The 288,358-nt window shown below is 46.9% G+C and overlaps 1 protein-coding gene and 4 long non-coding RNA genes across 17 annotated transcripts; 3 read left to right on the top strand and 2 right to left on the bottom strand.

Moving 5' to 3' along the window:
* Nucleotides 1-120,791: 120,791 nt before the first annotated feature.
* Nucleotides 120,792-268,312, bottom strand: LOC125110792 (uncharacterized). 9 transcript variants are annotated; one of them, XR_007130721.1, is made up of 7 exons: nucleotides 268,123-268,312; nucleotides 267,449-267,642; nucleotides 193,733-193,827; nucleotides 164,507-164,721; nucleotides 134,123-134,176; nucleotides 122,372-122,665; nucleotides 120,792-122,150 (listed from the first exon to the last, which is right to left on the bottom strand). It is a non-coding gene; the product is annotated as an uncharacterized LOC125110792 (long non-coding RNA). The 9 variants fall into 9 exon arrangements; XR_007130723.1 differs by lacking the exons at nucleotides 267,449-267,642; nucleotides 268,123-268,312 and adding exons at nucleotides 217,668-218,369; nucleotides 218,537-219,223; XR_007130720.1 differs by having other exon boundaries at nucleotides 267,449-268,312.
* LOC125110791 (uncharacterized) lies at nucleotides 171,349-175,764 on the top strand. 5 transcript variants are annotated; one of them, XR_007130715.1, is made up of 5 exons: nucleotides 171,349-171,568; nucleotides 171,884-171,941; nucleotides 172,301-172,392; nucleotides 173,819-173,935; nucleotides 175,427-175,764. XR_007130715.1 is itself a non-coding variant. In XM_047752384.1 (5 exons), exons 1-5 carry the CDS (start codon nucleotides 171,467-171,469, stop codon nucleotides 175,439-175,441), a joined length of 315 nt encoding a protein of 104 aa, XP_047608340.1. In that variant the 5' UTR covers nucleotides 171,349-171,466; the 3' UTR covers nucleotides 175,442-175,764. The 5 variants fall into 5 exon arrangements, 1 of the variants encoding a protein (XP_047608340.1); XM_047752384.1 differs by having other exon boundaries at nucleotides 173,819-173,866; XR_007130713.1 differs by lacking the exons at nucleotides 171,349-171,568; nucleotides 171,884-171,941; nucleotides 172,301-172,392 and adding an exon at nucleotides 172,550-173,049 and having other exon boundaries at nucleotides 173,819-174,088.
* On the top strand, nucleotides 216,643-222,529 carry LOC125110794 (uncharacterized). The gene is made up of 4 exons (XR_007130726.1): nucleotides 216,643-216,887; nucleotides 217,799-218,038; nucleotides 219,625-219,867; nucleotides 220,928-222,529. It is a non-coding gene; the product is annotated as an uncharacterized LOC125110794 (long non-coding RNA).
* LOC125110796 (uncharacterized) lies at nucleotides 244,610-260,321 on the bottom strand. Its single transcript, XR_007130728.1, has 2 exons — nucleotides 260,109-260,321; nucleotides 244,610-245,089 (listed from the first exon to the last, which is right to left on the bottom strand). It is a non-coding gene; the product is annotated as an uncharacterized LOC125110796 (long non-coding RNA).
* LOC125110795 (uncharacterized) lies at nucleotides 254,325-257,466 on the top strand. Its single transcript, XR_007130727.1, has 3 exons — nucleotides 254,325-254,681; nucleotides 256,950-257,060; nucleotides 257,436-257,466. It is a non-coding gene; the product is annotated as an uncharacterized LOC125110795 (long non-coding RNA).
* Nucleotides 268,313-288,358: the final 20,046 nt, after the last annotated feature.

Below are 288,358 nucleotides of genomic sequence, written 5' to 3'. Positions count from 1 at the left end.
CAGGCCTCTGGACAGGTCTTCTGGCTGCCAAAGAGAAGCCTGGCAGAAAGTGGGAAATTGAGCCCATCAGGTGCCTGCTTTGTCCACAACAGTACTCGAGCCAATGACGTTCTGTTGAATTGACAGGCTTTCTGGACGAATCGATTGGTTCTTTTGTCATCTGGTTGACTCAGACACAGTTCTCCCTTGAGCGCTTCAGTCTGCCAAAGATACATACACACTGACCCGAAAGAACAGTAGGGTAGAATAAACATGCAAGACCTCTAGGTGCATTTTGCAAGAAGAATCAGAGGGAAAACAAGAGTTAGAGAGAAAGATGAGGGTGGGAGAGGGAAGGGAGAGAGAGAGAAGGAAAGAGAGAGAGGGGGAGGCACCTGACACCACGGCTGTCTGGACCACCCAGCTGTGCTGTACTGGGAGCCTGGTCTGCCCTGCCCCCGGCATCTGTAGTTGGGGCCCAGGTGTTTCTGGAACATTGAAGTGATTCTGTGGTTGATATCAGAACTAACGCCAGGAGAAAAAAAAAACCTAAATTACATTTAAAAGGAATCTGCCTTTTTATCTTTTAACCTTAGGCCTTCCCCAGCCATGCAGAAAAATCAATCTTGGCTAATCCACTGACCAAGAAAAAGAGAAAAGAACAGACGAGAACCTTGCATTAAACAGCTGCTTGATGCTTAAAGAGGTATCAGAAGGAGGCGGATCCGAGGGGCTCACCAGCAGGAGTGCAGGCTCAAAGGGCTGAGTTTGGACCTTCTCATCCATATCCCATGGCTGGTCATTAGCCAGAGAGACAAAGGATACAGTTACATTACATTTCAGCTTATAGATTTTAAACCAGCTGCAAAGCCTGGCTTTGCTGAGACCATGCTTTCTTGATTATCTCTTTGCTGAGGGCTGGAGAAACTGACTTCTCTTCTGCAGAGAATATAGCCAACGGTATGACCATTATGTAAGCATTAGCCGAAGAGGTCAAGATAGAGTTATTGCTACCTGCGAGATAATATAGAATCTACCGGGTCTTTGTCCCCAGTTCCTGGCACAGAACTTCATATTTCCAGAGTGATGACTCATATCGCTAAATGATTCGTGCCATATCATCATAGGGCTGTACAGCCCTGTGACCTGTATTTATGCTAAGGAGGTGACTTCATGATGAGCCCTTGGATAGTTTCAAAATATCATCTGGCCACTCCAGAAGGACCAAGCACATGCTCAGAGAGTTGGGATTAGAGGGCCAACCCCAAACCCCAGGGAGAGAGGAGAGGCTGGAGATCAAGCTCAAGTGCGTGATTCATTATTCAATCAATTATGCCTACTGAATGACACCCAAATAAAAACTCTGGACACGGAAGCTCAGGGGAGCTTCCTGGTTAGTGAACAGGAGACAGTGCACCCTACCCCTTGGGGACAGGTGCTCCTGGGTCGTATTCGACGTATCTCTTCAAGTGGCTGTTCATCTGCATCCTTATAATAATAACATGGCAAGCGAAGGCGTGGGCGTGGTGCTTTTCTGAGTTCTGTGAGTCATCCTAGAGAAATACTCAGGGGTATGGGAAGCGCTAATGTTATAGTTTATCAGGGACAATTATGAATAGTCTGGGAATCCCACTGAAAATTGGCATCTGAAGTAGGGGCAGTCTTGTTGGGAGCCTTGCTCTTTAGCGCACGGGATGTGACACAAGCTCCATGCATTTTAGTGTCATAATTGACTTGTATTTCAGGGCACTCAGCATTAGAAAATTGGAGTCAAAAGGTACCATCAACCGAGTATTCCCAATTTTAAAAGCTCATAAAAGGGACCACGAAGGGTAGAGACACACGGTCTGTGAGCCCTAGAGAGACGGGAATAATCTCCTTACATTCCACAGCAACAGGAAAATCGGTGGCTTATTTCAGTCAACATAATGACTTCAAAGATTCATTCATAAGGTCACATGTGTCAGAGGTCCCTTTTCAAGACTGAATAGGATTCCACTGCATGTGATTCCCACATCTCCTTTCTCTCTTCATCCATCAACACAAGGGTTGCTTCCACTTTTCAGTTCTTGTGCATAACAGTTTTGTGAACATGAGTGTACAAATATTTGTTCAAGTCCCCGCTTTCAATTCTTCTGGAGTATAAACCGGAAGTGGAATCACTGCATCCTACGGTAAAATTCTGTTTAATTTTTTGAGGAGCCGCTATAGTGTTTTCCACTGTAGCCTCATCATTTTTCTTACCTTTATAAAAAAAAAAAGGATATATTTTTCATTTGTATTTAGAATTGGGAATACAGTCACATGCTACAAGACACAAAATTAATAGTGCACTATCTGCTTTTTGCTCCTGTCTCCAAGCCATTCAGGTGCCCTCCTGGAAGCAGTCTGCTGCCACTGACCACGTCCTGACTGTGGCACCCCCACCTCACCCCAGTCTCAAAGCAAGTTCCAGATCCAGGCTGAGGCTGGCTCTCCTAACAGGGCAGTTTTAAACCTCTCTGCAGTCTGCTCAGAGGAAGGGTTAATGGAGAGCAGAACTTTGAAATATGCACTAAACATAATGAATAACAAATACCCTGTTAAGATGAGTGTTATTAAAAGCCCCAACACAGTATTATCCAAAACACATGAAGTGTCTCTCTCTCTCTCTCTCTCTTTTTTTTTTTGGCTTTTAATACTACATTGAAAGAATCACCTAATGCCCACTCTAAAAGATTAGATCCTCAGAAAGAAAAGCGTCAACATATGCCTGACACATCCACAGCAAGAGCCGGCATCCTTTCCACTTGGGTTCGCTGTCAGACACTCCCTGCTTTAAGAGAAAGAGCATTTGCAAAATGGCTCTCGGGCTTAATTGGTCTTTCTTTCCTTTGCCTGCTGGCACAAGCCAGGAGAAAAGGCTGCAAAGCAATTTGAGCACATTAGCATCGCTCCTCAATACCCACGTCCAAGGTTAGGGAACACAACTGGAAAGGCCCAAAGAGTACCCGGGAGATGAAGGGAGGTTTTGAAGCAGAACGCATGATTCTAATGAACGTGGGCTCTGCCTCACAGAAGAAGAATCTATCTAAATACATTAGGGCCAGTGGTGCAGACAGGGGGCAGCTACCTAAAGACGAGAGATGCTATGAGTAAGTTGTGAAACGCTGCAAATAGATTTGGGTGGGTTTGAAGCCCTGAGTTGCGGCAGGGTGCTAATGATAATTGCCATATTGTTGGCAAGAGAGGTATTCCAGCAGGGTGTGGAAAGCCACTCCGGCTGTCCGGGCAGAGGTCCCTTCCGTGTCCCTCACGGTGGAGGCCTCTGCTTGGTTTCCTCCTCTCGCTGTGCAGATGAATTAATTTGTTTGGAGGTTGGAGAAGTGTTTTTGGAAAGAAAAGCGTGCATCATAGATATAAATAATTTTTCAGTTTTTTTTTATTTTTTGTAATGTCTATACAGTCGTTATCTAAATGCTCAACTGTACAGGGCCAACAGGATCACATGTCAATATACGCATTGAGGGAATTCCCGCTATGGTCCCGTAGGTTAATGGCCTGGCTTGTCTCCGTGGAGGCCCAGGTTCAAACCCTGGCTGGACCAGTGGGTTGAGCATCCAGCCTTGCTGTAGCTGTCGCATAGGTTGCAGCTCCAGCTCAAATCTGGTCCCTGGCCTGGGAACTTCCATATGCCCCAGGGGTGGTGGAAAAAGAGGAAAAAAAAAAATCATGCATTGAAAATAAACAAGAAATAAAAATTTAGATTTTAAACAGTTCTCAATTTTGCGTCTGAGATGGCAACGTGTGTACCTTATAAAACACTGAACCGTGTTGAGGTTCTGGGTGAAGGGACAGCAAAATTCCTGACACCAGCTACCCTGAGTGGAGCCAGGGCAAACTTCACAGGACAAAGACAAAGTCCTCCAACCCCGACGGCCCTCACTTTGGACAACGGCCACAAATTCCAAGATCCCCGGGCCTCCCTCACGTCTGACCAACTGGCTACAAATTCAGGGTTTCCCCTCAGGTTCAACAATAGGCTAGAATGATACACGGAACTCAAAAAGGACTATTCTAATGATGACCATTGTATCATAGCAAAAGGATAAAAATCAGAACCAGCCAGAGGGAGACCCAGACTGCAACGTCTGGGAGGGTCGCAGATGCAAAGCTACCTTTGTCCTCTCCCTGTGGGTTCAGGACATGCCCCTCCAGACACATTGGTATGTGAGTATTGCCCACCGAGGAAGACCACCTGAGCAGCCTGTCCATAGTCTGTATTTGGATTTCATTGCGTAGGCACGATTAAGTCACTGATCACGTGACTCAATCTCCACCCCCCCCCACCTCTCCCCACCCCCACCCCGCTCCCTTCCTGGGGTGAGTCTGACATCATGATGGCTCAAAGTCCCAATGCGCTAATCACATGGTTGGTCTTTCTGCCACTGTCAGCTCCCAGCCTAAATTTTTTTCCTTAGCATAATTCATAACCTATAACTTAGCATATACTATTAGCATATAACCCATTTCCCCAGCATAAACTACCTAGTAAACATAACCTATTAAGGTCCACCATGAATAACGAAGACACTCCCATTACTTGGGAAATGCCAAAGATATAGAAGCTACCTCCCAGGAATTGAGGACCAAAGCCAGCAAAACTCTATTACACAGGGTACGGTGGATGGAGCACCGTTAAGGGGCAGTGGGAGATGATAACGTAACCCAGGAAGCAAACGCTCAAGTTCTCATTACATGTCATTACACCATCTTGAGCAAGTCCCTGAATCATCTTGGGTCTTAGGTCTCCCTCATAACAATAATTACTGATAGTAGTGAATGAGTGCTTGCTATGCACGGATGCTGTGCCAAGAACTCTGCCCACTGAACTGCAGTTGTTCTTACAAGGAGCCTGCAAATGTTGTCATTTTATTATCTCTATTTTGTAAAGGGTAGAGAGGTGACCTGAGCTCTCAGGCGGCTAAATAACCTGTTCAAATAAGCGGAGAAGCTGGCCCTCAAACACAGATGGGAGTCCAAAGTTCCCATTCTTAATTTCCATTGTGAATACTGCACTGACAACCCTTTCCTTGGCTTACAGACGTGTTGGGAAAATAAGGGAGACTGGTAAGAATTATTATAATCTGAAAGGGAAGAACCTTATAATTCAAGGTTATAAGATTACCATTATTACGATGTCACTGATTATGACTATTAGCAGTGTTATTTTATTTCTACCCTTCACATGAATCTGTCTACTTATTAGAAAAGCGGTTTCCACTTCCCATAGGAAGTTTCTATTATAAAGAAAGAACCCTTTCAGAGAAAAGGCCGGTCTTGGGATTATACTAAGCAAGGCTCCATGCCGTTCCCCAAACATCCGTTAATCACAGCACCTACTATGTGCCAGTGTGCTTGCAACTTGGAAGATACAAGAAAGATAAGTGAGGGAGTTCTGTTGTGATGAAGCAGAAGCGAATCCAACTAGTATCCATGAGGACTTGGGTTCGATCCCTGGCCTTGCTCAGTAGGTTAAGGATCCTGCGTTGCAGTGAGCTGTGGTGTAGGTCGCAGACGCAGCTCAGATCCCATGTTGCTGTGGCTGTGGTGTAGGCCAGCAGCTGTAACTCTGATACAACCCTTAGTCCAGGAACTTTCATATGCCACAGGTGCAGCCTGAAAAAGCAAAAAAGAAAAAGAAAGATGAGTGAGACATAGGCTCTGCCAGTAAGATAAGCGTGCGTGGAATAACACAATACAAGGTAGAAAATGATGAGTGCCCTGCAAGGCACAGAACACCCTCTGCTGGTTCAGGAGCGAGAGAGAGACAAAGACAGAGAGAGCATATAAGCCTCAAAGGGATTAAGAAGAAATTTACATCCAAACCTTGAAAGATAGATGGAATTTTAAGAGATGGAAGGAGAGGGAAGAAGATGGGCCTTCCTGGAGAAGGGAGTCTGATATCAAAACCAAGAGGTTCAACTCAGACCGTCCCCAGGGATGAATGGGTACACAGCTTAGGGGTAACAGATTACTGTAAGGTGAGCACAAAATTCAATATCAAAATTCTGGCTTCCTCACATATTAGCTTTATGATGCTGAGCAAAGCTGCAGCTCCTCTAGCACCACTTTATGTATTAAAAAATAAATGAAGGCAAATACTGCCCAAAGCTTAAGGCTTTTGTTGTGGTTAAAGGAGACGTATATTGAAAAACTTACATTCTATGAGCTAAACAATATTAAACAAATATTGGGTTTTATACTGTTTCCTTTTTTATCTGAATTATGGGAAATCGGCGGGACTATAGCAGACCGTGTATCAATGAAAAAGATGTATTGGAGCCATACTCTGGAGGGAGGGGATGGTTGGGCCAGCGTGCCAGGGTGAGGAAGCTTTGTCCAATAGGCCCTCAAGTCTTGCTCTGTGTCACTCTGTTTGGTTTGTTTTGTTGAAAGTAATTATAATAGTATTAATGTCCATTATTTCAAGAATAGCAAATATTAACTCCAAGAAAAAGTAAAACCATTCATCTGGAATTTTCAGTGAGAATAAGTATGGAATGTGGTCAAGAATTTGTCACTGAAAAATATTTGAGGAGTTCCCATTGTGGCTCAGTGGGTGAAGAACCCAACTGGTATCCACAGGGATGGGAGTTCAATCCCTGGCCTTGTTCAGTGGCTTAAGGATTCGGTGTTGCCGCAAGCTCAGGTGTAAGTCGCAGATGCAGCTCAGATCTGGTGTTGCTGTGGCTGTGATGTAGGCTGGCAGCTGCAGCTCTCATTCAACCCGTGGCTTGGGAACTTCCATATATTGCAGGTGCAGCCCTGAAAAGACAAAAGAAGGGAAAAAAAGAAAAAAGAAAAAAAAAAAGGAAAGGTATTTAAGCAAGTTTACCTTCTCAACGAGAACACTTCGGAGGAGAACACGGCAGACCTAAGACACGCGGCTGCATTCTACGTGGCCCCACCTGGCAGTCCGATTAGGGATAAGATAGTCTGTGAAGGTCCCTTCCAGCCTGAGAACTTGAAGCTCTTCTATCCGTAACTCTGCCCGACTCTGGAATTCTCTTTCTGCCTCTCAGTTTATCTAATATTGTCCTCGGAAACAGAAGCACGGAGAAATGTGATTCCTCCTTAGGCCCGAACTGGAGAGAGTAGAAAGAAACAGCTATCACTTTAAAGTATCTAAAACATGCATGTGCAATTCATTTTCTATTAAGCAGCGATTCCAAAGAGATTTAGCTTAACTAAGTCTGACTGTAAAAATTTAATCAAATCATTTTAATTAATTCATATAATTATCTAGGTGTGCTTTGATAGCATGGAGCTGGAACCTAAATACCTTTAATACCCAGGATTAACTATTTTAAATTAGTTTATTACAAAATTTTCAAGCATACACAAAAGTGGAGGGATAGGGTAATGAATACTGATACACTCTGAATCCGTTATTTGGTAACTGTCAAGATTTTGACCATACTGGCTAGATCTCTCATTTTTTTTCTCATCCTTTCTCATGATATAGCTTTCCATTCATTTATATCTACTTTTGTATCTTTTAGACATCTGTAAAAGCTTTCTAAATATAATTTATGGACTTTTTTTAGGCTTATGCCTGTATATTTTTCTCTTTTGTTATTATAAATGGAGTTGTCACTTCCATTAAAATTTCTAATTAGTTTTATTGGCTGTATATGACATGATTGTTGATTTCTATCAGCCATTTTATAATCTTGCTATTTTTCTAAATCCTATTATTGTCTAAAATAATGTTTTTCATTGGCTCTCTTGAGTTTTCCAAATATGTGATATTTTCACTCTTATTACTTCTAGAAAGTCTACAATTCTGCTTTGTATTTTCCCTTTGACCCAACAATCTTTAAGAGATATTTTTGATAACTTGTTCATTATTTCTGGTTTAATTGCATTATTCGGTCAAAAAAAAGCCTAGCTTATTACTTCTATTTTCTAAAGTCGGCTGAAGTTTTCCTCTGTGTTTTAATATATGGTAAATGTTTGTTAACGATCCAAATGCAGTTAAAGAGACAGCATATCTTTTATTATTGGAATACAGAGTTAAATATACAGTCGTATGGAATACATTATTGAATTTGGGGGCATTATATATTAATAAACTTTAATCCCCTGTCTTGAAAGAGATGTAATAAAAACTCTCAAATTAGTAACTTGACTAAGAGGGCCTGTCCACTCCTTCTATATTCTATTTTTCTATTTATAAAAGTTGCAGTTTTACTTTCTGCGTCTCTGTTAGTCATTATTATATCTTTACTGTAAATTGTACTCTTTAAATTTATAAAGTGGGCTTTATCCCTTTCAGTGTTTGTTGGCCTAAAAGTTCTGTTTTCTGAAATACGGGTCATGCCTTTCGCTTTCTTTTTATTTCCAACTGACTGGTGTATCATCATTTACGGCTTCATTCTGAACTTTTCTGATTCACCTTTTTTTCTCAGCGTATCTCATATAACAGCATGAATTTTGATTTGCTAAGATCAGAAAGGTTTTTTTTCTTTTAACAGTTGAATAAATCCCATTTACATTTACTGATATAATCAATGTTTTTCCTTAGTTCAGTCACATGGTTTTAGAGGCTGGCTCTTTGTTGAATCATGTGAAATTGCTGATAATGTGTTGTTTATGACCCACAAAATGCCAGTTTTATGTTTCCATCAAATATGTTCCTATACTTGACTTTTTATGTCCATAAACATATACAATACACGTACAAAGTCCTTCGTGGTTTGCCTTTGTTTCGTTGTTTCAACATTTAGAAAGGTTCTTGTTATGTTTCAGAGGTTCCCATTATTTGCTATTCTTATTCCTTATTCCTCATACAACAGTCTCATTTCTTCTCCCCTCTCTCCCCCCATCATCCAGTTTAAGTCACTAGTATTAATTTAACCGTAATTTGTAAGCAGTAGGGAACGCATGTATCAGCTGCTTGAACTGTCAGCCTGAATCCAGAGCCTCTCATTCCTACCTGATAAGCACCAGGCAACGGGTAAAGCTATTGTTTTCAGTTTCCCTACTCTTCTCCTCCTATTTCAGTTTGATTATTTGACGTGGTCCAGGCATGCTAATAATATACTCATTCTTTTTTTTTTTTTTTTTGTCTTTTTAGGGCTACACCCACAGCATATGGAAATTCCCATACCAGAGGCCACAACGGAGCCACAGCTGCCGGCCTACACCACAGCTCAAGACAATGCCGGATCCTCGACCCACTGAGCGAGGCCAGGGATCGAACCCACATCCTCATGGATTCTAGTCGGACTCGTTTCCGCTGTGCCACTAAGGGAACTCCCAATAGTACTCTAATTCTTAAGCTTATCTCCAGCCTTTAGTTTTTACTTTCCACTTAAGTGTATTTCTCGCTTACCATTGAGAACTTACAGCAAATCTAGAACAATTTACTGATTGTCTGAAACTCATTCTATAGTAAATTTCTGAGGCAGAGCCCATGAGAGTAACTACCCCACAACACTTGCACGCTCATAACTCTGGACGTATCATCTTAGCGTGTACAATCTTTGGATCCCACTTTCTTTCCTTGTGTCTCTAAAATACTTCCACTCTTTTCTAACAGAAAAACATTGCTCGTGACAAGTCTGATTCCAATCTGATTTTCTTTCCCTTAAAATGACTTAAACTTTCTCTTTGTATCCCAAAGTGTTTTTCTCTTCTCTTTAAAGTCCAGTCTTTTTACTAGGGTGCCCTTGGTTTTGATGGTAGCGTTGGTATACTCTTGGTGGTACATGTTCATTTTTCCAGTATAAATAAATAAATAGGAGTTCTTTTGTGGCCCAGTGGGTTAAGGATCCGGTTGTGTTGCTGCAGCAGCTGGGGTCGCTGCTCTGGCCAGGGCTCAATCCCTGGCCAGGGAAGTTCCATATGCTGGGGACATGAGGGGGGAAAAAAAAAAGTAGAACTTATTTAGGCTTCTTTTACTTTAGGGAACTTTTCCTGATTTATAGTTTTACGTCTAGTTTTCCTTTATTGGGGACGTCTTTGTTAGGTCCTCTTTTGTTCATTTATCTGTTTCTTTCCTTTACTTCTCTCGTTATTATCTTTGCCTGTCTTTTATTTTCTCCCCAAACCCTTTTATTTCTTTTTAAAATTTCTGTTTGATTTTCCTTCATACTGTCTTTTCCATCTCTTAATTTTCTGCTTGTATATTCCAGTGTCTTTTCTCCCGTGCATTCCTTTTTATTAGTTTTTATTTCTGAATTTTTTTCCTTATAACTCCTGAGTCCTGTGAGTTCTTAGACTCGTTATTTGACTATTTCTTCTATTTTTTATTTATCCTGTTCTTTTCGTATCTATTGTTTCCTTAATTTATTCTCTCTCTCTCTTTTTTTTTTTTTTATTTAAGGCCACAGTGTGGCACATGGCTAGGGGTCAGATGGGACTGCAGCTGCCCATCTATGCCACAGCCACAGAAAACGCAGGATCTGAGCTACATCTGCAACCTATACTGCAGCACATGGCAACACTGAATTCTCTAACCCACTGAGCGAGGCCAGGTATCGAACCCACTCCTCATGGATACTAGTCAGGCTCTTAACCCCCTGAGTCACAGTGGAAACTCCCTATTTTCTCTCATTTTGATCCTACGTGTTACAGTCTTCATCTGCTTTGTGTCCATATGTCTCTGGTGTTATTTCTGGACTATCAGACAATTCTGTTCCATTACCTTCTTCTCTTATAATACTTTTGTGTTAGACTATACACCTTTCTGTGTGTCACATATGTATATGCAATAGCTTTTCCTAGACAACTGGGGAGACATTCCTAGGGCAGCTGGGGACCAAGAAATGAACTAGGGTAGCCTCTCAGCTTTGTCGCCAGGTCGCCTCATCCCTGTTATTGTCAGAACACAAAACCCCCTCTGGCTTTCGGATTAAACCTAAGCAAAAAGATTTTCTGCTTCTAGCCCTGTGTTTCCAAGAAGTCTCTCTTGCCAGGGCAGTGGTCTCCCTTTTAGATGAATGATTTTGTTATGTTACTTCCTGGGATCTAATTCCTTTGAACCACCATCCTGTGCCACCAACATGTTGCGTGTGTGTGTGTGTGTGTGTGTGTGTGTGTGTGTTATTTTATTTTTTTAATTTAACTTTTATTTTATGTTGGAATATAATTGATCTATAGTGTTGTGTTAGTTACAGCAAAGTGGTTCATTTATATATATACATAAATACACATACATACATATACCCACTTACTTTCATTTATTTTCCAGCATCTTTTCCTCGATAAGTTATTACAGAATACTGAGTTGAGCTCTCAGGGCTGTATAGTAAGTCCTTGTTGATTACCTGTTTTATATGCAGTAGTGTGTATATGTTAACCCTAAACTCCTAATTCATCCTCCTCCCATGTCCCGTTGACCCTTGTGCCTCAATTGTCCAATGTTACTGGCCTTCTCAATTCACCTGCTTCAGCAGTTTTCTCCTCAGAGGGAGGCCCTTTATGTCTGGAAAGGGGTATTGCCTGGATATTTTGGAGTTCCTCAAAGGTTTGCTTGACTAGAGCGGTATGGATCCCTTTGCTGTGCAATCTGCAGGGGCTTGCTATACCAGTAACTCCCAGCCATAAAAACTTCTAATTTCACAGCTATTCTTAGGCTTGTATACACAGATATTGCTCCAGGCAAGGCCTGCTCATTTCTGTTTTTTGTTTTGTTTGTTTGTTTGTTTGTTTGTCTTTTTGCCATTTCTTGAGCCGCTCCTGCGGCATATGGAGGTTCCCAGACTAGGGGTCCAATGGGAGTTGTAGCTGCCGGCCTACGCCAGAGCCACAGCAACACGGGATCCGAGCTGCATCTTCGACCTACGCCATAGCTCATGGCAATGCTGGATCCTTAACCCATGGAGCGAGGCCAGGGAATCAAACCTGCAACCTCATGGTTCCTAGTCGGATTCGCTAACCACTGAGCCACGACGGGAACTCCAAGGCCAGGTCATTTCAAGAGTGAGTATTCGTAGGTGATCTGGGCTTCCATAGTTTGGAAACGACTCTTGTTAAGGGTTTGCACTTGAGCCCCCCATTCCCTGTCCCTGACTCCTCCATCTCCTGTTCCAGTGTTCCTGCTCTGCTCAGCTACCACCACCACACCACAGGCATGGTTTGCACATCTACCAAAACTCTGGTTGCATTTAGGCATGGTTTGCACATCTACCAAAACTCTGTGGTGTAGCGGCATTGCTTATCCCTCGATAGTTTAAATGTACCATTCACACCTATTTCCTTATACTACCTGGATTTTCTATTTAGTTTTCAAGCGGAGTTTGGGAAGGATCAGAAATGGGACGGCCCTTGCAATCTCTCTAGGACCAGAACTCAGGATCAGTTATTCTTTGGTAGGATGTGGAAGAATGACCCTTCCAAATCCTCGGTAAAACTGCACCACTGCAGAAGGTGAGGGCCCTCCAAAGATCCCAGACTCCAACAGTCTCATCTAATAGAAAGGCCCATTGAGGCCCAGAGAGTGAAAACGACTCCCTCGAACAAGAAACAAGGGGAGAAGGTTACGAGTTGAGGGGGAAATGCAGCTTCGCAGACTCTTGATGTTATAGACAGGAGCTCGGGGTCATACCGTGCCTTGTCCTCCCGAGGCAGAAATCCCCAGAAGGGAGGCAGCCTGTATCCCCTTGAAGGCCCTAAAGAACCAAGGTCCTCTCTCACCTCATTTCCATATGGCGAACCCAGACTTTTCTCTTTTTTCTACTTTGAAAAGTATAAGCGGAGACAGACAAGGATGAATTGATGCAGGATGCTTTTCTCCCCTTATTTCCTCTCAGTTTAGAAACTGCCTGGGAAGCACCTCCGGGCAGATTCACCCTCTGCATTGGAAGCAGTCTTCTAGTTCGTCTAGTCTAATGTGATACCTTCGTCTCTGCTTCCACCTGCCTGGCAGCTCATTCGATCACCAGCGGTTCGGGAGTGCTGCCTAACGTGAAATGATGCACATGAGACTATGTGTGGATTATACATTATATACATTTAAGACATGGTTAGACTCTCTTCTATGGAAAGAAATTTCCTTCCCTGTAACTCCCAAACTTTGTTCTTGTCTGTCCTCTGAAGCTATGCACAATATGCTGCTTCATTCATACTTTATAATCCTTGAAATATTGGAAGACAGCTGTCGGAGTCCTTCCTCATGGCTAAGTCTTGTTCAGGATTTACAAACATAGCTAGCACATATTTCTCTCATGGCATTTTCTCCAGTCCTCCCAACTGCCAGAAATAAACAGAGGGAGGCTAAACTCTCCGTCTGGGTGTCAAGCTCTCAGCAGCACAGCCTAAGATTACGTACGTCATTTCGTGTCTCTTCTTATGCCTGATTCAGGTTCCGCTTGCCGTCGATTATTAGCACCTAATCTTTTCTCACAGACTTCTAGGAAAGCAGTGTAGGCAGGGGATACTTTTGGTTTTAGATGCAGGACAACAGCTTGGTAAACACGCACACAGTTCTTTCAGAATTCCAGGGGTTTATTAAACCTGGGGACCTTGACCCTTCTGTTTGTTTGTTTGTCTTTTTAGGGCCACACCCACGGCCTATGGAAGTTCCCAGGCCAGAGGTCAAATCAGAGCTGCAGCTGCCGGCCTACACCACAGCCACAGCCAACCAGGTCCAAGCTGCATCTGCGATCCACACTGCGGCTTGCAGCAACACCAGATTCTTAACCTACCTACTGAGGCCAGGGAGGGAACCCGCATCCTCACATAGACTATGTGAGGTCAGGTCATATAGTCAGGAGAGTTCAGGTCCTTCACCCGCTGAGCCAAAATGGGAACTCCCTTTGACTGTTTTAGAACCTCAGGGTTTCTGTCTAATATGGCCCATATTTTCCTTAGGATTTTATTCTTCCTGAGCTGTGTTTCTTCTTTTCAATTTTAAGGTCAAATTCCTAAATAAAGAAGTCAAAAGAAAAATAGAGGTTGAGGCGTTTCCATCATGGCTTAGCAGGTTAAGAACCCAACTGGTATCCCTGAGGATGTAGGTTTGATCCCTGACCTTGCTTAGTGGGTTAAGGATCCGGCCTTGCTGCAAAGCTGCAGGGTAGGTCACAGGTGTGGCCCGGATATGGTGTTGCTGTGACTGTGGCCTAGGCCCAGGCCTACAGCTCTGATTTGACCCTGAGCCAGGGAACTTCCATATGTTGCAGGTGTGGCCCTAAAAAAAAAGAGAGAGAGAGAAAGAAATAAGAAAGAAAGAAGAACGATAGAAAGAGAAAGAGCACGAAAGAAAGAACGAAAGAAGACTACGAATAAAGACAGAAATACCTAACTAAACCGCGCAAGAAACAATAAAGCACTAAGCCTAAACTCCCTCCATCACACTACCCTCACTCCATCCTCTCCCTACCGCACTCCCTCCCCACTCCCGACTACATCTACCCGCGTAACTGACCTCTCCTACTGTCATTCATTCACCATTGGCTGGAGTGCCTTCTGTGCTTTCTTCCGTACTTCTTCCCCCTATCTTTTCCCCGCCCCTCTTTCACTCTTTCTTGTAAATTACTTCTACTCTTAAAACCTTTCTCTCTACCCTCTTCTATTCTAATCTTCTAATTTCTACTATTTCTATCTCTACTTCTAAATTACTTTTCCTACTACTAATTCTCTTTTCCTCTACCGCCTCCCTGGACAACCCAGCTGACCCCTTTTTACCAACTTCTGTGGCTGTGTCCCATCTAAGCAGGGGTGCAGCCTGCCCTTGTTCTTCTTCTGCTTTGAGGGGAAGGACAGAGAGAAATCTATATCAACCTTATTCAAGGGGCCGACACCTGCCATCAGCAGAGCGGGAGCTGCATCCCGTCCCACTTATCATCCAGGAGAGCACCGTGACGGCCCCCTGGCCCCTGCACTGCCCTCCTATGAAATAGGGGTGTGCGGGGATGACCTTAAATCCCTTCAACCTTAGCACATTCATCATCATAGAGCTGACTTCTCTATCACTCCCCTCCTTACCACGTAGACCTCATCTGTTGAGCCTGTACAGTAAGGACAAGCCTTACCGTTGTGAAGTGTGTATGTCCTGGGGCCGAGAGGTCAAAAAGTTTCAACCTCAATGTGAGTTTTCAAACACTGACTCATCACTTATATCAAGAACTAACACAGAGGTCCTTCCATGGCTCAGCAGTTAATGAACCCGACTAGGATCCCTGAGGATTCAGGTTCAATCCCTGGCCTTGCCCAGTGTGTTAAGGATCTGGCGTTGCGGTGAGCTGTGGTGTAGGTTGCAGACGCGGCTCAGATCTGGCGTTGCTGTGGCTGGTGCAGCTTTCGATTGGACCCCTAGCCTGGGAACCTCCGTATGCTGCAGGTGCGGCCCTAAAAAGAAAAAAAACACAACCACGGGTGAGAGTCTTGAAAATAAACATGCCTCAAAACAAATATTTTTAGAGAGAAAGGTGCAGTTCATTTTGAAGTTCATTCCTATCATTCTTCCCGATGTGCCCAAGTACTTTGTCGGCGATTGTGTTTTTATTTGATGAGGGAGAGAGCGCGGAGGTTGTAAGGTGGAAAAGGCAATAGGGCTGAGAGATGGGAACAGGGAGATAACATACACACTTTCTGCCATGAAACTGCTCCGTAAGCTGAAATTCAGACATGGTACTTCCACTTTCAGAATTATGATGAGCATCACGCAGTCAATAAATGATACCAGGAGAGATGCGGGTGTCTTCATTTTTTATTCACTGCTGAATGACTGCTTCCATGCACCCACCTACCCTCATCCCGGTTTAAGAGAACAATCCCATCACTCACGAAGCTCTCTTTGTGCCATCGACAACCCCATCCGTTTCCCTCTTCTCTTACAGACCACGTCTCAGTATTTTCTGTTTATAAGTTGATGTATTTACTACTTTTTAGACATGTATCATTATGTCTAAACAGCCCATCATTTATTTTTGCATGTTTTAAATTTTTACACAGGTGGAATACCATTGGACATTTCTGGACTTGCTTTTTCATTGTTCAGTTTCGCTTCTCTGAGATTTGCCTTTGTGACTATCTGTTGCTATAGGTCACTTCTTTTCACTGTTGTATAGTGTTGTGTTTATTCAGCAATGTATGTATCTACCCAATTGATGGACGTTTGGCTTGTGTCTCATTCTTTGCTATTGCATAGAGTGCTGGTATGAACACTCTTTTGCATGTATTCTGGTGGTACATTTAAGAATTTCTCCAGGCATATATCAAGGAATAGCGTTGTTAGATTAAAAGGTATACGCCTTCTCAAGTTAATTCGATAATATCAAAATATTTCCAAAGCATTAGTGCCAATTTTCACTTTTGCATCCTCTGTATAAGAATTTTGGCTGGCGTTCCCCTCGTGGCTCAGTGGTTAGCGAATCCGACTAGGAACCATGAGGTTGTGAGTTCGATCCCTGGCCTTGCTCAGTGGGTTAAGGATCCGGCATTGCTGTGAGCTGTGGTGTAGGTTGCAGATGTGGCTCGGATCCCGAGTTGCTGTGGCTCTGGCTTAGGCTGGCAGCTATAGCTCTGATTCAACCCCTAGCCTGGGGACCTCCATATGCCGCAGGAGCAGCCCAAGAAATGGCAAAAAGCCAAAAAAAAAAAAATTTTTTTTTTGGCTGAACCCTAATTCCTGCCAAACTTGATGTGGTTGGACTTTTTAAATTTTTTTCTATCTATTGAATGTGAAAGATTTCATTGTGGTTTCAAGCAGTATTTTCCTACTAAGGAGTTAATTTTTTTTTTTTTAATTTCATGCTTCTGAGAAGTGATTGCCCATTTTTCTACTGGATTGTTGATATTTGTCTTCTTGTAATTTACTCACTTTATGGACATTTGTATTTTTCCTGGGATGATTTTTATAGTTTTTCTGAATATTAATCCTTTGATAATGATACAAGTTACAAGCATCTTCACCAAATGTATATCTTGTTTCTTTAACTTTCTTTATGGTTCCTTTCTAAAGATAAACCTTCTTAATTTTAATCTAGTTTCACTGGACCATCTGTCTATGTATGAGATAATATATTTCCCAAGTCTATGGCTTATGTATTCTTTTACATATAACAACTTATTTTGATGAGTAAATATTGTCTATTTTGATATCTAATTTATCAGTTACTTTATTTTATAATCGTTTCAATGTTCATCTAATAAAAAAATTTAACACCAGGTTACAAAGATATCTTCCCATATTCTTTCTAAAAGCTTTGTGGTTTTAGCTCTTAATTTTAGATCTATGAGTTAATTATTTCGAGTGGTGAGGTAAGGGTTTGAGGCTCTTTTTTTTTTTTTCCATATAGATATCCAGTTGTCCTAGAATAATTGTTAAAAAAAAAAAAAAAACTTTACTTTTCCCATTGACTTGCTTTGGTGTCTTTGTCAAAAATTAGTTGACTCTATAATTGTTGTTATATTTTTGAATTCTCTATTCTGCCTTGGTAGGTTTCACCCAATATATCTTCAATTTTTTTTCCTCATTCTTTACCTCTTCTTCTGGTTTCCCAACTGTACTTACATTAGGTTGCTTAATATTCCCATACAGGTCTTCGAAGTTTGTTTCTTTTTATTCAAGATTTTCTACTTCTCAGGCTGTGTAATTTCTATCGTTCTAGCTTTATGTTAATTGACTCTTCCGCCGTCTCGAACCTGCAGTTAAGCTGATTCAGTGAGTTTTTCATTTGTTATGGTACTTTTCAGCTCTAGAATTCCCATTTTGTTCTTTTTTTTTTTTTAATAGGATTTCGTTCTCCGATTATATTTCCCATCTGTTCATTATGAACTCATCTTCCTCTAAACCCTTGGATACATTCACAGCAACTTCTTCAAAGTCTCCAGCTCCTCATTGCAACATCTGTATCATCTTGAAGTTGGAGTCTAATGACTTATTCTATTCATGGGTCACACTTTTTTTCCTGTTCCTTCCACATGTCTATTGATAATTAATTAATTTAATACTGGACATTATAAAAAATTTATAGAGCCTAGATTCTGTTATTTTTCTCTGAAGAATGACTTATTTTAACTTAGTTGGACTCCAACTCCAAATTTCATCTTTGCTGCCGTGAACGGAAGTTTACATGTCTCCTCTATTCTTTCAGCTTCCGTCATTTGTGTTTGTTTATCTTTGTCACACCTCCTCTGGAGTCTCTCCTATGCAAAGAGCTAATGTTCGTCCAAGGATTTCAAGGAATTCTATGTGCAGATTTGGGGTTCACCTCTCTATGGATCATTACCATCTAGGATTTCCCACAATATCGTCCACTTTTTTTTTTTTTTATCAGTTTCAAATTCTGTTCTCTAACACAGTAGGGCTGTGGCTTTCTGCCAAACTAAATTGGGAAGTCCTATAAATTAAAATATCTAATCCGCAGTTTCTCTGCTAAGGACTGACTCCTCACTAGTTTCTTTCTGCTTTTAGTAACTCTGCTGTTTCTCCAAAAAGTTGGATAATTCTAATTTTTTTCCATATTTTCTAATTGTTGTCTGAAGAAAGGTTAGTTCAGTCAAGCTACTATACCCATTTCTAGGAGCCAGAACAAATGATGTCTTCTTAAAATTAAATTTTCTAAGTGTTTGTTGCTGGGTACAGAAATGAAATTAATTTTTGTATATTAATTATATCTAACATTCTTGCTTAACTCTTTTTTATCTTAAGAAATCAGGTCATTGTAGGTTTTCTACATATACAATCATGTAACTGTGAAAAAATACACTTTTTTATTACTTTCTAATTATTTTACTTTTTATTATGTTTCTTACCATTCTGTTCTGGCTAGGACATTTAGTGCAATGTTGAAAAAAATGGTGAGAATAAACACCCTTGCCTTATTTGTTTTATTAAGAACGATTTCAAGATTTTACAATTAAAATATTATAGTTGCTTTAGGAGTTCCTGTTGTAGAGCAGTAGGTAAAGGACCTAGTGTTGTCTCCGCAGTGGCTCAGATCACTGCTGAAGCGTGAGCTCAATCTTTGGCCTGGTGTAGTGGGTCAAGGATCTGGCAATGCTGCAGCTGTGGTGTGGGTTGCAGCTGTTGCTTAGATTCAATCCCTAGACTGGGAACTTCCATATGTTGTGGGTACAGCCAAATATATATATATATATATATATATTACAGGTGCTTTAACTTTTTTGTGGATAGGGAGTTCCCACTGTGGCTCAGTGGTTAATGAACCCAACTAACATCCATGAGGACTCGGGTTTGATCCCTGACCTCACTCAGTGGGTTAAGGATCCAGTGTTGCAGTGAGCTGTGGTGTAGGTCACAGATGCAGCTTGGATCCTGCATTGCTGTGGCTGTGGCGCAGGCCAGCAGCTACAGCTCTGATTCAACCCTTAGCCTGGGAGCTTCCATGTGCTGCAGGTGCAGCCCTAAAAAGACAAATGACGAAAAAACCAAAAAACAAAAAAAACCTTTTTTTTGGATAGCATTTAATTGTTAATAAAATTTCCTTCTTTTGCTTACTCCTAATTTTCTATAAAATACTTTCTGCATCTATTGAAATAACTACATGATTATTTTTCACATTTTCCTTTAATTTGTGAGTTCATTGAACTATAGTAATTTGATAGTCTAAGCTTAAAGTAATCTTAGTGCAGACTCTAACCCAAATTGGTCATCGCATTAATCTTTTGTAATGAATCACTAGATGCTACTAGCTATTATTTATTTACTTATTTATTTATTTATTTATTTGTCTTTTCTAGGGCCACACCCATGGCATATAGAGGTTCCCAGGCTGGGGGTCTAACCCACAACCTCGTGGTTCCTAGTTGGATTCATTAACCACTGAGCCACAACAGGAACTCCTAGCTATTATTTTGTTCAGGATTTTTGCATGTATGTTCCTAAGAGATACTAATCTTTTCTCCTACTGCTGTTCAGTTTTTGCTATCAACATTTTGCTAACTTCATAAACGAGTTGAGGAGTGTTTTGTTTTTACTATATTTTTCAATAGTTTAGGTACACATAGAAATATTTCTTCTTTGAATGGTATAAATTGGCATAAAGAAAAGGAGAACTTCCTGGGGTTTGGTGATATCTTTAGGAGAAGATTTTACTACAAATTCATATTTTTAATTGTTATAGTTCAAGTTTTTCATTCCTTCTAGGTTCAGAATTGATAACATATTTGGTGGTACTTTGTTCATTGCATCTTTTTCCATTTTGTTTTCATTGAATTGCTTATAGCATCCTTTTGTTATCCTTTTTATCTCTGTAGCACTTGTAGTTTTGACTTCTTTTTCATTTCTAATATTGCTTGTTTGGGTCCTCTCTCTATTGGATTGGTTACTCTCACCAGAGTTGTGTTAATTGCGTTAGTCTTTTCAAAGAACAAGCATTTCCTGCTGTTAGTCCTCATTATTGTATCTTTGGGAGTTTTTGTGGAATTGATGTCTGCTTTATCATCATCATTTTCCTCCTGCTCTTTCCTTTGGGTTTATTTTGTTGATCTTTTTCTAAAGTTGCATGTTCATCTTATGAATTTCCAGCCATTTTTTTCTTCCCCAACATAAGTATTTAAGGCTTAAACATTTCACCTAAGTACATTTGGAAAGGAATTCTATGAATATTTGCAGAGCCTATGCTCTCTTGATTCTCCCCTTCCCGCACTGATCTCTCTCTCCCTGTCACCTCTGCTGGTTCCTCTGCTCATCACTCTCCGAAAGCCAGAGCGCGCCAACGCTCAGCCGTCGGATCTTCTGTGCCTCATCTTCACACACTCCTTTGACAGTCCAGTGCTGGGTTACGGTTTTATGTATATATTTACATCTACTAACTCCAAATTTTTTCCTCTGGCTTGATTCCTGTCTTGAAACCCAAACATACATAGGCATCCAAGGACTCTACTTAGATGTCTAATAAAACCTTCTCAAGTTAGCGCACTCAATTCAGGTCAGATTATTGTTCAGAAAATATTCTCTTGGTTCCAACACGCTGTCCCAATTGACAATAGTCTCTGTATTCCTGAGTCTTTCGTATAGTGATGTCTGCAACTTACTCTGAGATCCGTAAAAAATAGGATGTGTTAATGGATCACTGGAAGAATGGCAGGATGGATAGATATTTGGGAAAATAAGTACCGTGTTGATGATAGAATCCAGTCGTAGGTCAATAGGTATTTAATGTGTAACTCTTCTGGAGTCCCCTTTGTGGCTTAGCGGGTTAAGAACCCGACATAGTGTCTGCGAAGATGCAGCTTCAATCCCTGGCCTAACTCTGTGGGTAAAGGATCTGGCATTACTACAAGCTGTGTCGTGCCTCCTGAGGTGGTGTGGCTTGTGGGTGGGTTGCAGATGCAGCTCAGATCCAGCCTTGCTGTGGTTGTGGCATAGGCTGGCAGCTGCAGCTCCAATTCGACCCCTAGCCCAGGAACTTCCGTTTCTGCAGGTGTGCCCTGCCCCCCCCCCCAAAAAAAGGAAAAAAATGTGTAAGCCTTTCAATTTTTCTAAATGTTTGGGTTTTTTTTTCATAATAAAATGATGGGAGAAAAACCAAATTCTCAAAAAGAACAATCTGATTGGCCCAGATTTTGCAAGTCCTTGGCTAGGGACTGAGTTGGCTGGTACCTTCTGGTCAAGGTTTTATCACTGGTTCAATCAGACCAGGTCATGAGGACGAGACGTCACCCAAGACCAAGGGCCTGTCCCGAAAGGGGCCGTGCACTGGGAATCAGGCTCTGTACCAGGGTTGATGGAAATAAGGGAACAACGAATGTGCGGGACTAGATTTTTATCAGCTTCAGGATGAAAACACTGTATCTTTGTAGGTAAGACTCTGGGAGCCAAGCGGAAAAGAAAAACCACAGAGCCGCTCCAAGAGCTACTCAGAACAGGAAGCACCTGCCCTCCTTTTGCTCCCTCCCCTGTCCTTCTCAGCCACCACACACCCCATCCCCCAGAGGGAAGGCATCCTCAGCCTCAGCCACAGGCAGACTGCTTTTACCTGACAGGCAGCAGTGAGCCTTGACTTGAGACCTCCTAGGTAAGGAAGAGAATGAGATACAAGCAAGGCCAGGGTGAGGAGACAGCAGGGCGGGAGGCAGGAGAAACATGTAAGAAAAAACAACGTCTATCCACTGACAAAATATAGATGGTGGACTCGGAAGTTTTCCACCATAATAAACAAGAAGAAGAAGTGCAAGAAGTGGACATAGAACTTTATGACCTGTGAAATTGAATTGCCTCTTGCGGATTTTTACCTTTGGGTGGACAATGAGGAACTCTGTCATCTCAGGCAAGGATGGGTTATAAAAGCCACTGGAAGGAGAGGAATCGGGCCTGTCTGATTAGGAGGCCTTGGTTTCCAGACCAGGCTTTATATATCTGAGCTTCAGCCAGGGGAAGCTGCTAGCTCTGTGAATTACAACATGCCTGAGCCTCTGGGGTGCGTGTGCCACCTGTCGTAAACACTAGGGAAAGGCAAGGCCACCCCCTTAAATCAGCAGCCCAGACCCCACAGCTGGGCAAGGACGACAGGTGGGGCGACCCCCAGCCAGGGCAGCGGAGCCAGGTCTGTGGCTGATTAGGATTCAGGGTCAAGCCGAGTAGAGTTTCCTTTGCAGCCTCTGACCTGCCCCAGGCTATGTTTAATAATACAACTTACCAAATGAACACAATGCATCTTATAAAAATATGAAATATGCCATCCCTCCTCCATCTTCTTTTTGTTCCAGCTAGAAAAAAGGATGAGGTAGAACTAGATGGAAAGATGTGGTCTTGCATAACCTCGCCAGCGACTGTGATTTAGAACTTCAAGCTCTGAATTGTTTAGAGCTTACTTTAATTCCTAAACATTGACTCCATCAGCTCTGATCTCCTTGCCTCTTCCCCCTCCTTGCCAACACGGTCTTGGTCAGACAGCTGGCTTGCAGGGGTTGAACACCTATCTTTTCAGCTCTAGCAAGATATTTCTGAAAAGAGCTGGTGAAGGTACCACCCTGGTCAGGGGATTCCACTTTCCTCAAGATCAAGTTCAAGCTGGTTGTCATTCATGTTCTTCTGTGATCTCTTCATGGACTCATCATGCATATTCTTCTGCGATCTCTTCATGGAAACTTCCAGAATCCTTAGGGTGGGGTCAGTTCCCTTCCCCTGTGATTCCAGAGTCCCCTGGGCATACAGATATGTCAAGATACAAAGGAGAGGCTTTGCCCTTGCATAATATAATTGTAACCTTCGTTAAGGAGGAAAAGATAATATTTTTCTCTATTATGATGTAAGGAGCTGATGTAAGACTGAAGAGATTGATGGAGTCCAGTTAAGGGCTTGACCTGGACTCATTATGGATGGAATTAAAGCTGTGCAACTATCTGAACGTTTTCCTCCATCCCTATCCAGACAACCAGAATTAATCTATCTAGCTACTACCGAATTTGGGTAGAATCTGCGTTCTTTGGGGCTGGAAATGCAACAAGGAATTTCCACCTGAGTTGGAAGGCCAACTTAATCCAGTCTTGAAAAAGGAAGTGATAACACTTCATGGATAAATAGAAGGGAAGGCTGAGACCTGAGGGAGACCTGCAGAAGCTGGAATCAAAATCATGAGTCAAGAACAAGCATGGCAGGATGGCAACCACATGCTGGACCCAACAGTGGGCTCAAAAGGCAAATGGCAAATCTCTTATCTTTATATGTATGTGTGCACATGGCAGGTGGATGATGGGGGCATCTTAAAGAACTATAGCAAAGCAAACAAGACTTTGGGAGGACCAAACTATTTCAGGACCGCACATTGAGGATCCCACTTTTTTTTGGCTTTTTAGGGTTGCACCTGCAGCATATGGAGGTTCCTAGGCTAGGGGTCTAATTGGAGCTACACTGCTGGCCTATGCCACAGCCACAGCAACACTAGATCCAAGCCGCATCTAAGAACTATACCACAGCTCACAGCAATGCCGGATCCTTAACCCACTGAGCGAGGCGAGGGATCGAACCCATAACCTCACGGTTCCTAGTTGGATTCAGTTCCGCTGTGCCACGACAGGAACTCCGAGGATCCCACTTTTCCAGAAATATATCTATCACGAAATTCGTGAAACTTAAACTTCTGGGCCCTTCCCTTGCGTGGGTCCCTTTGAAAGCTCAGCTTGTCATCTTTTAGTTGTAAAAATGTTAAATACATTTTCGTGTATTAGCTTTTAGGCCCCACAAAAGCTGGATCACTTCTACCTTTTAGCATTGCCAAGCTAACCCATTTACTAAGGAGAGCCAAAATTCTCTGTCTGGAGTAGTTCCTCTCCATTAGAATAAATCCCAGGGTGGGAGTCAATAACCCCTCAACGGAAACTGCCAAGCACAAAAGAAGGGAATCTGAAAGACCCTCAGGATCCAGAAACATCCTTTCTAGCCCTGAAAAGGAAGCGCTGCCCATGGGGTAATTGTCATCAAATAGCTCATCAAATGACTTCACTTGTGCCTCCGAGCTTATAGAACATGGCAGGAGCTATTATTTATATGAAAACTAAAGAGATCCAACCAAGAAAGTGTGTGTGTGTGTGTGTGTGTGTGTGTGTGTGTGTGTGTGTGTGTGTGTGTGTGTGTGAGCGCGCGCACATATATATGCGAGAGAAAGAGAAAAAGAGGAGAGGAGTAAGGAAGGAGAGAGCTTATGTAAAAGACAAGAAAGTAAAGTAAGAAATAGAAACATGGTAAAAACATATGGAAACAGGTTGTTCAGAGGGAAACAGACAAAAGGGTGACGTCTATTTCCTTTGAAAACTAGGGACTGGAGCTCCCATTGCGGCTCAGCAGTAACGAACCCAACTCGTATCCACGCTGGTGCAGGTTCCATCCCTGACCTTGATCAGCGGGTTAAGGACCCAGCCTGGCCATGACCTGTGGTAGGTCCCAGATGCAGCTCGGACCCTGCATGGCTGTGGCTGTGGGGTAGCCGGCAGCTACAGCTCTGATTAGACCCCTAGCCTGGGAACCTCCATATGCCACAGATGGGGCCCTAAAAACAAAACAAAAAGACTATACCTGCCTGCCAAGTAAATATGTCCTTTCCTTTAGTGACAAACCAGGTAAAATAAAACCAATTTCTAACAAGTTCACAGGGCAGGCAGAGCAAAGCTTCTAGCCGTTCAGTAGCTGAACAGCGAGCTCTTGCCAGTCTGGGCCACTATGGATCAGTCCAGGCACATGAGGTGGTGGCAGGCTGGCACGAGAACCCCACCCAAGGCAGGTGTGTGTGTTATGTGAATACGGTCAGGTTGAACTATAATGAGAGCCACTGGCTACCTTAGACGTGCGGTTTGTGTTTAGAGAAATACCAGGGAGGCGTTCCCGTCGTGACTCAGTGGATAACAAATCCGACTAGGAACCATGAGGTTGTGGGTTCGATCCCTGGCCTCGCTCAGTGGGTTAAGGATCTGGTTGCTGTGAGCTGTGGTATATGCCAGGGGCTACAGCTCTAATTAGACCCCTATCCTGGGAACCTCCATACGCTGTGGGAAGCGGCCCTAGAAAAGACAAAAAGACCAAGAAAAAAAAAGAGAGAGAGAGAGAGAAATACCAGGAAGACACTGCAGAGCAAAATACATTTTGCTCTGGCAGAAATTGCGTCATTAGAGAAGCATATTGGAGGTGAAATACACTTTTCGTGTGGTCCTCATTCAGATGGCAAATGCCCTTGATAAGGTCAGCACAATGAATGATGAGCACCTCTCTGTAAATTAGGACATGTGATTCTATTCTTGTGGTGACAGGAGGGTTAAATCACCCTGACATCACAGTGGAGCCGAGGAGGCGCTGGAAATTCAAACCGGCTTCCGAAGGCCTTACCTACCCCGTCTGTGCCCACACAAGCTATTTAGGAGAGGTTAGTTCCAGACGGCTTCACAGGCTTCACTGCTGTAAAAGCTATTTCGTCAAACCAGTCCTGGGGCCTTAGCAAAAGTGGCACTGGGAGAACACCCGGGCTGCCCGTCTGCCTGGTGACGGGGCTGCCACCCTCACGTTCTCACCCATGAGGATCTGCTGAAGCTTGTCCCCACCACTCTCGGGTTGGCAGCCACTGGCAAATTGACAAAGTAGTGCAAATCCAGAGGCGAAGTCTCGTTTTCATTTGAGCATTAGGAGCAAATTTTTCCGTTGAGAACCAAAAGGGCTTTTATTTGAGATGCTGGATTTTGAGGAAGAGGGAAATATGAGATATCTTAGTCCCCTTTCCAGCTCAGTGATGGTGAAAATAAAGCTCCAGGATGATCTATAATGTAAAAGTTTGGAGATGACTTTGTTTCGGGGGAAAAAAGCAGCTCTGGAGCTGGTGAACGTCAGGCCATCTCGCAGATGGCTCAGCGGAAAGGGAGGCTTGGCAACAGCATTGCTCAGCGCTGCACAAGATTCATGGCTGGGGTGGTGGCGGTGGCGGGGGGGTTGTACCCTTGGAGACCCAACAGCACCTTTCATCAAACACAGGACCACCCCCATGGAGCAGTAAGCTCAGGGAAGGAGGAAATTCTGCACAGCAGGCAACATAACGACTGGCCTTGGGGTTGAGGGAAACTCAGGGACCCCAAGAAGAAGGAGACAGGAGAAGGAAATGAAATAGATGCCACTTCAGAAAAAGGAATATTTGACTCACAGACTCTAAAGCTAAAAAAGACCTTCCCTGGGACTTCCTGTTGTGGCGCACACAGCAGAAACAAATCCGACTCGTATCCATGAGGATGCGGGTTCCATCCTCAGCCTTGCTCGGTGGGTCAGGGATCCAGTGTTGCCATGTGCTGTGGAACAGTTCAAAGACATGGCTTGGATCCCGAGTTGCTGTGGCTGTGGCGCTGCTGTGGCTGTGGCGTAGGCTGGCAGCTGCGGCTCCAGTCCAACCCCCTACCCCCCTAGCCTGGGAATTTCCACATGCCATGAGTGCAGCCCTAAAAAGCAAACAAACGAACAAACAAACAAAAACTTCCCTGTCCACCCAGTCTCCTCATTCTACAGATGAGGAAACTAAAGATGACATCTCACAGGCAATTGTTGAAGGAACAATAGCCAAGCAATCGACTGACTCTACACTCTTCATAAATTATCGTCTTTAATCCTCTCCATGCTTCCATAAATTAGGCTCTATTTTGGAGTTTCTGTTGTGGCTCAGTGGTAATGAAACTGACTAATATCCATGAGGATGCAGGTTCGATCCCTGACCTCGCTCAGTGGGTTAAGGACCCTATGTTGCCGTGAGCTATGGTGTGGGTCACAGATGTGGCTCAGATCCTGCGTTGCTGTGGCTGTGACATAGGCCGGCAGTCACAGCTCTGATTCGACCGCTAGCCTAGGAACTTCCATATGCCACACACTCAGACCTAAATATAAATAAATAAAGTAGGCACTGTTTTCAAACTTCTGTGGATGGCGAAACTGTTAACTGAGTTTCAAGGGTCTCAGTGGCTTGTGTAATGTCACCCCGTTAATACAGGGTGGACCTACTTGCACTGCAGCCTCTGCACTCTGAGCTCTATGTCATGAGGTCAAAGGAGGCACAGAATCTTGAGCCACAGTTCGTTAGTGGCTGAGCCGGGCCCTGACTCAAATCTCATAGCCCCTAATGCAGCTCCCCTATGCCACCAACACCCATGGCTTCTTCCTGAGCCCACATGGGCAGACTTATTATAGCACCAGCCAGGCAGATAATTAGTACTGAACCTCTTGATTTGCTCTCAGTTGTCTGGGCATCACTCAGATGTCTGAGGAACACGGATGCCTGCTGGTAGTAGTAACAGAAGAATCCAGCATCTTCGAGAAGTCACTGTGGTTCGTGATGAGCAGCTGATCTATCACTGAGACCTGGACACTTACCAACCAAGAGGCAATGTCTTCGTGTTCCTACTTGCCAAAGTGCAGATAGCTAGCTTTTACCCAAGGAGTACATTTTCTGGATGAGTGGCTCTGAAAGTCCTTGGGTTAAGAAAGACCTTGAGAAGTCTTTTAGCCCATTGCCCTTCCTCCAGGCAGGAGAGCGTTTAAACTATCTTTGGAAAGTGATTTGTTTTCCTCTCTTTAAAACACAAAAATATCAGCAAGGCCTGCCCCAATCCTCTTGTGTTATGACGTTTCATTCCTCCGCAGGGTCAAAAGTTCTCCTAAATATCTAATCCACGTCTGTCTGAGGAGATCCAAGCCTATTTTCTATGCTGCCTTTCACTGAGTTCTCCCTGGGATGAACACTAATTATGTATACAGCACAGTCCCGGGCTGGGACTCTGCCTGGCCCCGGCTCTCCTTGAGGCAGTAATTAATATCCCTTGAGCATGTATCACATACACGCAGCCGTTTCTGCGTATATGTGATGGATGTGGATAAACAGCCTGATGAGTGGACCACGGGCGTCTGAGGTACCATCTACCAAAGTGAAAACGGCCTCGATTAGAAGCTTCTCATTAACCGCAGACTAATACAGGACAAAGCTAGGTCTCCTACCAGAACAAGTTGGAGGGAGAATCCTCACGTTTCTGGAAATGGGATTGCGGTGGGGAAACAGTGCTGAGAAGGAAAGAGCCAGGTTGGGGGAAGAACTCAACAGGAAGAGCAGACAAGCAAGTGTCTGGCTAAACTATGGATACAGTAGGACCCAGAATCGGCTCTTTCTGCTTTGGGATTTTCCACATTTTGTTTTCCAGAAGAATTGAACTTCATGATAAATTTCAATCCCTTATAGTTAAATCAGGGCAAAGAGGAAGGCTTCCTTGGGTGAGGGAGAAGGATGCTGGGGAGAGGAATGGAGCATACAACAGACCCCCAGTGGGTCCGTGGATGGGTATAAGGTCGGAAAATCAGTATCAAGACCTAGGCACAGCTGGGGAGTACGGAGCACGAACACCTGAGAAGGCATCTTTCTCCCTTTCCTTGAGTGAGTGGAAGCAGAGCTCTGAGCTTTGAAGACAAATGTCTCTTAGACCAACAGAAAAACGCCAAGGGACAATACTGTGCCTATAGTAACATGACGAACAACTGACAGAGACAAGAAACCATACAAACATGTGGAGTCCACATGAGGGTGGAACGTCAGAGCCAGACCATGCCTGGGCTGGGATCACTGCTTTTGGTCTCACCTCTCCCCTCGCTACTGCCGTCCCATCTGTGTACGTAGTTCCGAGACCAGCCACATGTCAGTGACTCCTAAATCTCTATTTTTGTCCCAGATCGATCTGTTGAACTTGAGCCAGTTTCCTACTGGATATCTCACTGAGGTATTACACATACACACACACACACACACACACACACACACACACACACACACACACATCCAACTCAGAACTCAGGAAAGAGTAGGATCTTGGCAGCTGGAAAGAATCAGAGTTTGCATTATGACACTATATCATTCCCTGGCCATCATTTTCCTTAGACAAACCATCTAGTTTGCCCAAATATACAATCAGCGTTTCTTAGGACCAAATTAGATAATTTTGTACCTGCAATTCTGTCAGATGCCTGGAGTCTGTAAGGCATGTATGACCACAGAGCGGATGCTTGTGGATTAAGGAATGAGTGAATGGAAAAGGAGAGCCTGCGAGGTGTAATTTCTCTACTCAGGTCACATGTGATCCTTATGGACAGATACCATTTACACGATCAAAGATGCATGGAAAAACAACACTGCTCTTTACTTCTTGAAGGAAGAGCTGGGATGCTGAGTGGACTGAAGGAGACCCTATGAAAAACGGGAAAGAGCCCATCACGTTTTTGACAACATAGCTTCCAAAGCTATAAAGATAGGCGACACTTCCTGCAGGTCACTGGCCTGGGAAAGACAAGACATCAATGGATGAATTGTGAGGCTAATCAAGAATGCTAAAACAGCAGCTGGTGGGGATGAAGAGGCCATAAGGCCATCGGGTTAGTCTTTGCCCCAGACACCTGCCGTTTATGAAAATATTCGACACCAACAGCAGGCGTAGGTGACACAAGTGGCTGTTAGCTGAGAGAAAGCTCAGAGATGCAACTGGAACTGCAGATCCAGAAGTCTCCCAAAGGCAGAACTTAAAACGTTTCACCCCGATTAAAGCTTTTAAGTAACACCACCCCTATAATATTTCCCTGTTAAGAACCTTTGCGTTTAAGATAGTTGGCATTTCCAAGGACTTTTAACTGCCTTTCAAAGGCATTCCTGGAGTTCCCGTCATGGCACAGTGGAAAGGAATCTGACTAGGAACCATGAGGTTTCAGGATTGATCCCTGGCCTTGCTCAGTGGGTTAAGGATCCTATATTGCTGTGGCTGTGGTATAGGCCAGCAACCTGTAGCTCCAATTTGACCCCTAGGCTGGAAAACTCCATATGCCATGGAGGTGGCCCTAAAATTTTTTTTTGTAAAAAGGGCGTTCCCTCTGTAGTGCAGTGGGTTAGAGATCTGGCTTGTCTCTATGGAGGTACCAGTTTGGTCCCCTGCCTAGCACAGTGGGTTAAGCATCCAGTATTGTGGCCACTGTGGCATAGGTCACAGGTCCGGCTTGGACATGATCCCATATGGTATGGGTGCAGCTGGGGGAAAAAAGCGGGCAGAAGTGTTCTCTTATGGTGCCCTGGGTTAGGGATCTAGCACTGTCACCGCAGCAGCTCAGGTCACTGCTGTGGCTTGAGTTAGATCCCTGGCCTGGGAACTTCCACATGCCCTGGGCTAAGCCAAAAAAAAAAAAAAAAGGTAACAGAAAAAGCAACCTTTGTAGGGGTAAGAAATTGGTCTAGATTGTGCTGATGATTTGCACAGTTGTTTAATGATCAAAACGTTTGCCAGACTCTGCACCTAAAGGGCAAATTTTGTTGCCAGAAACTAATATTTAAAAGTCAGCAGAGAAGTCGGGGGCGGGGGGAGATAAAACATTGTACCTAGCTTAATGGCTTAGCCAGAAAATAATTCAATGAGAACAAACATTCGGGGTCCTAGGTAGTGGAAGGCTGGACACAGGTGGGGGGGGTTAATAACGGAAGAAGGTGACTTACTCTGAGAAAAAGATAGTAGAAAAATAAAATTCCAATACCTGTAACGAATTTCAGTAGAGCCTAAAAGAGCTAACTACCTGGTGACAGCGACAATGGCCAACGCCTCAGTGAGGCTGGGGGATTTCTTGCTTCCTGGACGGTTGACCTCGGACCCTCTCGCAGAATCCCCGTCATTCATATAGGAAAGTAAAGCGGAAACTTTGGAAAATTTTGCTAGCAGTAACAAACAGGCTCGGAGTCTCAGAGAGAGAACCCTCGGCGCGCCAGGGGCAGGAAAGTGTGTATTCTTCCCACTTCCCAGCGTAAAGAAAACAACCTCAGTTCCAGCAGAACGTAGCCCTCAAGGCAATGAGGAATGGAGGCATCAGCCACATGCATTTATAGTCTGGGAAGACCAGACAGCGGGCATATTTGAGTTCAGTGCATCTCTTTGCATTACTGATGCCCCCCCAACCCCGCTCCCCGCAGAGCCAAAGGAGCCCCGACACACCTGCTGCCCCTGTATGGACAGAGGATGTGGTACAGAGCAAGGGTTCAGACACCAGAGAGGGCCTGACTAGCCACAGAACGGGGCAGGGTAAGTGATGGGCAGATCTACAGAGAGAAATCGGTGTCATGTGGACACAGGAGATCACTTCCGGAAGGTGAAGGAGAAGGATGAAATGGAAACACTATGACTCCACACAGGAGGTCTCACTGGTGTTTTTGGTTTCAGTCTTGGGTTTTTTGGCTACACCCTCAGGATGTGGAAGTGTCCAGGGGTTGAACCCGAGCCATAGCAGTGACCTGAGCCACTGTAGTGACACCACCAGGTCCTTAACCCACTGTGCCACCAGGGAACTCCTCAGGAGGTCTCACTTGTTGAGTCCACCTCTAGACAGGATCCAGATTATAGGGCAACTCATGGGAACTAACCCCCCACAAGACTAATACATACATCAAAATTGCAGTTCGGGAGTTCCCATTGTGGCTCAGCAGGTTAAGGACATAGTGCCCATGAGGATGCAGGTTCAATCCCTGGCTTTGCTCAGTGGGTTAAGGATCCAGGTTTGCTACAAGCTGCAGTGTAGGTCTCAGATGCAGCTTGGATCCAGGGTTGCCCTGGCTGTGGTATAGGCTGGCAGCTACAGCTCTGATTCGACCTCTTGTTGGGGAACTTCCATATGCTGCAGGTGCAGCCCTAAAAAAGACCAAAAAAAAAAATTGCAATTCACACATTTAGAATGGGAATACTCTTTGTTAAATAACCAGAATACTGGAATCCGGTATTTGGAGCTCCCCCTCCCAGGCACCAGAAAATCTGAAAACTAAGCGTGCTGTTTTGATGCGTATAGAGTGGAAGTGGAGAGCCATGAAGGAGAGAGCTTCGAGAGGCCAGGGAACTCCCGAGGAGCTCTACCCGTCCCCGTGGGTTCGGGTCTCCAGGGACCTGAGCACTCATTTCCTTCCCCTCAGCGTCTGTGACCTCTGAATGTGCCAGAGGAACAATGACAGATGTTGTCCTTTGGTGTCCTCCTCTTTTCAGCTTCACGCAAGCCCACCTGTTAAATGTACCACAGCGCGGTGCTAAACACTTTACAGGTAACACCTCATTAATCAGAACACAACCCTGGAGACACATCAACTACCTTCTTTTAATGGATGTAAAAACTGATTCCCATAAAGATTAAGTGGTTACACAAAAGTCACCCAAGGCTGGCAGGGATTTGAATCCAGCTCTGATTCCTGGCATCCTGCTCTTTAGCACTCTGCTCTGGTAGCGTCTCTTGGGAATGGAATGGATCCTTTTCATCAGGCTTTCCTGTCCTGAGTCAATTACACTCCAGGCCGGCCCATCAATGCCCCCCTTCCGTTATTACCCCACATCATGCAGCTCCCCATTTACAGAAGAGCTTTCTCCTGTCTTCTATAAATAGATAATCGAATGCATTATATGGATTTTACTTTTTTTTTTTTTTGGCTGTGTCTGCAAGTCCTCACAGCAAGTATTGAACCTGTGCCTCAGCACCAACCTGAGCCACTGCCGTGACGTCGGATCCTTAACCCCCCGAGGAACATGGAAACTCTGGATTTTACTATGTTAACCTTCATAGGAGAATCATATTTTTAACATTTTGGAGGACAGTAATGAGGACTAAAGGGGAAATGGTGTCCTGAGTGACGCAGAAGCTGAAGCAGAGCGTGGCCCCCTGAAGCTGGTCAGCAGAGCCCACGGGGTAGACTCTGGGGCTCTGGGCAGTTTGAAATGCGGCGCTGTCTTTGTGGCCGAGAAGGAACGCGAAGCCTTTACCGGATCCAATGGATTCTTCTCGGGTGGCGGGACGACACCTAACCGGGCAGAGCAGAGGGACCCACAAGGCCTGAGCACGCCTGTTTCCGGATCTAAGAAGCATACGAAATTGGATAAGAGCGAACTGCAACCAGATTAACAACTCCAACAGGATTACAGACTCCAGCCCTAGAGCATAAAGAAAGAGCATGTATCACCGGTGTCACTATTTCCCCTCTGCAGGTTCAAAGCCTATAGCCAAGTCCTCGCTGTCTTGTCCAGTTATCAGCTCTTCATCTTGCAAAAGAGTTTAATTCTTTTTTTTTCACCTTTTCATGAATTCAAAATTTGTTTGCCTACTGTGTGCCAGATTCTAGGGAAATAAAAGTGAACAAAACTAGAACTTAAATTCTGTCTATTCCTGTCACTTTCCTCAATCACTTTGTTCTTTTGATTCTTTGTGATTATTTCAGGAAGTTTCCGTAAGGAGAAAAGATAAAATGTGTCATCAATCCACCATATTTACTCCAAAGTCCAATGGCCAGGCTAAGGGTTACTCTTCTGTCTTGGATATAGAAATATCTGTGAGAGGGCTTTGGGGTCACAGGACTAAACATAGCCTAACATCCCCAAATTAATGGACTAAAATTAAGACTTATTGGAACATTAAAAGTTATGATTATGATTTATAAAAACGCTGTTGGGGGAGTTCCTCTCATGGCTCAGTGGTAATAAACCCAACTAGCCTCCATGAGGACTTGGGTTTGACCCCTGGCCTCGCTCAGTGGGTTAAGGATCCAGTGTTGCCATGAGCTGTGTTGTAGGTTGCAGCCGTGGCTCGAATCCCATGTTGCTATGGCTATGGTGTAGGCCGGCAGCTGTAGCTTTGATTCGACCCCTAGCCTGGGAAGCTCCATATGCCAAGAGTAGGGCCCTAAAAAACAAACAAACAAACAAAAAAACAAAACAAATAAAAAAAAACTCCATTGTTGTTCTTTTTATGTATAAGAATTCTCCCCAACCTTACCCCAGATTTCCTGCTATTGCTTTGATATTTGAGGGTCTGTTGAAACGTTCTCGCTCCTGTGTGAATGAATATCCTTATTGTCTGCAGAGTAAAGTCAAAACTCCCTGGCATGGTAGGCACAGCATCCCAAACCCTCTATGACTTGACTGCAAACAACATTTGAGCCAGTCTCCCTCCAAACACCGACCACACCTCACAGTTCCTGCCACAGCAAACCCTGTGTTACCTTTATGCCTGCCCGAGCTAGTCCCTCAGCCTGAAATGCACTCCCCTCTCCTATCTTAGAAAACCCCAGTTACCAGCTCAGTGTCACTTTCTCTCTGCAGCCATCCTTCCTTCATCCCTGGTCAGAACCAATTCTTCATTCGTGTGCGTGACAGGGACACATCTTCTTTCTTCCGTTTGGAATGTTCTTGGCTTGGCTTATGGTTGATGGTTAATTTGATTTCTCATTCCATTGTGTGAAAGCTTCTTGAAGGCAAATGGGAATTTAGTGCCTCAGGAGGGCACTAAATAAATACTTGTTTAAGTGAGGTTTTCTTTTTTTTTTTTTTTTTGTCTTTTTGCTATTTCTTTGAGCCGCTCCCATGGCATATGGAGGTTCCCAGGCTAGGGGTCAAATCGGAGCTGCAGCCACCGGCCTACGCCAGAGCCACAGCAACGCGGGATCCGAGCCGCGTCTGCAACCTACACCACAGCTCACGGCAACGCTGGATCATTAGCCCACTGAGCAAGGGCAGGGACCGAACCCGCAACCTCATGGTTCCTAGTCGGATTCGTTAACCACTGCGCCATGACGGGAACTCCTAAGCGAGTTTTAAAGAGAGAAACATAACTAGAGCGGAAAAGGAGATGAGCCTGAGGTCAAATTCGGGAAATTTGGGAAGTTTGCCGTAGAGGATTTCATGCAACTCAGAAAGCAGTGACCCCAAATTGGACACCAAAATTGTTGGGCCATGATAATTTGGCAAATGCCCTTATCGGCCTTGTCTGCCCGGTGAGAATATGCGTCCATCCTTCTCTCCAGGGGACCATTGCCTCCTTTGGTGATAGGCCTGTTCAGAAGTAGCTGAGCCTCCCTCTTACGTTCCCAAAACATTTTGTACAAAATTCCCTTTGAGAAACAACCACGCTATGCTACAAAGGCTTCTTTACCTGTCTGCCTGTGCCGCTAGACTATGACCTTTATTTTTTTTCAAATAATATCTCGATATTATTTGAATAATATTCAAATAACAGAAATAGGTTAGGCAGTATTCTTGGTCCATCATTGAGCTCTGCAGGATTCCTCCATGCCTTTGTGGTTGCTGCTAAGTTAAATCCTATGTGGCTGGTACTGTATTGGGTGCTAGGAATAAAGCACCTTTCCTGTTCTCAAAGAACTCAGAGCTAATGTCTTTTCTTCTCTGTGTCTCCAGCACTTAGCTTAGTGCCTGGCACATGGCGAAGGCTGCTTCTGAGGCATCCGTGTCCTCTGCCTGACTCTCGAATGCTGGGGAGCCCCAGGATTTAGTTTTTTGGATGCTTATTGTCTTCACCCTCACACCTCTGAGAGCCTCCTCTAGTCCCAAGGGCTTAAGTTCCAGCCTAAATACGTATTCTCAGTCTCAATCCATACGCTAAACTCCAGGTGGATGCATCCAACCTCCTCCGTGAAATCTCTACCAGGATGTCTCGTAAGCATCTCCCACTTCATATGCTCCAAACGGAGTTCCTGATCCACTTGCCAGTCTGCCCCTGCCACACCGGCCTCTCCCTCGGTTGTTCTACTTTTCTGTAGATCTTCCTGGTCTCTTGAGCTAAACTTCCTACACTCACCTTTGACTTCTCTCTTTTTCTAGCATCCCCCACCCCGATTAACCAGTCAGAAATACTGCTGATTTTACCTGATTATGTATCTATGGGTTTGTTCATTGGGTTCCCCACCAGGAATCATCTCAAGGAGGGTAGAAATTTTGCTCATCTTTTTTTCATTCCAGTATCCCTGGCACTTGGCATATGACAGATGCTCAATAAATATCTGTTGAATCAAATTAATGCAAATATTTCTGGAAAGAAAGAAAAAAAATGAATGCATGATACCTCAAACCTGCCCTCTAGATAAATAAATGTAGAGAACGACAGCCACTAGGCTTTCATTCAGCATGAGCTAACAAAGTTGTTTTCTGCTAATATTTTAGGGACCCTGAAACCAAACATGTGATGCTTCTATAATAAGAAGAAAACGAGAAGAAAGCTGTTTTTAAATTCTTTCATCTTACAAAGAAGAAAACTGTCAGACGTATTCTGACCCCAAAGAATGGCAGAAGTCGTAAACGGATAAAACTTTTCTGATTGAATATTCTGTTCAAATATTGGCTTCTGCTGCAACATAAGATACTATCTATCCCAACAAAATCTGAATGTATTTTTTTCCAGAGATTGGAACCCACAGCTCTACCTGTGTGTCTCTTTTTTCATGCAAGCGCTAATCAATGGCAGAATATTTTTAAAAAGGTACAGAGGATGGAGTTCCCTTCGTGGCTCAGCGGTTAACAAAACCAACCAGGAACCGTGAGGTTTCGGTTTGATCCCTGGCCTTGCTCAGTGGGTTAAGGATCCGGCGTTGCCGTGAGCTGTGGTGTAGGTCACAGACATGGCTCGGATCCCACATTGCTGTGGCTGTGGTGTAGGCCGGTGGCTACAGCTCCAATTCGACCCTTAGCCTGGGAACCTCCATGTGCCGCAGGAGTGGCCCAAGAAATAGCAAAAAGACAAAAAAGAAGAGAAAAAAGTACAGAGGAGCTACCAGTGTAATACCAGAGTTTCTTCCATGGGATCTGAACCAAAACTGGGTTACATGTGATATGCGAAAGGCTAAATTCTAGCATTAAAACTTGTGCACACTCAAGTGTGCCAGATGGAAAGCCCGCTACAATTGCTGGAATCCAGCCAGGTTATTTTGACTCTTGATCTAGGGAAGTGTTTCTGACAAATAAAATGGGTCCCAGAAGCTGGACCATGACAATGTTCTCATGCCCTACAGTGTTTGTATGAATTTATTCTCTACCCAACCTCACCAAAGAGTGCAGAGCCTTTCCAGCACTGGCACGGTCGTATGTCAACAAGAGAAAGCGAATCATCGTGACACATACGGATAATATTGCCATCTTAAGCCTCTATATGGAATCATATCTGAGCCACGGATGGCCTCCCGCAGAGCGATTCAAGAGGAGGTTTAATGGTAAATGTCAACTCCTGTTACCTAGAGGGCTGTACACAGATTCCATGGTGAGGAGTTGAAAGGCAACACATTTCTGGAGTAAAGTGAATTCTGCACACAGTTAGAAGGCTCCAAAACCAAGGGGAAAAAAGCTGCACGTTCCGCAGGTTCTCTGGGCTGCATTTTATATTTCAGGTCTTACCTTTCAATGCAAAATGAGTAATCTCCTACCTGAGTTTGTGCAGGCCAAGAGAACTTTAACCAATTGCATTCTCACCTCCCAGAGAGATCGTTCCTGGTGCCTGTGACTATATGTTAGCGGCCGTCCTCTGAGAAGCAGGCACCAAGGTGAGATTACATAGGATGAAGGAATTTTGTTAGAGAGAAAATAGGAAGGGAGCCAGGGAGCCTGCCAGAGGCATCAGGCCACATAACAAGTCCGAGCCTCCCAAAGGAGCAGAGAGGAGGGAAGCATCCTAGACCAGCACGCAGTCTCAGGAAGATTCAGCAGGACCATCAGGGAGTCATCAAGTCAAAATTTCAAAGAGTGCAGTATCTTCCAGGGTTCAGTCTCCTTTACTCTCGCTGTCAAGCTCAGTGACTGGCTGGGAGCCACCGCAGGGACGTTGGTTGGATGCAGAGAAGGAGCTCAGAGTTTATGGAACCGATTGGAACCCTTGGTCAACTACCCTCCCTGGAGTTGGAGATTTACAAGGGACATTCTTGTGTTTGCTGCATGAGAATTCCATGGCATAAGGACCTTTCATCACAGGGCAGTAAAGAAAGTGCATCCTAAGTACATGGTAAGTGTTCATCCTCTCTTTCAGAGCAAGAAGCTGTCACTCCAAAGAACTATCTCCAGCTTCTGGCCCTAAAAGATACAGATAAACTTCTCTCAAGTGACGACGTATCCTAAAGCACTAGTTACTGCAGGGTTAAGCGCCACAAACCTGTGATTTCTAAGCACCATCATCGCCGTGGAGCTAGATCCCTGAGTCCACTATCTCCCAATCCATCCCCAGAGAGGTTTGGGATTAATCCATAAACTTTAACATGAAAAAGAATGAAATGTCACCCTATTTCTAAAGGCCGGAAGAATTTGTGAGGGTCTAGTTGTTTGAATCTCCCAGCCAATGAGAGATAATCTTAGCTCCTGAGGTACTTCTGCTTTTAAAATGGGAGCAGTAACTGGAATAGTGGAAAGAGAAAGGCCTGAGCATCTAGAAAGGCTTCCTCAGAGGGGGGTTCCCCAGATGGCGGTGGGGGGGCGGGCAAGGAAGTGGCTTGTCTCCTCTGCTTCCTGCAGGATGCCAGACTAGAGGTCACAACTCTGCAATTTAGCATCATACTCCTCGTGGGCATTTGTAATGGGGGCGGGGGGGGGGGGACGGGAGGGAGGGAGGCACAGGTGAAAGGCAATAGGAGTGCGTGGCAGGTGGCTGAGTACTTTTCCTTTTGACTCCCCAGGACACGTATTAAGAGGAAAGGGAATTGTCCAGCTCATCTCAGAAGGGCATTTGTACCTCTGGGGCCAGTTTCAAGCAGTAAAAACTGACCAGCTACAAAGTCAGGGGAGACCTATGAAGCTATGAAAATGAGAGACCTGGAGTTCCCATCGTGGCACAGTGGTTAACAAATCTAAGAACCATGAGGTTTCAGGTTCGATCCCTGGCCTTGCTCAGAGGGTTAACGATCCGGCGTTGCCGTGAGCTGTGGTGTAGGTTGCAGACGCAGCTCGGATCGCACATTGCTGTGGCTCTGGCGTAGACCGGGGGCTACAGCTCCGATTGGACCCCTAGTCTGGGAACCGCCATATGCCGCAGGAGCGGCCCACGGAATGGCAAAAAGACAAAAAAAAAAAAAGAAAAGAAAGAAAGAAAATGAGAGACCTGATGCCATTTGCCTGGACCTTCCTTCACCTGCAGGGAGGAAGGGCAGGAAGGATGAGCTAGAGGCAGGGAGATGATATCACAGCCTCTAGGCAACCAATCCCAGCTGGGGTCTCCCTGCTCTTCCTCAGGGGTCCTGGACTCCACACGCAGAGCCCACCTGTCTGACTGCAGGTTCTTGGATTGATTCCGCCCAGAGCACCAGAGGGTTCCAGGCAGTGGGGCCAGGGAAGAACCCAAAAATAGTGAAACAGGCAGAGACTCAACAGTCGACAGTCGTCTTGGATGACAGCAAAGGATAAAGGAAGGCACAGTGGCCCCGCTCACAGCTGAGAGGTCGGATGAGATGGTCAATGTATCACCTGCTACTGCTGAAAGGTTGACCCAAATCCGCTTACATTTTTTAATCATCTTGCATTTTAGATCTTTAAAGTACAAATATGGATTTCAAACATATCAAGGGAACAAATTAACTTAGAAAAATGGTAATGCTTTCCAAGGTTGCACCTGCCATGAAATTGCTCCAAGGTTGCATTTTCCCCAGGTCTCGGGTGTGTCATTAGGCCAGATTGATGACCCCCCTCCCCTGAACAGCTCCCCCAGTAGAGGGTTATTGTATGGAAATTAATGGAAGGTTGGGAACATTTTTTTTGCAGCTGCAGTGGTTGGAGTCAGTTTTGATTAAGCGATAGAAACCCAGCAGACAGGAGAGATCTCTTTGCTTTAGCTGCCTCCTTTATTAACTCTGGAGTCAAGCTTAGTCCTCGCAGCTTCTCCATGTGTGGGTGTCCTGCCGCCTTTTGGATGGCGGAGTTTGCACTGACTCGTCGCTGTGTCTTTACACCGTTTCCCCACTCGATGTCCCCCCTCAGGACTCCTCGTTCATGGGAAACTTAAAACCAGTCTATTCATTCCTATTTTCTGTCTCCCTGCCTATGACCGTGTCACCACCTCCCTCCCGCATCCCTGCTTGTGGAGGATGCAGAAAGTGGTACTATTCCCTACCCTCCACCCTTCCAGCCTACTTATCCCCTTAAGAGAACCTACTGAAGCAGCCTAAACCAGCCATCAGAGTCCCGTGGCCTCGGGGGATTTCAAGGTGCAAATTAAGCCTTGGACAGGCTGCTCTGAGAGCTGACAAGTGAGGGCTGACAGTTTGCCTCTCCTCCGGTCTGTCAAGAGCTTTCAAATGTCCCAGGAAAACTGGAGCTCTGGCAGATTAGGAGTTGATCTGCTTGTCATGCAGGGTCAATGTCAGACTAAGGCAATCGAGGGCACCAGGACATGATGGGACGGGGAAGTAAAGGATGGTTTAGCTGCAAATTGCCTGCGGAGGGTTGGAGGAGGGTTGGAGGAAGGTCGCGGGACCGGTGACCTTCTCTAGGTCTTTCTGTCTCTAAATTCTAAGCCTTTGTGTCTTGCCCTGCTTTCCACCTTCATTCAAGCTTTCATTCCTTTTCTCTTCCAATTCATATTTACCGAGTACCTCTCTCTCTGTGCTAGGGGCTGAAGCTGGGGGGAAAAGTGGCTGAGAATAATCTAAGTGGAGAAGACAGGCAGGCAAACAAACAAATACATCATAATTGGTACAGCACGGGTAAGCCTTCTAGCAGAAATCCACTGAAAAGCCATGGCTCAGCAGGTTCAGGATCCAGTGTTGTCATAGCTGTGGCTGTAGTGCAGGTTTGCTCCCTGGCCCGGGAACTTCCACATGCTTTTTTTTTTCTTTTTTTTTAATTAGAGACAGGCTTTTTATATTTGTTTATTTATCTGCATTTTAGGGCCATACCCAAGGCAAATGGAAATTCCCAGGCTAGGGGTCAAATCAGAGCTACAGCTGCCAGCCTACACCACAACCACAGCAACGCTGGATCTGAGCCTCATCTGTGACCTACACCACAGCTCAAGGTAACACGAGATCCTTAACCCACTGAGCGAGACCAGGGATCGAACCCCACGTCCTTTGGGTACTATTTGGGTTTGCTACTGCTGAGCCATTGTGGGAACTCTGCAACAGACTTTCAAAAAATGCTTTGGGAGAATAACAGAGGAAGCAATGAAAGCTGGCTGAATGGGAAAGGCAGGGGGCGGGTTCAAGAGGAGACCTCTTCAAGGGAGGAGACGTTGGAAGTGGGTCGTGGGAATCCACCTTCCAGAGAAGAGGTGGAGGAGATAGGGTTCTGGTTGGAGGGACCAGTAGGAGCACAGGTAAGAAAAGGAGGAGCACGAGCACAGGAAAACAGGTGGTTTCTTGTGGCCAAAAGAGAACCTGCAGGGACAAGTGACAGGTGGTGGGTCTGGACAGCGGAGTTGGAGCTGGACTGTCAATAGGGTAATAGACACGCCAGGGAACTAGGACGGCATCACTGCTGGAAAAAGAGACCTTCAGGAGGTTTTAAAGCAAACGCATTACATGATTATGCTGTTTTAGGAAGGACAGACCCACAGCTGCATGGAGGAGACGGTGACATGGGAAACCTCTGAGGATGCGGCCAGGCAGGGGGAGCAGGGGGGGCAGCGGAGGCGGGGGAGGGGCGGGGGTCCCACAGTTGTCCGGTGAAGCCCCAAACTCACGCACGCAGCAGCAGGCCTGTGCTAAGGCTTCTGTCTCTCTGAAAACCATCCCAAGGTCTTCTCCATGCTCATCAGCCAAGGACATGAGCTTTCTTTTTCTTTTCTTTTTTAAGTTAACTTTAAAAAATTGCTGTCTTGTCGTTTAGTAAGTTCTCTGACACATTGAATCACATCTCCTGCCTCCAGCAAGTGAGGATGGGGTCAACCTGAAATAGACATTTGCCAGTGGTCAAGACTGGCCTGCTGGCCCCCGGGCTTGATTGATGCTTCCAGGACAGCCTTGGAGTGGGCTGCACGGCCCACACCATTGACCTCATGAATCTTTGCCTTAATCCAGGGAGAAAATTAGCTCCCACCTTTGAAGAGCGGCGTCCGCCCCGGAGCTACAGTCCCTCTGCTGAACAAGGGCAGGCCTGATCTTTCTTCCCTTGATTTCATCGCACAGTGGCAGCTCCATTTGGGCCCTGGAATGATCCTGGCATTCCTCAAACCTGTCTCACCCCCTCCAGGCGCCCACCCACTCTACCTCTTTATCGTCTAGCCTGGATCTAAGGCTCCACCTCTCACATTCCCTCTACCTAGAATAATTATGTGTCTGCTGTTGAGAGCCCTGGCTGTTATCAGGAAGAAGCAATAGCCAATTGGCCATTACGATCTCAAATTCCTCCTGCTGAAATCAGTGTGGGGATTAACGCTGGACAGCTCCAAAATGATATACGAGGAGCCAATCTCTCTTCCCCGCCTGGGGCAGCCACCTTCCACCTGGCACGGTAATCCTCAAAGCTCATTTGGGAGTCCAGCTCATCTTGGTCCCTTTAATAGCCTTAAAGGGACAAGCTATTCCCCGGGGTTGGTAATTTATTATCCCGCTATCATCCTCTTGGAAGAAAAGGAGGGAGGTTCCATCTCAGGGTGCCTCCTGCAGAGGGCTTCGCCTACAATCCCTGCTTCTTTTTTCATTTTTTCTTCCCATCTCTCCCTCCCACAAACATTGGAATACAAAGATGACGAAACTTGTCTAGCCAGTGGTAGGTATTGTTATAAGAAGAAAGGTGTGATTATTTCAGCTCGTGAAGTGCGTGGGGTGCTTGTACTGTTTTAGTTGCTCTAAAAGTAAATTGTTCCTGCTGCTTGGAAAGGCTGGGGTCATGCCAGGTCACGAAACGTCGTGTGCTGGAGAAGCTAGTTCCCACGTAAAAAGCATGAAACGGTGTCACTTTGATGAAATGCTTTACAACTGAAGACTCCCAACCTCTATCCCACATTGAACACGTTATGTCTACACTATCCTAGCTTGACAAAACCATCATGGATTCGGGGTAGCCCGCTGTTAGGACTCCAAGACGGAGAAAGGATAATCTCAAGTATGTTCGCACCCAAGAGGTTGTTCACATGGCTCACCTTTTCTTTGTTCCATGCCCCCTCTGAACATAATTCTGAAGGGCTCAGGCATGTGTTTGGGGAGCCTTCCGCTGATTGCGAAAGTAGACGATCTAAACAGCAAGCACAGACAACCGATTTGCAAGAAGCACGGGGACACTGATCACAGGGACACAGATGAGCCAGGATATGAGCCTGCGATGGCAAACTGATAAAAGACAGCAGTCACAAAGAGGACTTCACATCACGAAAGCCAAGGCAGGACGGTACCGTACCTGACACGTAAGAAAGCAGAGCATATTCCATCCCTCCTAAGAAAGAGTGACACTGGAGAAATTCCTACCTCGGTAGCCGCTTCCACAGTCTCAGCCTCCATCAGACACTGAGATGCTAAATATCACGGAGACTTCTCTGAGCAAGACGACCCCTGCAAGAGCTGCAGGGTCAACTTTCAAGGACTCTTTAATGGGAGACGAGGATAGACTTGTTTGAAAATCTTGGGCGGGGGGGCGGGGGCAGAGCTGGAGCTATAAGCTTTTCTTTTCAAAAAATTCTCACATATACAGAATCATTTTCTATAATTTCAAGAGGCTCAAGAGATCCCTGAAGCCCCTACTGTAAGCTGCAGCCATGATGCCTGCCAGAGAAACGCACCCATTCATCATTCATCCAAGGACGTTACAGCAAGTGTCTACAAGGTGCCTGGTCCAGTGTTGGATGATAGTAGGGCATAGAAAGAGGACAGGGGGAAGCAGCCTCTATGCCCTCCATAAAGTTACAGTTAGGTTTGAAAGGACCATGAGGAGGTGCCAGCTGCATCTAAATGGAATGGCCTGTGGGAGGCTGGTGAATTCCACCCCCCTCCCCATGTTCATGTTCACAGACGAATGCACGCCGGAATGGGGACCTTCTCCACAGAAAAAGACCTCCACTCTCAGGGTTGGGGATTCGGGGAGAAGTAGACATCTGAAATATTAGGAGAAAGAGCCTGAGGGAGACCAAACATTGGAGGAGCATGGGACCCATCCCCAGAAAGAAATCTACTCCGAGGGAAGAAAAACCTCCATTTGGAAGATGAGGTGGATTTACCAGCATGGGGCTGCGTGAAGAATAGGACCAGTTCTGCTACGTCACGAGCCTATCGCTCTGTTCATTTCAGCCTCCTGGACACATGTATCTTCCCCCCAAGTTAGAGTTTGTATATGAATGTGAATCTCTCACACCTCAGAGGTCCAAGCAGCCCTGCTGCCGTTAACCTCTAGAAAAGGGGAAGGAGTCATTTCCCTTCCAGGGAGTGAGAGGCAAGAGCTGGAGACCTGGCACAGGATGGACAGTCAGCTAGCACCTGAGCAGGAGCAGCAGTAGGTAGGGTGGTAGCACAAGTGAACTCTGCAGCCAAGATAGGAGGACCACCTGTACCACGTGGAGAAAGTACCGTGGCTGAAGAAGGGATGCACGAGCCCAGTGGGCAGCATCCCAGGATGCACAAGATTGTGGCTGCCAATGCGACTGGCCTGTACCAGCTGGTGGAGGGAGGTGGGTGGAAACGGGCATGGACCACAATGGCAGCGATTGCAGGTTCGCAAAGCTGTGGCAAGAGCAAGGGCAGTGACATGAGCAGTGGTACCAGAAGCCTGGTTCACGTACTCACAGGGTACTACTGTGGGAAGAGAAATCTAAATGGATAGTGTTGAAATCCAGTCACTTTGTGTGTAGAGGCTTTTGAGCTGGGTATACATGTTGGTACCATTTTATTAGCCACACTGGCTGGTGAGCAGGTGTTTAGATGACCCACGGAGGTCATAACTGATGTTCAAAATATCTGCCAACCTGAGGGATACGGGCATCAACCAGGAAGAACAAACACCAGCCAGAGGACTAGAGTAGGGTTAGGGAGGCCCCTTAGTAATATTATTAATAACTTATTAATAAGTTAGAGCAGGGTTAGGGATGCCCTTTACTGACCTCATATGTGAGCCTTGTAAGTTAGAGCACGAGGAGTCTGAGGTAGCCCCAGAGTAGAGGCCAGTACAGCTGGGATGATGGTAGCGGCGGTTTACTTGGGGATTCAGAGCAACAGTCAGTTACGAACCATCATAGACGTCTTACCATATTTTAACAACCTGTATAACCACCCTGGAATATAACCAGCCAAAGATCAACGCTGGACAAAGTTAACCAAGAATATTGAGCATCATGTCATTAAATGTCAGTTGAGAATCTAAAAGAGCCGAACTTGTAGAAACAGAATAAAATGATGGGCACCAGGGGCTGGGGGTGGAGGAATTGGGGGGGAGGGGGCGGATGGTCGAAGGGAAGAAAGCTGGAATTAGAAGGTGAATATATGTTCTGGGATATGATGCATAGAATTGAGATTATAGGCAACCATATTACATTACATCCTTGAAAGTTGCTAAGAGACTAGATCTTAAATGCTCTTACCACAAAAAGGAAATAATTACACGACCTGATGGAGCTGTTAGCGAATGCCACGGCCCTCATCACGTTGCAATACGTGTGTGTAACAGATCAACGCATTGCACGCCTTAAACAATTTTATATGTCAATATCTCAATTTTAAAGGAGGATGGCATGAAGGATTTTTAGGGGGTTAACAGAACTCTTTTGTATCCTGTTTATGGTGATGGTTATATAAATCTAGTCGTATGTTAAAATTCATGAAATTGTATGCTAAAAAACTCAGCTTTAGTGTATGATCACTGAAAAAAAAAATAAAAGTAAATGATTCCCCCCTCAAAGGTCCTTGAGAGGCACAGTCAATACATGCTATAGGATCTCATCAGGAAGAGAGCTCCCATTGGCTGCAGGAGACTGGAACAGACTGATGGTGAAAGGAACTCATGTTGAGCTAGACATTCCAGACCTGGGTCCTGGTCCAACCCAGCCCCTCCTCTAGTCCTACCACCTCAGACATCCCTGTTCAAATGCAAAAAGATACATAGGGAAGTCTCTGGGCTAAGGAGACATGGATCCAACCATGAAGACAACCAATGCCGGCTAAGAAGCGTGAAACCTAAAGCCAGGCTGCAGAGGAAGATTAAGGCGCCCCGGGGGCATGGGGTAAGAATGACAGAGGGAAGGCAGTCTTCAAGCTCCTCCATAATGTATTTCCTAAGCAGGTGTTTGGCCAGAGCTCTGAACGTTGTTATTGTCATGTGGCCAACGAGATAATGTCAACAGCAACCTTTAATAGCTTTTGGTAGGAATCATATAAGTCTAGGCAGGAGGAGACATAGCAGTGGTTTGATTTCTATCCGAGTGACTGCCACCTGCCATTAGGCAAAAAAGGAAAACACAGAAGAAAAGATAACAAGGCATCCTAGGAATACAAATCAACGAGATGACGATCGAAGGGCTTGTACGCAGCCTGGGAGAGGAACAGAGAGCGGGACAAAAAGAAAAAAAGAGTGGCCACATTCCCACAAACAACTGCTGCCACAGGTCGGAAGACTGCTGGACAGATGATAACCATTCATTTTAGAACTGGAGTCAAGGAGGAAGTGGCAGAGCATATTTAATGCCCTGGAACGTGCCTTTCCCTCTCCAGAGGCTGGAAGGAAGACGTGTGATGCCCACAGCACTGCCTGAATGACAATGAGGGCGTGGCTTCAGGTCTGCACATTCTCCTGCCTGTGTGGCTTTACGGCTGGCAGCCGCCTGACGGAACAGCCTCTCCAAAGGTCGCTTCCTCCCTGAAGCCGCCCAGCACTCCCATACACAGCAAGATCTCCCCTCCCAGCCGCGACAGCACTTAGAGTCCAAGGTCCGCCTCCTGACACTTATCTGAACACTGACCTGTATTGTTCTTGTGTTTTGTTCCTTGCACTGGTTTCATTCCTCAGCTAAATTCTAAATGCCACCCTGGCCTTGAATGGGACTTTTTCCGTTAGAGCTGAGGGTGTACCTGTCCCTCTTTTTAACAACACACATAGCACTTTGTATTCTGCTGGGCTCATACTTAGGAGGCATTTAATAACCCATTAGTGAAATTCACTTAATGGGACTTACTCATTCAGCAAGCATTTATTGAAGGCACACCATGATCCAGGCACTGGATCAAAGCAAGGGAGAAAGCAGGGCCTCTAGCACCTAGTGGCTACTCCGCAAATCTGCATTCTGATGCTGGGAAGCACAGGATGCTGGGAAAGTACAGGGACTTCCTAACCCAGATCTCCTCCAAGTGTGAAGCGTGGAAAGCAGTAGATTTTCAAACGGTCATCACGTTATGCCCCAAGAAGAAGTAACACCAGAAACCATCACACCACCATGGAGACATTCAGAACCACAACTGTAAAACTAACTGTCCACCGTATCAGCACCAAACCCAGTTTGCTTCACGTCGCTGACCTGCTCCAGCCTGGCCAAAGTCTTCAGAGAGAGTCAAGAAACTATGACACCCTTAAAATAAGAATAATAACACTGTGAAGAAGAAATAGTAAGAAAATGTTTGGCAGTTGACCAATGGACAGTCTCAAAAAAAGTAAAAATTAAAAACTAAAAACAGGTGGAAAAGAACAAGAGACATAGGCGCTGGTATGGGTCATCTGGTATTGACTAAAAGGAGTTCCAAAGATTTAGAACTGAGAAACAGAGGGGAGGAGGTGTCAAAAAAATAACAGAAGGCGATTTCCCAGAAATGAACAGACACATCAATTTCAAAATTTAAGTGTCAACAAAATCCTAAGCAGTTTAAATAAAAATGAAGACCCCAACTAGACAGACTTTTTTGAAATTTCAGACTACTAAGGCTAAGGAGAAATTAAACATTCCAAAAGAATAGAAGAACAAATAAACTAGGGCATTGGTAAAACAAGAATCAGACTGACACCAAGCTTCTCATCAGTAACACTGCATATGCTAGAAGACAACCGAGCACTGTTTAAATTACCTACTTTATTTCACTTTCGCACCAAACCTGTGAGATAGCTACCAGAAGACTCGTCTTCCCACTTCTGGTATTTCCATCCCTGTGGAGACAACTCCACGTAGATAACACTTCTGGACCCTCTCCACCCCATCTCAGGGAGCAAGTGATGGCATCTGACTTGCGGCTTTGGAAGAGAAATTGGACTTGTGTAATCTGGGGTGTTCTTCCACTTCCCTTTTCTTGGGAACGAGCTTCCCCAAGGAAGCGTGATGCTGCTCTGCCTCGACAGACAGTAACGCAGCCAGTCGCGTCCTCCCGGTAAGTCAGCTTAGTTCCATAGTTCAGCATTGGGAAGCATTTGGGATGCTCTCTTGCTTGCAGACACACTGTATTTCATCTCTCGGGAGGCACCATCGGTGGGAAGGCCACACCAATACCTTGTGTACCGCAAAGAAGGAGAAACAGGCAGTTCAGCCATACAATCCTTCCTGTCGCTTTGACTTTTAATACTTACTGAATAAAATTGTTTCTTTCAGACATACATTTGTGAGCTATCACTCTTTTGTATACATAAGGAAGGAAAAGAAGTTGGCTATCGTATTTCTAAAAAACTTATATTCAGAGAGTAACTATTTTGACTTAGAGATTCTACATCCTTGATTTACAGTATAACGTCATCCTCTTTGCGGCTGAGATCCAGATCAGCCTCACTAATCCCACCTTTTCTTCCAAGCTATAGACTTCTATTCCACAGACTGTGATTTTTCCACATTTTCCCTTTTAGGAGGTGTCAGTGGGAGATTTTTAGATGACCCCCGGGACCTAGTCCTTCCTTAAAGGGTCCTTCATAGCTTATTGACAGAAACAGCAAGGGGTGCAGCAGCCTGGTCTTGCCATCAACCCAAGTTCACGTGTGCAGAGGCACTAACAGCTGTGTTGCGACTGCCTCCGCACCTGCAGCAGTGGTAAGACGTCTGGTGAGATGTTGAATGTGAAGTGCAGCCTCGGTTCAAAGATGTTAAAAGTAAACCAAAAGCACCTCTTAGAATCGATCGAATCTAGCAGCAGCCGTGTTCTTTCATATACCAGCTTGATCACTAATAAAAGGAATGTTTATCTTCTCCTTTGCTTTAACATCGCGTGGTATTTTCCAGTTTGGCCAACCCTCAGGTGGGAAGGTGGGCCACCATTTATTGGGTCTCCTGGAATCTTAGCAGTGCTATTATAATGATCCACCTTTTGCACATCCAAAAAAAAAAAATGAGGCTGAACAAAGTTAAATAACTCACCCAAGGGTTCACAACTTAAGGGTAGGATTGGCGGGAACCCTGGTCTCCTAGGCGACAGAACTAAGCGGCAAGCAAACTTCCCTGTGTAAGCTGCCCGATGAGGCGCGTTTTAGCAGATGGATAGGAACTGACGTGTGAGGAGGATACGCCAGAATGAAGAGGCTCAAAGATGGGAGAGCGTGGGGCCCTTTCAGGACCTCTAAGGATCCCTTGGGGCTGGCAGGCAGGAGGAGAGCGGATGGGGTGTGTGATGGGAATGGTTGCCCTTTGCGAGGATGATGGGCAGTTTTGTAAAATCGGTCCTTTTTAATTTATGTAAGCAATGCTGCCCTGGGAAGGCTTCGCTGCTCTGATAGTCTAGAGGAAGCTTCCCTGCTCTCTGCTCCCATGGTAACGTGCACTCCATCTTTAACTTACCCCATTTTACTAGACTCCTGATTGAATTATCTCCCCCACCTCCTGTAAATAAGCTGTGGGAGCAGAGATTGAGTCTGTCTGGGTCACTGTTTTATTCCCAGAACTCAGTGTGGGGCCTGGCACAAAGTAGGTGCCCCCACACCGGTTGGTATACGAATACACAACTCAGTTTGTGGTAGGCAGGGGTTAGCCAGCAGATATGGATGTCACCCAAACATGACAGGGAGCCACTGGAGAAGTGTAAGGTCTGGACCAACATACCCTGTGTTGCATTTTAGTAGAGAGTTATCTCTAGCTGTAGGGTCAAGAATGAAATGGACCTTCCTGTTGTGGCTTGGTGGTAACAAACCAGACTAGTCCCCTTGAGGATGAGGGTTCAATCCCTGGCCCCGCTCAGTGGATTAAGGATCCAACGTTGCCATGAGTTGTGGTGTAGGTCACAGATGTGGCTGTGGCTGCGGCTGTGGCGTAGGTTGGTATGTACAGCTCTGATTCAACCCCTAGCCTGGGAACTTCCATGTGCCATAGATGTGGCCCTAAAAAAATAAAAAAATGAAGAAAGAATGAATGAATTGGAAGGAACCGAGTAAAGGCAGGGAGGCAGTTAGGAGGCTGCCTCAGTGGTCCAGCCATGCAGTCCTACAGCAAGAAGATGGCAATGATGAGAAAGCATTGGCATTTAAGTAATGCACAGTTGAATTCATGAGAGACTTGCAGAAGAAGAAGACCAAGGCAAAAACCCAGCACACCAGCATTCAGGAGATGGTGGGGAAGAGGAATCAGAGAAGGAAGCCAAACAGAGAACTTTTTAGAGAAACAGGAAGAACAGGAGCGTATGGTGTCAGAGACACCAAAGGAGAAAAGAACTTGAAGGAGAAGGATGTGGTCAAAGGATGACACTCAGGCAAGAACTGAAGTAAGGTTTCCGTGGGAGTCGAAGTAAAGGACTCAGAGCGGTTTGCACGCACTGGAGGCAGAGGCCACGGCAGTGGGCAGAGCCAGAGCTGGGGACCAAGCCTGCGTGAGATAACATTTGAGGGAATTTTCTAGGGGCTTCAGGGCAAGGGAAGGAGGGGCTGGAAAGGGCAGGGAAGGAGGGGGTAGTCCGGGGAGGATGGCTGTTGCTCTGTTGTAACCAAACACGATTGCATGTGTAAGCAAAGTGGGGGTGAGAAGCCATCACATGGGGAGAGACTGAAGTTCTCGAGAAGGCGATGTCTTTGGTGAGGTCTTTGAGAAACTGGGAAGTCGAGGCAGGCCCGGTGGAGACTAAGTGTCAAGGACAAGGGACCGTCCGGGCTTTGGGTGCTGACCTCGTGGGAATGAAGGCAAAGGGACTGTCCCTTTGGGAAGGAAGTCTGGATGGACAGAAAGAGAGAAGGGGAGCGAGGGGAGCAGGGGAGAGGGAAGAGGAGTGAACCCCACTCTTGCCAATCACAGAAATCCCTCTTCCGCAAGGAGCTGCAGATGAAGGCGTGATGGAAGGGCTGGAAATAGCCCCCCAAAGGGCTTTCCCCTGGGGTATGCAGAAGAAATCCCCTCCCCTGCCCTGGAAATACGCTCTGGGCAGTTCCCCAAGTCCTCAGCCTCACTAAGGCCACGGGTGGAGTCTCATAGAGAAGCGTGATGCGGGTTATTTTTCAAGACCTGTCAGAGCTTGAAAGCAGAAGGTAGAGGCTTTGGAGGGGTCTGCAGCCCCATTCACTTGAACAGGTGTAGAGAGGGTATCTCCAATTTCGACAGATGGACCTGAGAGCAAACCCAGTGGGCTCTAACAAGATCCCACGATCAGGGCGTTTCTGTTGTAGTTCAGTGGGTTAAGAACCCCACGGAGGGTCCGTGGGGATGTGGGGTCGATCCCTGGCCTCCCTCAGTGGGTTAAGGATCCGGCATTGCTGCATGCTGTGGCATAAATCCTTGAGGCAGCTGCAATCATTTGCTGTGCCTGTGGCCTAGGCCGGCCGCTGCATCTCCCATTCAACCCCTGGCCTGGGAACGTCCCTATGCTGCAGGTGCAGCCTTAATGAGAGAAAAAAGATTCCAAGATCAATGCTCATAAGGCAGCCATCCACAGCCTATGCATAAGACCTGGTCGTTAAATTATTTCCCATCCTAATCACACCCAACAGTTGTGACTCCCAGCACATGTTTGCGAAGCATCTGATGCCACGTGGGACCGACTGCTGTCAGGAGGACCGCGTTCCCGGTGGGGGGCTCCCCTCTATTTCACCCGTGGCAGCCTTTCATGACATTCTCTAGCACGTAGCTGCATCCTTACGCTGGGGCCCTCTTCCCTCTAACCTCTGTCCTGGACTCATGGATCCCTTCTCAGCAGCAAATCATTCCTGCAGCCTGTATTCCTTCTCTTCTCAGGACTCGCTCTGTGGGTATAATTGGCTCTATTCAGCTCCCTCCTGTCCGTAACACCATAGATCATACAGGCAGCGATGGATCCCCAGTGAACCAGAACAGGCTTATGGCTTCAGGAAGGCATTAACATACGCATATTTTATTTCAACATCCTTGGGGTAGAGGGCAGCCAAGGCTTGTGTCTTCCCAAACAGTCCACCTGGCTAAATAGTCAATGGCTAAATAGCACAGTGTCTAGGTTACATCTGGAAAAAAAAAAAATCAAAGACCACTTATAGAAGCAAACAAGGCCCAAATCTTCCCTTTCCGTGACCCCTTTCTTCGAGGGGTGGATGGCATCTGTGCTTCTGTTGCAGAACGAGAACTCAATTAAAATAGTTGCTGCGCATTGCGGCTGGAATCACTTTTGAATGTTCCCATCCTATAAACATATCGTATGGTAATATTAATGTGGAACCTGCTCGCTTTATTGCCTCAGTCCCTTCACAGTTCATTTGTTAACCAGATGCCCGGCATCCACCCCCTTTACCACGCGTGCGTGTGTCTTATCACGCAGGATGCATCATCCATCCCGTCCAGAGCTCCTGGTGGAGGTTTTTCCCTATCAAGCGTTTCCTTACGGTTCACAGCGTATGGACGGCTTAGTCTGTCATCAATCCTCAGTGGACCATTTGTGTCCTCGGTAATAATAACAGCATTAATGGATGTGTTCCCATTTCAGGATATATCATTATCTCGAGCTCATTTAATTAAACGGAACCCCGGCATTGTCTCTCGGCTTCCTGTTGTCCATCACACTCTTCTCCCACACCCCCAAAGAATGTGTCCCTGAGCCGGTGAGGCTCATTTTTTTTTCTTTTTTTTCTTTTTTTTAACCTTTGAGAAGCATAGAGGGTCCTTGGGTGAGAGGTCAAAGAGAGCAGGATTGGTAATGAGAAGGGGTTGACAAGAGGGAAACAGGAAAAGACCACAAAAAAGGACCAAAGATGGCTCTTATCAAGAGTTTATAAAGAAGATAAAGTTATAACGAGGCATCTACTTTCTAGCATCCACTCTCAGTATTTTGCTATTCTGGTTTTATCTAATTCCCTCCCCCATCTTTTTCCTTGAGTAAAGAAAATCCTAAACACCCCATCAAGATATCTATATGAGCAACTAGAGTCAATATCCTGGGATAAACCTTCATGGAAAAGAATATGAGAAAGAAAATATACAATTCTGACTCACTTTGCTATATAGCAGGAATTAACACAACATTGTAAATCAAATTATACTTCAATAAAATTTTGAAAAATCTTTAAAAAAAAAAAGAGGCGTTCCCATTGTGGCACAGTGGAAACAAATGCAACTAGGAACCATGAGGTTACAAGTTCGATCCTTGGCCTTGCTCCATGGGTTAAGGATCCCGCATCACAGTGAGCTGTGGTGTAGGTCGCAGACGTGGCTCGGATCTGGCGTTACTGTGGCTCTGGCATAGGCCGGGCAGCAACAGCTCCAATTAGACCCCTAGCCCGGGAACCTCCATATGCCCTGGGTACAACCCAAAAAGACAAAAAAAAAAAAGTGTTCCATGATCTTATAAAATGAGCACAGAGAGTCAAGTCACAACACTGCCACCAGCCAGTTTTTTGACCTTGAAAAATGTTACTTCTTTTCATTTTAATGTCCTCATGTATAAAAGGGCTGCAAGAGTAGACTTCTTACACAGTGCTTTAGAAGTGATAAAATAACGTAAGTGTCCCCATCCCGTGGTTGGTATTCTATTCACACCCACTCTTTCTCTTTCTTCCTGCTTTTCAACCTGAATTTCCGCAGTGGCTGCTGTTAATATATACTGCAGGTGTGTCCTGCTCTAACAAAAGGTGTGTTTCTAAATAAAGGGTGTAAATGAGGTTGGAGAAATGAGTCATATTTTTAATGTGGTGCAGAGTTCACTTTTTCAAGTCCTGTGCTACATTCTTCTGTAGAGCGAAAATCACCCACCCATCCCTCTACCCAGAACACGCATGCCTAGAGCATAGATGGCTGGACAAGAGCTGTTCTGAACCAGAGCTATAGACATCCTCTCCTCCGTGGCCCCTGGAATAACCATAAGGTCACTGCTAGGAGTTCCTGAGAGTTTACTCTGCATGCTGCGCCAGGGATCCTCGCATCCTCTGGGAGACAGAGGCCATATTATCTCCTCTTACAGATGAGGAAACTGAGACACGAAAAGGTCATACAACACGTTCAAGGGCACACAGGGAGCAGCAAGCCCACGTTTAAATACAGACAGTCTGGCTCTCCGGAGTCACACCAGGAGAGGGGTTCACTCTAGTGGAAACCAAAATGACGTGCTTGAAAACTCTACGCTCCCTGACCAAGGCTTCCTAGATTATATCTCAACATTTCCTTTCATTGCAGTTGCAGTCAGAATGGGGCTATGGCTGAAATTTGCCTCCTGGCCCCTTATCCTGTCAGAGAAGTGAGATGGGTGGCGTTCTGGATTTCGTCATAAAAGTGTTTAATTCCTCGGCGTTCCCACTATGGCACCACGGGATTGGTGGGGCTTGGGGAGCAGTGGAATGCAGGTTTGATCCCCAGCCCCGCGCAGTGGGTTAAAGATCCAGCATTGCCACAGCTGCAGCTTAGATCACCACCTCGGCTTGGATCTGATCTCTGGCCAGAAATCCATATGCCTCAGGGCAGTCAAAAGAGGAGAAAAACAACAACAACAACAACAACAAACTGTTTAATTCCTGAAGGTCTTCCTACAGACGCACTGAGACGAGCTCCTGAGAGCAGCTGACATCTAAGGGAGCACAGAGTTTCACGAATCCCATTGATGGGGTCTTCAGGAACACAGGCCCTGAATCTTGTGGATAAAATAAAATGCACCAGATTTTTTGCAGGGAACAGAACCATTCTTTTTTTTTTTTTTTTTTTTTTAAGAATCATCAAAAAGAGGAGAGTAGGAAGTTCCCACCATGGCTCAGTGGTAATGAACCCAGCTAGCATCCGAGAGGACGCTGGTGCAATCCCTGGCCTCGCTCAGTGGGTTAAGGGTCCTGTGTCGCTGTGAGCTGCAGTATAGGTCATAGACGTGGCCTAGATCCTGCATTGCTGTGGCTGTGGGGTAGGCCGCCAGCTGCAGCTCCAATTCATTTGACCACTGGCCTGGGAACTTCCATATGCTGCAGGGGGAGTCCTAAAAAGCCCTCCCCCCCCACAAAAAAAAAAAAGAGAGAGAGAGGAGTAGAAGTGGTCGGAAGCATTTTCCAAGGTTTGGTGTATGGCTTATGTTTGAATCATGCTCTTCCAACCCTGTCTTTGCTGCTGCTTTTGCCCCAGGAGAAAAACAGATAAAGCTGGGACTGGGAGGCTGCTGGGGCTGAGAGGAAGTCTTCTTTCCAGGGGCTCAATTCGAGGGACAGTTTTAATGACATCCTCACCGTCTAGGCGTTTTGGGTTTCCCATACATTGGGAGTGTTTTAACTTCCTTGGAGACCAGGAAGCTGAAAGTTGATTGAGAACCAGCTAACTTTGCACCATTTCTTGGAGCCTCTTAATCACAAAGGCAGGTTCTCCAAGCATTTTTAATGCTGTGCAACCTGGTAAATCTTTGCAGCTCCCTGGGCCCCATAATGCCCTGGGGCCTGTTCTTATCTCACACTCTTCATGGAAAATGATGGCTTGTCCTTTGTAGTAGAAAGTTAGGACAAGTACTCAGGGTGACAGGAAAAAGAGAGAGACTTCTGCTGTTTGGATGGATGCTGGCATAAATAACTTCCTAAAGCTAAGGGTCATCTACTTTGGGGGAGGGATTAAATTTGTAGTAACATTGGGGTGTACCTGAAAAGACGAATTTCTAAGAGCAATGCTGATAAGATAGGTTAACCTTGGAATCAAGTTCTTATCTCTGTTTTCACATGGGACACGAACAAATATGTTCAACTATTAACACTGACCTCCCAAGGTTTCCAAGATGATTAAAAGAAATGAGAACATAAAAACCAGAATTGGCACTTGTATAACACTGGAAGTGAGAGTGTTTTTATTTTTTATTGTTTATTGTCTTTTTTTTTTTTTGGTCATGCTTGCTTTTTTAACAACACCTGATCCTTAACCCACTGCCCCACAAGGGAACTCCAAGGGTGTTTTTTAAACTCGGAACCCAGGCACCTCTTTTTCCCAGTCTATTGAAACGATCCTGCAGGAGGTTGCACAGAAGAGACAATGAATAATCCGAGTCCCAGCTTCTGTCATTGAGTCTGAGATGTTCTTGCCGCCATAGCGCTTTAGACGGGGGGAATCTCCTCCAGTTTTCAGCTCGGACCCTACAGGCAACACCACCAAGAGGTGCAGAGAATTTTCTGCCTCATGGGTTGAGTTTTGACCCATAGGAGGCAGGTAAGGTCTCGCGCTTCCTCCCCCACCAGAGACACAGGAATTGGCAAGGCTTTCCAGAAGGGCTGCCAGAGACCAAGCCATCAGCTGCCCTTGTCACAAAGCCGAAGCCAGTTCAGGGACACCTCCCCTTGGGTTTGCTCTTCCTCCTTCGCTGCCTCAGTTCCTTCCACCCTCAGGGGTGCTTGCCTTGAAATGCACTCCCTTATAAAGTGCTATGTCCATCCTTCGTAGCCCCCAGGGCCCAGGGAACCCAGGCTGAGACAAAGGATAAAACTTAGACAGACATGGTTAATCACCAGCCAGGTTCTGGTCTGTTCTAGATGCGGGGGAGAAATTGATATTCCTTGAAACATTGTCTCGGCTTTGTGTTCATGGAGTTTCCCCATCTAAGCAGATGTAACTACAAATGGCCCCGAGGTGGGCCCTGAAGAGGAAGAACTCAGCTCTCTAGACCGTGTGATAAAGGCGCTTGATGCAGCCAAGGTCAGGAAAGGCAGCCCTGGGAGCTGTGGGCGAGCAGGGGTTAAGCAGGTGCAGGCTGACAGGGAGCAAAGAAGGGCAGGGGTGTGTGTGTGTGTGTGTGTGTGTGTGCGCACACGCACACATGCGGGGAATGGAAGAGTAATGTGCCAGACGTGTTTACACGGGCTCTGTGGCCGAGCACTCAAGGGATGTCACCCAGAAAGCCATTTCAAAAGGATAAATGCCAGGGCCCTGCCGTCGGCCTACTAAATCAGAGTCTTGAGTGGAGCCCAACAAAATGCTTAAGCCTCTTCCTTTTGCACCGTAGCCAGGTTTGGAAACCACTGAATGAGACCTGCAGGGCCTGCCCTGAATAAGGTGGTTTTGTTCGTGCTGTGCCCTCTTCCTGCTGCCCGAGGCCACGCCTTTTTTGTGATTCCCCTCTAACCTCTTCCCTTCCACAATCCCAGTCCATCCACACACACACATACACACACACACACACACACACACACACACACACACACACTCCTACTACCCGTTTCTTTGCTTGTCCCAGAGGCTCTCAGCCATGCTTCTCTCTGGGCCCGTCTCCACAGCCGTGCCCCATGCGGAGGGACTTCCTTGACCTCTTTTCCAGCAAAACTGACCTGATCCACTTTGTAAGCCCTCGGGACCCTGCTATCTGCTCATGGAGAAAGTTTTCTCTGGCTGCACATCCGTCAGCGAACGCGCTTCCAGATCATCATAACACTACCAGCTCACATCAGGATATGGCCCTGTCTGGTACCAGAGCTTAAAAAGATATTTTCAGCCTTGTATGTTTGTTCGTGTTCCTCACAGAACTTCCAGTGCGGTGCCATCCACTCTAAAGGGACGACCCATCATCACTGACCAGTTATGTGGCAAACTCGCCACTCCGCCCAGGCAATGCACTGCCATCTTGCAGAAGGGGCTTTAGCGTTTTTAGGAAAGCAAAGGAAGGCTTGACATTGGGTTCACCTTAAGGCAAGTCTCCCTGTCTCCACTCCACCAAGCCTCGATGGGGGGGGAGACAGGGAGACCGGTAATTTGGCAAGAGAAAACAATTAGCACTGCCTCATATGGGAGACGGGATCTTAGAGGGGCTAAGACCTCCGTGTCTGGGCTTTTGAGTGAGAGCCTGAGTTCAAGGCCCAGTGCTCCTCCATGGTATGGACCGTGCAGTCTGGGCTCGGCTATGTAACCTCTCTGACTCCAGCTTCCTCGACTGAAACTTGAGTTATGGGTGACCGTTCATAAAGTGGATGGAGAGACTAAATGAGATGATACATTGAAACCACTTAACAAAGTTCCCAGCACATCGTAAGCCCACTCCTTTCCTGCTCTTATTATGCCCCAGAAGCAACCGGCTTCCCTGCTGTGAGACAGGCCTTAGCGACTGGAAGGTGGGAAATGCGGGTGAAATGGCTCTGTTGGCAGGAGAGGGGAGAGGAGGAGGAAGAACCAGGGAGCAAAGGGGGGAGAGGGACAAGCTCCCGGCTCACCCACGTGGCGGCTCTTCTGATTCCACAGGCCCAGCCAGGCCATTTTGCAGCCCCGCCAGAAGGAGTGGAAATTGAACTGTGATCTGGAGAGCCATCCGTTCTGACCATTAGTCAAACACCGGGAGCCAGTTAGACCTAATTGTCTTTGAACCATCCAAAGACCAGACACACTTTTGGAGGTCAGGCTGCGCTGCTGAAAAGGAGACAGAAGTACCTGGACGAAAATAAAGGCTTAATAGGTTCCTATAGATGGTGAAAATTAGTTTTAGGGGTCTCCTTACGGTGGTTTCTTAATGACGTGAAACGTAATAATGGCTTCGGCCATAAAAAAGATGAATTACTTCTTTTTCCCAGCAAAATAATGAAACTTTGGTAAACATCCCAGGTTTATCACTTAACTTCCCCCCAGCTCACAGGGAGAGAGAGGGGGGAAAAGAGAGAGAGAGAGAGGGAGTCAAGCATATTCCCCAACCCAGCCCCCATTTTTAATATTCCAAGCTATTAGATTTCAATAACCCACTCCCCGGCAACGTGTGTCTCATTTCCCTGGACAGACCAAATAGGCAATAACAGCCTCTCGGTTAGAACACTAATGTTGTAATTTAGAACTTCTGTCAAGATGAAAGATCTTTGCTGGGATCCTCAGAGGACCCACAGCAACACTTCAACCCAGGCCCGGATAATGAAGTTTTCATTATTAAATAAAGATATTTTAGGAATGTCATAAACCATAAATCCACTCTCCTCTATTGCCCTGCCACCTTATTGTGTTTATTTCTAGAGAAAGCCCATCATCTTTCTACCGCCCCACACTCCTCCAGACCTGGCAAACCTTGCCTCTCAACCCCTTCGTCCCACTGTGACGCACTGAAGTTGCCATGGTGACAGAAGAGGGTCTTCTCCCACTGCAGACCCACGGTGGCGGTGGCGGGGGAGGTGAGTCCCAGTTCCCTCTCCTCGACTGCTCCTTCCTCCCCACCTTGTCCCACCACCCAGCTGAGAGACAGACTCCAGGCGGCTTTATCCCACTTCAAGGAAATGCTAACATGTGCCATCAGGTCTGGATGTTGTTTAAAATTATGGCCCAATCAATTTTGAATGTGAATTTAGCGCTGCTTGGAAGCATGAGATTCCGAGTCCCAGGGAAATGAGCCATCTAGTTATCCATTTGCCAGATGTTGGGGTGCATTTCTTCCAACCCCATCTAGCTCTAATACCTGCCTCAAGAAGGCAACCTAACTGGAATGCTCATGCCCACCTCAGGCCCCCACACGCGCCCTCCCCCCTCCCCCCAACGGCTGCTGATCATCTTAGCAAACGGAATGAAGAATGGGGGACCCTTGTTTCCCAAATCCAAGTGGCCTTGACAAGGCTCAGAAGACAGAGGGAGCTCAGACACCTTGCATCTCAGTGGGCTCTACAGGCAGAGAATCACAGTGTCTGAGGTTGGGGACTCACTTAGCCATGCCCTGCGTACTGTCAGACCACACCTGGCAAGCCAGCTGACTTAAAAACTTAGGAGCAATTTTCTAGTCCATCGCGGGAGAGAAGCTCTCATTTGACCCTAACCAAAGGTCTCTTTGCTGTGAGTTAGGCCCCTATTTAAGAGAGATAAACATCTCCTGATAATAAAACATAAGACTTTGTTCACAGAAAGGGAGTATTAATACCCAAACAGGGCTTTCGTTTGGACCTGTATTTTCGTTTATACCCACAATCCAAACGGATACAAAAGAACTATTAGACTATGCGAATCAAGGAAGAATCTGTAGCTATGTGCCACGACAAAGCTTGTGGCCCCATGGTTCCCAGCCATCTCTCTGAAGCGTCTTCTATCAGCTTAGGGATTTAACGTTGGACAGAGTTAGCTCTAATATAAGCAGAAAACAAGAAAACAAAAAAAAAATCACTTTTTTTCCCCTCTCCATTGTTCAATGGGCTCTAGGAACAGTTGGTCTCAGCAAACAAAAAAACGAACAAACCCACTCCTTCCTGAAAACATCTGAGCGTCTAAATTATGACTTCCGTATTTTCTTTGAAAGTCTGTGCAGGAGTACACATCAGCTGGGGACATTCTGGGGTGGGGGGGGAAGAGCACCACAAACCACAGCACCCTATCAGCCCTTGAATTAATCGAAAACAAATTTCCCCTCCCAGCACTAAACAAATGAGGCGTTTTTGTGGGATAACACTCACGCCTGTCTGTAATGGGTTGCTAAGATTCCACTAATTAAAAAAAAAATCTCATTTGAAGGTAGTTAATGGTTTCTGCATTTCTACAAAGCGCTAGTCAGAGTACATTTCCTTGAACTTCAGGGTCTGTGCTGATTACTACTCAATTAGTTTTGATTCAATTCACTGAAGAAAAATGTCCATTTCATTAGTGTGAAGAAATAACCATTGGACACAAACTATATTTCCCGGCATCGCTATGGCAACCAGGATGACACAGCTTTGAGCTCCGAATGTTAATGCCTTCTCCAGGACTGGGTTTTGAAGTCAGCACGCAGCCATTAAGCCTTGCTGGGTGGGGGTGGCTGGCTGGTGCCACATCGCTCCTGGGATTGGCAGGTGGGAAAGTCTAAGCGACTCCCAAGAAGGCTGCCTTGCTGCCACTCACGTCCCCTGCCACTCCCCTTCGATTGATTGCTGCTTTGCAAGTCCCTTGGGCCCCTTTTTATGTGACATGCAAAAGTCTCACTAGGAAGTGAAAAAAGCGGTCCATCATCCAGATGTGTTTTTCTACAGGTTGCCTGTTTTGTGGACGGGTGACTGTTGACTTGCGGGATTGACTCTTGAGCTCTTCATTATAGATTCCAGCCAGCCCAGGGTGGCCCCACTTTGACAGAGTGAGGGGAGGAGCTGGGAGCTATCCTGGCAATTCCGTTAGCCTGGCAGGCAACCTGGAGCACCCCGCCCCCTTAAAGGGACCTTGATTCTTAATCTGCACTCCCCAGGCCGAGGGAAGCAAAGGATGGGCAAACAGATGCTAGACGACTGTCGCAAAAGATATGAATCTGTTTGTCCGGGGTAGAAGGCAGAAACTTGCCAGCGTGAAAAAGGATAGATGTGACCATAACTTAAGTATTAATGAGGGCAGATAACCAAGTTAGATGGAAACAAAACTTTTATTTGGGAGACCAAATTTTCCAGGTTAAATGGATAATTACCTATACTTCCCCTTAAGCTCTGAGAGCATAATCCTAGATCGTCAATTAATAATTAATGGCTGTGTACTACGTTCAAGGCTCCGTGCCTCAGGATACAAAGATTCAAGCCAAGGGAGCAGACTCTCAAGGAGCAGTTTAGTCGGTGGAGAGCACACAAACTACTAACGAAAGCTATTTACTGAGACTGGATATGTGCCTGGCAACGGGAGGGGGGAGATGTTAGCCCTTTTTTATAACCACGTCCACCAAGGCTCCAAAAAGTACCTGGCTCGTCAATTACTAGCTTAATTACAGCAAGGAATTAGGGGGATTGGCTTCAGACACAAGTCTGCCTGGCTCCACAGTCACTTTCCACACTGCCCCGTGTACACAGGAAGAGCCAAGTGGGAAAATGCTTAGGCCCAGTGAGTGCTGCGACAGGAAACACCTGATCTGTCAGGAAAGCAGCAAAACCCTGTTGCATTTAATGAATTTAACTTCCCTTTTAAAATTCAGCCTCCAAGGAACGAGCAACACCAGCACATCCCAGCGCCTCCATGAACCAGACGTTCCCACAGAGTCCTTCCCAATCCAATCCTCCCGCAGACCACTCCGGGGCAGGGGGCGGGGGCAGGACCCTGCTGCAGGAGCTGCCAAAGGCAAGCCCCAGACAAGAACAAGCGCACAGTCAATTATCTTGTCCTCAGTGTCCCCATCGCGCCATCCCCAGCCGCCCCCTGGGAGTCTCTGCATCTGAGCTTCTTTGGAACCATCATCATGTCCCCACCCAAAACACTGATCAAGGAGTTCCCGTTGTGGCTCGGTGATTAAGGAATCCGACTGGGAACCATGAGGTTTCAGGCTTGATCCCTGGCCTTGCTCGGTGGGTTAAGGACCCAGCATGGCTGTGAGCTGTGGTGTAGGCTGCAGACCCGGCTTGGATCCCGCGTTGCTCTGGCTGTGGCATAGGCCAGCTGTTACAGGTCTGATGAGACTCCTAGCCTGGGAACCTCCATATGCTGCAGAAGCGGCCCTAGAAAAGACAAAAACAAAACAAAACACTGATCAAGTTTCCACATACACAGTGTTCTGGCCACCCCAATTTTTCTTGCCCCCCCCCCCCGGCATGTATGTAATTTTCATTCTCTTTTTGCAGTTGCTTGACATGATTTTCTGTCATCTTTATCCATCTTCAGACATGGTGTTCAAGACATTCAGAACTCAGGGTGGGTCTCCAGCCTTCTCTTTGCCTGTCCAGAGCAGTAACACTGGGTCTTGGTGACAGGGGATCTTGGTTTGGGAACGGACGGAATGCTGGTGGCCTCTTCCAAGCACAATCCAGAGCAGAGTGTATTGATGTCTGCAGTGTTTATAATCTAAAATGACACCGCAGATGAAACATGCCATCTATAGACTGGTTTTGTTGCTCCAGGAGCGTTTGTCAAAATGCATTCTAAGAAAACCTAATCCCTTGGGATGGTAAAGTCTGTTAATAGAAAGGGGGAGGGAGGTAGCTTCTGTGGCCAATGATGTTTCCGAGATGCTGGGATAAACAAAGTTCAACGGGTTGTTGTTGTTTTGTCTTTTGTCTTTTTAGGGTCGCACCTGCGGCACAAGGAGTTTCCCAGGCTAAGGGTCCAATCGGAGCTGTTACTGCCGGCCTACACCACAGCCACAGCAACGCGGGATCCAAGCCACGTCTGGGACCTACACCACAGCTCACGGCAACACCAGATCCTTAACCCACTGAGCGAGGCCAGGGATCGAACCTGCACCCATGACGGTTCCTTGTCAGACTGGCTTCCGATGCTCCAGGATGGGAACTGCCATCAGGGCTTTTCGCTAGAGCTCTAATACGCTAATGAACCGTAGGACTCTCCTGGAGGAAAGAATAGCAAGGGTTATCTACAGAACCATTTTAACCCAGGAGCTTGGAGAGGTTAGTGTTTTGCAAGTTCTGGAAAACCTAGGGGAGGGTCCACCTAGGAGCCTAATTTGCATAAAGCTATCAGAGGATGTGGCACAGGCCGCTGGAACTCTTTGCAGAAAGACTTCTAAGCTTTGTGGGAGAAATGTGTAGGCCTTTGGAACTGATACTTGAGCCCAGAACAGGGAAACTAAAGGATACCAAAGGATCCTAAAAAAAGAATACTAAAAAAGCCATAGTCAAAAATAGCTGCTCTCAAATTCCAGAAGGAGCGGCCCAGATGGGCTGGAAACAAACAAGCCAGGATGAGGTAGGACAGAGCTAAGTGGCTCAGAGGTATTGAAGTGCCAGGATTCTTGTTTCTAGAGAAAGCCTCTGTACAGAATTGGACATTTTGAAGTACGAAGGACAGAAACTGCTAATTGAAGCATTTTGAGCAATGGACACATCAACCATCTCACCAAATAGGAGGCCCTGGCTCCTATCTTCGGAACCTCTGGGCCTCTCTTAGCTTCTACCACACTCATTGCTTCTTGAATTTCCTACCATCTCTCTCCTTGATTTTTCCCTCTCGACTTATAGAGTAAGTAAGGATACGTTATTAGAGCAAGAGGTGGAACTGGCCGTATTAACGGCCTGGACCCAGCCAGAAGCCAGATTGGGACTTGAACCCAAGTGCCAGGACTTGAACCCGGCTTAAACCCAGATTGGGACTTGAACCCACGGTTTTAATTTAGAATCACTCACCCTGTGTCTGGACTCACTGAGGTTCAGAAGGAATTCAGCGAGAGACAAGGTGATAGGCAAGAAATCGATTTATCAGGATAGGACACTTGTGAGAGATGCAAGCAGGGAGGCAAGGAGACTCTGCCCCTAGGATCCGAGGGCTACAGTTTTATCAGCCAAGGGGAGTGGGGGTTGGAAAAGCCCGCCTCTTTCTTTCTGGGAGTGGCAGCTCCTCCTTCGTATCTGGTAAGCTGTGTATTCAAATCCGCAGAAGGGTGGTCCTCAAACTCCCGCCCTGGGTCTGAATCTGAATGCAGGTCCCATCGCATCTCCCACCCAACGACCTGAGGCAATTCTCAAGCCTCCACTAAGGAAGCAAAGCTGCCTTGTGCTGATGGCTTTTTTGAGCAATTTATTTACTCACAGCGATCGCCCAAGGTCCCCTAAGTGTCCCTCTTTAAATATGGTCCTTTACATGTAATTTACATCCTTTACATGCAGTTGAACTTCTACAACCACCTGTGTCTGCTCCATCCCTGTCAGAGGGATATGTGAGAGGTAGATTTTCTAAGTTCTTGAGTGTCTTGGTATAACTTATTTTACCCTCACGACTGATTGATAGTTGGCTAGGTCCAGATTGGAAATCTAGATTGAAACATGTGTTTCCTCAAGATATTGAAGTCACTGTTGGCCTGTGGCGATGTTGCTGAGAAACCCAAAGCCAGTCTAATTCTTTTCCCTTACACACAATCTGTATTTTTTCCTGCATTGATTTGTTTGATCTTTTAAAAAAAATTAGATATAATTGACCTATAACCTTGGGAGTTTCAGCCATGCCACGTAATTGTTCAATCTTTGTGTATATTGTGAGATGATGACCACAGTAGCTCTCGGGAACATCCAATGCCACATAGCAATTTTTGCTCCTTGTGATGAGAACTTTGGAGAACCACTCTTCCTGGCACCTTTCAAATATACAATCCAGTGTCATTAACTATAATCGCCATGCTGACACCGTACATGGCAGCCCCAGGACTTTGTTTCAGGGCTGCAAGATTGTAGCTTTGGGTCCCTTGCACCCATTTGCCCCGCCCTCCACCCCTGGCAGCCCCCTGTCTGTTCTCTGCCTCTATGAATTTGTTTCTATATAAGGGAGGCCATACTCTATTGGTTTTTGTCGGACTTATTTCACTTAGCATCACGCTGTCACATACAGCAGGCTTGCCATCTTTTTATGGCTGAATACTATTCCATTACATATATTGGAAATTATATTATTACATATATTAATTATATATTACATATATAATTATATATTAATTATATTATGACATATGTATAAATAGTTTCTTTATCCATTCACCTATTTATGGGTACTTAGGTTGCTTCCATGTCTTGGCTGGTGTGAAGAATGCTGCAGTAAACATGGGGGTGCCTCTATTTTTCTGTAAGTGTTTTCCTTCAGGTAAATACCCAACAGTGAATTGCTGGATCAAAACGTAGTACTAGTTGTCACTTTTTTTGAGGACCCTCTATACTGTTTTCCATAGTGGCTGCACCAATTTATTTTCCCACCAGCAGTGCATAAGGGTTCCCCTTTCCCCACATCCTAACCAACACTTTTTATTTTTTGTCCTTTTGTTAATAGCCACTCCAGCAGGCCTACGAGGATCTTCTTTTAACCTTAACCGGCTGAAATTTCACAAGTGTGTATCTACTTTGGGGCTCATTCGGGCCTCATTGATCCCTTCCAAGCTGAAAAATCAATCTTTAGTTCTGTGAACCTTTTTTCTAGTGTAGCTTTGGTAATTTTCTCCCTCAATTTCCTGTATTATTTCTTCCTGTTTTTTTTTTTTTTTTTTCAGTGCTTAGAGCTTTTGGGGTCAATTTCTTAGGTTACCTGTACCTTCTCAAATTTTCTTTTCTTCTCCCTAATTCTAGATTCTAGGCATGTCTTTAACTTATCTTCCCACCCTCCTACTGATTTTTTCTTCCATTACATCTCCGGTTGTATTGTTCAGGGCAACACTACCTGCTGCTGTAATAAATAACCCCCAATGTTATGTATAGTATGAGCAATACAGTCACTAATATGGCACTAACTTTGCGTGGTGACCGAGGGTGACCAGACATATTTGCGGAGATCACTGCACAACGCATACAAATGTCGAATCCCTATATTGAGCACTGAAATGAATATAATATGGTGCACCAATTATACTTTAATTAAAATAAACAAACGTATAAGTGAACGAACCCCCCCAAATTTCAGTGGCTTCCCACATTAAACATTTGCTTCACTCATGTAACTCTTTAAATACAGGTGTCTCTGTTCATCACGTAGCTCCTCCCCTGAGGAAGATGCAAGGTGGAAAAAGGAACTGACGAAGAATGGATATGTGTGTGTTACAACGGAACCACTTTGCTCTACAGCAGAAATTAACAACATCGTGAAGCAGCTACACTTCAATAAAACTTGAAGAAAAGTAAAACTTTTAAAAATACATTTTAAGGGGAGTTCCTGTCATGGCGCAGTGGTTAACAAATCCAACTAGGAGCCATGAGGTTGCAGGTTCGATCCCTGGTCTTGCTCAGTGGGTTTAGGATCCGGCGTTGCCCTGAGCTGTGGTGTGGGTTGCAGATGCAGCTCGGATCCCGCATTGCTGTGGCTCTGGTATAGGCCGGCAGCTACAGCTCTGATTCGACCCCTAGCCTGGGAACCTCCATATGAAGCAGGAGCAGCCTTAGAAGAGGCAAAAAGACAAAAATAAATAAATAAATAAATAAAAATACATTTTAAGGCAGTTCCTGTTGTGGCTCAGCAGTAACAAACCCAACTAGTATCCATGAGGATGCAGGTTCGATCCCCGGCCTTGCTCAGTGGCTTAAGGATCCAGCTGTGGTGTAGGTCACAGACATGGCTCAGATCTGGCGTTGCTGAGGCTGTGGTGTAGGCCGGCAGCTCCAGCTCTGATTCGACCCCTAGCCTGGCAACTTCCACATGCCACAGGTGTGGCCCTAAAAAGCAAAATAAACACATTTTTAAAATATAGTCAAGGATCCTGACTCCTTCCTTAGCCAGGCTCATCCATGACCCACTCAGCCTCACAGTCCTTTGTATACAGGCAGAAGAAGGGGCAAAAGCAAGAGAAGCTGATTGTCAACAGCCTTGACACGGAAATGTCACACAGGCACTTCCGCCCCCATCCTGTGGGTGAAATAGTGATTTGGTCTCACCTAGACGCAATCTGGAGGGAACTAGAAAGTGCAGTTTCTGGTTAAACAACCGCTTCTCACGATAGCTACATATTTTGGAAGGAGTTTGTGCTTAGCTACTGACGGTTAGCAGCCTTGCTTCGCATATTTTTTCATTTCCATGAGATCACTCTCTGCTAACCGGTCCTTCCACAGAGCACAACTTTGCTCTTTGTTCAGGCTTTCCTCTGGGATCAGCTGTTCTTTATTATCGTGGCTACTCTCCCTCGCGCTCCTGTTTCCTGGTCTGGCGATCCCTGGCTTGTTTAATGCTTTTGTTTTTATGACCACACTCACAGCAAAGGGAAGTTCTCACACCAGGGACTGAAGCCGAGCCACAGCTGCAACCTACGCCACAGCGGCAGCAATGCAGCATCCCTTATAACCCCTGTGCAGGGCTGGAGATGGAACCCTGGCCTCAGCAGTGACCCAAGCCACTGCAGGAGGATTCTTAACCCAGGACCCCACAGCGGAAAATCCTGTTTCTTTTTTACATGAAAGAATTGAGGAGAAAGCTGATTACTCTGAGGAGTTGGAGACGATTTCATTTACTGCATATTTGCAGATATGGTTCTTTCGACAGGACTCTTTCTTGATGGGTAAGCTGACAGCTCTGTTCATGGGTCAGCTTTTCCACCAGCATTTTCGCTCTAAACTCTGTGAAACAGAAAAGTAGCGTCAGCAACCCTCAGGCTGCGAGCGCCACAGGTCCAGAATAAGAAAATCTCTACTCTGGGCTGCCACTCTCATTTGAGAGTTCCTTGGGGAGTTCCCACTGTGGTGTAGCAGAAATGAATCCGACTAGGATCCATGAGGATGCAGGTTCGATCCCTGGCCTCACTCGGTGGGTTAAGGTTCCAGCATTGCCATGAGATATGGTGTAGGTCACAGACGCAGCTCAGATCCCGAGTTGCTGTGGCTGTGGTGTAGGCCAGCAACTGTAACTCTGATTGGACACCTAGCCTGGGAATTTCCATATACTGCAGATATGGCCCTAAAAAGCAAAAGAAAGAAAGAAAAAAGAAGAAAAACAAACAAACCAAAAAAACAACAACAAAAAATTCCTTGGGGAGTTCCCATTGTGGCTCAGCAGGTTAAGGACCCAACGTTGTCTCTGTGAGGATATGGGTATGATCCCTGGCTCCACTCAGTAGGTTAAGGATCTAGCATTGCTGTAAGTTGCAGCATAGGTCACAGATGTGGCTCAGGTCCAGTGTTGCCATGGCTGTGGCACAGGCCGCAGCTGCAGCTCTGCTATGACCCCAAGCCTGAGAACTTCCAGATGCCACAGGTGCAGCCATAGAAAGAAGAAAAAAAAAAAAAAAAAAAAAGAGGACCTTGGCTGCCACGGAAAGTTCACTCTTAGAGAAGAACACTGGCTATTTCCCTAGAAAGTATATACGAGTTTACCTGTCAGTCTGTGCCTAGGAAAGGCAAGGAGAGAACGAATGCTGCTGGCATAGGATTCCACAAGTCCGTCTTGGGTGAACCTTCCTGTTAGCAGTGGTCCCTCCTTCTGCCCTCCTTACTCACCAACAGCAAACAGCATGCGTGTTCGGGTTCTAACTGCCAGGCCCACCTCGCCTGCACTGCAGCCTCATCCAGCAAATGACCCCCCCCTCCACTCTTTCATCTGTTAACCTGCTGCCCTGCCATCCCTTCCAATGGGCTGAAATCGCTTCAGCTGGTGAGCCTACCAGCTGTCACACCTTGCTTTTGCTATTAGGTGTTCATTTCCTTGTATAGTTTCACACTGGAAGTTTGATGAGATCTGACGAGGGGAAAGGTCTTAGCTTGCCATCCTAAGCAAGATGAGAAAAACCCTCGTAAATGTCCCTTGGCGAAAATGCACGAAGTTTTAATGAAAAAGGAGCCCTATTAAAAAAATTAAAACTAGCAGCGGACAGGACTCTCAAAGAATTTGGTCAGCTTTTAGAGAAAATTCTCTCTCAATTTACTTGGCCTGGCTCTCTATATTTATGTAGTCATTCTTTTTTTTCAATATATTGAGACCTTACCCTCGACCACAGGCCAGGCCTGGGTACCAGGGCAAAACCCAAATCGACATGGTCTCCGTGTCTCTCTCTTCACAAAACAGAGACTTTATGGGTGGCATTAGCATTTGAACTTCAAAGGCAAATTTATTTTTCGCTCTTGAAAGAAGTTCAGGACCCTCTGGGAGCAGGTGGACAAGCCACGGAGTAACCTGAGACACGAAGTGGAACTAGCCGAGTCAAGGCAGGGGGTAGCGTCAGAGAGGTCTCCCGGGAAAGGACACAGCATGTCAGCCTCGAAGAAGTGGCACCCACCTGCACGTACCAAGAGCCTCAGGTACGACCATGGACTGCACTGGAATGTCCCCCATCCATCAGGTGTGGCGAAACCCTCAACTCAGGCATCCCCCACTCTTAGAAGAGCCAGCAGGCGTTCTCCCCCAGATCTGGATCCTTCCCTCCATTTGTTCCTTACAGCTTCTATGTGCCACACTGACAGCCCTGGGCATCCTCTGGGCAACCTTTGGTCCCCTTCCTGTATCTCCCACCCTTCTAAACTCCCTGAAGCCAGGGGTTGTGTTTCAGTCACATTACCTGCCCAGGTGACGGGCAAGTGTTAGGTACACAATCAATAATGTGTCGAGTGCTGAATGCGAAATGAAGTGGCAGAATGGTGACGCTACATTGATTGCCCTCGGCTGTACACAAGTTGGATGTGACTTGGTTTCAAAGACTGGGAGCTGAATGAAGAATTTACGTATTCAGAGCTATAGGAACTTGGGCCGAGTATGTATGAAACATAAAGCTGCAGAGAACGTCCCTAAAACCCCCGGCGAACCTGCTGCTGCCTGCAATGATAACAAACCCTGAGATGACAAATTAGCAGGAATCAGGCAAGTCTTTCTTAGGGTACCGATGATGGTGCGAGCTTCGCCTCACCTGTTCACTTTCCCCTGCAGGTTAAGTGGACATCTGAGAAGAAATAAATTCCCTCTGGATGTTGTAGGAGTCCTGTGCCAATGATGTAAATTTGCTTTAGATGGGACCAGGGAGGCAGGAGAATGAGAATTGGGATTGCTTCAATCAATGGAGACTAAATTACAGGTTCTTCTCCCTGCATAGCAGTGAGTTTATATCACTTTGTTCATAGAAATAGCTTTTGCTACAATGAGTATACTCGAGGTTTTGATGGAGCATGTCAGATGGAGCCTTGGCATTAAGTGAAGCAAGATATAAGATCCACTGCAGGGGAATAAGGGGCAAGAGCCCAGTACATAACATGCAAAGCACTAAAGAAAGATTGCATATTTGCGGGAAGTGTGAGAACATTGCCTCCTGGGTATTTAAGAGCACACCTAGTACAGCCAGGGCAGCAAACAACTGAGCTCAAAAAGTAACAGTGAACCAAAGGGCAACCAAGTGAACAGGGTTGTAACTTTAAATGACTTAATGGACACCGGGAGACCCTACTCTGCTGTAGCAATACTTGCTTTGTCATCACTGCTCACTCCTTTCGTACCCAAACCTGTATCTTGGACACAAAAAAGGCTGAGAGCCTTTAGCAAGCCGGATTCAACGATCCCTAGTCTAATATTTGCACTGTGGTGCTAATTTTTAATTTGGGTGAATAAAAAGCATCTTCTTTCCTTTCCTTCTTGCCTTTTTTTTTTTTTTTTTTTTGGCCACACCTGCAGCATGTGGAAGTTCCTGAGCCAGGGTCCCAACCCACAACAGTGACAATGCTGGATCCTTAAGCCAATGTGTCACAAGGGAACTCTGACAAAATGCATCTTTAAATTTTGAACCCTTTCTTTAATCACTGACACTGAATAATTATTAAACTTCCACAACTGAACATAATCCCTGTTATTAGGGAGACCTTATATCCCCGTTTGTTTGGGACACTTCCACTTTACATCTGATGCCCCAGATCCCGCACAGTTTAACATGTATCCGAGAATTTTTCATTTTCTAAACAAAGCATTAAGATAAACTAAGATGAGTTTGGTAATTCTGCGCCTCTGGTTTCTGCCAGGATCTTGTCTAATAGGTAGTTAGCAGGTAGTGGTTAGTAGAGTGTGCATGCCGTTCTGTAAGGAGTTAGTATGTAGTGTATGGAGTTCTAATTAACATATGACTAATGAGAACCCTACCGACTTTTCCCTCCGCTTTCACCGAGACCTACGCTACTGATACTTTCCTTCCAAGGACAGCATGAAGTAAGTCACTGATAAAAGGAAGCAGGTTCAGATTAGGTACCAGGGGCAGTTAGCTTGTCTGGCTATGAGGGAAAAGTATTCAGTGTTGCTGCCCCTGCTGGCCAGTCAGTATACCTGCAGCCAGTGGTGCTGTGACCAGGACCATGGCCAATGCCCCCGTCTGCAAGGTGCACGACGATATCAGGACTGATAAGTTTGAAATAAGTGAAACGTGTGCAGTAAATACAGACTTGACTCTCCTGCCATAGATCACAGGGAGAATAGTCTGAATACATTTGTTCAGTGGTACTTATTATTTATTGTATGATATAAACCTACAATTACGTACTTTTGTTTCGTAAGGTTTAGTTTTATTTTGTCTTTTTCAAAGCAGTGATCTCAAAGGAGTGAACATTTAATGAAATCTTAAATACTAAATTTCTGTTTCTTAAGAAACGTGGTGATTAAAATGTCAATTGCACAACATTTTGGTTTATTGTTATCGTTTACCTGACATCGCCAAAAGACACAAATATTCTGAAGAAGCATCAGCATCTACTTTATTTTGTTTTATTTTGTCTTTTTAGGGCTGCACCCATGGCATATGGAGGTTCCCAGACTAGGGGTCCAATCGGAGCTGTAGCTGCCAGCCTACGCCAGAGCCACAGCAACTCAGGATCTGAGCTGCATCTTCGACCTACACCACAGCTCACGGCAACACCGGATCCTTAACCGACTGAGCGAGGCCAGGGATCGAACCTGAATTCTCTTGGAAGCTAGGCGGGTTCGTTAACCACTGAGCCACAACAGGAAGTCCAGCATCTCCTTTAAATGTTAGTGATTATTTTAAAAAGACTATTCCCCAAAAAAGTCAATTTAGCAAGTTCAGGTGCAGAAGGTTCATTTATAACACTGGAATGCATGACTTTTCATTGGGATCAAATGAGTATTTGTCTAAATTAATTCCACTCTCGATTCCAAGTCTCTCCTGCATATGTGTAAAAGTGAAATGATAGCTATTAAAAGTATTGGCTCCATTAGCCATCGAACTTCACTAAGAGATAATGCCAGTTCTACTTTGGTGTCATGAGATTCTTCAAAGAGAAAAATCAATTAATTCCAATAATGTCTTTTAAATCCAACTCATGACATCAAAGTAAAACTTTCCAAAGTTCATTCTGTCTTGGTAAAATATCTTACCGTCAAAGTAAATGCTATTAAAAATCTGGATTAAAAAGTCCAACCTTGAAGATAAAGTTGCTTGTATTGACAGTGCTAGTATGACACAAATTTTGATGAAGCCCAATATGGTGGTTAAAAAAAACCCCAAACACGTGTTCTAACTAAATTAAGAACCCGTGGAGCAGGTTTGGAGGAAGAGTTCTGGTTGGAGTTGGTTGTAGTGCACGTATGATTCATGAACGTGTCCAGGCAAAGCTTTGATAGCCGTCTTGCCAAAACAGAAGCTGAATTTAAAATCAGCCAAAGGATAAACTTTTGCAACAAAATTCGTGTTGAATTTCTTAAAGAATGTTTCCGTTATGGCAGTGCATGCTTTCGCCCTTCACTGCCTGTCACCATCAGATTTTAGAAATGTTTTAATTTTAAAGAACTGCTTTGTAGATCCAGCCAAGCAACTGACGATAGTATTGAACCTTATTGTAAAGCAGGCCTCTCAATGGAGGCTGCATTTTGTTTGAAAGGAGTTGTAAATCTTTAATCAGATCTTCAACTGAGGGCACACCAAATAACTTCAGCTTTTGAAATGTACAGCAAATTATAATTATTGAAAGAAAATCTTGAAACCAGAAAGATGATGAATTGTAACCCCATAAAAGCAACAGAAGAAATGGATAAACTTAAACGATAAGAGATGAAAAGCATAAAATATTAAACTTTGAAATTCTATAATTATACTTGGGAATATCCTTACCTTTGGGGAAAATCTTCTAATGGAGATCCCTTAGATTTTTCTGAATAAATATATTGCAGATAACGTCTTTTTTTCCCCCTTTCTTTTTACGGCCACACCCACAGGATATGGAAGTTCCCAGACCCAGGACTGAATATGAGCCACAGCTGCAGCAATGCTGGGTCCTTTAACCAACTGTGCTGGGCCAGGAATCGAACCCACACCTCCATAGCAATCTGAAGCCGCTGCAGTTACATTCTTAACCCCTACATCACGGAAGGAACTCCCAGATAACTTCTTGATAGGTTTTGTTTTGTAAAATTAGTCTTGAAGCAATGGAGGCAAAAGGACAGTCCATGCAAAAATATTTAGCAGAGAGAGAGTATTTATATATTTATGTGTTAAAAAACAGAATTAAGGATATCTTGCGTACAGCAGCATTTACTCCGAGCTTACCAGATACACACCTCAATACCTGAGGTATTTTCTTAACTACCTCAAAGTAGTTAAAATAATATAGTCTAAAAAAGAAGTTATAAACAATTAAAAGTTTATCAACCATGAAATACAGCTTTGAAGGATACCGCAATCAGTTCTATGAAAAAATTACCAATAGGGCATAATTCAAAAGTTTGTTCTTCAGAAAAATATCTGTCATAGTACTAGACACTGATATAACCAAGAAGAAGTGAAATATGTAAAGACGTACTGAGAATAATTATTTGCTTATGTTATTTCTACTGTTTATATAGTCACTATAAAGAAATTTTATTTTGTTTTAATGCATAATGCACATTACTCTTATTTTTAGAAATTCTTATCTTTGAACATAATTGTCAAATAGCATTCATATCCACCCATCCAATAAATCCATTTGTGACATAATAAATAGACATCTCCAAAAGTTATATAAAATTAATTACCTAGTGTTTCCTTTCACCCCTCTGATTATATAATTACTTCGGAGATAAGTCTTGTTTCCCAGGGACCAAGTGGTAGGAAATTCAGAAAATAAGAGAGACACAATGAAATCACAGAAACATATGCATTTTAAGCCAGAAAGAAATGAAAGAGATGATGCAATTCAGTCCCATCAAGTCCCAGTAGAAAATGTAATTTTATGGAAACTTTCAGTCTTCACTCCAGGAGTAAGTGCCTACTTTATAAAATGCATATTTTGTCACCATGCAGATCTTGGTAAAAATGATTTTTTTTTTGGTCTTTTTGCCTATTCTAGGGCTGCTCCGGCAGCATATGGAGGTTCCCAGGCTAGGGGTCTAATCGGAGCTGTAGCCGCCAGCCTACACCACAGCCACAGCAACGCAGGATCCGAGCCACATCTGAGACCTACACCACAGCTCACGGCAATACTGGATCCTTAACCCACTGAGCGAGGCCAGGTATCGAAATCACAACCTCATGGTTCCTAGTCGGATTCGTTAACCACTGCACCACGATGGGAACTCCACATCTTGTAAAAATGAATTTTAAAAAATAGCCATTTGTAGGCTATATAAATATTTTAAGTATCCCTAAATAGTGGTCTTTGAATAAAATTGATTATAAAAATTGGAATCCATCAGCATGTAAAACTTTCATGAAAAGTCTACCTTTTCTGTAGGTGGACAAGGACACATCAGTAAGATGATAGTCATGGGATTGGCTCAAGTGGGAAGAAAATCTTGATTGGGAGCTAAGAATTGATACCAAAAAGCCACATTTAAGATTTCTATTAAATTCAGAAGTAATAGCTATTTTCTTTTCTTTTCAGGCCACCCCATGGCACATAGAGTCCCTGGGCCAGGGATCAGATCTAAGCAATGCCAGGTACCTTAACCCACTGTGCCCAGCCAGGGATGGAACCTGTAAGCTGCATCTCAGCGTTCCAGAGATGTCTTGGATCCTGCTGTGCCACAGCTGGACCTCCAGAAATGATGGCTTTTTAAACATGTTTGTGAAATTTAGCAGTGGCTGTAAAAGTAATGGAATTAGTATTTTCAACTCCTTTTAATGTGTTACCTTGAACAGTGAGATTGTTTTATTAAACAGAACTTTTAAAAACATGCTGTCTTTAGGGTTTTCTTTTCATTAGCACATACCCTCACCTGTTCATTTAAGAGGACTGCCCTCTCTGCAAACAGGCAGGCAGGTTTTTGAGGCTGCGTTTGATTGTGCATTAATAAAGCATCAGAAAAAATCAGCATTTTTAAGAGCCATGGGAGGATCTGAAAGCAGACTCTCCTCTTTCCTGAATAAAGTCGAACTATGGACTGTTTTCTCTGACACACCTTGGAGTCAGGAGGAGTGCTCTGTGGATATGGAAGCTTTGAGACCTTTGGGAAACAACTGTCTTCTCATAGCCATTAAGCTCATCTACAAGGATATCTCTTGGTAAGGAAAAAAAATATTAAGAGTCCACTGTGTACCAAATAATTTGCATACCTGATTTTACCAATTTCTATTGACAATATTCAACTTAAAGATGAGGACATTTTTAGCTCAGGGAGGCTGAGTAGCCAGGCCAGACTCTCATATCTAGTAAGTGATGGAGTCAGGAGGCATGCGATACACCCTTTTTTTTCTTTTTCTTTCTTTCTTTCTTTTTTTGGTCTTTTTGCCTTTTCCTAGGGCCACTCCCAAGGCAGATGGAGATTCCCAGGCTAGGGGTCAAATTGGAGCTGCAGCTGCTGGCCTACACCAGAGCCACAGCAATGCCAGATCCGAGCCGAGTCTGTGACCTACACCACAGCTCACAGCAATGCCGGAACCTTAACCCACTGAGCAAGGACAGGGATCGAACCCACAACCTCATGGTTCCTAGTCAGATTCATTAACCACTGAGCCACAATGGGAACTCCAATACACCCTTCTTTGTTTTACTACCCGGCTTTTTACCTACTGTCTTTCACGTCTTCCCATCACTTCAGTCTCAACTGGAAGGACAGTGGGGTGCGGTGGAAAAGGAGGAAAGGAGCCCACATATTTGACAGCCTTGTGAGTGTCAACAGCCTACGTTCACTGGATGGTAAGCTGAGGGTAAAGCCGTGTCTGTGTGATTTACCCCTGGATACTAAGCACCTCACTCCATACACGTGGCTTACAGAGCCCAAGGATATTTAAAAGGAATCAATCATTTTTGTTAAATGCTGAATTCATGCGTAAAAGTTTAGTTGGTGCGGAGAATGAAAAGAAAGACTGAGAGTGGACATTTGGCCCTGTTGACTTAGTTAAACGAATGTTTCCACTGTTTTTTGCATTGATTTGTGTTGACTTCAGCCACTCATTCCACGTCTATTTATTTGCCGAGTCCTAGGCATGAGGGTGTAACAGTGAGCAATGGCCCTGTCCTCATGGAGGTGACATGCTAATGGCCAAGTAATTTCGTAGTCAGTGTTGAGTCCTCAGAGCTGCCCCCTGACATGGATGAGGTGGGTGTTAGCGGTAACCTGCTGGCTCTCTAAAATACTGCACAAATGTCTAACCCAGGCCATTTAGTTCGACAAAGTGCATCAATGACAGAAATAACATAACCATCTGAGCATGCTTTTTATTCCAGATGTCCTTCTGTTCTCAACATAATGTGATACTTTAGGATCATTTTATCCATCAGCTTTCCTACCAGCAAAACATACGCACACCCCATCATCCTCACCCGTTCCCTTCCACACCCCGACAGTAGCGCTCAGTGCAGATCGGCCCTACGGCATCTTTCACGGGCTCATCATGTGCTGAACAACCGGGCCTTAGTTTCTATGATTTCCGATCTTGCCAATAATCTCCATAAGCAATTATTTCTATCCTGGATTTCCCGATGAAAAAATTGCAATTCAAGAGATGATTTAGCCCAAGATCACAGCTATGTTCAGGTGCAGATATACACCTGTCTTGGTCCTGCCCGTGCTTCTCTATGACTTGACTTAAACAGAGCTTTCCTGACTCATTTCCCTTCCACCTTTAACCCATTCTCCACACTTACCAAAGTTATATTTCTAAACACAGGTTGGATCACATAGCTACCTCACAAAGAATGAATGGCTTGCTCCTGCTTTTAAGAGAAAATGTGCAAACCTCAGCATAGAATAAAGGGTCCTTCTTGACTGTGCAGAGACTCCTTTGCCAGATTCTCCCGGGCACTGATTCCCACGGTGCAGCAGGCTGCTCATGCACACACATCACCTCCACCCCATTCTTTTTCTCTCTCTACTAAAACCCTTTCCCACCTATTCATCCTTTCAAACCTACCTCAGAGAGTTTCTCCTTTGGGAAGCCTTTCCTCACTTTTCCGGAGTTCTTTCCTCTTCCAGGGATCCAAAGCACCATTATTTCTATCAGAAAGTCATTTGTCACATGGGTTTGTTTATTTGTGATCACTTTTGTTTCCTTGTCTTTCTTCCTCCAATCCCCACCCCCAACTATGCTATGGGGTCCTTGAGGTCAGAGCCAAGTTGTCATTCATCTGTATCCCTGGAGCATAGCCCTGGACCTGCGTCACACAGGAAGGTTTGAAAAATTCTAAAGGAACAATAAGTGACTGCCCTCTCCTTCTGGGTTCTTCCCTCCTGAGCTCAAGCCCAACAAAGCAGGAAGAGAAACACAGCTGAAGCATGGCCAGAAGGGCTCCCTGCAAAGTGCTCCAAGGTAGCAGCTACGGCCAGCCTTGCAACATTACCCAGCAGAAGTGTAATTTACAGATTGTCTGGATGTGACTGGATAATGCAATAATTGATGAACTGATTGTCTAATGTAAAATAGTCTGGCTATGAATAAGACACTCTCAGAGATGAAAGGAAAATGAGTGTCGACAGAACCGGGTGTGTAAACGCAAGCAGGGTATTAAGCACATTCTTTTTACTCGTAAAGAGCTGAAGTGAGAAGAGCTCTTTCCACCCCCATCATGTCTCTCTTTTCTCACTAACAAACTTTGAGCAAGTTGGAGGAAAGGTGTGAGATTGCTCTCACAGATAAATATTAACCAAAAAAATTATAATGTTGATGTGATTATACCTCACTGACTAAAGGGAATTAAAGATAGATTCTTTTTTATTAGTTTACTGATCTGGGGCATCCGACTCCTCATAACTGCTCAATATATCAAGCTAGTTAATCATTCTTGTCATTATCTTTAATGTCTTATTAGAGGGCTTCATTCATCTGGTTTTTATCTGTTTCATTGGAAGCAGTTTTAATCTCATTTCAGCAGCTCTGATAAGCCTGTTAGTTTGCACAAATTGGTTTTGGTGACAATGCGTAGATAGCAATAATGTGCGATTTCCAAATGGAAAAGAGAAATTTCTTCAGGTCCTAAAAAGCAGGTGAAGTGAGCAAAGGAGCTGTGAAGCGGTGGAGATGGTGGTCTTACTTTCCTAAAGGAGAAATGAAGCGGGGAGAAAACACAGTGAGGAGAAGGGGAGAAGATGAGGCAGGAAACTCAGAGGCATTGTTGCAAGCGCCCCCACCCCTTCCCCCGGCCCCGCCCAGCACCACCACTCAGGAGCGCCAGCCGCGATGGCTGCATCCGACCACTAGAGGGCCGACTTGAGTCAACGATGGCCCAGGGCCGCGGTGGAAGACTGATGCTTAGTAGCAGCGCTTTGCCCCCAGACCTGCCCCCTTGCCCCGAGATTCCACTGAGTCTGTTCCCAGTCCAACCACAGGTCTTCCCTGGAAGCCCTTCTTGGAGTTCCCTTCCCGCTCTGGGGTTCTTCATAGCAGCCTTTCGTTGTGCCATCTATCCAGCTAGGGGAGCAAAATTCCTCACACCCCCAACCCCTCTCCACCCCCGCTCCACACCCCCCCCCCGCCCCGCCCCTGGCCTTAGACTGGCCTGACTCTGGGCTGCTTAGAATAAAGGAGACAATAAGCCCGTCAGGCTCAGTGACTCAAAATTGCATTAAGTGTAGATGTTGAAGTAAACACAGTTTCCACAGATTTCGAGTCACCTGGGAGAGGAAAATCAATAACGTGCTGATCTGCGCAGCAAAGCTGGGAATGGATATCTGATTTAAGAAGGCAGCGTCGGAGTTCGCGTGGTGGCGCAGTGGTTAACGAATCCGACTAGGAATCATGAGGTTGCAGGTTCGGTCCCTGCCCTTGCTCCGTGGGTTAACGATCCGTCGTTGCCTTGAGCCGCGGTGCGGTGTAGGTTGCAGCTGCGGCTGGGATCCTGCGTTGCTGTGCCTCTGGCGTAGGCAGGTGGCTACAGCTCCGATTAGACCCCCAGCCTGGGAACCTCCATATGCTCTGGGAGCGGCCCAAGAAATAGCAAAAAAAAAAAAAAAGAAAGAAAAGAAAAAGAAGGCAGCGTCTTGAATTTCCTAACTCCTGCTTCTCGGGTCCTGGCAGTAAAGCCAGGAAATGAGGCTTAGTCTATTATGGTCATGTCCCCTTTCTGGGAGTGATATCTGGAAAGATTTAAAACCAAAATCAACTCTCCAAATGGACTAAACTCTGATTTATACTTCACACAGACACACACGAAAATAATAACGAAAGGAAGCATTTCAAGAGGAATGTGTCTCATAATAGGCTTCGAAATCACTTGTTTTGGAGGCAAACAAATACCAGCCAAATACAGATAGTCAATTATCTGGTGGTGTATGGGGTGGGAGGGTGCTAATAATATTCCAAAATTCCAAACTGCCAAACACTTTGCAGTTCCATTTTCAGCCCTTCTGCTCTTCAAGGAACATTTGGTGCATGTTTGTCTCATTCGTTCTCACAACTCCAAATGTTGATATAAAGTCTGCTTATGAAATTCTGAGGCTTTTTTTTTTTTTTTAAGAAACTCAGGAGGCTGCATTTCCCTCAAACCTAAGAAAAAGGTGAACCCTCTCTGTTTTAAAATCTGCAACTCTCTATTGGACATTGCAAGTAGCCTCAGCTAAGAACTTCTTGCAATCCTTCTATATCCCTTGTTCTGATTTTCCTGCTTTAAAAGCATATCCAGCTTGTAACTACTCCATGGAGCAAAGAATTGAGGATGAAGTTTAATGCCTTGCTTCTGATCCAAGCCTCCAAGGCAGAAATAGAATCCCAAGACCACAGAGCAAAGAAACTGATTTCCTACAACTGCTTTCCAATGACATTCTCGAGAGCTGAGCTCACACTCTCCAATGAGTCACCACTGGGCGATTGTTGCAAGTTTTTGGTTTTTTTGTTTGTTTGTTTTTTGTCTTTTTGCCTTTTCTAGAGCCTCACCTGTGGCATATGGAGGTTCCCAAGCTCGGGGTCTAATCGGAGCTGTAGCCCCCGGCCTACGCCAGAGCTACAGAAACTCGGGATCCAAGCCGTGTCTGCCACCTATACCACAGCTCACTGTGATGTTGGATCCTTAACCCACTGAACAAGGCCAGGGATCGAACCTGCAACCTCATGGTTCCTAGTCGGGTTTGTTAACCACTGAGCCACAACGGGAACTCCTGTTGTAAGTTTTAATGTCTAGAACCCACCAAACCAGCTAGGTGTACATTTCTATCCTGTGTCAAGTTGCTCCTTCATATGGGGGTGATGGCACAGGCCACCTGGATGCTTGCCTAGGGCCATGTGAAAAAAGTTTCCATAACTACCCAACCCCAATGCGGGCATAGAACTTGTTCTCCTGGCCTTTGGAAGCCAGGCTTGGCCAAGACAATCCAGGACCTAACACCACTATGAGGTCACCAAAGAGAGTCATGGCACCTGGGTTCAGGGCTGCCAGTTCAGGAAGTTCCCATGGAGATTTAACTTATTCATGTGTGTCTTTATTCTTCCTCTAAACTATGCCATTGAAGTCTTTGGAACAAAATGCACTTCCCACCCGTGAGGTCCCCCAACAGCTAGTAGGCACCATCTGTATTTGGATGCGTTGCACTGTGGCAGAGCCAAGCCTGCTTGAGGTGGGCAGAAGGACAGCACACACAGCTAGAGAGTAAGGGCTTCATTCCTCTCCTTTTTCATGTTCTCACTCTGATAAACAGAAAACCACATGTGGGAGCACACATGGGCCTGTCAGGTGCCATGTGCCCAGGAGTCAGGTCTGTTAATAGCCTGATCCAAGTGAGCAAGTGCTCTCAGAAAACAGGAGCCCAGAAAAGCAGACACGTGGCAAATGGTCCATCTGCCATGCCTAGAATCCAAATGTTACAGACCTGGTGTCAGGAGCGCAGATGCAACTGCCGACCGGGGTTCCTGCCAAACTTCTTCAAAACTTTCCCTGGTGCAGCTGACTCCTATTTAAAAGTTTCTCCCTCCTTCTCCCCATTGAGATAATGTCAGGTTTCTCTGAGCTGTGCGGAGAAGGAGAATACAAATAAAAGTGAGCTGTGTTTCCCAGGCTCCACAGCCTGTGCCAGGGCAGTCAAAGAACAGTGTTTCTGTGTCTTTGTCTGTGATCATGAACCCCTCTTGGATTCTAGCTGGTGTCTGCTGACTCGGCTCCTCCACTGACAGCTAGTGTGGAAGCCACAGGGCAGATCCGCAGGAAGAGCTTCCCATTACCTCTGCTGCTGTAGTCCTCGAGAATTCCCTGGGGTTGCCTGGAGCTGGTGACATCTGGTGAAGCCGATGTTTTTGTTGTGTCCTTCTTTCATGGCCACCCCCTCATCTAAGAATTTGGGTTTATTGCAGGGTCTGGGTTCTAGAGGATAGATGTCAGGATTTCCTCTCCCTCCCTCTTTGCTGCACTGTCCTTGCTTTAGATTTTAACTGTCTTTCTCTAGCACGTGCTCCTTTCTCAGCATATCCTTGGTATCTCCAACAGGTAGACACCAGGGGACAGTGTGAGGCTTCCCCAGGTGCCCAGTTTTAGTATAAAACAGCCTAGGCTCAATCGGGGGCCTCCCCCAGCCCCTGAATGCAGACACAGATGGACCCCACACCTACACATCCCAGGGCTCAAGATACTGAGGAGTGTTTCTTCTCTTTCCATTGGATAATATCTATGGAGTCAGATTTAATATTTGGGAAGATGTATGTAACCCATTTGCAACCGGGACCAATTCACAGCCCACTCTACACTTAAAGTCACATTCAAAAAAACTCAATCTCTTCAGCTTTTGAGAGAATTTTAATATTCATCAGTCACTCTGAAAAATGCCAAAGGAACCCAATTCATAGCTCCCAGTAAAAACATCTTAAAATGATCTTTCCCCATTTGTCTGATTCTCAGTCTCTCTTGCATATCCCAGTGGATCTGAATCCTTTTCCCCAAAGACTCCTGCAGGAACTTGTCTGTGTGAGTTCTTGCCTTTCCTCCTTCTCCCCTTATTCTCCCATCTCTACTCTTTCACTCCCCCCATGAGTAAATCTCAGTCCTTTTGTATGCACCCCCCACACTGCCACATCCTTGCAGCTCTTTTCTGCCTCTCAACACACGTCATTGGCATTCTGCATCATTGAAGTCCAAGAACTGAGAATCAGAGAGATGCAGCCATCTGCCTCGCAGGGTAGAATTCTTTACAGAGAATGGAGGCTGGAGACCTGAGGATGCCACACCGACTCAAAGAGTTTGGGGTGGGAAGGGTCACTGCAACTCTCACATTAATGCTTTTTGTCTCCAAAACACAAAGATCAAGGTTGAACTTAAATCACATACCTCTCTCCACAGGTTCTAACCAACTGAGAAATAGGCCCTCTAGGCACAGGGAGATCCAGATATCAGTTTACCTGTTGGTGACACCGGATTACCAAACCTTAGACCTGTGGTCAAAACCAGGCTCCCTACAGCTGTCATCGCCCTTAGCTCCTAGGGCTTTGATGAGGGAGGTGGGGCCTGAAAGCAGCCCCCACCCCGCCGGCCTCCTAAAGGAGCCTCGTCTATCACACGCCTTCCTGAGCCCAGAGGGCCCAAGAGACAGAAAACCATCTAGACCTTCCCGCGGGTTCAGGGTCAGAGGTGAGGGTGCGTGTTGGTGGTGAGAAGATCTGGAAGAGGTTGAGCCATGCCCGCCTTCTGCCCTTTAGCCGGTCTCTCACCAATCAAGCATGTGGCTCTGCTGTCATCCCCCAATGGAAAAATCCCTTCCCAATACCTTTAAAAGTTCCCCAGAAGCCCACTCTATGCTCATCCACAGCATAAAGGTAGAAAGGGGGAGAAAATTACCTGCAACAATGATAAGCCAGCGTTTCTGCTACAACGGGCTCATACTTTGATTGTCTTTCCTTGTGAGAAAGACTTTTTTGTGACTTTTGGCACAAAGTATCAGAAAGAAAAATAGGAGAGAGAAGAGTCCGAGACAGGAGCACTAACTCTGATTCTGCCCCCACGTGTTCTGGCTTTCACGTTGGGCTCTGCCCCCAGAATTGTCACATGTTCCCAGCAGACCCTCCATCCCAACCTGACCTTCAACGGTCCAAGCTCTCATTTGTCAGGAAAAGAGGATGCTGCCTTCAGAGCAGTTTTATTAAAAAAACAAACAACTATACTCTGAGGACCAAGTGTACTGGAGAGGCTGGAAAGTGCAAAGGAGCTAAGGAATACCCCCTGGAGCGCTGACTGCCTCTGTTCAAATCTTGGCCCCATCACTCAGCAGCTGTGTGGCATCTGGCAAGTTATTTAACTTCTCAAATTTAACCTCTCAAACACTGTGGGAGTTCCCAGACTAAGGATTGAACCCCTGCCACAGCAAAGCCACAACCGGCTAGATCACCAGGGAACTCCAATTTCTTCATCTCTAAAATAGGGGATACTCACATTGTACATTGATTGGAGAATTAAATGACTTAGTGTATGTAAAACACTGAGAGGAGTATCCAGCACATAGGAAAACCATGAAAGGCCTGTCAGCATTACGGTTTAGTAAATTCCAGCACAGAAACCAACAGAACATTATAAGCTCATCACAACCATTTTATGACCCTTTCTAATAACATGGGCTTGCTCATGCTTAATTGCTAAATTTGAAAGTTAGCATGAAAATGTCTATGTGCCATTTTGAGCCATGTTTAAAAATAACAGCGCATAGAATGAATTTCAACAAAATGCAAGTCGACTACCTTCGGTAGTCAGACTCTGAAAGATTTTAATTATTCTTTGTGTTTCTATGCAAGAATTTTCTATAGCAGCACGTACTTGTTTTAGAGAAAAATGTTTATTTGGATTTTTTAAATACCTCTGCTGTCAGGGGCAGATGTAGTGAGCAAAGCATCTCTGACAACATCTTGCTTTTCCAGTCAGGAGATAGCAAACATAAGACAGACAATAAATTCTACTTTTGATGGAAGAAAAACATTCCTTTTGTCAGCAATAAATTACTCTATTCCTATCCCACCCCACAAAAGTTATAAACGTGTCTCTCCTTGGTAGGTGTTTCTCCTGAGGCTGCATTCCACCACTCCAAGGCAGCTGTCAAGGTGTGCTCTTCCTTTGAAGGTCCATCCATCCTGAAGACAGTTGTTGCTTAAAGCAAGAAGCCTTGTCAGCCCCACCTGCCCCCATCACTCAATCCACCACATCATATTTACCAAAGTATTAAGTTTTGGATGACAGAATGTGCTAAAGGCCAAAGATGACAGCTAAGCCCACTTGTCTATTGCTGTTCCATTACCCCCCTCGAGGTACAGTGCATTCCTTGAATAAGAAAACTGAATAATCCTAGCCCCATGTTGAAGCCTCAGCCTCCAGTTCTGTGACTCTCTAGAACACTCCTGGGATGGAAACTTCCACCTTGATGATCCTCTTTGAGGTTTCTTGCCAGTTTCAGGGAGGGTGACATTCTTTCCGGTATTGATGTGCTTCGATAGCCAGAAGAGCTCATCTGCTAAGTGTGTTCCTGGAGGCAAACTGTGAGCTTCAGCATCCAACCCAGGAGAAAAGGACCTCCCTGGGCACAGGGGAAGCCCTCAGGAATGGCATTGTCGTGAACTCAGACACCCGGTGGCTCAGAGCCCAGCCCCAGAGAAGATGGCTCAGTGGTAGGCCCTTTGCACACAAGCTCTTCTTTGTCTTACCCTTCTTGCTCCCCCATTTCTTGCTTTTTTATACTCCCTCTGGACTCATCAGAGTCATAGAATGTTATAGCTGGGAAATTGCGGAGTCCTGCCCAACACCACACAGCCAGTTAGAAAGTAGTAGTCTTGTCAGAAGTCAGCCTCTGTCCCCTGGTGCCACACAGAGACACAGAGACAGAGTTTTGGGTGAAGGAGAAAAAAATTGTTTTGTTGCTTTGTCAGGCAAAGGAGGGTCACAGCAGGCTAATGCCCCAAAGGCTGTGCCCTCCTTCGGGAGAGATTAGGGAGTGGTTTTATAGTTCGGGAGGAGAAAATAGGGCCACAGATAAGGATCAGGGTGGAGGCAAATTTTCATTCTTCAGAGCTGGTGTGGAGTGGCCCCAGGACTGGTTCTGGGGGGTCCTCCTCTCTGGTTTTCATTTCTTAGGGGTTTCAGTTCTGCAGACTCAAAGATATTGTCATGGATATCCCTTGAGGAGGAACCAGGACCCCGCCCCAAGGCTGCACTCTTGTTTCTAGAAAGCTCCTCCCGGGTCTCTGCATCCCCTCCCCTCCCTGATTGGCAACTGTTTGAACTGTTAGCAACTTTGGAACTCAGGGAAGGTCCTGGAGCCTGAAGCTTCCTCCTGAGTCTACTGGGCCGGACAGAGACAACACAAAATAATCACCGAGGTGCAGAAAAGAGTCATTTGACTTTATCTCAAAGACATTTTTTGACCACCTGCCCTGGGATGCCAGGTGCTGTGGGAAGGCAGAAACAAAAAATAAAGAGCAAGGGGGTTCCCGTCGTGGCACAGTGGAAATGAATCCAACAAGTATCCATGAAGATGCAGGTTCCATCCCTGGATCTGCGGTTTCCATGAGCTGTGGTGTAGGTTGCAGACGCGGCTGGCATCTGGCGTTGCTGTGGCTGTGGTGTAGGCCTGCAGCTGTAGCTCTGATTAGACCCCTAGTCTGGGAACTTCCATATGCTGCGGGTGCAGCCCTAAAAAGAAAAATCTAACAAACAAAAATAACAACAGCAGCACCAACAATAACAACAACAACAAAAACCAAGGACACTGCTCTCATGTGACTTAAAATGTAACAGGGAAAAATGGAAAAATGAAGTAAGCAGCTTTTTTTGTTGTTGTTTTGGGTGTTTTTTGTTTTTGGTTTTGTTTTTTTGAAGTAAATGTTGAAAATTGGTAAAAATTTTTACAGCTTTTTTTTTTTTTTAAAGGCCTGGGCACAATACAAACATCAAACTCTAGTGAGACAGACCCTTGACCTTCCCAGCGACCTCCCCTTCCCCAACACCAACCCTCAAGATCAAGACCCTCGGGTGAGGCTGTAATGAGCAAAAGGCAGAGGAAGTGCATTTATCTTGGTTAATAATCTCAGTGTTTGCAAGGATGCTAGGAGGAAGCTGGTGTTAATAGCACTGGGAGAGGTTCAGTCTTCTACCTCCCAAGTCCCAAAGCTTACTTGCTGCAAATACAGGATGTGAAACCTACTTTGGCCCCAAAGCTAATGAATGTGCTACCACTGCACAGCCCTCCCCGCCTCTCCCACGGCCTCCCTTCCCTAGACTCATCTCCCAGCAAAGCCTCTACCCGTGGGTCCCATTTGGTGAGTAATTATGAAGATTTCTGAACGATGCCAGCCCCTCCTCCAAGCCTGGCCTGGCTGCTTCACCATCCCAGAACAAACACACATTTGATCTATGAGGCTACTTTCCTGCCATGAAAGGACGTGTCTCCCAAGTGACCTCTTCCTTGGTCGGTGGAGAAAAAGTGTGATAAAAAGCAAAAGCCATGTCCTTTGAAGATAATTCATATATTGGCCAATAGATGCGATAAAGAAGCTAGAAATCCAGCCCAGGCTACAAACACCTCCACATTAAAGGCATCTGTGTTTAATAAAACTAATAAATCAAAGGCTGTTAGGTGGCGCCTCCTGGCTACGTTTTAGGGCTATAATTGGTGCACGTGGATAATACAAGAATAAAAGGCACTGAGTCAGCAGAGAGACCACTACCCTCTGATGGGCCCCTGCCGAGTATTTTTAGAATTCTCTCCATGATTTGTTTGGGGAGTTTATCAGAAGTAGAATCCCTTTCCTAGAAAAGTGCCCTGCTACCAATCCACACCCACAAATGGGGAGTATGCCCTCTCTTTGGGGATCTAGAAGCACAACGAAAAAGCCAGAGAGGAAGGAAAAGGAAAGGTAGGAAGGAGGGAACCAAGTATATTGATTTGTTGGGCCTCTCCGAGGTGCATTCATGTGTATTTTCTGGTTTAATCCTCACAACTACCCCCATCAGATGCGACATCCCTTTATCAGGTGGGAACACACATGTCAGTGAATTGATTTGTCCGAGGGCAGAGCTGGTTGCCTCCCAGGGAAGTTAAGGAAGCAGCTGAAGATGCTTGGAGTACCCATCTTGAGAAGAGAGGCAAAGAGAGCAGCTCTTAGCTACGTTAGGTCTAAGACTGTGCTTGAAGAATGGAAACGCTTTGCAAAGGACCAGAAGAGAACAAAGGATGCAGGTTTAGGGACAGGAGGAATCAGTTGGTAACAGTCGTCTCCTAGGGCTCTTGGACCAAAAGGAAGGGGTAGGAATTCCGGGCCTGGGGAAGTACCTGCCAGACAGCTTGTGCCAAGACGTTGTAGGAAGAACATTGGACAAGATCCCTGCCCAGTGCTGGTACATGCAAAAGCGCGACTTTGAGCAAGTAACAACCTCTCTGATCTTCAATTTGCTTTGGATAATGGAGATAGTAATGAGTAATTTGGGATATTTGGGGAAAGCAAATGATGTATATAAAAAGCTTGGTTAAAAAAAAAAAAAGCTTGGTAGGAGTTACCTGGTGGCTCAGCAGGTTAAGGACCCAGCATTATCCCTGCTGTGACATCAGTTCAATCCCTGGCCCTGGAACTTCCACATGCCACAGGCATGGCCAGAAAATAAATAAATAAAATGCTCGGTAAACACTAAAGTGCTATCAAGTATGAGGACTGTTTGACTCCATCTTTCTGGAACTTTTCATGTGTAACACAGCCCAAAGACAGAAGGATGGATGAAATAACTTCCTACAGCTCTTTGTGACCAGAAGTCGATTATTCAGAGCGTGGGAGTCAAGGCACTTCTAGGGATCATTAGCTTTACAGTTCTCAGAACTGAGACGGAGACCACTTATCCTCCCCCTCCCCCCGTGAAACGTCTCAGGGACGTATTTGGCTCTGTCTCTGTTGCAGTGTGGGAGCTAGGGAACAGGTCAAGGTCAGCCTCCTTTGCTAGGAAGGAAGATAATTTGGATGCAGAGTTAGAGGGTCACGATACTGATGATATGGGGCTAGAAGCAGTTGGCCGCTGCTTCAGAGGCTAGTTAATGCCATGAGACTTCAGACCCCATTTTATTTATTTATTATCTATCTATCTATCTATCTATCTATCTATCTATCTACTTTTTATTTATTTTGCTGGTGGGAATGCAAAACCGTACAGTCGCTTTATTTTTTGTTTGTTCTAGTAGCTTTTTTAAAAAAAGTTGTATTGACGTGTAGTTGATTTACGTGGTTGTGACAATTCCTGCTGTACAGCAAAGTGATCCAGTTACACGTGTACACAGTCCGCTCTCTTTCAGATTCTCTGCCCATATAGATGGTCACAGAATACTGGGTAGAGTTCTCTGTGCTGTAGAGCAGCTCCCTGTCAGCCAATCATCCATAAACCTCAGTATGTACATGCCAATCCCAAAGCCCTAGTCCATCCTTCCCCCAACCCAGGCCCATTTTAGAGGGCAACTTACAAAAAAGGGAGAGATGGTGGCTTTAATTATTACAGCAGATTGATTCGTCAGGGACAGATGGCTCTTAAGGTCTACTCCCTACCTTTTCACTAACTTACTAGATACAACCTAAGTTCACCTCTTAATCAATATTGTGAATAGTTATCTTTCATTAAAAGAGAGATACCATCCATCTTTAGCAAGAAGTGGTATACAATGTCAGTTTCATTCCTCACATGATGTCTTTCTAGGATACAGAGAAGCATAAGCTAAAAAACTTGGGAGTTCCTGTCATGGTGCAGTGGTTAATGCATCTGACTAAGAACCATGAGGTTGCAGGTTTGGTCCCTGGCCTTGCTCAGTGGGTTAAGGATCCAACGTTGCCATGAGCTATAGTGTAGGTCCTAGACATGGCTCAGATCCCACGTTGCTGTGTCTCTGGCATAGGCCAGTGGCTACAGCTCCGATTTGACCCCTAGCCTGGGAACCTCCATATGCCATGGGAGCGACCCTAGAAAAGGCAAAAAGACAACAACAACAACAACAAACTTGAAGAACTGTACAGATGTAGATGAATATAAAAATAGAAATTGATACAGCATATGCTCCTTAGCATGATACCTTCATACTTAGCCTGATAAATTAGAGTGGCAAAGGAGCGCGAGATCTTATCTGTCATTTGTTTTAACAGTGAGCAACTCCGAGTGCTTCATTACTACGTCCCTGTTCTCTCAAAATTCACATCAAAGCGCCTTCTGATTTTTAATAGGATAATAGCAACTTGGCTTTGTGAAAGAATTTGGGCATACTTTTCATAAACTTCCCCACACTAGTCACCAAAACTCCTTTATATGTCACCAGAAGCGACTGCATTTTTAAGACCCTCGTGGATTCAAAGCTAAGTCAAGCAGCCTGGCACAGGAGACTTCAGCTCCCAGTACAGAAGCACTGCAGAGAGAGTTCCATCTTGCACAACCCGAGGGTATATTCTAAGAGCCTTCTTCAGAGCCTGAAGTTAGAAGGAGCCGCCTTGCTCGGCCAGCCTCTTGCATACTGGTGGTCACTATCAAGGGCACACTTGTGCAAAGCCCCATCTTCAGTCTGGGATGGCACATACCTGCCTTACCCCTTCTTTCCCTTGGCTGCTTACCTGTCAAGGTGAGGAGATAGGGCCATGTGTCAAGTCACAAAGGGCAACCCGCATTTGCCTGATTCAGTGCCACTTGAGTAGGATACATTTTGATGGTTATAAAAATTCCAAAGAGGGAAAACCTCTCCAACATAGGGGAGATGGAGGAAGTTCTGAACATTCTGTCGAATTCTTTGAGCTTCTGGGATCTGCCCAGGCTTTTGGTAGCCTAGGGCAAATGGGTGGCTTGTAGCATCTAGTTCTAAAGCCAATTATCCTCTCAGTGTTCTAAGCAATTTCCCAATTGCCTCTTGGACATCTGACACCAGTTTTAGCAACAGGGACATTTCAGTGCCGGCAAATGTGTACGGCTTGGTACATCCCTGGATTTTAAACTTGAACTTAATGGCCCAAATGTAATAAATCCCTGCCTTGCATTGGGCAAGTTATTTCTACTTTTTAAAGATTGTTTCCGTCCGGGGGCTATTTCATCTTCATAGGATTTCTGAGATCAAACAGAAATGATTAACCTCAATTTACATCTGAAGTAGCTGATGTCCACTAAAGTTATTCAAAGACCACATACAAGTCCTGAGCAGAGGCGGGCCTGAGACCCAGGGCCTCCCAACCCCCCACCCAGGTGGGGAGTCATCTGACATCAAGGCAACAGGATGCAATGAATGGTCTTGTGTCAATGTCCACAGAACCTTGGAGAAAAACAGAATTATACAAGTGCAACGTATTATGTCAATTAGTATAGGGGAGATTCCTTGAAGATGTCATTTCCATCAGAAGCTCTCTTTAGGGGCTCCCCAAACTAGGAGGTGGCTCTGTAAAGCCAGCTTTTCCTGTGATGCAGAAATCATAACCGCCGCTTGGCCATGCATCTCTTCCTCCGAACAGGGACCTGAATGCAATGAGAAATGACTTTCAACTCCCAAGGAGTCAGATCATGGACAGAACCCTCGCCTTACACCTGCTGCACCGAAAATGACACCAAACTTTAACTTCGACTGGAGCTGATGGCTCTGGAAAGAGATGACACATGGAGGAATGGGTGGAGTCTTCCGGGGGTGACGGGGCCATGGAGACAAGAACATTTACTGAATGTCTTCCCTGCGCCAGGCTGTTCTGCATGTATCCCACCTGCGCCCCGTGAATCAGCATGGACCAGTGTCCCCTTCTGACAGATGACGAAGCCTTCCAGAGGTCACAGAGGTAGTCCAGGCCACGTGGATATTAAATGGTGGGCTCCCCACCAGCACTCAGATACACCTGATCAGAAGCCCAGGCTTTCTGCATTCTCAGTTCTAAGTCAAGGCAGCCACTGAAAGAGGCCGACAGAGAATGGAGGCAAGACTTAGAGAAAAATCTACCTCTGATCACACTGCTCCACCAGAGTTTAATGCAGGAGGCCCAGGGCAAAGCGAAAAATGCCAGAGCCCCTGTTCAAAAAGTATTAAGAATTTTAAGACGGCAACAGCAGAGACTTAAACCAAACACAGGAACCTTCTGAGCTCTGGGCCCTCTTTAACTGCACAGCTTGTATGTCTCGGAAGCTGGCCCCCCTCCACAGAGTCTGGGGCATAACAAACGTGAAAGCCAAGAGTCTTGGAGTTGGGGGGTGAATCTGGAAATACAGTCTCATGGGAGGAAGAATGGTCCTCAGGAGACAACCCCCCTCCCTCCCATCATGGGCCTGCCCTTCCCCCCCCCACACACGGACCCCCCCCCCCCTCCCACACACACACACGGAAGTGCAAGCACTGCCTGGGGGAACTCACTGATCAAGCCTGATAAAAATTACATGGCAAGGCCCTGGGGGCAATTGTAATCCTTTTTCTAATCTCAGGAAGATTTGAAATAGCATCCCAGTGACACAGGGAATGAGAGAACATCACCCCTATTGCAGCTGTCACTTGTATCTGCAATCGGGTGAATTATAGAGATTAGCCACGTCTAAGAATTACTGCACTTTTTGCATGGTTCTGTGCATGGCCCTTCTTAAGGTGGACTTGCTCAGGTTTGCAGTCAGACCCTGGAGAAAGCTTAGGAAGTTCTGTGCTGCCACCCAGTGTTCAAAGCGCAGGTCCAAGAGAAGCCTGGACCTGCAAACATCCAGGCTCTGTAGGCACTGGAGCCATCCTGAAATGCAAAGCAGGATGTTGCAAAGGCCCCAGGCAAGCTTATTTCAGAGGTCACCTCCTATACCCTATCAAAGACATTAAAATGTACCCACATCCTACACTAAAGAAATCCATGTGGAACTATCTAAGACTTGAGTCGTTTTTGAGCTGCTTGACATGTTTTGTGGCGATTTAAACATTTATTTGGATTTTGCAATTTTCTTTTTGGGTTACGGACTCGGTGTGGTGGCTTTGGGGGAGAATGAGAGCTCTTAAATATTTACTCTGAGTCAGAAATATCTGAAAAGCTCCTTGGGCTCTGCCTTTAATACCTGCTCCTGCGGGTGGGCATGAAGACAGAGGGACACCATGGAAGAAATAAACCATGGAGATATTGGATCTGATCACCTCTGACGACCTGCATGCAGCAAATATCTGTCTTTTGCTTGTGTCTGTGTAAAGGCGTGGCCTCCATCTGTTGAATTTACCTCGAGGAGCCATAGATGAGCCAGGGCCAGAATCTAGCACACCCTAGGGTCAAGATTCCATTGTTAGAAGAGCTAAAACAAGGGGAGTTCCCTGGTGGTCTAGCGGTTAGGACTCAGCAATTCACTGCTGCAGCCCGGGCTCAATCTCTGGTTTGGGAACTGAACTCCCACATCAAGCCACTCCATGCCACGGCCAAACAAAAGGAAAAACCAAAATGGACCAAAACACAAAAACCCCTCGGTCAGGGATGCTGTCCAGGGCAATTCCCCAAAAAGACCCCACAAGGATGCGTTCAGCTCCCACACAGACATTCATGCTCCCGCGTCCCTGACTCTTAAGCCGTGGCAAGTGACTTCCTGAACTACACCCAATAATAAATGGTAAAGGCCCTGGCACAGTGCCTGCCACAGAGACAACATTCAAATATGAGGCCCCTGTTCCACTGGCTTTGCCCCGGGGGGCCGGTGTGACCACAGAGGTGGGACCAGAGGAGGCAGAATGACCAACTTTGTGTATGTAAATAAGGGCAAACTGGACCAAGGAAAGATGTGACACTTTCAGACAAGGATGGAGATGAAAAGTGGTGGGCATTTAACCCATCCCCGGGCTCCCGGGCAGAAAGAAGTGAACCTACGTTAGTCACCTTCTGACCTGAACCTTGCAATCCTGTACATTCACAGATTTAAGGTTTCTGTGGGTTTAGGACATAAGAGGTTTTATTCTATGAAATAATCTCTCCCTTGTACCCCTTTTCCTTTTTTTTTTTTTTTTTGCTTTTTACTGCTGGACCTGCAGCATGTGGAAGTTCCCAGTCTAGGGAATCAGAGCTACAGCTCCCAGCCTACACCACAGCCTCAGCAACACGGGATCCGAGCCACGTCTGTGACCTATACCACAGCTCACAGCCACGCCAGATCCTTAACCCACTGAACGAGGCTAGGGATCGAACCTGAATCCTCATGGATCCTAGTCAGGTTCCTTAACCACTGAGCCACAAAGGGAACTCCTCCATTACCTGTTCTTTAAGCTCTTGAATTTTATCTTCAACCACACTGATCAAGACCCGATGTGCCCCATTAACTATCTGTAACTGCATTTTACCAGGTGGTCCAGCCTATAGAAAAGGGTTATGGGATCAGGTGATGCAGAGCAGGCTGAGCCTGTATCGCAGACTCAAGCTCCATCCAGAGCCCAGTCTTCTTGACAGCTTTCCCAGGCAGGGCTCTTTCAGGCTCTGCCTCCGTACTTACCTATTCAGAGAGGAAGCTGAAGCTTTTTTCTGAAACAGTCTGCTTCCTATAAGCAGTAAGGAAGTACACCTGCTAGAAGGTTCTTCCTTCTACTTTCCCTTTAAGATTTAAGCCAAGGGCAGCCTGGGGGGTGTGCCGTTGACACTTCTCTGCTGCTGGTGACCAGTGGGAGGCTACACAGCCTTTGGGGATGGCACAGTGAGCAGACCACCTGCTATGGAGAGATGGCACCAGCAGCCACCCCCACTGCTTCCCCTCTAAGGCCTCCAAGGAGCCCAGGCTTCTGCGAAAGAAGTTAGTCTATGGGCTGCAAACCTCTTTCTTGCACTCGCGCCAGGGCTCAGTCCTGCTCCGAGGAGCTGGGCTCTTCTCTGTGGAGAGGTGATCCAAGCAGCACCCGCCAAACAGCTGAACCCTGGACTCCTCAGAGTCCTGCGAGCGTTCGTCCACACACCAAATACCGAACCACTACCTAGTCCTGTGGGTGGTGTTTGGGGTTGTAAATGCGGGCGGGTGTGTGTCTAAATGCTGAAAGCTCAGTCCTGGGCTTCTGAAATCTAGAAGGAAAGACCATCCAACGTGAAGGAAAAACCACAGCTGGCTTTGAATTCTACACCATCTGCATTAAGAAAAAGAAAAAAAAAAAAGTGGGAGGAGGAGAAGGAAGAGGACGGGGGAGGAGAGAGGAGGGGGAAGGGGGCGGTGGGGGGGAAGGTGGGCGAGAAAGGGAGGAGGAGAAGGAGGAGAAGAAGAAATGGGAGATGAAGAGGAAGACAGAGGGGGAGGGGCGGGGAGAAGGAGGCGGGGGGGAGGAGGGAGAAGAAGGAGCAGAGGGGGCCCCAGTTGGGGAGGGAAAGGGAAGGAGGAGGAGAAGCAGAGGAAGGAACTCGGCCCTGAGTGAGTCCCTGCACCGGTTGGAAGGTGGGCTTCCCAGAGTAGACGGTAGTTTTGGGGAATCTCATGCACATGTTGGAGAGATTGTGGGCTGCCTCGCAGCAGGGCACGGAGCTCAGGCTGGGTTACGGAGGTGAACCAACCAAAATTTACAAAAACAGAATATAAACACTCTGAAAATATCTCCATTTTGTTCTTAAAAAAAAAAAGCCGAAGTAGTCTCCAACATCCATTTCTCACTTTACCGTGTCTTGGGATCCTGTCCCGCATCAACAGGTGTAACTCCAAGCATCAGGACTTGAATGACTGCACACTGTAATCTGTGAACACCGAGGCCGGGTCCCGTCTTTTGTACATTCCAGTAACGATGCTATAATGTTCTTATCCACACATATTTGTACCCTGGCCTGGTATTTTCTTTTCTTTTTTTTTTTTTTTTTTTGGCCTGACAGTTTCTGAGGGTGAGTTCCAGCCATGTAATTGCTAGGCCGATGGCTTTTTAGGGCTTGAGATACAGGTGACAAAGGGCCCGGGGAACCTGAAGTCAGTTCCCAGCCTCCCCTGCAGAGCAGATCATTACCCAACATGCTCAGAACCCTGGCCGGGGTTTTAAGATTAAAAGTCTGATGAGACTTTTAATCCTTTACCAAACCGATAGGTTGAAATCCCATAGTTGTTTTAACTCACATTCCTTTGACAACCAGTAATGTTAAATATTTTTCATAATTTTTTTTCTATTTACCTTTTGTTTTCTTTTTTTAGGGCCACTCTAGCAGCATACAGAAGTTCATAAGACAGGGGTCGAATCGGAGCTGCAGCTGCCAACCTACACCACAACCGCAGCAACACCAGATCGGAGCCACATCTGCGACCTACACCACAGCCACAGCAACACCAGATCCTTCACCCCCTGAGTGAGGCCAGGGGATCAAACTCGCATCATCGTGAATACTCGTCAGGTTCCTAATCCACTGAGCCACAACAGCCACAAACGTCCTTGTTTAATGACATGCCATGGTATGTCCTTTTTTTCTATGTCAAAGTGCTTGTAATTTCCTTGATATATGTCATAAATCTGTATGTTAACTCTGTGTCATAGTTACCGCAGTAATTTTCTCAGTTTGGTGCCTTTTATATTGTTTTTATTGCAAAGAGGTTTTCAAAAATATCTGTGGTTAAATCTATCATTTCTGTTTGTTTTTGTTTTTAGAGTATCTGCCTTTTGTTGCATGCTTAGTATCACGTACTGTGGCTTCATGTCCTCGTCCACTCTAATGTTGTACAAATACTCTTGGGTGGGGCTCTTAATCCTAAAATATGTTTTGCCTAAAATATATGTCAAGATCATTTGCTAAAAGGATTCTGTTAAGGCAGCCACTTGAAGCACCAGAAGACGCAGCCTCCTCCAGGGCTGACATCAGGCTGCATGTCGTGAGGCTGGGTCCAGAGGCTTGGCAGCCGTGTCTCTAATTGGGGGTTCGCTTGAGGTCCTAATTCATTGTGAGATTTTTAAACCAAGTGAAGAGGAGAGAGAGGCCCGACCGCCTCACTCTCTTCCGTGGAGATAAATATGACTCGGCTCTAGCTTTTTAACGGTGGAGCAAAATTTAATTTAATTTTCCTTGTCATTTATGTCCCCTGCTCTTTGGATCACTGAGCTGTGGGCAGAGATTTGATGAAATGGGGTCCAAGCCTGTAGGGTTCTTGACTCTGACTTTAGGCTACGGCCAAGGGGAATCAGGGATTGAAGGGCTTCAGAAAGGAGATCTTAAAGAAGTTACTGCCGGAGTTCCCGTCATGGCGCAGTGGTTAACGAATCCGACTAGGAACCATAAGGTTGCGGGTTCGATCCTGGATCTGGCGTTGCTATGGCTGTAGCATAGGCCGGCAGCTCTAGCTCCTATTAGACCCCCAGCCGGGGAACCTCCATAGGACAGGGGTGCGGCCCTAAAAAGACAGAAAAAAAGAAGAAGTTCCTGCCAGGGACGCAGGGAGCACCGCCCACACCTCCCCTGGAGGGGTGGCCCTGGACAGATTGGGCAAGTGTTTCCTGCTGAGTTCCGGCTGGCGCCAGGTGGAAGCAGGACACCCCTGCTGGTGCAGAGGGCACTCCACTCACCAGGCAGTGCCAGATGGCTTTGCTGTACTCCGCACGCCGGAAGATTTGGAAGAATGTACTTCCATTTCCCCCCAAATCTGAGTCCCAGCCTTTCCACTGAATGGGGAAATGACATGCTGAGCAGCCTCCCTTCTCTCTGGGGCTGCAAAGCTTAACCGGGAACAGAGACTCTTCTGGGGTCAAGGCCCCACTGCCAAGGGTCTCCCTCATTAAAGGAGGAGGGTGGACCATGCTCGAGTTGCCGTTCATTAGCTCCACAAGCGGGCACCGAGGGTCGTCCCCACCCCACTGATTATGCCCCCCCTTTCCTCAAGTGCGTCCCCCATACTCAGCTACTGAGACCATCATTCCCAAGGCTCAGCTCAAAATCTGCCTCCAGCTTAAAGCCTTCTTCTACAGCTTTCCAGCCCTCCCATCTTTCTTTCCTCTTCCTCCCCTCAGCTTCCTCTACCCCGCAGGATGGTATACTGGCTTTGCAACCAAATGGACTTGGCTCTAAGTGGATTCTTTCCCCTAATCGCCTGGTACATTTGGGACCTCTCATATACTGACATAACCATTCTGAGCTTCAGCATCTCCCTCTGGAAGATGAAAATGTTCCAGCCTTCACAGGGGTGTTATTTGGTGGGTTAAATGAGTTCACTCATGAGATGAATAAGAGCGGGTCTCTGGCTTGCAGGTGCTTTTATTAATTGGTAAAACCATACCACATGCCAATACCACTGTCCTAAAAGGGATACAGAATGCTTCCTGGGTACAGAGGAAAAAGAGGTCTTATCAATCTGAAATGATGAGGAAAAGTAAGCAGAAGAGGGGGCCTCAGCCTCTTGAAAAGGGGTTAAAAGCCCGCCACGCAAAGCTCGTGGAAAGGACAGATCTGACTCAAGGAACTCTATGAGCCAAAGATGAAGGTGAGAAAGCAGGCTGTGTCCAGAGAATAGGAACTAGCAGGCTCCACCAGAACTACCTGAAAAAAATCAAAGGTTTCTGAGCATGGAGCGATATCATTGCAGTATCTTTAGAAAGATCGACTCGGTGATTGTGTACAATACAGTTTAGGAGAGATGCACTGGTCAGTTAAGAAGGTAATTCAACTCTCCATATTGAAAAGAACAGCCTTCATTCTGGAGTCGTTAGTATTGACCCAAATTGCAATTTGATTGGCTATGAGAAAGTGGATGGACGTATCAAAGAGGACTTATTCTCAGGGACTTGGAATATGGGAGGGCCATCAAAGGAAATGGAAATGCCTAGAGGACCACTTTTATTTTTTAATTTTTTTTTTTTTTTTAACAGCTGCACTCACAGCGTTTGGATGTTCCTGGGCCAGGGATCGAATCCAAGCCACAGCTGCAACCTACGCCACACCTATGGCAAGACTGGATCCTTAACCCACCACACCACAGTGGGAACTCCAAAGACCACTTTTTGACATGCTGAAATGAAGATCTCAGGAAGAAGAACCATCCAGTAGGAATGAGAAGCAGGAGAATGGAGGTTAAGAAAATGATTGCGCCAAGATAAAACTTGAGAGTTTATCCACATAAATGAGATACCGGTACTTGTGTGAATGGGCGAGATGCCCAGAGACAAAGGATAGGCATAGAAGAGGACCAAGAGCAGAACTTATCTCTACAATTTAGGAAGCAGGAACAGGAAGCAAGCCCCCAGGGTGAAACAAAATCACATTTACACGTGACGTTGTCTCTTCATTTGCAATATTCCCTATGAGTCCCTTTATTTAAATCACCATCATTCTTCAAGGTCTAACATAACTCTCACACAAAACAATTATTAATGGCTTGAATTAACTAAGCATGTACTGGGTACCAGTCACCGCACGAAGCACTTTGCATGTATGATCTCTTCCCCATAATCATATGATGCAGGTACAGTCATTTTACCCTTTCACATATGAGGAATTAGGAATCAGTGGGGTTTAGTTTGCCAAAGCTTGACAATTAATGAACAAAGCCAGGTTGTCTGACTTCAAAATCAAGCTCTTAACTTCTTGGCTCTACTGCCATTCACTAGTCTCCAGGATACCCGGGGTAAGATCCAAACATCTTTATTTTCTGAAGTTCTATGGGGGATCCTGGGAGCACCAACCTGAGAACACTGCCTTATACCGCAGTGGATAATAGCATATCTGACCTCTGTGCTGACAACATGTGAACTAATTGCATAACTCTTGGATTTTAGTTTCCTCAATGGAGATAAGGTTTGCCTTGCAGAGTCAATAGAGAGGGTATTTAAATATCTACGTGCTCCTAGTACTGTTGCAGGCACCTTCCTTCCTCCCCTTGAGCTCCCTCCATGCCCTGAATCTATTCCAAATGTCTCCCAGTAAGTCCAAGTTCTCAGGCACCCCGTATCTATGGCATTCTTTTTCTAGTGCACTGCCCATCCCCAGGGAAGCAGCATTTCACAGGGGACTTCCTGGCAATGGAGTGTCAAAAGGGCTTGAGTCCTTGGGGGGAATAACCTGGTTATACGAGCTGTATAGCTGATCCATGAGATGGGCCTGAGCCCCATTCCATTCTTCTTTCTGTCTGCCCTCCTGACAATGCTGGTGCCTGCATACCTGTTCCCAGCGGGGTGCTGAGCAAGGGGCTGCAGGCTTACACCTCAGCTTCCAAAGACTTGAACTGGAAGGTTTCTGGTGCCTTGAACGGCAATACCGAATTGCCAGGTGACCCGGCCCTTCCGTTCCTGGTATATATCCAAACAAACACAAAAACACTAATTCAAAAAGATACACGCACCCCAATGTCCACTGCAGCCTTATTTACAGTTGCCAAGATATAGAAGCAACCTAAGTGTCCCTCAGCAGATGAATGGATGAAGAAGATGTGGTGTATATATACACAACGGAATGCCACTCAGCCATAAAAAGGAGAATGAAATTTTGCCACCTGCAACAACATGGATGGACTTGGAGGACATTATGCCAAGTGAAATAAGTCAGACAAAGAAAGACAAATGCTGTGTGGTATCATATATGTGGCATCTAAAACATACAACATACTAATGAATATAACAAGAAAGAAGCACACTCACAAATATAGAATGAGCTAGTGGTTACTACTGGGAAGAGGGAAGGCGGGAGAGGTCGTGCGGGATGGGGGGTTGTTTTTGTTTTGTTTTGTTTTGTTTTGTTTTTTGCTTTTTAGGGCTGCACCTGCAGCATATGGAAGCTGAGAGTCGAATTGGAGCTACAGCTGCCGCCCTACACCACAGCCACAGCAACTCAGGATCTGAGCTTCATCGCTGATCTCCACCACAGCTCACAGCAACGCTGGATCCTTAATCCACTGCGGGAAGCCAGGGGTCGAACCGGCATCCTCATGGATACTAGTCAGATTCATTTCCACTGAGCCCCAACGGGAACTCCGGGGTAGGGGATTAAGTGGTACAAACTCTTAGGTATAAAATAAGCTATGAGGATATATTGTACAACATGGAATAGAGAGCCAACATTTTACATAACAGGAGTATAACCTTTGACAATTTTATGAATCACTATATTGTACACCTGTGACATATAATATCATACATCAACTATACTTCAATTAAAAAATGGGGGGGGGAGTTCCCATTGTGGCTCAGCAGTAATGAACCTCGACCAGTATCCATGAGGATCCAGGTTCAATCCCTGGCCTCACTCAGTGGGTCCGGGATCCGGCCTTGCCGTGAGCTGCGGTGTTGGCTGAAGACGAGGCATGGATCCTGCATTGCGGCGGCTGTGGTGCAGGCCAGCAGCTACAGTTCCAATTCGACCCCTAGCCTGGGAACTTCCATTCGCCGCACGTGCAGCCCTAAAAAGCAAAAAAAAAAAAAAAAAAAATTGAAGACTGTGCCATCTGAAGGCATTTTCCCGCACCAGCACCACTCCTCCTCTTCCCATCCAAAGCTGATGCACTGGTTTTAATCATGTGTGGGGCCTGGCCCCCTGAAAGGAGCTGCATTCCTCAGGCAAACCCCCTATCAAGACCGTCTCTTGGATCGGACCCTCATCTGAGGCTGCCAAACCTCACTCCTGTGCTCCCCTTTCAGGAGGGGAAAGCATATGGCCTGTTAATTGTTGCCAAAACTGATCAGAAAACAGAAATCTGTCCTCATAAAAATTGCACAGTACCTGCCTCCCTTTCCTCGCTGATGATATAAATGGAGCTCGAGCTCGGGGAGCTGTTGCCCGAAGGAAATATTTTTCCTCCAGATCCAGCTCCTCTCACTGTCATGTCTCACCTGCTCCCACGCCCTGATCACGGGGCGAGAGAACTATAAATAACTGAAATTCTAATTTTACTAAGAATTGTGTTTTAGGGAGTTCCTATTGTGGCTCAGCGGTAACAAGCCCAACTAGTATCCATGAGGACGCGGGTTCGATCCCCAGCCTTGCTCAGTGGGTTAAGGATCCCGCGTTGCTGTGCACTGTGGTATAGGTGGTGGATGTGACTCAGATTCCACGTTGGCTGGCAGCTGCAGCTCTGATTCCACCCCTAGCCTGGAAACTTCCACATGCTCTGGGTGAGGCCCTAAAAAGGCACACCCAAAAAAAGAAAAAGAATTGTGTTTTATACACAGTATTATCCAGATCTTCCCATTGAATTCCATTGATAATTTTCGAACCTTCCTTACAAAGGTGGAAAAGAAACCACAGTCCTTTTTTTAATTTTAATTACTCTCTGAATGAAATCTAAAAGTATTTTAATTATTAGATTTATGCCTCAAGATAAGTTCAGTGGTAATTACAGGATGCCTTTTTTAAAAAGTCTAATTCCAAATAATTAAATCTCGAACACTTTGGATCACTGTGATTATAATTAGAATAAAGGTGTCATATTTGAAACCAAAGTTTGGCTTTTTGTTTAACCTTTTTTTTTGCTCCTCATCAAAAGGGAAGGCTTTGGAAAGAAATCTGTTTCAATCTCTCTAATGCTGGTTTAAAACAAAATCAAAGACATAATTGTCCGCAGGAATGCTTTTTCATTGCAATATTGGCAGAGGGAAGGCCAGCCTGGAGCTTTGGGCTCACTTGAGGTTCCAAGGCATGCTGACTTTTCCAGGGTCATTTGTCATCCTCGGACACAAGGAGAAGTCAGACAACCAGGCAAAAAGATGAAACAGATGCAGCCAGAATATCAAGGCAATCGAGGGACAGGTTCTGTGAAATAACCCATCTCTCTCATCCACAATTTGTCAACCAGTTTGGGAATAACTTTTTCTGAGTTCCGCTTCAATTTAAGATGAAGGAATGGAGTTCCCTGGTGGCCTGGTGGTTAAGGACTCGATGTTGTCCCTGCAGTAGCTCAAGTTGGAACCCTGCCTGGGAACTTCCACGTACCACAGCCAAAAAAAAAAAAAGCAAAACAAAAAAAAGATGAAGGGATGAAGATGGGCTGGGATGATTTTGAGGCTTTAGAGGAAGCTGCACACAGACCAGAAAATCTAAAGCAAAATCCATAAAATAAGACTTCTCACTATGGCTCGGGGGGGGGGGGGGGGAGGCTGGCAACAGTAATTTATTGAGAGAAAACGAGCTTATCCTTTCCCTGTGTTGATGAGCTGTAGAGAAGCCCCAGCTGGGATGGCTCAAGTGGCATTTGGGTTGAGCTTGCCACCCTGCCAACTGTTCCGTGCTCTGTCTGGGGATTTGGGAAGTGGTAAAAGCTGGGGTGGCTTTGTGGTTTCCAGGAGGAGCTGCAGGGTGGGGGCTTCAGGAAGGAGAGGAGACACACATCTTGAAAAAGTAAATAAACCAACCCCAGAGGTCTTCCCCTGGCTGTGGGCAGAAAAGCGAGTCCTTGCTCACTGGAAAGCTCTTGAAGGCCGGAGGGGTGAGCATGCAGGAGGAGGGAAGCAAACACAGCGACCCAGAGAAGGCCAGAGAGCAATCATAATGCTTAGAAAAAATGTCACATTAAACCTGCAGCTGCCGGCAGTTGGAAGGGAGAGAGTTCCAGACAATAGCTGAGGGAACAAGTTGAATCTTGCTTTCATTCCTGTGGTTAAAACAAGTCTGTGCGACCACGGGGAAAATTCCGTTCTCCTCAGACCTTAACCCCTGCTTACCTGCACTGCAGACACTTTTTGTTGAAAGGCCCCTTAAAGTGAGAGCTGGCGAGGTGCAAATGCCCAGCCGCCCTCCGGCCCCAACCTTTCCTTCATGTTTGAATCCTTGCAGCTTGAAAACGAGCCCTTTTCCTTCCAGGAGCCTGGTTCCTGGGTCGGCTAAAGCATAAAGAATAAAGCAGGGTTCAGGAAAAGGACAGATGGCTTTGTTACTCTCTGCCCCCCGCCCCCGCCCCCGCCCCCCAAGGCACATGTATTTCCCAAACTTTTTTTTTAATTTAAACTTATTTTTTTATTATAGTTGATTTACGTGTCCTGTCAATTTCTGCTGTAGAGCAAAGCGACCCAGTCATACACACATATATACATTCTTTTTCTCACATTATCCTCCGTCATGCTCCATCACAGGTGACTAGATACAGTTCCCTGTGCTGTGCAGCAGGAGCTCATTGCTTATCCACTCCAGATGCAGTAGTTTGCATCTACTAACCCCAAACGGCCAGTCCCTCCCACATTCCCCCAAACTTGAGGTCCATGGATAGCAAATTAAATTAATCTTGAGTTCAATAAATTTGTTGTTGTTTTGTCTTTTTAGGGCCACACCTGTGGCATATGGAGGTTCCCAGGCTAGGAGCCGAATCATAGCTACCCCTGCCAGCCTACACCACAGCCACAGCAACGCCAGATCCAAGCTGAGTCTGCAACCCACACCACAGCCCACGGCAACACCGAATCCTCAACCCACTGAACAAGGCCAGGGGTCGAACCCACAACCTCATGGTTCCTCGTCAGATTCATTTCCGCTGGGCCACAACGGGAACTCCTCGAGTTCAGTCAATGTTTATCGAATGCTTACTACGTCTCAGGCTCCAGACAAGGCATTTAAAGAGCACAGTCAAGGTCGAGCTGGTTCAGAATCCAAGTCCGGAGACACGAGAAAGTCCAAGGGCGGCTACTTGCATATAGTGAACATTGTACACTGTGAACCTTGACCGTGGCCTACCTTTCCTTCTTCGGGTTTCCATGAGCCCAGCTGACAAGGGGCCTGCCTGCTAGAGTCTTTCTCACCCATTACCCCAACATCTGCTCCTTCCTCCACCTCCCAGACAAACTGTAGGTCCCCTCGCTCCGGTCACTCTCCTGTTGGAAGACAGAGAGTATCCATCGTGGTCTTGGGTCCAGGGGAAGATGGAGAAAAGAAGTATCTTTTCTTAACGCCTTTGATTCCCAATTTGATCAGGGGTGGAAGGGGATGCAGGGAGGCTGGTTAGCACACCCAAGAGAGGCCGAATCCACCCAGAGAAGCGTGGGAGTTGGGATCAAGCGTGTGTCCCCACTGAGAGCCATAATGTAGTGCTGGGGAAGGAGGAGAGATGGTTGCCCCCTAGCAGTCGAGGGAGATTATAACTTATTTACCGTCAAACGGGGAAAGACTTGTGACGTGACAGGTCTTCTGTGCTCATCTTCGAAAAGCTTTCAGTAAACTCTCATATGCGTTTAGCAATATATACAGAGAGCTAGAGGCATAGATTAGTGCCCTCGGGGAGCTAACACAAGTAGTATGCTTACAAATGTTAACATCCAGTTCTCGGGGGGGTGGGGGGGGTGCCGTGGGGAGGAGGGAGCCCTGATTTCTAGCTCTTGCCAATTTCCATGCTGCAAACACTCTCCCAATGGCTGATCTGAAATTAGCGACATGAGAAATGGGCAAGAAATATGGCACCGTCAGCTCTCGTTAACTAATATGAACTGGCTCAGAACATCAATGGCATATAGTCTAAAGCACTGATAGTCTAATACACTGATACAGGACACACAGCCAGAAGCCCCTGATCAACTGACTTATCGGCATCCAGTGGAAGTACTTAAACCAGGACCCAGAGGGGAGCATGTTTTAGGGGTGGTACGAAAAAGGGGCAGTATCTGTATTTCCCCTGCAGCTTCCTTGGAAGCATGGAGGTCTATGGGGATTCCGAGGCTGCAAAGATGCTGGGGATTATCAAGACCCATCCCCGATTCCTGCCCTTAGAGACGGGGACCTGGCGTGTGCGGGCAGCAGTGATGTACACAGCCTCTGCTTCAAACATACCACTTTCATTGATGGGTCTAATTTCTCTGCTACTAAGCTGGAATACTGAGCAGGACTCTTGCATATAAAACTAGATTATTTTAAAAAGCCAATCAATCAGAACTCATTGGAGCCCTCCAAGCACCCGTGGGAGACAAGCGACTCTTCAGACACTGATGGAGAGTCCGTGAAGGTGCCATCAGCGAGCGTGAAGGCCACTGACTCTGTCTGAATTTGTTATTCAATGTCTTGCCCCAGACACAAGCTTTCTTGCAGAACAGAAACAAACCCACGAGTTAGCCAGCTCTGCTTACCTTCGCATTTGAATCATTGTGAGAAATAAGCTCTCTCTAGGAAGAAAAAAAATACATTCCCATGTGAAGAACCTCAGCAGTAATTTTCTGGGCGGGAGAATTACCGCTGCGTCTCTTGGGCAAATGTAATGGGACAGCAAGTCTTCGGTGTTGAGGGAGCTCCAGCTCCTTCCTGCCTGTAATTCATGATCCCTGAGACAATTATGAGCAATGAAAAGGCATAAGTCAAAGGAACAGCAAGTAAAGCTAGATTTAGGAAAATAACACATTACATTTAAATATCCATATATATTTAATCTGTGTTTAATAATGCAAGGAATGCATTAGTCAAGGCTTAGGCAGATTCCACTTCGACGTTAGTTACAGAACAGCCTGGCTCTCTAAAGTTTCCCAGCCTTGGCGCCAGAGGAATGAAAACTTCTGGAGGAATGAAGCGTGTCATTGCAAACCCGGGGGCACTGCAGACATGCAAATGGAAGGATTGCAGAGGTCACTGCAAAGTCGGGCTTGCTGCAGAGAAGAGAACTGGGGGTGAGCAGGAAAACCGGAAAGCTTCCGTCTCTGAGCTAACTGGCCTACTCCCTTTGCCGCCCTCTGCAGGGCAGGGCAGGGAGTGAGAGGTAACCTCATGCAGGAGCAGAGAGGCCAGAATCTCTATTCCAACTGCTATTTTATCTCACATCTCCTCTCTTGTCCTTGGGCTTGAATCCGAGCCCAACCAGATGGAGAATGGCTGCGTGAACCCCTGGAGAAAGTCAGAACAAGTCCCCAGAGGGCAATGCCCGGGCTCCGAGGCACTTGCTGCCATCTGGAGGGGTGAAACAGGTGAGTGCACTCGAGGATGAAGGAGGACTGCCTAGCCTCTAGTGCAAGCAGGCTCCTTCAGGAGCTGGAACAGGAACCAGTGGGAACATAGTGCAGTATTGGCCAAGGGATATCTGGCACCTGCAGAGAAATAAGGGGATGGACTGCCAAGAAGTAGGACCAATCCTCCTGCTTTGACTTGACCATCACCCGATGGCAACAATGACCAAGCCCCAAGTACTCTGAGCTTGTTCTGACTCCCTTATTCACTTTCCCCAGACACTGAGAGCCTCACTCTATGCGCTAAGTCCCTCATAACCTCAACTAAGGCTGCCTCAGCAACAGTTACAGCCAGGAAAGTATCTCGAAGACTAACCCGATCTTCTGATTTTACAGATAAGAAGACTGAAGCCCACAGAGGCAATGGACTCATCCAAGTTCACCTTTGTTTTCAATAAGTGAAAAGGAGGATGAGAGCTCACAAGCCTTTCACCCCGGGGATCCGTCCACATACTCCACCGCCCCTGCCCCTCGTAGCACTGTTATTGGCTTGGGGGATCGGCAATAAAGGAAGGCAAATTAATTAAATGCCAGGCACTGTGCTAGGGCTTGAATATGTATTATCTCCAAAGATTAAAGACCCACCTACTTCAACAAAAATTGACAGTTGAAAAGAAAGCTGGGCTCTGATTCTGGCTCAGCCGCTTTTCTACTGTATGGTAACAGGCAGGTCACTGTACTTTTCTCGGTGCTGTTCCGCCCTGTCACCTCTAGAAGCGCCATATATCATCCCCCAGATCAGGGAATTTGTGCTAGTCTAGTACAAGCAGAAGGAAGACGTGAGGAAAAGGAAAGCTAGATGGGGGAGGTGAAGGGCTGTGCGGCTCACAGATGCCAGGGGTCGGGTGGGGGAAGGAGAATGGAGTGAAGGTCCAGATAGGACCCAGCCTTGACTGAGCCATGGACACCTCCATGTCTGTACCTGGGAACTGCTCATCCTAACTCCATTCCCCAGGAGAGTCATTCCATGCATTGAAACAATGGAAACCTATTCCCAGAAAAGAATTGTAGGAACTGCAAGGGCCATCCCCGCCCCCCACCCCCAACGGGTTGTTTCCACCTTCCTTCCAAGAACTGGGTCCCTAAAGATTCAAATGATCTGAAATTTCCTCATCCCACACGGGACCCCTCCTTTGGAGGGAAAGAGAATTACCTCTGCATGTCTCTTTAGGTTAAGCCCACCTTTGAGGAGCGTGCTCATTCTAGCAGTTGGCACTTGAAAAAAAAAACAAGGGAAAAAAAAAACCATGAGCTGTGACTCACTAGTCGTTCGAGCTAAGTATTTTGAATTTGCTCAGGGCAAGAAAATGGCCAGAGGGCAGGATGGGGAGGGGGGGAGCACCCACGTAGGGGAGGGCCGAGAATTTTCCAGCTCTGTTCCCAAAAAACGCAAGTACGAGGGAGACTCTCAGAACATATGCTGCTGTTCTTGTTGTGTCCCTGCCAGGAGCCTCCTAAGTCATTGTAAAAAGGCTGCTTTCTGCTTGCCTTGATTGTGTATCAGGGGCATTAATAAATAATGGGAGGTTGTAGGACCAAAAGGCGGGAAACCCTAAAGGGAAAGTGATGGAGGCATAATTTAACAAGTAAGTGAAAGAAGCCATGAAATCATAGTTAAATTATGCTGACACTGGCCAAAAAAAAAAAAAAAAAAAAGAGGATTTCCTACTGCTAAGTGCTTTCAATAAAAGATTGAAATTTCTCTCCTGGCTGAATCAGGCATCTCCCAATCCTAAGCACAGGAGTCTGTGGCCTGTGGCTCCATGTGGCTCCTTTAGTTATTGAGCTCAGGCGAGAGCTCTGAGGATGGAGCACTTCAACATGCTTCTCAGAACCGCCTTTTCCGCAGGATGAATCCACAGTCAACATTTGATTCCCTGTCTATAATCCAACACTTGCTAGTGGCCTCAGGAGCCACTTTGCTATTCTGGGCCTATTTCTCCACGGACTCCCACTGGCACGTTGTAGGGGTCCTACCTCAGAGGAGGGGAACCCGAGGTTACCCAAGTTGTAACTTAAAAATTACTCTTTGGGAAGTTCCCCTTGTGGCTCAGTGGTAGTGAACCCAGCTAGTATCCATGAGGATGCGGTTTTGATCCCTGGCCTCACTCAGTGGGTTAAGGATCTGGGGTTGCCCTGAGCTGTGGTGTAGGTCACGGACGCAGCTCAGATCCCGTGTTGCTGTGGCTGTGGGGTAGGCTGGCAGCTGCAGCTCTGCTTTAACCCCTAGCCTGGAAACTTCCATGTGCCATAGGTGTGGCCCTAAAAAAAAGCAAAATAATAATAATAATAATAAAAAAACCCCACAACTCTTTGTATATACAGCTTTCTACTTTCTCAAGTCCCATCACGCCCATTAACACTTTGCATTTACTATAATGCCGCCGGTAGGGAGGCTGTATCTTGTTCATCTTTCTGTGTTCAGAACTCACAAAACTGCACATTTTATAAAATTGAGATGCATGCATGCCTGGAGAGGTGAGCAAATGATGGGATTCCCATCTTATAGCTGAGACACTCCAAAGGGTTAAGAGACATGCTCAAGACAGAACTAAATAGCGTAGGAGTTGTAACCAGCAGCCACTCTTTCAGAAAGTCAGCCCTGTGCTCTTTCAACACAATACACTGTCTCTCTTCAAGGTCCCACTGTAAACTAGATCAGAGCAGCAGTCACACAAGCCGGAAGCAGACACATTTTTCCTCTGCTGGGATTGTATTTTTGACTGTGGCATAGACTGCTGTAGAGTATTTGAAGGACCTTGAGGGTCTCTCTATCTGAAGGAAGTTTCTAGAATCCTCTGGCAGAAGATCCACACAGAAGCCAGGCCACTTCACAGTAAGGCTCTCCCTTTCCTTGTTTCCAGGGATGTTTGCTCTGGTCTTGGCAGGAAAACTTGCTGCCATTCAATGTCTCAGACATGCTTGGGCCCCAAGCCCCAGTGGGAGAAGCATGTGTATCAACACGCCAGGGGAATAAAGTCATGACAGAGTAGATTTGTTTGGACAGGCCGGCTTAGCGGTCTGACGGGGTGTGCAAGACATCTAGGCTACCCTGCATTTGAAAAAGGCATTACTTGGCAAACATATCAGGTAGCTGGGGGGATAAATGTACCCAGGCTCTCTGGATGCCCGAGACTATAGAGGTGGGTTGGAGCAACCGTCAAGACGGTGAAGGGATCTCTGAACCTGTCTCCAGTCAGCAGCAGCCCAAACAAGCTATGTTTGCATAGGAGAATCTTCCAACCAGGAGAAAAGACAAGAAAATCACCTTGGAGGCCTGCCCTCACTAACGAGAAGTGGGGGTGCAGGAACAGACTGTGGCGTGGGCTTTGTGGTCAGAAAGAACCAGGTTCCTTAGGTAACTTACAGCTCAGCTACCTAGGTAATTTTAAGCAAGTTATCTAACCTCTTTGAGCCTCAATTTCTTCTTTCGATTACACGGGAATATTTGAACCTATTGTATCCCTTAGTATTAAATTCCGTTAGAAGGAACAAAATTCCAAAACCACAGTGACTTTAGATGTTAAAGAGAATAAGAATAACTGCCATGCAGGTAATTTTAGATGAGTAGGATGGTTCCAAACCATCAAGGCTCCAGGCTCCTTTTAGCAGATTGTTCCACCTTCCTGCAACACATGTTTACACCACATGGTTCAAAACGGCTTTGCAAGCTCTAGGCAGTCTGTCCCCCCAGTCTGCAGGCAGAAGGGGGGTGGACCAGCCCGCCTTGAGGAATATTTCTCAGAAGTTCTCCATAGCCCTTCGTCTTATAGGCCACTGGCCAGAGCTTAGTCCCATGACCACATCTCAATGCAATGTGGGAGGTGGGAGATTTAGCTTTTATTTCTAGTGTCCATGGACCCAAACTCAGAGGTTTTGTTTCTTATTAAAAGAGGGAGTTCAGTCTTGGGGCCACAATCAATAAAGTGTCTCACGTCTAATTTACAGGAAAAACTGAGATGATGGCTGTAAATCATCTATGTCAGAGCCTAGCACATGGGTAGCATTTGGTAAATGCTAATGACTCTTGTGGTTAAGGTTGATGTATCTTTGATCAGGAATAGATTTCTGTGGGAGATCTTGGTGATGCCCAATACGTGACTTCATCCCAGGGACACTGTGTAATCCCATCAATTTATCAGAGTGAAGATGCCGATGAAGTCAAACAGTGAACCTGGAGAATACTCAGAGGAGAGAAATGCAGATGAGTAAAGCATCGTTAAATGCATTTACAAGGGAGAAATTAAGGAAGCCATGGAGGTTTCAACCTGAAAGCAGGTGTCTTTCAACCAGAAAGCAGCCAACTCCACTTTCCTCCACTGATGATAAAAGCAAAGGAAGAGATATGAAACAAGGTCAAGGTTGGATGTCTGAGCTTCTCAGGTACATAGGTTTTCATGCAGGGGAAAGAGATAGAGGAGGTGAAGGGGGTATGGTCAATGTAAAGAAGAATCACTTCACTGGCACCTTGTGCCTGGTCATCCAAGCAGGTATTTCTTAGAAGGAGAAACCATGTCTTGCTGGAGGAATGTAGGAATGAAGAGCATATCGGTCAAGGTTCTTCTCCAGAAAGAGAGAGAGACACATGGAGAGACTGATTGATTTTAAAGAACTGGCTCATAAAATTGCAGAGGCTGGCAAGTCCCAATCAGCACACTCAACCTACAGGCTGGAGTCCCGCAGAGGACTTGATGTTGTAGTTGGAGTCCAAAGGTGGTCTGCCACTGCCTGGGGACCTCTCTCCTCCCCTGAGGAAGACGGCATTTTTCTTAAGGTGTTCAACTGACCGGATGAGGGATCAGCCACAGGATGGAGAGTAATCTACTTTATTCAAAGTCTCTGGAGTCTATATGTTAAACTCATCAAAAAATATCTTCAGAGTTCCCACTGTGGCTCAGCAGGTTAGGAACCCAACTAGTATCCAGTGAGGATGCAGGGTTCGATCCCTGGCCTCACTCAGTGGACGAAGGATCTGGCATTGCTGCAAGCTGCAGCCTAGGTCACTGATGTGGCACAGATCTACTGTTGCTATGGCTGTGGTATAGGCTGGCAGCTGCAGCTTGGATTCAAGCCCTAGGCTTGGAACTTCCATATGCTGCAGGTGGGGCCATAAAAACAAACAAAAAATAAAATAAAAATACCTTCATAGCAACATCCCAGACATGTTTGACCAGATATCTAGGTACCGTGGTCTAGCCAATATTGGCGCATAAAATTAACCATCACAGGGCGTTCCTGGTGGTCTAGTGGTTAAGATTTGGCACTTTCACCACTGTGGCCTGAGTTCAATCCCTGGTCTGGGAACAGATCTTTCATCAAGCCACTGCATGCTATGGCCAAAAATAAATAAATAAACAAATAGGCATCACAAAGAACTTTAGAGTCTTATCCAGCAACATGTTCACAGTCAGTTGGGTAACACTGTTGGCTATGAGGTTCTTTTTGCTTAAAAATCCTTTGGTAGAGGAGTTCCTGTTATGGCTCAGTGGAAACGAATTGGACTGCATCCGAGGACGCAGGTTCGACCCCTGGCCTCTCTCACTGGGTTAAGGATCCAGTGTTGCTGGGAGCTGTGTTGTAGGTCACAGAAACAGCTCAGCTCCCTAATGGCCATGGCTGTGCTGTAGGCCAGCAGCTAAATCTCCAATTTGACCCCTAACCTGGGAACTTTCATATGCCCTGGCTGTGGCCTTAAAAAAGACAAAATAAATAAATAAAATTTTTGGTAGACAAAACAAATAGATTACTCAAAGAAAGACCTTGACATACTTTAAAATACAAAAAAGGGCATCGATGAAGGAGTTAGGCTCAAGAAACAGGTAATGGGTTTTCATTTCAGAGTTGAAAACAAATTAAAACCAAAGAGCAAGGCGGGGGCTAGAGGATTGTGCCTTCAGACTGGACAGCATGGAAGAGGTTGAAATGATAGGAAAAGATGACAACTAGGAGGTGGCTGATGGAGAACACTGACCGATGACAAGTCTGTTATTGACCACAGGGGTTGATGGATATTTCATAGAAATTAATTGCCTTTTTGCCCTCACTGCTCCCAGTGGAACCAAGGTAGCGGGAGGAGGAGGTGGAGTGAGTGGGTGAATACACTGAGGGTGTGAGCAGGTGTGTTTCTGTTTGAGATGTACTTCAATGAGAGAGGAAGAAGCAGGAGAAGGGTAAGAATATCAGTCTTAGAGTTCTCATCATGGCTCATCGGGTTAAGAACCTGACATAATGTCCATGAGGATGGGGGTTCAATCCCTGACCTCACTCATTGAGTTAAGGATCCAGCATTGCCACAAGCTGCAGTGTTGGTTGCAGATGCAGCTCAGATCCAGTATAGCTGTGGCTGTGGCGTAGGCTGGCAGCTGTAGCTCTGATCTGACCCCTAGCCTGGGAACTTCCATATGCTGCAGGCAAGGCCCTTAAAAAGGAAAAAAAAAAAAAAAACTAACATTTAAGAAAGTTGTAGTTTCTTTTTTTAGGGCCACACCTGCAGCACATGGAAGTTCCCAGGCCAGGGATTGAACTGGAGCCTATGCCACAGCCACAGCATCACCAGATCTGAGCTGCATCTGTGACCTATACCACAGCTTATAGGTATAGGGCCAGGGATCCTTAACCCACTTAACAGGGCCAGGGATCGAACCTGTATCCTCATGGATATTAGTGGGGTTTGTTACCACTAGGCCACAATGGGGACTCCAAGGTTTATTTTCTTGAAATGAAAAATAACATGAAATTGAGGGAATCGCAATGTCCGCCTTGACTTTCCATCCCCAGAGAAGAAGAAGAGACCCACGGGTGACTCAAGCGGTTCCGTGCAGACGCTGATCACTCTCCTCCTCTCTGGTCCCTCTTCTTGGAAGACCCAGTGGGGGTCACTCCCTTGGGCTGGAGCACTGCCTCGCCTGGCACATGGAGCAGAGACCAGCCCTGGCATTCAGAGCTCCAGGCCACTAGGGTCACCAAGGACTGCTTCAGCACAAACCCAGGTCCTGAGCAGAGTCCAAGAGGACTCCTCCCAAGCCCAGTCTTGGTCATGCTAGTGTAGCTTAGAAGACTCCAGAAGCTTCCATGGCCGAGTGAACTCAGTGCTGCTATCTCTGACTATCACGACATGGCCTTGACTTTCCGTTGCAGCCTTACCTACTGCTCTGTCCCCGCCCATGTCCAGCACTCCAGCCAAACCTTCCTAGTTCTGACCCCAGGAAACTTCTCAGTGTTTGCCTGCTTCTGTGCTCTTCCTGGTTCTGCGTCTTCAGGCTGGCATTCTTCTTGCCCCTCAGCCCATCCACAGAGCTTTCCAAACCCAGTCCTGTGCTGCCTTCACTGTAAAGTCCTTTCTTTTTCATTTTGGTTGCCAGAAAAACAAATTCATCATAAAAATATTCATACACATCAGGAAAATATAAAGCCAAAATTTCCTCCACACCGTAGCTCCTGCCATCACTACAAAGAATGACAGCCTGGCATCCACCTAGTGCCAGGCATGAGGCTTTGATTGGCTTGATGAGCATTTAATGCCCTCTAATACCTCCATTTATATAAATGGATAAGATCTCTCCAAACTCTGAAGTCCCCTGGTACTTAATATCCCTCTTATGGTACCTGTTCTGTATTGTATTATAGACATGGGTAAATTTATCTGAATTGACCTCCATACTCACACCTTTCCTCATTAAAAAGTAACTTATCTGAGGGTCTCCTCTTTCTCCCCTTTGCAGAGCTTAGGACCGTTGGTTCCATTTTCGGTTTAGCTCATCAACCCTCTTTGAGCACCTGTCTTGGGCCCTATTCAGCTGAGACCAAGGAGGAAAAAGAAAACACAACCCAGGAACTTGCAGCTTCGGTGACCTTCCTCTTTACCAAATAACAGACATAAACATTTGTGCAATTGTTAGGTACTAACCACTTAGCGGCAACAGATTCTGGCTCTAAGGAGGCAGCACTCATTTAGGCTAAAAATTGCTTGCCCAGAATACTAAGAGTACCCACAAAGCGTCATCAAAGATGAACCAATGACACTGAATTCAAAAATGGGGTGCAGGGAGGGAATGAGAAGGAAAGCGGGTGGGGGGAGGTTCGTACAGAAGTCCTCTAGAGGAGAGTGACTGAGGGGCTCCAACTGGAGCACCTGGGAGGTTATTTATGATGTACTGAAGGCTGTCAGGAGCATTCTTCCGGAGAATTCTGCCTGCAAGGGGAAATCATTGAAAAAAGAGCCCTGCCACACAGGAACAGATAAGGCCTTTCGGCTTCTAGTTGAATCTTTCTGACCCTAGAGATGAATTTCTTTTTCTGTTGATCTTTCCTGGTCTTCAGTCATAGAATATTATTTGTATTTTCAGCCAGTGTAGCATAAATATAGTGCAGAGGCTTTGATGTCAGAAAGACAAGAGGTCAGTGGCACGTCTGAGGTCACTGGGTACCCGAGCAACAGAGAGCCTGAATTTCCTCATCTCTAAAATGGGAATAACAGTACAAAACACATAGAGCTGTGGTGAGATGACATTTAATTCCATGTGGGGAATGACTGAGCTCAGTAGGTGACACAAAGCCAGTGCTCAATGAACAGGATTTTTAGTGGTAGGCCCACCCCCTCTTAGTCCAGCACAACCATCTTCAAGAGAGGCAGAGTCCATCTCCTGCACCTCTGTGCTCCTAGACACTAACCAGATTCCCACATGCTAAGAGTATTCATTAACTCCCACTGAGTTTCCTGCCTCTGCTTGAAAAATACTTCTCCCAAAGGAGATGAAAATATTCAAGTTCCTACACCAGCTCATCGTGGCAGGAGACAAGTGGGAAGGGTGGACAAAAATAGCCTCCAAAGTTTCAAAAGGTGGTTTAAGAGCCAGGTAGGGGATGGAAAGAATGACCTTTGCCATTAGGCTCTGTGTGGGCACTTGAAATGCATTGCCCCACCCTCACCTTTTTACAGTTTTCTCGAGACAGGGTTAAACATGGAGAGAGACTTTACATTTTGGAAAGAAGGTATTTTGTGAAACATGGCCTCTTGTGCAGGAGGCCAGAGCCACAGTTCATGAGCAAACATGGTTATGAGTGGTGATCTGAAATCCGGAGAGAGGGGATCTCAAATCTTCGCCCGGATCCTGGGGTGGGGGTCGGGGAGGAATATTTCCACCAAAGAAGAGATGACCGCGGATGATCTGTTCCAGTTTCCTTGAGCCATGCAACGGCGTAGCTTCCCACCAAGTCCCACTCTGTACACAAGACGAAACTTAGGGGAGATGAGATCAATACTGAAGCTCCGTCAGATATCTCATCTCTTTAGGACTATCTCATTTCCTTTAGTGGTGGGAACAGAGCTAAGCTCTGTCTTTCAAAAAGTTGTTTTGCATCTTTTGATGGAGGAGAATGAAATTGAATTAGATGGGTCTGGAGTGGTTATTATGGGACCCATTAGATTTGGCATAATGGACATATATCTCGAGAAAACATTTACATAAGGAAATCAAAGCTTGACTCACATTTTATCTGGTGCCATGACCTCTATTGGAGTCTGACAAGCAGAATTTAGCTGAATATTTCTTAAGATGGTACTCAGAACAGTAAAATGCATCCCTAACATATTTATATAAATTAATATTTCCTTTTTTTCAAAGGAAAAACTTCCAAAAGAGAGAGGGGGAGAAGGGGAGAGGGAGAGGAGGAGGGGGGGAGAGAGAGAGAGAAAAGAGAGAGAGGTCTTTTCAAATATTTATAGGTATATTTTCCATTTGAGTCCTTATTTGAATTTTACTCTCATTTAGAATACAAATCTGACGACTCCATCATTAATGCCAGCTCTGGCAATGGTCCATGAAAAAACACCCATATAACACAAAATCCAGATGCAAAGAGGATTACGATGTCATATTTAAAAAAAGGCAAAAGAGAATTAAAATAAGAGACCTATCTAAAACTATCAAAAATGAAATTCTCTTTGGAACAAAATGGTCTCTTCCAGAAACGCAGCCATTTAAAATAAGATTAAAGAGATATTTTATAAGAACTACAGCAGAATACAAACCATCTCTCCAGGAATGAACTCAAGATTTGCATACAATGGAAAGCAAAAGCAAAAGAGGGCGTTTGGAGGTTATCAGACGGAAGTTCTCCACTTTGCTCAGCAATATCTCAACCTACATTCCTACATCAATAACATCGGGGTCCGTGTTAATGAGGACAATTCCAGGGCCCCAGGAGTCCAGAATCGGAATCAGAGTGTAGAGAGGGGAGGCAGAGATTCTGCATTTTTGAACAAGCCCCCAAATGATTCTAAAACCCACTGGTTTTGAGAACCTCTGGTTTAGAGCACCTCTGGGAAGTACCGATGGACCAGGATAGAATTCAGAGCATCCGTCAGATCCTGAAAACCATCAACTCTTTTTTCAGCAGTCCTGGGTCGAGCCCTTCTCATCTCTAACGACCCGAGTGATCTTAACCTTAGTCACTGAAGTCACAAGTCCTTCTCCCAGTTTTCTCATTTTTAAAATGGGACAATTTGCTTCATCACAGGTTGCCCTGAGCCTTGAGGAGGCGATAGTCTTATATAAAACTTACTCCTTCTTACCATTACTCTCCTTAAGCCGGCAAGAGTGGGATAATAAATGATAACTTTGTTAAACTACAAGCAAGACCACTGCTAGGAGAAAGAATACAGAGATCTCAAACTAAAGTAGCCCAGAAAATAACTAGCCGGTAAACTTCGGCGTGATCATCTAACACGTGTCAAGAGTAAATAAGAATCAGTCGGTTGGCACACACTGACATGAAAAGAATATTTACGGGAATGAAGAGGTAGAATTAAGTAGGGACAAAGCCATGGTGATGTGTGAAAGATCAGACCAGGGTGGCTTCTGGGAAATATGTGGTTTTGTTTCTCAGCGGCATCTGGATGATGTGGATTGGTGAGTGGGAACACAGGCAGGTGACTCTTTGTAGAAGCTCTGGGGACTGAAATCAGAGAGGAAAAAAGAATGTTCCAATGGCTTATGTCTGAGATGAAGCATGTCAGATGGAGGAAGGTGAGGCAGAAACGGCAATTAGAAATAGGATCAAAAAAAAAAGGACAATTCTGGGGCCAAAGTTTATTTCTAACTCTGAAGCAAATCATCAGAATGCCAAAAGAGATGGAATTTTAAAATATTTCCCTCATCACACATGATGCAAGTTTAATTACTGGAAACCACAGCCCCCGCTGTCCTTAAGGGGTTCAGGTTGCAGGGTGGGGGGGGGGTGGGGAGAGAAGGAGGAGTTCTCCAATGGGAACTGCAAACACCAGGACCAAAAGTAGCTGCATTTCCAAAGAAAAGAGCTCTGGTTTCCTTTGCATAAAACTCTTGGAGTTCAAATTTAAACTGAGAGACCCTCCCCTTAGAGCTCAGATTCAAGGATGTTCTTCCTAGAAGTTCTGTCTGTGCCCAGCTTGTACTCATTCTGTTCCCTCGGCTGGGAATGCCCTTCCAGGAAGAACATTCATGGATGTCTCTGAGCTTCGAAGTCCTCATTATCCCAATCTAAGTGTCAACTCATCCACTTCCTTCTTCTTCATCACTCCATCACTTCCTTCTCTCTGACTTGTGTTACTGTTAGGTATTTGTGTGTGAGTCTATGTTGAGAAGGTCCTTTGAGGTAAGGACTACTACCTATCCACTATGCGTCTCTCTGGATGACTTCTTCCATATAGTTAGGATACTCAAAACACATCATGACGATAACCTCCTCATCCTATACCATCGCCGGACTTCAGGATGTTGTTCACTCCGAACTTATAGAACATGATTCACCAGACTCAGCAGAGGAAGAAATAGCCATGGGATTCTCTGATCCTTACAGTAGGGTCTAAAGAAGGCTGCTTCCATGCCAGCAAACCAGAGGATCGCAGGAAAGGGCTGCCTTCATCGGAGACTTCTGTTAGGAGGGACCATCTATCGTTGAAGGTTGACACCCTGGGACCCCTGTCTGGACTTGCTCTGCCGTCAGACTTGCCTTTTCTCACACAGCTGCATGTGGACAGGTTGGATGCCTCCGTTCCGTGTACATTGGCAGATCTGGCTGATATATGGAGTGTTCGCTGTTGGCTGCTGTTGTAGGCGCTCCCTACTGACTAAAGTCATAACACAGATGACTCTTGCTTAAGGAGAGTAAGAGCTACCAAAGGTCTGAACACGGCTGCTTTGGGCTCTAGGAGGAGTTGGTCGGGTGGGACTCCCGTTCACTTGCTCATTTTCACCCAGGAGTTCACTTTGAACATCCTAACGAGTGAGTCTGTATTGTTAGGGATTCTCAAGCAGGAAAACTCAACTCCAGCTTTGGGTCTTAGAGGACCCAAGGATTGTCTGGGCTGGAGGAGCGTTTGAGATCACTCAATCCAGCACCTCCTTTCAAGAAGAGACAAAGTCAGAGAAGGGAAGGGATTTCCCCAAAGGTACATAATCTCTTACTGGCAAAAGTAGGACTAGCAGTCTGAAGTTTTCAGCTCCTCCTGCAGGTCCTCCATCTTCAAGGGAACCAACGCTTCATTTTCCCATATAAAGTAACCCAGACCCCCCATCCATCCCTCTCAGAGTGCAAGTTCCCAATTGGTACAAGTGGGTCGAGAGAACCCCTTCTATAAGAAGGTAGCGTGTGCAAGGGCAACTCACTGGAACGAGCAAATTCGCCCTGCCGAGCTGCTGTGCCCTCCCTGCTTCTGGGCGTGTGACCCTCTTCCCTGCACACCAGCCCACCTCCCACCTCCTGGCTGTCTTCATGCATCACCTTCTCAGAGGGCAATTCTCCACGGTCCCTCCCCAAACCACACCCCGCATCACACACCTGTCGACCATCATATCCTCATAATTTCTGTGACTTGAGATTATGGTATTTATCTAGTTATTATCTCACACCTGAATGTAAGCCCCTAGAGCTTAGGACCTTCTCTGTCTAGTTCTCTGCAGTGTCCTCAATACCTAGAAGACTGCCTGGCACAGAGCTGGTACTTGGTTATTGCCTATGGTATCAATGAGTGAATGAATGAACTGAAAAGCCATGGCCCTCTGGCTGTCACTTACAGATACACAGAAAGAGACTGCCTACAGAGGGAGGGGGACATGATCTTTTATAGGGACCCCCACTGGGGAGGGGCACCCAGAATGTTAACCCTGCAGCCACACTCTCTTAGTCAACTACACATCAAAGCGGGAAAGGAGATACTCTTGGGCCATTTTGGCCGTTTCATCTGATTTACTCAGAGAGCTGGTATGGAATTTCAGCCAGGTTGGCTGCACCTGTTGGTGCTACACACACGCACGCACACACAGGGCGTGCACACACACAGGCACACTTGCACTCTCCTATGGCTCCCCACCTATTAGAGCCTCTACCAAAAGCTCTAAGCTAAAAATGACACAGTGTTAAGTTTCTCAGAGGAATCCGCCTCGCCATGGAACCCCAAAGAACAGAGAGGCTGTTGGGAAAAAGGAGACTCCAAAAACAATGTTTTCACTGGAAACACTTGCTTAGTTCAAGAACCAGCAAAGAAATGCTGAAAACACAGGGACTTCGTGACATCACTTTTTTTTTTTCATACAGTTATATCCCCTCCACATTAGAGATACATCTGGCATTCGGATGTAAACACCTTCCAAATTTAAAAAAAGAAATTGGTTTTTTTTTTTAATAAAAAAATGCCTACAACGGGCAATTTGTTTCTCATGAAGCACTGCACATGTCCGACTAGCGCGGAGGATTTAAAAGGCAACAAATTCCAACTCCACTGTCATTTCTGTCTTCCTGTTTAGCTCCAAGCTCAATATGTGATCTTATAAGTTGGCAGGGGTAGCATTGCACCTATTAGCACTCGTCGACCAAAAGTAGATTGCTCAGGTTTCAATAAATGTTTTTTGAATTGGATTTAGGCTGGTGAGAAAATAAATTAAGTCAGAAATTCTTTGAGGCAAATTACATATTGAAATGAACAGTTTGATCCACAACCCCTCCACCACCACCTCCCTCAAAAATAGACAGGGAAAAAAAAAAAGAAAAGAAAAAAAGCAAAAGTCGTGTCTTTCCAGGCTGCGAGAATTTCTTCAGCTGTTACATCTGTGAACACTTTACAAGGCAATGTCTGCAGTTTGATTTTTTACAGCCCGTGTTTGATTGGAGCTTGCGTGACATCTGGGGCTGTATTTTTGGAGACATTTCCAAGCTAGTGATTTCCAGTTTTTAATCACCAGAGTATTTATTTCCTACCATAGCATAATTGCGCATGGCTTCACATTTCTTTTCTATGGTAGCGGTGCAAAATGAAAATCAGGGTGAATCAGGAACTTGATCTTGTATCTGTCAAGGCTCGATGGTTCTTTACCTGCTCTAGAGGCTAAAAGCCAACATGCCAACCTCACCGTGTTGGAGAAACCGAACACATGGCCGTTGTCAAGGACGAGATACTCTCAGTCATAAGAACAAAGGGAACAGCAAAGGTTAATGAGGGAAGAGGCCACACACCCCAGACAAGCACACAGCATCCTGCGCCCCTGCTCAGACCTGGATCACGCTTGCGGCCACAGTGCCAAGGGTGGAAGGGTGGGCTACGCAGAAATGATTTTCACCCCTTTCTACCGAGAAAGGAAAATGCCACAATGGAGCAGCCTGCTCCTCCGCAAGGGAATTAATAAGCTTTTGCTTCTCATGGTGGTTTAATCACGGCTAGTGTAAGAACCAGAAGGGAGACGGCTCACCTGTCTGCCAGCTCCCCAGGGCTTCTCCCACCCAGCATTAGGGGATTTGGGGGTTGGGTGGCTGGTTGCTATTGTTGAGTGCTTTTTCTATGCTTTGGCTGGCATCTATTTAAATTCAAGAGGTAGCAGCCACGAGACCTGTATCTGAGAAGGTAAGTGATGTGCTCAGGGTCACACAGCTATTTTGTGGCACCGCTTTGTAAGATTCCTTTACATAAACCAAAGCAGGTGAGGTGAGGTGAACGAAAAAGCCGGTAAGTGAAGGCCGTGTGCGTATCAGCGCTGCATGGCACACAGGGGCTCTGAGCAAAGGTGGTGGGCGGTGGTTTTAGGGGGCCCCCTACCCCCTCTTTTCGGCTTCACTTTTCCCCAAGCCCTCCTTTCCTGCAAGCAAGCTCCGTCTGGGCAAGTCCTGAGCTCCTGGAATGCATCTCTGTCTTCCTTATCTGGGAGCTAATCACTAAATAGCAGGTGGCGAAGAGTCTGTTTTCACCTCCCTTGCTCTGCCCTCCTTTTACTCATTTCCTCAAGGCGATGAATCTCTGAATCTTCGGCAGAAAACTCCGTGACGTGTCCACACCTGGAATGTCACCCTCTCTTTGTTTGCAGAGGAAGGAGCAGGGCAGATGGAGAGAAGCCGCCACTGTCTAAAGAGGGAAAGAGAGACGTCAGCCTTTAAATATTGAGACATACACGCTGTGAGGAAGGTCCCCATGCAGGTATTTTAAATCCACACTCTTCAGCCCCTCTATGTCCTCACTCACCTCTACTCCCAGCCAATGTCTTACAAGACAGAGTAGTTACCGTGTGTCAGTTCAGTTATCAACACTCCATACAAATAGGCTGACAGAGGAACCAGGTAAATTACCTTTGCGGGCCTATTTGAGGTTGAAGTAACAAGTAGACAGCCTAGAGGCACCCAGAGATTCGCTTCCTTTTTGCTCCTACAACTGTTGGAAACTGGCTCTTCAGGGACCCCGACATCAGCTTCCCGGTTTCCCTGGGTGTTGGGAAGTCCCAGCCTTTTTTAAGCTGTGCATTCTGTCCTCATGAACTTTCCATCTGGCCTTTGAGGCGTCCACCAGGGCCGTCTCCCATCTTCGGCTACCATGCGTCTCTACACCCAGAGGCCAGGGTTTGTGGTCTCCTGAACCTTAAGCTCCTTAGGCGCCAAAATGAAACAAAATATTAGACACAAGGAAAAAAAAATTAGACACAGGGATATAAAATCGATTGATTGATTGATCATCTTTTTAGGACCACACCCACGGCATATGGAGGTTCCCAGTCTAGGGGTCAAATCGGAGCTACAGCTGCTGGCCTACACCACAGCCAGAGCAACACCAGATCTGAGTCTCGTCTGCAACCTACACCACAGCTCACGGCAACACCGGATCCTTAACCCACTGAGCCAGGCCAGGGATCGAACCAGCGTCCTCATGGGTCCTAGTCAGGTCCGTTTCTGCTGAGCCATGACAGGATCTCTGAGGATGTAAAATTTAAACCCATGGTTTCCAATCTGTGGGCCCCAGAACCCCACAGGGGTACCATCAGTACCTATAATTATATATGAATCCTACTATTCAGTCAAGCCCTTCTGATAACTTCTAATGTCTTCATTTATTCATCTACAAATATACATAAGGTGCCTCCTTGGTGCCAGGAACTGTGCTGGGTGCTGAGTGTACAACAGACAGTGAACAAGGCAAATCAACTATGGTGTCATGGGGTTTCCAGCCCAGCGGTGAAGACACGCACAGAGAGTGTCAGAAGCACCCAGGGAAAGTAGTAACTCAGATTTGGGATAGTCTACGGATAAGGTAGTGATTCATAGCATTCAAATGTCCTCCAAGGAATAGACAGTGTCTATTATCAAGGATTTGCTCTACCAATGCATTCCTCAAGTGTAAGTACCTTTAGCTGTAGGTCTATAAATTTTTTGAGGTTAAAACGTGCTCTCAGAGTTCCCATTGTGGCTCAGCAGTAATGAACCCAACTAGCATCCATGAGGATGCAGGTTCAATCCCTGGCCTTGCTCAGTGGGTTAAGGACCCAGCGTTGCTGTGAGCTGTGGGGTATGTCACAGACACCGCTCTGATCTGGTATTGCTGTGGCTGCGGTGTAGGCCTGGGAACTTCCACATGCCATGGGTGTGGCCCTGAAAAGACAAAAAAAAAGGCTTTCCATACAAAAAAAGGTTGAACACGACTGATGTAAATCAGCCTAACAGATGTCTTTTCTATCCCAGATGAACGAATTAAATAACAAGAAGTGATATTTCACTAGCATTCCAGCCACTCTCCCCCGACCTGGGCGAGGTCGGAGGGAAAGTCTTGCGGCTGGTGTCGGTTCGCTGGGGAGCTGTGGGCCTGGAGCTGCGGGACGTGACTTGTTGCTCTATTAGACACACTAGATAATCTCCTGAAACGAAGAAATAAAGCAAAGCTTAGATGAGAGGATTTTCTTGTCAAGAATTATGAATGCAAAACTAACCCAGAACATACAGCTGTATTTGAACAGGGGCCAGGCAAAGATAATGGACACAGGAAGACTTGCTAAATGTGAGATCCCATTTAAATCCAAAGGAGCCAGCACAGCTTGGCTCCGGGGGCCTCTGCGTGTGTATTCAGAGGCAGACTTATCACAGGGTCATCAGTACTGTATTCGATAACGTGGTGGGCGCCGGACCTACAAATGTCCATAAAATCATGGCCCTTCAAGGGGCTCGTTTTTAGCAAAGAAAAGGTAAATGGGAATGATCCCTTGCCAGATTATTAAACCGTAGTTTAGGCTCTGTGACGCTGGGCAGAACAGCGGCGAGAGGGGCAGACCAGGCTGTGCAGAGGGCAGGGGACTTAGAGTCAGGAGCCTGCATTGTAACCTGGTTCTACATCTATTCGAATCTTACCTTTGACAAGTCACTTCCCCTCTCATCCTCAACTCAGTTTCCTGACCTATGAAAGGACAAAGGTCATTTCCAGTTCCAAGGGCTACGAGACCAGGCCCCATATCAGAAAGGATTTCTAGTTCCTATTGTAGCTCCGACTAGTATCCATGAGGATGTGGGTTTGATCCCCAGCCTCACTCAGTGGGTTAAGGATCCAGAGTTGCTGAAAGCTGACGCAGAGGCCGCAGATGCGGCTCAGAGCAGCCTTGCTATGGTTGTAGCATAGGCTGGCAGCTGCAGTTCTGATTCCACCCCTAGCCTGGGAACTTCCATATGCCTCAGGTATGGCCACAATTAGCCAAAAAAAAAGAAAGAAAAGAAAAAAGACAGACAGACAAGACTTCTGATAAGATCCCTTAACTGATTTGGTCACAGCATTCTTCCTATAGAACTTATCACAGCAGGAGAGAAATGCCACCAATTTATGGTGGACCTGGGTTAGAGGATAAGATACTTCCTGACAGGAGCTCCCTGGTAGAGCAGTTGGTTAAGGATCTGGTGTTGTCACCGTAAGCAGCTTGGGCCACTGCTGTGGAGCAGATTCCATCCCTGGCCCAGGAGCTTCCACAGGCCACAGGCACAGCCAAACAGACCCCAGGGGTATTCACAGGTCTTCTCCAGGTGACCCCACAAGAAGACCTATTAAAAGAAGGAGATCAAAAGGCCAAAGGGTGGCGCTCCCACTTAATCCCATTCAGTGGGTTAAGAACCTGACTGCAGCAGCCTGGGTTGCAGAAGCAGGTTCCATCCCTGGCCCGTCGCAGTGGGTTAAAGGATCCAGTGTTGCTGCACCTGTGACACAGGTCACAGCTGCAGCTTGGCGGATTCAATCCCTGGCCCGAGAACTTCATTTGCCATAGGTGTGGCCATTACAAAAAACCAACACACAGATGTGTGAGGACAGTTCTGGGGGCTGCCTGTAAAAAAAGGATCCTCTTCCTTGGCAGCTGAAAATGTACATGCATGAAGCATACATCTCCCCACACCCCTCTCCAGCACCCCACTCCCATCGTGGCCACCAAAAAAGAAAGAACACAGCGAAACCTTTGGCACAATTAGACCTCGCCCGTTTTCCGCCCTGGTCCTCCACTGAGGTCATCGCCTCACCTGCTGCCAGCTAGAGCCGTGGCTGTGCGCCAGCGCTGCTTCGTCTGACTCACGGCCCCGTGCTCTGTGGCAGCAAACCCAGCGGCCACTGTTCCCTGGTGATCCCTGGCCTAGTTCTTCCAAAAGGCTGCAGGGCAGTCACAGAGCCCTGGGGGTGAATTGACTTTCCTGCGGTGAGTCATCAGCCTCTGGCCCAGCGACCTCCTCATCCCCTCGAGGCCCTCTCGGAAAGTCACAGTGTAGACGTGCTAGCAAAGACCCCCCACATTCTGCTCATTCCAGAAGGGACTTTTAAAGAGTGAAAACCGGGTGTCTGACACCTCCAAGAAGTGTCACACAGGCCACGCCCTCCAAAATCAGCGCCTTGAGACAGAGCTCGGGGCGCGGCGGGGGGGGGGGGGGGGGGGGGCGGGGGGGAGAAGGTATTTGCATTTTAAACTCAGACCAACCCCAGTCACACCAACCCCAGTAGGACACCAAACTTCTCATAGCTCCGCACACCTTTCTGATTTTTTTCTTTTTTTCTTTTTTCTTTCTTTTTTTGCTTTTTAGGGCCACACCTGCAGCATAGGGAGGTTCCCAGGCTAGGGGTCAAATCAGAGCTGTAGCCACCAGCCTACACCACATCCACAGCAGCACGGGATCTGAGTCAATCTGCGACCTACACCACAGCTCACAGCAACACCAGATCCTTAACCCACTGAGCAAGGACAGGGATTGAACCCACAACCTCATGGTTTCTAGTAGGATTCTCTTCCGCTGTGCCACAACAGGAACTCCCATCTTGCTGTTTTTTAATTCTGATTGTGCTGCCTACTCTTTCTGAAGGGCCCTGCCCCAACCCACAGCCTTTATTCATTCACTGAGCAAAATCCTGCTTATTCTTAACACTCAGCTCAAATATCACCTCCTCCAGGAAGGCTTCCCTGAGCTTCCCAGTCCGCATAGATGTCCTCATGGTGCTTAGCCTAGTGTTCTACGTATAGCTCTGTCATTGCATCTACCATACTGTATAATTGCTATCTTCCTCTCCTAGATTTTGGATTTCTTGTCAACTAGAACCAATTCATCTTATCTTTTTTCTTTCCATATTAATGTATAGTCTAGGATGTTCATTGAATGAACACAGGATCTGGTTCATCCACTTATCTGCAGTACATTCTGGGCAATTTACTCCTCTGGGCCTCCAATTTCTCATTGGTAGATTGGAGCTAACAATCTATCACCCACTGAGATGTTGTTCCGATGAGGAGGCAACATACGTAGCGGCCCACACCCTAGTGCTGACACCGAGGCTCAGCGAGTGAATGCACAGCGACGACGGAAAGGCAAGGCAAAGCAGCCAGTTCATCTCAGAGCGCTGCAGACTCCCCCAGTCAGTTTGCAGCCCCTTTCCCCAGGGATGTGTGGTCCCAACCTGTAGCTCCTTTTCCTGCAAGGAAGCCTGGAAATCTTTGCTTTTTGCTTTGCCTTAAATGAGAAACAGCAGATCATTCCTGAAAGTTTCCTGGGAGTCCAGCATCTCGAGCTGGATTGAATGATTAGCATAGTTACTCCTATTATTTCTCCCTATAAGCCCAGATCCCCTACCTTTGACTCCAGTCCTTCAAGGGCTGATGTCAGGCTTTTGCCCAGAGAGCTTCTGAGGATTTATCTGCAAACTTTGGGAGAAGAAGAGAGGAAACAGCAGTGATCGGAGCCTCCTGGAAACTTGACAAGTGGCCAGACACTTGGAGATTTGCTCGAGGGGTCCAGAAGTTCCCAAGAGAGGAGCTAAGGAAGCAGGGCAGCTTAGTGGAGGGCAGGGAAATGGCCTGGCAGCAGGTGCTGGGGCCTGGCCCCAGAACCATCCCCACGTGCCTCCAGTCCCCCCAAAACACACCATCACACGAACCCACGCACACTCCTCCCTCTGGGAACATGCAGGGCTCGCCACCTGTCAAATCCTCCCAGATCCTCTGGTGAATCAAGGCTGAATCAAACCCCGTGAGTCAGCCAGTGCCCACGCGAGTAAGGGTCAACTGACTCAACAGTCATCAATTGAGCGAGTGCCAGTGCCAGGCTCTGCGCGAGGCACCACAGGCTAATGCTTCCAGAACGTGCGTGAGAGCCTTTCTCCCCAAGCCACCCCATGAGGGAGAAATGGTTCCTGTCAGAGCGTCGCTGAGGCAAGGGTTTGGCGTGCAGGTCCTGCCAGGGAAAGGGAGTTGTGCTGAACCGGGCATGAATCACGATCGCGCAGCTCACTCATCACGGACACACAAGAAGGTGCCAAACCAGTCTCAGCGACCCACCAAATGGTGGTCCAAGCGGAACCTGGGTGTGAGGGCGAGTTGGCAGGGGGAGGGGAGGGAGGGGTCCAGGCCTGGGGGAAAGCAAAGGGAAGGAGGCCCTGCCACTCTTAAGCCTGCCCATGGCCAGACAGCCAGGAACCACTTGAGCACCTTCCCTACGGTAACCCCCCGAGCATCCCAGGGTCCCAGCAGTGAGGAGGACGGAGCTTCTTCAGGGGAAGCGATGGAGAGTGTCGGCGGGGCCTGGTCTGGATTTGGCGACATGAGCTTCTGCGGAGGTTTTAAAACACCCCTGAAAATGCTTGGCGTCTTCTGGAGGCGAGGTGAGTTGACATCCCTCCCCCTGAAGCTGCACGGGCTTCTGACCTGCATGCAGCACATGAATGTGGCAGAAGGGGTGCTCTGTGGCATCCAAAGGCAGGTGGAAAGAGGCCTTGCAGCTGCCACCACGCTTGCTGGACCCCTTGCCCTCTGAGTCTTGAACCCTGAGCCACTGTGTGAGACGGGCCTGAGGCTGCAGTGGTGTGAGAAGGCTCAAGGATGTGGAGCGGCCACGTGCGTGTGTTCTGCGGGCAGCCACACGGGAGGTCCCGGCGCCCCGCCAGGATCACAGCTCAGCCTTGCGACTGGATGAGCCCCTGAGGATCCCAGCCCCCAGCCTTTGAGTCCTCCCAGCTGAGGCTTCGGACCCTGCGGAGCAGAGCTAAGCCATTCCCGCCCATGTGAACCCCTGGCCCACAGCATCCACGAGCAGAACGTAATGGTTGTTTTATGCCCCTACGTTTGGGCAATGGGTAGTGAGGGCCCAAGCTTAGATCCAATGGTCCTAGACATGGGAGTGGATGGAGCTAAAAGAAGACAGAGGAAGGTGCAAACAGGAGAATGAGGTCATGAGAAAAGGACAGTGACCTGAAGGACGCTGTCTGCACTGTTTTCTTTCGGAGGGGGAGGCGTGAAACAGGATCCGAATGTAAACGTAATCACGTTTCACATTTGATGCCGAGGCTTCTCTGGCGGTGGCCCTGCCTGGCAGTGGTCTTGCATCCCTCACACCTGTCAGTCCACAGCCCCCCTTACTGCCACTCTACTCAGGGGAGATAGGAACCTCCAGCCTCTCAGAGGCCCTCTCCTGGTGGGAAGCCAAACCACTTCACAGTGGACAGCACGGCTGCAGTGAACCCAGTTTGAAGGCTTGAAGTCGGGAATCCCTTCTTCACAGCAAGAGAGAGAGGTCACTTCCTGGTGGTTCAGACACGGGCAGACACATCTGCAGCTTCCTTCCCTGTATCATTTCCTCGGGTCTTTTGGAAGAGGTGACAAGGATTGTGTCTCCCCACCACATTGCCCAGTTATCCCCGAAGAGAGACAGTCACCTTCGAAAAGAGGCCCCAACGAGCGCGGAAAGTGCCACTTTCATCATCCCAGCTTCCAGGAGTTACCTGCAGCAAAGAGATCTTTACTCTGAGTTTCTTCTATTTCCATTGCTTGGGAAAAAGACCACTTTCTCTCCCCTCCACCTCCCCAGACTGCTAGGAATATTTATTCTTAGAAACAGCTTCTTCTTAGAGCTCAAGTGCACTGAAGAAACACCTTTGACACCCCTTGCTCTAGGAGGAAAGGGGGGAGGCCCCTCAACAGCTCACCCAGCGGTCAGCATCCAAGACCTTGGAGTCCTTGCGGCCAGGCCGGGTCAGAACTCACTACGGTCAGGGCAGAAGTAGGGAGGCTTCCCAGACCTGCAGGACTCACCCGCTGACCTCCATTCTGACTTTCTGAACAGCCTCCGTTCCAAAGGTCCATGCATGTTGTCAGAGGCCTTTCCATCTGTCTTGGTTGGTTCTGATTTGAAGCTCCTCCTTCAACTTAGGGGATGGATTAGACCTGAAGTTCAGACTCTTTGACCTGGAAGGGACTTTAGAATCTCCTGGGTCAACCCCCAGGAAAGGAAAGTAACTCATGCTTGAGCACACAGCAAAGGTTCTTTCAGGTCAGAGTTAGCACCAGAACTGGGGCCCCAGCTCCCAAGACAGGGTTCTTTGTACGGCGCTCTCTGTGCTGTCAGACTACTCAACTGCCTGCTGCCTGGGGAGTATGGATTCAGAGAATCCACTTGAGCCCAACCAGTCACCAGATCCTGGGTTGCAAAGACCCTGTCTGCCAACCCCAGCTCCTTCCTCCTGCCCTCTCCACTCCGATCCCAGCCCTCCAAACCTCAAGGATATTTCAGAGGTAAGCAAAAACCATCTGCCAGGACAGGGTTCTACTCTCAGAATGAAAACTCCTGGTCATTTCAGAAATTAAGACTTTTTCCATTCTCCTCCCCATCCTGGCTCTGACTTCCTGTCTGCTTTTCAAGTTCTTTAGCTACATAAAACAATTCACATGGCCGAGCTTCCACGGAGACTATTTCCTATAAATGCAAACATGTCTTGGACACACCAATAAAACCTAATTTTGGTCCATGTGCTGTTTGGGGATTTTTTTAATAAACCATATCCCCTGAACACATTTTCAAACAATGTGAAATACCAAGAAAAGGAGAACGTGATTATTTGCAGACAGTGGAGAAACCACTTAGGCATAAATGTTACGTAGAGAAAAAGTCCTACACTATAGCTGCTTGGGTGTCTGTTCTTCTCACTGGAACTGACTCCCCAGAGGTTTGTATCATGTCTATTTTCAATTCTGCATCCCTCACAACACCCAACATACCCCTTTTCACATGCAAGGGCCTCTGTAAATGTTTGTTAAATTGAATATTGTTCTTAATTTAGTGAGAGCCTCCAACGTAATAGGCAGAGGGATAGATGTTTTCATAGCTTTTAAAAAATTGATTCTCAGAGTTCCTGTTGTGGCTGAGCAGTAATGAATGGCTGACTAGTGTCCATGAGAATGCAGGTTCAATCCCTGGCCTCACTCAGTGGGTTAAGGATCCGGTGTTGCCATGAGCTGTGGTGTAGGTCAGACATGGCTGGGATCTGGCATTGCTCTGGCTGTGGCATATGCCAACAGCTGCAACTACAATTCAACCCTGAGCCTGGGAACCTCCATGTGCTATGGGTACAGCCCCCCAAAAAAGACACCCCCCAAAAGCTGATGCTCATGACCACCTGTCAGTTACTTATCACCACAAACCACCCTAAAAATCTGACTCCAATTCCAATGTGTGAGGGGTTCCCCACACCAACCAAGCAACTCTCAGCACCAGCTGGGTGTCCTCCCATTCAACGCACTGATGACACTCTCTACCTGGAGACAGCATCGCATCCCACAAGAGTGCTCGGTCCCTCCAGACTGCTCCCCACTTGAGACGTCCATCACAAGCTCAGGTTGTTGCCTCTACTTCTGACGGCCTGGCTACAAACCAAAGGTTCCCGCCACCCCCTCCTTGGGTTTTAATTAACTTGCCAGAGTGGCTCACAGAACTCAGAGAAACATTTTGCTTGCTAGACCACTAGTTTATTATAAAAGGATATAACTCAGGCATAGCCAGAGGGAAGAGATGCCTAAGGCAAGGCACGGGGAAGGGGGGCAGACTCCCATGCCCTCTCCAGGAGCGCCTCTCCCCCACAATGCCAAGTGTTCACCAACTGGAAGCCTTCTGAACCCGTCCTTTCGATTGAATCATTGGCTATTAGCAACTGGTTCGACCTCTGGCCCACCCTCCTCCCCAGAGGTCAGGGGGTGGGACTGAAAGGTCCAACCCTCTAATCTGTGGTTGGCTCCACTGTCAATCAGCCCACATCCTTCCAGCTTTGCAAAAGTCACTTTATTAACATAACAAGAGACACCTTTGTAGCTCTTTATACTTAGGAAATTCCAGTGGTTTTAGGAGCTCTGCACCAGGAATGGGTCTAAGACCCAATACATATTCTTATTAGAAATCACAATATCCTAAAGCTCAGTAGCTTCACTCACCTTCCTTCTAGCGCATCTTGTGGGTCCCCAGGGTGGCTTGCCAGAGCTGCTAGTCCTGGCTGGCTGCACTGGGTCAGTCTCTGGGGTGGTTAGGGGGAGGGCAGCTGGGGGAGGCTGATCTGAGATGGCCTAAGTGGGGGTGGCAAGAATGACTGGGGCCTCTCCCTACATGATTTTCCATTTCCCAGCCCACTGGCCCAACCTTCTTCTACTCGTGGTGAAGACGGCAGAGCTTCAAAAGAGCAAGCAGAAGCATATGCAGAGTCATCTGAGGTTTAGGCTCAGAACCGGGTGTACCTTCGCTGCAGCCACACTTTGACTTTTTCTCAGTCACAAGGCCAGCCCCAGACCCGGGGGCTGGAGAGAGCAGTCCTACCTCTCAGTGGAAGCAGCAACAAAGTCATGACGCAAAGAATGGAAGGATTAGGATTGCGGCCGTGTTTGTGATCAAGGCACCGTGTGAGTCCCGTGTTAAGATGAAGGGGGAAAAAATGGAGAGAGGTTAAAAGATTTAACAAAAATGTTATAAAATTTCCTTGTGGTGATGGCTTCACAAATTTACGAAAAATCACTGAGCTGTACACTTACAGTGGCTGACTTTTTATGGTATATAAACTATTCCTCAAAAAGCTGTTCAGGAGTTCCTGTTGTGGCTCAGCAGAAACCAATCTGACTAGTAACCATGCGGACGCAGGTTCAATCCCTGGCCTCGCTCTGGTGGGTCAAGGACCCGGTGTTGCTGTGAGCTGTGGTGTAGGTCGCAGATGCAGCTCGGATCTGGCGTTGCTATTACTGTAGTATAGGCCAGTGGCTGCAACTCCAATTCGAACCCTAGCCTGGGAATCTCCATTATGCCATGGGTGCGGCCCTGAAAAAGACAAAACAAAACAAAACCAAAAAAACACATACACATACATATACAAAACTGTTTAAAAAAGACTGGGAAAAAATTAAAATTTTACTGATGATCATTCAACTAATAATTGTCCAAATCTACATGTAAACACAGGTATTCTAGCACAAAACTCAGTGATCTTTCTAACGCACTGTATTCATCGCACCTAAAGTATTAGATTCTCAGAATCAGAGCATCTACCAGCTGGATGTCTCCTACTAACATTTTGCTCATCCCTCTTTCCTTAAGCAGCTGAATGTGTAAGCCTTCTGAGGCAGGTGGGAGAATCCTCTTCCTGGGTTGAAAAACAGAAACAGCACTACAAGAAACCTGAACCCTATGAAAAATACACCTCATCGTCTCATGTGCTTTGGGGATCCAGAGTAATCAGCATCGGAAAGAACGTGACCTACTGCTCTTTCTAGAATGCAAAGCTGGAGACAACTGCTTTGCTTAGTTCTTGACCATATTCTAAGTAGGGAGGACACTTAATGTGCTTAGATTCTGGTAGTAACACTGATGGCATTTGTCCTCTATTTTATAACTCAGTGTCCAAATCTAAGTGTTTCTTTGGGGGGCAAACGCGTTGTACTCAAAGTGAACTTTCTTGGTGGATGAAAAGCTCTGACGTGAGGACTCAAGGGATAACGACAGTTCAAGAAGAAAAGGTGGGCGGGACAGTGGGATCCTTCTCTCACGAGCATTACGGGATCCGGGATCCGGGATCCGGGATCCAGGCGGACGATGAACACTTGACAAGGGGTGTGGTTTCGTCCTATCCTTTAGACGTGTTTCTGGAGAGAAGAAGAGGAAATCCCGAGGAGATGCATCCAAACTCTCCGTAAACACAGCTTTGAAGAGCAAATTGAGCAGCTTTCGTCAATCACACACAGACCACATCAAAAGCTGCCTGGGGAGACTCACTCACCCGAGGTCAGGCAGGGTCAGGCACACATTATCCAACGCTCTTTCAAGATATTAGGAGCCAGAATCAGAGCGAGGAAAGGAGGCAAAGAGGAGCATCAAACACAAGACCATGAAAGGAAAGGAAGCAAATAAGGCAGCGAACACGGTACGGCGGCAAAGAGGATGCGGAAGGAAGATGAAGGGAGAGGAGGAGCACGGGACGCCATCCGGGGAGACGGCAGAAGGCAGAAGCACTAAGGAGAGTGCAGCAAAACAGAACAAAAGTAAATCAACAGCTAAAGAGGCAGAGAAAGGAAAGCTCACAAGCAAAGGGGAGAAACAGCCTTTGTAGATACGGGGTGGCAAGGCCGTGTTGGCCGCCATCCGTCCCGAGGACTGGCACGCTACCCAGACTCCCGTGGGGAATGAGCCAGAGGAGACGCACCTGCTGCACAGAGAGGAGCATCACCAGGGCCCCTGCAAGGGGGTGGAATGGAAAACAAAGGAAACATGAGCACTTCAAACGTCTTCCTCTCCAGCTCCCCAAATTACCTTTGAGCCACTATGAAGGGCTCTTTGATCATCCTGGCTGGCTTCGCTCAGGTCCTGAAAATCAGAGGGAAGAATCATTAGTAACCCGCCCAGTGTCCACCCACGCCCCCACTGGAGTGATGTCATCTTTTATTATAACCAGGCGAGGGCCGTCATATATCAGCTCAGGCTATAAATCTGTCTTCTTCATAGATCAAGTTCGATTTTCCAACTAATTGGAGGGAAACAAATCCACTCCTGGCTCAGACCGAGCAAATTTCCCTGTCCTTGTAAAAGGGCCTGGCTCCGTCTTCATCAAGACATAAGGGTCCAGGTGCCTTGGTGCTCCAGCGAGGAGCTTTGAGGAGCCCAAGGTCAGCACGAGGGTCCCAGATGTGAAAAAAGGAAGCCTTTGCAACAAGGAGGCAGGGAGAGTAAAGGAGAGAGGCTTTCTCCGAAGCAAATTTTGCTCATTGTACATGTTCACCCCACAGAGAGCTATTGGAAATAACCACGCATTGAGAAGCAGGGTCTTAGAGATCGCCTGGCTCCTGGCGCTCTGGGCACATTTGTTGCCAAAAGGCAAGATACTGGGAACGATTTGCTAGAGGTCCTAATCCTTAATTGCAGGGTTTAGATACAAGCTGAGAGAATGACAGTGCCAAAATTTATCGCGCCAATCATTTGACATGCATCATTTCATTTAATCCCCACGACAAACCCGTGCAGCAGACATTCTTTTTATTATCCCCATCTTACTGATCAGGAAACAGAAGCTCAGAGAGGTTATACGACGGAGTCAAAGTCCCAGAGTGAGAAAGGGCTGGAGCAGAGCTGTAATTCACCCTGCAGCTGGGCTTGCATGGCCAACATCGCTCAAGAGGTGATGGAAGAGCACTTGGTTCTTGTCCCCTGGGAGCAGCGTGCAGGATGGAGAGGAAGTGGGCCCTTTAACAGCCTCGGCTGGTCAGGCAGGATTAGGGTTTCAAATAAGATGGTAACAGTCCCTGTCACAAAATAGAGTTCCATTGATGGATGACAGGAACCTTTTTGGAGCTTTGGGATAAATGGTGCAGCCATTCACCAAGCAGAAGACAGCATTTCTAGAGGCTGCGATAAGTGTAGGGAGCTCTCTAAACTCTTCTATTTTCCTTTATAAAAGCAAAAGACCAGAAAATTAGCTGTAATTACAGGGCCATCAGCACCGAGCTGCAACATCTTTCGCATGGGCCAACATGGCGAATGACTCCCCAGCATCACTGAGTGTCCAAAGGTCCACCTGCCACCCCCAGCTCCACCTTGGTACACACGGGCATCAACAGCCCACCCCACACGGAGGCAGAGTCCAGACAGGCCATCGGACGGAGGTATGTTCAGATCTTGTCTCTACCACTTGGTATCTGAGTAACTTCAAACATGTTTTCAACGTCTCCAAGCCAGTTTCCTCATCTGTAAAATGGGGGCTCCAAAAATACCTGAGACCCAAGCAATGTTAGAGTAAAATTAAAAGATGAATGTAACATCCGGAACGATGCCTAGCATATAATAAGCGCTCTTAAAAAAAAAAAAAAGCTATCATTATTATATTTTCTATCCCTACATCTTCCTTATTTGAAGCTAAAAGAGGAAGAGGCAGACCAAGCGAAATTGCTTACATAAAAGCCAGATAGAGCCTGGCTATTCCACCAGAGGCAATAATTATAAAGCTGCTTCAGAGCACAGAGAGTTCCAAGAACAGAATACACATTTGGAACAAGTTCATTAAAAAAAAACTGCTTACTCATAAAAGCTGCTATCGTTATAGCCTGACAAATGGAAGACAGGACACCGATAAATAAGAAGCCAGCAGTAAACAAGCCAGCTACACCAAGCTCTACCAAGAAGTCACTTGATTCCTCTCTTCTCATCAGCCAATTGTTTCTTAACCTTTTATGGGATTATAATGACAAATTCGGATAGTTTTATGTGCCTGTTTACTAAGTTTTCCCCAAACTCCAAGGAGAAGGAAGATGCCTTGGACGTCTGTGCCAAAACTCCAGGAATGGAATGAGGCAGCAGTGGTGCCCGGGAGCCTGCCCTCACGTCTTTGCCCAGCAGAGTCGATGCCAAGCTTTTGCCACCTCTTCAGCCAATCTAAACACTTCAAAACCCTCTGCCTCTCTGCTCCAGTGCTGCCCCTCATGCCTTGTTGGTCCACACCAAGAACCATCTCCTGGCCAGTCTGTGCCCTGCTGCCTCGGCCCAGCCTGAGTAGGTCACCTTCCTGGTAGTGGAATGAGTGCTAGATGGAAAGGCAGGAGGTTTATAATAACACAGCACGAGCCACTTGGTAGCTGGACACTGTCACTGAACTTCTCTGAGCCTCTGTTTTGTCATCTATGAAAACGGGGATAACAACTTCTCCCTCACAGCGTGTCTGTGATGCTTCAATAAATGCATGGTTGTGAGCCTTCCCGAGAGAATGTCTGGCACTTGTGGCAGCTGTTGCAGCCAGTCAATGACCTTGACCAAGCCCCCCAATACCTGAACTCTGTCCTATGAACCTGGGGGTGGGATGGCAATGGGAAGTGGGGGGAGTCTCCACGTGGTCACCCTCACAACACAGTAGAATCAGAGACTTCAAATCACTTTCAAAGAGTTTGTTGGTGGAGAGGTGACCTGAGGATACAGGGCAAAGAGAGCTGTGTGCTGTCACCCCTCCCCGGCACTCACTCTGTCCCTTCCCTGCTCCAGCCCCGACAGACTTGGCCACGTGCTTTTGCCAAAGAAAAATGCCAGAAACATTAGAAAGGAAGCAGGTTAGTGGTTTTACAGAGCCTGGGGCAAAACGAACTTTTGCCAGCATTTACCAGAAACCATGGCAAATCTTCTAAATTCTTATATAATGAAAGCCAGTGATTTTCATCTGTTTCTTTCCCAGCCAAACCCCACCTACTTGACTACCGTTTTTCTGGAGGTTAAAACAAAAACTATGTGTCACTTAGTTACATAAACCAACAACTCGTTTAGGCTTTGAACCTTTTCTTTTGTAAAAAGGGACTGAAAACTAAGTAGTACAGTACGGGAGCCGCATCCTTCCTGGAGCACTGGCTTTCTACAGGAGGCTGCTGGAGCGTGGAAACAGCTGGCTTAAATCTGAATATGCAAAAGCCAGGTTTTTAGGCATCTATGCAATTCTTCTAGAAATCTAAATTATTCTAGAAATGGAATGCCTACTATGTGCAAACCGCCATGCCAGGTGCTGAGATACCAAGACAGATCTGACTCATGATTATTTCCTGTTCATTAGAAACACCTGATGGGGGGAGTAAGTAAACAATGCAGACCCCCAGGTCCCACCACTAGATACTCTAATTCAATAGAATTGGGGTCGGACCCAGGCCTGTCATTTTTTTTTTCCCCTGCAGGTGAATTTCCTGTGTAGTCCAGGTGGATAAACACAGACTACAGGAAGTGGTGCAGGTGGAGAAGAGTCAGGGGCCAGGCTGGAAAAGGGCAGGGGCCAGTCCTGGTGCATTTGATTTGTTCTTTCCTTTCATATGCCTTCATTCATACACATCAAGGACTGTGTTAGGTGCTGGGGATACGAAGGTGGCGAAGAGCTGGCTCCTGCCATCAGGGAGTGGACAGAATAGAGGTGGGTGCAGCTATTCTGTGTGTAGTTCTGTGATGAACTTGAACTCAGAGGCAGCTCTTGGACGACTCTGGGTGAGTCACAAAAGCCTTCTTGGAGGAGATGATGCCCTAACAACGTCCTGAAAGATAAGCAAGAGTTAAGCAAACACAGGGACAAAGAGAACATTCCCAGCAGAGGGAACTACCCCTGCAAAAGCCCCGAAGCAAAAGAGAGCTCAGTGAGGAGCTCCTGCTGTGGCACAGTGGGATCAGTGGCAGCTCTGCAGCACCAGGACCCAGGTTCAATGGGATAAAGGATCCAGCGTTTCATCCAAGTGAAGCTTGGATCTGATCCCTGTTCCAGAAATTCCAAATGCCATGAAGTGGCCAAAAATGGAAAAGAAAAAAAAAAAAGAGAGAGTTTAATGGGATCCAGGGACCACAGCAGTTGTGCAGAGCAGAGCTGGGAGCAGAGAGGGACCGACATGCAATGAGTGTCTCACAGTTCAGACCACTGGGTGGCCACTCCCTTGTCTCTGATCCCCGGCTCCCAGCTCAGGGCCTGACACGTGATAAACAAGTAACAACCATTAGGAGTTCCCATCGTGGCTCAGTGGCTAACAAATCCGACTAGGAACCACGAGATTGCAGGTTTGATCCCTGGCCTCGCTTAGTGGGTTAAGGATCCGGTGTTGCCGTGAGCTATGGTGTAGGTTGCAGACTTGGCTCAGATCCCGCATTGCTGTGGCTGTGGCGAAGGCCGGTGGCTACAGCTTTGATTAGACCCCTAGCCTGGGAACCTTCATATGCCGTAGGTGCGGCCCTAGAAAAGGCCAAAAAAAAAAAGAGAGAGAGAGACAGACAGACATAAATAAATAAATAAACAAGTAACAACCATTAGTTAGATAAGTGGAGAACAAGCAGAGGGCTGAGGACAGAGCTCTGGGGGCACACAGACACTTCAGGGCTAATGACGAGAACCAGGGCACAAAGGCTCAATCACAAAGAGGAGAAACAAGGAGATCCGTGGTCCAGAAACCAAGGGAAGATGGTTTTCAGAAACGGGGGTGAGTGTCAAAGGCTGGAAACAAGCAAAGGAAATACGTACAAAAGGCCAGCTAACAATGAGGTGATCACTAACAGGTTGGTAAGAACCAGGCACATGGGCCAAGGGAGAAACATGATGACAGTGAACTTGGAGAAGAAAACCAGGGAAGCAGATTCATCTGTGAAGAGGCCCGACTGAAAGGGCAGGTGAGAGGCGAGATACTGGCGAGGGTATATGCGACTAATAGAAGGTTCGATTTCTTTTCTCTTTTTTTCATTTTACCTGAGTTAGATTTGAACATGTTTTTGTTTTGTTTTTAAACATGTTCAACTGAAAGGTCCTGTAAAAAAGGCTGGCCACGTGGGACAGCGTGCCGGGATGAAAAGAGCAGGCCTGCCTCTTGCTGTGTGACTCAGGGACTGCTGCATAACCTCTCTGAGCCTCAGTTTTCAGCTATAAAACACGGCCAACCACCCTTGACTTGAACACGTGTTATCATAAGTAAATAAAACGTGTCTAGTGATTGGCTCCTGTACATTTTCAAGTTCTTTTTTTTTCCCATCTTTAATTGAAACAGGAAGGGGGGTGGGGGAGATGGGCTGGGGTTTGGGACGGAAATGCTAAGCAATCGGGTTGTGACGGTCACTGCACAACCACAAACGTAATAAAATTCATTGAGTTAAAAAATGCAAAACTATAACATTTCTAACGTAAAAAAAGAAAGAAGAGATCCTCTTAAAAGTTGGTGGGTAGGGTTGGAAGCCTTGTGTTCTTCTCTTAGGAGTTTAGTGGCTCTTGCAAGTTGCTAAACACCATGCATTCAGGTCAGTCTTCTCAATCAAATGGGCACACAAGTCCCTGCCTTATAAAGCTGGGACTTTTACATTCACTGAGAACAGAACAGTAGAAAACAATTAGAAAAATTAAAAGTGCCATTGATGGGCTATGACTACTATCCAGTTTTATATCCATGCAAAATGCAGAAAGGGCAACCTCGAGGTGGGAAACCAGTATTTCCTTAGAGTCAGCTTGAATCACGGATTCATTATTAAAAGCTATAAGACCTTAGGGAAGCTGAACACAGAGCGTCTGCATTCTGATCTCTAAAAGGCTTAAAATGCTTTTTAAGTGTATGAATTTTCTGAAGGTAGTAAATGTCAATAAACATGACTTTCTTGTCTACTGGCTCTGGAAATTTTAAAAACACTCCAGTCGCTGTGAAGGCGAGGGTTTGATCCCCGGCCCAGCACAGTGGGTTAAAGGATCTGACTGGCTCAGATTCCGTCTCTGGCATGGAAACTTCCGTATGCCATGGGTGTGGCCATTTAAAAAAAAAAAAAAAAAAACAGAAAAACAATACTGTCTTCCATCTCCTTGGAGAAGTCTGGGTGGAATCTGGCTTGGACATCTGGAATCTGGAATCTGGCTTACAAAGGAAAGACAAGAAGATTCAAAGTTAAGCATGAGCAATGATCACTTGAATGCTCAAGAAGCAAAGGCAATCTGCTTCTAAATTAAGCTGCTGCTGAAGACTCTCCATGGCTATCTTTTTAGCCTTAACTACAGGCTATATATGCAACTAAAATCTTCATTCTACCAACTCTTGCCCCAAACCAAGAACATACCGCTTCATTTCTCTGATGTGACTACAAGATCCTTAGAGGAATAAGAACAGAGCCTTAATCATTCTTTTTTCTCCAGCTCCAAGTTCAGGGCACGCTCCATCCTTAAGAGTCCCTTTATTGGTTGGCTGATTTGAGTGGAAGAAAGAGAGGAATCAAAAACTGATGACACCAACTATAGGCAATTACTTGCTATACAGCAACCAAGGATGGTAACAACAAGAAGCAATGGATAAGTAAATGACAGGGACCAAATTGTATTTGAATGTTGTTTTATAGGTTCTTGGGTCATCGAACACCACGGATGGAGATTCAGGGCCAAAGAAAATTGTGTTTATCATTGATACTCTGATGTTCTCAAGGGCATTATGTTAAAGGGAATAAGTGTCATATTTGTATTCTCTGTGTTACCTATCATGGTGACTTCATAAAGTGAGTCCTTCATAAGCATTAAAAAAAAAAAAGAAAAGAAAAGAAGTCACTCTAGAGTGGAGTTGGGGAGACCGGGGGTCCAGTCTCCACGGCACTCTAAGCAGATACCATTGACAGAATGATTCAAGATCATCAATAAGCCACCGTGTCTTCATCTAGAAAACAGAGACACTTCCGACGTGCCAAAGTGGGAGAGGGGAACAGAGTGAGGGTTTGTAAGGAGCTGGCCGGGCCACCAGGCTCAGGGTAGGAGATGAGCACATCAGGAAAGCTTTTAACGGATGGAAGCGCCCGACATCCCAGGCAAGGGAGCCCAGTGAGAGCAAAGTGTACGCAAGGGTAACAGCATGTGGACAGTCAGATTTTATAGCTAAAAAGAGAAAAAAAGCCTCGAGTGAATTTTCTCCACATTTCACTAAGATAATATGTTCCAAGCCTGAGAACTTTTTCCTCCTGTCTATGACCCCAAACTCATTTCTCCAACAGAGATCTGAGCCACCATAAATCCCACTGGGGGTCAAATTGGCTGACACACTTTTAACTACAAGAGAGCACAGCACAAATGGCGTCATTATTGTCCCCAAGGGTTGCTCTCTGCCCTTGCTAGAGGACAAAAGAAAAAATCATTTTTTTAGCCTATAGAAATATATAGGATTTGTGAATTTTTGAGGGACAGACCCAAGAACTCAAAAGCACACAAATTGTGAAAGTAAGATATGACCAGGCTAAAAGGGAACCATTTTTCTGCCTTTAAAAAAAAAAAAAAATCTCTTTATCACCATCCCACCTAAGAACCTAGAGACACTGTTTCTAAGTAAAGTCAGTTCTGCCTCCAACCACCTGTGTCTGACAGCTCTCTATGTTCCTCTGGTTCTGTAACCACATCTCTCTTAGGGAGAGGGCACTCGGTCCCTCACTGAGTCCACGCAGTCTCTCCTGGGCAGGAACAATGTGGGAAGGCAATTCTGACTCGACTACCCACAGTTAGCGCAGACGTCACCAGTTACGGGCGCAGCCTCCAATAAAGCAATGTTATTTGCAGCAACATGGATGGATGCACCCAGAGAGTGAGCGAAGGTAAGTCAGACAGAGAAAGACAGATATCAGGGAGTTCCCATGTGGCTCAGTGGGTTAAGAACCTAACATAGTCAGAGTTGCCGTCATGGCACAGGGGTTAAGGAATCCAACTAGGAACCATGAGCTTGTGGGTTCGGTCCCTGGCCTTGCTCGGTGGGTTAAGGATCCGGCGTTGCCGTGAGCTGTGGTGAAGGTTATAGACACAGCTCGGATCCCGCCTTGCTGTGGCTGTGGTGTAGGCTGGCGGCTACAGCTCCTATTCGACCCCTATAGCCTGGCAACCTCCGTATGCCGCGGGAAGCGGCCCTAGAAAAGGCAAAAAGACAAAAAAAAAAAAGAATCTAACATAGTCTCCCTGAGGATGCGGGTTTGATCCCTGGCCTTGCTCAGTGGATTAAGGATCCATTGTTGCCGCAAGCTGCAGCATAGGTTGCAAATGCAGTTTAGATCTGGTGTTGCTGTGGCTGTGGTGTAGAGCCACAGGTGCAATTACGATTCGCCCCTATCCCAGGAACTTCCATGTGCCACAGGCTGCTAGAAAAAAAGAAAGACAGACAAATATCATGAGATCCCTTATATCTGGAATCTAATTTAAAATGGCACAAATGAACTTATTTATAAAACAAACTCTCAGATTTCAAAACCAATTTTACAGTTACCATAGGGGAAAGTGGCGGGGTGGGGGGTGGGGGAAATTGGGAGCATTGGAATGCATATACACACTATTATATAAAATAATTAACAAGAACCTACTGTACAGCACAGGGAAATCTATTCAATAGTTGTAATAACCTATATGGGAAGAAGAATGGAGATATAGATATATATATGTGTATTTGATTCACTTTGCTGTACACCTGAAATTAACACCACATTGTTAAGTCAACCATACTCCATTTTTTTTTTTTTTTTTTTTTTTTTTAAAGAGCATGGTCTCCAATAAGACTGCCCTGAGTTCAGACAGTAGCCACAGGTTCCAGGGTCCCCAGGCCACCTGCTCTGACCAAATGGCTACAAGGACAAGGGTTCCTGCAATTCCCTCAAGCTCAAATATTCAGAATGACTCATAGAACACAGGAAAGTGCTCTATGCATGATTAACGTTTTATCATAAAAAAGACAACTCCCCAGGCCAGACAAATAAAAAGATGCACCGGACAAGGCCGGGCAGGGCCCTGAGTGTGAAGTTCTGTGTCCTCCCTGATGGAAGCAGGAGGCACCACCCTGCTGATACGTCAGTGTGTTCACCAACCCACAAGCTCCACCAAGCCTCAGCATCCAGAGTTTTCACCAGGGTTTCCTTCTGTAGACAGTCGTCATGGAATCACTGGCCATGTGTTTAAACGTAATCTCCAGCTCCCCTCCACTCCTGAAGGTTGGGTCATTATCATGTTGCTTAAAGCCCAGGTACTCTAGTCACATGGCTGTCTTCCCAGCACGGTCACCCCCCCAATCCCGACAGTACCCAGGGCCTCACCGTGAATCACTTCATTTGCATAAACTCTAGTGTGGTCCCAAGGGCTCACCATGGATAACAAAGACACTCCCATCATTTTGGAAACCCCCAGGGTTTCAAAGCTCCATCCCAGGAACCCAGGACAAAGACCAGACAAGCACTTTGTTATAAAAGAGGAGAGAAGATTCCAGCCTCTAAAACCACTCAGTGCTGACACTCTAGACCCAATGCTTGCTCACCTGCCGCCAACTTCAGTAAGTCAAACACTTCCTTTCTGGCACGTCAGTCTCTTCATCTCTGGTACCGTCGTGCCTGGCTAACTTCATCTCCACTATTCCCCATCACAAGACGCGCATCCTACTCCCACTGGTCCCTCTCAGTCTCCCCAGATAAGTCACGGAATGCTGAGACAGGCCTGGGAACCTGGACTAATAAGACCAGAAGAGGACCTAGGAGAGAACCCTCTCTAATATTTAAGAGTGAACAGAAGAAGAACAGCCTACAGGGAAGTCTGAAGACGCAGAAGAATTCAGCTGCTGCACGTGCCCACGGAGGCCCAGGAAATGAGCTTGAAGCGTCAGTCACCATAGGCAGGTCAAGGGAGATAATGGCTTCAAGGTTTCCATTGGGTTTGGCAATAAAGTAGTCGTGGATGACCTTGCCAAGAACGGTTTCAGGAGAGTAAAAAGGGCAAGAGCCAGATTGCAGGAGGTAGAATAGAGAATGGGAACTAAAGAAGCAGTGAAGCAGATACATACTCTCTTTATGGAGAAAGTAAGGGCTGGAAGGTACCACAGGGCCTGAAAGGAATTGGATACTCAGGATGAAAGATTTGAACATGTTCAGGGGCTGAAAGGAAAAGGCCAAAAGGAAAAGGGACAGGGTGACTGTAGAGGGAAGAGAGAGGGAACACTGATCAAGCCAGGATGCTAGACACTGGGAGAAAAGCGCTCCAGAGGACAAGCGGCAGGACCAGCCTAGATGGTGATGCCCTCCTTGCGTTATAAGAGAAGTGAAGGAGGGAGGCATGGAGGTTATCGGAGCTATTTGTAGGTGTGATGGCTGTAAGTTACGGGAGGCAGGGGAGTGCTCCATCTTTGGTTTCTACTTTCTCTGTGAGATAGGAAGAAATCTCACATGCCTAACTTGTGCAAGTCAGATATTTGAGGAGAGGAGGAAAGTGAAGATGCCATGAAAAAACTAGTCTAGAGAACTAGAGAAAGAACTGGCAAGGAACCACGAAACGGTCATAGGGCAGCAATGGAGAGCCAGCAGAATCCAAATTACAAAGCCGTGGTAAAATTAACCAGCACATCTGGGCAGGTTTCTCTCCAACATTTAGCAACACCAGTAGAGAAGGCTGGTACCTCTTAGGTCCAGGGGTGAGATTCTGCCAGCCACGTATGAAAGAAAGCCATGGAGCCATGCTGGTGTCTAGACAAAGGCTGAAGGAACACGAAGCCGGAGCGGGAATGAGGAGGGTCTTACAGGTACAAAGAACAGAGAGAGAGAGAGAGAGAGACAGCAGTGATCTGGGGTCCCTACGTTAAAAGCTAGAAGTAGTGTGAATTGTTAAGTAGAAGAGGCAGAAGAGGAGCAGGTGTGGTCAGACATTAGGATGTGACCTAGGAGATGACAAGGTCCAGAGTGGGGACGTGATGTGGATGGCTCAAGGACAGCAGAACTCAAGGTCATTACATGCGAGAGGATCCAAAAGTGGGGAAGTGAGAGTATTGGGGGGGTGCCCCCAAAACACTAGGCCAAGCCAGGATGAGGCGAGGAGTTCCAATGCAGGGAGAGAATGGGGTGTCTTTGGTGAAAGGGGGAGGATGACTGAGAGACTGTCACGTGATAACCAACAAATACAGAGTGGAAATCACAAATCAGAGGCTCGTGGGCCAATCAGAACCAGGTTTTATCTGACAGGTGCAGAAATTTTTGCTTATTTGTTTTATGATGAATTACTTCCCATCATTTAAAAATCAGGAGAGTTCATATGAAAATCTGGATTCTTTAGAAGGTTGCTCTTAAGAACTAGGACAATCTAAGAATTGCCATGTGATCCAACAATCCCACTCCTGGGAATATATCCAGACCAAACTCTAATTCAGAAAGACACAGGAGCTCCTGTTGTGGTTCAGCAGGTTAAGGATCTGACATTGTTCTGAGGATGGGGTTCAATCCCTGGCCTTGCTCAGTGGATTAACGATCTTGCATTGCCACAAGCCTCAGTGTTAAGTCACAGATGCAGCTCAGATCTTGTGTGGCTGTGGCTGGAGCTGCAGCTCCAATTTGACTCCTGGCCTGGGAACTAAAAAAAAGATATACGCACCCCTCCCCTTTGTTCATAGCAGCATATCCACAATAGCCAATACATGGAAATAACCTAAATATCCATAAACAGATGGAGATATATATGTGTGTGTGTGTGTGTGTGTGTGTGTGTGTGTTTATGGACATTCAGGTTATTTCCTAAATATATATACACCACATCTTCTTAATCGATTCATACACACACACAGGAATATTACACAGCCATAGAAAAGAACAAAATAATGTCATTTTCAACATCGTGAATCAACTAGAGATTCTCATACTAAGTGAGGAAAGTCAGAAGGACAAATGCTGTATGATATCACTACATATGGAATCTAAAATGCGGCACAAATGAACCTATCTGCAAAACAGAAGGAGCCCATGGACATAGAGAACAGACTTGTGGTTGCCAAGGAGGAGGTGGAAGGGAGAGGCCTGGACAGGGAGTCGAAGGTTAACAGATGCAACTATTACATTTAGAAAAGATAAAAACAAGGTCCCACTGTATAGCACAGGAAACTGTATCCAACCCCGGATACCAAATCACCAAGAAAGGACTCAAACTCAGTTTCTCATTCCTGTTTTCCTCCACTTTGCCCACGGATCACAGAATCTGAGTAGGCAGAGCCTCTGCTGGCTTACACACCTGTTACCCAGAGCAAGAATCTTCTTTTTATTTTTCTTCCTTTCCAAACCCATAAGCCCTGTCTCTTACTCACTTGGGGGTGTACCATTTTTTTTCTCACATTTTAAGTTTCGTTGGCATACAGCTGATTACAATGTTATAAAGATCCTCCTTCTGCCATCCGTGCCAGCGGTACATGTGGTCACCTTGGGGGCAGCGTGAGGCCCTGAAAACCAGGGGACAAGTGGCACACGGGGCAGATGCCTAAACATGCCAGGTCTAATTCAAAATGTCACCAGAACATGGCTCAAATACCCGGACAAAGGAATGGACACGCTTCTGCCTCCTCTTCCCTCACCATGTGGATGCCTGTTCCCATCCAGGAAAACTCTGAGCAACACATTTCAGGCAAAACTGTAGGTCTTAAACGGATTTTTGTGAGCAGGCCAAAAAACCGGACCACCCCGTTAAAGGACCATTTTCAAGCAGGTTGTGTTCTAGGTTCTAAACACCCCACTTGGAAACCTGAGGCACACAGCTCATCAGTACGAAGTCTGCCTAGACAGTAAACCAGATTTGAGAAAACATAGGAGTTCTGATTTGTTTTTGTTCAAGAATCCTATCAGGGCATCCCCCTCGTGGCTCAGCGGTAACGAACCCGACCCGTATCCATGAGGACATGGGTTCGAGCCCTGGCCTCACTCAGTGGGTTAAAGATCCCTTGTTGCTGTGAGCTGTGGTGTGGGTCACAGACTCAGCTCAGATCCTGTGTTGCTGTGGCATAGGTTGGCAGCTGATCTGACCCTTAGCTTGGGATCTTCCATATGCTGCAGGTGCATAAATAATAAATAAAAAATAACTATCTTAAAAAAAAAAAAAAAAGAATCCTATCAATCAAGGCCTGTGGCTTAGGCCTATGGAGTTATTAAAGGCTCCCTTCTCTTTTTAAGCTAGAGAGCCTCTTCCCTGATGTTTGCGCATCTTACAAAAGAGCTGCTTGCCTGTCCCTTTCTGGACCTGACCCAGCCTCCTCCAGAAATGGCTTCGGAGGTGTCAGGACCCCGTGGACACAGAAGCCTGTGGCCTTCACTGCAGACATTGGTCCCTAACTACAGGGTTACTGGAGTGTACTTGTGAACGCAGAACTCAGCACAGAGAGAAGGCTGCCCAGGCGGCCCCGCACTCCACAGCATCGCAGGGCACGTGCCATGCCTCTCTACACTGGTCTGTCTCTCTGCAGACCTCGCTGCGGAATCTTAACCCACTCGATCTGTGATCTTGGCACAGCTTTCTGTCCAGATTTCCAGAGGTGTCTTTTCCTCCTCTTTACCTCTTTGCTGTCCTCTCCTTCTCCAAAAAGAACAATAAAAGCAATCAGAGAATTCAGTTTCTCATCTTGTCTAGCTTCAGTCTAAACAAGAAAACATCTTATTGAAAAAGGGGGTGCTGGGGGGGGGAGAGAAAGGTGATATTTAATTTTATTGGGGGAGAACAGATCATGACTGGAGAATGCCCGGGGCTAAATGAGACCATCAAACCAAGAGCAGAGCAGCGAGCTGCGTGCACGAATATGAAGTAATATCTTTCCACGCTGAGGGAAGCTGACACTCAACTTCAGAAGCTTCAGGCGGGCGGCTCAGCTCGGAGTCCAGTGAAATCATAGCCGCCTCCTTGGAACCACTTCCCACTGCTCCTACTCTCCACAGTGAAAGCTTAAAAATGCAAATGCAATGAGGCCAGCGAAAGAAAAATATCCAGGCTAACTGTGCTCTGGAAAAGTTAAAAAAAAAAAAAGAAGAAGAAGAAAGAAAGAAAAGCCTATAGCTCAGAGGGCAATCTTAAAGTCAATGAAACAGCAGCGCTAAATGATGCTTCATTCTGATGGATAATGTGAATTGTGCTTCTCCCTCATGAGTTTAGAAGCATTTAAAGAAAAGGGGAAAATCACCCTCTTCAGGAGATTCATTTCTCTTCTGGAAAAAAAAAAATTGTCTGATTTTACTGTCACTTTGGGTTTGATGAAGAGTAAAACCAGAGCTTATTCTAAATGTTTATGGCTGAAAATTACCAAGGTCGGGGGCTGGGGGAGAAAAAAAATCCCTGAAGAGGTCAAGTCCCACCCCATTTGCTCAGGGAAATTCAAGCCTAGAGCATCCAAAAAGCCTATAAAAATATTTCTTCGGGGATACAGATTCTAATGATATGTGCAACATTTACTGAACACTGAGGGCCAAGGATGAGCTTAGCACTTTACGAGAATTATCTCATCTTCACAACCCCCTTCCCCACACATACCCACGCAGGAGGTCCTGTTACGCTACCCATTTCACAGGTGAGGCAACTGAGGTTCGGGAGATTGACTAACTTGCTCAAGGTTTCATAGATAGAAAGAGACTGGGCAGGACAGAGTTCAAGTTCAGGTTATCAGCTCCAGAGCCTAAGCCTACACCATGCTGTGTAGCCCACAGCACTCTCTCAGGCCAGTTCATTTCAACGCAATTCAGGAAGTCTCCCCAAACAGTGACATTACTACAATTCAGCAAATTAAGTCTTATATTGAAATTTCTTTGAAGACTGCATTTCAAATATAAAGTCATCAGTATTTGATAAGCAGGCACTTACAACCCTAGGCTGAGGGACAAAATAGGGACAGCCAAAAAGATATGTGTCCTTTCTGTGCTTAGACTGTAATTGGAAGCTTTTTTTTTTTTTTTTTTTTTGCTTTTTTCTATGGCTGCACCTGTGGCACACGTAGGTTCCCAGGCTGGGAGTCTAATCGGAGCTGTAGCTGCCGGCCTACACCACAGCCACAGCAACACTGAATCCTTAACCCACTGAGCAAGGCCAGGGATCAACCCTGTGTCCTCAAGGATCTTAGTCCGGTTCATTAACTGCTGAGCCACAAAGAGAACTCCCTGGAAGCCCATTTCTATTAAACCATTTCACTCAAAAGAAGAACCTACATTGATTTGGAACCTAAATTCTTCTTGGTGTAACTCAAGTATTTTCCCACTTTATGATGAGATATTACAGCCAAGATGCCAACCTCACCACTTTCTCTAGTTCTTACGTAAAACCGCAGCTCATGAAATGATGCTAATTATTAGAGAAATGCAAACCAAAATACAATGAGGTATCACTCCACAACGGTCAGAATGGCTATCATCCAAAAGTCTACAAATAATATATGCTAGAGAGGGCGTGAAGAAAAGAAACCCGCCTTCACTGTTGGTGGGAATGTAAATTGGTATGGCCACTATGGAGAACAGAATAGAGTATCTTTAAAATATTAAAAATAGATACACCATATGATCCAGCAATCCCACTCCTGGGCATAAATCTGGAGAAAACTCTAATTCGAAAAGATCCATGAACCTCGATGTTTACAGCGGCACTATTTACAATAGCCAAGACATGGAAACAACCTAAGTGTCCATCGACAGGTGAATGGATGAAGAAGATGTGACTGATACACATACATAGAGGAATATTACTCAGCCATAAAAAAGAATGAGATGATGCCATCTGCAGCAACGTAGATGGACCTAGAGGTTATCACATTAAGTGAAGAAAGTCAAATATCATATGATACTACTTATATATTAAATCTAAAAAAATGATACAAATGAACTTATTAACCAAATAGAAATAGACTTGCAAACATAGAAAACAAATTTACAGTTACCAAAGGGGAAGGGAGGAGGGATAAATCTGGAATTGGGGGATGAACAGATACAGACTACTTTATACAAAACAGATAAACAAGCACCTACTATATTCAGTACCGTGTAATAACCTATAAAGGAAAAGAATCTGAAAAAAGAATGTATATATGTGTATGTGTATATAACGGAATCACTTTGCTATAACCTGAAACATTATAAATCAACTATGCCTAAAAAAATAAAATAAAAATTATGTAAAAAGAACTGAAATCCGGGAAGAATGAGAGCTGGAACACAAGATTAACGCAGTCGTTAGGAAGACAGGCTGACACGATCTTGATCATTTGGGGCTGTATGTACCCTGCAACCCAGAATGTTTATTCCCAGGTATTTTCTCTAGAGAAATGCTCGCACACAGGTACCAGAGGTCCCACGTGTGAACGTTCCTAGCGGCAAAATGTCCATAAAAACTGAAAGCTGGAAAGAGCCCAAAGGCCCATCAACAGCAGAAACAATAAATAAAGGGTGGCTTTACTCTCAAGGGAACAGTCTGATCTACTGAAAATGAATTGATTACAACTGCACGCATGAATCAACATCATGAATCTTGTAAGCATAATGAGCTGAAGAAGGATGTAACAAATGAAAATATATACATACCATTCAAAAAGAGACGAAATTAAACTATGTGGTTTAATAGGTAGTAAGGTGCTCTTTTTTTTTTTTTTTTTTGGTCTTTTTAGGGCTGCACCCGAGGCACATGGAGGTTCCCAGGCTAGGGGTCAAATCGGAGCCGCAGCTGCCGGCCTACACCACAGCTCACAGCAATGTGGGATCCTTAACCCACTGAGCGAGGCCAGGGATCGAACCCGCAACCTCAGGGTTACTAGTCGGGTTCGTCTCCACTGTGCCACAACTGGAACTCTGGTATCCATTTTTTAAATGTTCATTAAACAGTACATATGAAATGGATACCTGTTACATGTTTGTATGATTTATATGACTACTCTTGTGTATGTAATACAGTATTAAAGTATACACTCTGACTCAACCTGGGTCATGGAGTTAAGCCTCTGTTTTCATGCAGTTACAGAAATTCCGAAATCATTGGCACTGATCCCTCCTCCTCATGAAATTCCCTCCAGAGGATGCCCCATGAGACCGACCAGCCCCTGCTTGGATACCCACAGTTACGGGGAACTCAGTACCTCTCACAATAGCCCATTTTGTCTTTGTTTTTCAGGGTTGATTTTGTAGGCAATGGAGCTTCTGATGTGTTCATCTGTCTGCTTATTAACTGCAGTAAGATTATACATAACAGAAAAATTCACCATCTTAACCATTTTTAGTGTCCAGTCTTCTGAACTAAGGACACTCAGACTGTTGTACAGCCATCACCAGCATCCACCTCCAGAACTTTTTCATCTTCCCAAACCGAAATTCTACCCTCTTTTAACCACTCCCCAGTTTCCCCGTCTCTGAGTCCCTGGCAACCTCCAGCCGACTGTCGCTATGAATTGGGCTAGTCTAGGTACTTCAACTAAGCGGAGTCTCTCCATGTTTGCCCTTTTGTGACCAGCTGACGTCACACTGCGTGATGTCTTCAAGGTTCACCTCAGGCTGCAGCGTGTGTCACAATTTCCTTTTTTAAAGCGGAATTATGTATTTATCCATATTCACCCACAGGTGGATACTCAGGTTGCTCTTCCCTTTCGGCTGTCGGGAATAACGCTGCTCTGAACATGGATGGAAACCCATTTCTTCTCGACTACTGGTAAGTTCTCCCTTATACTCAATTTAAATTTTTTCCTTGTAAACAACCTAAATATCCACCAACAGAGGAGTGGTTAAAGAAGATGTGGTACATATATACAGTGGAATACTACTCAGCCATCGGAAGGAAAGAAATAAGGGCATTTGCAGCAACATGGATGGACCTAGAAATTATCATGCTAAGTGAAGTTAGACAGGGAGACACCAATGTCATATGCTATCACTTACATATGGAATCTAAAAAAAGGACACAATGAACTTCTTTGAAGAACAGACACTGAATCGCAGACTTTGAAAAACTTATGGTTTCCAAAGAAGACAGGTTGGGAGGTGAGGGGATGGACTGGGAGTTTGGGATGGAAATGCTATGAAATTAGGTTGTGATCATTGTACAACTATAAATGTAATAAAATTCATTGGGTTAAAGAAAAAGAAATTGACCAAAAAAAGAAAAATAAATAAATAAATAAATTTTTTCCTTGTAACTTCTGCCTGTTGGTCATTCTGTTACCTTAAGTTCTGGCAAGGCAAACCCTCTGCCTTTTACCCACAAGGAAACCTCAAATATTAGAAGACAAACTTGGAGTTCCTGCTGCGGCACAGTGGGTTAAGAATCTGACTCTAGTGGCTCAGGTTGCTGCAGAGGCATAGGATCGATCCCCAACAATGGGTCAAAGGATCCAGCATTGCCAAGTCACAGCCGTGGCTCAGATTCAGTCCCTCAATCCCTGGCCCAGGAACGTCCACATGCTGTGGGTGCAGCCATTAAAATAAATAAAGAAGCAAATAACTACATAAGACACCCTCGACATTTTAGTTACCTCTTCTTTAGCCCAGATGTCACAAGGTTGTTATCCCAAAATCATCTTTCATACGACACACTCTCTAAGCTTCTCATCAAGCTCACGTGCTTCTCTGGATACATCTTGAATGACAATAACTTTTACAGAAAACCCATCCCACTATTGTTTCATCTTCTGTTTATTGCTCAATAAAAAGCCCTTCACCTAGAAAGCCCTCTCCTTTCCTCAACAAAACCAGGTCCCCTAATTCAGTGGCTGTGCAATTGATTTTTCGAGCTTCAATACAGCAGATTAACATTTTACACTTGATAAATCTCACCTGCTTGAATTTGGTTCAGACTCCAGGCCGTTGAGATCACTTTCATGTTCTCCCATATGATTCTATATCATACAGAGAAACTGGAAACCCTATTTGTTACCACATTCCTTCAGCGCATTACCGTATATATTGAACACGACACGGTAACGGCGAAGGTAAAATCTTACTGACCTCTCCTTCCACGCTATTATTTGTTAACACGCTTTAAAACATAAATTCAACTGACTAGAAATTCACTTAACTGCAATATTGCTTAATATACCTACCACAGTCCTATCCACTAGGACCCCAAGGAAGACTTTGTCAAATACGTTGCAGAAATCAAGAGGCGCTGGGTTTATGGACCACCGCAGATTGGCCAACGTAGTTGGTCCATACTGGGTCAGTTGATGGTAGTCGTGTCCATGCCAGCTGCCAGAGGTCACCTGATTCTCTTTGAAGCTTGCAGAAAGCATGAGATTCATGTACTGCCAAGGAGTTTTATCAGATGTAGTATCATGTTACCTGGGAGTTGGGCTTCCAAAACTACTTTTTCTCTCTTTTTGAACATTAGAAGAATATTTTTCCATCTCTAGTATTTCTGGGAACTTTTCTTCATGATTGCTGAAAATGAGTTTTAAGATTTCATCTGCAAATGCCTCCAATACATGAGGTGCCACTGCCTGGACTTAGAGACTGTGATCTGATTCAAAGTGACTGGCTGCACGCTCGTATTTCCCACCGACCTCTAACTCCTATTTAACACCTCTTCTTTGACTTCCCCATTCTTTTTTTTTTTTTAGTACCATACCATGGCATATGGAAGTTCCCAGGCTAGGGGTCGAATCAGAGCTTCAGCTGCCAGCCACAGCCACAGCAAATCTGAGCCATGTCTACGACCTACACTAGAGCTCACAGAAATGCTAGATCCTTAACCCACTGAGCAGGGCCACGAATCAAACCCACGACCTCATGGACACTAGTTGGGTTCGTTACCACTAAGCCACAAAGGGAACCCCTGACTTCCCTCTTCCAAATGAAGGCTGCACTTAAAGTCCCACTGGGCTTCCATCACCTCCCATTTATCCATTAGCATCACAATTTTCTCAGGCCATTGGCTCATCTATTCTTGGGAATTGTAATTTTCATTGTCCTTCTTGCACTTTCAAGCCCTTTCTTCGGTTAGCAAAATAAGATCTGCAGTCCCTAGCAGATAAGAAGGAAAAAACTGATATCCAAATACCAGAAATAGATATCCAATACATCAGATTTTGACTAGCTCTGCCATCATACAATGGAAAAGGTCTCCGCGTTAGCTGTGCAGCTACTATAAAAGCTGCCTTAAGGGAACTCAAGAAACCGGATTGCATCAAAATCAGACCTATAAATTAGCCCCCATTCACTGCCATTTTATTGATCTGGGAAATATCAAGCCTCAGTTTTTTTGTTTGTTTGTTTGTTTTGGGTTTTTAGAACCGCACCTGCGGCATATGGAGGTTCCCAGGCTAGGGGTCCAATCGGAGCTATAGCTGCTGGCCAACACCACAGCCACAGCAATGTGGGATCCAAGCCATGTCTGCAACCTACACCACAGCTCATGGCAACACTGGATCCTTAACCCATTGAGTGAGGCTAGGGATCGAACCTGCAACCTCATGGTTCCTAGTCGGATTTGTTTCCACTGTGCCACGATGGGAACTCCCAAGCCTCAGTATCTTCGTCACTTAAATGAACTCAATGTTCAAAGAGACAGACGCGCTCCTGTCCCTGTGGACCGGGAAATTCTCAGGCGTGTGGAAAGACATCACACCATATGGCACAGAAGAACGTAGGGTGCTTAGCACCCATAATAGCAGAGCCCTAAGTTTAATCATGCCCGTCATCATCCTCATGACATCCCAAAGCAACTGTATACACTTCCCAGTGCCCCCGATTGAGACCCACTGAAAGGTGACCTTAGAGTCAGTCCCTTTAGCTCTGGATTTCTGGGCCTGTAATTCTTTGCAGACCAAGACGTTGGAGTTTTAAATCGTTAATAACTTTATGTTAGTCAATAACTTATTACGTTATGAAAGTCATTTTCTGGATAAAACAGTCCGTTCATTTTCAGCAGACACACAACATTTTCACCCAATTTTTTTAAAGGAGCAGGAGCAACTAATTACAAATCTGGATGTTCAGGAAAACTAGGACACAATGCATCATTTCAGTCCATTCGATGAAGAGCCTAGATGAATAAGAATGTAGACCAATTTTTTTTTTTTTTGTCTTTTTAGCTATTTCTTGGGCCGCTCCCGCGGCATATGGAGATTCCCAGGCTAGGGATCGAATCGGAGCTGTAGCTGCCAGCCTACGCCAGAGCCACAGCAACGCAGGATCTGAGCCGCGTCTGCAACCTACACCACAGCTCACAGCAACGCCGGATCGCTAACCCACTGAGCAAGGGCAGGGACCAAACCCGCAACCTCATGGTTCCTAGTCGGATTCGTTAACCACTGCACCACGACGGGAACTCCAGAATGTAGACCAATTCTTACCACAGGATCACAAGAAAAGAGAGCTGCTAAGTCTACACGTCACTTTGTTTTGAAGACGTGAAGCCCAACAAGCTTCTCACTTTCTACTGTACCTGAAAATTCTCCTGTAGATCAAAAGAATTTCTCCAAATCCAGGAGAATTATCTTCCTGCTTAGAACTTGTCTCAGAGCAAATAATTTGGTCCATCAACACTGTGCCTTACAAGGAGGCTTATTTTTTCATCCTTGCCCCTTACAATACTTTCCTGTCCCCAGCCCCCACCGTCACCACCCAAGGAGAGCCAGAGCCACGACCTGCTGGCCACCGCCCTTCAGCAGAACTGGCACAACTAACTACTCCAGAGCAATGCAGAGGTCTCCGCAGCCAACATGTGCAGAAAGTGTTTTCCTCTCAAAAGAGAAGGCGACCCTCCTAGAGACATATCGGGCACCTCCCAAGGCTTCTGAGCTAGTCCAAGCAGAAAGAGGTGCTTATGAAACCGAAGACGCCTCTTTCTTTTTCTTTTTTTTTTCCTTTTATTTCCCCTTGGTAGAGGGTGAAACATAGAGAAGGCGTGGTTTTCAAACAATGCATTCTGGCAGACTTCCTCCCCCTTCCCAACAGTTCTAGCATCTAGCATCAGCAAAACGTGTTATGTCACGTTTCTGTGTGGAGACAAAGACAGAAGAGATTCACTGTGCAACGGGTGGGGCTTTGCGACTCTTGGCTTCTCGTTCAGTATTGCTCTGTCCTTTCTTCCCGGATTTAGGGAAAAGACTGTGAAGGATGGGGGCTGCACAGGAAAGAGTGAAGGGACAGAGCAGGTGAGCAGCTGGAATGGACAGAGCTACCTCAAAGGCACTGGAAGTTGCACCCAAACCTCCAGCTCATTTTCATTTTTCTTCTAATTATCTGGCTGTAGAAAGTCAGCCCTGGGGCAGCTCCTCTCCCAGCAAATAGATTCAGGTCTCCAGCCTAGATTGGAACTGGGCTTTGGACAAAGGCTACATAATCCCATAACTTCTTCTGCCATATACAGAAGAAAACAGGGCATCTTCGTCTTCTTTAAGGACCGAGCCAGCGAAACCAGGTTTACTGTAGCAGGTGGGATCCAGGTTAGATAACACAATCACTGGCAATGAGTCCTGCAGCAAAGGGATGCTATGAAATGTCTCATCCGAGGTCTTCATGTTTGAAGAGTCCCCATCTCGCTCCTGGGGTCCAGCCTGGTGTTTTCAGGAGGCAGTAGCTGGTAACAGCTTAATTTGTCTTCCGTTTCTTTCTGCATTTCTTTCTTTTCTTTTTTTTTTCTTTTTTTTTTTTTTTGTCTTTTAGGGCCGCACCCATGGCACATGGAGGTTCCCAGGCCAGGAGTCGAATTAGAGCTGTAGCCACCAGCCCACACCACAGCCACGCCAGATCCAAGGCGCATCTTCGACCTACACCACAGCTCACTGCAACACTGGATCCTTAACCCACTGAACCTGCATCCCCATAGTTACAAGTCAGATTCCATTTCTTGATTTAACCAACATTTCTTCAGCAGCCGTCTCCCTGCTTGGACCTGGAGTGGGGGAGGGGAAGGGAAAACTTCTCCTTTGGCATCTAAGCTACACCAGTACGACCGCAATGAGAATGGACAAAAATGCTCGGAGTCAAGGCCAAGAAGGTGATGGAGTTGACAAGTTTTGATGACAAATAGGATGGGAAGGGGAGGAAAAGAATCAGGGGTGACTCCTAAATTTCCAGCACGAGCAACTGGGTGAAAGGGGATGCCACTGATAGGAAAAAGGAACACAGCGGTGTTTGAGGGAATGAGTTTGGGGCAAAATATGATGAGTTCAATTTTGACTTGTTGAGTTTGAATTGCACCTAAGAAACGCAGCTGCAGCTGGAGATGTTCAAGAGAAAGTCGGACACACAGGGCTTCTTCTGCTTAGGACCGAGATGCAGCAAAAGACACAAACGTGGGAGGCAGAGCAAAAGGTAATTTGTAAAATGAGAAGAAAGGAGGGATGGAGAAGGGAGGTGTATCTTTCCAGCCCTCAGAGAGATAAGAAGATACAAACAGAAATCTCACCATGCTTTGGAACTGATCACTAGCCTAGATTTCCAAAAAAGACGCTACATTAGTGAGGAAAACCCCATGAAGTCATTAAAGGCAGCCTTGATTGGCCCAAACAGTCTGCATCTTTCAATAACAGCAAACGGATCCCTGGGCAAACGTGGCTGCACAAACCCTCCCTCTGCCCTCCGCCAGCCTGGCCAGTAATGGTGTGACCTTCCAGATGACCTTCCCAATGACAGAAGATCCTAGGAAAGAAGGCTTTACCAGCAAAACTCCTGAGCTCTGCCAAACAGCACTACCAACCCCAGCTTCCCAGAATGGAGCCACAGGATGGGATTTTACCAGCCCATTCAAAGAAATTTTTTTTTTTTTTTTTTTTTTTGCTTTTTAGGGCCACACCCGCGGCATATGGAGGTTCCCAGACTAGGGGTTGAATCAGAGCTACAGCTGCTGGCCTATAGCCACAGCCACACGGGATCTGAGCTGCATCTGTGACCTACACCACAGCTCATGGCAACACCGAATTGCTGACCTACTGAGCAAGGCCAGGGATCGAACCCACATCCTCACAGATCCTAGTCAGATTCGTTTCCGCTGCGCCACGACAGGAACGCCTAAAAATTGCTATTAAAAGAAAGTTGACCGGGCTTTATCCCAAGAGCTTTAGCATCTGCCCAACCTGCCTTGGGTTTGCCTCCACCCATGAGGCAGCACCCCAAGAAGCAAAGAGCTTCTCCGCAAGCCTATAGCAGAGAGGACCCCAGGGGAGCATGGTTTAAGGCACAGAACCTCTGTGGGTGCCCTTGGAAAGAAGGCCTTTAGCAGGCATGTGGGATGACATGGCAGGGGCTGGGCTGAGCACAGAGCAGGGAGAGGGCGGGTGCCATGGTACCCAACCAAAGCCAGGGCGGGATGGGGCCGCCTGCCAAGTGATGAATCTCCCTCAGGTCCAGATGCTTCGACGTCAAACCAAGCCCACCCCTTTGGGGCTAAAATCTGTTTATTCTTGGCTACGGAAGATTTGGGGCTTTCAAAAGAAGAGAGGAACTGAGAAATGAGAAGAACATCCTGAGGTCTTATTAAATGACTCTTGAACACTTCTGTCAACATAAAAAGCACCAGCTACACACGAATGTCCTGTAACAGCCTCAACAGCACAAACACGCTTTCAGGTCACCAAGAAAAGTGTTTTGCAGAAGTGACCACTAAAACCAACGAAAGAGAAGTTCCCGTCGTGGCGCAGTGGTTAACGAATCCGACTAGGAACCATGAGGTTGCGGGTTCGATCCCTGCCCTTGCTCAGTGGGTTAACGATCCAGCGTTGCCGTGAGCTGTGGTGTAGGTCGCAGACGCAGCTTGGATCCTGCGCTGCTGTGGCCCTGGTGCAGGCCAGTAGCTACAGCTCCAATTAGACCCCCAGTCTGGGAACCTCCACGTGCCATGGGACCGGCCCTACAAAAAGGCAAAAAAAGACAAAAAAAAACAAAAAACGACGACAGAAAAAATAAGAAGGTTCATTTTTCAAGGTTGACTGAAGGCACACATCACATCCCAAGGGACCAAATTAAAAAATCACACCCAGAAAGGGGCTCCCTGGAACCTTTTCTAAGGACAGGTTTTTCTTCTCTTCCTTTTCCCTTTTATTTTCGGATTTTTAAATAAACCTTTCATTTTTCCACTTTAGAAGAGTTTCAGATTTACCTTCCTTTTTAATATCCCACAATTTAAAGGAAAATCAAAAATTGATTAATCAGTCCTGATAAAGGTGTTTTTAAGAACCACCACCAAGGCTATCTAACTTTGAAGAAACCTGGCCTTCGAGGAAAAGCTTAGTCTGACACGAGAAGCCAGCAGTAAACCTCACAGGGGTGTCGGTGGCCTCTGCGTCAGCTGAAGCCAAACGCCAGGAATTTTTACGGGTCAGAATTGATATAAAAATATTCCTTAGCTTTTAGCTCCTGACAGTTGGCAAGAAGAACTCTGGCATGTTTTGGTTCACCCTCACCACTCGGCCAGGTTACTGGACTGTGACAGCGACAGGCTCGGAGGGGAAGAGAAACCAGGGGAATGGCTCTGGGAAGGGCCAGAGCTGGGACCAAGAGGTCCTCTAAGTCCAAGCCCAGCATTCCAGCCCCGACGCCGCAGAGATCAGGAGTCCAGCATGATGCAGCTAGAGACACCTGTTAGAGGAGCTCCCGACATGGCTCAGCGAGTTAAGGATCTGGCATTGCCAAGAGCTGTGGTGTAGGTCACAGAGGTGGCTTGGATCCCACGTTACTGTGGCTGTGGTGTAGGCCAGGGGCTGCAGCTCTGATTCAACCCCTAGCCTGGGAACTTCCATGTGCCACGAGTGTGGCCCTAAAAAGAAAAAGAGACAGAGAGAGAGAAAGGGAAACAGGTTAGAGAAAAAAAGAAGATAGAGAGGAGAGGGAGAGAGGGAGAGAAAGAAAGAGAGAAAGGGGGAGAGAGAGAGAGAGAAAGGAAGGAAGGAAGGAGAAAAGAAAGCAAAATGCCTAGTAGAATCCTGCTCGTAAGGCATCTGCAGGGAGCACGTCCTTCCTGGCAACACAAATCCCCCTTTGAAGGGCTGTTTCTCCAGCCATTTCCTACAGGAAATACATTCTGCAGAGCCAAGTGGCGCCCCCTCTGGGCCCTCCTCCGCCAAGCCCAAGGACAAGCCTCGCTGTCTCCCATAGCTGGTTCCCCATCCAGGTGACAATCAACGCACCCAAGCACAGGAAGTCACAAGAAAGGGATGTGGCCCACACCCCCAACCCCAGGTGACCAGGCCAGATAATACCAGGAAAGACGTTCAGATCCCCTGGGTCCCTTTGTCACGTAGCTCTTGGGGTCACAGAACTGAACAGACCTGTGCTTCTCAAACCTGGGGGTCTGTGAATCTGGGGGTGCAGATTCTGCTTCAGTAGGCTTCAAGGGAGGAACCCGAAATGCTGCCTTCCTAACCAGCTCCCGGGTGCTTCTGCTGCCTCAAGGACCACACTGCAACTGTCAGAGCTGGGATGGCCAAAGGGAACCTCTCTTTCTCAGTGCTCTTCAAACCAGGCTCCTGGGAAGTTCTAATAAGGTTCTGGAAAGATCAGGAGGAAACCAAGACCCTCTCTGTACCCCAGCTTCAACCAGGATGGCCTTGCTTCTCTGTTATAGAAATTGAAATTCTTCATAAGATTTCATTTGATAAAAGGGTTCCTTTGTCTTCTAAATCTGAAAGCTACTGCTCCAATCCAACAAGCTTGCTTTACAGAAGAGGAAATCAAGCGAGCGTGAGAGAGGATAACTGAGTCACATGAAGTGACACAGCTAATCTGTGGCCAAGCCACACCAGAGCCTTGGCCTCTTCTTCCCCACCCGACTCTTCACTCTCTTGGAGAGAAGGCTTTACAAAAGCCATGACTCAGCGGTTTCTCCTCTTTCTCTTGGGTTTACCCAGGTAAACCCACCAGAATCCCACAATGCTCTGCCTCTGCCCACCAGGGGCTGGCTCTTCAGAGCTGCCCTGCCAGCTCCACCTGACAAGTCAGGGCAGCCAGCAGAGGAGGGAAGAAGCTTCCCGGAGCAAGGTGAAAGAGAGCTGCATTCCCAGAGGCAAGAGGGGTAGGCTGTGGAATCGTTGCACAGATGGGCAGGCATGTGCCTGCAAGACTTAAGAATTCCTTGTCTCCAAGGAGGGGCCCAACTGACTCATCAGGGCACTTCCAGACAGCTTACTTCAAGCTGATTTGCAGCAGGCATGCTAGGGCAGCGGCAGAGCCCCAGCTGAAAAGGGACGTTTGTCATGGACGGGAGCAAAGCGGGAGCTGGGGGAAGTACGTGGAGGTCGAGGAACGTCTAGTACCAAATCTGGGAGCAGGAACTAACAGACACTCTGAGGCATGCAAGCTGGGGCCGGGGCATGAGTCAAGACAATGTGGTGCCTGGCCCCAAGATCCTACGATCTAGAGAGATTGTGAAGAAGCAAAGAACACATGTGAGACCCTTAGAGACCAGTACAGAACAAGACGGAACTAAAAGCTAGCCTGGAGGGTTCAGACTGTAACAGCCACAGCAGGTCAGCGCAAAAGAGATCACATGAGCTAGAGCGTCTCGGGCGAGGGGTGGAGGGGAGGTGATGAAGGCCACAGAGCAGCAGAGAGGATGGGCAGAGGAAGGCAGGAAGAGAGAATTAAGTCACGGATGGTGACGGAGGTGGACAGAGGAATCAGCAGGTGCTATAAGCAGCATCTGCAGGGGTGCAACATGAATCACGTCTTCAAGAAAAGCAAGGCAGGGCATGGGTGGCTTGGATCCTTAGCAGAACCACTGCCAATCCAATCCAGTTCAAAGCTGCCTCTGCCTCTCGACAGGGCTTTTCTAATTCTCAAGCTATCAGGCCACTCCAGGAGCTCTGCAGCTCTACAGGCCACAAGAGAAATGCTGAGTTCCATTTTGTGGAGGTCTTGAGCCAAGTTCAAGGTCACATGTCAAAAACCATCAATATCCATGCGTTGTTTCTGGCTCCGGCTAAAGCCTCTCTATTCAAATCCTGGGATATACTCTGGGAATAGAATCAGGTCAGCCCCAGGAAGGACATCAACCCCAGAGATACAGAGAGACGAAATGCTTTGTCAGAAATATCAATTACAAGAGAGAAATCCAACACCACTTCTTTTCTACTCACACCTGGCTCCGGTCGGACCCCAACCAAGCAGCACAAGTGAGTCTTGTTAAAATCTCATCCCTGACTCAATCTTCCCACATCTGTATTTCTGAGGTAGATAAGTCTGGGTGAGCCCTGCTTCCAGAGGATGCCCTGCTCAGACTACAACCCTAAAGATGGAACTGCAAAGCCTCCTACTTCCTGCCTCACCACTTCATCGCCCACCTCCACCGCCCCGTCTCCTGACTGCTGCCCTGTGTTCAGCCCAAACGACTCAGCAGCCTGGCATTCTTCAAGCTCACTGGGATCCCCAAGGGTTACAGATAACAAGTCATGGAATCTGATTCCTTGACCCCTGCCTCTCTCTCTCTGATCCATCCTAGCATCATAACCTTCCTACTGCCCTTCCGCAACCTGCTCCGGGTCCTTTCCCAAGTCTCTCTACAACCTTCTGAGGAGTTAAGCTCTGCCTGAAGAGTCATCTAAGGCTGCTAGAGCTGTAAGGAGCCTCAGAGTCTGTCTTTGCCAGCTCCATCCCTTTGCCAAACAAGAAAACTAAGAGCTACAGATGGGAAGTGACTTGTCCAGGGTCACACAGATCCTTGGTAGCAGGGGTGGGCTGGAATCTTGGTCTTCTAACTCCCAGACCTCAAGATCTTTAATCACCTTATGGCAAGATGGCATCACTTCCCAAGAACCTACCTAGCCTCCACACAACCATATCCCTGAAGCCATTTGCAAGTGAAGACACATGTCTGATGGCCACATGGTCCATAAGGGATCCTGGTGGTGGGAAGAAGAGCCTGGCTCAGCTATTTGAGATTATTTTACTTCCCTTTAAGACTCAGCCAGCGATGATTAAGTTGCTGACCTAGATGGCACACCTTTATTGCATAGTCACCCCCAAAAAGGAAGCAGAGGCATATCAAAGGGAAGTCTGTGTGAACTGCATCACTAAAGAGTGAAAGGCAGAGCAGAGCTTATTAACACCCTGGCTACATCTTGCAACAATTGTGTGATTAATTCAAATCACTCCCTGATGCTTCTTTTCAGACTTTCAAACCACTCATTGTCTGCAACCATTTTGTCAAGCCCCAAGCAACAGAAATCCCACGCTCCCCACGTCTTCAGTTCTGCTGGAAAGAAGCTGTGTGGGTCTGGCAGGCTGTCCCGAGTGAAATGAGCTCTCGGCTGAAAGCCCAGGACACCTGGGTTTATTTGTTATTTACTGAGTAACCTTGAGCCCGTAGGTTTACCTCTCTGAATTTCACCTGCGTGGGAGAATTAAGCTGGAGGCAGAGAAAGAAACAAGACAAACTCCCCAGGGGCCTTGCAGGGTAACGAGCCTGTGACACTGGCTAACGCCAACATCCTTCACTGCCTCCACTGAGAGCAGAATGAGAGCATGGGAAACTAATATTTATTAAGCATTCGCCTTGTGCCAAGGATTGTGCGGGGCTCCCGCCAGCCTGCGATGTGGGATCAGGTGAGTCTCAGCTGTGGAAAGAGTGATGAGAAATGCAAAGGCCTTCATCCGAAGGAACTCAGTTTAGTGAACACAGAGCCGGGATTTAAATAAGGTTCTCCTACTCAAAAGACCTTACTTTCTGCACCAGACGACAGTGCCTTCAGCCAAAGATGAGTTCGTATGAGAGGGCTGGGGGGAGGGGTGCAAATTGAGAGAGAGAGAGACAGAGAGAGACCCAAGGACACAAATCATTCAAATACCAACAGTCAAGGTTAAGGAAATGAATGATGAGGACTGGAAGGCAAGGGGTAAATTCACTGCCTTCTTGAAAGGACCTGAGACTCAAGGTCCAGCAAAGTAAGTAATACAGGGCTTCCAGCCCAGGACTAAGAGTTTGGTTTTGTTTGTTTGTTTGTTTTTAAGAGGAAGCTAAAATCCAGAATCTTATGCCAAACCACCTAATTTATATCCGTAGCACCTCACCCATGCCCAGGTTCCACCTAAGACCCCCTGTTTGCAAACCCCCGATGGTGAGAATAATCTTCTCAGCATCGGAGTGAGAAAGACAGAACCACTTCACTCTGGGACCCTGGGAAGACCTCACCTCTGATTTCCATTTTGGAGAAAGTGAACTTTCTGGAATGTTCAGAGCTAGGCTACAAGGGCACTGTGATTCCACCAACCCCACTAAATTGCAGGGGCTCATACCAGTAATTCTTGTCTCCCCTTGGGGGAGCTGAGGAAGCCATGCATGCATGCCACTAAAGCCAGGAAGAGTAGCTTTTTTTTCTAATAAGCAACAAATTATTTGAGGGGGACTTGGTTGAAAACTCGTTCTACCTCTGTAGTTATATCCAATTAAACCATAATTACAGGGAGTCAGCACGCATCAGAGCTTAGTTGGAAAAGAACAGAAACACCACAATTCTTCAAAACGCTGGCTGGAGGGAAACCTGTAATTTCACCTACCGTCGTCCTGGCAGAACCTTCATGGGAAAGATACAGGCAGCTCTTGACATTCCATCAGAGGACAATCCAGCCGGGGCCTCTCGGCCACTGTGTGGCGTTGGCTCACTTATGGTTCAGAAAAGGCAGGCGTACAGAGGTGTCTCTTATTTCCTCTCAAACAGGCTGAGAACTAAGGGCAGACTCTCTCCAAACCCAAAAAGAACGAGGCCCTCGCCCTGTGGAGAAATCGGAAACACACATGGTGAAATCATCATCATTCTTTTATTTTTTCTCTTGAGGTGGGGATGAAGGGCACACCTAGATACATATTAATGAATTGATAGATAAGTAAAATCTACAAGGACACCCTTTGGAAGCATGTCTAAGTCCTTGCACAAAATCCCATTTGCATGTCCATTTTCCATTCTCACTCGGACCCATGGTCCTCGAAGGCACGTTGCAGGGTTAGGGTTAGGGTCTCCAGCTACAACACGCGGCGGAAGAGCTTCATTAAAGCTTGGAAGGTCTGCCACGCGCAATGTTATAACAGCCCATTTTGCTAAATCATATTCTTCTCCCGAGAGTCCGTGGACGTGTCCGTTTCTGTTGAATCCTTTCCACGCCTGCACGAACTCCAGGCTTCACTCTGAAGGGACCGTCTAACCGAGAACCTACCAGGGGCAAAAAGCCTCGGGGCTGTGCCGAGGCCAAGGGTGACTCTGCAGAAGCAACATGCGCTATAATTCCTCCTAATCCCCACCTCGTTTTTGTCGCAAAATACGTGCCTGCGAGGGAGGGAAGTTTTAGTCAATTCATCACGCCGTCATTACACCCTGACCCTGTATGCACGGCCTCGTGCTGGCTTCTGGGGGGAAGAAGAAAAGGACTAAGAGCCTGAATTTGTGACGGGAAGAGGAACAGCAAAAGCCTTGGCCCTGAGTCAGGAAAAATCGCTTCTCAGATGTTAATCCTAACTCTTCTTAATTAGGTTGCTTCACATGAGTTACGTAACCTCAGTTTCCACACCTGTAAAGTGTCTGTGCATGAGCCTTACAGGCAACCCTGGCATCCACATCGTAACAGAGGCGTTCACGGCAGGCAGAGTGTAATCAAAAGCACTAAGTAGGAGTTCCTGTTGTGGCTCAGTGGGTTATGAGCCCAACTAGCAACCATGAAGTTGCGGGTTCGATCCCTGGCCTCGCTCAGCGGGTTAAGGATCCGGCGTTGCTGTGGCTGTGGCGTAGGCTGGCAACTAAAACTCTGATTAGACCCCTAGCCTGGGAACCTTCATATGCCGCAGGCGCAGCCCGAAAAAACAAAAACAAACAATCAAAAAGCACCGAGTAGAAACAAACATGTGGACATTATCTCCTGGAAACCAGCAGCAGCCCAGTGAGACTACAGCTTGGGTTGCAGGACCAGAAGGAGGCACCCTCCAGGGCCCACAGCCTCCCTACCCCAAAGCACTGAGGGCTACCGAGGAGCAAAGCAGACAGGAGAGCTGACTCTGGGGAAGCATCGTGGAGAACCAGTGATGGGGGAGAGGTGGGGTCAGGGGTGTGCTGGGAAACGCTTAACAACCAGCTCTCAGCAGGACCCTGACTTGTAACCTGGTGTACGTACTCCCACCTGTGGCTGATTTCCAGCTACCAACAAACAAATTTAACAACCAGATGGGAAACTATTTCCTGAAATGGTAACAACTGGCTCTCACAGCCGCAGTACATCTCTGGGTTGGGCTGAGGAAAAGTGGGGGATGCCAGCCAGGTCCTCGGCCCCAGAACCAGGTACACCCAGCAACTCCTGAGTCCATAAAACTGTACATTTTAACATTCTGGAATCTCAGTTGTGACAAACACAATGACTCCGAAATCCTATACAGCGTTAGAGGAATATTCCCGTGCATTGTCCAAGCATTACTATTATGCCCGTATTACAAACGAGCCAACAGTGACTCCGACTTGACTAAATTGCACAATTAGCAATGAATGGGGTCTGAGCCCTCACCCCACCCCAGAGGGAACCTAACACCTAGCTCCTTCCCAGTTCAGGAAGCCTGAGAGCCCTTCTCAAGCTCCACCTCATCCTGAGTTTCAAATGATGCTGAATAGACTTAGGGCATCAGTCCTCCCAGCGTTTGGAAAGTGAATCCCACAGTGACCAGTGCAGCTGGCGTTCTCTTCTTCCTTATCCCCCTCCCATCCAGTTCCCTACCCCAGTATCACAAACTCCAAACTCCTCGCTCACGTCTCTCCGACCCAGGAAGGGACGCAATCTCATCACCTCCAAACCATTTGCTTCAGTCCTGCTTCATGCTCCTGCTTATTAAATTGTAGGATTATCCCACTCTGCTGCCGCGGCAGGGCTCCTGGGCGGGTTTATTGCGCTGTTGCTCAGAACTGCTGAACTCAGCACCAGCACTGGCTTCTCCAGGACGGGGGCAAGACGGATGAGCTGGCACCTGCGAGCCTCCGAGGGCAGAGACCTGTGCTCCAAGCCCCAAAACGATTCCCCACCCGAAGGTCTGGTTTCTAATTATTTTGCAAGTATGAGAGAACCACGCTTGGCTTACTTCCCCCTCTAAGAGCGCAGAAAGTGTCGGAACCTTTCAAAGAAAAGTGTGCAACAACCCAGGCCTCCCCCGCTTTTTCTAGCTCATCCATTTTGCCCACCTAATCGCCTTTCTGTGACTCGTAGGCAAACCCAGCTAATCCTGCGCTTGTCATTAGCTGCAGAGACATGTGCACACACACGCATGCGCACACCAACCCTGCCCGGTGCTGCGCTAAGCATTCTGATGGCCTCAAGTCCACCCATCTCTCGTTACCCGCTCACCCGTCATTTTCTCCCCATTAAAACTTGCCCCTCTCCTGCCACTCTACCTCTTTATTTAGCAAATTCTAACTGGCACCTCATGAAACATACAAAACACGCGGTGAGGGAGCCAGCAGAGATTGCCAAACTCGATTACCTACGTAGATCCATCTTGCATTGATGCTGATGAGGAAGCTTGGCTTATATATTTTTTTTACCTCCTAGGCAGGGTGGGCCCTTTCAGTTTCTTCCCATCCTTCACTCCAGACCCCCCAGGTAGTAAACCTGCGTCTGTCCAGTGACCCAGGGTGGAGCTTGGGCTCATTTATCTTTTAGGAAGAAGACTCGCTGCCCACCCCTGCTCAGCCCTGCCACCCGGAAGAGTCCCTGCACCAAATTCTCTCTTCTCCAGTTGGTGCACTTCCTCGAGCATTTTTTATCTCATCTGGTAGCACCTCCTTTGTGAAGCCTTCCTGATCTCTAAGACAGGGGTGGAGGCTCCTCTCTCTTGGCTGCTGCAGTGTTCCGGCCCCTCCCTCTTGTAGCACATGTCCCCATGCTGGCCCCTTCACTGCACTGGAAAGTCTTTGTGTCCAGGGGCTGAATCTCAGACATCCATTTGTCGCCTGTGTCTGGCACATAGTAGGTGCACAATGAAGCCTGCGCGACAATATGAACTAACAAAGACACTTTGTCTCCCCTCTGCATTCTCCAGACCCTCTAGTTCTTCAAATGATAAGGGCCAGGAGTCAGGGATGGAAGACCGTACAAGCTGTCTCCAGCTCAGTGATTTTAGATTCCCCCGGTGTTTAATAACATGGACCGCTTCAGCTCATCAAAGCCTCTTCAGTTAAGAATGCTCCCCCCATCCCCTCTGCCTTCCTAAAGCGGTATTCAGATGGTAACAAAACATAAAATCTCAGGAGTTCCCTTTGCGGCGCTTCAGGTTAAGAACCTGACATAGTGTCCATGAGGATGCAGGTTCCATCCCTGGCCTCACTCAGTGGGTTAAGGATCCGGCTTATGAGCTGTGGTGTAGGTCACAGATGCAGCTAGGATCTGGCATTGCTATGGGTGTGGCAAAGGCCAGCGGCTGCAGCTCTGATTCAACCCCTAGCCTGGGAACCTCCATATGCCGCGGGTGCAGCCTTAATAAAAAATAAGTAAATAAATAAATAGTTCATGGTTTAGGAAGAAAGACCAGAAGTCAATAACTAAAAGATGATGTGTGACAGAGGTGCGCACAGATCACAGGTCCTAGGTGCGGTATGGGGTGTGGCGTCAGGAAACAGGGCACAAAGGGCTGGCTAGAGAAAACCAGCACCAAACTCAACTCCTGGGGGACAACACGTGCACCAGGCAAGTCAACTAAGAAGATGCAGTGACGTGAGGGGGGGTGTGTACTGATGATGGCGGGAGGGGCCTCAAGCTGATGTGCCAACTTTGGCCCCAGCTGCTCAGACAGGTGTTCTTAGACCCCTGGTGGGTATATGCAGAAATAGCTAGTCCTTCCAAGTTGAGATGAGACTTAGCCTCTCTCAGGGGAGCTACACTGACTCCAGAGCCATCAGGTTTCTTTCCCGCCTGCCTCTGTTCTCTGTGGTCCACTTCTAAGAAGTTTCCATGGGGAACTAGTGATAGGAAAAGAAATTGCCCCTGATTCTATCCCTTGAGACCCCAAAGAACACACGCAGACAGACCTCTTTCACAGGGCAAATCCCCCTGTTCTTACACACAGCTGTGCTAGCCCTCCCGCCATTCCCCGTCGTCACTTCTCCAGACTAAACAGCCCCTAGCTCTTAATCCTTTCTCAGAGTGACCTCTTTTCAAGTCCACTCATGTTCTGATCAATATTTTCTCACTTTCAGTCTCATATGGAACTTTCTGAAAATGTGAAGCCTGTAACAGAGCTGAGTATAATCTGAGCAGCAGAGAGTAGGAATATGACCTCCCCTGTTTTCTATCTCATATTTCTAGTAATACAACCAAAGACAGAGTTTGCTCTTTTGGCAGCCACATCACAACATTGAGTCTCATAGTTTACCAAGCACAAACTCTAAGTTTTTTTTGTTTTTTTTTTTCTATTTATGCTGTTGCTAAATCACATTTTCTCCACCTACATTAGTGCAGTTACTTTCTGGGCCGAAGGACAGAACTAGGCAAGTGGCAGTGAGTTAGCATGCACTCTTCCTGCCTTTGGGCCCTGAGAAAGCTCTCAGGGAGAGGTCCTCCTGGCTCCTCCATACATGGAGCAGAGCTGGAGGCCTGGGACCAGCGGAAAGCAGGTCACAAAGTCTCCAATCCACAGGCAGCCCAAGGGCCGTCCCCCACCTCCAGGCATAGGCCCTGATGTCCCCAGCAGGTTCCTAGGACTAAGCTGTCTCTTGGTGTCACTCTTTCCTTCCTGTTTCACCCGAGAGGCCAGCCCACTCCAAATGTTGTGCAACAAGGCTCTTTGAAACTTCAGTGGCTTCTCCCCCGTGGAAAGACCTACAGTTGACTCCACAGTCCTTCCTGGAGGAGCTCAAGCGCAGGGTGAGGCGTGGAGACGCCGCCGCCACCAAATTAGATGAGCTGATAACCAGTATCTGACCTGATCGGGTGCTGGAACCCTTGGGAGACTTTACCATCTTTCGCTTGTTTCCACAAAAACCAAAAGTGAGCCAGGCAGATACGGGGCTGGAGGAGGTCAGGGCGGAGGCAAAGGTCATGTATTTTCAGGACCCAGCGAGGCGTGTGGGGATCAAAGACCCTCTGCAGCAGAGCAGCCCCGGCTCAGGTGTGTTCAGGGAGGAGTCAGGATCAGGGGTACACAGTCCCACCGAAACATGCAGCCCCGGGGCGGAGAAAGTGAGCAAACGTCAAAACAGCCAGCTCCTGAGCAAGGATGGGAGCCCTGTGCTCCCAGCCCAATCCCCCTGCCCTCCCCCCTGCATTCTCCCCTGCCCACAAGCCGCAGACCCTCTTGGGCGGGCAGGCGGGGCAACCCTCCATAGAGCCTGGGGACTGCCCCTTAGAGGTGCGGGACTAGAAATGTGCGGGCAGAGAAGACACGCGGGGCGCTTGCCTCTCAAGCTAACTTCGGAACAAAGACCCGGTCCTAGGGGCAAGGGGACAGGAGACAAGAACAAAGTCACCCTGATGTGTCTCCCAGCCCCCTCTCGACCCAGCTTCCAAGAGCCCACAGGGCATCCTCCTGGCACCTCGTGAATCAAGCTGAGGGGAAGACAGAAAACACCGCTCATGAGAAAAGGGCAGGTGAGTCCCATTCATGTCTCTGGCTTATAATTTGGTGCCATTTCTCCGAACAAATTTAGAGGTCAAAGATAACCCCTGGAGGGAAAGAACCTGACCCGCAGGATTGTGCATATTTTCTGCCCTCGGTGCCCCTCGCTCCCCCTCACTCCCCTCACCGCACATTTTGGGGCTGTGTATTCAGCGGCCAGTCACCGGCCTCTAGTCCGACACGGGCCCAGGGCGAGCTTCTGAACCAGAGGCCGAGGGATCCTTGTCAGAGCTTTCATTCCAGCCAGGTCCTAACCAAGCCCCCACGCCCCTTCCTCTTTCCAGCATCTGCTCAGATGTCACCTTCTCTGCGGCACCTTCATCTCATAGACGAAAGTTTGCAATTTCCTTCGGGGGAAGGTATCCATGGCGTTTTTCTCATTGGCCTGTTTTTTCCGCCCGTCTGTGTCCGTGTGGATCTGAGTTGGGAGTTCAAGGGCCAGCCCAGCCCCTCACTCACCTGGTTCAGAGCAGATGCTGTCAAGGAGAGAGGCAGGGAGGGGCAGGGTGTGTGAGTGAATGAATGAGTGAACAAATGAAACATGGGGGGAGATGGACTGGGAACAGGGTCCCTAACCCACAAGCCTACATCATCTCATTCACCGCTGCTTCTCTCTCCACCTGACTCGCTGGGACATGGAAGCACCAAGGCTGCGATGAGGCAAACTGCGTCCAGCTGGCAAGGAAACCAGGTGGCCCGAGGTCTGGGGAGGAGCCCGTGTACTTAAGAGAGCCCGCACGGGGCACGCGCCCTTGCTCGTCCCCAGAGGAGCCTTTCCTTCTCCCAGCAAGCGTGCGGGATGCTCCAGCCGCGCCAAGGCCCTCCGGAACCAGGGAGTTGGCCGCAGGCACTCCACGGCCGTGGTAAACAGCCCTCTAACGATGGAGGGCTCGATGCGGGAGATTTCAATCCCGACCCTACACCGGCTTCAAGAACTTGAAACAGACATTCCCCCCCAGAGCCTCAGTTTTCCCATCTGTTTGGTAAGAGGCTGGGATTGGCTGATGTCTAAAGGGCCCCTGAGCAGATAGAATTCGGGTTCCAGGAAAGGCTGTGGGTCAGGGCTGCACCAGGAGACCCTATAGCCTGGGTTCACTAATTCCCTCCTTTTCCAGGAGGAGAAAGCGGCGCACACATCAGATTTGCCTTGAGAACAAATGGAAGTCAGGCTAGGATGCTAGTGGGAGAAACGCCACCTCTGAGGGCCTTCACCTGCCCTGCTCTCCAGGTGTGGCATGGGGGAGGGGGAATTAAAATAATGTGTGGTTGATAATGCAGTCTCCTTTATGTTTCCCCAGGAGTTTGCTGGCTCCGTCTCCAGTTCCTTTTGTCTCTTCCCACATCCCCTCACTCAAGGTAGGCTTCTCCCCACCACATGGAATGAAAGAGAAGCAGGTCACAAAGCCTCACAGGTTATACAAGCCGCTCCCCCTGACAAGGAGCGGGGCAAACTTGCTCTGCACTAAATGCCAGGACACCCCACTGGGTGGGCCTCTCCTCGGTCAGACCTATGGGTCCCTTGATGGGCTGGCAGATCTCTGCTGGATCCTGAAGTGCCCCTCTCAGAGCTAGGATCTCAGGGACATAGCTGAAAGCTCCAGGGGCCATCCAGTACACACACACACACACACACACACACACACGCACAAAACACGTGCACACACAGCCTCTCCTAGCCAGGGGAAGATCTGAGCTTTCTTTTCTTCCTTCCCCAGGTCTCTGGGAGCCTGGGCCTTCAGAGACAGCCCTCAGATCACCTGAGTCTCCCAAGGATGGAGACCTCCCCTCCATTTTCCAGAACAATAAGGTTAGATGCAGAAAGGCCCGGCCATTCCCAGCCACCCCCCCCCACTCCTCCCCAGGTGTGGGTGCTGAGAGGTGGAGCCACAGCCAGGCCTCTCCCCATTGGGCGGGCTCCACAGGTAACCTGAAGCTGTGCTGCCAGGTGCATAAATAAAGTGTGGGGCTATGGTACCACCTCCTTGAAAGGGGCCGAGTCCTTCCTCAGCCTTGCCTTGGAAAAACCAGCTCCTCTCCCTTTCATTGTCTGTTCCCAGCTCCTGTGCTGCAAGCTCATCTGAGCCCCCCACACTCCAAACTCTCTCTTTCCGGCTCCCTGAACTCCCCTCTCTGCCAATCCACTTTCCTCTGCCTTCGTACTCCTCACCATTAAGGGAGAGGGGCTGTCCGGGACCAGCCCCCACGGCCCCGCAGGACCCACTTCTGTTCTGCACGGGCCTGCTCAGCTGAACTCCCTCTACGGCAAGGGCTTCTCGTTTCTTACTCGCTGTCCTCCAATCTTAGGAAGGCAGGAGCAGTCCAAGGCTTGGACTTCCTTTCCTTCCTCTCTCACATGCACGAGTCTCCAGCCACCTCTTTGTTCTGAATTCTCTCATGAAAATTCTTTCGAAACAAGCTCAAAGAAGGCCCTGCCCTCTGACGGTACAGACCCTGATACCTCCAGGTGAGTCTGAAAGCTCTGGATCTGGGGGGCTGTGAGAAACCAAAGCCAAGAGGCTCCACCAGGAGGGTCACTGAGCACAAGAGAGAAGAGGGGGATCTGTGGGAAAAGCCACGTTCACTCAAAGTGGAGCGGCCGCTTCCTCCAAGGTGAAAAGAAGTGAACCTGCCGCATTTTTAACCAAATCCAGTCAGTTCTAGGTTTTCTTGGAGACTTCCAGTGATCCCAGGCAATAAGTCTCACTGATAATGGGACCTGGCGGTGAGGTGGGTGCTAAGCAATTAAGTACCATGATGGTCGTTCTGGTTTGCTTTCAGGAAAACGTACCCAGTTAGAGGGACAGGGGTTTGGCTGGCTTTTCAGTCCTGGGCTGGAGGGTGCAGCTAGAAGAGGAGCTTCAAGACCTGGTGATATTCTTCAGTTCTCGTGTCCAACACCCAGTCCTGAAGGCAGATGGGGGCACAGGAGAGGAGTCACTGGGTGAACTGACTCTACAGCCAAATACACGTGTGGTTTGCTTCTCTGACCAAACCCCAGGGTGCCAGTGGCCAAGTTAAAAGTCCCTGGGACATCCAGCTGGCCAAGGCTTAGTAGAAGAATCTCGAACTTGAGGTCCAGCGTAGGTCAAGGCTGCTGATTCAGGCCCTAGTGCATCTTCTCTCTGTCTTGCAGCAAGCGCAGGGCTAGAGCGGGAGGGCGGGTGAATGAGAAAGGGCTGCCCTGTCTGGGCTCTAATATCAGCGTTCCCTGCTGTTTGCACAATTTTTCACAGACACGGTCGTCGCTGGAGTGTCCGCCCTGGAGGTTAAGGACCCCAGAGGTGGGTGAGGCTCTCTGCACGTGCCCGTTGAGGATTTGAAGAATCTGGTGGACTGTACCCATTGGGAGGGTAAGAGTGGGGTAAGATAGGTCTGGAGGGAGAGGACTTGCCCCCTACGCTCTCCGAGTTGGGGTTGAAATCCAGAGAGAAAGCAAAGAATCCTTCTGACCCAGATCTATGTCCTCCCATCATCTCCCGGCATCACTTATCAGCGCCAAACAGGTTGGTCCCTTTCTTCCTATGACTTTGTGAAATGGTTCAAAGGCGGTGCAAGGGGCCTGCATCTTCCAGATGACTCACAAGTGGGGCGAAGAACCATAATTACAAAGGAGAGTGGGAGAGGATGGGCCAGCCCCCTTCCGCCCAGGCCCCCCCCCACCCCGCTCCACACACCCTGCGTTCACCTTGACCAAGGGAAGCCAGGCCATGCCTCGGCAATAGCTGGAACCCCTGAGCCCTCGATAAAGAGCTTTGGAGAGGCCCAGTGCCTGGGGCTTGTGGGCGGAGGCAGAAGCCATTAGAAGCCACTGCCTCTCTGTGTCGGGTCAGAACAAGCCCAGGAAGAAAGTATTCCAAACAACAGGGTGGAGCTGCCCTAACTCACCCCTTCTGCAAGTTGGTGCTGAGAACAGCCTTTTATGGTGCTTACTTGGAGCCCGGGGCAAGTCTGAGCACAGCGGGGAAGGGCGGAGAGGCAACCTCACAGCTACAGGGGGAAGGCATTTCTTTTGGGAGGACAGAGAGCTCTCCGAGGGTTCCCATCCCTCTGTTTAGTTCAGCCTCTGAGAGCCACCGTATGGCCCCCTGCCCCGCCTCCAAGCCCCCAGATGATGTGGTTTCTTGTCCCTGCAGGTTGGGGAAGGATGTGGGGCCACTAGAAAGTGGCCACCCGAGGTGGATCCCTAGGAGCAACACCAAGGAGGCTTACCCTCCTCTGCCTACCCAGGGCCCAAAGAGCACGCCTGCCTCCGGCCAGGTGTTCTTCCCCCCAGTTCACACCCGCACACGGGCCGGCCGCGCAAAGTGCTGCTCAGGCTCTTTGGAGGGTGCGGGCTGGAGAGGAACTGCTCCACCCCGCCTTCCAGGGCCCTGGTCCGAAGGCGCAGGAGACGCATTTTCCCAAAGCGGAAATCTCAGAACACCTGCCTCCCCAGCACGGGAGGAGGACGCCCAGCAGCCCACCTGGGTAAAGGCAGAGACGTTTCCACGCAGATGTGGGTGGGATGGTCCCTCAAGGGTGAGAAACAGCAGAGGTCCCAGCCTGGCAGCGCCAGCCCACCCCGCGGCCCCGTCTGTGCCGCAGACACAGGGAGGTTCCGGCGAGCTGGCTCTGGGCGGCTCCCGAGGGAAGTGATCTCCGCCAGAGGGTGTGAGGACTCGGAGCTTCCCCATTCCCCGCGACCGTGACTCCGATCCTGGAGGCTTTCGGCCGGGCAACCAACGACCCGGTGTACCGAGGCCAGGGTTGCCACGTGGCCCAGACTCGGCACAAGACCTCGGAACAGTCCACGTGTTTCTCTTGTCCTTCATTCCACCGGAGTCTGTCTCATACCCAACCAGATTTCAGTGGAGTGAAGCTCAGGAGGCGTGGAGCTGACACCGCAGCAGAAGCAGCGACAAGAAGAGCTCTGTGATGCATGCGGTCGCCCGCCGACTCCCGGGCCTTCGACGTCACCGCCCCTTTGGGTTACAACGGAGACCTGAGCTCAACGACTGGCTCGGGTTCCCTCCCTCCATGGGTCCTCCAGGCAGGTGGCTGGAACTCTATTCCCAATCGGCAAGGAACTCTCTGCCCTCACCCCCCCCCCCAGAGGACCCGCAGGACCTGCACAATGGGGTAAAAAAGGACGAGGATTTAAAAAAGCATTTATATCGTAATAAAATAAGTGTAAATATGATGGACGTGAAGGCAGCCTGCAGATATGCCAGACGCGGCCCAAGATCGACAACCGTAAGGGCGTAAATTGCGTAAAGGTTGATGCACTTAAACACATTTGACACATAAAAACGTCAGGTCCAGCATTAATCATGTACCAATCGTGATTGCCTTTAGGGGGTCTCTTCTCCCCAAGACATAGGCTTAAAACGCTCACCTTGATAGAAATCTGGTGGTCTGGGGGGGGGCGACAAATAATGCTTCTCAGCTGTCAGCTGTCAGGGTCTTTGATTTGCTTGGATAGATTTAGCACGGATTTCATCGGCGTTACAATCCTGGGTTATGTTTCTTTTTTTTTTCCCCTGCACATTCTCTCCTTTAGGGAAGGAGAAGGTTGTGGGGAGGAGGAGGGCGGGCCCCCAACCCGAAGGAAGCCGCACCGGGTTGCTGTGGAGATGTCTGAGCCTTTCTGTGAGGTTGCTCCAGTAAACAGGGGCTCCTTCGGGGAGCCTGTGGCATAAAAAGGCGCCTCTGAACAAAGCCAGGTCTGACAAGCCTTCAGAAAAACCGGTTTTCACCTCCAGCATGTGCTCCGGGCAGCAAAAGTCAGCAGATGCTGGTGGTCCGGCCGAGATTTTCTTAGGAACCCCACTCTAAAGGACACTCTAGCTTTGCAGATGGAGGCCTGTCACCTGGGTGTCCAAGCCCCCTCCCCCAGCCGGTGATCTCTGAGGGGAGGGGCCTCTACACACACACACACACACACACACACACACACACACACACACACACACACACACACGACACTGCCCCTCAGGGATAAAGGGCTCTCAGACTCAGAGCAGAAGCCAAGAGAAATAAGCATTTCCCAGAACACGTTCCTGCCTCAAAACTCAGGTTCAAAACCTCTTCCCTGTCGCCCTCACCCCTTTATGCTGAGGCCCACAGACAACAAAAGGGCAAGGAGGCCAAGCCCTGGGCAGTTTTTGGAAGCATGTTTACCCATAAAAATTATGCAGTGAATGGGGTTGGGGCCCGGGTCAGAGCACTCAGGGCTAATGAGCCCGCAAATGCCTTCCGGTCAAGGTTCTGAAAGAAAAGTCACAAATCAGACCATTTCCATCTGCAGCTTGGCCGGGCCCTTCCACCGGGAATCTTTTGAGGGAGTGTGTGTGTGTGTGTGTGCACACATGTGCATGCGCGCCTGTGTGTGAAGGAGGCCTGGCTCAAGGGGGACCACAACTAGCCCTGCCAAGCACCAGCGAGGGCACAGAGCTGTGGCTACGCAAGGGGCTACTTGATGCCACCCCAAAGCCATTTTCACAGCTGGGACACAGGGTCTGAACGGGCAGGATGGTTTATTTCTCATTCAGAAGGAGCCTGAGCCGGGCTGGGAGCAGCCTGCCGGGGAAGCCCGCCTGTGCCGGGAGCTGGTGGGAACTGCTCCATCCATCTGCCCCATCCAACCCCCACTATTTTATGTCCCATATCTTCATTGCAAAGCATGGCTCGCCACCAGAAAACACAGAGAAAATGATTTAATCAAAATACCCTTGCAACAACAACAAATAATATCGCCCTGCTTGCTTTATTCATGATCTTTTATTGAGGCGAAAGGCAAATATCATTGAGCCAAACCCGAACAAATATATACAAGCGCTGGTAATTCCATATTTTGTGTTAATGGTATACACGGTAGATACAACGCGAGAGGAGTAAATTACAATCCTATCAATAATACATCGCACCCGGGCTCCGGTTTCCCAGGCAGGAGAAAATGCATATTGGTAAAAGGCTCTCCAAATATTAAAAGCCATGCATATAATGAGAGAGTGTGTAGAAGTTACCCAGTCCCCCAGGACGGGAGTCTGGGCTTTGTCGTCAAGGTCCTTTATAAAAGAAACAGCGTACGTTGACACATCCCACAGCTGGGGCTCCCTGAAGAAATCTGGTTCACGATCCCAGCAGATCTCTGGGTGAAGCTTCAGTCGCAGAACAACCTGGCACCCAGGCCACACGACTTAGAGAACTGCATCTATTTGGGCTCCCTGGGTCTGTGGTCAATGTCCAGGGTCTGTAGGGTGACCGACCAAGGTGGACAGGGGGCTGCAGAGAGGCCCCAGTGCGGCCACAGTGTCAGAGGGAAAACAACGTGGCTCCCAGGCCCCCTCTCACCCTGACCCTGACCCTGACCCTGATCATGACCTGTGTGTGACCCTCCAAAAGAAAGGAGGGAAGAAGCATTGACGCCAGGACAGGAGCCAACTGCCTGCCAAAGATTAGAGAGTTATGCGGGACTTTTTTTTTTTTTTTTTTTGCTTTTAAGGGCCTCACCTGCAGCATATGGAAGTTCCCAGGCTAGGGGTCGAATCGGAACTGCAGCTGCCAGCCACAGCCACAGCAACGCAGGATCCCAGCCACATCTGCAACCTACACCACAGCTCACGGCAACGCCAGATCCTTAACCCACTAAGCAAGGCCATGGATCAAACCCTCATCCTCATGGATTCTAGTTAGGCTTGTTACTGCTGAGCCACAAAGGAAATATCTATGCTGGAATTTTTTTTTTCCTGTCTTTTTTTAGGGCTGCACCGGCAGTGGCATATGGAGGTTCCCAGGCTAGGGGCCAAATCGGAGCTGTAGCCACCAGCCTACACCACAGCCATAGTAATGCAGGATCTGAGCCCCATCTGCAACCTACAGCATAGCTCATGGCAATGTCAGATCCTTAACCACTGGGTGAGGCCAGGGATCGAACCCACCTCCTCATGGATGCTAGTCTGGTTCATTAACCACTGAGCTATGACAGGAACTCCCCATGCTGGAATTTTTTAAAATGATTTTTATTTTTTCCATTATAATTGGTTTACAGTGTTGTGTCAATTTTTCACTATAGCGCAAGGCGACCCAGTCACACACACATATAACATTCTTTTTCTCACATTATCCTCCATCAGGCTCCATCACAAGTGACCGAGAGTTTCCAGTGCTATGCTGGAATTTTAAATGTTCCCAGTTCTTCAAAGTCAGTGCCTCCAAATGCCCTTGCTCCTCTCCCCCAGAGAAGCACTTGACAGTCTTATTTGAGATGGAGGAGAAAGCCTTTCTGTCATGGAAATATAAGGCTCATGGACGAATTAGGTGACTGCTTACAAGAGGGCCCGTTCGTGCCACCTGTCACATGCTGTGTCCCCATCTTTGACCTCCCCGATGAAGGAAATGATGGGGAATCAGATGGGCCACCTCTTTAATCAGACCCAGGAAGAAAGAGCATCCACAGAGGGCTGAGCGGCTGTCAGGGGCCTTCTGGCCAAAGGGAGACAATGCAGGCAGGCAGCAGCCTCTGACCCAAGCTCAGAAATGTAAAGGCTGACCAGACACTAGAGCGTGAGTGGAAATAAAATCCTGCTGAAATGGAGGGAAGGACTAGGCTTTCTGGAGAGAGACACCCAGGCATCAAAGTAAACAATGCAAAATATTCCCTTTGTCTGGCAGCAAGGAACAGCATCTAGTACACTTGTCATAGCCTCCCCCACCTCCTCCCCACAGCAGTCCCCCCACTCCCTCCCCACCCCCGCCCCACAATTCCTTTTTCCCCTTTGGAGGGGTGAAGAAGGCCATTTTTTCCTCCATGCATGTCAGAGAGCAGGGCTGGGTGGGACACCTGGTGGTGAAAAGGGGAATTACATCCACGTCGGATTTCAAGCATCACTATGGGCCAAAGGAGACCTGTGCCCTGGGAGATCAGGGAAACCAACAAAGCAAGCGGCTCCCTGCAGCACGTGGTATTGAAGTGGTCTTTACATATAGTAGCCGCTGGGTAGACCCTGACCTATGTCTCTGCTATATTCCACTGATTGGCAGAATTATTTGTGCCCGGGAATAAATATAAATCACTGGAATCTATAAATAAGCAAATAGACACCATGATTTGTAAGATAACTCCTTCATTATTTAAACTTTACTTAAAGTCATGTTGAAAGTAGGTACCATCCCAGGGGCCTCATCTAGCTGAACAGCCAGGAGAAGTTCCCCGGAAGAGAATCTATAGATGAGGAACTCTCACCAAAGACAGTCAAACACTGACTGCTCAGGGCTAATCCAGCTCCTTATTTGCAGTCAAGTGCATTGCTGGCAGCAGGCTGCAGTTTCTGAGTCAGTGTGTGAAGTGGTTAAGAGCGGTCAAATTAGATCTGGTGCCAATTTGATCTGGCCAGGGGACTTTGGGCCAGCCACTTAACCTCTCTCAGACTGACTTTCCCTATCTGTCAAGTGGAAATAAAGATAATAACGGCAAGGACTTACTAGGGGCCAGACACTGCATGCTTTGTGTACAGTAAATCATGGAATGTGCCCGATCACTCTATTCTGTATGATTGATAGTTCAGTTTTATGATCATAAAGCTGAAACAGAGGGAAGGGACTGGCCCAAGGCCACCCAGTTTGTGGGCAACAGAGATGAGATCCAAACCTGGGCTCCCTGGCCCTGGGGTTCACACAGGGGTCTATCACTCTAGCCGATCACACGCTCTCGTGTGAGGATGAGCTAGGACAATGCATGCAAAGTGCTCAGCGAGTGCCAAGTAGAATCTAAGGTCTCAAAAATACTATTTATTTTTGTAACCGCAGTATCAAGACAAGTAACTTTGAGAAAGAAGCTTGTCTAGTGTCTGCTGACCAGGAATTAAGTAACTGCAGGCACGTGTTTGGCTGCCAGCAATCCAGCTCTGAGTTGGCCGTGCAATTTCCTCACAACCAGAGTCGTCTACTTCAGCTTCCGACACAATCCTCTCTTCCTCCCATCAACTTCATCGTAGGTGGATTGTCACTTTTTAGCTTCACGTTTGGTGCCCATCTCCTACTGTGGGGACCTTGAGGATTTTTTCCTTTTTTTCAAAACACGCAGAGCATAAACAAGTAACCATTTTTCCAGAATAAGTGCCATTTTGAATTCTCACTCCATGTTCCCGGGGGCAGGTGGAAAGTACAGGAGAGAGAAGCTGGTGATGAGCAGGATGAGGATGGCGGAGGCGCAAGATGCCGCGTTTGCCTTTTCCCAGAAACACGTCAAAAGTGCTTGTAGAACAATTCACACAGAGCATCTGCTGAACGCTGGCAGAAGACCATAGACTTCCAAAAAGGGCAAGAAACCCTCCATGTAACGGAGTAGAACAAAAGGAAAAAGAGAGAGAAAAGAGAGGGGAAAGAAGGAATCAGGACGGGACCAGCAGAAGAGAATCTGCACCCTGGGAGGCCACCTAACTGATGCAGAGAGCAGCAGGGATGGAGGCGGAGCCTCAACGCCTTGGGGAAAGTGCAGCAGCCGAACTGAGGGCAGCAAAGCAGAGAGAGAGCCACACAGACCATATCCCAGGACACCACAGGCTGAGACACTTGGGCTGGAGCTGGGTGCTGAGACCAGTGCTCCAGAGGTCAGTTCTGGGGACAGGACTACAGCTGGCTGTGTGGACACAGCCTGAGGGGGCCTGGGAACCGTGCCCCACAGGTTAGAGTGCGGAGCGCCATAGCTGAGGGAGCGTGGGAGGAGGCCTGGGCCCGCAGGAGAAGCAAGGTCCTATCACTGGGGAAGGGAGAGAAGAAGGGGCACGACCACGAGAGGGCACCTTTCTCTGTGCACATGCAGGCTCTCGGGTGTCAGAGAATCTCTTCTGTGGGCTACAGCGGCAGGAGCAGGTGCAAACAGCTGTAGCCATCTGGGACTCCAGAGGGTAGGTATGGCCCAGCACCACTAGGGGTTCATTAAGAGGAACCAAGAAAAATTACAAAATTCATTTGCAGAAACGCAAGCTGAGTTAAAGGCATTGAAGTGCAGAATGATTAATGCAGAGGAATGAATAAGTGACTTGGAAGATAGAATAATGGAAATCACCCCATCAGGACGGCAAATGAAAAAATATGAAAGCAATATATGGGATAATATAAAGCAGGCCAGACTACGCATAATAGGGATTTCAGAAGGAGAAGAAAAATAAAATGAGATTGAAAATATATTTGAAGAAATTATGGCTGAAAGCTTCCCAAATCAAAGGAAAACAGATATCAAGATACAGGAAGCACGGAGGGCCCCATACAAGCTGAACCCAAACAGACCTACACCAAGGCATATTATAATAAAAATGGCAGAAATTAAGCATAAGGAGAGGATTCTAAAGGCAGCAAGAGGAAAACAAAGACTTAATTATAAGGGAACCCCTGTAAGGCTATCAGCTGGTTTCTCTATAGAAACACTACAGGACAGAACAGAGCAGCAAGATATATTCAAAGTTCTAAAAGGGAAAAAACTGCAGCCTAGAATACTCTACCCAGCAAGATTATCACTTAAAATAAAAGGAGAAATTAAGAATTTCTCCAACAAACACAAACTAAAAGAATACAGCAATCCCAGACCCATTCTAAAAGAAATACTGAAAGGTCTCCTCTAAATAGGAAAGAAGGAAGAAGCTAGAGACCAGAGGAAATCACAGTCAGAAAGTAATCTCTTAAATAAGCCAATATATGGATCTAAAAGAAAAAAAAAACTATTTGTGAAAGCGGAGACAAACACATGGAACGGTAAGAGGATAAAGGCGAAGATGTGGAAAAGCACATCAAAATCATAAAATGCAGGGAAAGGAGAGTAAGAAAGTCTAGACTCTTTTAATTTTTTTTTTTTAAGAATGTGCTAGAGTCTATATGTCTATTAGGCTACAGCAAGCAAATATAGGAAGGGCTTAACATACTCGAAAAACAGGGCAACCATAAAGCCAAACCAAACAATACATTCACAAAAACCAGAAAGAAGAGGACACAGCGTAAAATTAAATGAACTCATCTGACCAAAATAAATAAATAGATAAAGGAACAAAGGAGAATCAACTGGAAAACAAGGTTTAAAATGGCAATAAATACATATTTATCAATAATTATCTGGAGTTCCCGTCGTGACGCAGTGGTTAACGAATCCGACTAGGAACCATGAGGTTGCGGGTTCAGTCCCTGCCCTTGCTCAGTGGGTTAACGATCCGGCGTTGCTGTGAGCTGTGGTGTAGGTTGCAGACGCGGCTCGGATCCTGCGTTGCTGTGGCTCTGGCGTAGGCCCGTGGCTACAGCTCCGATTCAACCCCTAGCCTGGAAATCTCCATATGCCGCGGGAGCAGCCCAAGAAATAGCAACAACAACAACAACAACAACAGACAAAAAGACAAAAAAGACAAAAGACAAAAAAAAAATTATCTTAAATGTCAATGGACCGAATGCTCCAATCTAAAGCTGTAGGGTGGCAGACTGGATTAAAAAAAAAAAACCCACAATATGTTGCCTACAAGAGACTCACCTTAGGGCAAAAGAGACATATGAATTGAAAGTGAGGGGATGGGAAAAGATATTTCATGCCAATGGAAAAGACAGGAAAGCAGGAGTTGCAATACTCATATCAGACAAAATAGACTTTAAAACAAAGGCCATAAAGAAAGATAAAGAAGGTAACTACTTCATGATAAAAGGGCATATACACAATGGAATACTACTCAGCCACAAAAAAACACAAAATAATGCCATTTGCAGCAACATGGATGCAACTAGAGATTCTCATACTGAGCAAAGTAAGTCAGAAAGAGAAAGACAAACACCATATGCTATCACTTCTATGTGGAATCTAAATATGGTACAAAAAGGAGTTCTTGTTGTGGCTCAGTGGTTAACGAATCCGACTAGGAACTATGAGGTTGCGGGTTCAATCCCTGGCCTCACTCCGTGGGTTAAGGATCTGGCATTGCCGTGAGCTGTGGTGTAGGTCACAGACGTGGCTCGGATCCCGCGTTGCTGTGGCTTTGGCAAAGGCCAGTGGCTACAGCTCCGATTAGACCCCTAGCCTGGGAACCTCCATATGCCGCAGGAGCAGCCCAAGAAATGGCTAAATAAATAAGTAAATAAATATGGTACAAATGAACATACCTACAGAACAGAAACAGACTCACACACATGGAGATCAGACTTGTGGTTGCCAAGGGGGACAGGGAGGGGGTGGGATGGATGGGGAGTCTGGGGTTAGTAGATGCAAACTATTACCTTTAGAATGATAAGCAATGAGGCCCTGCTCCATAGCGCCAGGAACTGTATCCAATCACTTATGATAGAACATGATGGAAGATAACATGAGAAAAAGAATATATATGTATATACGACTGGGTCACTTTTCTGTACAGCAGAAATTGGCGGGACATTGTAAATCAACTATACTTTAAATTTTTGAAAAGAAAAAAACTGGTGAAGAGCTAATAAAAAAAAATTTTTTTGAGCTCCCAAGAAAAGTAGAACATTTAAGAAATGAATCAAGAAAGAAACTGAGAAATAGCAAACAGATCATCACCAAGGGGGCAGCAATAGCTCTGAGCTCAGTATCCTGAAGCCAGACGCTAAAGTTTGAAGCGCACCTTCATTCTGACGCCAGGACTCGAAGTCCCATTAAAGAGCTCGCAGCTCTGACAGCAGGCGTGCTATGCCCCCAGCTGGAGCTCGTGCCCCAAGGGTTTTCAGAGATGGACTCAGTGCTATTATACCACTCAGCCCCACCAGCCACCCGGCTCTCCAATCACCACCCACTCCCAGAGCGTCCAGGGCCTCTCAAGGTAGAGGGTCCTGGCTAGAGACCCCTTACCAGCACCAGGAGGTTCTCTCCGCAGCGGGACGAAGAAGAGACCATAGGAAAAGCAAAAATGTTTACAGAACGGTTTCCCTTTGTCGCATCACCTTACCCCAGACCATTTGCTTTCTAAGAAGGAGAGGCTGGAACAGTGTCCCTGTTTGTAACTGAACCACATGAAACTTGTTTTGGTACCACGCCATTGTGGCACATAGCGCAGCAATCCAGAGGAATATCCTCGCCCAAAGCCCCAGCCCCCTTGGCTTTGCCTTTTACCCGAATTGCACTATATCTACAGCACTGAGGTCCAGAGTCCTTCCTTTCTCAGTGACAGCAGCAAGTTTCCCGGGCCCCTCCAAAGGGCCTCTGTGTAACATGTCCTGCCCTTTGGAGGTGAATGTTAAATATTGCTATGGATTCATAAGCCAGCAGTGCTCCTTTGACTTGAATGTGCACACAAGTCACCTGGGAATCTTGTCAAAATGATCCAGCAGGTGTGCGGTGGGGCCTGAGAGGGTGCACCTTTATTACCTAGCTTCCAGGTGACACTGCCTGGGGCAGGCTGCCACACTGGACAGCCAAGAACTAGAGGGCTCGAGATTCAAAGCCAAGCCTCCCCACCCCACGCCTCTCGGTTTAGCACAGGGCCAAGACCCACATCTCAGCTTTCCTTTGCTCATTTGCCTCTGGTTTTTCTTTCAAGTCCCTGGAATCCTTGCCACTCCAGGGAGATGCAAGAGTCGCAGAGGGCAGGATGGTGGTCGGGGCTTCTCATGGCAGCTCAGATTCTGACGTGTGATGAGGAAGGGGGGATCTTTTCTGGACGTGAGAATGGCTCGGGCAATCCCAGCTCAGAGACATCGAATCAGTTGAGTAATAGTATCCCCAATGCTTAGTAGATAAGGTGGGTTACTGTGAATAAAATCTTTGTGAACCAGGAACTATGATGAGGCGAAACCTCAGTCATCTTGTTTTATGACCACGCATCTGGAACTGGGAGCCATGAGTCTACTTTGGCTGCCAGAAAACTCAAAGCTAAACTTAGCAATTTTTAAGATGAAGGAAGAGAGAAGTCAAGTAATGTACCAGAGATCAAGATTCTGGACCAGACCTTGAACTGACTTCATCCTCACCCCACCTCATACACAGATGAGTGTTACTTTCAAAAAGCCACTCTAGTGCCTTGCTAAGAACCTTCCGCTCCCTTGCTGACATGTGGACTTTTCAACACACCGAAACCCCATGCCTCCATTTAGTTTTTTGTAAAATGGGAACCATAGAGCTGATAAAATTCAAAAATTAAATATTTAATCTCATATATATTTGTAAAATGTTACATTTAGCTACTTTCTCAGTGTTTACTGGGGAAGTGAATACCACAGAGACGTGACAGTTCTGAGCTGTAATGTGCTGCCTCATGAGGTCACTGACTGGGTGCCAAGAACTCAGGCTGAAGCAGGACAGACTTGGGTTCCAATCCAGGGTCTGCAGGTTTAATAAAACTATCTGCCCTTTATCTGACAACAAAAAAATTACAAAGCAAATCATGTTCCTTATTTCTGAAGGTCATTGCAGTACAAAAAGTACTCAGTTCATGAGAAATAGGAATAGTATTATTACTATTATTATTATTATTATTTTACTTCTCACTGGTAGTAGGACACAGAGAATGAAAGACAGCAGGACCAGGAGAGCTAAGGCAAGACTGTGAGGTCACAGCCAGAGGAGATTAGAAACACAAAAAACCCAGAGGCCTCAACAAACTAGGAGTCTAAAACCCAATGGGCAGAGAGCCATCTGTGCATTCCAAAGGGCAAATCACCCACTGGTCCAAATGGATGTTGGAGGGACACGTGAGCAGAGGAAAGACATGGTGACCAATAATCAGCAGTAGCTCCAAAGACCAAACACACAGAAAGGAGGGATTCAGGAAGAGGCATTTCCCACATTGAGTTGGAAATCCAGACAGGTTTGTGGGCAAGAAACACACTCATGACTGGAAACGAGCAACCGGAGGCTAAGAGCTGACCTTGCTAGAGGCAAGTGTCTGGACTCAAGAGTCCCTCAGTGCTTCCTATCAGGCAGAGACAGCTCAAAGCCTGAGATGAGGGCAGGGAAATAACAGAAGTAACAGCATCTGGATGGATTGCAAAGAGAATATCAGGGCAGCGACTGACAGCAGATTCTGACACAGCGCCATTAACATATTCCTGACCCACATTCATTTTGTCAAAAGATGCTTTTCAAAATTGAGTCTTTATGGAGGAGACATGCACCTAGATCTGATTTGTGCGGGCAACAGAGCTGCATGCAAAATAAGAGGTTAGAGAGGACCTGTTCTACAGCACTCTGCCTCGAGAAGCAAAGCGTCCTATTTTGTATTCAGATTCTGCTTTCTGAATAAACTGTCAAGTCCTTCTGCCAGATTTTTATGGATAATTAGAAGGTTGCAAGAAGCAGATGTTATGAAACTATCTATGACTAGTCCTTAATGGTGGATGACAAGAACCCAGCACCATTTCTTAATTACACAAGACATGGTGAGAAGCATTTAAAAAAAAAAAAAATAGAGGGAGAACTTGTCAAAGGCTGACAAGGTATCAAACGATTAATCACCCACCTTGAACCTGAGCTCTTCTTTACTATTTATTCAAAACACAGATCCCACCTCCCTTTAGCTGAATCATTTTATAAGGTGTGCATTCTCCTGTGTTTCAATAACTAAAATATCATTCCAGGTCTTAATAACTAAAATATGAGCTCCTGCATAAAATCGGTGGATTTTCTGGTTAAAACTTCCCTGACGAGGAAATTTGCATTTTATTAAATATAGACACAGTTTGGCTACATCAGATCCTATTCAGTGAGATAAAAGGAAGACACAGCTCCTGGAAAACTGGGCTCTTGTCCCATGAAGGCAATGGCCACAGCTCCCTTTTTCTGAGCTCTTGCTCTGTGGCAGGCACAGTACAAGCTTCTGGCCATGCGTCACTGCATGCCATTCTCACAACAACTCTAAGTGGGCATTTTCTTCGCCCCATTTTTTAGAAAAAGAAAGTGGTAAGAACAGCAGTAACAATGATATCAACAGAAGCCACAACAGCTACCAGCGCTGGCAGTCGTCTAGCATTTACCTGTCCCTTCGGTCCGTGCTGCATACACCATCTCACTGAATAGGGCTAGCGCCATAATGACGTGTGTGTGTGTGTCTTTTTAGGGTCGCACCTGTTTCATATGGAAGTTCCCACCCTAGGGGTAGAATCGGAGCTGTAGCTGCCGGCCTACATCACAGTCTCAGCAATGCCAGCTCTGAGCTGCATCTGAAACCTACACCACAGCTCACGGCAACACCACATCCTTAACCCACTGAGTGAGGATACAGAGATCGAACCTGTGTCCTCATGGATACTAGTTGGATTTGTTTCCTCGGAGCCACGGTCATGATTTCTATTTCCATTTAATGGAGGAAGCAACTAAGTTTCCAAAAAATTAAATAACACTTCCAAGGAATTACAGAGTCAAAATTCTCACCTCAGTCTTCCTGACTCTTAATAGAGGATATTGAATCCCTGGGCTATGCCGCCTTCCACTCGGCTGGGTGACTGTTGTGGGTTGAATTGTGCTCCCCCAGATTCACACTGTGGAGTCCTAACCCCAGTACCTCGGCGTGGGACTGTATTTAGAGACAGAGCCTTTACAGAGGTAACTCCCGTAACAGGAGGTCGTGTGGATGGATGTGTATTCGCCCAACACAGTATGATTAGAGAAGAGAGGACCGGGCCGGGCACGGGCGCAGAGAGAAGGCACGTGAAGACTCAGGGAGAAGACGGCCATCTTCCCGCCAAGGAGCGAGGCCTTGAGGAAACCAAGCCTGCCAATGCCTCGGTCTTGGACGTCCAGCCTCCAGAACCGTGAGGAATAAATTTCTATTGTTTAAACCACTCTGTCGGTAGTACTGCTTCTGGCAGTGCTAGCAAACGAATACAATGTCCTCATTAAAATACCTAACCTGGGAGTTCCCATCGTGGCGCAGCGGAAATGAGTCCGACTAGGAACCATGAGGTTGCAGGTTCGATCCCTGGCCTCACTCAGTAGGTTAAGGCTTGGCCTTTCCGTGAGCTGTGGTGTAGGTCGGCAGCTGTAGCTCTGATTGGACCCCTAGCCTGGGAACCTCCATATGCCCCAAGAGTGGCCCTATAAAGTAAAAAAAAAAAAAAAAAAAAAAAAAAAAAAAATCCTAACCTGTCACCTGAAGCTAATGTAACTTAGCTTATATTAGCTAAACTAACTGTGGCTCAACTATACTTCAATTGGATGGATAGATAAATAAATAGATAGATGGATAGATGATAGATATATATCTAAATGATAGATAGACAAACAGACAGACAGACAGACAGACAGACTGAGCTGCTGCAAACCTGCTCTGGAGGCGCAGGTTTGATCCTGGGCACAGCGCAGTGGGTTAAAGGATCCAGAGCTGCTACAGCTGCCTAGGTCAGAACCTGTGACTGGATTTAACCCCTGGCCTGGGAATTTCCCTATGTCACAGGTACAGCTATAAAATATTGTTGTACAACTATAAATGTAATAAAATTCATTGATTAATAAAAAAATAAAATTAAAAAAATAATAATGGATACTCTGAAGGGGCAGGATAGAGCTCATTAGACTTTCCATGGAGTCTTTTGTTCCCGAATCACAAATGAGGCCCCAAAATGCAAATACTCCAGAAAAAGGCTGCCTATTGACCTCAAGTCACAACGAGCTGTAAGTGGTTAAATCAGTCCTTTTCCTCCAGCTGAGCTTATGAAGAGCCTGAAAGGGCAGAGGGAACAGGAAGGAACTCAGAGAAGAGACACAGAACAACTGAGGACAAGGCCTGCTGCTCTCGGTTCCCCTGGGGCTGCGCCTGGCTCTTCGGCTCTGTGTTTTGGGGAGTCTGTTAGAGTTACCAAGTTCCTACTGAGAAAAGAAGAGAGACGGGGAGTACCAGCCTCTAGAGAAAAAGAGAAAAGTCCCTTTTAAGTGAAAAGGGCCTCCACCAAGTCGAGAAGCTTTCTTAAGTTGGATAAACAAGACCACAGCCAAGAGTAGCTAGGCCGCGATGACAACTCACTGTGCTGGCTGCCATGGCAGGAGAACCCAAGTGCGTTTCATTCTGCCTCCACCTCTGATTGAGAGCCTATGAGGAGCAAGCCTTGGGGTGAGAAAAGCAGAGAAGGCTGTGGTCCCATCCTCATTCTCCAGGGTCCACCATGGAGGGAGACCCTCAGACTCATAAACAGATCACAGGGTTCCAATGCAGCTAAGGCAAAGAATGGGGCTACAGAAGAGTAGAGGAAGGGGGTGCAGCACCCACATTCTACAGAGAGCAGTAGAGAAAGGTGAGTCAGGGAAGCGTCCAGAGTGAGGGTGTCTCCAGCAAGGCCTGAAAACACAGGGTTAGCCACACAATAAATTATGCCATTGAGGGAGTTCTCATAGTGACTCAGCAGTAACAAACCTGAGTAGTATCCATGAGGAAGCAGATTCAGTCCCTGGCCTCGCTCAGTGAGTTAAGGATTCGGCATTGTCATGAGCTGTGGTGTAGGTCAAAGGCTTGATTCAAATCCTATGCTGGGGCATCGGCCAACAGCTGTAGCTCCTATTCGTTCCCTAGCCTGAGAGCTTCCATATGCCACACATGTGGCTGCAAGTCACAGATGTGACTGTGGCATAGGCCAGCAGCTGCAGCTCTGATTTAACCCCTGGGAATCTCTATATACCATAAAAAGAAAAACTAAAAATACAGATATTTCCGTAGGGTTTCTCCACAACCAGATAAGGAGACATGGATGTCATTTAAGGATTGCTCCTGGGAGAGTTCCCGTTGTGGCGCAGCAGAGACAAATCCAAGAACCATGAGGTTGTGGGTTCGACCCCTAGCCTTGCTCAGTGGGTTAAGGATCTGGCATTGCTGTGGCTGTGGTGTAGGCCAGTGTCTACAGCTCTGATTAGACCCCTAGCCTGGGAACCTCCATATGCCACGGGTGCAGCCCTAGAAAGACAAAAAAAAAAAAAAAAAAAAGAAAAAGAAAAAGAAAAAAAAGGATTGTTCCTGGGATCAATACCTGCAAAATAGAAAGGACAAAAACAGGACTGGGCAGAGGGAGACGCTGAGATGTGATGCAGGTCCAACAAAGTCCTCAGGCACTTCTCAGAAAGTTCTGGAACTGGGATGGTCCTTCAGAGTCATCCTGACTGGAGGTGAATGGGTTGAGCCTTACACACTTACAGTGATAAGTCATTGCCTGTGGCATTTCCCCAGAAGGAGGCACGACCTTGGAGGAGGCAGTTTTCTCAAGTTGAGACAATCCCTCCCAAAGAGCCAGCAGCCGAGGGTCATCTTCAGCAACTGGGGGAATAACTTCTCTCTTCCCGAAGGGGGATCTGGGCAGCATGTCACAGCACAGCCCACCCCTTATGCGGCTTGGGTCCACTTTTTCACATAAGTTCTAGAAGAAGTTCCTCCCGGAGTCTAGTGAGCCCTTCTTTTGGAAGAAACTTAGAAGAAGCCTGGTGGAGTGAACTGCACAGCCCCCACCGCGTGCAGATGGCTTTAGAATGCAACCAACATCCCCATGGCCTCTTCCTCCACTATCCACTAGGATCACCCCGCCTTCAGCTAGTGCCATTGCTACTCTTGGTGGCTTACTTGGTGGCATAACTCTAGCCCTATTCCTTAGCTTTTGGCCACTGCGCCCTCCTCCTGCCAGGGCTTTTGCACTTGCCCACCTCCTACGGTCAAGTGCTTAGCTAAGCTGCTCCATGGTGTTGCCGCCTTGGCATCTGTTTGGTTTGGCCAAGTGACCCGCAGTTATCCTAAATCAACACGAGCCCTCTTGTGCAAGCACGTGCCCTCAGCAGTAGCCCACAGGGTCATAAGCAAACGTAGGTTCCTGATATTGTGATATTGTAATATTAATAGAACTTTCTCAACAGCCCTTGGGATGAACAGTCTCGCCTGCCTCCCAGCACTTATACGTCTTATTCACTTTCTAGATAAGGACCTCCCCCCACCGCCCCCGCTTTGTGGGGCTTACAAAAACCCTACTCTTTTGGTTTGGATTGACCAGTCCAGCCCTAGCCTAGGAATCCCAAAGCACCCCACCCACGAACCCTTAATAAAGACATGGACCCCGGTCTTGCCTCTCAGCATCCTGCCTTGATCTCCCTGTGTAGCAACCTGAGACATGCTGTTTTCCATGAAAGCTGAGCAGGAGTCCTAAGAGGCCATTGCCAATAGGGTGACAAGGAGGGAAACTGTGAGCCGCATCCCCAAATTCCTTTCCTCAAAAGTATGAAAAGGTGGAGTCAGAGTGATACCAGGACAGGAGGAAAAGACCCAGCCCAGCCCTCTTGTCACAGTTCCATGTGTAGAGAGCTCCCTGTGCGCACGTTTTTTACAATTATTCATTCAGTCACAGGAAATAAAGCTCCTTCCTGAGTTCTCTGAGTTGTTCTAGTAAATTATCAAACCGGAGGAGAGGGTGGTGGGAAGCTTCTTTTTTTTTAATTGGAATAACAGTTGATTTGCCATGTCGTGTTGCTCTTAGGTGTACAGCACAGTGATTCAGTTATATATATATATATATTCTTTTTCAGATTTATCCCCAATAAAGGTTATTACAAAATACCGAGAAGAGTTCCCAGTTCTGTGCAGCAGGTCCCTACTGTTTATCTGTTTTGCAAACAGTAGTGTGTATATGTTAACCCCAAATTCCAATTTATCCCTCCCTCCTTTCCCCTTTGGTAACTATATGTTTGCTTTCTGTCTGTGGGTCTATTTCTGCTCTGTAAATCAGTTTATTTGCATCTTTTTTTTTTTTAGATTCCACGTATAAGTGATATCATATGATATTTGTCTTTGGCTTACTTCACTTGGTATGATAATCTGTAGGTCCACCCATGCTACTGCAAATGACATTATTTCATTCTTTTTTATGGTTGCGTAGTATTCCATTGTGTATATACACCACGTCTTTATCCATTCATCCGCTGATGGGCATTTAGATTGTTTCCATGTCTTAGTTATTGTGAATAGTGCTGCTATGAACACTGGGGTCCATGTATCTTTTCAAACTATGGTTTCCTCCATATATATGCCCAGGAGTGGGATTGCTGGATTATACGGTAGCTCTATTTTTAGTTTTTTAAGGACCCTCCATACTATTCTCCATAGTGCCTCTATCTAATTACATTTGGTGGGAATCTTCTAATTTGTAATCAGCTGGGCAGAAGTGTGGGGAACCTGAGTACCCCACTTGTGACTGGTGTCTGAAGTGGGACAGTCTTGTGGGGTGGGGTCTATGCTAACTTTAGATAGTTCCTGTCTGAATTGAATTGGACTGTTGGACACCCAGATGAAGTCAGAGAACTGGTTGTTGGTATTAGGAAAAAAACCACACAGGCCCTCCCACTGCCGTGCTCCTGTGGCTGTGTCCCCGTCCAGAAAGGCCCAGCCAGGCTGGAAGATGGGGTTTTCTACTGCTTTCCCAGCCCTCTTGGGGCCTGGCACCAGGATGGCCGGGAACAGAGGGGTCTGCATCCTCCCTCCCCTCACAGCTCCTTCCACCTGTGCCATGAGCACCCAGCCAGGCTGGGGGCCTCTCACTCTGCCTCCATCGGGACCAGATCCCAGTCCACAGTTCAGCTATCCCTTCTTCAGAAATGACATTCGATTTTCCACCTCCAGCTCTGACCATTCTGGAACTTGGTCTCTTCAGTGTCTGGCTAGTCTTCAAAGGCCTCGGCAAGTACAGATTCCCAGCCAAGCGTACCCTCTTCCTCCACAGCAATTCCCTCTCCCAACGTGCTGCATTCTTTTTGTTGGTTCATTAAATGCTTATTGCATTCTTCGTAGGTGCCAGGCACTGCTGTCGATGTTGGAGACACAATGTCAAAATAGGATCAGGACCCTGCCTTCAAAGAGCTTACGATCCAGTGGAAAGTATATCTGCCTGACCGCAAAGAAATGGTTAAAGGGGAAAGAAGGGGTCTCGGTCCTGTGTGATACGTCTACCTGTCCCACTGCATATAGAACATGGAAACGCTTGGGATGTGAATAAATAAGTGAAATCAAACGACCTACTAGGACAAGGGCACAGCATCCGCAAGGCACCTCTCTCCTGGTGGATGCCTCTGTCTGCAATTTCAATGGGGGCTTTGAGATTCTCTGAAAACACTCTTCCTTTTCTCTGGGTTACTCAAAGGTAACAACTGACTTTTCCTTTTTAAGTTACCAGCTCTCTCTGATCATAACATCACCATCAAGCTTTTAGAGACAGAAAAGCTAAAAACTACTCACTGCAAATGGCCACTGATGAGTCAGAAACCCTTAAAAGCTGTAATCAGGGGGCCGGTGTGACGCATACAGTTCTGCCGCAGGTAAGCTGGAGTCACCTACAGAAAAGGGTAATAAGCATTCCATCAGCGTGAAGGCTGTGCCACCCCCCCTTCCCAAGCACCTGGCTTCCCCGTTAATTTACCTGTGACATGTTGCTACACTTAATCGCGTTTGACAATTAGTAACATTTCAACACCTCTTTTAATGGAACAATTAAGAGAGTGCTTGTCTTGGTTGCAAGAAAATATATGAGCTGATTTTTCAGAGGAAAAGAAAAAAGACCAAACATAAACCCCCAGTGGTAATTCGGTTACAGACAGCTTTGAAGCAAGCCCTTTCTCGTTTCGCATTTTGCAAGAATTATGTGCCAGCACGCCTTTCCATGTTTGTTTGTTTGTCGCTTGGTTTCCCTGAATGAGCATTTCTCTACCAGCCAGCTCTAGGCTGTTCGTGCAGCCACGTGATATTAATTACAAGGAAGAATGGATGCTAAACAGTTGCTGTTCCTCATTCCTCACTTGTGTTGTTGCATCGATTGCTTGGGAAAGCAGATGCCCCGAAGGCAGTACTTCCCACAGTCAATGCTGGGGGGAGGGTGGGGGGCAGGGAAGGCTCAGAAGAGGCTTTGAGCTTTTGTCCTGGCTCCCAGTTCCCTCCAAGTAAGAGACTACTGGGAAGGGTGGACCCATGAAGTCCCCTGGGAAAAACCTACATGACTGCAGTTTTTATTATCCAACACCTCCCCCTTCACACACACACGTTAATAACAGAGAAAAATTATGCTGCTCTGTTATTACAAAACTTACCTTATGACAGTTTACAACGTGAATATACAATATTGTCACTGCAGACAATTCTGTAAGAAGCATGTGCTTGAAGACTCATGAGAGCACAGATTTCATTGTCACTGGCAAAGATGTGTGCATTTCATTTTCCAACACCATCACCGAGCAGAGCAAGGAAGTAAGTGGTCTCGGAAAAAAAAGCGTGTTGGAAAAAGTCCCAAGAATATGGTCGACACCCGGGCTGAGTCCATTGCCCACCAGATTCAGGGCAGATCTCGCCTTCCCAGCCCACTCCCGGCGTTGTCCTAGACCCACTGCATGCCCGCTACCCCTGACAGTGACCACTCCCTCCTGCCACTTCATGGCCACCTGCTCTTCCTCCCACCTGCAGTGTCCACACCTCTGCTTGCCCCAAACCCCCCCGTTCCTCAAGACACAGCTCCCAGACTGATCTTCACGAGGCTTCCTCGGACCCCTCCCCCTTCCTCTTGGAGCCCCCATGCTTGGATCCTTCCTGCCTCACTCATTACCTACTGCTTTGTCTTACAGGCATCTGGACCATTTGCACACGGCTGAGTCGACTGTAAACTCTGAAGCCAGGAAGCATATGCGATTCTTCTTTAAATGATCCATACACCCCCGTACAGTATATGCTTATTTATATGATCAATGATCATTTTAACTGTCAGATATTCTTCAGTAAGTATCTTGATGAATTAAATTGTATTGAATTGTCAGAAATAGAGTCTTTTTTTTTTTTATGGACACACCCATGGCCTATGGATATTCCCCGGCTAGAGACTGAACCCAAGCCTCTGCAGTGGTTCTTAACCCACTACACGACAGTAGGCTTTCCTAGAGTCTGACTTTGACAAAATTATATTGACTTGATTGACACTTGCCTATTTCACCTGACCCAGCCTCCCCAAAGTGCCTGTACAGGGAGAAAGGCCAGGAGAGCCTTTCTGCTCCTCCAGCTTTGATGTCAACCCCCTCCACCAGCTTAGGTTGATGCATCATCCACTCCGGAGTGGCAGGACGTTTGTAACCTGAGCACTGTCACAAAGGCCCCCGAGGGAGAGATGCAATCAGAAGAGCAATAATGACTTCCTGCAGAGCTGGAATGAACAAGCTCATCTCTCAGGTCGTGAGGGCAACCATCTTCTGAGATCCACCACAGATTGATCACAAGCCTTTCTCTGCTTTCCCCCCACACTGTTCCCTCTTCCCTGGCCCCTGCCCACCCCCAACACTGCAGCTTGTACCCAGGGCCCTGGTGGACTGTCTGAGCATCTAAACAGAACTTCCCCAGGCCCCCTCCCTCTCCTGGGCCCAGCCGGAAGGAGGCCAGTCGCCAGTCCCAAAAGATGACCTTATTTTGCTCCTGCCCTGAAAGCCTCATCATCAGCACCTTCCGCACACACACACCTGCACACAGCTAACTGCACATGCTAATGCCACACCTTGCTAACTGCATTCCCCTTGCTGGTTATGATTAAGGTCTTGCTTTCAGGACAGAGAATCAACCACATAATGATCAGGGAGACAGATGAAGCACATCCCTGCAGCCACTGTGCCATGATAACGACTCACATAAATCAAAAGTTCGGTCGTTTACCTATCAGATCGAGCGGTGAATAGGGATTTTTCAGTTACGGTGATTGTTTTGTGATAGATATTTTTAATAACTCTTGTACATAGATGTCCTGGAAACTAAAGATGTGTTTCCATAAGGGAGGCAGCAGAAGGCTGTGCAAAGAACATGGCTGTACGGTGAGCTGGAGCTGATGCGAACTCAGCCACTGGGGAGAGAAGCCAGCTCCCTCCTCTGGCTTTCAAGTTCTTCCAGCACGTACCCTGTGTAGAAGGGTCTTTGAATTCCTGAGGGCCCTTTCTCACCGTCTAGGTGAGACAAAAGGCAGCAGGCTCCTCCCGCCTACCCCTGGCCAGAGGGAACTGAGCTGCTGTTTCCGGGCGCATCAGCCAGCCTTGACCCTCTGGGGAAACATGAGTTTTTCCTCACTCTGTGAGTTGCTACAAGGTATCTTCTTCTTTCGACCCTTGGTGAGATGGTTTGTCCATGCCTGGGACTGAGTGCTGTCATCTCCAGCAATTTGTCTCAGGTTAGAGCACAAGCTGTTTGCACGTGAAACCATTTTGCCTTGTCAGTGACTCGTGGGTTAATACTTAGAAAGGTTGAGGAATCGATTTCCTTTTGGACACGTGGGATTCAAAATTTATTTTACTCCAGTTGCCCAATGGGATAAACCTCAGGAAGTAGGATTTCCCTTGAATCATGCCCAGACTAAGGCAGCAAAAGCCTAGGGAGACTGAGATCGCTAGATTCAGAAAGGGGATTGGGAACAAGATTCCTTTCAAGGGCAGTGGCTAGAAGCATGTGTGTACATGTATGTGTGTGTGTTTGCATGTATATGTGTACCTGTGTGTATGTGTATTTCTAGGCATGTTTCTGTGTGTACGTATGCATGTGTGTGTGCATATAAGTGTGTATTGCAGATACGTATGTGTGTGTAGATACATGTGTGTGTACATGTGTATATGGGCATACGTATTGTGTATCTGCATATGTGTATGTACGTGTGCATCTACATTATATGCATATGGGTATGTTTCTGTGTGAATGTGCATGGGTATACACGTGTGTGAGTACATGCATGTATTGTATACCTGCATATGTGCATTGTGTACATGTATACATGTGTGTGTTTCTGTGTGCGCATGTGTACATGTGTATCTATATATGTGCATGTGTGTGTACACGTATACGTTTGTGTGTGTAGTGTACACATATCTGTGTGTGTGTCTGCGTGTACGTGTATACATGTGTGTTTGTGTGTATGTTCCTGTGTATGTGTGTATCTGTATATGTGTATGTGTGAACGTATCTGTATTTATGCACACACACGGATGTTTCCGTGTGTGTCAGTGTGTACGTACGTGTGTGTGTGAAATGCAGTCATGATGTCTCCTGGTTTGAGTCCCTGGCTCAGATAATGGTTGCATCTGTGACTAAGAGGATGAGGATGCCGAAACGCAGGCCTCCCCAAACCCCTGGCCTCCGCCTCCCTCTCCAAACAAGGAGCCCTTCACTTCAACCTCAGGGAGAAACTAATCTTCTCTGCATGGAGAGAGACTGGCCACGCATGAAGCGAGTTGGCGTTGGCTCCTTTAGAAACGAACAGATAAACAAACAAATGGGAGTTTGGAAGAAGGAGATGGTTTATGAATAAAACAATGTTTTATTAAGTTGCTATTAAATTTCAATTGAATAGTGCTTGGGACACAGAGGCGCAGACATATTCCTGAAACTAATTGGTTTTCCACATCTGCCTTGCTTCCTAATTGGACTAATTACCGCACTGTAGGATAATGTTCGTGGTACTACAGAAAGCAAGAAACCTTGATTTACAGTGAGAGGAGCGGCAATTAGAGGGAATTAATTCATAAAGCAACATCTAAATAAATCATATTATGAGAAGACAGCAATGTAATTATTGTGACTGGTGGGTCCCTGGTGGGGGAACATCAAACTTAAACCTCAAACCTAGCAGCTGAATCCCCCCCGGATCCGTGTAGCGTCTCCCATTTCATCAAGCCTGTCCTCCCTCTTCTTTAAGGCCTAATTGAGGCGCCACGTCAAAAACAATATGGCCCGACACATCTCCTTTTTCGCAGCAGCGGAAAAAACAGCAAGTTCTCACCACCTCGTATTTGTCCTTTCTCAGAATTAAATATGAGCTCAGCACGACACGGGTAATGTGTTATGGCTGCAGTTTCAAAATGGGATTCTTTGCAAACTTAAGTGTCATTATGAATCTTTTCTTGACATCCAGTGGCATTTTTGGGGTTGTAGCTAAGAGGGCTCATTAGTAAGAATAGCATGCGAAACTCCGGTATTTCAATCACTCATCTCCCCCTTGCTGAGAAGGCATAGGCGCAGGTCCTGCTTTGTTGTAATAGGACTGAAGGCCCCATGGCCTTCACACCAGCCCCCTCCCCTTTGACGGTACACATGCTCTTTATTTTCCTTTGGGTTTTTTTGTTTTTGTGTTTTCAGTTTTCCTGTCCCTAAAATTCAGTGATTTCTGGAATTCTCCTATGGTGCAGCAGGTTAAGGTTCTAGAGTTGTAACTGCAGTGGCTTGGATTGATGCTGTGGCATGGGTTTGATTCCTGGCCCAGGAACTTCCATAGGCCACAGGCGTGGCCAAAATGGAGAAATAATAAAAATCAGTGATTTCCTCCTAGGAGGAAATGGCCCCCTGCGGTCTGCTCTAAACAGGGTCTCCCTACCCTTTCGCATGAAGGCACGTGTACAAAATAGTGTTTGTATAACAGGAGGGAAACCAGAGAGGCTGTTTGTGCCAAAGACCATTTGGCTTTCTGGGTCCGGGCTCTGGCCATACCAGGGCCTCCCTCCTGCCTTGGTGACTGATGGAATCAGAATCTTGGCACCCCGCTGACCCAATGGTGCCATGGATACCCACTGGAAAATTCTTCTCCAGAGAAGCTACTCTCACTAATCCAGAGGCGCTTCTGGCAGCTCCAGTGGCCTGGAGGAGCCCTGTCCTGCAGCCCCGCTTCACGGGACAGCAGCTCATTACTCTCAGCAGGAAGCCCCAGCCCTCTGCCCACTGGGAGGCCTGCCTTTGCTGATCACTGTCTGCCAGTAGAGAGGCGGGGTCCACTCCGAGGAGAAAGTCGTAGGAAAATAACCTCCAATGTAACGATGCACCAGGCGAGGGCTCTGAACCTCCAGAGGAAGCGGAACTTACTCTATGCATGTTAAATCAAGAAGCCAAAAGTTTAGGACTTTCTGCTGTGACGCAGGGGGTTCATGATCTCGCTTGTCTCTGCAGTGCTGCCAGGGCAACCCCCAGCCCAGCACAAAGGGTTAAGGGTTCAGCGCTGCCTGCCGCAGCTGGGGTACAATTCACAGCTGCTGCTCAGACCCCATCCCTGGGGCCAGGAACTTCCGTATGCCGTGAGTGCGAGGGGAAAAAAAAAGTCAAAAGCTTAGCAGGGGTCAGAGCATGGATATAAAAGAATATTGTTGACTTCTAAGACTACTTGTTAATAGCAAGTGCCTTTAGAATCAAGAAGACCTGAACTTAAACCTATTTCTGCGACATTTAAGCTTGAACATAGCATTAAACTGCCTCACCAGTGTTCTCATCCTCAAAACGTGGATACTAATACTTGCTTCATGAGATTATTCCAAGGACTAAGTAATAAAGTCTTGAGCACCCTCCACCCTCCAAGGCCTAGACTGTTTCAAAAAAAAAAAAAAATTACTGGGAGTCTCTGATGGCCTCGCGGGTTAGGGCTCCTCTATTCTCATGGCTGTGGCTCTGGTCTCTGCTGTGTGGTGCAGGTTCAGTCCCTGGCCCAGGAACTTCCATCTGCTTCCTGTGTGGCAAAAAATTTAAAAATTTTAAAAGAGAGAGATAGAGAGAGAACCTAAAATGAATGTTGCAATTCTCATTTTTAAAAATTACTCAGTTTTTTATTATTATTATTATTATTTATAATTACTGCCCCATCCAACTCTTCTGTTCATTCCACTGTAACCTCGCCAAATCATCACCCATCTGAATTCCCCTAAGAAAAGAAATTTACTTTGTTTTGAGGCAGTCCATTCACTTTCCAAGCAGTCCCATAGACCCTAATTTCAACTTCTGGATCAACATTATGTCCTGCTGGTCTGCGTCCTTTCAAAATGATGCCTTTTGCCCAAATTAACATGGCAACACCATTCTCTGATAGCCAAGGGAGCTACCTTTCTCTGCTAGGACTTGATCTTATAAGAGCTTTCAACTAGGGGTCAATGTATTCTTCAGATCCAAAGCAACGTCTACCCTGGTCTTGTGAGCATAACTCTACCTATATTTAGAAAAACAATTGTCAATAGAGAGCAACCTGTCATTAAAGAAAAAAAAATGAGTTTATTTCTATTTATCTGCAAGCATTGCCTTAGGATGCAAATCTGAAAGCACAAATTTCCTTGTGATATAGAATAGGATTTCATGCCAGAGCTTTGGATTCCATGAGACTACATGGGTAATCAGCTAATATTAAAATTGAATGTGAACAAGTCTACGTGAAATGCAACCGCCTCAAACAATACAGAGAGCAGGGGATGTCCAGTGGAAGATCTGGATTCAAGGAGTTCCCATTGTGGCTCAGTGGGTTAAGTATCTATCCGGCATTGCCAAAAGCTGTGGTGTAGGTTGCAGATGCAGCTTGGATCTAGTGTTGCCATGGCCGTGGTGTAGGTCTGCAGCTGCAGCTCCAATATGAACCCCTGGCTCAGGAACTTCTATGTGCTACAGGTGCAACCATTGAAAAAAAAAAAAAGAAGATCTGGATTTGTCTTTGTGGAACAAGGGTTCCAGCAACACCAGCAACCTCATAAGGGTGAGGGGATTCTCGGGCAGAACTTCATTAGATGCACATGGGGGGGCCTTCTCTCTACATCTTGTGGCCGAAGAAGGGGCCAGAGGGCAGCTGAACCCCAGCAGAGATGCCCACTATCTCCCTCTGCTCATCGTTTTGTGGGGAGAGCGTGGGAGCAGCTTCATATTGGGAGATACACATTTGGAGCTCAAATGTCTAATAGTCTAAGCTTAGGTGCTGACTGTTAAGGGGACACTGAAAGCCACAGGTGCCTGATGGCTGGGGTGCTTAGGGCCCTCAGGATCTGTGGGAAGCTAAGTTTTGTCACAGCCCCACCCTCCGTGGAAAGGGGAGCCCTTGATCCCAGCTAGCCCAGTATCAGGCAACCCGAGTGTCTGAGCTCAGGCATTGGCTCTTTCTCATGTTTCTCCAGACTTTCCAGCTCTATATCCTAACAGCCACGTGATTCTAGGAAATTAACTTAGACTCTTTGAGTCCTCACTGTCTCATCAGTAAAAGGTGAGTGATAGCCACGCTTATCCCACAAGACTGTGGAGTAAGCAGAAAATGAGATGCTGCATACAAATGGCTCTTAGTCACCAGGAGAGATGCCCTGGGCTCTCAGGCTGTTTAGGACAACGCATCTGGGAACGTCTTCCTTTTTGGGAAGAGGAGGCTGGCAGGAAACCCTCCCGTCTTTTTCTTTGATGTTCTATAGTCACATCACATTAAGCTGCGTCGAATCACCTTCTTATGATGGAGAAGAATTTACATAATATGATGTTGGAGGGCACGGTGCTGTCGACCCATCACACAGTCCTCCATTCAAGAGCAAAGCTGCAGGGCCAATGACCCGCTCTTAACACAACTTTCACCCAACACACCCCGGAAAGATGAGGGCTGTTTCAGGCAAGCAGACAAGGATCCATCCTGATTTGCGACACTCAGTGCCATGGCCAGGAGACCTTGCAATTGGTTCCCCAGCTAGTATGGAAAAGTGTGGTGAGATAATACCACGTCAAAAAGACACAAGCCAGGAGAGACTATTTGTCCAAACTTGCTTGCCGTTTCCTTCTCTTCTGTCTGTCTTGATCTCTAACCGTCTCCATCTCCATCTTTCTTTCCTTACGTTTCCTCACCCATGGAATCCGGCCACCAGGATTGGAGGAAGGCCAGGTCCATGCCGAGGTCTCTCGTGTGTTTCAGCCTTCGGCCCCTGTGCAGATCTCAGCCAACAGCCAGCATCAGCCCCTCCCCACGGGAGGAGGTGATGGCAGCTCCCCAACATCAAGTCTTCCAGCCAAGACCCCAGATACAGCAGAGCAGAAAAAAATACAGGAAACCAGAGATTATTCTGTTTAGTATGTTTTAAATCTTGATTTATGTTTTAAATATTTAGACATTTAGTGTTCAGATTTCCACACACATTGTAACCCCAGGCCCTCAAAATGTAAGAATTGACAGATTGATCAGGAAAGAGACAAAAGGCAGGGAGTCTGGCTGCCGAGCTCCTGCAGGCATTCAAGTGACAAACGGTAAGGCCGTAATAGTGGTTAGGAGCTTTAAAAGGAGCAAAGAGTAGTGGGAGACACGTTAGAAGTGTCTAACCTAACCTGCCATGGGATGATAGGTTTGAGAACAGCTCCAGCGACTTTTAAGATTCCCCGGGTTGGTCCGTGGATACAGGAAGGGATGGTGGGAGAAGCAGTAGATCTGGAGAGGGGAGGGCACATAGTGAGTTTGGCTCCATGTACTTGGAGTGTGAGGTGCCGGCAGGCTGGGGAGGACTGTGGCTTGAGACTTGGCAAATATTCAGGCATGGATTTCATGCAATCCCCAGAAGCGGAGAGAAGGGCTGGGCAGCACCTCAGAGGAAGAAAAGCCAGATAACTTGCTGCATCAGTCAGGATAAGTTCAAGTTGCAAACAGCCCCCAAGCCTCAGGAGCTTACAGCCTCAAAGGCTTATTTCTCACTCACACACATGCACTGTGGGTCCCTTATGGTTCTGCTCCATGTTCTCTAACCAGGACCCCTGCAGATGGAAGTCCACGTCTGGTGGGGTCGCAAAGGGGGAAAAGATCATGCGAATTCACACAGTGGCTCTTAAGTCTCCTTGGAAATGACCTGCGACCTGCTGCGCACATTTTACTGGCAAAGCAAGTCACGTGGTCAGCTGGCCATCAATGCGGGAAGGAAGAACTGCCTCTGCCGCTGCCTCTGCCGCTACCGCTGCCAGGAGAGGCAGGGATTATTTCTGAAGCATAATATAATCAATGACAGGCCATTCCAGAAAAAAACACATCTTCTTACCCTTATTTTTTCAACTCCACAGCTAGAGCTGTCTAGCCTGGGAGTCGGGGGCAGGACAGCTTTTCAAATAATTAACAGTAATTAACAAAGTTATGGGATGGGGGAGAGAGGAATTAAGGTGCAGATATTCCAAAGGGGAGCAGAAGCAGAGACAACCGTTTAGAGATGAAGCAGAGAATGCATTCTCTGGGAAGCATTTATTTATCATCTACTAAATCCCAAGTACCGGGGAAAAAAATATTCCTACAGACCCACCGATACACCCAATAAAATTAAGAATTCATAGTCATAAGGAAAACAAACTTCTTTATTAAGCAATTTCTAATGGCTTTCTATCCAACTTGAGGAGAGAAATTTAAAAGTGATAATTTCAGGAGTTCTTGTTGTAGCGCAGTGGTTAACGAATCTGACTAGGAACCATGAGGTTGTGGGTTCGATCCCTGGCCTTGCTCAGTGGGTTAAGGATCCAGCGTTGCCGTGAGCAATGGTGTAGGTTGCAGACGAGGCTCGATCCCGTGTTGCTGTGGCTCTGGCGTAGGCCAGCGGCTACAACTCCGATTCGACCCCTAGCCTGGGAACCTCCACATGCCACCCAGGGTGGCCCTAAAAGAAGACAAAAATAAATAAATAAAAGTGATAATTTCATTTAATAATTTAAAGTGATAATTATTACCATCATTTTACAGATGAGGAGGGTGAGGCTCAGGTGTTCAATAGCCTTTCCAAAGTTACACAGCTGGCTGGGGTCAGAGGCTGGATTCCAATCCACTGCAAGTTCTAATCCCCCACTGAACCATCTCTCCTCAGCCTTCAGGGGTCTGCCCAGAGTGAGAAGGAATTCAGGCACAGAGTGTACAGAACAGAGGCCAGAAAAGAGGCTGGAGCTAGTTAATACGATGCACCAGTTCATTTTGTGTGTGTGTGTGTGTGTGTGTGTGCGTGCGCGCGCGCATTTTAGGGCCACACCTGCGGCATGTGGAAGTTCCCAGGCTAGGGGGCAAATCAGAGCTGCAGCTGCTGGCCTACACCACAGCCACAACAACGCCAGATCCAAGCCATATCTGTGACCTACACTGTCAAGAGACATGTTTCTACAATATTTTCTTAGCCTCTTTGCTGAAAACTCCATCTTGTCCTGCTTCACTTTACCCCATCTTCCTGCTTGAAAAACAGTCGCAGTGCTGGTGAATGACTTAAGCTTAAGCACAGAGACCTAAAGGCATAAGCTATTCATAGGGTCAGCTGAATGAGGACCTAATGTGTTGGTGTAGGCACACCGGACCTGCACAGATGGGCACAGCATGGTATGTCCTCTTAAGAATAAAAGAAAGAGGAGCCCTCACGGCCCCGAGGGGTTTATGAGGGGTCATTAGCAGGATACGGTTAGCAAGGAGAACCGAGGTGCACACCTAGCCACACCATCTGCAGCAGCGCAGTGGTGATTCTCTAGATGCTGCGCATAGAAAGTTGACGCCAAGCTTCCTCAACGCTAATGATTGTTAAATGCCTAAAGGTCAGAATAAAAGCTTCATCAGCAACTGGCTACGTGACTTTTTAAATAACTTAAAAAAACCTTTATCCTGAACCTACAACCCCCTCCTCACTCTTGTAATCCTCAAGAGCACAATAAAAGCAGGGTGGTTTCTTGAGGCCGTGCTCTCGGTCCCTGAGACCTTGAGTCCCCCGGTTCCCACCTTTACTTAATAAATGTCTCTTGTCTTGTTTTATGTTAACTTTTTCCCTTAAGTTTCACAGCACCCTTTCTTCAGCCCCAACCTGCTGAGCTGGTCTCGGCACTACACCACAGCTCATGGCAATGCCCATCCTTAGCCCACGGAGCAAGGCCAGGGACCGCACCCACATCCTCATGGATACTTGCTGGATTCGTAACCCACTGAGCCACAATGGGAACTCTCCAATTCACTTTAGACAGTGTCAAAGAGAAAAGGCCCAGGCCCAAAATGGCATCACTTGTGCTGAAACCCATGACACAAAACCTGGATTTAATACCTAACCTAACTGCAGTTTAGAACTTCATCAGACTGGGAATCTTAATCAACCAGCTTGGGATTTTCTGGTCAGTACCAATAAGGTAACCTGTTATGTGGCCCCTCTCCATCCCCCAGAGGAAGAAGAGGCAGTAAATGTGATGAAACCCTTGTCTTTCCCTTTCCCCCGGGAAGAAGACACCCTGGCCTAAAAATAAGCCTTATTTTCTTTTGCTATCAGGTCCCCCACCCCAGCCTTCTTCCTAGAAAAACCTTCCACGTGTACAACCCCCTCTGCAGAGATCTCCTAACTCCAGCTTTGACGACTAAGATTTCCCCAAAGAAAGAAGAATACTGGAGTTCCCGTCGTGGCTCAGTAGATAATGAACCTGACTAGCCTCCATGAGGACGCAGGTTCAATCCCTGGCCTCGTTCGGCAGGTTAAGGATCAGCTGTTGCCATGAGCTGTGGTGTAGGTCACAGGCTTGGCTCCCACACTGCTGTGGCTCTGGTGTAGGCCGGTGGCTATGGCTCTGACTGGACCCCTAGCCTGGGAACCTCCATTTGCATGCAGCAGGTGTGGCCCTAAAAAGACAAAAAGACAAAAAAAGAAAAATAAAGAATACACGTTTGTCCCAATCCTTATTCCTATCTGAAAACCTGTTTTTCTCCTTTTTACTATAAAACTCGAAATTCTTTCCAATGGTGAGCTCTGTCTTTAGGGCATGAGCCTGCTGTGACCCGCCTTTGCCTGGCAAAGCAATAAAGCTGTTTTTTTCTCCTTTACCCAAAACTCTGTCTCTCTGTTTAAATTCGGCTTTGGCAGAGAGAGGCCAAATTTCACTAACACATTGAGCAAAGCCACTGGACCCGGATTTTAAGTGTGGGTTCGGAGGGCAGTGGCGAATTGAGTTGGTAGAGAAATCACACCAGCTTTTGGGTTTCAACTGGGTAACCTTCTCTCCACGACTTACCTAATTCCCCAAGTGTGTTCAGACTACATCATGGGATACTTTGCATCCCTCTTCAAAATGCCGTATCCTGCCTTCTATCACACATGCAGCAGCCTCATCTCCCATCTGAGATGGTCAACTTCCTAAGGGCTGTGGCAGTGTCCTATTCATCTTTGTGTCCCACCACCCGGCCTAGTAGCATCTCAGTGTGTCTGCCCAACTAAGGACTGTTTCCCGAATAAGTCTCCCTATGGGCAAGGAGAGCTGCCCTCGACTGTATTTTGAAGAGGGGTTAAGGGGGCTCCTCCTGGGATGGATGTCATTGAAGAGAAGGAAAGATTATTTCCAGAACATTAAGGGTTGCAGTTATTTGAAGAATCAAAGACAGTCTTCTCTGTCAACTCTGGGACGCTCCTTTGCATTTAAAAGCAATGCCATTTACTCACAAATTATAGGGCTTTTGATGCAAATGAACCGCTTCTGGACAGTTTCCTCTCTCCCAGATTAGCTAAGAAATGTAGGAAAATTGACCAAGGATGCAGAATGCTGCATCTGACCTGAGGCCTATTAAAATAAAGCTCCTATTTAATTATTCCTATTTCTGAAGTAAGAGGCAATTAGAACCATGAAGTGGCAGGAAGGGGTTGGCCCAGGATTTTGCTTTTATTCATGTGAATGCTGGGCCTGGGGGTGGCCAGCAGAGCACACTGGACCGGACAGTAGGGAAATTACTGAGTGCTGGGGGCCTGTCCCAGGCCAGACCTGACCCAGACTTCTGGAAGAATTGTGGTAAATTACTGAGCCCCTTTGGCCTTCAGTTCCTCTGTTAAACAGGGGGACCTATCCCTGGCCTTGTCATGGGAAGACTGGTGAGAGAGTATTAATCTAGTGGCCGGTGTTTGACAATTCACAACTTATAAAGGGTTTTTGCATCCATTATCTCATTTGATCCTCAGAAGACCCTGTGAAGTGGGAATTATCATTATTTGCATTTCCAACAGGAAAACTGGAGCTGCTGGAGGTTACGCAGGGCAAGTCACACGGTTAGTGATGGAAGGGTACTGCTTCTAACTCCAGATTCCAGCCCGCTGGCCTTTCTCCCTCAGAGATAGAACAGTGATGAGGAGTATAGGGGAGAAAAATCTGTCTTTCCTCTATCCATTTTCAGTTCTCCAGCGGGGACCCTGGACATGAGACTGGTCAAAGCCAGGTTAACCAGAGAGAAACAAAGAGGTTATTAACAGGTGCATTGCTCATGGACACAGCGGAGCATCCAGCAGTGAGTAACTTAAAGGGATGGTTCAAATTGGAGCCTACCCACCTTTCTTAGGCTAAGTGAAGGAAAAAGGGTTTGGGGCTTTGGGGCCAAAGGGGAGATGGGGAGACCAGTTATAGGAAGGTGACCAGAGAAAGTACATAAACTTGTTGATTAGTAAAGAGTGATTGAGTAAGATTTGTTATGCAGATTTACATTGATGATAAGAATCTCCTGGGTTAGACCATGTGGAAAATAATCTTTTTTCAAAAAAAACCTGTATCTATGTGTATGACTGAGTCACTTTGCTATACAGCAGAGACTGGCGCAGCTTTGTAAATCAACACTTTTTTTAAAAGAAAAAAAAAAGGAGAATTGCAACATTGTAAGTCAACTTTTTTTTAAAAAAAGGAGAATTGCAACATTGTAAATCAACTGTATTTTTAAAAAGAAGAATTGTTGAGTCCTCTTCTTCTTGGGAGGGGCAAGAGAGACCTCTCTGCAAACGACAATTTCCTTTGTAAAAGGAAAATTTGCACCCTCTCTGTCAGAGCTTTTCCTGAATCTGCTGATTCTCAATTACCTTTTAACTCAATCCATACGCCAAGGAAGTATATTTGAGGGTGGCACCTTCTGTACCCTTCAGAAGATAAGCCATACCTAATAACAGTAGGCACCTAAGCACCAGGCAGGGCTCAAAGAACCCTGCAAATTCGTGTAGGCTTCCCAGCAACTCAATAAGGTAGATACTATTATTATTTTCACTTGACAGGTGAGGAGACTGAGATACCAAGAGGTCAAGGTCACATAGCTAATAGGTAGTGGAACTGAGATTAGAATTTAAGAGAACTGTTTTAGAACACATATTCTCATACGTGGAGCAATGAATTACCTATTCCTGCGGCAGAGAAGAAGGAATACATGTTGTTATAAGTATATGATAGTCCTTGAAAACTGAAAGCACATACATCGTTCCTGATACCCTCTCCTTCACCCTGAGACTTTTCCTTCTAACCATTATGTTAACCAGGATGTCTACCACATTCCCAATCATTTCTCTCAGCAAAGTTATTAGTTCTCCTTGTTTAAAGACTCTCATCCCAGAGTTCCCATTGCGGCACAGTGGAAACAAATCCAACTAGGAACCATGAGGTTGCGGGTTCAATCCCTGGCCTCGCTCAGTGGGTTAAGGATCCGGGCGTTGCCGTGAGCTGTGGTGTAGGTTGCAGACACAGCTCGGATCTGGTGTTGCTGTGGCTGTGGCATAGGCCAGCAGCTGTAGCTCTGATTCAACCCCTGGCCTGAGAACCTCCACATGCCGCAGATGTGGCTGTAAAAAGCAAAAAAAAAAACAAAAAAAAAAAAACTCTCATCCTATCTGCCTCCCTACCCACCCCCACCCACATGCCCATAGAAGAGCCTCAAGTCCTCCTTGACCTTGATCCCCTCTTGCCCCAGCTCTTGCCTCTCCCTGCTTCACACCCCACCTTCCCAACTCATTGGAAATTTCCTTGAAGGGGCCACAATCGCTGCTTGCACATCAGGGCAACTTTCCTTCAGTTCTCTCTTCCTCATTATCTGCTGAACACTTTTTTTTTTTAGGGCTGAACCTGGGAATATGGAGGTTCCCAGGTTAGGGGTCGAATTGGGGCTGCAGCTGCTGGCCTACACCACAGCCACAGCAACTCGGGATCCGAGCCGAGTCTGGAACATACACCACAGCTCAGGGCAACCCCGGATCCCCGACCCACAGAGTGAGGCAAGGGATCGAGCTCGCATCCTTATGGATACTAGTTGGATGCATTTCCGCTGAGCCACAACAGGAATTCCCGAACACCTTTTTTTTAAAGTTCTTTGCTCTTGCCCCAGTTTACTTGGAGCAACCTGAACATTTTCTTTTCTTGGGGCATCATTGTTTGAGCAAATTAACTGAGAGCTGCTCACAGGAAAAGGTTATTTTTGTTTATCTCTGTTTTACCTAGGCACTTAGTAGAGAAAGGATTCAGAAAGAGTCTCCCTAAAATGTGTCACTTTGGCGTGTGGATTAAGTTGAGCTGAAGGCAATTAAGGTCCAAAGATTCCAGAAGAGCTCTTTAGCTCTTCCTTAACTGCCCAAAAGAATTTAGATAGGGGTCCTGGTCCAGGAAGAGAGTTATCCCCAAAGATAATGACAAAGAATAGGAGCTACCTGTGATAAACTGGGGTTGGGGGGAAGCTAGGCAGGGCCTGGACATCAAATTCCTCTCTGTGTCCCATCGTCTCCTTCTGGCCTGGCAGGCATTGTTTACCAAACATTTACTTTTCCCATCGTCCTGTAAAGTGACATCCTCCCCTTAGAAGCCTCAGCCCCCCACCTCCTTCCTAGCTCAGAATGGCGTAGTCACTCAATTGTCTGCCTGCCTGTGGGTCTCACATTTGTATGGGGCTCCTGTACATACATAAGTAAATTTGTTTTTCTCCTGTTAATCTGTTTTATCTCCATATAATTATTAGACCAGGCAAAAGAACCTAGAAGGGCAGAGAAAATCTTTTTCTTTCCCCACAGATGATGACCCGAATAGGATTAACTCTACTGTCTAGACACAGCTCACTCTGAGGCTGCAGGGGACCTCTGACAACAAGCCAGCGGAAGGCAAAAATTCTTTTATTGTCAGTCTCCCGACCCGCAAGGTACAATGGAAACAAGAATGGTGAAAATCTTCCTTTTTTTTCTTTTTTTTTTTTAATTTTTCTAAATTGAGCTTAGCAGGAGAAAATATTTGTGAAACTGATTTCTTAGGTATAGCAACACTGGTAAAGATTTGTCATGAGTACTCTTAGTTTTTATTGATCTTTCCCTCCCAGAGATGGTCATTTTTTTTTCTTTGTTTCTGTCTCTGGTCATTTGTCAGAAGGAGGAAACCCATAGGGTAGAACAGGGGCTAGAAGTCAGATGTTTGAGTCAGCCTCACAGGCTGCTGAGTTCATGATTCTCACTAGACCAGACCAGCGTCTGGGGAGACAAATTTTGCTGTGGGCTAATGTGCACATGGGAAAAGGCTGTCGCTAAGGGACGTCTTGGAAGCCAAAGCCGCAACGTTGGTGAGCATGGGTCAAGCACATAAAAGCTGTTAGATTGCTCACCACTTAACTCGCACACTCTCATGTTAGGATAAATTGGTCCTGGAGCAGGTTAGACTGACACTAGGTTATGCGCCAACCTCAAGAAAAATCTGTACAACAAAGTACTCTGTCCAACACACACAACCTTCAACCCCAGGGACACATTCCTCTTAGGTATTTGTTTGGCTAATTTTGTAGAAATGCAAAAGGCAATTTAAAGTTTACCTGTTCCTTCCAACCAATCCCCAAGCCTTCCCTGTTTACCTCAAAAGGCTTGTAAATATTGGTCTTAGGAAACCAATAACGTAGGAACCTGCATTCTTTTCCTGTGCCTTTGAGATGTAAATGTCAATCCTTATCTAGACCATTCCTAATTCCTAAAATTGAAGGAAAAAAAAAGTTGGGGCAAGGGAAGAGGCTTTTTAAAAATAAAACTTCAGAGTTCCTGCTGTGGTGCAGCAGAAAAGAATCCGACTAGGAACCATGAGGTTGAGGGTTTGATTCCCAGCCTCACTCAGTGGATTAAGGATCTGGTGGCATAGGATGCAGATGCAGCTTGGTGCTGTTGTGGTGTAGGCCAGTGGCTATGGCTCCAATTCAACTCCTAGCCTGGGAACTTCCATATGCCCCAGGTTCGGCCCTAAAAAGTCAAAAAAAAAAAAAAAAGAAAGAAAAAAAAGAAAAAGAAAGAAGGAAGGAAAATAGTGAGATTTGCATTGTCAAAACCCATACCCATTCCACAGCTGAAATTTTAAATCAAAAAAGGTAACACCAAAACATTAACTGCTAAGCACGTCTGAGTTTACCTACTTTTGACCTCTTATTACAAAAGAACAAAAGACATGCTGGTCTCTTAGTAAACATGTTTTGTGCCACACTGAGAAATTACTGTGCGATCTAAGCCTGCGTTTCTAGAAATTACAAAATAAATATTATAAATTTGCCAAGCCATAGAATGCTAATATAAGACAGTTTACAACTGTTTGCTTCTTTATTTTCACTAGAAAGTAAGGATTTTTAGGGTTAAAAAGTCTAATATATGTAACTAAAATTACTAGAAATAAGGGAAATATAAGGAAAATAACATGGCCAAGAAAGTATGAGGGCTGGAGATGCATTTTTGCTAAGGAAAAAGAAAGTAAATTTGTCCTAAAGTAAATGTGGTTATTTTAGAATGGGAAAGATAAGAATGAAGGACAAACTGCAGGTCCTAAAAGGTCGGAAAGAGGAAGAAAAAAATAGAGTTTTATTTTACATAATCAAGCTGGCTTGAATTGTTATAAATGTAGATTTATAAAGATTTTAAAAGATTTTAAAAAATAAGTTTTAATAACAATCGTGGAACTCATGTATACGCAATGACTGGCCAACGGGGACCTGCTCTAAGACGCAGAGAACTGGACCCACTATTCTGTGATCCTCTCTGTGGGAAAAGACTCTGAAAGAGGGTGGGTGTGTGTACGTGTATGGCTGGGTCACTCTGTTGTACAGCAGACATTACCACAACCTTGTAAGTCAACTCTACGTCAATAAACTTTAAAAAGTGAAAAACAAACAATGGTGTGCTTTCGTCATTTCCTCTGTCATTGTTTTACTCTGATGCTTCTGCAAAAACGTTCCCGCAAAACTTCATCTTTAGAGGATTCCATCTCTAGAAATGGAAAGGACTTTTACAAGTGTTTTTGTCTGAAACATTGCTGGTTCATTTTATGTTTTGTTTTTCCAGGTTTAAGCAAGCCTTTTTTTCTTATGCTACTTATGTCTTAGAGCAATTTGGTGAAATAGACCTTTGTTGGGGTTTTTTGTTTGTTTCGTTTTTTGCTTTTTAGGGTTGCACCCTCGGCATATGGAAATTCCCAGGCTAAGTGTCTGGTCGGAGCTATAGCTGCTGGCCTATACCACAGCCACAGCCACAGCCACGCCAGATCTGAGCCACATCTGTGACTTACACCACAGCTCAAGGCAACATCGGCTCTTTAACCCACTGAGCGAGGCCAGGGATCGAACCCACAACCTCATGGCTCCTAGTCGGATTTGTTTCCGCTGCACCATGACAGGAACTCCAAAATAAACCTTTGTGAACAAAGATGAAACTATTGCTTTTTTCCCTGCCTAATCCCTCTGGAATTCAGAAACTCTCAGTGAATATTCTTATTTTCATGGCAATATAGTTATTTGCATAAGTTCACAAAGGATCTGGAGTTTAAGATACCATGGAGCCAAAAAAGTCCACTGGAAAAATAAGCCTAGGACCTATTAACAGAGTTCCCAGATGAGGGATGAGAGGCACTTCCTGAAATGCTCAGAAACCTCGAGATACTTGGGGACCTCAAAACAAGAATTCACCCAGATCCGCAGGCATTGCCAGTCAAGTCTGATGGCAAGACCCTCGCTTGTCTTCTTATCCTAAGGAGCCTTTTAAAAGACCAATCTGAGGTGCTTTATGAAAAGTTCCAGCAAAGCAGATATAAAAGAGCCTATATGGTCAAACATTACTCTTGCTGAACATATGCATATAATCAAGCCACAGTTATTGAAACTAAATTTAATTTTCAAACAAATTAATCTTACTCTGGTTATCTCTGATAGAAACGTGGGTAATTCTAGAAAGAAAAAGTATGTTTCAATAGAAACTATAACACAGAGTTGTGGAGAGCCGTTTCATCCGTTAATTGTCTTTAAGATTTGTTTTCTAGCTGTAAACTGGAAGAGACCCTGAATTCACACCCTTTCTGCCAATACTTGGTTATAACTCCCGAAACTAATGTTTCCAATTTTTCTCCCACCTTTTTCTTTTTTTTTTTTTTTTTTGGTCTTTTTGCTATTTCTTGGGCCGCTCCAGCGGCATATGGAGGTTCCCAGGCTAGGGGTCCAATCGGCCTACACCAGAGCCACAGCAACGCGGGGATCCGAACTGCATCTGCAACCTACCCCACAGCTCACGGCAACACCGGATCGTTAACCCACTGAGCAAGGGCAGGGACTGAACCCGCAACCTCATGGTTCCTAGTCAGATTCGTTAACCACTGTGCCACAACGGGAACTCCCTCTCCCACCTTTTTAACCTGGAATCATTGAGAACTCAAACTGCCCTTTTTCCAAAGCTAAAGCTGGACAACTTTCTATCAACTTTAGAGAAATCACAGCAGCTCGTGTATGGACCATCTTTGTTCCTATTTCTATATGGACATGCAGAATGATCACCAGATATATTCAAACTGGAAACTACTAAATATATCAGATTAACACTGGCTGCCCTCACTCCATCTGAAGATACCATGAGCTGGACATCTGGCAATCTTCTCAATTGGCGGTCTTCAGAACTGTGAAACTGGAACTATAGTCTGCTCCAACCATTAACCGTTGTTTTCTTTTGTTTTCATGTAAATGCCTCTTATTAAATACCTGACTGCCTGACTGCTTACACCACAGGCCTCACTTTTGAAACCAACCTGCAGCACTGCCTCCTAAAATGAGACACAAATGTTTAACTGAATAGGCTATTTTCAGACTTAGAGATGGGTTCAATAAAATGGAGCAATCTACCAACTCAACTTCTAGACTATGAAATTTCCTGGGTCAGTTTCAAAGGCAGGACTGAAGGATTTCAGAATGCGCCTTCCCAAAATGTGCCACTTTAGCAAGTGGATTATTTTGAGCTGAAGGCCAGGTTCAAAAGGCTCAGGAAGAGTTTCTACCTCTCCCCTTAACTTCCTAAAAAGAATTTAGATAGAGGGCCTGGTCCAGGAAGAGAGCTATCACCACAGACAACTACAAAGAATAAGGGCCAGGAGTCGTAAACTGGGGTGTGGGACAGCCAAGTAGGGCCTGTCCTGGCGATCAAATTCCTCTCTGTGTCCCATTGTCTCTGTAAGGCATGCCAAGCATTTCTTTACCAAACACTTGCTATCCCACCTTCCTATAAATTGACTTCCTCCCTGTTGAGGCCTCAGGTATCCGTCCCCCTCTCCTTAGCTCAGAAGGGCACATAAGCCTCAACTGCCTGACCTCCTATGGGTCTCATATTCATCTGGGGCTCCCGTCCATAGGTAATTAAACGTTTTTCTCCTGTTAATATTTACCTCCATTTAATTATTAGACCAGCAAATGAACCTAGAAGATGAGAAGAAGTTTTTCCCTTCCCCAACAGTAGATATTTGATGATGTTTTTCTGGGCCAATAGTGTTCTTCAACACTCCATTACAAGCTAGTTTATCAGTATCTTCCTTCCATGATAGAAATAGCTTTAGAGGGTTTTTTTCCTGATTATTAAAGTATTTTCATTGTAAACATCTGCCATTGTTACAAGAAAATGCAAAGAAGCACATAAACATCACTGATAAGATCTTCTCCTTCAGCTAGTTTTCTACAACAGCAGTGAGCTGAGAGAGGAGAGTACCCGTGACAGGTTCATTCAACATGAACAGGGCCACGAGGAGGGGAGAGACCTACACCATGGAGCAATGCCCTGGCAAGGCTTCTGTGAGTTAGACACTCCTCTGGATGTGCTCCAGATCAGCAGGGAAAAGCATGAGGTTCCTGGCTGCTGAAGAACGATGGGCAGCGAAGAGAGGACGGCAAGAGCTGTAGTAAGACTATAAAGGAGGAGGCTTTTTTGCTGCCTTCAGAGAGCAGAACCAGGACATATGTAGAAAATTCGCAAGGAATCTATCTTTGTCTATTTAATCAACTTCCTAGTAACCAGAAAGATCTAGAAAAACAATATACTGCCTTCTGAGCTAGTAAGCAGCCTGGGTACAAACAGCTGCGGATGCTAAAGAAAAATTATTCATGGCGCTCATCAAAGATGGGAAGGCAGATGTTATTCGAGGGAGCGGGGACTGAAACAGGGTTTTAAAGCAGGGGAGAGAGAAGAGGTTCAACTCCAAATATGAGGAATAGTGGACATTTGGAGCCAAAGAGCAGGGAGGGAGTCAGAGGACCAAAAATTACTCATTGGAAATATCAGGGGGTAAGAGAGGGTCTGGCTGAACCACCCTGATAGGATTCCTGCTGAAGGCTTGCGAGGGTGATGCCAGAGCGACCAGATGTCACCGGAGGAACTGGTGGAGGATGAACGCGATCGCGCCTTGAGGGGGCAGGATTCTGGTTCAGCTGACTTAGCAGACTTACTCTACAATTGGACAATGAAAAGTTGAACACAGAGCCTCGCTGAGAAGAGAGTTCAGAGGCGGCCAATGAGAGTGCTGATGATGGAGACGATCTTTGTTACCGAGAGCGAAGCACCGCTTTCCTGGGTCACTCAGTACGTCATTCCATCAACACTCATTGAGCACCTGCTACTTGGCAAATGATGTCTAGGTGCCGAGGAACCAAAGTCAAATGAGACCCAGTGGCCCATGTCTTCCTCCATCATGTGCAGGATGCTGCTGAACAGGTGTGAGGGCAGACCAAAGCCCTTCTGAGATCCTGTCTAAACACAGCCTCCAAGGGGTCTTAGTTCTGGGAAGTCTGGTCCCAGCAAACCTCACAAATGGGTTCCAGCTTGAATGTGAGTGGAGCAGATGGGAGGGCTCCTTGGGAGATACTTCTCTCTCCCGTCCAAGGGGGCCTATTGTTTCATCTCTGGGGGAGGAGCTCAAGAGCGACTGGCTGCCTTCCTAGTCAGGTTTAGGAAAATCCACTTTCCAAGGTGGTTTGAATTTCTACAGGGTTTTCTTTTTTTTTTTTTGTCTTTTTTGTCGTTGTTATTGTTGTTGTTGTTGTTGCTATTTCTTTGGGCCGCTCCCGCGGCATGTGGAGGTTCCCAGGCTAGGGGTCCAATCGGAGCTGTAGCCACCGGCCTACGCCAGAGCCACAGCAACGCAGGATCCAAGCCGCGTCTGCAACCTACACCACAGCTCACGGCAACGCCGGATCGTTAACCCACTGAGCAAGGGCAGGGACCGAACCCGCCACCTCATGGTTCCTAGTCGGATTCGTTAACCACTGCGCCACGACGGGAACTCCTCTACAGGGTTTTCTTTAAGATAAATCATGGGGCAAACCTGGCTCTTTAGTTCATAAAATAACCTGCAGCTATGTTCTTCAAAATTGCAAGCTCTCCTCACATCCTGCCAATTGGATTTGCCCTTGGAGGAGGCTGCCTGTTAGAGAAATCCAGCCTCACATACTCAACTCCCTGGACTTTTGCTTGCTCAGCGTAACCCTTTCACACAGCTCCGTCACCCTCTCCCCGGCTCCTCGATGCCTGCTCAGGACTCTTTTCCAACATTACAGCTGACCTGAGACACCTGCACAGAGACAGCTTCATGGAACATCTGTATGGTCGTAGAGAAAAGACTTGTAAGTAACTGAATTTTTGGCTGATGAGAATTTGAGGCGCAGGTGAGGTGCCCCCCTCCCATGAATTGAATATTCAGTACTTTGCACCCTGGCAAAGATCCTCATCCAGCCTACATTCTAGAAACTCAAACAGCACCCCCATCGTGGTCCCCTCTGCCCAGTTGCTGGAACCCCAGATTGGCTGTTTTATCCCGGCCCACTCGGGGCACCAGATCCCCCCCTTTTTCCTTCTTTCCCAGTCTCTTCTCATTTGCAAAACATTCTTGCATTGTCCTCAACTCAACAGCCTTATTCTATTCTTCTCTTCCATAAGACTGCTGAGTGCAATTGTTATGTCATCCTAAATAATTAGCATGCGTGCCCGTGCACACATTCACACACATACATTCACAGGCACACACAAGGGTAGTTTTCCTTTTGCTTTATGGCAGGGAGGGTTTAGGTTTTTGGTTTTGGTTCTTTTTTGCTTTTTTTTAGGACTGAACCCACAGCATATGGAAGTTCCCAGGCTAGGGGTCGAATCAGAGCTACAGCTGCCAGCCTACGCCACAGCCACAGCAACACAGGATCCGAGCCTTATCTGCAAACTATACCACGGCTCACGGCAACGCCGGATCCTTAACCCACTGAGCGAAGCCAGGGATCAGACCCGCAACCTCACGGATACTAACTAGTTGGATTCATTTGCACTGCACCACAATGGGAACTTCTGGGTTTGGTCTTTCTAAAGCTAAGTTGCTAGTAGGAAGAATGTTTGTATTGTATTCAAGAGAAGCTTACCTTCCTGTCCATAAGAGAAATTGACTTTTAATGCAGCAAAGAAAAAGCCAAAAAGTAAGTTGAGTTGTTGACATTAAAAAAAAAAAAAGCAGGTAGGACATTAGTATTCTGCTTCATGTCCATGGATCCAGTCAGAGCAGCTTAATGACTCCTGGCTCAGAGATGGGTTGGGAGTGCTCCAAGATTGGCCAGAAGACAGCAGACGACACCAGGAAGCTGTAGAAGACACCGGAAGGAGTGATGCCTGTGCTGGATCCCACCCGAGTGTCCATCTCAGGGCCTTTTTCCCAACCACTGCTGCTGTTTTCCATTTCCTGCCTGGATTGAATGGGCTGCTGCAGTTCTGTCCAAAGTCCCAGATCAGAAGTGGGGTGAGTTGCCTGAGTGCTATTTGCAGACAATTCCTTGAGGAGATTGCTTCAAAGAGCAGGGGGAAGAGGAGAGAGGTAAATGGCAGGTCTTCGTGGTGGAAAGCCTCCTTCTGAAGCTGAGAGTTGAATTCCCATCAGCAGTATGGACGTGAACATTTTCTCTGCAAAAACGTGCGCCACCTAAAGGGCAAGCTGAGGCTAAAATCCAAGCTGGCACAGGGCTGCACTGACGCAGAGTGGGCATCTCTTCTCAGTCCCATAAAGGCACTGATGTCTTAGCTGTGTCATCACAACCTTCACGGCCACAGCCTGTTTCCTGCTTTGGAGAAGGCTGGAAACAGCAGGACAAAACCTTGCATCATGACCGTGTTCAGTCCTCCCCACCGCCACCCATCCTCCTCTTTCTAGACAGGGGGACTGAAGGCAGCTTTACAGAGAGAAGCCCCAGGGGCTGGGGTGTCTGGGGAATTTGTTTATCGTTCGGCGGCTGCCTCCTACCTGTGCGACTGTAAACAAGTCACCTGATCTCCTTGGATCTGGGTTTCTTCTTTCCTAAAATGAAATCCATCAGAGTCCTACCTACCTCGACGTGTACTGTGACAAAGAGCTTCCCTGCCTGTCTCGTTCTCCGCCCCTCCCCCACCAGGCTTCAAGCCAGTGAGGACTCTGTTCTTTGCTGTATCCCAGACTCTGCCCCTTCAAATGCCGCAGGGTATCTTCCCAGAGAAAACGTCCTTGGGGGCTCGCAGGTCTGGCCCTGGCGGTCGCTGGCCCTGGGCCATTTGCCCCCTCCGCAGCATTCTTCCAGAGCGGGAGGGCAGAGGCAATACTTGCTGAACTTGGGCAAACAATTCCAAACGGCTGGACCACGATGCTGCCTGCCTTTGCTCCCTCCATTCCTTCATCCGCTCCCCTCTGCTCAGGCCCTGACATGATTGAGGAAAGGCTGAGGTCCTCTTAGCCTGGGTGATATCACCGTTACCCTGCAAATATGGTAGGTTCCTTTTGCCCTTCAACCCAGCATGGCTTGCAGGGCAAAGCCTCTGGTGAGATCATTTGCTCAAGGGTCTTCTGCAGCCAGGTGGGTGCTTCCAGAGCTTTCCACCAAGAAGCCCTGAGGACTGGAGATTTAGCAGATGATCAGGCACCAGGGCTTCCAATTTACGGTTCAGAGAAAGGAAACCCTATTAATCTGGGACCTTTTATTCCACTATAAATCCCAGCCATGTTTAACTCAGCCTCCATCAAGGTCCCCCCTATCTGCCAACGGCAGGGCTGTAATATAAAGCTTGTCAATTCAAGGAGAAATTAAGATCCTGCTTAGTATTCCGAGGGTGGGCCCCTTTGCTGGCTTCCTTTCTGAAGTTCCCCCTCGCGCCCATTTATGTAGGAGAAGGAGCCCTAACTCAGGTAACTTAAGGTAACTTAGGGAAGACATAGGTAGGGAGGAACAGGACCGCTTTTTCTTTTAGAGCTAAGAACCGAGAGGCAGACGATTAGTGACTTGCCCAAGGTCTTGTAGCAGGTAAGGGGTAGAGCACGGGTTTAAATCCTGCCCTCTGAGTTCAAATGCTGTCTCTTTCCAGTGATAGGCATCGGCTGCCCCAGAACCGAGCAGCCACACCCCACCCCTGCAGCACCGGAAGGAAGCTGCAGAGACCCTGGCGGCAGAGTTGCTTTTGGGAAAGCGCAGAGCAGAAAAAGGAATGCTGTGTTCTGAAGGGAACTTAATTGATCTGATTTATCTCAACACGGATAAGGAACGACCAAGGAGCACAGCACAGGGAGTCCTGGTTTACTGTCCTCTCCCTGAGGCAGGTATTAAAAAGGTATAAAAGATTGGATTTTTATCTCTTGATGCCTACCTGGTAGATTAATCTGTTTCCTGATCACACAGACTCTCCCCTCGGCCAGCCCAGGGAAGGGAGGGACCGAAGCCCTTTCCCAGGGTGGGGAGGAGCCCAGAGGGGAAGAGAGAGGATTTGGGGTGGTTCCTGTTTGTTCCTAAGCCAAGTGCCCATGTCCCATTCTGGGCTTCAGGGAAGGGAGTGGAACTAGTTCTCAGGGGTTTCAAAGAAGAATCGTGACTGATGGGCAAGTCTGAAGCCTGTCTGAGTTGGAGTGAGTCACAGGGGTGAGGGTGGGCGGTGACGGAGCTTTTTAACTCCTTCTAGGGAGATGTGTCTCACCAGCTATCCAAATCAAAGCTCTTCCAACCCTAAAGCAGATACAAATCACACTGGATTTTATTCAAAATGCAGGTTCCTAGGCCCATCGCCAAAGCCTCTGATTCAGGAGGGCACGTTGGCGAACCAGTGCCAAGCCCCACTTTTACAAAGGTTGTTGAGCGTGCTGAGAAGCACGAGTGAGGAACAAGGCAAAGCCGTGCCACACATCTGGGGGACCCCAACCCCAGCCTTGTCCTTATTGGTCCGATATCGTAATCAGCGAACACAAACCTGTAATCGGATGGAGGGTGTTAAGTGGAGACCCTCCCCTGGTGAAATTCTATATTCTTTTATTTAACCAGTACTTTTGAGGTGCCTTCTAGGTACAAGACCCCATGTTAGGTGCTAAGGGTGCTAAGTCTAGGTGCAATTTGCCTGGAAGATAATTATTCAAACAAGCTGTAATAGTGACATACTAGGGATGTTAGACCAGGGAAGTGCTGTAAGCAGAGAGGTAACGAAAGTCCAGTCGCAGCTTCCCTTTCATCAATGTCCTGTGGCCTGAATCATTCTGGGCAAGCCCTTGGTATGCGTCAGTCTCAGTTCTGTCATCTATAGTATGGGGTTTTTCTACAGCATCTAGAGTATCATACTTTTCCCTGAAGAGTCCTTGAGATGGAGTCTGTGTCGCCTTTTGTAAAATGTCTATTCTCTCCCAAAGGTGAGAAGTATCACTGGGATTCCCCGTCTCCCTTCCCTTCTGAAGGTCCCGTCGTGCTGAAAGGTGCAAGGACTTGCTCTTGGCTTTGAGTTTCCCCCAGGTCGACGGTGCTCAAGTCCAGGCCTGGCTGATCCCCAGGAGGACAGAATTCACTAGCTGAGGCCTTTATACAAGACTCTCAGTCATGTGCACTCCTGGATGCGCCTCCAACTCCGTGGCCGTCGTCGCTCTATTGCTCTCGCCTGTTCCTTTCCAGTGCGGTTAACGGGGCAGACCATACACTTCCCTTCTTTATGACTCCAAAGGGTGGGCCGAGTACCAGCAGCATTCATTTCCACTGGGTGCTTGTTAAATGCAGAATCATGGGCCCTAACCTACACCTCCTGAATCAGACTCCAAATTTTAGCACAATTCTCAAACGATCAATGTGCTTTAAAGTTTGGGGGTGCCTTGGCTTGGAACATAAGTTGATTTTTTTACCCAGCTGCATAGTTCTTTCATTCTAGAAATGATGACGCTACACCTGTACTGCTGAATGCCCCAAACAGCAGGGGAAGCGTCTATGTGAAATCTTTGAATGACACAGGTTACAGGTTAATAAGAAGTGGCAGTGACTGACGCACACCCCCCGCAGACAAATCTATGTGGTGGAGTATAGGGACCTCTCCGACACAGAGGACAAAGGGCTGTGGGAATATGAGGAGCGTGTGGTTGGCATGGGCAGATGAGAAGAGACTCCACAGAGGGGGTGGTGCTTGGGCTCAGTGTTGAAGGATGAGTCAGAGCTGGACGGGTGGAGCCATGAGAGGATAACATTCCCAGCCAAGAGACAGAGATGGCGGACGTCAAAGCAAGAGGAGTCGTGTTCTGCACTTGGCCAGGGGCCTGAGCCCCGCTCTCACCACGGGAAAGCCCACCTTCCCTTGGTGCTCAGCCAGGAGTCACTACTGCGGGGCCCTGGGCAAACCATAACTCCTGTCTGGGCTCCAGCTTCATCTCCAACTTGTGGCTTGGATTACTACTAGGCAGTTTTCAAAATGTGAAGCCTTCCTTAAACCTTTAGCAATGGCCAAAGGGAAAGGAGAAGAGGCAGCACTCTGGGCTGTTAGAACACCTGTCAAGTGTTCAGTTGGTCCTCTGTAGCCATGGATTCAACCAACCAGGTCCAACAGTGGTTGGTGGGACCCAAGGATGCAGAGGGCTAAAGGTACCGCAACATTCTATAGAAGGGGCTTGAGCATCCACAGATTCTGGTATCCTTGAGGATGGGGGGAAGAGGTGGTGGTCTTGGAATCAATCCCCACGCCCCCCAGACACTAATGGATGATGGCATTTGTTTTCCAGGGGCTCCCTGGAAAGAAAGGAAGGAGTCAAAATGGAGTGGGGCTTAACGTATTTAATAAGTGTGAAAACCACTAAAAGGGTGGCCTCTGAGGTGTCAGGCCAGCATTAACACCAAATGCTTATTCGGTTCTTTAACAACTCGCCATGTAACCACCCAGCTTGGACTTCCCCCCTTATACCCGGAATACTCCTCCCACCATGTCCTTGGGCTGTAAATTTCTCTTTCTTTTTCTTTTTGTCTTTTGTCCTTTTTCAGGGCTGCACTAGCAGCATATGGAGGTTCCCAGGCTAGGGGTCAAATCCAAGCTACAGCTATCAGCCTATACCACAGCCACGTCTGTGACCCACACCACAGCTCATGGCAACGCCGGATCCTTAACCCACTGAGCAAGGCCAGGAATGGAACCCGAAACCTCGTGGTTCCTAGTCGGACTCATTTCCACTGCACCACGATGGGAACTCCTTTCCTTTTTTTTTAATCAGGACTCCTTGGGAGTTCCCATTGTGGCTCAGCAGTAATGAACCCGACTAGTATCCATGAAGATGCAGGTTTGATCCCTGGCCCTGCTTAGTAGGTTAAGGATCTGGCAATGCATGAGCTGTGGTGTAGGTTGCAGATGAGGCTTGGATCTGGCATTGCTATGGCTGTGTTGTAGGCTGGCAGCTGCAGCTCCCATTTAGCCCCTAGCCTGGGAACCTCCATAGGCCAAGGGTGCAGCCCTAAGTTAAAAAAAAAAAAAAAAAAAAAAGGGCAGGAGTTCCCGTCGTGGCGCAGTGGTTAACGAATCCGACTAGGAACCATGAGGTTGCGGGTTCGGTCCCTGCCCTTGCTCAGTGGGTTAACGATCCGGCGTTGCCGTGACCTGTGGTGTAGGTCGCAGATGCGGCTCGGATCCCGCGTTGCTGTGGCTCTGGCGGAGGCCGGTGGCTACAGCTCCGATTCAACCCCTAGCCTGGGAACCTCCATATGCCGCGGGAGCGGCCCAAGAAATAGCAACAACAACAACAACAACAACAAGACAAAAAAAAAAGACAAAAAAAAAAGCAGAACCTCTTTCCTAAGTGAAATCATGTAAGGAAAACATAGTATGAAGACGACATCAAAGGAAGAAACAGATTTATGGGCAGATTAAATCTTCATTATTCAGCAATACTTTTTTGTATGTGGGTCTCCTTGCTTTTATCACCACCCTGGCTCCAGCCCTTCTGTAGGTTCCCAGATTGAAGAAAAAAGCAGTGACTCCAGCGAAGGGGTTCAAGCTGAGATGAAGGTTGTGGTTAAGTCCTCGAGCTAGAAAAGCAGAGAGCTTTCCTAGAGGAAGGTACAGTGGGGGGCTGGGAGCAGAGGCTTAAAGGAAGTTGGAAAAAGAAAAAAGCAGAGCCACAGATAAAAGACGCCAAAGAAACAAAAACAAGAAGACAGGAATAGAAAGAGAGCCCCCCAAAAGGCCAATTAAAGAGTCTGAAAGAAAATTCTAGGCAGCCTTGGTGTCTGCTGCACACACGGCCGCCTCTTAAAGAAAGTGGCCCATCCTTTCCCACTTGCTGTTACAGGCCAGACTGTGTCCCCCCAAAAGATGGACTCAAGTCCTAACCCCCATCGCCTCGGGACATGACCTTATTTGGAAACAGAACTGCTCTCAATGTACTTCATTAAGATGAAGGCATCCTGGAGTAGGTGGGCCCTTACTCTAATGTGACTAATGTCCTTATAGAGATCAAAGACACAAAGACCGAGACGCAGGGAAGGAGCACTATGTACGACAGCAGAGACTGAAGCGTCGCAGCTGCCAGCCAAGGGTTGCTGGCCACCACCGGCAGCTAGGAAGAGGCAAGGAAGGCTCCTCCCTCTCTGACTTCAGAAAGGCACCCTGATCTTGGACATGCAGCCTCCACTATCGTGAGACAATAAACTGCTCCTCTTTTTAAGCCATTCAGCTTGTGGCACTTCACTAAGATGGCCCTAGGAAACCCGTACACCTGCTATGGAACCGGCAGTGGATTTTGCTAGAGGAATTACCCCTGCTACCTAGAAGCCCAGCTGGGCACAGGTGTAGACACAGAGGGCTGGGTACCTCTGTGCCAACCCAGCATTCTGTCTAAGGGGCACTCTCTGTCTAGTTGTCCAGTTTATTGACAGCAAAGCAAGCCAATCACAACTTTTCCTTGGAGCCACAAAAATGTAGGGGAGTTCTTACCTTCCTGTGGCTTGGCCAGATGGCCCTCTCAGGGGAGCTGGGGCTCAGGATTCACTCAGAACTTTTGCTCTAAGGACTCTTGGGAAGTGAATGGTGGGTGACAGGAGTGGCCACCTCTGCAGGCTGGAAGGCCCTGTGCTGCCCAGGATGTCTCCAAGGGGAGAAGCCTTTCACACTGAACTTGTCCACACATCTCACGTGGTGGGACTGTGCCACTATTGCCCGGTCCCACAGGGAGCCTCGTAAGAGACAGAGGCCAAGGCCATGTCCACAGATAGGTTTTCTCCTTCGCTCCTTGACTTCTCTTCCACCACTGCCACACATCTTCCATGGAATGTTCTCAAGGATGTGTAAAAAATGTCCTTAACCAACTTATCCCCTCCACATGAGAGAAGTCATCCTGTTTACGATTCTAGATTCTCCCAGATTCACGCCCTTTGCAGCACTTTTCAGAATGTAGCTCGGTCGTGATTGGTTTTATTTTTAACCTCTTCTGCTCGCAAACAATTTCCTTCATGGCAGAGCCCACCACCTTGCTCATCTTCGAAACCCTAAGCGCCCAGGAGAATGCCTGGCAGGTAGGAGTTCCTCACGCGCTGTCTGGCGAGCAAGCTAATGAATTAACTCGTGAGTTATTACTGTGGATCAGCATGCTCTTTCACTGGGAGTCAGGTATCTATGACCTGGCACTTTCTGGAATTGTGAGGTATCAGTCATGAAAGCCACCTGCATGTGGTTAAAATAAAAGAGAGAGGGAAGGAAGCACATCAGAGGGGTCCCGAACGAGCAGCCTCTGTGGCCCAAGGGTCTTTTATCCAGGGAAGTGACGAGGACCCAGGAAGTGACTAGACCCCTATGTGAGCCCATTACTGTGGGCTCTCCCCTGATCCCACTTTTTCCACTCTTACCCAAAGGCCATGGTGCTAAAAGAAGAAAAAAGAAACTGAGCTATGGAAAAGACCAAGTGCTGAGCTCCAGACAGAAGCTCCATAAAAAGACCAACAGGAGAGTATGAACTGCGAAGGGCACACTTGGCTTGAAGACCCCGTGCCGTGAATCACATCTTGTAAGGCAGGCCCTGAATGATGAGGCAGCGGAGCCGTGGTCTGAGCTCCGTTCCACTACTGTGTGCCTGCCGGCAGGTGGTCTAACCTCTCTGAGCCTCCATTAGCCCATCCCTAAGCTCAGTTAGGCATCCTCCTGCCCAGGTCCACTGGAGAGACTGTGAAACAACACACACCAGACACCTTGAACTCTTCTAAAGAGGGGCCCTAGAGAAATTTAAAGCAGAGAATTTTCTCTGCCTTCGAATGACTCCCAGAGCTCCAAGGACAGTTATTTTAGAAAGCCGACTGATGGATTAAAGTTTATGAACCTGAAAGAGCATGTACCTTTCTCTATAAAGAGCAAGGCATTTCGGAGTGTTTTGCCTGCATTTGAAACTCAAACACTCACACTGGAGAAACCTATTAGTAAATAAAGCTTATCTTTTGTAAGATGGAAGCAGTGTATTTCTAAAACAGCACTGTTCAAAATTCTTTTGTTCTGAAATTTAAAATGAAAGCTAGACCTAATGTTTCACTGACCTCCTGTGGGCATAAGAAAGAAGTACATTCATTTCACAGAGCTGGATTTCCTGGCCTGGGCTAAGGAAGAACTTCTGAAATCTGCACACCTGATGGCAAGTCCAAGCTGCATTTACAAGCCTTCTGAGAATGATTCTGCCCACACTATTTCCTCTTGCCCCAGGATCCTTCAGGTCCTTGAGGCAAGCTCTTCCGATAAGTTAACCTATACCTAAGTCCATTTCATAGATGCAAACAGTAGCAGAGCAGGCAGTGGGCCACAGGCAACATCTGGAGAATGACTGAAACACAGCTTCCTAAGCTTCCCGCAGAGATTCTGATGCTGTGAGACTGGGGTGGACCTGGGAATCTGCATTATGTTCCTAAGCGCTTTTGATGATTTTGATGTAACACTTTCTTTGGATCTCACTTTGAAAAGGTCCATCTTGGAACTTCCTGTTGAATGTGAAAAATAGATGTTAAACAAATAATCACACAAATAAACGTCCAATTAACAACTGGCGGAGAGGGAGTTCCTGTTGTGGCTCATCGGTAATGATCCTGATGAGAATCCATGAGGACGAAGTTTTGATCTCTGGCCTCTCTTGGTGGGTTAAGGATCTGGTGCTGCCACGAGCTGTGGTGTAGGTCCCAGAGGTGGCTCACATCCCACGTTGCTGTGCTGTGGCAGCTGCTGCTCTGATTCCACCCCAAGCCTGGGAACTTGCAGCCCTAGGAAGCAAAAGAAAAACGAAAACGAAAACCAACCAACCAAAAAACCAATTGGTGGAGAACCTGAGAAGGAAAAAGCCAAAGCATGATGTGAGACCGGAACACGCTGAAGCAGGTGGGGGGCGTAATTTGGCCTGAGGGGGTCAAGGCGCACTTTCCCGAGGAAGTAAAATTCCACGTTCTGAAGCGAGCTGACGGAAGAACCGAAGAAAGAGGTGTCAGCAGGGAAACCACGTGAGCATGTTTTCTGTAAGTGGGAAGATGCTGGCCGGGGGGGGGCGGCGAGAGGCTAGTGTGGCTAGAACTCAGTAGGCCCCGGAGAGGACACAGAGTTCCCTTCTTCTGGAATGGCCTCTCCATCTCTCCTCCTCCAGAATCTGCCCTCCCTCGCCCCCTCTCTAAGCCCTTGGCTCTTCTCCTGGTTCAGCTGGAGACCACCCTGTCCCAATGCCGTGCAACCTGCAGGTAGTTATGAATCATACTGTACGATTTTGTGGGTTTATGTTTTTACTTTCTCTAAACCCTTTAGGGAAAGCAACCATAATCAGCTATAGCCTGTGCATCTGTTACAATGCATGACATAAAACAGACATTGAATACACTTAAAAATGACCATGAAACCCATGGTAAAAAAAAAAATAGGATTGGAGATCTATCTGTATCGGCTATGTGGACGTGGTTGCACACAATGTCTCTCTCCAATGCACGCCTGGTACACACACCCCTGTCCATAGAGCAGGCTCTGAAAGTGGGGGGCAGCAGAAGGGACGGCCAAAACCTGGTCACGTTAGATTCTCCTGCGTGATTTTAATCCACTCAAAGGAAAGAAGTGAAGACTTCTAGGAGTTCCCTGGTGGCCAAAGAGTTAAGGATCTGGCATTGTCCCTGGCCCAGGAACTTCCCATCAGCCAGGCCAAAAACAAAACAAACCAAACAGAAAAAGAAGTAAAGACTTCTTAGCAATCAGGGCAGAAGAGACAGTTACATTTGTTCCTTCGAAAACTCTCACTAGTGTTACTACGAAGGGATTTAAAGCCGAAACTCTCAAAGACAAAACAAAAAGGCACAAGCAACACTTTAGAAGCTGGAAAACACACCAAAAAAAGCCTTAGTGACTTAGCAAATTTGAAAAAGTTAAAACCTAAGCCGGTAGTAGGGAAATCCAACAAGTGAAGCAGTTTATTTATTTATTTATTTTTTGTCTTTTGTCTTTTTTGTTGTTGTTGTTGTTGTTGCTATTTCTTGGGCCGCTCCCGCGGCATATGGAGGTTCCCAGGCTAGGGGTCGAATCGGAGCTGTAGCCACCAGCCCACGCCAGAGCCACAGCAACGCGGGATCCGAGCCGCATCTGCAACCTACACCACAGCTCACGGCAACGCCGGATCGTTAACCCACTGAGCAAGGGCAGGGATCGAACCCGCAACCTCATGGTTCCTAGTCGGATTCGTTAACCACTGCGCCACGACGGGAACTCCAAACAAGTGAAGCAGTTTATATCGAGGAAACTCCAAACATTCAGGGGTTGGCGGCACGAGGCAATCCTGGAAGTCGGAATGAAGTCTGAACTAAAAACAGGGGGTTTGGTCTAACATCTGCTCAGAAGCAGCTACTCTTAGAAATACACCTTGACTGAAAACAGCAAATTATAAAAGAACTATGTATCATATGAAAGCACTGTTATAAATCAAGCTCAAAACAAGAAAAACTAAACATATACATTGTTGGTGGATATAGTCATATGTGATATGTATATCATACTATTTTTTAAAGCAGAGCAGGATAAATACAAAATTCACGATGGTAATTACCTCTGGGTTAGATGGTAAAAGAGGCAAGGAGATGAGGAAGAGGAAGACAGATGTAGGTGCAAAAATATTTAAAAACCTAGTTCTTGATTTTTTAAAAAATACTTGGGGATATTCTTCGGTTTGACACTAGAATACAACAAATGATAGTTCCTTAAAGGTTAGTTGTAATGTGGAATCTGAAATCATTTCAATGAGCTTCATGTACTCTGTAATAAAAAAATCCACTGTTTGCTTGAACTTTGAATAGTCCTCTTATCCATGCATGATTTTATAACAGTATGTGTTGGTTATTTGGAAAATATTAGTTCACTGCAGATCCTCCAACTGTTTTTGTTTGTTTTTTGTCCTTTTAGGGTTACACCGAGGCATATGGAGGTTCCCAGGCTGGGGGGTCCAATCAGAGCTGCAGCCGCCAGCCTACACTACAGCCACAGCCACACCAGATCCGAGCCCCGTCCATGACCTACACACACAGCTCATGGCAACGCCAGATCTTTAACCCACTGAGTGAGGCCAGGGATCAAATCTGCATCCTCATGGATACTAGTTGGATTCATGACCGTGGAGCCACGACAGGAACTCCCCAGATCCTCCAAATGCTGACCTAGTTCATTATACAATATTCCCCCCCCCCAAAAAAAAGTCACAACTGCTAATATTACTATCAATCTCATCAGAAAAATCTTTAAGAGCTAGGGGTCTGTCAAGCTTACCGTGGTAGACAGAGGTTTTTCAAAATTCTAATTTTCACTTGAAAGCTTAATTTTATTTTAGGCAAGAATATTGTCAGTTGTTCTCCTTGAAATGACTGGCCCACTTTATGCCTTTTTTTTTAGAAAATATCTGCTAAATACCCAAGTGTGAATAATGATAGACTGCCTATCAGTCATTCTTTCAGGTAAAAATGGTGTTCCTTGAAAAAAGCTGCTGGTTTAGCCCACAGTTCAAAGCACACAGAGCTTTTCCTCCGATGCTCATGGGACGCTGGCACACAGCAGAGGTGCCCTATCTATGCATCTTACTTTGTCACACAAAATATTTTGAAGAGCCAAATGAAGGGCTTAATGAAAACCAACCTGTTTTTTTCATCATCAATGTGTTCTGGTGAAAAATACGATTCCTCGTACAGTTTGGCGCCACTGCTTGAGTCCTGCTAAGGTGCCAGCATTTTACAAATTACTCCTTTTTCACAACCAGGGCAAATGTCAACTTAGTACAAGGGGAAAACAGCATCTTAGGTATTTTGTTTTTTTTTAGGGCCACACTCAGGCACATGGAGGTTCTAAGGTTAGAGGTCAAATTAGAGCTGTAGTTGCCAGCCTACGCTACAGCCACGGCAACGGAGGATCCGAGCCACGTCTGCAACCTACACCAAAGCTCACAGCAACACCGGATCCTTAACCGACTGAGCGAAGCCAGGGATCAAACCTGCATTCTCATGGAGGCTAGTCAGATTCGTTTCCGCTGAGTCACGACTGGATCTCCAACATCTCAGTATTTGTTTTGAAAAGTGTTTTAACCTCACAGATCTCCTGAAAGAGTTTTAGGAACATCAGAGATTCAAACACCACGCTTTGAGAACCACTGTCCTAAGCTATCCATCATGTAAAGAATCAGTTTCTCCCCCATGCATCCGGAATGGCGCCAGCTATGTACTACTCTGGGGAGAAGTCTGAAGATTTTTACTCAACTCCCATTCTTTATTTTTTGGTTCAAATGCAGAATCCCTTGTGAAAAAGACTTTGTGCATCTATCTCTTTAAAACAAAATCAAATCAAAATGAATGACATGAGGTAAATCGGGGCTGCTGGACCACAAGCCGGACGCCTGCCCCCAGAGGCTCCGTTGCACCTGCCACTCTCTCCTCCGCGTTCTCACCATGATCAGGACTGACCAGGAGACAAGTGAGGCTGCAGCATTCAGGACAGAGAACGTGTGATATAGATTCACCTTAGAGGTCATCTAACTAGAGGCTTAGACTGGAAATCAGATCTGGTGCTTATGCTGCAGGGTACGAGGTGGCATCAATGGCACAGGCTTTCCCATGCCCGGTTCAAATCCCGATTCTGTGCCTTATCAGCTGTGGGACCCTGACTGTCACTCAACTAAACTTGGGTCCACTCGCCCATGCGCAGTAAAACCCATCTCCTGACACTGGGTTGTGGTGAAGGAAAATGCCGCTTTTACCATAAGGTGCCAGTACAAAACCTTGAACTCCCCAAAGGTTTCAGCCAAGTATTTGCAAAGGCCAGGTGGGGGAGGAGAGTCCCCTTCTCTGGCTGGTTGATGGCGGGATGACAGGGCGGTGTCCCAGGGGTTCACATTATCAATCCTTAGGCGCCAGCAGGTCTGGGGAACACGTGCTCATGATCATCAAGTAGTTAATTTCTGCCACTTGGTGGAGGTTTTAGTATCGGAAAAACAATTCAGGAAACATGTATCAGATGTTGTCATCTCGGCACTTCAGAGAGGAGCTTTGGCTGAGGATGTGGGGGAGGCTCTGTCCCAGGAAGGCCCCACGGGCTCGTGCTTGTTTACACGGCCAGTGCAGTCCAACCTCTCTCCTCATCTGTAAAATGCTGACCATCGTATCTGTCCTCTCAGGGTAGGTATTTTAATAAATATTAAATATTTATTATTTTTAATAAAACATTTAAATATCATTTTAATTAATTTTTTCTTTTTTTTTTTTTGGCTTTTAGGGGAAAACCTGAGGCATATGGAGGTTCCCAGGCTAGGCGGCAAATCGGAGCTGTAGCCGCCAGCCTACACCACAGCCACAGCAACTCGGGCTCTAAGCTCCATCTGCAACCTACACCACAGCTCATGGCAATGCCCGATCCTTAACCCACTGAGCAAGGCCAGGGATCGAACCTGCGTCCTCATGGATCCTAGTCAGGTTCGTTCCCACTGAGCCACAACAGGAACTCCTTAATTAATGTTATTAATAAAAATGTATTTTAAAACTTTATTTTACTAAATAAAACAATGACTTTCAAAATAATGACCAGCTCTGACTTTGAACAGAGATTACCTCTTAGCATGAAATGCACCAAGCATTGGTACGGTAACCTCAAGGAGGTTATGACTTAGCTGGAGCATCAGCTTAACATACATGAAGTAAGAGGTGGCGACACCAGACTAAAGGGATCTTAGAAAAGTGTCTCCTCTTTTCCGCCACATCAGAACCCCCTTGGAACACATTTCCATCCTGCATGGCCCCTGGGATGATTCTCCAGAAAGCCAGAAGGAAGGTTTACAAGGCAGAAGCAGCAGAGACAGAGCACCGTCTACACCATAAATGCAGATCGGGACTTCCACAGGCCTGCCTGCCCAAATAAGGCTCTCCCCGACCCTATACCAACACACTAGAGGTTAAGGGTCTTGTCCTGAAATCTCATGTTTAAAGGGAAAACCTAGTTTGAGTAGGTGACCACTAACCAGGGTTTAAGTGGTTTTACCAGTAGGATGACCTGAGGGAGCCGACTTCCGGAGGCTCCTGAGGGCTGGATGCGGGCCTCTACTCACGTATGTTCAGGGGAAAGTCAGGAAAGGCCTTGGTACCATGGGGGGCCCAGCTGGGCAGTGAGGCCCCAGCCTCCTGGGACACTTCCAGCACTGGAAGTTTCAGAACAAGGAACTGAAGGAGCCGATACCAGCAGGCGTCACCTCCTTCGTACCTCGTACCGAGGGAGTTTGTTTCTAAGCACAGAGAAGAGAGAAGCACTGCTAAGGGCAGAGCCTGGCTTCTCTGAGCCATGCAGTCCGACCCTTTGCGGTGGGACAGTGGACAGCCCTTCAAACCCTCCCAGCAGCAGCAGAGGATGGGAGCTCCGAGCCACAGATGGTGGAGGGAGCCGAAGGAGGGAAATGGGCCACGTGGACAGTGTGACTTTCACTCCCAGAGGTCACCAGGAGAGATGACACAGGCACTCCTGGAAGAGAACGGCGATTTAGAAAACCCTCTGCACCCCTGTTCCACCATCTGCTGCCAAGCAAGAGGAATGAAAATGCAGGGGAAACCTGTTGACAAGTTAATAACAGTGCTAAAGTCTCAAAGGGTAAGTGGAAAGCAGTCTGTCCTGCACGTGGAACAGAAAGGCAGGAGCGCAGTCTTATGGCACAGGTGGTGCTGGCTCTGAAACCTGCCACTGCGACCGGCGTGATGGTGCAGGCGTCTGGGAGGTGTCAAGATTATCTATGAAAATGTCTAGCTCTGTGCGTCCAACACAATTAGCATGTAACTCATAACGCTGAGTATCATCATTCTATTATCACAGCCATTAGATTATTGTTAAACAGATAAACGGATGCTTTCAATGCCACGCGAATGTACTAGATGCCAAGAACACAATTACCATTCAATGAACGCTGCTGATGATCACCAAAAGCACCACACACAAAGAAGACGAAAGGGAAACAGAGGAAGAGGAGCGGAGGAGGCGGAGGAGGCGGACCTTCCTATCGCGGTCAGCAGGCGGGAGAGACCTTGCTCACCATCTATCTTTCCCTTATTTTCCGGCCCTGGGGAGACTGGTTGGTAGGATCATCTGTTTCAAGCTCTGGGATTCAACCGCAGGGATACTGTCCCAGGCTCGAACCCGCCTTTGGAACCCAAACACTTCGGAAACGAGATCTGCTAAATGGAGGTCAAACAGCCTGGCGCAGAATTTTTCTTCCTTCCGCTTTTGGAGGCAAATTCTGGTGCTCAGCTGAGCTTCCACTAAGACACGGCCATACAGTGGCAGGGTGCATATAAATTCCATCCCAGGCTCAGCACCCCAAGAACAGGGTCAGAAGGGCATCGGTTTTAGGGCTCCTAGTTGAGTATTCAGCTGGATGGCTGAGGTGGGGTAGAGGAAGGGCCAGGAAAAGCAGCCAGCCGGGTCTCTGTCTCCCAGCCCAAAATACGCCTTTAGAAATCTGCAGTGGCTCCCCACTGCCAATTTCCACGGAACAAACTCCTTCGTCTCTTACAGAGTCTTACAGCTTTGCCCCATCCTTCTGATCTCACCTTGACGCACCCTCCCCAACTCTCCCTTTGCCCTGGGAACTTGCCCCTTCCTGAACATTCAAGCTTTGCGCATTCTGCTCCCTTCACGATGGCAGCCCTTCTTCCTTTTCTTCCAAAGCGTTTCCAGTATATCTGTCAAGCGCCAGCTCTGTGAACTGGCCCCTTGATGGCCCCTTTGCTTTTTGTTCCCTTTAGTATATTCACATGGCTCTGAAAGTATCTGTCTATCTAACAACAACAATACTTGGTATCATCAATTAAATGCTATTGTGTTCTAGGCATTTAGTACATTCACGTTGCATTGAAAGTATCTATTAACCTGTTTGATAAGAATCCAATAGTAATGACAATATAGTAATGATAATTAGCATCATTAATTGAGTGCTAATTGTGTTTGAGACATAGGCTAAAGATTTATGTATCTAATCTTGACACTTCACATAAGCCTGCCAATAGCAGGGACAGGATTCAATTCCAAGAGACAAAACTCAATGACATGGACTCTGCATTTCTCATTTCTGACCCTTCAAATAAATGGTTGTAAAAGGAAGAAATAAGCACATCTGGGGAACTTTCACTCACGTTAATCGCCAGCACCAGCTGAATGTTTATCATTCGTGGGGAGCTATGCTTAGTATTCACTTGCTTTCATTTCATTTAATTTTTGCCAAAATACCAATGACATTGGCACTATTACCATCAGCATCCATGATAGTACCTATCACATAATAGATGCTCAATAAATACATATGGAATATGAGTTCATCTCTATTTAACGCTATGATAACTGAGGCTCAGAAATAATGAGTATTTGGAAGACACAGGATAAGAAGCTGTGCACTTGAGACTGGAATCCAGGCGTATTTGTTCCAGGCCCACAGTAGGAAGGCTGGCAGCAAAGGTCTCTTTCCTTGACACTAGTCTGAACGAAGAGCAGCCTTTGAGATTTCCTGATGGGCTATTGGGGTTTACTGAGGTGAACATTCTCCATAGTAGGCTTCAAAACCGAGGTATAGCAGAAATGGGCCCTTAGCTATTGGGGAAGCCTAACTTCTGGTCTTGCCTCTTGTGCCAAACAGCAAATTGCCTCCAGGAGTTTGATTTCAGCAGGCTCAAATGCCAAAAGAGAGAGAAGTAAAAAGTGTGAGTGTAAAGTTAGAACACTTTTTTTTTTTTTTTCCTGTCTTTTTAGGGCCGCACCCGCAGCACATGGAGGTTCCCAGGCTAGGGGTTGAATTGGAGCTAGCCGCCAGCCTACGCCACAGCCATAGCAACACAGGATCCAAGCCACATCTGAGACCTACACCCAACACCGCAGCTCAGGGCAATGCTGGAATCTTAACCCATTGAGTGAGGCCAGGGATGGGAACCTGTATCCTCACGGATCCTAGTCAGACTAGTTACCCACTTTTGTTACCTGCTGAGCCACAGCAGAACTGCTAGAACCCTTTGGATTCAGACAATTCCATCAGGGATTACAGTAATTAGCATGACAAAGGCCGTATAAAGGGCTCCTGTGGGCTCCCTGACTCTCAGGCAAGACAGGCCACAGTGCAGGGAGTCAGCAGTCACCTTGCAACTCCCTCTAACAGGCAGACAGTCTGATTAAGCAGCCTTGCCCCTCCCTGGTCCCAGGCAGTTCTGGATCCCAAGAGAAGCCGCCATCATCTCTCTTGCTCTGATCTTATTAGGACCCTAATTGTACATTTCCCTGCTCACCGGTGATGATGAAAGAGTATCATTGTTTCCATAACGCGCGGTCCAGGGACTGAGGCTAGGGTTCCACACATGACTTCACACTGCAATGATGCGGCACAAAAAAGCCATCCTTCATCGTGTAAAAAACACTTTCCATACCGCAGTGTCTCTATATACAACAGCCTCTGAGATATTCATGCGATAGATCATACATTTGCCTGAATCAATATATCCCTGACACTGGGAAGCCTGCCATCCATCCGTTCCATTTGGTTTGATAAAGCCTTTCTGGGTCGCCTTTACTCTGGCTGACGGGATCACCGTCCCTCCTTCCCCACCTGATGCATGACGTCCAGATGAATGAGTGCTTCATAAATTACTATCTTGGGAGCAGAGCCCCCAGAACTCAGTCAGGCCTGCCCCGCAGTTGAGCAGACAGCAAGAAGGTGTGGCGTGAAGGGCAAAAGCTCCTAGAATTCCAGCTAGAAAAGCTCAGTCCAACATTCGAACTTAACAGAGGAGGAAACTGAGGCTGGGCGTGGCTAAGGACCGTGTCCAAGGTCAGACGGTTAATTATAAGTAGATATTGGGACTCCCAGAGAACTTGACCATTGGTTTTTGTTTTTGTTTTAAACTATCCAGGAAAGATGGAGACTGGCGGGACCCACTTTAATCTCAGACAGAAAGGGGAATCCAGTTCACATCCTCTCTCCTTAGCACCCAGCAGATGCCCTGAAGGGAGCACACAGTCACAGATAAAAGCCTCTGCCCTGGAAAGTCCCACTCTTCATCCTGTGGGTCGAGGAGCCAGGGGGCCACGGATTTCCCTTACGGCACAGCGGGTGAAGGATCCAGCATTGTCACTGCAGCCGCTTAGGTCACTGCCCTGGCGAGGGTTGGATCCCTGACTCTGGGAATTCCACATGCCTTGGGAGTGGCCAAGAAAAAAAAAAGAAGGCAGGTGACCAAACAAAGACCAAACGAAGACCCCATAGACTAGATATGTGTGTCCTATGTGCCCTGCCAGCCCTGACTCTACCCCTTCTTCTCCCTGGAGCCCTGAACAGACCTGCCCCCTTGAGGAAGCCTTCCTTTCCCATTGTTCCCGTCCTACGTCCCTCACGCGCAGGACTTCCAGGCGAGTGTCAGGGACCAGAAACCCTCCCATCCTTCCTCTGCCTCTCCCTCCGCAGCTGAGCAACTGCCCAGGGCTACGTGTTCTCCTCGCACAGCGTCTCTCCCCCTCGGTGCCTCGTAAATGTTTATTTAACAAGCGCCCTCCACGAAAAACCCCTGCTTTATGGAATTTACTTATTTCCCTGCACTAACTACCCCACCATGACCAGTTCCAAGGCACCTGCATGTCTTTGAACCTACGGACAAGAAGGGGAGTGGTACGTATACATCATAGGGCATGTCCCCCACAGAGAAAAAAGAGACGGAGTAACCTCAGGAGCATAGGGATCAGCAAAAAGCAGTCAAAAGCGAGAGGAAGTTGTGACTTTTGAGTGTATGTTGCCTTGGCATTTCCTTTTATTGAAGTTTAGTTGGTTTACAAGGTCATGTTAGTTTCAGGTTTACAGCAAAGTGATTCAATTATATATATTATATCGTGTATATTTTATATGTAATATATTTTTTATATATGTACATTTTGAATATACAATTTTTCAGATTCTTTTCCATTATAGTTTATTACAAGATATCGACTACATCTCCCTGGGCTGTGCTGTAGGACCTTGTTGTTTACATATTTCCTACATACTAGTTTGTATGTGCCAATCCTCAAATCCTCATTTATCGCCCTGCTTCTTCCTCTTTGGTAGCCATAAATTTGCTGTCCATGTCTGCGAGTCTGGTTTTGTTTTGTAAATAAGATCATTTGTGTCATCACTTTAGATGCCACATATAAGTGATATCATAGAATATTTGTCTTTCTCTGACTTGCTTCAGTTAGAATGATAATCTCGGAGTTCCCGTCGTGGCGCAGTGGTTAATGAATCCCACTAGGAACCATGAGGTTGCAGGTTCGGTCCCTGCCCTTGCTCAGTGGGTTAACGATCCGGCGTTGCTGTGAGCTGTGGTGTAGGTTGCAGACGCGGCTCGGATCCCGCGTTGCTGTGGCTCTGGCATAGGCCAGTGGCTCCAGCTCGGATTCGACACCTAGCCTGGGACCCTCCATATGCCGCGGGAGCGGCCCAAAGAAATAGCAAAGACAAAAAAAAAAAAAAAAGATAATCTCTAGGCCCATCCATGTTGTGGCAATGGCATTATTTCACTACGGCTGAGTAATATTCCATTGGATATATGTACCACATCCTCTTTATCCATTCATCTCTTGGTAGGCATTTAGGTTGCTTCCAAGTCTTGGCTATTGTGAGTAGTGCTGCTCTGAACACTGGGGTGCATGTATCTTTTCAAATTAGAGTTTTCTCCAGATAGATGCCCAGGAGTGGGACTGCTGAATCCTATGTTATTACTTTTGTTTTTAATATAAGTTTTCAAATTTCGAGTTGATATAATTTAATTTGTAATAAAGGCAGTATGTAACGCTTGGCTGCAAATTTAGTAACTGGTGCTCACAAGCTGGTCTAAGCTGGCTCCAGCACAGCTCTGCTTCTCTATCTTCCTTCCTGGGCACCTTGTGACCCTGTCAGTTCTGCCCTCTTTATCCTTCACCTGGACTATTTCAATAGCCTCCTCACCTGTCTCTCAGCTTCTGGCCCTCACTCCAAATTGTCCAGCTTCATCTTCCTCATCTCCCTTGCTCCTAGATGGCAGCTCTCCCATGCCTCCAAATTAAGCATGAACTCTCTCTCTGAACAGTCAAGGGCCTGTCCAACAAGCGCCCCCAACATTCCTCTGTCGCTTTACTTCCCAAGGAGCGCGCCACTGCTCCCACGGTACTTCAGAGGCTGGCAGGCCTGGGTTTGGAGCTGATTTTTGCCATTTATCAGTTGGATAACCTAGGGCGAGTGACTTAACTTCCCTGACATTTAGCTACCCCATATGAAAAATGGGAAAACTCATAGAGTGGTTAGGAGAATTAATCAGATCACACATAATATTCCTAAGGCAGTGACCAACCCATTTTAGGCAGCCAATAAGAGCAATGGCACCAGCTTCTATTTACAAGCTTCTCCTATCTGTAAGCACTGGTTTTTTATTGCATTTTGTCTCATTGTTATCCCCACTAGGTAGATAAATAGAGATGTTTGGCAGTCATCTCCGATAAATTCAGATTCACATCTCCTACATAACCGTTACCCTCCAGCCAATCTGTTTCATTTCCCACTCTCCATTTGCAGTCACCTTTCACCACATCAAAGCTTTTGCTCCTACACTCTGCCTCTCAAAAACTCATTCATCCATTCAATAATAAGAAAGCGAAGAACCCAATTAAAAATGGGCAAAGAGTTTGAATAGCCATCCCCCCCCCCCAAAAAAAAGCAAGCTGTATAAATGGCCAAAAAGCACATGAAAAGATGCTCAATATCATCAGTAATTAGGGAAATGCAAATAAAAATCACAATGAGATATCACTTCACATCTAGCAGGATGTCTGTGATTCAAAAGATGCACAATAACAAGGATATGGAGAAACTGGAATCTTCATCTGTTGCTGGTGGGAATGTAATAAGTGGCAGCCACTTTGGAAAAAAGTTTGGCAGTTTCTCAAAAAGTTGAACACAGAGGTAAAATATGAGCTGGTATTTCCCTTCCTAGGTCATACACCAAAGAGAATGCAAACATATGTCCATATTAAAAACTCATACATGAAAGTTCCTTACACCATTATTCATAGTAGCCACAAGTGAAAACACCTCAAATGTCCATCAACTAATAAGTGGGTAAACAAAATGGGGTAGGAGTTCCCGTCGTGGCGCAGTGGTTAACGAATCCGACTAGGAACCATGAGGTTGCGGGTTCGATCCCTGCCCTTGCTCAGTGGGTTAACAATCCCGCGTTGCTGTGGCTCTGGTGTAGGCCGGCGGCTACAGCTCTGATTTGACCCCTAGCGTGGGAACCTCCATATGCCGCGGGAGCGGCCCAAAGAAATAGCAAAAAGACCAAAAAAAAAAAGGGGGGGGTACAACCATACAATGGAATATTATTTAGCCAAGAAAAAGAAATGGAATACTGACTCATGCTGCAACGTGGATGAACCTTGAAATTATGCTAAGTGAGAGAAGCCAGAAGCAAAAGACCATGTACTGTATAATTCCATTAATATACAATGTCCAGAATAGAGAAATCTAGACATAAAATATAGATCAGTGGTTGTCTAGGGCTGGGGAGTCTAGGAAATAGGAGCGACTGTTCATTAGCGCTGTTTTTCCATTTTGTGATGGCAAAATGTTCTAACTTGCAGTTATGGCTGCTAACCTCTGTGAATATACTAAATTTCACTGCATTGTACACCTTAAATAGGTGAATTTTATAGTATTTGAAGTATATCTCAATAAAGACTTTTAAGTAATCTTTGAAGTAAACACTCTGTTTACAATTGCATCAAAAAGAACAAAAATTTCACCAAGGAGGGTAATGAGCTGTACACCAAAAATTGTAAGACAGTGAGGAAAGAAACTGAAAAAGACACAAATAAAATGGAGATATTCCAAACTCACAGACTGGAAGAATTGATATAGTTACAATATTCATACTACCCAAAGCCATCTATAGATTCAGTGCCACCCTATCGAAATTCTCAATACAAAAAAAGAAAAAAATCCTAAAATTTGTATAGAACTACAAGAGACCTCAAAGGCCAAAGTAATCTTGAGAAAAAAGAACAAAGCTGAAAGCATCACAGTTATTAATTTTAAATCATGTTATCGAGTTATAATAATAAAAACAGTATAGTATTGGCATAAAAACATACACATAGATCAATTGAACCGCATTGACAGCCCAAAAATATACAGACATCTATATATATGGTTATTTAATATATGACAGGTGAGCAAAGACTATACAAAGGGGAAGTTTTTTCATTATTGATGTTGGGAAAACTGGACAGCCACAGGCAAAAGAGTAAAACTGGAACCATGCACAAAAATCAACTCAAAATGGATTAAAGACTTGAGTATAAGACCCAAAACCGTGAAACTCCTGGGGAAAAAATTATAGGAGGAAAGCTTCTTGACTTTGGTCTTGGCGATGATTTTTTTTGGATGACACCAAAAGCAAAAATTAACAAGTAGGACCACGGCAAATTGAAACACTCCTGCACAGCAAAGGAAACCATCAAAAAAGGAAACCTACCAAATGAGAGAAAATATTTGGAAATCGTATATCTGATAAAGAGTTAATAAAGAACACATATTGCTTTTAAAAAATCTGATTCAAGATAGGCACAGGAACTAAATAGATCTTTTCTAAAGAAGACATAACAGATGGCCAACGACTACATGGAAAGCGCTCAATATCACTAATCGTCAGGGAAATGCAAATCAAAACTATAATGAGGTATCACCTCCCACTTCTTAGAAGAGATATTATCAAAAAGAATATAGAGAGCAAGTGACGTGTTTGGTGAGGATGTGGAGCAAAGGAAACCCTTGTGCATTGTTGCTGGGACTGTAAACTGGTGAGGCCACCATGAAAATAGTATAGAGGTTCTTCAAAAAACACAACCACCCTATGGAGCGCCTACTGCGGCTCAGCCAGTTAAGAACTTCCCTATGCCGAAGGCCCTAAAAAAAGGTTCATTTATCCATCAAAGCGTATCACAGAGGGAAGCCCTTTCCTGGCACCTACCCTCCTGTTCTCAGTTGGCTGCAATTGCTCCTACCTCCTGAAGCACCAGAATTCACTGGGTGTGGTCTGCCTCCTATCCTAGCTCTTTGTGTACCACTTTTACTATTAGGCTAAATAGCTTCATATTTTGTAAATGTGTAAAATGGAGCAGGCTCAATAGAATTCCTGCAAGATCACTCCCATTTGTATGCTTCTACATTTTTTCGTGCAGGGAAAAAAGAGGATGGCATTTCAGCCCACCAGGAGGCGGTTGTGCCTGACCTGGGCCGGGTCATGAGGCATGTTGCACACACAAAAGTCACCCAGCAGCGTTTGTGCGTTCGTGTGGGCCGGTGGCTGGTGCATCTCTAATTGGGCAAAAGCGACTGCAGGGCGACGTCTGAGTTTTACACACTGGGTCGCAGGTGCGACATTAAAAGAAAAAAAAAAGAGAAGTATAGGCCCTCTTCCACCCGCCCCCAGGAAGAGTGAGCCCTAGTGCATCCCAGATGAACAGAGGATGGCTGATTTTGTTCCTTTGGCACTCGGTGCTCCGTGGCGTAGAGGAAGCTGGTACAAATCCTGTGTTTAGGCTCCAAAATGATGACAAGCATGATGGGGCCCTGGAGAGAGAGAAGCGGGACCGGGAGGAGGCTTCATGAACCACAGAGCTGCAGCACCGGGACAAAGGAGAAGTGACAGTGGGAAGGGGTCCAGCCTGTCTAGGGCAAAGAGATGAGGAGGCCGCAGCAAACTGGGAGACTCCGCATCTTCTACGGAAATGTGAGCCTGTTCTGAAGAGAGCTGCCATGGAGGGCTCCCTGAAATCTAATTTAAGTCTTTTCCTCCAGCAAGGATCAGGCTGTGAAGACAGAGGCAATCCATTTTCACAGAGTGTGGCCCCAAGCGGGCAGCCGCTGCCAGTGTGTCCCTGCTGCCTCATTTGCTGGTCACTGACTTTGAAGTAAAAATACATACCGACAGGCAAGCATGCACATGCGTGCACGAGCGAACACGCACACCCGAGCATGCCCAGCCCTCACGAGCAGCTGGCACTCGTGGATGCTAAAGCTGTTGCGTGAATGCAAGGGACGTGGATGCGTCCCTTGCTCTCCAGCCAGAGGTTAAAGACAAACCCACAGTGCGCTTCTTCCCCGTGAGGAAAAAAAAAGCTTTCGTACATCGCCACCTCATGGTGCTTTTACCTCATTACAGTCTTGGATCTGTTCCAGATCAGCACGTCGATGGGACCAAGGGTAAGACTCTTAGTGAACGAGGTAAACTTGGACTTCATCTTCCATATGGACATCCCAGCTTGCCCACTTCGGCTCACAGACTTGTGTGCAGTGCTGGTTACCTGCCTCAGGGCCCCGTTCCAAGTCCTGGGCCTGTGACCGCGGCCTCTAGCAGTTCCTGCTGGGCTTCCCCGGCTCCACTTTAGCACAAGGCTCTGATCTCTTTTGACACACCCTCCCGAGGACTGCAGCCTCCAGCGGTTATCATCACTTTCCCAGATGCAGGATCAGGCTCCGAGCATTGATTTCATCTACAGCACAATTTTTGCCTCGGGCTTACCTGCTACATCCACCTCCGCCTTTTTTTTTTTCTCCCCTGGTTTCTAGGGCTGCATCTGAGGCACATGGAAGTTCCCAGGCTGGGGTGAAATCAGAGCTGCAGCTGCCAGCCTACACCACAGCTGCAGCAATGCTGGATCCGAGCCACGTCTGTGATCTCTACCACAGCTCATAGCAAGGCCGGATCCTTAACCCATGAAGCAAGGCCAGGGAGGGGACATGCATCCGAGCAGTACTAGGTTTCGTTACTGCTAAGGGATGACAGGACCGCCCCCCTTCATCCCCGTTCTTTCTCTTCTCTTATCTTTCCTCTTCCTCTTCCCTCTCCATCTCTCTCTTGAATTCTTCCTCAGTAATTTCCTACACGTTCTTTTTTTTAAAAAAAAATATATCCAGGATTTTTTTTTAGCTCAACTGCCACTCTTTCTTCTAATTTTATAAGTAATCCACCTAAACCGTCAAGGCTCCCTTCAAGTCAGCCTGTCCAAAACTGACCTCATCACTTTACCCGTGTGTTGAGTGGACGAAGGGACAATCCATGAGGCCTTAAGTCCACCAAATGATTACGACATTAACTGCCCGATGTACGTGGTCCTGTCTGCTTTTACCCGTTACGAGCATAGCCGAGTGGAGCAGAGGATGCTGGACAAGCTCAAGTTGCCCCCGCATACGCTGGGCACAGGACAGACCAGTGGTCGCGGTAAGCGCTCTAGACACAGAACCCAGTCTCCTGACTGCGTTCAGCCTTCTTCACACTATGCCAGCTGCTCCTTCCTTCCGATCAGATGCCCCGCATCCTGCTCCCCCTCTGAGGTCATCCTCCCAAACCAACTCCACTCCTTGCCTGTCTCTGCGACATGGCCCGAGTCTGAGCTACTACAGACTCTCAGGATTTCTTGGTACACGGACGGTTCTGCACCCTCACATCCTGCCAGACCCCTTGTACAAACTCCTCCCCTTTAAGAGTTCATCGGCCTTGTCCAGATACTATACAACATCCATCCCAATACCACCACCCCAGCCCAGAACAGGCATCCTCTCTCCCACACGTAATTCGGGGCAAAGCTTGACTCTTTTCTCCTCTATATTATTTGCTCACCGCACAAGCCCACGTTGATGCCAACTTTTGCTAACTTTTGCTAACTTACTAGAACAGGTATTTTTATCATTCCATTTTCTGCCTAATATTAAGGATTATATATATTTTTTTCTTTTTCTGACTTCACCTGCGGAACATGGGAGTTCCCGGGCTAAGGATGAAACTGGAGCTGCAGCTGCTGGCCTGCACCACAGCCACTGAAACACCAGATCCAAGCCATATCTGAGACCTATGCTGAAGCCACTGATTGAGGCCAGGGATCGAATCTGCATCCTCACAGATACCATATCTGGTTCTTAACCTTCCCACAAGGGCAACTCCTAATATCAGGCATTGTAAATACCTAGTAGGGTCTCACCACATATCTAGGTTGTGACCATGACATCCGTTTCTACCCTCCCTCAATATCCTTTCAAACTGAGCTGAGAAAGAGCTTCAGAATCCCTTTTGGCAACTACTCCGACGGCTATAGCCAGCCAGCCACGGCTGGCATGTGAAATGAAACTCCTCTGAGCCCCCAGCTTTGTCATTAAACAACTGCATGGACGGGTCTAGTCTGTTGGACTTTGCTGAACAGCAAGAACAATGTTCCCAAATACTTTTACCCAACCCCGCGCTCCAAGGAGGGCCTCTGCCCAAGTAAGTGCTCAAATTACAAAGTACTTTTTTTTTTTTTTTTCCTTTTAGGCCTGCGCCTGCGGCATATGGAGGTTCCCAGGCTAGGGGTCCAATCAGAGCTGTAGCTGCCGGCCTACACCACAGCCACAACAATGCCAGATCCAAGCTCCATCTGTGACCTACACCACAGCTCACGGCAACGCCAGATCCTTAACCCACTGAGTGAGGCCAGGGATCAAACCCATAACCTCATGGATGCGAGTCGGATTCGTTAACGGCTGAGCCACGACGGGAACTTTCACACACGGTACCACATTTAATTAATTCTCACGACAACCCTGGAGGGTAGGTACGATCACACTCCCAGTTCCGCCGAGACACAGAGCCTGGAAGAAGCAGACAGTTTGTCATTGGCCCCCGTGGGGCTCAGCTCAAAGTCTGTGTCGGGTTTTGTGGACTCCAAGTGCGAATTCTGAGGATGACACACAAGGGCGCTTGAGGGTTTGTACTGGCACCGGGTCACCCTCTTGCCAGGCCGGCTGTCCTAGAAGGGCTCTAGGGCCCGCGAGCACCGAATTCTTTGCCTTCTCCATGTTTGAATCCGCTGTCGCTGGCTCTTCTTTCTTCCTGGTAATGAAGCAAAACCTGGTGGGTTAATTAATCCTGCCTGGTGCTGGGCAGGAGTAATAGGATCAAGAAGAAAGCCTTTCCCCTCCTGCGCTCTCAGGGGTGCCTGGCGGGAGCCCATGAGGAGATGGAACACAGCCTTCAGTCTGTTAATTGTTCCAGAGCAAATCATCCGTCAGAAGGAAACAGGAAAAAAGGAAAAAAAAAAAAAAAAAGACACCGCTGAATTCAGAGTTAGAACAATAAATAACATTCAGCACTATACCCTGGAGAAAAATAAAGCTGCTGGCATTCTGCTTCTCAGGGAAAACAAAAAATGCTCAGTGTTTGTGCAGACGTGTGGAACACACAGTGTGATGCAGTGGAAATACGGCAGCCTGGGTGGACTGGTGGTCTATTTTATCCACCCAGGGCCCACCAAACCCTACCCTCCACTCAGCACCCCGGCCCCAGACAGCTAGGGAAAAATGATCCTGCAAATAGCAAATGAATTTCCTAATAGCAAATCCCTTTGGGGGAAGAGGATAGAGGGGCGAATTGCCACCACCCCACAACAGTCTCCCTGCTTCAACCCCTGTGCTCCCAAATCCACCCTAAGTGGCTCCCCAGAGCCTTAAGTATAAATCTGGGCCCTCTGCAGGTTTGCTGCCACACACCTCCTGCTTCGGCAGCACCCAAAGGCCCCTGGTGCCACACTCAGGACGCGGCTCCACTCTGAGCCTCGGTCTCTTCTTTCCTCTCTCCATCATGTGTGCCTTTTTCTCTCCTGGCTAAATCCTCCTTAGTCCTCAAGGACCATCGACTGTCACACTGCCTCTCCTCGAGCCTGTGCCGCCAGAGCCTCTGTGACACTCTCCGTCATCCCCAAAGCGACAACCCAGTGCCGTGGTCCTGCAAACAGACACCCGAGTCTCATCAGCCAGGTCTGAGTGTATTCTGGGCTGTGTTTTGCTTCTGTGATCTTGGGTGAGTTTCTTGACTGCTGGGTGCCTCCGTTCCCGCTTATAACATGGGGAAGAGGCAGTAACACTTCCTACTTCATAGAGCTGTGTGAGATTAAATCATTTAATATGTGCAAATTACTTAAAAACTGTGTTCATTGTAAGCTGTTACAGCCATTAATTATGTTTCCCCGCAATCATGTCAGGTCCATCTTCCTCTCTCAGCTGTGCCTTCATTGACGGAATGGTTCCTATCTCATCTGTTCCTTTATGCCTAGCACTTAGGGAACGGTCCCCAAATACCTGCTTCCCTTGTCCTGTAATTTAAGCATCCCTCCCCACTGCTTGTCTTGCAGTACTTTACCATGTGACTTGTTTTGGCCAATGAGGTGGGAGTGGTGCTGATGATGGACAATTTCATACTTTTTTTTTATATACTTTTTTTTTTGTCTTTTTGTTGTTGTTGTTGTTGTTGTTGTTGTTGCTGCTATTTCTTGGGCCGCTCCCACGGCATATGGAGGTTCCCAGGCTAGGGGTCCAATCGGAGCTGTAGCCACCGGCCTGCACCAGAGCCACAGCAACGCGGGATCCGAGCCGCGTCTGCGACCTACACCACAGCTCACGGCAACGCCGGATCGTTAACCCACTGAGCAAGGGCAGGGACCGAACCCGCAACCTCATGGTTCCTAGTCGGATTCGTTAACCACTGCGCCACGACGGGAACTCCTGATGGACAATTTCAAAAAGAATCTTCAAGAAATACTAGATGACATCACCAATTCCCCTCCCCACTCTGCCACAACAACTGCATGTCCCAGGTACAGGTTGCTCCTTCATCCAAGATCTGAGAAGCTAGAACATACCTTGGAACAGGACCACAGCTGACATGCAACTAGGACATAACATGAAGAAGAGCCAAGTATTCGACTGTAAGCCACTGAGGTTTGGGGTTTGTTCCTTAACACGAGAACCCAGCCAAAGCTGATTAATTAGTCTCAACAAAGGCTTACTGAATAAATGGATGCACTGACCAAAGAATAAATGAGTGCATTATGGTTTGTACAGTTCCTAGCAAGAATGATGGCTCTGTGTGGACATCGCCAAACCAACTGATGGAAGCAAATGCTTTTTAAATAGTAAATGTGTTTTCTCATATTTATTTATTTATTTATTTATTTTAGATAACTTTTTTTCCTTTGGTCTTTTTTTTTTTGCCTTTTCTTGAGTCGCCGCCACCGCATATGGAGGTTTCCAGGCTAGGGGTCCAATCGGAGCTGTCGTCCCTGGCCTACGCCAGAGCCTTAACCAACTGAGCAAGGCCAGGGATCAAACCCGAAACCTCATGGTTCCTAGTCGGATTCGTTAACCACTGAGCCACAATGGGAACTCCCTGATATTTATTTTGAATATAATTCTTTGTAATTAAAAAATGAGATAATGATTCGGTAGTCATTTGGAAACTTTCAGATATCTATTCCCCAGACCCAAATGAAAGTAAAACTGGCCATGGAAAGAATAGCATTTTTCAGGCAGTTAAGGTGTTCCAAGCCCTTTACGTCTACCAGTTCAGGAGAACCTTTCAAGAGTCCCAGAAATAAACTGTATTTCCAGCTATGGAGAGAGAGGCTCAGAAACCATGGTCATCAGAGAGAACGAGTGATGATCCAAATGGGAATCCAGAGTTGTCTGAGTACCAAGCCCCTCCCTGGCCACCAAGAGATGCTGTCACCATGAACTGGTTGAAGATCACCCGAGAAAACTGGCTATCCAATAACATTCCTCCTACAACCCAATATTCTTCAGTTTTTTCCTTGGGCACAGGACCCCCAAATTCAACAGAGATCCAATTGACACAATCTGAAAATGCAATACCCCTGGGAGGGATCAAGCAAAGTCATTTACTCTCAGGAAATGGATCTGTTTGATCAGATTGTTTACGTATCTCAAAATTAAAATCTGCCCAAAAAAAGCAAAAATGCTAGTTTGGGTACAATGGGGAAGAGAGGAAGTGGAAACAGTAGTCTCCACCCAGGTCTTTAAACCTCAACGCTTACCAAGCAGGTAAGATTGTAAATGAAGACGGCTGGGTGGGCTGTTGGCCCACGTGCCTGGTCTAAAGGGGACAGTGGCTGGTCTGTTCCATCCATTGCTACTCGAGGAATGCCAGGCTGCAAAGAGCTGGAAACTTGGATTTAAGTGAAGTCTCCAAATGTTTAAATGCGCAACAAATTCAGGTTGTTTTTGCAATTCTGTATATTCTACTCCCCACCCCCAGGATGTCACATGAGTTCTGACCTCTGTGTCATCATTTTGTGGCACAGAGGACACTGGAGAGAAGTGGAACCTTGGAAGGGAGAGGAGAGTCTCAGAGTCTCACTCTTAGGAGGGAGGGGAAGGGCAGAGGGTGGTACCGGGCACACCCAGAAGGTAAGTGGGAGGTCCCAGAAAACAAACTTCTTTTAGCCCAGGTGGCTTGGCGGACTTAATGGTTTTTCCCCATTTCAACACTGCCTCAAGTAAAAACAAACTCTGATAAGAAAAAGCCATTTGTTCCCAAATAAACTTCATTACTCTGCTAAATATCTTTACTGGATTTCATTTGACCCCAGTCATTTTCAATTCAATACTGCACTCGGCCAACTTAACCTTTTAAAAGGAGTTTTATTGATGGTGTGCTATGCAGGCATTAACAGTTCTCAAAAAAAATTTTTTTCTTCAATAGAAAGAATTAAATTGCTTTGCTTAGCAATCTTAATTATCTGGAATAATTAGCTCCAGTCAATTCTCCAACAAGAGCTCTCTGGAGAAATCAGTGTTTGGGGAAAGGGACAGAATGAGGGAGCCGAGCCTGGGACAAAAGTAAGCATTTGGCAGGTTATTTGGAAATATCTAATTAACCCCGAGAGTGAGGCTGACAATCAAAGCCACTTCCTTAGTGCTTAATTATTAAAGGCAAATAAGGAAAAGTCAATATGCAGAGAGCTAGTCTATCGGGCGCTGGCAAGCAGGAGCCACTTGGAGCCAAAGTATTCAGTTAGCCCCAAATACACAAGCAGGTATATGCACACGTTCCAAGCCCTTGTTCCTTTGGGACCTTCCTCCTACCCTCTCAGTTCAGAACCTCCTAGTGGCCCATCATGACATCTCCCCAGACCACCTGTCTCCCCAGCCAAAGCTGTTCCCTCCTCTTTTGTGCTCCCTTAGCTCTTTGTATGTAAAAATCATTCCACTGTGTAGTATCAGGTGCTTGTCTGCCCCCCTAAGTTGTAGGCTTTGCAAAGCTTGAGTAAGTGCTTATTCGCCTCTGTATCCTCAGGTTCTGGTGTATTTGGAACAGAGTAGGTGCTTGATAGATGGGGGCTGAATGAACCTCTGGATCACCAGCTTTTTGTGCCAAGTCTGGTACACAGCAGAAACTCAGTCAATTCTTGTTTCCTTCTTTCTTTCCTCCTTTTCCCCATCTCCTCCTTCCTTCCTTCTTGCCTTGCTTTCTTTCTATTTTATCTTACCCTGGAGCCCACAATTAAAAGTATTGATCCGAGAGCCGCGGGGCCCAAACAACAGTGTTCTCCTGTGTGAGTCTGTCATTTTGACTTGTGACTGACTTTCAATAAGCCGATGCAGATCACTGGTGTGGCTGCGAAATCCCAGGGCAAGGGCAGCTTGGGGTGATCTCCATGCAGAATCCCGCTGGGAGGGAAGAGACTTGATTTGTAGTCACTACTCTTAGGCTTGTGGTGGTTGAAACTTCAGGCAGCAAGAGAAGAGTTGAAAGAAGCCTGGGAGTTCCCGTCATGGCACAGGGGAAACGAATCCCACTAGGAACCATGAGGTTGCGGGTTCAATCCCTAGCCACGCTCAGTGGGTTAAGGATCCAGCGTTGCCACGAGCTGTGGTGTAGGTCGCAGACGTGGCTTGGATCTGGCGTTGCTGTTGGTGTGGTGTAGGCCAGCAGCTGTAGCCCTGATTAAACCCCTAGCCTGATAACCTCCATATGCTGCAGGTACAGCCCTAAAAAAAAAAAACAAACAAACAAACAAAAAAAAAACTGAAACAAGCCTGGAGGAGGAGGAAGAGAGGGAGAGGAAACCTCGATGACAGCCAAGGCGTCTGCTGATGTAACGCTGGGTGATTTGTCAAAACCAGCTCTGTATCTGCCTTGAAGACTATGAGACTCCTGGGGGCCATGCGGAGTGTTCGATTTAAATATCTGCCCTGGAACCCAGAGCCAGGCCAGGGCTGAGGGAGAATTAACTGGGTAAGCAAAGTAGAAGTGTCTTCCCAAAGGAGGGAACACCATGAAACAAAGGCACGAGGGTGAAGCAACGTGATGAGAAGAGAAATCCAGGCCAAGCAATTTGGCTGTGCACACAACAGGGCTGCTCTGCTAGAACACGCAGAGAGCAGGGGAGATGTCAGGCTGGTGAGGTCCAGAGGAGACACCCGTAGTCTGTGATGGTTTCTGGGTTGCACGTGGCCAAGAGTGGTGACTTCCACAGCTGACCAGCTCCTTAGTTTCAGTCTCAAGGTACGATGCCTGCCGGATGTTTACCTTCACGTGCATGTCCAAACAAGCACCCTGGATTTAATATGCACAGCAGTCAAGGCTTTCTACCTCCCCATCAGCCTCCTCCTCTTCCTAGTCCCCCTCCCAGCTGCACCATCATTTTCTCAGTTGTCCATGGCAAAATCTTGGACATCATCCTTGACCCCCTCTTACCCTCCTTCTCAACCAGCGAGTCCTAAGAACTTGATCTCCTAATGCTGCTGCTTCTTTTTTAATTTTTAATTTTTCTTTTTTTTTTTAATTTTTAGGGCTGCATGTATGGCACATGGAAGTTCCCAGGCTAGGGGTCTAATCGGAGCCACAGCCGCCAGCCTACACCACAGCCACAGCAACGCAGGATCCTCAACCCCCTGAGTGAGGCCAGGGACTGAACCCACATGCTCATGGTTACTAGTCGGGTTTGTAACCCACTGATCACAATGGGAACTCCATCCTAATGCTTCTTGAATCTCTGCCTTCACCTGTTACCCTGAACCATAGCCACTCAACAAGCCCCCTTACTTCCAGCCTAGCTCACCTCAATCCCAGCCTTCCTGCCTATCACTCTTCTGCCAGGGGGTCATCACTGGATGCCTAGAGTGTATGGGATGACATCCAAACTCCCAGATACACATACAAGGACAACTGAGATCTGACCCTGCCTACCCTTCTCACTGGCTCTCTGCCCATGACTGTATTGCATTTTCCACTTTGGGACATCCAAGTGGCAGGGAATCCTCCAGACATTCCACGCCGTCCCTCCCCTCTGCGGCTTGCTCCTTCTCTCCCCTCTTCCTGAACACTCTTGCCATCTTTCCTCGTCTGGCTCTTCCTCGCCTTTCCATGTTAAGTTCTGGCATCTTCTCTTCCAGAAGAACCTCCCTTCAAAGCCCAGGCTCCCCAGTCCCCCTCCTTGTTGAGCTCCTTCAGCTCCCAAGGCAGGCTTCCGCCCTTCAACTTTTATCATCATGCCACCATTATCAGATTACATGGATCTGTCTCTCCAGGCACTGACTTCCGGGAGGACAGTTGCCACCACGTCCCATACGTCATAGTGGGTCCAGATCTTGTGGTGGTGTTTGGCACTCAGCAGTCACACACATGTTTACTGAGCTGCACTCCAAGCTATGCCCCCTGACATGGACCTTCTGGCAAAAAGAAAAGCTCAGCCTGAGCCAAAGTGTGCCTGCTTCCGTACACAGCAAAGAAAGGTCAGGGGAGCAGCTGAGCGCTGCTGAGCGCTCTGGGAAGCTGTTGTTGTGGTCGCTGTCGTTGTTGTTGTTGTTGTTGTTGTTGTTAAAAGCAAATTTGAAAAGTGAAAGGAGCACTTGCTATGGAGTCCAGACCTATCCGGTTGAGATCTTCGCTTTCTCGTTATTCTCTAACGCACCTTTGAGAGAGACATTTAATCTCTTTGGGCCTTACGTGACTTGTCTGTACAATGAGGACTTATTAGCTTAAATGGAAAATAAAAAGTTTGTAAAGCCCCTAGCACAGTAGCCGGTACAAAGTTAAGTGCCCTATAAATGTTAGTTCTCCTTGTAGATTCCATTTTTCTAGAGAAATAGGAAATCCTAGTAGCCTGAAATAGACTGACGCTGGTTATCCGAAACATAAGCTCTTTTTGTTCTTTTGCATAACTTAAAAATGTATTTATCATGGCTCACTGTAATTAGGAGTACTAGCTGGCTTTCTCCTCCTAAGGAGCTATTATATGCCAGGTACTACACAAGGCTCCTCGAGATAGAGTGTCTCCTTGGTCCTCACGGAGCGGGGGAATGATAGTAATTAACACGAACTGAGTCCTCACTGTATGTTAAGCACTGTTCTGGGTCCTCTCAAAGTATTAACTCACTCGGTCTTCACAGTGATCTCAGGAGGTAGGAAGTATAATCCCCATCTTACAGATGAGGAAACTGAGCCTTGGAGCTGAAAACAATTTGCCCAAGGTACATATCACAAAGTAACGCTGGATCCTTAACCCCCTGAGCAGGGCCAGGGATTGTATCCTCATGGATACTAGTTGGATGCATTACTGATGAGCCACAACAGGAACTCCAAAGTCCACTTTCTTAAGCTGTTTGGGAAAACGTGGGACTCCGACGGGCACATGGAGGAATGAGCAAGATGAAAATGGAGGAGGAGAAAGTGCCCGAGGTGGGGCAGCCGACGCCTCTGAGAGCCAGGAAAGGGAGCACGCAGGAGTGAACAGACCCAGAATTATTTTGTCCGAAGAAGAGGTGGCCGGGAAGAGAAGGAAATGGCAGTATTCAGCCCAAGGGTGATAATAAAAAGAAACATACAGAGAAAGTTCAAGAGGATAGAATGAGCTTATGCTGCAGGAAACAAATGACTGGATTTTGACAGGATGAAATTGCTGTTGTGATGCAGAATAGGTATTTTTCTCCCTGCTCTACTCCACCGCCTGGGATGGCACGTAGAGAAGATTGGTTAATACAAGAGAGCATTTAGTAATTTTAGTAATTTTCTCAGGTGGAGGGCAGAAAAATCATCTCACATGGTAGGCCGTAAAAGCTATGCTGAGAAGCAGCCCATGTGGCCTGAGAAGCCTCAAGTTGGCTGTTGACTGCGATCTTCTCACACTACTGCCCCGCCCAGAACGTTCACACACCTGCTCATACACGCATGTTCACACACTCATACATAGCCACAATCACAAATGCTTACGCTTGCACTCACACACACACACACAGGCCTGTCTGGACAGGACGTAGCGAAGGCTGGGAGAACGGATGGGTACTAAGGCTGAGACACCTAACGGGGGTGCGTTTAGCCCTGAACTCCCCACACCTCAACCTTCTGCATGACTTTGTCCATATACCTCCAAACCGTCCCCATCTGGAAGGAGCCCCTTCGGACAAGTCCTATCTGTAGATCTAAATGGACTTGCAACATTTCGGAAGAGTTCTCAGGACACTGTCCAGAATTCTCTCCTTCATTCTGTCCTCAGGAAGGAAGTGGCATAAAACCCTCAGCCTGGAGGGACATGGTGATCTTGGGCACAGTGTTCTCAGTATTGTCCAAGGGCACCAAGGGAGCTGGGAACAGCGTCCACTGCCCAAAGGGGTCTTAGCAGCCGTGTTTCTGGGGCTAGTTCCTCTGGCCAGAGCTAATGAGATTAGGGGCTGAAGTCTTGACACTCACGTCCTACCTCCTGGAAGCTGAAGGTAGGACCAGAAAGGCAGAGAAGCGCTGACACAGAATCCTACTGACTGTGAGACTTCAAGCGAGGGACCACACATTGACTGCTGAGGGTCCTGGCTCTCTCTGCGTCCCACCCCACCTGAGACTTCTAGGTTTAGTGCTCCCTTAGATTTCAAGAGATACCACAGCCAACTCCCTGTGACCAGCTAAAGCTAGCTAGCTTTGATTTCTTTTACTTGCAAACAAAAAACACATACACCATTCTAATCCCACTCCAACACCCACTCCTGCCTACGCCTCCAGCAGCAGTGATCTCTTCATTCTCAGCACACCCACCCACACGCTTTCAATGGCTTTATTGTCTTCTTTCTATCATTTCTTTCTCTCTCGCCTTTAGTACTAGACCATGAGCTCCTTGAAGGTGGAAGCTATTTCTTTTATCTTTATCATTTTCAAGCCCACACGCACAGTGCCTGCACACAATAGTTCTGGATAAGCATCTGTTGACCAAGTGAAAGAATGCATGACCAAACATGTGACTGAATAAATAAACAAGCTCTAGGGCTGCTAAGTATTTCTTCTGTTTTTCTCAAGGAATTCCTAAGAGTGACCCCAGAGTCTAAACATTCCCAGATGTAAATCAATTCATCTTACTCCATTTTATTGATTTGTTGACAAACAACCATGTGCCGAACACAGCAGATACAGAGGTGAGCAAGCTGTGGTCTCTGCTTACGAATCTGTGGAGCAGCCCAAATCCACCGGGCCGTGGAGCAGGTGGGGGTGTAAATGAGGCCAAGGAGCACAGCTCCCCACCCCAGGACACTACCCTGCACACCCCACTGGGGGAGCAGTAGAAGTGGGGGAGCCACACGTTGCCCTTTCACCCCAATCTTGCAACAAGACCACATTAAAAGCCATTTTTCAAGGCTGAGCAAGATGTTTACGACCTGATAGGCGACGGCTGGCAAACTCATTTCATCATAAATAGCACAGCAGATAATATACTTCAGGATAAATGACGCATCTGCCTCTGCCGGGTGCTCGGAGTGAGGGATGCACTCCCAATATGGGCTCTTCTTAAAGGTAAACAGATTATGGGCTGTAATTACCCGACACTTGATTTTCTTTATGTGCTTTTCTTCACCCTAATCACACTCAGGGTGGGAAGATGGAAGCTACGACTGGGACTTAAAGAGGGGAGGAAAAAGGGTCTGTTCCCTCATGGTGAGGCGGATGTCAGATAAATGCCTAAAGAAGGAGCTGCCATTTCCTTGGCTCTGGGAGGAAGGGAAAGACTCAGCAAGCAGGAAGATGCACAGAGAGTGGAGAAATCGAAGATGCCTACGACAATTTCTGTCTCCCTCTGACACATACACATCCCTCTCTCTCTCTCTCTCTCACACACACAAACACACACACACACACACACACACAATGCAGATAAAGTTCTCCAGCTCCAAACTGCCCCGACTGCAGAGCATAGGTTCAGATTCACTCATTCTCTCGCCTGCTGTAACTCCTAAACTTGATCCCTCCTCTCCTTTCTAGATGCAGTCTTTCCTGTATCCCCTCCAAAAGTTTGCTTAACATTCAGTTTTTTTTTTCTTCTTTTTAGGGCTGCACCTACGGCGTATGGAGTTTCCCAGGCTAGGGGTCGAATCAGAGCAGCAGTTGTCGGCCACAGCCATAGCAACGCGGGATCCAAGCCACACATGCGACCTACACCATGGCTCATGGCAACACGGAATCCTTAACCCACTGAGCGAGGCTGGGGATCGAACCCACATCCTCACGGATCCTAGTCGGGTTTGTTAACCGCTGAGCCACAAAGGGAACTCCTGCTTAACCTTCAACTTTAAAATCACTTCAAATCCTTCACCTCCCAATAGACTCCTGACTGCTTTCATCAATTATTCCACCAAAATGTTTCCTCTATGGTTTCTGGGCATGCTGTTAAAATTCATACTTGAAAATGATAGCTCACCTTACAAAACAGACCACATCTATTGGGTTCATATCTTGTCCTGAGAGGTCAGAGAAATATTTCAAGGTGGGAAGGAAATATGTCATTTAAAAGTAAATCAGGGGAGTTTCCCACTGTGGCTCAGTGGAAATGAACCCGACTAGTATTCATAAAGAGGTGGGTTTGATCTCTGGCCTCGCTCGGTGGGTTAGGAATCCGGCATTGCCATGAGCTGCGGTGCAGGTCGCAGATGTGGCTTGGATCCTGAGTTGCCATGGCTAAGGTGTAGGCCGGCAGCTGCAGCTCTGATTTGACCCCCTAGCCTGGGAACTTCCATATGCCGCAAGTACGGCCTAAAAAGCAAAAATAATAATGATAATAATTAAATCAGTCAACACACAAGAAGATCATAGTGTGATGCGGGAGAATCACCTCTGGTTTGGGCGTCAGAAACTCTGGGTTCAATTAAGATCTTCGCCATTTCTTGTATAAGTGCTAACTCCTCACTTCAAGTCGATTTTCACTTAAAATGGGAATCACCCATCTGGTAGGCTGCTTTGAGGATTTGATACAACAATAGTTTTCAAAGTCCCTGTCACCTTCTGGGTGTTCTCTAACTATTTAGTTCATTCCAGCTTCCGAGGTCTGGATGACAAGGGCTACAAAACGCGCAGCATCCTGCGCCATGCTGGTAAAGGTCTCCTCCCTGAACAACAATCTCTGGAGGCAGGAAAGGCAGAAGTGGTTTCCTTAATTTATTGATGAGGACACTGGAGCACAGAGAGGTTAAGAGACTTGCCCAGGGCCACGTGGAGATTTAAAACCCAGATTCTTGAGTCTTTCTGAAGAAGGCATATTCACTTGGGAAGATCAGGTCAAAAGAGGTTCCCTCATGAAATCTTTACAAACCCTGACACTTCTGAGCAGAGCAGCAGCCCACACCGCTGGTGAGGGGGGAGTCCTGCAAAGGAGAGCTTGGCAAAGAGAAAAATCCAGCTGATACCTGATGCCAGGAATGCGATGGATGGGGTTAATGGTTTGGATCTAAACAAAATGAGCTGGGGATGGGAGAGAGGAGTATGTTGGAATCTAGTGATAAATGTGTTCGTTTCCTAGGGCTGAGGTAACAAATGACTGTAAACGGGCGGCTTAAAACAATACACCCTCCCACAGTTCTGGAGGCTAGAGCTCTGCAGTCAGGAGGTCAGCAATGCCATGTTCTACTTGAAGGCTCGAAGGAAGAACCCTTCCTTGCTCCGCCCTGGCTTCTGGTTATTGCCAGCAACCCTTGGCATCCTTGGCTTGGAGATGCATAATTTCTCTGCCTCCATCGTCACCTGGCTTCTCCCTGGGCTTGTCTGTCTCTGAGTTTCTCTTCTCCTTAGCAGGACAGCATCCTGTGGGATTAAGGACCCAGCCTACTCCAGTATGGTTGCATCTTAACTGATTTCGTCTATAACACACTTATTTCCAAACAAATTCACCTTCTGAGGTTCTAGGTAGGACATGAATTTGGGACGGGGTGGTCACTATTCAGAGCAGTTCCAGAAGGAGAGGAGGGCCAGGCAGAGAAGGGATTATGAGAGGCCCGCGGAGAAAACGGGAGAGAAGGGGGTGGGGGAGGGGAGATGGAAGCAGGGGGTGGGGAGGAGAGGGGAGGAGAGGGGAGGAGGGGGAGCAGGAGCGGGAGGGGACCAGGACTAGGGGGTGGTGGGAGGGGAGGGGAGGCAAGAGGAAGCGAAGCTGGAGGAGAAAACACTAAAGAGACAAAAGATGAGGTGGGAAAGGAAGAGAAAAAGAACCAGGAGCTCCTGCCCACAAGTGTGAGAAACAGAGGGGAACATTTTCTCCCCCTCTCTCTTTTGTCTTTTTAGGGCCGCATCCACAGCACACAGAAGTTCCCAGGCTAGGGGCTGAATCAGAGCTGTAGCCGCCGGCCTACACCACAGTCACAGCAACTCAGGATCCAAGCTGCGTCTCGACCTACAGCACAGCTCACGGCAACGCCGGATCCTTAACCCACTGAGCGGGGCCAGGGATCAAGTCTGCGTCCTCACGGATGCCAGTCAGGTTCATTTCCGCTGAGCCTCGATGGGATTTCTTTTAATTTTTTAAAAAATGTCTTTATTAAAGTATAGTTGATTTACAATGTTGGAGAGGAGTATTTCCGTGTTTAAAGAATTAGCCCTAAATCTGCACCTTCTCTCTGACCATATGTCCAGTGAGCAGCCCTAAAGCTGTTAATGCGGCCTCAGCTGCACCATGGAGAGTGATCCGAGCATTCTCTTTGGGGTCACTAAAGGACCCCTGGAAGAGAGAGCAGCCAGGTGGACTCCTGGGCTCCCTGATCCCTTTTACCTTCTCACCTACTCCCGTGACTCTGGCTCCAGGGGCTTCCAGTTTTGTTTTTTTAACTGAATGAATTTTATTACATTTATAGTTGTATAAACATCATTGCAACCCAATTTTATAGCATTTCCATCCCAAGGGCTTCCAGTTTTCAAGGCAAGAACCTGGATAATGGTCAAAAAAAATCTTTTTTCCAAAAGCCAATTCCAGGGTGGTCTCCTGTTCATTCAGTTCCTACTGAGAAGACATGAGCCACCCAGGAGATGTGATGACACTTTCCTAAGGAGCTCTGGCTCCTGGTCTCTGGCAAGCTGCCAGGCATCCCTCTGTACCTATTATTCACCCACACTGCTATTTTTCAGACCCCATATCCTGATTTCTGATATTTCCCAACTTCCTGGAATTTCCCAAAGGGAGACAGTCACTTCAGCATCAGCCAAAACAGACACCAGGCAAGAAGGATCATAAATTAACAACAGGAAGGTGGACTTGGGTCTGCCAGGGGACCACTGGTATGTGGATGTGCACACGAGTGTGTCTGTTTGTGTGTGTATTGTGTGTGGTTTTGCGTGTGTGTGCGCACGCGCGCACGTGATGGCTATCGTGCAGACTCTCACAGAGAAAGAGGTGGAAGCAGAGGAAGCTCATCAATAGAGACCTAACAGTTTCCAAGCTTTGGGGCTCTAGAACCCTCTATCATCACACAATGCTCGTAATGGGAATTCGTATAGAACAGGCAGAATTTATAGAGTCTTCTCTTGCTTTTGTCTCTTTGGCCATACTGAAATTGAGTTTGGCTTTCAGGGTAACAGTTCTCATTCCTTCCCCATCATAGAGACCTCCACTTTAAAACAGATGACCCATAAGCTTGCAGGTCTCCCCAAGGAAATCTCCCACAGCAGCCTGACTTGGCTGGCAATGTGAATGGGGAGACGCGAGTAGAAAGGCAGGCTCAAGCCGACTCAGTGCCACCTTTGGCCACTGAGCCATTCCTTTGGAGTAGCAAACAAAAAGAGCCATCTCCTCACACTTTCTGCATTTCTGAAGCTTCTGAGCTTCTGGAATTCTCATCTTCTTCCTTCCCACAGCAGCAAGTGTCATAAAGTATACACACCCATTCCAGGAACAACCACAGAAAAGGCAGAAGGCTAGGAGACATTTATCTGAGTTGGCTACTCAGTGCAGTTGATGCCATACTTGTTACAGTGGCTATCATTCATTTTTCCATGCCCTTACTTACGCTTTCATTATTTTTCTTTCCCACACTTAACACTGGACTATGCTAAGCACTGGAGGCACCAGGATGAAAAAACAAAACAAAACTTAGTCCCTAATTTTGATTCAGTGTTGGAACAATCAAGAAAAAAGAACCCTGGAAGCTGAGATCTAGGGGGTCATAAATTAGAGGGATGGGTGCTTCTACCCAAGGGCCCATGAGGCTCAGGGCAGCTCTGGGCGAAATCACACAAAACTGTTCGGAGTCCCTCCTCTGCCAGACCCCTAGGCCTCCCCGGGTCACCTACGACTTAAGTCCTTCTCGCGAGCTGTAGCATTTCCACCAGTTCATGGTTCACACAGCTCAAGTCTCAAGCAGCTTAAGAAAAACCTAGAAAGGACTGGAAGCTTGGACATTTGAGCAAGGAAGTGGTTATTCCTGGTATCCTGACACAAAGGAGACTGATGATCTCAGGGTTCCAGGCTGAAAGAGAAAAAGCAGACGGCCCATGCACGTGAAACAGTAAGGTAAAACTGACATGGGTGCGAGCAGAATTAAATAAAGCCTGGGATGACACTGCATGCCTGGAGTTTTCCCGCCGGGGTGTCCTTCAAAGTAAGAAATACCAGCCCTGTAGATTCTGACTTCCAACGCCTTTCTGTCTTTCACACAGAGATGTTCCCTGCAGCACTTTATCAGCCACACTCTTACTTGAACACAACGGAGATGAACTCCGTGGGCTTGTGGAGTTTGTGTGTTTTCTCTCCTATCTACTCCCTGCCTCCTCTTGCCCTGTTCCTTGGGGGAGGAAATGGCAAGGCTCCCTCGCAGCTGGCCTCTGGGCGGGTTCTGCCAGTGGCACCTGGAGGAAGGGAGACATCAGGCTGTTTTTTCTGTTCTTGCTTTGCCTCAGGCCATATCTCTGCCTCTGGCTGCATCTCCTTAGCTCCACCTCCCAACAGACAGGCTGATTCAAGCTTACCCTGTTCAGCCCAGCCTCTGGGATCCGAAAGCCAGCCACCTCCCACCGTGACTCCAGTCCTAGGAGTGGCAGCAACGTCTGCAACCCTTCATCTTCAGGCTGCCTCATCGCTCCTTGTTGGTCTCTTTGGCTTTTCATTACCCTGTGTTTCGGTCCTGATATTAACTTTCTCCCACTGAAAAGTCTAGAGTAGTTTCTGTTTTCCTATCTGAAATTGGATCTCTTTCTGATTGGTCTGAGTAGAAAAGCAAATTATTAGAAGGATGTTGGGCCATTTGCAGAACTGCCAGGAATGAGAGAGGGTTTAGAGCAGGGCCCAGAACCACATTCGAATTTCATCCACAGAAGCACCGCGACGCGTCCTCCACGGTTACCTCTGGAGCTAATGCCGCACGCCCAGCACGAGTGGCACCAGACACCAGCTCTACCCTCTGCTGCCCTTGGAAACTAGCTCCCCGATAAAGTCCAAGTGGTTTCATCGGATTGACTGAGCCCATCCCATTCTAGCCACAGGAGACTGAAAATTGAGTATGTGGCCTTCATAGCCGAGTCGAGATCTGCTTCTCAGTAAGACTCTGGAGTTAAGACTTCTCAAATATGAGAAAGGAGATAATATGTGGGAGAGCCAAAGGGGGGGATATTTATGACAGGAATAAGACCAAGATTTGAAGGCTGAGTAGCAATGCGAGGGTCAGCATGTAAAGAGAGTCTAGCGTGATTGGGTTGATGGCTGTCGGAAGACTAGAACTCCACGTGGGAGCCTTTGTCTGTGGGCATGATCATGGGGCCTTCACATTAACACTGGACAGTCAGCATTTATAACCGCATGTCACTGCCTCAGCACCAACCCTTTTATTCCTGTGAGGGCAGCCCTACTCATCCCCTCAGCTTCCGGCATCCTTCCTGTGGTTGACATGTGCTGCTTCCAGCTTCCTGTCAAAGAACCTCTCTCTTCATTTCTTAAGATTTTATCCATCTCTATTTGGCAGGAGAGCAGATTTCATTATGATCATTATCCATATGGACAAGCAGCCAAGATTTAATGTCTGTTGGTAAATAACTGCTTTCCTAACTAATAGCTCTTGATGGCCATCTAGAGGGAAGCGAGACCTTCTTATCCACCTGATTCCATCTGCTGACACTCAACACACACAAAAGCCAAGACCTGGAAGCCCACACACCCCTCGGACAGCCTTTCGAGCATCCGTAACCGGGATGGGGAAATGGAAGACTAACCCTCCACCCTCACAATCCAATCCACACTTCACCTCCTCCACAGAGCCCCTCCCGATTCCAGCACTTGTGCTGTTTTCCTTCCCCTGACTTCCTACCACGTCACATTACACCACTGAACACTGGACCGTGTCCTGCTCTGGACTGCTGGTCATCTATTTTGCTTGCGTGCTTCTTGTTTATCTAGCAAGATTGCAGGCTCTCCAAGAGAGGATCAGGTTTGAGATTCCCTGTGATGAATCAGGGAGGCTGACAGAGGGACAGACTTAGGATCGGCTCAAGAAACTCACACTGGAGTGAGACGGGGGCAGAGGACACTGACTACAGAGGCAGAGTCTGGAGGCATCTTCCCTCCAAGGTAGAGTTGAAGTGCAGTGTTCAAGGCTGTTGTCACCGCAGACATGGTTCAGGTCAGTCACTGAAGGGAGATCCACTTATGGGGAGAGAGGACAAAAGACAGAGCATAGGGCGAAGAACACAAGTATCAGTCGGTATTCAGGACTCAGGCAGCCGGAGGCAGTCACCATCCAAGGAATGTCTGTTGCCAGTCGGGCCTAAGCAGTGGGGCGGGGTGAAATCCACCAGTCCTGTGCCTCTAGGGAGAGACAAGACAGGACCTCCAGCCACCAGGGTGGAACTCGAGTCAAGTAACCAGCTGTAGATAGGTGGGACTTGGAGGCAGAAGAGCCATCGAAATTCCAAATTGAGGTTGTTCAGACAGAAGACAGACCTGACTTCAGAGGCTGACCTTGCCCAGAAGTCCCTCGCAGCTCCTCCGTCCTCCTTCTGTACCGCAGACGGGACTTCTCCAAGTTTGAGAGCTGGCTCGCTCTCTCTCTTGATGTAAGCTCTGTGGCCAGTTCTTCTCTTTGTAACTGGTCCCAGATATCTGCCTAACCCTGTGAGTTAACCCTTGATGCCCGAGGTTGCACTGTCAAAGACTCCAACTGCATTCCCCTTAGACTCAAGTCTGCAGTGGCAGAGGCTGTAGAAATCATATCTTGGTTGGCACTTTTTAACCCCACAGTAACTGGAATTATGTTAAGTGCATTCTTGAGGCCCATCTGTTCCAACACAGCAAACCAACTCAGCTCCCTGAAGTGCACATGGGGAGGATGTGGAAAATTCCCTGCCAATAATGTCAGGCCAGATTCAGAATCCATCTAAGCTTCCCAGTTACCCTCTCTGTCACTCCCTCCTTGACCCTTCTCTTAAGATCAAGGAGACCTGGGTGCCTATCTGCCACTTACAAGCCTGGGACCATGGATAAGTTAATCCACCTCTCCCAAAGAAGGAGATAATAAATCCTGTGGATAAGAGGCCTCTGCCCCCAGTCACTGAGTGCCAATGGGCCAGCCTGCTCTTCCTCTTACCTCGCACATCAAACAGTAGGATCTGAGAACTGGTACTCGATGCACACTCATTGATTTGAACACTTGACTGTGACGAAGGACATCGAGTTGTCAGCAAGGTCCCGTTTATAGCAAGTGGGAGGACCACCAGCAGACTGCTTCTGGGTACCAGGGATGCCAGCATTCGGTATTTGTGGGAAGCGCTAGTAGAATGTGGATTGCCAGACCATTTGCAAGGCTAGACACAAACTCTCTTGAAGGATGAATCACCATATAAATATGTAACATCATAGCAGCATTAAGGCATGAGTCATGCTCAAAGGATGGATGAAAGAATGGGGGAGGGGAGCATCAAGGAGGCAGAATAATGTAGGAGCAAGAATCTTTCTGCTCAGGCTACTGGCCCACACTCTATTTCGAAGTTTTAGTATGTTTTTAATCATTTTGCTATTAATTGCACAAACCAAGAGCAAGTGCCTGGTGGAAGAAAGCAATGATTCAAGCATGAGAGTCATTTTCCTATTGATTTCCTTTCTCTTCATTTCCTCTTGACCTCAGTAGAGAAGGCATAAGTCTTACTATTCAAAGAAACCACATCTCAGGTCTTGCTCATGGACTTTAAAAAAGTGCTTAATATTTTCTTCTTATGTCCCAGGGAACTATGTTTCAGGGGTTTAATCAACTTTACAGCCCCTAAATATTTAGGATTTATGGGAAGCATTTAAACGCAGTGGGAAAAAAAAATAAAAACAGAGGGTCCTAAATTTAGGGTAAATTTCTATTCTCGTTATGGGTGTTAATTTATGATTCAACAATGATTTCAAGGCTTTTCTTCAGATCCTCTGAGGCTTGTATTTTCTTATTAGTCAACCTGATTTTATTCTCAGTGTCAAATGAATCACACATTCAACCACCCAGAGCATAATGTCCACTGCCCCACACACAGAACCAGTCTTAGACTACAGAATTATGACCCGCCCCTGGGAAGAAGACCATGGTAGGCTTGTAGCATCTCATTCCCCCTGGTGATGAAAATGCCTCATCCTTCAAAAGACAGATTCTTGCAGGAGACCATGCTACTGGGAGTTAAGTCTCGAGGCCAGAGTGTCTGAGCTGCTCTAAGTAAGGCTCCTGGCTACCACAATATCACAAGGAGTTCTTCCAAAGCAATAAAGTGGTTTCCAGAAGCACTGATCTAATACTCACTAAAATGACTTTAATTTCTCGGTCTCTGTGGTCATGAATCCTTTGCTTCTGCTTCCGAGGGGGGAAAAGGAGCTGTGATTTGGAGCTGGAGTGATTTGAATATATATATACAGTCTTTTTGGGGCTGCACCCTCAGCATATGGAGGATCCCAGGTTAGGGTCCGAATCAGAGCTATCACCACCAGCCTACACCACAGCTGCAGCAACACCAGATCCGAGCCACATCTGTGACCTATATCACAGCTCAGGGCAACGCTGGATCCTTAACCCACTGAGCGATGCCAGGGATGGAACCTGCGTCCTCATGAATGCTAGTCAGATTCATTTCCGCTGAGCCACGAGGGAACTCCCTAAAGCCTGCTCTTTAGTAATCGAGTGTCCTCACCCGCAGGTGAGAGATAAGAAGGGGGCTAGAACTGATTAGGGAGATGGGACTCAGTGCAGGATGTGGACGGCCGGGAAAATCTTAACTCCCCCACCTGATCGTCACTACTCCAGCCTGAGTCTACAGACACTCTGAAACACCTCTGCAGCTGTCATCTAAAGCATGGCAGTCTCAGGAGTTCCTGGAGTCTCAGGAGTTCCAGGAGCTCTGATGGCAGAATCAGAGATACAGCTGCAGATCTATGCCACAGCCACAGCAACGAAGGATCTGAGCCGCATCTGACCTACACCACAGCTCACAGCAATGCCAGATCCTTAAGCCACTGAGGGAAGCCAGGGATCAAACCCACATCCTCATGGATACTAGTCAGGTTTGTAACCCACTAGTGAAGTCTGAGCCACCCGATGTGGAGATTTCTGATCAGGCAAAGAGAGAAGAAAGTTTTCCAAAGCATATTTAAAAGACAGTACCTTAGCCCAAGGAACGAGAGAGAGAATTCTAGAACATCAACTAGCTGGATAAAGCAACTATTTTAGGCAGAATCATTCAGTGGTATGGCTCCAATCGTGTTATTTAGGCTGAAAGATGCTATAAAAAAGAAAGAAGGTACTGATTTGGTACCTACTACGTGCCATACCCTATGATCGGATTTTCCTCACATTTGATTTTATCCTATCAACAACATACCAAAATACTGTCTGATTTTTACAAAACAGAAACTGAAACTTAGAGATTAAGAGGATTAAGCCACACTCCTCAGCTAGTGAAGTGCAGAGCTAGAAAGCAAACCCAGGTCTATACTCTCCCTAAATTCAGGGGTATTTTACTCCAGCACTTCTCCCCTGGTCAGCATTTGCCTCTGGAAGACACGTGCATTGATGCTTATACATCCCTTCCCAGGCAGCAGCTGGTGATGGCGAGTGTGGTACACCTGCCTTCATCCTCTTTCTCTCTTCCGGCCCTTAACGGCACTTGGTACCTCACTGAAAAGAAAAGATTGAGCTGGCCACACTGGTTCTCGCCCCAGGCCCATCCGGGGGAGAGATGACTGGCACACTGCCCTCTCACCACCTTGGAACAAGGCACTTCCCACTCCCAGAGACCCCAGAATCTCTCTGGAGCCCCATGTGCTCTTGACGCCACAGAGCTGCTCCTTGGAGGTGAGGCTGCCGAAGAGGAGGTGCCGAACGGGGACCCCAGTGGAAGTCCCCACTAGACTACTGCTGCTCCAGCTTAACTCCTCAGGAAAGCAAAGCCAGTAATTGTCCATCCTCCTTCCCTTCTAGGAGAGAACCTTGCAGAGGTCAGAGAGAGCAGAGACTCTTCTTAGCTCGCAATAGCTCTGCTTCTTGTTGTTGTTGTTGTTCATTTATTTTCTTTTAAACTCAATGAATTTTATTATATTTATAGTTGTACAGCCATCATCACAACCCAATTTTACAACTAGTTCTGCTTCTTATGATGAGCATGATCCACTGAGGTGCAAAGAAACTGCTAAGGCTAAGCTGCCGTTGAAATGCTTGAACGCTTGAGAAGCAGGAAAAAAAGCCACTTGATGCTTTTAAGAAACCACTATTAGTCACACAGCCTCAGATAAGCCCAGGGAGACCCCAGTAAAGACAGATGATTCCGTTTGCAGCCCCCGTGGTCCTTGGTTCATTGATTTATGATTCAAATCTGGCGCCGGCGGCTCAGCCTCTTCCTCATCCTGATCAACATCCATCTAACCCACTGACTTCAAGACCTGCCGGTGGAAGAGCTGCCAACCGTCGCTCACAGCAGTGCCAGGAAGACATCCTCTTCTCTCCCTCTCTCCGTCACTTAGCTTCTCTGGAAGAACATGGTTCATGCCACAGACTCGTGACTCACACGGCGGCCAGGAATAAAAACCTACCTTCTTCAAATCCAATCCAATCTGTCCCTCTCAGGCTGAGCTGGGGGGCGGGCATGGGCCAAAGGAGCTAAAGGTGAGATGCAGAGCTGGTACAGATCAACAGGGGAGAAAGCAAAGTGTGGGGTCCCTCAGAAGATACGCTCGAGTCCTACCCCTGCGATACCTGTGAACGTGACCTTCTTTGGGAATTGGGTCTTCATAGTTGAGCTCACACTAGGTTAGCGTGTGAGCCTTAACCCAGTGACTGGTGTTCTTGGAAGGAAAGGAAGATTTGGAGACACAAGGACAAGCACAAGAGGACGATGGAGGCAGAACTTGGAATAACGCGGCTACAAAACAAGAAATGCCAAGGAATGCCAGCAACCCCCCAAAGCCAGGAAAAATCAGGGAAGGATTTGACTATAGGGTCTTCAGAGAAAGTCTGGCCGTGTGAACACTTTAATTTCAGACTTCCAGCCTCCAGAACGAGGAGAAAATAAACATCTGTTGTTTTAAGCCACTCAGTTTGTAGCGATTTGCTATGGCAGCGCCAGGAAACTAATATACACACCATAGGGGTAAGATGGCAAAGTGACATTGAAAAAGCAAATCATGAAAGAAGAAATGCAAATACAATTTCCAAATGTAAACAATGCTCAACCTCAATGGTAACGAAAGAAATACGGCTGAAAACAAGGATACGTACGTTCTTTTTATGTTTCAGGTGGCAAAGACTAAAAAGAATTATAATGCCTGGAGTCAGCCAGAGGGAGGAATGACATCTATACGCTGCTATGGGGAATAAGCGGGAACAAATCTTCCAGAAACATGGTACTATATATCAGAAGCTGTAAAATCATCGTATTCAAGGAAATAATTAGGTAGGTGTGCAAAGATCTATGCAGAATACGATTTTCATCAAAGCATTGTTTTATAAGAGCAACATAAAAAGGGAAAGAAATTTAAACTCCAAACAATGGGGAATTGTTAAATAATTTATGTTATGCTCACATGATAAAATTATTATGAAGCCATTAAAAAGGATGATGTTGATATATACATTTTTTTTTACCAGTCCTCTTTTATCAGGTGTTGATTCTCAATTAGGCTATAAAATGATTCAGGGATGCGAGGCAAAGCAGGTCATGGTCAGGGAGGCGCAGGTACCCTCCACACTTCGCTGGTATCTGCGTGGGGCTCATGTCTGAGCTCCTTCTGAGAAGGACGGTCAGCAGGCGGCTGCCAGGACCGGCAAAATCCCAGCAAACTCCCTTTCATTACCCCGACATACCTGCTGTAATACCAGCAGTAACCTCTTTGAGGCGCTCCACCAGGGTCTCTGGGGGTGAAATCTTGCATCTTAGCCTGCAGGGGGCTCCCTCTGTTTCCCCATCCGGGCATTTCACCTTCGCGGCAACAGCTGCCGCCATCTTGGCGGCCTGGGGCCTGCGCTCCACGTCAACCACATTCCTCAACGAGGAGAGGCTGCCAAGTGCGAAAAGCACAAAATAATCAGATATAAGTGTGTGTGTGTGTGTGTTCAGAGAGAGAGAGAGAGAAGGATACTTGGGACATATATACTAGGTTCATTGGCTGCCAGCCTCATGAATCATTTGTTTTCTCACTGTTCTAATTTTTCAAAAATGAAAATAAAGATCGACTACAAAGGAAGGAAATGGATGTGAGCGCCTTCTCTCCGTGTCGCAGGAGGGCAGCGTCGGGGCACAGCCGTCCCGCAGCCCCGTTGCTGGGACTCCCTGCTCCTCTCAACTGCGGCGCTCTCTCTGGGAAACCCAGGCCGGTGGCACCGCGGGCGCTTTCTCACGGGGCAGCCCAGCTCCCTGGGGAAGCGTCCACTTTGCCTCCGCGGGAGGAGCCCCGGGAAGGAAGGGCCTCTGGCCCACGTGCGTCTCCAGGGCCCCGCGCTGAGCCCCACCCGCCCAGGCTGGTTGGATGGGCTCTTACCTCGGCTAGACCTCAGCCGGACTGGGCAATCGGGAGCAGTCAGCCTCCTCACTTTCCGGAGAAGGACACGAAAGGCCCAGAAAACCCAAAGGACTTGTCGGAGGCTACGTCAGAGGGGAAGCCAGACCTCCTGACGCCGAGACAGGTGTTCCCACTGCATCCCAGGGCCTTTCCCGGAAGTAACCGTCCTCTGGGCCTGGGCCCCGCCCCACCCACCAGGCCCCGCCCACCGCCCACCCCTGGCCCCGCCCACCCCGCTTCTCTCCCCCCCCGCCCCGCGTAGTTTAAGAGGAAACTGGGCTTTTCCCTCAGAACCTCCAGCAAGTCTGGTCCCCGACCCACCGGAGCCCTCCCCGCCCACTTACCGGTTCCTCAGGCCCTTTGGCCGAGTCCCGGCTCTGCCCCTTGCGGCCCTCCGGTCCCCGCCGCCGCCTCCGCCCTGGCCCACCTCAGCCGGTCCCTTCCAGCGTCCTTCGCCCCAGCCTCCACCCCAGTCAACTCCCAGGCCCGGCCGCCCACATCCAGGGGCCCAGAGAGAGTGGACTGCGTCCGGAGTGAGCCTCAGGCTCACGGTCCACCTCCCAATCCCGTGTTCCCCCTAAATGCCTCCCCCAGATCTGGTGAGCGCTCAGCCTCCCCCACCGGCCACAGCTCCCACCGTGTCTGCTTCGGCCCGACGGTGGCTGCTCCTGACCCCCTCAGGTGCTGCCGTCGTCCCCCTGGGAGACCCCCTTGCCCTGCGGTCCGGCCCTGCCCCTCTCCCCCGGGTGCCTCCCGGCCCCCATGAGGCGCCATTTCCGTCTGCGGAGACGTGAGGTCTTCAGGTCTCAGAAGGCTCGGCAGGGCTCGGCTCAGGCCCTGGTGCCACCCCCGGCGGAGAGAGGTGGTCAGGGCTGACCCAGGAGCAGGGCCGAAAGCAAACGCGATGGAGAGGGGGTGGCGCTGGGACTTGGGTGTTTCCACCCGACCCCCACAAAACCAAGTTCCTCGGGGGTCCTGGGGCGGAAGGGGGGCTGCACCGACAGGGCTGAGCACGCTTCCTGACGTCCGCCAGAGCAGCTCCACGCTTTACTTCTCTTCTGGATTTCAGATACCTTCAGACTGTATTTCAAAAATGGACACCATCGGGAGTTCCCGCTGTGGCACAGCGGGTTAAGAATCTGGCTGCAGTGGCTCGGGGCGCTGCAGAGGCATGGGTTTGATCCCTGGCGTGGCACAGTGGGTTACAGGATCCAGCATTGCCACAGCGGCAACATAGGTGGCAATCCCTGGCCAGGGAACTTCCGTGTGATGCGGGGTGTGTCCATTAAAAAAAAAAAAATGGACACCATTGTTAAAATCAAGGTTTAAAGAAACCACACTGAGCTGGGGCACCGAGGACTGAATGTAAGGACCAAGGTGAAGGGTCAGATTTCATGACCGGAACACGCAGCCATTCATTCATTCAACAAATGCTGAGTCACTACCGTGTCTCAGGCAGTGAGCCAGGGTCAGGCTGACCTGACTTAGCACAGAGGCAGAACGGTCTGACATTCGAGTTAGGCCTGGTTCTGGAAATGGGGCGCCTGCCTTGCTTGTGATCCAGTTGTTTAAAAAGCCATCTCACATGGAGAGCTGAGGACAACGACCACCGTCTGTTTTGCTCACAAATGTGAGACGTGGGTAGAGCCCCAGGGACAGTTCATTTCTGCTCCATGCAGAGTCACCACGCTCACGTGTCTGGTGGTTGATGCTGGCAGTCAGCTGGGACCTCCGCTGGAGCTGACAGCTGAAAGACTTAAACGCGGCCCAGACACCGGCTTGCTTCCTTGCACTGCAGTGGCTGGGTTCCAAGAATGAGCCACCCAAGAGAGAGGGCGTGGAAATTGCCAGTTTCTTAAGGCCAGCACCCAGAAACTAGCATTTTGTTACTTACCCTATATTCTGTTGGTGAAAAACTCACAGAGCTTAGATTCAAGGCGAGGGGACAAAGACCTCATCCACCGGGGGGTCATGTTTCAAAACTGCCACAGTCTTCACATTGAGGGGAAATGGCCCCAGGTTGGGGGTGGGTGGGCTGTAAACCCAGCCATCTCCTCCCCTTCCTTCGGTAAAGCACAGTGGTTAAAAAGGTGGGTTATCATATCATCACTCGTATGTGGAATCTCAGCTATGGTACAAATGAACCTATCTACGAAACAGAGACAGACACATGGACAAGGAGAACAGACTTGTGGTTGCCAAGGAGGAGGGGGTTGGGGTGGGATGGAGGGGAGGTTGGGGTTGGCAGCTGTCAGCTATGGTACACGGAGGGCACAAACAACAAGGTCCTGCTGGGAAGCACAGAGAACCATATTCAATGACCGATGAGAAACCATCATGGAAAAGCATATCTTTATTTTTTATTTTTATTTATTTTTTTGTCTTTTTGCCTTTCTAGGGCCACTTCCGCAGCATATGGAGATTCCCAGGCTAGGGGTCCAATCAGAGCCGTAGCCACTGGCCTACGCCAGAGCCACAGCAACGCGGGATCGGCGGCGAGTCTGCAACCTACACCACAGCTCATGGCAACGCCAGATCCTCGACCCACTGAGCAAGGTCAGGGATCGAACCGACAACCTCATGGTTCCTAGTTGGATTCGTCAACCACTGCGCCACGACAGGAACTCCTGGAAAAGCATATCTTTAAAAAGAATGTATTGGAGTCGCTTGGTGGCTCAGTGAGTTAAGGATCTGGTGTTGTCACTGCTATGGCTTGGTTCACTGCTGTGACACGGGTTCAATCCTTGGCCCAGGAACTTTTTGTGTGCTGTGGGTGCAGCCAAAAAAAAAGAATGTATGTATGTATATAATTGAATCCCTTTGCTATAGGGCAGAAATTAACACAACATTGTAAATCAACTGTACTTCAACTTAAAAAATCGCTTCAGGAGTTCCTGTTGTGACTCAGTGGGTTAAGAACCCGACTAGTATCCACAAGGCCGCAGATATGGCTCAGATCAGCGCTGCTGTGGCTGTGGTGTAGGCCAGGAGCTGCAGCTCTGATTCCATCCCGGGTCTGGGAACTTCCATATGTCAGGTGTGGCCCTAAAAATAACATTTAACAATTAAAGATTAGTTTCTATATTAAAAAGTGTGGGTCATGGCACTGTTCACCCCCGGCCACTTGCACTGACCAGGGGAGCAACATGGAACATGCTTATGTTCCGAGCTGTGGCAGCTCTTCGTAGACCGAATGGTGGCCACCTTACCCAGTTCCAGGAATTACTGACAATCCAGGCTAAGCATGCTCAATTCTTTCCATTTCTTCATCTATTCTTTGACTGATTTCATTTCTAGGCCCCCCTACGGAGCAGGTCAGCATCCCTGGGAAATGTCGGCCTCTCAATGTCCCTTGGAAAATGCCACCCTTCTGTCAGTACTCGCATCACCTACCAGCACCAAGTACCAAAGCACATCCCCCCTCCACTGAATGGCACAGTCTGGCATCTCCCTCAGTCTCCTGGTTCCGTCAGCATAGCTCGAGTTGGCAGGGACCTAATGTCTTCTCTCCTGTGTTGCCGTTAAACTCTGGCCCCTCTTTCAGAACAATGCGACGCCACTGTTTTTAAGAGGAGAGCCTGGTGCTTAGGCAGCAGACAATTGAGACCAAAGAGGGGGATGTCACATTATCCACAGGAGGGAAAAGTCACAACACACATTACAATTTCCCTCTCACAGGGCCTTTAGCTAAAGGTTCCTGCTGCCAGCAGGCTGGAGATAGCCAAGCAGGGAAGAGCTAGGACCTGCACAGTGATTTTCATCAAGTTTAAAATGGACAACAGGGGAGTTCCTGTCGTGCCTCAGTGGTTAGTGAACCTGACTAGCATCCATGAAGACATGGGTTCGATCCCTGGCCTCGCTCAGTGGGTTAAAGATTCCGCATTGCTGTGGCTATGGTGTAGGCCAGCAGCTACAGCTCTGATTGGATCCCTAGCCTGAGAACCTCTGTATGCGCAGGTGCAGCCCTAAAAAGACAAAAAAAAACAAAAAATAATAAAATAAAATGGACAAGGACCATGAAACAGTCTTGAGAGATGCCACCGTCTGATTTGACTTCTCCACCCAGACCAGCCCTCCTGGTTTGCAAGAGGGGAATCCGGCTCCTAAGCTGACAGGTGGTGGCACAAGTCTGGAGTTCCTTGGAAACACCTAATTAAGCTCCAGAGTAAACTAGTCGTCAAGGTGTTTAATTGGCAGCATGTGAATATTAGGAGCTAATTAAGTTGTTCCCCCATACTTTAATTAATGTTGGTCATTCGGTCACTGCACGGCTGGTGCAAGTCCAAGGAAGACAGAAGACCAGCACTTCACCCGTGTTCCCAGCTGTCCCGGCACCAAGGCAGAGCTGAGCAGAGGGGCAGTGCGTGGGGTTATGCAGCTCATTCCACAGCCTGAGTCCCAGAAGTTACTTTGAATTCACTTAACGAACAGGTATTGAGGCCCTACTTCATGCCAGCCAGGCAGAGAGGGCAGTGGATTCCAGCTAAGCCTGTGTTCACATCCCACCTCTGCCTCTTACTGGTTGTGTCGCCACGCACCACTGGGCCTTTCCAAAGTTCAGTGTTCTCATTTGTAGGATGAAAACAAGAACTACCTATGTCAACTAGTTCTTGTTTTAAAATAAAAATCAGATATCCTCAATCCTGTGTTCAAAACCTCCAGCAATTTCCCAGCTCAGAAAAAAAGCCTAAGCCCTCTTGGTGATATGAAACGCTTTCCTCAATTCATTTCCCCTTCCCCTCCCCCCTCACCTCTCCACCATCTACCTCTTGCTTCTCCCTCTCCTTATTCCAACCTCCCCGCCCTTCCTAGGACTTGCCAAGTCCCCTCCTGCCTCAGGGCCTTTGCACTTGCTGCGTCTCTACCTACGTAACTGACCCTCAAACAACGCAGGGCTGAGGACCCCAACCCTCCCCACGCTGGAAAATTGAGTCTAACTTAAAACTGGCGCTCCATATACACAGTTCCTCCATGTGTGCTGACCCTCCCTCTGTGTCTGCCACTCTCTGCATCCACAGCTCAGCATCCGTGGATTCAACCAGCTTCGCATCCATGTAAACAGCCACTACACTTTTGACTCTTTAAAAAATCTGCGTAGAAGTGGACCCGGCAGTTCAAACTTGTGTTGTTCAAAGGTCAACCTTAATATGCTTCTTGCCAAATATCCACATGGTTCACACCCCCCGTCTTGCTCAAATCACCATTTTCAGCAAGGCCTCCTCTGATCGTCCCATTTAAAAGTCTAAGTCTCCCCCACCTAAAAAAAAAGCTGGCGAGTACTCTCTCTCTCCCATATTTGCTTTATTTTCCCCCTTCTCATTTAATCCCATCTATAGAATATATTTGAATATATTGTGCTTATTTATTTAGAATGCCTACCCATTTCATCATAAGAAGTAAATTCAATGAGAGCAGAAAACGTTTTGTCTGTTTTCCTCCAGCTGCGTTTCCCGTACCTAGAACAGCGCTTGGTCCATGATAGGCACTGGATCAGAATTTGTTGAATAAATGAATGAGCATCACCTGAGGTAAAGCAAGGTGCATGTTCATTGATTTCCTTCTCTTGATTCTGCAACGAGAACTGGTCCCTCTGCCTTTACAGACCTCGAAGCCATGAGGGAAATAACTCACCACACACACTTGCTGTACAAATAATCTTCCACTCCCATCCCAATGCAGGAGCAGAGGGAGAGTGGACAATAGACCCCATGTGCCAAGACTGATTTGCTGCAGATCAGCCATGCACGGCATTTATCCAGCACCGGCTCTATGCCACGAGTTCTGCCATGTGCCATGGAGATTCAGACCAGGATGGCAGACCCTGCCCACCTTGTAAGAAGCTTATAGTCTACAGCTCAGCAAATGTTCCTGCAAAGAGCCAAATTCTAAATATTTTTGGCTTCGTGGGTCACACAGTCTCTAGTCACTACTCAACTTTGCCACCGCAGCCCCTAAGCAGCCCCAGAGAATACGCCAGTGAATGGGTGGGCTGTCTTCCAATAAAACTCTATTTACGGACACTAATATATGAATTTCATATCACTTTCCTGTGTCACAAAATAGTATTCCTCTCTTGACTTCTTCTTTTTTTTTTTTTGGCAACCATTTAAAAATGTAAAAACTATTCTTAGCTCACAGCCCGCCCCAAAACAGAAGAGCAGATTTGACCTGTGGGCTGTAGTTCTCCGACCCCTGGTCTAGACAGGGAAAGAGAAAAGAAAATACGGTTGCTTGTAACTAAGGTTTCAAAGATGATGTTACAGACTAACTCTCGGAAACGTTCATGGAGGATGGAGGCACCTGGGTATGGATGAGAGCGTCAGGAAGGGCTCTGGGGAGAAGGGGAGACGCGGGCCAGGCACTGAGACATTTCAGGGTCGGGGAGGCTAAGAGGAGGCCGCCTCTCTGGCGTGAAAATGAACGGCAGTGATAGTGACAGGGATGGAGTAGGATAATTACAGAGGTGGTTGCAGAAGTCCCAACGAGGGACCAGAGATAGCGAGGGAAACAAAAAGAAATTTGGGGGATCACTGTGTAAGTTAGTAATCACTCAAGAAAGCCATCAGAACCAGGCGGGTTTGCTTAACTATGAACCCACAAAGAAAAGCATGAGATATGCCTCGGGTCATTAAAATGAGGCCTGCATTCAAGTTCAGCAAGACAATGACCCTTAGGACCAAGGGCAGGATTTTAAGGACTGCCTCTCTGCTGATTTGAAAAGCACATTGAGGGAGTTCCCGTCGTGGCGCAGTGGTTAATGAATCCCACTAGGAACCATGAGGTTGCGGGTTCGGTCCCTGCCCTTGCTCAGTGGGTTAACGATCCGGCAAGGGATCCGGCGTTGCCATGAGCTGTGGTGTAGGTTGCAGACGCGGCTCGGATCCTCCGTTGCTGTGGCTCTGGCGTAGGCCGGGGGCTACAGCTCCGATTCGACGCGACCCCTAGCCTGGGAACCTCCATATGCCGAGGAAGCGGCCCAAAGAAATAGCAAAAAGACAAAAAAGAAAAAAAAAGAAAAGAAAAGCACATTGACAGTCCTAGTTTAACAGGACTTATAGTTAACAGGACTTACAATTTTATTTATATATACAGTTTTATATACAGTTGTATATATACAGTTATATATATATATATATATATATATATATATATGCACACTGTTTTATATATGTATATACACAGTTATAGTTGTAGTTATAGGGTCAAATACTCTCTTACCAGATACGAAGGAGGCGCTACGACTCAAGAAAGAGGAAGAGGCCGTCTTTTCCGACCCCGCTTCCCTTGGGTGATAAAACTGCAGCCTGCCTAATCCTCAGGGTGGAGCCTTCTTGCCTACCCGCTCGGATCTCTCACAAGCATCTTATCTTAATAAATCGATTTCTTACCTATCACTTTGTCTCTCGCTGAATTCTTTCCATGCTGAGGCACAAAGAACCTGAACCTCACTAAGTCCAGATACCAGGTGAGTGATTCTAATTTAAAAACTGTGGGTTCAAGTTCCACTCTGGATATAGGCTGGGTTCAAGTCCTGGCACATGGGTTCAAGTCGCAACCTGATTTCTGGCTAGGTTCAAGTCCTGTGTGCTGTCAGTTTCAATGGTGTAATAACAGTAACAATAGCAACTGTACATTGAGTGTATAGGATGTAGCAGGCCCAGCTGTCAGGATTTTATAAGCATTGTTTAACTTAATCCTCATAGCAAGTGAATTTACCCCCCTTTGCAAATGAGGAGACCAAGGCTCAGGGTTAATAATTTGCCCAAATATACAAAGTCAGCAGCAGAGCCAGATTCTCAGCCTAGGTTGTCTGCCTCCAAAGCTTATGCTCCCTCCCCCTAAATCCCACACTTTGATCTAAATTCCCTCCCATTTCCTGTGATCAGATGCTGCCGCGTCCCTGGTGTGCCTGCATTCATGTAAATAACCATTTCCTAAATACACTCAATGAAAAATCAATTACATAGCAAAGTGGCTGAGGTTTGGATAAACAATCTAATTGTTCCCTCTGGGGCTGCTGACTGAGCAAGGCCTGCTGAGAGAAGAAAGACCGTTAACATTTATTAAGAGCTCTGCCTCAGGCACTGAATATGCATTCCCTTCCTCCCGGAGGTCTGAGCCCCTGTGGCCAAGCCCTCACCGCATCCCAGGGAAATGGCTGGTTTCTACCATGACGATGCAGCCGAGTGAGAACCCCATGATCCAAGTAGACCTCTAAGGCAGACAGGAGAACTTGAACCCTAGGGGTGCCTTCCGGGTGCCTTACTCAAAGGGGCACACCTAGGTGCCTGATACATAAGGGTTTTGATGGAATTATATCCCTCGAGGAAGGCCACCCTAATTAAACCCCTCGTTGCCCTTCATGAATCTGTTCATTATACTTAAGACGCTCCACTTAGACTTTCTTTCTTTTGAGTCAGGACACTACATTGTCCGGGGTTAATATGCAAAGATTGCAAGAAGCCGTCTTCCATCAAACCTTATCAATCATTAACACCTTACCGTAAATTAGTTTTCAAGACTTTTCAACCAGGCAGGTAACTGAAATTGAACAGTTGGCTAGAGACCATGCAAGATCCAAGTTTAAGACGTAGCAAGGGAAGGTTGAAGATAGTAAAGTGACTTTTGGTGAGAAAGACCCTGGTACGCAAAAGGACTGAATTTGCATAAGCTCCTCTTCCTTCCTTTCTTTCCTCCGTTTCTTTCTTTGTTGTTAGCTATTATCATTATTTATTTATGGTGAGCCAGGCAAGGTATGTGGCTGGTGAAGAAATAAGATATAGGAGTTCCCATGGTAGCTCAGCAGAAACGATCTGACTAGCACCCATGAGGACACAGGTTCGATCCTGGCCTCCCTCAGTGGATTAAGGATCTGGCATTGCCGTGAGCTGTGGCTGCAGATGCAGCTCGGATCTAACGTTGCTGTGGCCGTGGCCTAGGCAAGTGGCTACAGCTCCGATTCAACCCCTAGCCTGGGAACTTCCATATGCTGCAGGTGTGGCCCTAAAAAGACAATAACAACAACAACAACAACAACAAAAAGAAGCAGAAAAAGAAAGAAATAAAATATAGTTCCCAACCTGAAATTCACAAAAAGCTGCAAGAGCACACAAAAAGCACTGGGACACAAGAGCATACCTATCAGTTCTGGAGTCAAGTGTTTCAAGGTCTGATCATCTGACTGTGGAAGTTGTGGAGGGCTGAAGGAGCCCTGAACGGGAAGTGAAGAGGCAAAGGTGCTAACCCTGGATCTGCTGTGTGCATCTGCTGTGTGACCTCCCACGCGGACCTTCCCCTCCCTGGGTCTTGGTTGACTCATTCATTCATTCCTTCATTCGACTTTGTGCCAAGGCCATGCCAAGCTCTGGAGATGAGTATAGTGACAACGTAATAGATATAATTCCTGTTGTCATTGGGCTTACAGTCTAATGGGGAAACAGACATGAAAGAAGTAATGTCACAGATAATTTCCCTACACAGTGATTAAGCTCGTCTAGACCAGACACTTTCAACTCTGGCTACAGATTAGAATCGACTGGGAAGGAAACCTTGGGGGGAAAAAAAGATGCCTATTTGGGCATTATCTCCAAAGGTTATAAAAAAAAGATGCCTATTTGGGCATTATCTCCAAAGGTTATGATACAAACCCACAGGACTCAGGCATAAGTATTTTTTTTTTTTTTTGCTATTTCTTGGGCCGCTCCCGTGGCATATGGAGGTTCCCAGGCTAGGGGTCTAATCGGAGCTATAGCCACCGGCCTACACCAGAGCCACAGCAACGCGGGATCCGAGCCGCGTCTGCAACCTACACCACAGCTCACGGCAACGCCGGATCCTTAACCCACTGAGCAATGGCAGGGACCGAACCCGCAACCTCATGGTTCCTAGTCAGATTCGTTAACCATTGTGCCACGACGGGAACTCCCTCAGGCATAAGTATTTTTATAAATTCCCCCAAATGATTCCAATATGCAACCAGGGTTGAGAACCACTGACATAAATAATTTCCTCTTTTTCTTTTTTTTTTCTTTTCTTTCTTTCTTTTTTTTTTGTCTTTTTAGGGTTGCACCCATGGCATATGGAGGTTCCCAACCTAGGGATCAAATCAGAGCTACAGTTGTTGGCCTACACCACAGCCACAGCAATGCCAGCTCTGAGCTGCATCTGTGACCTGTACCACAGCTCACAGCAATGCCGGATTCTTTTTTTTTTTTGCTATTTCTTGGGCCGCTCCCGCGGCATATGGAGGTTCCCAGGCTAGGGGTCGAATCAGAGCTGTAGCCGTCGAATCAGAGCTGTAGCCGCTGGCCTACACCAGAGCCACAGCAACGCGGGATCCAAGCCGTGTCTGCAACCTACACCACAGCTCACGGCAACGCCTGATCCTTAACCCACTGAGCAAGGGCAGGGACCGAACCCCCGCAACCTCATGGTTCCTAGTCAGATTCGTTAACCACTGCGCCACGACGGGAACTCCGAAATGCCGGAGTCTTAACCCACTGAGTGAGGCCAGGGATGGAGCCTGCATCCTCATGGATGCTAATCAGATTTCTTTCCACTGACCATGACAGGAACTCCTGAGATAAATAATTTCTAAATTTTCTTCCTGCTCTAACAGTCTATTATTCATTTATATTCTGTGGATAATCTAAGACATAGATGTATAAATATATATATGCACATTTCTATATCCATATATGTATGTGAGAGACAAAGATACATGGAGATACAGAATGAGAGAGAGAGAGAAAAACAAAACCACGTAGCATGTGGGTAGACAAAACATTGCAGACCAGCGGGGAAATAATATACATCAACATTTCCCAAGCTTAGTGCTGAGGTTTGTAGGACTGGATGTTTGTATAGAGACTATTTGGCATTTTTCTTCCTCTTATCTTTGGCTATAAAACTCTGATTTAACTCAGGGCAGTGTTGACCTAAAACAAATAGACTACCAATTATTTCTCCAGAAAAAATAAAGTAAAAGGGTTTATTTGGGATCAGCAAAAACTGCAACTTTGGGTTTGCAACCATGACAAGCCACATGCAAGTCCCCAGTAAAAATGGAAAGAAGTCCTTTGTAGAGGGGGAAGAGGATGCTGAGAGGGCTGTAGTAAACAAGAAGCCCATTGGAAGAATTGCGAGTTTAAAGTATGATGTCTTTCCATTGGCTGAGCTCTTGCCGGGCAAGAAGGCTTTCTTTTTCCTGTTGGCTCTGCTATTGTTGTAGGACGTAAGAACTCCCCCTTTTGGTCTCCTGACTCCTTTAATCGGATCACTGTTTGTTAATTTTTACAGCAGCAATGTGCCCAGGTCTAGGCCTACATTTCCCGGTCTCCATGGCAACTAAATGGACCCAATGAGGTACAAATAGAAGTTATGGGATTGGACTTCCAGGAACTCTCTCAAGGGAGATGCTCGACATGGGGGAGCCCACTTATGCCCCCCCCCTTCTTCCTGGACCAAGTATATGATGGTCAGCAGAACAACAGCCATCTGGAATTGTGGAGTGACTTAGAGGATGGAAGTAATGAGCTAAGGATCTGAGAGCAGAGGGATGAAAGGAGCCTGGGTCCCAGATGCTATCAGGGGGTCGGAGTTACCTGGACTGTCTGCTTCTGGATTTACGTTCCCTGAAAGAAAATAAAAGCCTTACTTTATTGAAGTAATACACTGAAAGTCATTTACCTCTGATACAGCCATTCTTGGAGAAGAAAAAGAGTCCCTACTCAAATAAGTTTGAGAAATATCGCACGCCACAGTATACCTCCCTGCCTTATCTGTCAAGACTCCCATTGTGCATTCGTTCACATTAAAAGTTCATGACAAAGAAACCTGTTCACTTTGTCTACGGCATTTCAGAACCTCACCTTCTCCACACTCCCCTCGCACAATATACACATACCACTAATATGTCTACTTTCAAATAACAACACATCACTTCACAGATGGTAGAGGTACCTTACAATAGAATATTCCCCATTCCTCCTCCCACTGCCTACGACCTTGCTATCATTCATTTCACTTATTCATAGATTATAATCATCCAATACATTATTGCTATTATTCATTCGGACCCTTATCTATTATAGCGATTAAGACTTTTATCTTTACTTGTTCCTTCTCTGAGGCTCACCCTGTATTTGTTAGATCCGAGTTTCTGACTTACAGCATCTTCCTGCTCGCTGGAGAAAGTCTTAACATTTCTTTCAGGGCAAGAAACTGGCAATGAATTCCCCCAGTTTTTGTCTGGGAAAAATACATTTTTTTCTCTCCTCCACTTTTGAAGGATAATTTCACTGGATACAGAATTCTAGGTTGGTGGGTTTTTCCTTTCAACATTTTGGGTATTTCACTCCTCTCGCCTCTTTCTTGGATGATTTATGACAAGAAGTCCTCCTTAATTCTTACCCTTGTTTCTTGTTCTTTTATAAGAAGTTATTTCCCATCCCTCTAGCATCTCTCAAGAGTTTCTCTTTATATTTGGTTTTCTGCAGTTTGAATATGAGATGTCCAGGTATAAATTTTTTGTTATTTATCTTCTTTGGTGTTCTCTAAGTTTCCTGAATCTGGGTGTTGGTGCTTGTCATTAATTTCAGAAAGTCCCCGGTCATTATTATGCTGCGTATTTCTTCTAGTGCTTTATCTCTTTCTTCTCCTTTTGGCGTATTCCAGTTACGTGTATGTTATACTTTTTGTTCCACCCAAATCAGTGATTCTCAAGTATGGTCCCTGGACCAGCAATATCAACATCACTTGGAAAGTCGTCAGGAGTGCAATTATCAGGCCCCACTCCAACCCAGATCCACTTATTCAGAAATCCTGGGGATGGGGGAACGTGTGTTTAAGCAAGCCCTAGAGATGATTCTTTATGCACTAAAGCAAGCAAAGGAGCACCAGGATATCTGAAAGGGGTGATAGGAAAGGGAAAAGCAACAGCTGGGAACGGGCAATGTGTCTCAGAATTTTGCCCTTAATATTCTTCCTCACATATCAGTGGTTCACTTATTGGAGAATTTCATGGTTTAAAAGAGGCCTCAAGAAGGAGTTCCCGTCGTGGTGCAGTGGTTAACGAATCCGACTAGGAACCATGAGGTTGCGGGTTCGGTCCCTGCCCTTGCTCAGTGGGTTAACGATCCGGCGTTGCTGTGAGCTGTGGTGTAGGTTGCAGACGCGGCTCGGATCCTGCATTGCTGTGGCTCTGCCGTAGGCCGGTGGCTATAGCTCCGATTGGACCCCTAGCCTGGGAACCTCCATATGCCATGGGAGCGGCCCAAGAAATAGCAAAAAAGACAAAAAAAAATTAATTAAATAAATAAATAAATAATAGAGGCCTCAAGGAAAACATGAGACCAACTCCAAATGAAGTGCCACCCTCTTTGGCTCCTTTAACTTGGGTCCCAACTAGTGGATCCAAAATCAGGCTGCATATCACCCTGATTGCTCATTTAAAATGAATACTAGACCCACAGAACCAGAACCTCCCAGGTTTAAAGACCATGGGAAAAACACCTATAATATGATTCCTCGAATTTCTGACTCAGTCCATAACCTGGCAACAGGGGACCATGGCTAGAGCCCTATAACTGGACCTGTTACAGGGTCCAGTTATAGTCTTCACGAAAGCTCAGTACTGCCCCCATTCCCCACCAATGCAGATATGGCTTGGGCCATATCTAAACAGCCTCTGCCTCACCCTCTCTCCTTCCCTCTATCTCTTCTTACTTTGGGTTGACCTGAAGTCTTTCACACCCCTCAGAGGTGGCTCCAGAGCTCTAGAGCTGAATCCTGGGCCTCATGTGACACTCCCACTCTCCTTTGATGCCATCGGACACTGGGCATCGCGCTCTCAGTACACTGGCTAAGTGTCCTCAGTCTCCACTCCCAGCAGGATGTGATGCTTTCTGTTCCTTCTCCTCCACCCAGCCCTACTGAGCTTGGCCCATGGAACATGGCCCCACTCATAAGTTCTGATTAGTTCTCTTAGTACCTCAAGTCCCTGTAGGACTGACCCAACCCTGCTCCCTAGGGGCACTGCTGGTCCACATGCCTTTACTGGCTGTATATCTTAAGACTGTTACCTGGCCCCATGCCCCAGTACACAGGCTGGTACGTTGCTCCCTTAGAAAGACTGCCAGTGAGGGCTCTCCTCCTGCCTGCCTCCAGAATGTTCCAGTCATCGGCCATCCCAGACCCCTAGACCCTACATCTCCTGGGACCCTGTCACTTACCTGGTGCCAACGAGCTCTGGAATCACACAGAGTCCTGTGCCCCTTGGACATTGGCTGGACATTGGCTAGGCATCTCCACATGTCGGGGGGAAGGAACTGGACTCTGGATTCCAGCCTGTCCCTGTAGATGGACCCACTCTAGATCCCACGATTTGTCCAGCCCCTCTCTCCTGGCCTCACCAGAGTGAACAGGGAGGCACTCACTCCCAGGCTCAGCGGGTGAAGTGTGGGCACCTGAGAGGGAGGGTCTTCTTAAATTTGGCACCCTCAACTCCCCACTCATCTGGTCCCAGCCCTGCCTCCTGCTCCAGGGTTGCCCTGAATGTGTCAGGCAAGCCCCTATACAAGACCAAAAATAGGACACTCAGTCCCAAGGCTTCCAAAAAGATATTAGCCAATATGTATTAGACAACCCTAGGTTACATACACAGAGAAAGCAGAGTCGCTGCCTGTAAGGAGGTCATGGCATGATGGGGAAAGAAAACATGTATTAAGAAGTGAGAACACAAAGTTGCCCAGGACAAGGGCTCAACAGAGGTATATGCGGAAGGGCAGAGGCCCCTGGGATGAATTACGATGAGAGACAGAAGAGAAGGCTTCAAGAGGAAGGCAGTAGTTTTCCACGACTTTGGAAAATGTTCAGACCACATCTAAGGGGAGAACGTGAGAAGCTGACAGCAGCTAGAAAACAGCATGAGTCAGGATGTGGTGTGTTCTGAGACTAGCAGGTGGCCAGCGTCATTAGAGGGTTAGAGATTTGGAAAGAATGAGGAAGATGAAGTGGGAGAGGGAGAGAACCAGATTGTGTAGCGAGCCTCGAAGAGCTTATTAGAGAGTACAGGGCCTCCACCTACAGCACATGGGGCGTCTTGGAAGCTTTTAAGGCAGGGGAGGAAAATAATTAGATTTCAGCATCACAAATAAAAATATCAGAGGCTGAGGGCCGTGAACAAGATCAGCAAAGAGGGAACCGGTTAGGAAGCGGTGTTAAGGACAACTGCCAAGTAGTGGATGATTTTCTAAGTCAGGTGCATCACATTCCTGAGGGTGTTAGATGATGGGCTGGAGCTGTGGACAGCACCAGGGAGCTGGTCTTAACAGGCATCCATCAATCCCCAAGTATCTGGCAAAGCACTGACCTCTGCAGAAGGAGAACCTCCAGAGCCACCTGTCAGAGATGTACGCAAGACTGGCCTAATGGACTTTGTGACCCGTTTCCCCGGATGTGCTCAAGCCTCTGCTGCTTTGACAAACCTCCCTTGGGAAGAAAAATCTCCTTTCTCCAGCACAGGAGGCAAAGCACCTACCTGTTAGAGAGTTCTTTGGGTTTGGGGTGAAACAGCTTCACTCTAGCAGGCCCTTAAAAAAGAAGCCCAGACAACCTCCAAGCTCCTTCCCCATCCTATCAGGCTATGGTCTGAGGATTCCATGATTCACAGAGACAAACACTGAAGACTTTGTTTCTTGGAGGGTTCCTTGCTACAATGCTTCGGTGTCTGTAACACATAAATTCCGTGTCCTCTTATTAACAGTTCCCTTCTCTCCATCCACACTGGGAACCCCCAAGCCCAGCCTCCCGCTTCTCTCATTCTAGATCATTGCTAGAACCTTCTGCCTGGTCTTCCTGCTTTCATTTTGTCTCTACTTCTTAGTCCATTTTCCAGAAAGAAGCCAGAGGAGAATTTCCGAAATGCATCAATCGGCTCAAGGCATGTGCCTGCCTAAGACCCTTCCTGCTGCCTTCAGTGATGCTTTTGAGGGGCTCACTGGGCCCTTTATGTTGTGCTCCCACCCCCCTGACCTCTCCAGCTCTCACCAGCCCTCTCCCCATCCCCAAGCTCAGCAATGAACAACCTCTTCCAGCTCCCCAAACCCTTTGAACCTCTGCACAGACCATAAAACCCGTGAAACTCTGCACAGACCAGCCCCGTTGCCCAGAGCAGCTCTGGCCAATAGACAATCACCAGAACTTGAGCCACTTATGCCATCTTAAATATTCTAGCATCCACACTGAAAAAAAAGCAGAAAGAACCAGATGACCTTCTCATTAATAATATATTTTATTTAATTCGTCTAACCAAAATGTTATCTTTCAGCATGTAATGAGGAGAGTAAAATGCTGAGATAATTCACGTTCTTTGTCAGACCAAGTCTTGGAAATCCGGTGTGTATTTTACACCTATAGCACATGTCGACTGGGACTCGCCACATTTGTTTAGTGCTTAATGGCTACAGAAGGCTGGTGGCCACTGTATTGGACAAATCAGGAGCATTCTGCACCTACTCCACCCAGGACCCTGTGCCTGCTATTCAGGTCTCACCGGGAAGGGCACCGCCCCTGGTTGTGTCCAAGTGGCTTCCTCTGTGCGCCCACAGACTCTAACAGCATCTATGGTGACTCACACAGAAGGGCTAAAGTCCCGTGTCCTACAGACTTGCGGTTGCCAAGGCGGGGGGGAGGTGGGGGGAGGGAGGGGGAGTTTGGGGTTGGTAGATGCCAACTATTACATTTAGAATGATAAGCAGTGAGGTCCTGCTGTACAGCACAGGGCACTGTATCCAGTCTCTTGGGATAGAACAGGATGGAAGATAATATGAGGAAAAGAATGTATATGCATGACTGGGTCACTCTGCTGTACAGCAGAAACTGACATAACATGTAAATCAACTATACTTAATACAAAATTTTTAAAATAAAAATAAAGCCTGTGTTCTAATCTGAATCCAAGACCGTAGGCTCCAAGAGGAGAAGAACCCCGTTTGTCTGATGGAGCACTGAACGCCTAGGCTGAGCCCAGCTGCAAAGGTATCACATTGCATGCACCAAATCGGCAACTGTTGAAGGAAGGAGAGTAAGCTCATGCGTCCTCACCCATGCCTGGGAGATACTTAGACGCCTTAAAGTTCCTTTAAAAATTGCCTTTTGCCTCATCCCCCCTTTCCACACCCTCTGCATGTCCACACGCATGTGTATACACACACACGCACATATGCCATAGGCTCTCAAACTCTCACACAAATTCACGCTCACACACACACATCCACACCCTCACAGGCACTGCATACTTTCACCCACATAAACTTGCACCCACACACATTGCAGAGAGATTGATGGGAGGCCCAGAGAAGTCTTTTCCTAGCTCCACGTCACCCAGCACAGCGAAGGCAGGACTGGACCGATATCCCAAAGCGACTGTTCCCATGTGGACAACCCCACTGCCTCTCACTGGACAAGCAGAACCACAAGAGGCACAAAGGTGTCTGGGCGCATCAGTGATGATTCCTGTTTACTGCCAGCCAGCGACCGATGCCAGAACCAACCATCAATTAGGTAGATTCCTGGGCTTTTATGAGGTTAGGACAAGTCTCCCTGGCTGCACGGCCTCTGAGAGAAACACTGCTAATTCCCAGGGCAAGCAGGGCTTTGCTGACACAGCACTGGGCATCCAGGGAATTAGGGTGGACTTGCCAAGACTTGGAGCCTTATCATCCTAGCAGACTGAGGGGCTGGACATCTCAACAGAGAATCAGATCATGACTAGTCTCCTAGAAGGAAAGTAGGACGTGTAGCCTGGGTTATGAGAGGAATGCATGATGTCTTAGAAAAGTAGAGTCTTGAAACCGGGGCATACAGTTGTGCTGTGTGACCTAATGAAAATAAAAGATCTCTCTGGGCCTAGGACCAAACTCTGCCATTCTCGGCCTTTTTAATTGCCCTTCTCCCACTTTATAAAAAAGCGTGTTTCCTTTATCCACTCCTAACTGTGTTATGGTGTCCTCTGTAGGATGTTAAATCCTTCAGGGAACCAAACAGAAAGGACCATTAAAACATAATTTTGCACGGGTGTCCTTATTGATGAATGAAGGCATTATAACCCCACCTGAGGATGCCTTTCCTTCCCTGTTTCATCCAGTCTTTATCCTCACAGAAGGAGCCTTGAATCACATGTACTACAGAATATGGACGGTGGGTTTGTTGGCATTCTCGAGTGAGGTCATTTCTGCACGCCTTACTTCTTGTCAAAGGACCCGTTGCTTTTGACAGGTTCCCCAGGAGAATGAAGAAACGACAACCTCGTAAGAAATAATAAAGACTAAAAATGGCTTTCCCTCACCCTCCTTCTTAAAGAAAAGCAATCCTTTCCAATTATTCTCAGTGCTTAACCCCAGGATGAGACAAAACCAAAAAAGAAAAATATGACAAAACCTTTGAACGGACATACCAGCATAGGTTTATAACTCTGATGCCTTTAAACTCAACTGAAATGTTTTCAGGGCCACTGAAGTTGACACGTTGTACTGAATATAAGCCTCAGATAAAAATTTTATGTGCTTCCGTTTCAAAGCAGTGTGCATTATTCAATAGGTTATTAAAATCTATTCTATCAAATAATATAGTGAGATTTGTATTCCAATCAACCCTGAGACTACAAAACGTTTAAATATTTTTCCTCATCCACATCCTATTAACTAAAAAAAAAAGAAAACTAAAAGCTAGTTGGACAATCTAAATTTTAGCAATATATACCTTGTTCCTTCATTAAATGTATTTGGAGAGTTTTATCTCAATGTCTAATGAAATTAAAGGAGTTGTTTCTGTGTTTTCATGCAAAATTTAGTTATTCCCAAAAGCTAATTCAAAGGTCAGAAGTACACATTTACTAAAAAAAAAAAAAAAAAAACCAAACCATACCTTTTACTATGCTTTTTGTTTTATAACTAACTCAGAATTTGAGCAGCACATAAGACTGAATTATGACAAACTGATGAAAAACAGCATATAGATTTGTTCTTGTTTCTACAACTTTTCATGAAATAGATTAATTCTATTCTTCATGATCTTAATCTTGACCTTTTTTTTTGTCTTTTTGCCATGTCTTGGGCCGCTCCCGCAGCATATGGAGGTTCCCAGGCTAGGGGTCGAATCGGAGCTGTAGCCACCGGCCTACGCCAGAGCCACAGCAACTGGAGATCTGAGCCGCATCTGCGACCTACACCACAGCTCATGGCAACGCTGGATCCTTAACCCACTGAGCAAGGCCAGGGATTGAACCCACAACCTCATGGTTCCTAGTCGGATTCGTTAACCACTGTGCCACGACAGGAACTCCCAATCTTGACTTCTTTTAGTAAAATCTTTTTACAAGTTTAGAAGTAATACTTCTTACGATGATTTCCATAATATTCCCCCAAAACATTTTGTAATGTTGATTTGAATTAAAAATTTAAGTCAGATTTTTTTTTCCTCAGAGAGGGTAGGTCTGGTTTGCAGACTGGCTTGACAAGGAAGACTGGCTTTGCTAAAAAGATTGTGCATTTTCCATAAATCGAATGAGCTAAAGCTGAGTTCTAAGGTTTTGACCAAAGGATTCTTAAGCATGTAGTAAAATAAAAGCATTTTATTTCTTAAAAATGCCTTGGGGAAAGTGGACTGAAATTAACAATATTTTAATTCTCCAATCCTTTTTTAAAAATAATTTGAATTAGACAAGGTGAAAAAAATAACAGGTATAATTGGCAGTCTTTGAATACATTTTAGCAAACTCTTTTGGATATTCCCAGAAGTTGAGAAAGTGAACAGTTCTTATATGGATTATGAATCCCTTAGGAAGCTTTTTCTCTTTCAACAAAATTGAAGGAGAAAATAATTTTCGATGATGGGTCACTCTGTGATTTGTAGCCTTTAGCCCAAAAAAGAGTTCAAACAATTCATGAAGTTATCAAAATAAAACATCTCCAGTTTTTATCAACTTATTCATGTTACCAAGTTTTGTCAATGCTCACAACTATAAAAAAACAAAGATAATTTTCAAAAAGAATAGAATTGATTTGGCACCTTTTCTCATTCTAGCAATAAGTAATATTTGTTATCTAATCAGGAGAGTCCCATTAATCTCATTAAGAAATGTAGTCCCGGGGGTTCCCGTTGCGGCTCATCGGTAACAATTCAGCTAGGATCCCCGGCCTCACTCAGTGGGTTAAAG

Source organism: Phacochoerus africanus, chromosome 11 (genome assembly GCF_016906955.1).
Source record: "Phacochoerus africanus isolate WHEZ1 chromosome 11, ROS_Pafr_v1, whole genome shotgun sequence".
NCBI lineage: Eukaryota > Metazoa > Chordata > Mammalia > Artiodactyla > Suidae > Phacochoerus > Phacochoerus africanus.
Note: the sequence above shows the minus strand (reverse complement) of the source record. Positions and strands in the feature narration are given on the sequence as shown.

Bases quoted from the DNA above. Each gene is read 5' to 3' on its own strand.
- LOC125110791 (XM_047752384.1), top strand. From the start codon at position 171,467: ATGGAGGGCTCGATGCGGGAGATTTCAATCCCGACCCTACACCGGCTT. The intron at 171,569-171,883 runs GTAAGAGGCTGG...ATGTTTCCCCAG, and splicing joins TCAGTTTTCCCATCTGTTTG to GAGTTTGCTGGCTCCGTCTC. The intron at 172,393-173,818 runs GTTAGATGCAGA...AATTTTTCACAG, and splicing joins CCATTTTCCAGAACAATAAG to ACACGGTCGTCGCTGGAGTG.